This window comes from Xenopus laevis, chromosome 7S (genome assembly GCF_017654675.1).
Source record: "Xenopus laevis strain J_2021 chromosome 7S, Xenopus_laevis_v10.1, whole genome shotgun sequence".
NCBI classification, from domain to species: Eukaryota; Metazoa; Chordata; class Amphibia; order Anura; family Pipidae; genus Xenopus; species Xenopus laevis.
Genome location: NC_054384.1, coordinates 23,820,226 through 24,104,800, shown reverse-complemented (window position 1 = coordinate 24,104,800; position 284,575 = coordinate 23,820,226). Strand labels below are relative to the sequence as shown.

The window sequence follows — 284,575 nt, the reverse complement described above, 5'->3', positions numbered from 1 at the left end:
AAACACAAAATTTGCATTTCTGATCTTTATTTTTTAAATAGTTTTATGAAGTTTACCAATAAAGGGTAAAGCAGTCTTTATTTTATGCTTAAACATAGAATAATTCTAAACAGAAAAAGACAGATGAGAGAAAAAGCATAGTAGTTACTCTGCTCTTATAAAATAATAAGGGCAATGACCGATGCAGTATTTGATCTTAGTGACAAAATCCCCCAAAATTCCTTTCCATTGTCGGTAGTGAGAGTGGCTGCTGCTATAACACTGAAATGGTGTAATCATGCAAAAATACATAAGAAGGCATATTTGTGTGATTAGTTGATGTAAGAGTTTTACCAGCAATGGAAATCGTTTTGACCTGAGAAGACAGATCTGTAGAGAAAGGACCTGCCACTAATAGTAAACTGGAAGAACTGTTACCTAGTGAAGTCTAGACAAGAGATACACACCAGCAGTCCCAAATGGGCATTATTGTAATCAAACTGATACACAGACATTTTATAATCGTTATTACTGATATGGTACCCACTTGTGCTCAGAAATAATTTAATGTTACACATTTCTACTGCTGAGTAACAGTTGCTAACAATAAACTAATAACATTCATTTGTTTTGTATCAGACTGGAGACAAAGATCTTTATTCTCCTAAATTAGGGAAAGAATTGAATTCTGGGCATATTCTCCCAGCGTGGAAAATAATTGTCCGAATCCATTCTCCCGCAAATACTAACACTTCAGTATTCTCCATTATGGTGTCTGACAAACAAACCTGTAAATTTTTCTTTAAAGGGATTCAGTCATGATTTTTATGGTGTACTTTTTAGTTCTAAATGACGCTATTTACACTGCAAATAATTCAATCTACCATGTAAAATGTCATTCCTAACCCAACAAGTGCATTTTATAAGTTGTTATATTGGTGTGTAGTCAGCCATCTCAGGTCATTTTGCCTGGTCATGTGCTTTCAGAAAGAGCCAGCACTCCATAATGAAACTGCTTTCAGGCAGGCTGTTGTTTCTCCTACTCAGTGAAGGAGTCTCAGTGGGACATGGATTTTTGAGTGCTGTTCTTATATCTACCAGGGAGTTATTATCTAGTTACCTTCCCATTGTTCTGCTGCTGGGGGTGATATCACTCCAACTTGCAGTGCAGCAGACTGAAGTTGCAGTGCAGCAGACTGAAGTTGCAGTGCAGCAGACTGAAGTTTATCAGAGCACAAATCACATGACTGGGGGCACCTGGGAAACTGACTGTCTAGCTCCATGTTACATTTCAAAATTAAATATTAAAAAAAAAAAAAAATCTGTTTGCTCTTTTGAAAAATGTATTTTGATGCATTTTGAAAAGAAAAATGTTTTCCCATGACAGTATCCCTTTAAAGTTTGGTTTGTTCCGTGCAACTTTAATTCCTCTATTGTACAGTGTGTTACTATGATGGGGACGGGCTTCTGTGTATGTGTGTTACCTGTTGCCTATTTCCAGTAACACAGAACTGAGTCCTGTCGCAGTTTAAAAGAAAAAAAAAAACACTAACCCAAACTATTCATTTCTCTTTTAACTTAAAAAGCTTTACAGTTTTGAAAAAAAAAACATGTAACAAGATGTAACCTGTTGGGCGGGTGGGGAAAACTAACTTTTTATGATGTGCAATACTGAAACTTCAGCCATGTTTTATAATATCGGGACAAACTGAATCCCCCTTTTATACAAGGGGTTCTGCATTGGCTCCAAAGCTCACTGTTCATACTCCGTGAAGGTTGGAAAATGCAATTTCAGATCATTTGTCCTTTAACTGAATTAACAGCTATGATCTACAAATGTTTTCTTTCTAAACTGAACCAAGAGTTTTGATAGTATTTTATGTAAGTACGCTGCTTACTTGTGCTTTTGTTGTTGCTTTCCTCCTCCTCACACAATGACTCACACACTTGAGTGTCTCGGAGCTTCTGACCATTAATCATGTGCACATTTAACTTTCTCTATTTCTCTTGCCCTTTCAACACCGTTTAAATGCAGAAGTGAAAGCTCTTTACATATAATTTATGTATTTCTTTAACGTAATTCAAGGTATTTCTAATTTTTGTGGCTCTTGTACAGTTTTCTTACTTTTCAACTATAAACTTGTATATAGAGAATGTAAATAAAAGACCTTGGCGTTCTTTGAAACCACTAAATGAACAATTCCTATGTAAATAAAACTTGGAGGCTGAAACATTGTACTGGATTTCTTGTTTTTTTTTCTTTTAAAATTCCTTTTTTTAAGGTTGCAAAACATATGCTGTTTTCACACTGGCTTCACATAACATTAGACAAAAATGGGGGCACATCTTGTATGTGTGTTCAGAGCATATTTTATAGATATGAGCTGAATTTCCCCTGTTTGTTTTTCTCTCTGCTCCATAGACCATACTGGCTGCAGCCCTTACCTATATAAGAACAGCTGAAGTTAAACTTTATATGGAGATTATTGTTGCAAAGGCAAGCTATATGGCAGCTCTCCTTGTGTGTAAATGCATATATGGCCTGTGGCAAAAATGATTTCATACTTAGGGGCAGATGTATTAAGGGTCGAATATCGAGGGTTAATTAACCCTCGATATTCGACTGGGGAATGAAAATCCTTCGAATATCGAAGTCGAAGGATTTTGCGCAAATAATACGATCGAACGATCGAAGAAATAATTGTTTGATCGAACGATTAAATCCTTCGAATCTAACGATTAGAAGGTTTTTAATCCAACGATCGAAGGATTATCCTTCGACCAAAAAAAGATAGCCAAGCCTTTGGGGACCTTCCCCATAGGCTAACATTGACTTCGGTAGCTTTTAGATGGCGAACTAGGGGGTCGAAGTTTTTTCTTAAAGAGACAGTACTTCGACTATCGAATGGTCGAATAGTCAAACGATTTTTAGTTCGAAACCTTCGATTCGAAGTCGTAGTCGATGGTCGAAGTAGCCAAAAAAACACTTCGAAATTCAAAGTATTTTTTCTTCTATTCCTTCACTCGAACTTAATGAATGGGCCCCTTAATGTAGCTAGTTAAAGGGGGTGTCCAACGTTTTTGTAAATATTATGGCTATAAAAATGACAGAGGACAGCTGGCCATCTGGGGTAGGTTACAAAAGGGTAAGTTAGGGTAGGGAACTACATATTCCAAAGCGCTGTACAATAAATGGGTGTTTATGCTGAACATATAGATTCCACACAAAGTATCACCAATAACTGATACAAGAGGTAAAGGGGGACCCTGCACATAGGAGCTTACAATCATGTGGCTATCTACACACAACTAGCCAACAGCAATCCCAAGTATTTAGTAATGTGCTGTGCAACATAAAATGTATTGCATGAATAAAATGGGATATAAAGGAGAACTTGTTGAAGTGACGGAAGATGGTGAGTGGGGAAGGTGGAGGTAGGCTGCCGACAGATTCTGAGGATGTGGCGAGGAGCCACGAAACGCGTAAAGCGGGCAGCCCACATTATGTTTGAGGCATGCTGATTTTTTCCAAATGTTTTTATTGATAGTTAGTCATATCCATAAAAGATTCATTACAATAATATTGTAGATCGATGTTACACATTTATGCAGAAGGAAATATCAAATACCGTAAGACATTCTAATTCGTAAAAACTTGAATGTGTATTTTTCCGATATGTCTGTTTGAATAAAGTTAACACTGTGAGTTCTAAAGTCATTTGAGAAATGATAGCAGCATTCACATTTTCAAATTAGCCGCTATATCTGAGCGAGATAGTAACGAGGGACTTTTTCTTTTCCAAACAAAAACATCAAAACATTCAAGTAATCCAAATGAGGTTAAATAGGCCCATTGTTTGCCCAGGCTGTGGGTGTTTGAAATATCCATTGCTACTTATATATTTAGTGAACTCTGGGAGGCAGCTGATAACATTTTCGGGTAGCGGTCGTTGTGATTAGGAGTAAGGGGTTAGTGCCTCGTAAGCTTTCCAAGTCATACCATGAGGTATATCTAAATGTGGAGACTGTAAATTGTCTGATATCAGGGGCGAGACTTAAGCTGTAGGTGGTCCATGTGTCAAAAAACGTATTCGTCTGGGTAGTCTTGTTTAGGGATGCCTCTAGTCAGTCCATGAGGAAAATAAATGTAGGTTTTTTTTTTGTTTTTTGTTTTTTTACTAGGTTCATAGATGGTGGGTTGGGAGAAAGCCATTTTGGCTGCTGCAGCTAATCTTTCCGCTAAAGCTTTGTTGGCTTTTGATATTTGTTGTGCCCCTCTTAGCTTGCTGAATATGGCCCATTCTCTGTTGGGTATGAATTTTTGCTTGGTCAGTGATTGCCAATATCCATAGACATCCAGCCAAAAGGCATTAATAATTGGGCAAAGCCACATACAGTGAATCAGGGAGGCGTCTGTGTCTAAACATCATGGGCATGTTCCATTGGTCAATAGGCCCATTTTGAATCTCCGTAATGGTGTCATGTAGGATTGATGTAGGAGTTGTTAAACCCTAATCTGATATTGGAGTATTTCCATAGAGTGGGAGTGTAGTTTTGGCTATATTAGGTGTAGTAATGGTCTGTGTGATGGTAGACCACTTCCCTAGGGGAGTGTCATCCCCAGAGGGATCTAAGTTCGCTCTGGTAAGTTTATGGATGTAGGAGGTTGTGAGGAGGATCGTGAGGTATTGGCTTCTTTCCATATATGGTTTAGGGGGTTAGAGGTTGCTTGATCTGTCATCCTACGCAGAACATCTGACCCTGAATGCTGATCAATACCATTTTATATTATTACAGGTTGTGCCAATGGCCATATAATTTTTTCACCCAACCAGTCCCGAGCCAAGTCACCCGGGCACCCTAGGTGATCTGGCTGACCATGTCACCCCCTCGTGCGAAGGAGCGTACGCCCAGAATAAAAGAATTGCTACCACAGGTGGGGGGGGGCACAAGGGGAAGGCGGCATAAGAGGTACTGTACTTGGTGTCCCCTAGACACAGACCTCTTCTTCCTACCCCTAGTTCCGGCCCTGCACCCAAGAGGAGCACACCAAAGCCTTTTCATGACAGGACATGTCTATGTACCCAACAGAGGTAATTTGGGAAATGTGCCTCCACCTGGAGCAATTGGAGGCAGGTAACAATTTAAAGAATGTTTTACCAGAATTGCTCAGTCCCACAATTCTGCTCTCTTGGACTGACTTATTTAAATATACACAACAGCACGTAGATTGTCCCAAACACTGTATTTGCATGCCTCTAAGCTATAAAATACCTTTTTCCTCATACATAAATAATTAAATTGTCCACAGAATGGTCTATTCTGAAAAAAGTGCTCGTCCAGTGAGTGAAAATGAAATGAGCGAGTATAATAATAAAAAATGTGTAATTATACTTGTGTGATAATCCTAAAATCGTTTGGCACAAGCTAGCGTCCTTTGAGGTTTAGAAGAGCTGAAGGGTGAGACTTGGCAAGATGTTTTTGTCTTTCAAGATCTTGTGCCACATCAGTGCTTGTTGCAATCAGTGTGACTACCTTGGAGGCATTCATGTGTAAAATGACAAAGCTCATAATACCACGCAAGGGAAAGTCCCGGCATCAGAGCCAGGCCAAAAGTTACGTTTTTTTCCCAAAAAAACTTGAATGTCAGAATGCAATTAACATCTTCAAATGGTTCAATGGACCTGTGCCATTAACTTGTAAATGAACTCGGCAGATTTTAGTTGGCGAAGTATTGAATTAGAACTGTTTCCAGGGTTGAGTTGTGATTAGGGGTGCCACCTTTTAAAATAAAAAAAATTACTGGCCAGTGGTGGGGGTGGGAATTAAGGGGCGGACCGTGACACAAAAAGGGCAGAGCAGGTGGGGGCGAGATACAAAAAGGGGAGGAGCCACAGGGTCAAATTGGTGTTTATAAATGTGATTTTGTGAGTTTTGACACACAAAAAAATTTACCATTCAAACCTTAAAAAATCTGCCCCAATAATGTTCCATTTCATTTATTCATGCCAGGATCTCCCCAGCCCTGAAATGCCACATTTTACACCTCTTTGATGTTTGGGGGGGGAGGTGGCAACCCTGGCTGCTGTAAAATGCCACAGACAGCGACAATTTAGAAGGCTGGGGGAGGGGGAGCAGTTTGGGCCTCTGTGTACTGGAAATACCAGGGTTTATTGTATATCCCACTTCAGACCTATATTTTCCTTCCTAGGGTTGCCACCCAGCCGGGTAAAACACCTGCCAAGGCCGGGACTGGTATTACAAATTTATTGGCAATGTAGTTGCTGGTAAATTTGTAATACCCTTAATATAACCCCTTGGCCAGCCCCCAATCTGCTGAAATCTTAACCATTCTCCTCCTTTCGGCCGTCACTGTGATGTGGCCCTCCACCTTTTACATGATGGCCGTCCCTTTTCGCCACAGTCCGCCCATTTTGTTCACGCCCCACCACCGGCTGGTAGAAAATGTATGAAAAGGTGGCAACCCTAGTCCTTCCCCTCTTTCTGTTGTTCAAATGTTGGTTTGTGCACAGCCAGTAGTGATGTGCGGGTCGGGCTTTCCCGACCCGCACCCGCCCTACCGAGCCCGACTTCCGGGTCTCTTTTATAGACCCGTGCCAACCTCCCCCGCCGATTACATCACAAAAGGGAGAGACACGCGTCTATAAAAACTCAACCCGGAAGCCGGCATTTGGAAGGTGGCGACCCGGGAAAAGAACGTGCAAGGTCGGCCCGAACCGTGGGTATCAGGCCGGCCAGCACATCACTAACAGCCAGGGCATAAGGTCAGAGGCACACGTTCAGACTCAGGGAGATCAGTCGCCCAGCGACAAATCTCTTCGGGCGACTAATCTCCCCGAACTGCATTCCTGTCGGCTAGACTGTAAATCGCCGGTGCACCAGGTGGGAAGTCAGTTCGGGGAGATTAGTCGCCCTAAGAAGAGATTTGTCGCTGGGCGACTAATCTCCCGAATCTGACCGTGTCCCTTGGACCTTATGCCCTGGCTGTTAGTGATGTGCTGGCCGGCCCGATACCCACGGTTCGGGCGGACCTCCATGTTCCTTTCTGGATCGCTTTGTTTTCCGAAGGCACGAGGCAACTTCAGAAAACAAAGCGCTCAGAGTGCCATCGCGCCGGCGATTAACATTCTAGCAGGCGGGAAGGCAGTTCTGGGAGATTAGTTGCCCAGAAGAGAATATTTTGTCGCCGAGCGACTAATCTCTCCAAATCTGACCGTGTCTCTGCCCTAAACATTGCAAAAAGGTTCCAAAGCAGGAATGTTTAGCCTCTACCCCTCCCCCTTTGGAAGAGAATGTTCTGTGCATTTATCTGTACTATATGTGTGAGATTCAGGCCAGCATTCTCCAGCATTCTAAACATTTTTGTTTACTGTTTTACGTGACGGAGAGAGCGAGCAACATGTCTCACATGCAGCTCCTAATTGTGAGGGGCAGAACGACAACATATCTGACTTTAATAATATCAAATCAAGCGCGTCTTGCTTAATGCGAGCGCGCATTGGCGTCACGGTCATCCCGCCCCCCCCAGAAGCCACGCCTTCATGAGGTAGCGCCGAATGATATGCCGGGGGAAAAAGTAGCTTTGCGCGCTTCCCACATTCACCTCTAGAGGGCTCCCTCTTCAGCTTCGACCAGCTACGTTTGTCTGGCCAGCGTTTGATCTCGGTCTCACCAGTGTTTCCTGGAGCTGCACGTGTGTCCTGTGCAGGGAATCTGCTCGTGTCACAAGGAAGTGTTGTCGTGCTGTTGTTACTTCCCGTACAATGAAGCCGGTATGTTGCCTTCTTAATTCTACGTTCCTTTTCTCTGTCCGATCCGGTGCAACTGCCTCATTTGTTATTTCCACTCGTGTCATTCTATACCGCTAGGCACCAGCACGTCATTCTAAGTCCTATAAGACAGTGGTTGTAGTTCTGTGCTGTAATTATGTAGCTGTGCCGCAGCGACTGTACGCGATTTGTGGCTTCTTTTTGTTTTATAACTCACTTTGGGATTAAACCTGCTCTGGCTTTATAAATATGTGCAATAACTGGCTATTCCTCTTAGTTTCAGCCCCTTTTCTGTGTATGTGCTTCATTCTTACAAGCGAATAAATGCCCAGTTGTTAGGGATATTGTATCTAAGCAACTTTTTAAGGACTCCTCATGATTCTCTATGGATTTTGACATTTATTAACCACCCTAATCTGCTTCTTTCCAGATTGCAACCATAATAAATTGCAATACAGTCCCAGTCGCTGGAAGTAGTGGTCACTCACCAGTGTAAATGTCTCTGAAGATGCCACAGTAGCTCTCCATCTTTTGTCTTGCCAAACTACTGCACATGTTCAGTCTGCTCTTGGCTGATGTCAGTGGCCTGAGTTTAGGGATTGACTCACAATGTCCTTCTTTCCTCTGGCTGCTTGTTCTAGTCACTGCCTATTCACTATTAAACATGCATATACACTAACCAATCACAGTCATGTCTGCCTTCTGCCTCTAGTCTCCGCCTATTCACTATAAAACATGCATACACACTAACCAATCACAGTCCTGTCTGCCTTCTGCCTCTAGTTTCCACCTATTCACTATTGCATACAGACTAACCAATCACAGTCCTGTCTGCCTCTAGTCTGTCTATTCACTATTATAAACTTGGAGCTGGACTTTAACTGAATTATATGATAAGACTGATTGGGAAGTGAGCCTGTAGTTTCTAGTGATGTGCGGGCCGGCCCGATACCCACGGGTTTACCTGCTGGTTCGGGCCAACCTCGCACCTCTGTTTGCGGGCGGTTCCGGTTGATTTTTTTCTTCCTGCTTTCTACGCCCGCCACCTTGCACTGCTGGTCTGCCTGAATCCGGCTTCCTTTTTATATAGACAAGTGCATTGTCGTCCGCCCCTTTTTGTGACATAATCGTCGGGCGACGCAGGTCATTTAAAAGGAACCCAGAAGGCGTGGGTGGGTTGGGTGCCGGTTGGCTAAAACCCGACCCGCAAATTTCTAGTAAATTCCTATGGATCATTGTCTTTGGGGCAATATAGTAGGCTTTACACTGCATTCTCCTATATGCACTGATGTCAATTAGTGGATGGCCACAAAGATTGGAAATTGAACTCTGCACGATTGCTGAAAAGTATTACATTCTTAATTATACAGGTCGGAGCTACCGTCTATATACCATAGAAATAAAACTTACACAAGACAATAGGGTTGTGAGAAAAGGATTCACTTCAGAATAAAAACAGTTACATTATGTTACTGTTTACAGTTGATACTTAACTGGTAAAGTTTCTAATTTCTAATCTTTTCTAATGGCAACAGAGCCACTAATTAGGAACGTGTATAATTCATTAGCTACCTGCTATGATAAACTCTTTTCTACAGCGGTAGATAAGCAAAGGATTTTCCAGTCTCTTGGAGAGATAATGTAGATCATCTGTGAACTGCGTGTGTTTTGAATGAAAATTTGATGCCTGCCTGTTGACAATATCCATAATAACTTATAACTCATATCCATAATATCAAGAATAACAGAATTGTTCCTGAAGGGTGTAGGAGGTGATACATAAACTTAGTTTTATGCCTTTAAATTTACTATGGGGTTTATATGGCCCCATTCATTTCAAAATATGAAATGCAGCTTTGTTTGCTCATTCACCCATACTTTCAAGAACATTTAAGGCAAGAAAATACATGTTCTTCCTCAAACTCAGCCTTTATTAATCTTCAAGCTTGTTTTCCAGGAGGATCAAAGGTGGCAAAATCTGACCCTAAGAACAAGGTCACGCATAGCGAATTGTGTGCTTTCCTCTGTCTGCGTCCTGTACTTGGCGTTGGCCCGGTTGGATTTACATGAAGTGGATATCCATTCAAAAATGCAACACTTTCATGTTTCTGCATCCTTATCAGTTGTTTGTAGCTCCACGAAGACCAACGCTGGGCCTGTCAATGGAGCTAGAGGAACAAGTGCATGAAAGCGGATCTGCTTTGCTCCTCCTGCATTTTGTATACAGGTGGAGGAAAGCAGATTCACGTTCATGCACTTGTTCCTGTGAACAATCCGCTGTGTGTGACCTTGCCCTTAGGGTGAGATTTAAAACAAATCTAATCTTGCACTTACTACTTATCAAGCTGAGCCCTATGTCAGACATACAGTTTGAGAGCCACTGCAATACAGGTGTTACCGGGGGTAACCTTGATGCTTCATTGGTGTGTTTTCTTAGATAGGAATAAAGGGTAACTTTATAGCTGTTGATAAACTGCACAACATTGCTACACTGCCCCTATGGAACAAGTTTATCCCTAAGAAGTGCTATCCATAGAAAATAAAAAACAACCCGGTGGGGAAAACACAGCACAGTGGGGGCGGTGCAGGGCCGGAGAGGAGAACACTGCCAAGTCCAACTATATGTATTTCTGACTTCTTATTTCTGTCCTTTTCATTCTTCTAGATGAGAAATCGCAAGCAAGCCCCGAGCTTTCGCAAACTGCTGAAAACTAGTAAATTAAAACTTGACAACAAATTAAAGAATAAGCAGTTCAAGCAGGAGAGCTCTGCGAAGAAGCGACGGAAAGAGCAGAAGCAACTTAGAGAGGCTGTGCGAGATGTCAGATCAAAGATCCCAAAGCCACTGGAAACTGTCAAGAAGAAGCAGCCAGGTACTCTATGGATCTGATTCACTGAAACTATTATTGCAGGGAGGCAACACTAACATATACAGTGCATGCTGAGATATATGTGTAGAGGTATCCAATGCATCTTCTAATTTTGGAATGTGTTTTTTCTTTCATGCATTCTGACAAGGAAGTGATAAAATTAATTATGTAGGCGCAACAGTTCATGATCACTATGAGCATAATTACATTGTCCCTTCCGCTTGCTGTTAAAAGAGAATGAAACCCCCCTTTAGCCAAAAGTCCCACTGGTCCCTCTCCCTGTCTCCCCCTGCACAGTCTTGACCCTGAATTGTGTCCTGTCTAGAAATAATGACGGCACATGCAGAGTCAGCGGAGCTCACAGGCGCCATCTTCGGTGCTTCGGTATTCTTCGTAAAGTGAGTGATGTATTGGCTCATGCACAGTTGGAGCAATTTTCCGGTTGGTTTCAACTGGGCATGCGATGAAAGTAACGGAAATTGACGAAGGGAAGGAAGAAGACCCGAAGAATACCGAATCATCGAAAGATGGTGTCCGTGAGCTCTGCTGCGCTGACTCTGCATGCGCGGTCAGTATTTCTAGAGGGGACAAGATGCAGGGGTGAGGCATGGAGGGGGGTCAGTGGGGACTTTAGGCTAAAGGGGAGTTTAGTTCTCCTTTAATTGACACCCTTTGCAGTCTTGCCTCTAGCCAGGAGCCTTCTTATCTTAAAACTAGTTAAAAAATAAAAAGCTACCCTAATATAGTTTCAGGAATATTCTGTAAAGTATATAGGTAGCCACTCCAAATCTAACTCTTGTTTACCTGCAAACGTGGCCCACCTACCCTGAATTGGACCATTTGCCCATCTTTCGGTTTCTGAGCATAAAGGTAAAAAAAGACTGATTTTCTTTAAATCAGTGAGATGCTTGTGCATTGGCACTATATTTTGATGGTGCAGAAGTGGAGCAGTAGATATGCCGAAGTCCTGCTGATCCTGTTGTTCTCTGTGGGTGCCAACAGCAGGTCAAGGAGGATGATAAAGAAACCATAATGGGATTTTGAAAGAAATATAGTTGGGCCAAATCTAAAGTACGGTAGCAAGACACCTGCTATACCGGAGTATATAGTCTGCTTGGGTATAACCTATTGGTATTCATTTTACAGTGAGACAGGTGAATGTGAGGGAACAGAAGCATCATACTGGACACTCAGTTCAGGTTCTATTTTTGTATCATTACAATTTCGTTATACAGCTGTGTGTTAAGATTGAATATCTAGTATAGGTAAACCTAAAAACAACTGGACTTGCTGAGTAATCAATGAAGACGTTTCACTTCTCATCCGAGCAGCTTCTTAAATTCAACAGACTGGTGTGGGAAATTCTCGGCATATAAACTCTTCCACTAATCCAATCACAATGGCACATTGTAACTCTTCAAAGAGGTGACATCTGAAAAAATTCACAGAGGTGTTGATTCTGTGTAGTTACTGTGATAGGATTATCCAATGTGTCATGCAACTCCTAGAAACAGGTGTTACTTGTGAGAGTTGCATGAATGAATGTGTGTAGTGTTCTGAAACCGCCGGGGTACAGATGTTAGAACAGCATTGTACCTATATTAGATATATCATTACCTGGATGAACCAAAATCTTCATAGTCATATGTTAAGATTGAATGCAAACTGATAAACTGGGTTTACTGCAGGGATGTGCAATCCTTAGCCTTTCATCTGCTGGAAATCTATAACCCGCTCCGAAAGCTTACCTTTTAGGACAAAGTATGGGACTATAATTTCTCAACAACTGCAGGGCCACTTGTATGATATGGGCCAAAGTCAGAAGAGCGGGTTATGAATAAAAAAAAAGTGTGGAGCTGCTAATGCTAAAGTCATTTTCAGATGTTTCCTGGAAATAAAAAGGTGTGCACAGATCTTCATTCCTTTGTACATTTAGAGGTTAATTCCATTCATCAAATTATTTGTTCCCCTATTATCCAGTTGAAGAAGAATATGAAGTGGAAGAAGAATCTCTGCCCTTGGACATGATGGACGAGGATGACGTGCAGCTCATGAAGGAAATGGCTCAGCGGGCATCCTTTCTAACTAGAGACCTGACCTACAGGTACCTTTATCACACATGGGACTAAATATGATTATTGGAATGACAGATAGAAGAGCAGTTATACCACTTTGTCTTTTTTTTTTTTTTTTTTTTTTTTTTAAAGCTTAATGACATTTAGAGGATACTTTATCCCATTGTCATGTTAAAAACTGATAGAAGTCAAAATATGTGAAATACTATGTACTCTTTTTGTTAGTGTGGTTATCAAATGTCGATCTCTGTACTTGGCATCTATATTCCATTCTTCTTTGCTGATTGGTTGCTACTGGTAACCGAACCAGGCAGTTTTTTTAATTAAAGGTTTTTATTTTATTTGCATAACAATTAACATACATAAAGAAGGTTTGGTATTGCAGAATCCGTGTCATCAACAAATCCATGTACAGCAACAGTATAGTTTCAGTCTAGTTTCTTAAACATAAATTCCCTAGCATAGTATTAGCTGGGAGTTTGTGGGCTTTAGAGTCTCAGGCCAGAAGACGGCGCTCTAGGAGGCGGTGTATAGTTAAGCTGGCCATAGACACAAAGATCCGATCCTCGAAGATTCATTCGATTTTTTTCATCATGTGTGGAGTGTCTTGACATCTGTCGTGCCATGCCGATCGGTCGTTCAGTCGATTGGACAGGTTAGAAAATTTCTGTCAGCTGCCAATAATTTCTCTGCATGTATTGCCGATCTGACGATCTTTAGTGGGAGACTGTCACTAGCTTTTGTCGGACATAACTTTCATACGATTGCTGTAGGGGCAGGACATCGGCTGATCTGTTCTTTTCTACTTTATTTGATCTGATAGGTTAGTGGCAAGTCCGGAGATGGGGAAGTCTGATCGTTCGAGGATTCGAACGATCGGATCTTTACATCTATGGCCAGCTTTAGTCATATGAAAAAGTTTGGGAACCCCTCTTAATTCTTTGGAGTTTTGTTTATCATTGGCTGAGCTTTCAAATTAGCAACTTCCTTTTAAAATATAACATGCCTTATCGAAACAGTAGTATTTCAGCAGTGACATAAAGTTTATTGGATTAACAGAAAATATGCAATATGCATCATAACAATTAGACAGGTGCATACATTTGGGCAGCCCAAATAATAGATCACATTAATACTTAGTTGAGCCTCCTTTTGCAAATGTAAAAGCCTCTAGACGACTCCTATAGCCTATTCTGGATGGCAGTATTTTTGACCATTCATCCATACAAAATATCTCCAGTTCAGTTAAATTTGATGGCTGCCGAGCATGGACTGCCTGCTTCAAATCATCCCATAGATTTTCGATGATATTCAAGTCGGGGAACAGTGACTGCCATTCCAGAATTGTACTTCTCCCTCTGCATAAATGCCTTTCTAGATTTCGAAGTGGGTTTAGGGTCATTGTCTTGTTTGAATATCCAACCCCTGCGTAATTTCAACTTTGTGACTAATGCTTGAATATTATCCTAAAGAATTTGTTGATATTGGGTTGAATTCATCCAACCCTCGATTTAAGCAAGGGCCCCAGTCCCTGAACTAGACACACAGCCCCACAGTATGTTGGAATCTCCACCAAATTTGACAGTAGGTAGCAGGTGTTTTTCTTGGAATGCAGTGTTCTTCTTCTGCCATGCAAAGAGCTTTTTATTATGACCAAATAACTAAATCTCTCATCAGTCCAAAGCGCTTTGTTCCATAATGACTGTGGCTTGTCTAAAGCTTTTGCATACAACAAGCGACACTGTTTGTGGCGTGAGTGCAGAAAGGGCTTCTTTCTCATCATCCTGCCAACATATAGCTCAGAACCTGGTCGTAGAAGGATTGAATATGTAGGGCACTTTCGCACAGGGTTGTGGAGTCGGTACATGAATCCTTAGACTCTTCATTTTATGGTACCTCTAACTCCTCTGTTTTTAAAGGAACAGTAACACGTAAAACCGAAAGTATATTGAAGTAATTAAAATATAATGTACTGTTGCTCTGCACTGGTAAAACTGATGTATTTGCTTCAGAAAGACTACTATAGTTTATATAAACAAGCTGCTGTGTAGCCATGGAAGCTGGAAAAAGGATAAAAGGCCAGCTTACATAGCAAATAACCAATAGAAAACCATTGTATTGGACAGGGCTTATCTGTTATGTGCTGTGTAACCGGTGCCCGTTTTTCTTTTTATTGTGTTACTGTTCCAAATGTATTTCCCATGTTGATTGAAAGAAGTTAAGTACTCAACATACAAGGCATTTTATCACTGCCAAAGCTTAAATATATAAACCACATCCGTTGGTAATTGTAAAACAAGATCCAAGTTAAACTACCTAAAACAACTTCTATTAATTGAACCAGGCTTATAGCTATATAATAGCTGCTAAATACAATCCAAAATAAACTAAAATATTTTTCTAAGAAACTGAATTGCTTCTGCCATATTCTCCTTCGTAGAAGCTCTTAAATCTGATCTGATTATTTTCAATGCTTGTATTTCAAGTTATTAGGAGTCGCTACATTTCTGGCGACTGCAACTCCAGATACATAAAAAAAAAAAGCTTCCGACTCCACAGTTCTGCTGCCATAGAAGATAAAGATTTGGAATAGTGGGACGGGTCTTGTCTGCCCATCGGGTGCAGGCATAGGGGGGTTAAGTGAAGTGATTTTCAACTGGATTCATTGGTCTCTAGTTGACATCAAGTAATCATAGGCCATTTTTGTTGCTTCTTCCCATCGCTCAGGTATATCTCTTTGCCAGGTGGTGTCTATTGCAGTGAAGGGAGGCAGTTAAAAAACACAGGTGCCATGTTGAACTTGTTGAGGCAGATGTCATGGCTGCTAAGCATATAGAGGATTTGCCAGTTTACCCATACGTTATGTTTCCTTTGTGATGTGTCTGTTGTATGAGGCCACTAGTTGGATGTTGCTGTGGTCCCCCCAGCAGTGTTGTGTGGAGAACCATTTACAAGTGTAGCACATCATCATACAGGCACGTGTAAGCTATTATCTGTCTACTCTAGCTCTCTGGTCCAGTTGATATAAGTTGAATAAGGTGTATCAGTGGATTGATGTGTGGGAATATTAAAAGCGTGTTTGTACCCAGCGACTCCACCTCTCCATTCATGTTGCTGGTCATTATCATTATGGTATAGATTCCTGTGTAGTGGGAGGATTGCTCGCTTGCTCTCTTCTCGTGCTTTAGTAAGTTTGGGTCGCGGCTGCTGGCTTGAGCAAAGGCTTCCCCCCCAGGTGTCCAGTTTGTAGCTTCCTGAGCCTTTTCCCCGGTCTGGATCAGTACCTTTTGACGGGTAATTCATACCGTATTTCAGGTTTGTGTCCTTCCGTCTGCATTTCTCTGCGGGGAATGTGTTCCATTGGCGATATAGTTCCGCTGAGAAATCTGGGAAGGTGGACAAAGGTAGTGCAGGGGGACATATTGCGGATGCAATAAAATTGTATAAAGTGCACTAGGACTAGTAATCCATAACTCCTTTTGTGTTTGCTTTCAGACGGGTGACCAAACAATGCTTCCTGCTGATTGGTTGCTGTGTGGATTACCTGACCTGGTGCGAACTTACCACCTTTTGTTACTTCTCTTCACTTCTACTTTTTTTTCCCTGACAGTGAGCCAGTTCATGCAAATAAAAGGAAACGGGACGATGTGATTAATAAATACGAGAAGATGCCCAGAAAGAGTAAATCTGAGCCAGAGAAAGAGGTGATTCATTTGCTACCCATTAAAGATCGACATGGCATCATCCCCCAGACCATGGAAAAGCCAGGTAAGGTGTCTGTGTGTTGGAGCGCTGAGCCACAAAAGTAAGGTCTAATGTAACCACATTTGTATTGCCCTCCTGCAGTTATCCCATCAGAGGAACAGGAGGAGAACGAAGAAGAGATGGATACTGAACACACTGAAGGTAATGATCAAATGGAACTCTCACTACTTAAAGCCTGGTATTTTTCATTTGGGGGTCACATTTTTCCCCATGTTGACCAAGCAGCATTAAGGAAGCGAGAATGAAGGATAAATAGGCAGAAATAGTAACCACAGAAGTACAATTGTATCATCAAAGAACAATTTTGGCTGCAGTGAAGCTGAAAAGAAATGGAAGAAAAATATCATTCAGAAACACAAACACCAATTGAAAAACTGAATAATGATATTCTACAATCTACATCATACCCCTTTATACTACAAATATAGCATCCCAGTAACAGCTAAATGTGCTCATGATGTTGGTAGACCAAAAATATGCCCACACTTGGCTTTCATTATTGTACAGGCTCCATATCTATTGCAGAAAACCTGCAGCCATTTCAGCTGCTGTTCTGAATTTAAACTTCCGACCTCCTCCGTGCGCAAATTGCTCTTTTAGGACTGTAGAAAGTGAACAGCTGTAGTGAAGATGGCACATTCTTAGTCTGCGTCTACTTATACAGTTCAAAGTGTCTGGCTGCTGCCAACAGGTTTTATTGTTTGATTCCAGAGGTGCCTGAGGAACCATTGAGAATAATGACCACAGAGGAATTGTTGGTGCATAGACAGGTCACGCTGGAGCAGAGGAAGACTCAGATTGCAACCCTGGCATCAGCTATACTCTCAGAGCCAGAAAACAATGTGTGTGGTTTGTATTTTCTCTCAAAGCTTAATTTCCTTAATCAGATTTCAATCAATTTTTGTAAGATAGCTTATATATGTACACATGCCATTAATGTGTGGTGTATTTGTTTGGATGCTCCAGTGGGCAATAAATATGGATTTAGTTCTGCTAATGAATAGGCTCTTCCTTCTCCCTTAGCAACGATTGGGTAATCACATTTGTAATCTGTGCAACTGATAGTAGCAAAATGAAGGAAAATGTTTTATCAGGCCTTTTGTCTTCTTGCCCCCTCCCTAAAAGGTAATATTTTACATTTATGTTGTTGCTTTACCTTTGTTGTCTTCACTTGACTTATTGCTGTTGTCTTGACTACAGATCAGAAAACTGAAGGAACTGCGATCAATGCTCATGGAACAGGATCCTTCTGTCGCCGTGACTGTAAGAAAGCTTGTCATGCTCTCACTGATGGAAGTTTTTAAAGACATTACCCCATCCTATAAAATTCGCCCTCTGACAGAAGCAGAAAAAGCTGCGAGGGTATGTAATTTCTATTTCTCTTGCCTAGATTGGGGGACACAGGCACCATGGGGATGAAGATCCTGTTGGCTCACGCTGAGTTGGTGGGGGGAACTATAATTTAAACAGCTCCCCTTGCAGGGCTTCAGCTACTTTTATTAGTACAGTACGTGTGTATATTTTAATGTTGCGGTCTTCATTTTTATATGGCAGTGTAACTTAAATTTGATTTTAATATTGCACGCAGCTTTCTACAAAGTTATTCATGTTACCATGTCTGACCAAAACAGCAATTTTATGTTTAATACAGTGATATACACTTCTTTCAACAGAAGATTTATGCTTAAAAATTAGCATTTACTCACCAATCTGAAAAATTTGACCTCTAATCCTTGCTTATGTTATTGTAGGGGAACATGTACAAATCACACCATATATATCCCTTTGACTGGTGATCTTAAACCATCTGTTTAATCGCATGGTTACAGCTTGATATGTGGAGCCATATGTATATACAGTCTGCAGGCAGTGACAAAGATTATATTAGATCTCATCACTGCAAGACTGTGGCTTCTATTGCTTAGAGCAGTGATCCCCAACCAGTAGCTCGTGAGCAACATGTTGCTCTCCAACCCCTTGGATGTTGCTCCCAGTGGCCTCAAAGCAGGAGCTTGTTTTTGAAATCCAGGCTTGGAGGCAAGTTTTGGCTGCATAAAAACTAGGTGTAATGCCAAACAGAGTCTCAATGTAGGTTGACAATCCACATAGGGACTACTAAATGGCCAAGCACAGCCCTTATTTGGCACCTCAAGAACATTCTTCATGCTAGTGTTCCTCCCCAACTCATTTTACTTCTGAATGTTGCTCATGGGTTTGAAAGGTTGGGGATCCCTGGCTTAGAGTGACAGTAAAGGCAACAAGGGTGATGTTGGATTAAAACATGGATGAGGCTGTTTGAGTGAGATTGGTTAAACACACAGTCAATTCTGATTCTATTACTTGCATGGGTATAATCTATTTGGAATTGAACTGTGTCCATTGGATAGATAGCTGAACAAATTCAGTTCATGGGAGGTTATATCAGAGCTTAGTTGACCATTCATTGTTCACATTTCACCGAATGGGAAGCCATGATATCCGTGTTCTAATACTACAGTATTAAATGCTGAAATTTCCCCTTGTTCAGTTGTGTTTAACGTGAATTTATCATCCATGGGGAAATCTTTTGTACAACTGCAATATTCCAAACTTCGTATGAGGAAAGTGGAATGTCTGATATCATTAGGTATCGGGGGAATAGACCGGAACCAAGCAACCAGCATTTAAAACCTTGTTTTGTCATCTCAAGTGCATTGGGTTGTGTACATAATCTTCAGCCCTGAGAAGTCTTCCAGACTCCATGGAATTAAGCAGGGTTTTGGCTGTCTTCTAGGTTTTCATTTTATTTTTATTTATTTATTTATTTTTTGTAGAATCCTTTTCTAGGCAAACTGGAACTGTGTGATAATAGATTTCACAGAATTCTCTTTCTGAATTATTTAGTACTTCCTAAAGGGCCATGACATTTAATTGTTAATTGCCATATTAATTTTTTTTGTTTTGTTTTCATCCTAAAACCTACAATTAAATGTTTTAATCCAGGAAGCAGAATTCTTGTTTTTGTCTTTCTTTATATCTTCTGTTTACTATTTTTAATTCCTTCAATTTTTTTACTAGTTTTACACCTGTCTTTTAAATTTCAAAGATCTTTTGTTGACATGTATGTTTAGCATTCAATAAACAAGTCTCTAGTTATTTCATTTTAGCCCCCTCGGCATATTTGTGAAACACCTTACATTTCTTTTTAATTATAGGTCAAAAAAGATACTCAGAAGCTCAGAGAGTTTGAAGAAGGACTGATCAGTCAGTACAAGTTTTATTTGGAGAACCTTGAACAGATTTTAAAAGGTGAAGTCCAGCTTATTTGTCTTACATGATCATCTTCTTACTAAGGGCTCTTACACACGGCCGTTCCGACCTGCGCTCCCCTGCGTTCCGTTTGTTGGCGTTCAGCCGCAGGGGAGCGCAGGAATAGACGCAAGTAATGATTTGAAATGGGGCTGTACTCACTCAGGCGCGTGTAGGCGCCGAACGCAGGAAAAATGCAGCATGTTGCGTCTGAACCTGCGTTCGGCGCCTACACGCGCCTGAGTGAGTACAGCCCCATTTCAAATCATTACTTGCGTCTATTCCTGCGCTCCCCTGCGGCTGAACGCCAACAAACGGAACGCAGGGGAGCGCAGGTCGGAACGGCCGTGTGTAAGAGCCCTAAGGAGCAATGGATACCCTAAACCAGCGGTCCCCAACCAGTGGCTTGTGAGCAACATGTTGCTCTCCAACCCCTTGAATGTTGCTCCCAGTGACCTCAACACTGGTGCTTATTTTTGATTTCTTGGCTTGGAGGCATAAAAACAAGGTGTACTGCCAAACAGAGCATCCTATAGGCTACCAGTCAACATAGGGCCTACCAATGGTCAATCACAGCCCATAATTGGCTCCCTCTGGAACTTTTTTATGCTTGTGCTACTCTTAAAATCTTTTTCAAAAAATATCTATTTTCCTGACCCCTCTTGTAATGTTAATGAATGTAAAGCTCTCTGAGACATACAGAACAGTGGCAGATGATGCATTATACTGTTTAGATGGAGCTCTAGCCCATTGCTGGTAGACTGAGAAATATGCTTGGCTTTAAGGGTATATGTAAAATATCTAATTATGGTACATGAATCCGTGTCAAAATGAATTGCCACAATATTTAGAATAGTTTCAAAAAAGTGTTGCAGGTATGAAGCTCAAAGAATAGCCCTAAACGCTTGTGTGTCTGTCTGCAAAATTCAAGTCTTGTGATCATTTGGAGACCAACAGCAGGCTAAAGATGATTGCTATATAGGATAATGCTTACAGGAATCGTGCTACAATACTCTGTATTGTTTTTGCAGACTGGAAGCAGATGAAGACAAAGAAGAGTGAGGTTGTCTCTTTACATGCCTACAAAGGCTTGGCCGAGATTGCGGTGAAATGCCTGTGTGAGCTCATGGTGTCTTTGTCGCACTTCAACTTTCACAACAACATCATCGTCCTCGTCGTTCCTCTCGTTAATGACAAATGCAGACAGGTCAGCATTATTTGTGTCCTTTCAGGAACGGGTGTATTTTAAGAGGATTATAATATGATAAAATCTCTACTGCAAAATGTGTTTCATCATTCTGTGTTACGGAAATGCTATTGTCCATTGTTTTAGGTAGTAATGTAATCTATAGCTTTAGTCATGTGACTTTGCCTAATTTTATATGCAGAAACAACATAATGTTTTATTTGTAAAAACTGGTAGATGGCAGTAGTGCGCCGACAATATCCAGCATGAAAACTGCATCTGTTTATGTGCTCTACGCATAAAGTTTGCCTCTCGTTGATGTAAATCCAAGGCAGCAGATTGCTTGTTAGATGTTTGACTGTAAACTCGCAACACAACTATTTTACAGTTGTTGTCAGCCTTGGGACTTTTGCTATACTGGGAGTTCTTATTGAAGATAAAGTCTGTTTTAGTATTGATAAACAGCTGGAGAAGTGACTTTGTTTCCAATTGCCATTGCTCCTTGTTATTGATCAGTGTATGCGCTTTATTTCTTTTTAAATTAGATGCAAACACAGACACTGATTGTTACACTTAGTTGTATTTCTATGACTGGAGCTGTATCTGTTTCTTTCTTAACTTCTGACTTGTCAAAGTGTGTAGCAGAAATCAGCTCTCTTCCAGCCAAGACTCCATTTATTACAATGCCTTGCATCCTTCTTTGCGAGTGTGTTATCTGTTGGCCTCTATGTGCTTTCAATAGTCAGAACCAACAGTACAGAATAGAGCAAGGAACAGATCAATACACTGTCAATTGCGATTACTTTACAAGCAGCTGTAAACAATTCTCACCCTATTTATAAAGAGTGTGTATGAAATGTATAACCTTTATTTAGAGTGCTTTTATTATATTGTTTGGAGTTACCTCCCCTCATTCAACAATAATATATCTATTGGTAGTATTCATATTTTTATTCATATTTTTCCGGTAAATTGATTGATGAGTCTGAGGTTTGTTGCGAAGATTTGGAGGGGGCGGGGTGTCCGTTATAAACTGAGCTTAGTTATGTCATCATTTATAAACTGAGTTAGTGATGTCATTTTTATCACACGTCTCACTAAAATTTATAATAAAGTACTCCTTGTTGGAAAATATGAGGATATTAGAAGTAACCTTGGAGTTCCATGACATATACAGATACAGGACCATTTATATTCCCTAATTTCATTTTGTGGGTGCCTACATGCCAGATACTATGGACATTCTACACATACTGGGCATTCTATTGTTCAGTGGATCCCTGGAATTCATTTTTATATGGTGATGTATCTTGACACCTAATGATATATGGGAGATAAGCCCCCTCCAGAATTTTCATATATGTACAATACAATCAGTAAGTATAGCAAAGCATTGTGGGGTGGTACTTTAGAGTAGAAAGACATATGTACTATTTTGGCTTAATCAGAATGTGTACTTTTCAAAAATAGATGGTTTCCTGGGATAATCCTACCATTAGAGTATTTTCTGGCCGTGAAATCAGAAGTATTCTGATTTTTGCAGTGATGCCTTGAAAATTTGGTAGTGTCCTCCTGAGAATTTCTGAGAGATTATACTTCATTCACATCATTTCCTGCCCAAGTAGGACTTGTCCTTCCTACAATATTTTCAGAGACCAAATATATATACTTAATTATTTTATAAGTATTTCATGGGTTTTAAAAAAAAATCGGCCTCACTTCCAAGTAACTGCTTCTTCAATTTGGGTGACATCCAGTAGAATGCAGGACGATCTGTCAAAAAGGCAGTTTGCTATGTGCCAACTAACAGCTGTGTTCCCTATGACTGGCCAGTTGGATCTGTTGTATGTCTCAAAGGTTAACTTCATTCTGTTAATAATATTCTCTTACAGATTTCAGAATTGTCCATGGAGGCAACCAGAAAGCTTTTCAGACAAGATAAGTTTGGCCATGCATCTCTGGCTGCTGTAAAAGTCATCTCTGGCCTAGTCAAGAGCAGAAATTACGATGTCCGACCAGAGGTAATTCATTCTCTTACACCCATCTTTCGATAGGACATGCTAAGTCATAAACGCTTATTGGCAGTATTTGTGCATAATTTGGTGCTGTGTATCTGTGGGTGGATTATATACAGGTATGGGACCTGTTTTCCAGAATGCTCAGGACCTGGGGCTTTCCGGATAAAGTATCTTTCCTTAATTTGGATCTTCATACCTTAAGTCTACTAGAAAAGCATGTAAAAATCAAATAAACCCAATAGGCTGGTTCTGCTTACAATAAAGATTAATTATAGCTTAGTTTGGATCATGTACAAGGTACTGTTTTATTATTATTATTTATTATTATTATTACAGAGAAAAGGGAAATCATGTTTTAAAATTTGGATTATTTGGATAAAATGGAGTCTATGGGAGACTAATTCAGAGCTTTTTGGATAACAGATTTCCAGATAACGTATCCATACCTTTAATTATTTAATTGTGAGAAGGAGAAAGCAGCAATCATTCACACCAGTTTGTCTTCATTGTTGAGACTACATGCCAGACGGCCATGCCTGGGTTTCAACCATTGTTATGACATGGAATTTGATAAGAATGGCAGCTGCATAGCCCCTGGGCTCCAGTGCGATGCCAGGCATTGTGATAATCTGCTGCCTGATCAAATCTCTGTGATTGTGCTAATCCCCAGGTACTGCAACTCCTATTGCATTTAAGGATTAAGGAAGTGGAAGTGAAGAAAGATACAGAGGACATCGCTCCCAAACAAAAGATTATGTCCTACAAAGACAAGAAAAAAAACCTGTCCAGGATGCAGAGGAAGGTAAAAGTGATAGATGCAGTATAATGGCCTCTTATACTTTCTCGTGTAAGGGAAAAGAATTGCAAGATTAATTCTGTGGACATGTTTTTTCTAAAGGTATTTTGAGTGGTTCATTGGGTGCTGTTCAGAAATGTCTTAAAATGATATAATTTCTGAAGAAAACACTAGGGATGCACTGAATCCACTATTTTGGATTCCACCGAACCCCAGAATCCTTCGCGAAAGATTCGGCCAAACTGAATCCGAATCCATATGCAAATTAGGAGTGGGAAGGGGAAATTTTTTTTTTAGTCTGGGAGATTTAATGTATGGATCGCATTACTCAACAGTGTTGTATATCTTTGTAGTGGAAAAAGGCAGAAGAGAAACTGGAGCGTGAGCTGCTGGAAGCAGAAGCATCGGAGAGCAAGGAAAAGAAACTGAAGTTGGTAAGAGATTCATAAACTTCACAAGCAAAAACGCACATTGAAGTTTTTACATTGAGGCCTCTCCACAGACACAGGAAAATATAAGCAGCCACTGGTAGGTTGCACTGCAGATCACTAGAAGGAATAATCTGGTAAATCACTCCGCCAGTCAGTTCATTTTTACCGGAACTATTCTGTCCAAACAGTCTGGACGTGATTATTATTTTCTAAACAAATTAAATGATCCAAACAAAATAAAACCCAGATTTGCCAGGGGAAAAAGTTAAAATAATATCAGATATTGGTTTTTGCACAGATCCAGAGTTTTAACCCCAAACCAGCATACAGAAAAAGGCTGCTGTTTTTTAGCATGTGCTGTGTGTAAGTAATGAGATGTGGGTGGCAGAGCATTATGGCATGTTGCACAGCCACAGACTCCTAAATGCAAGGGGTTAAGTAAAGTCAATGCAAGGCTTCCTGCTATAATAACAAACTGTTTATGCACTTTCCCACAGAATACAGAAACACTGAATATTGTGTTTTTAACATACTTCAGAATATTGAAGAGAGCACAGAAATCTGTCCTGCTTCCTTCAGTTTTGGAGGGTCTTGCTAAGTAAGTCTTTTTTCCTTTGTATCACAGTCTTAACTGCAGCAGGACAAATGTTCTGGCAGATTATAACAGATTACGGTTGTTTTTCTCATGCCTGAATAAATACTGTTATGGGAAAACCGTGGTGGCTGCCAGTATTTCTGGGTTGGCCAGTGCCCCTAAAATAACATTGTTCACATCCAGTTGTATGGTAGGACAACCTGTCCAAACACCCTGACAGTGGCCCACACAATGATCCTGCTGTTAGCAGAGATAGTCCCTTGGGTAGGATGGATGTCTCCTTAGTGATGTAGAGCCAGTGTACTAGTTAGAGCTTTGAGGGCTCCTGCTAAATGGAGCTTTGGTTGAGGTAGAATCTTGGGCGGGTCCATTTTTTTGGAACCCGTACCCGCAACCTGCAATCCACAACCCGGACCTGCAACCCGCATTCTTACCCGATACCCTACCCTCCAGTACCTTATCCGCAACCCAGACCTGCGACCTGCTGACCATCAAGAATCAGGAAGTGCTGTCATTGTAAACCGTCCGTGACATCATCGGAAGTAGGCGTGATCAGAACAAGGAGTAAAAATTGCTATTGAGAAAACCTGCAGCCCGACCCGCGTCTATACCCAGAACTTCAACCCACAGGGTACCGCAGGTTTTTGCGGGTAACCCGCGGCTAACCGAGTTGCTGCAGGGCTCTGGGTGTAGGAGTTCAAGATCAGCAGAGATTGAGGGTGGAGAAGGCCATTGTGAGGAGGTCAAGAATATCCCTAGTAAAGTGTCTCCTTATTTGGAAAACTGGGCAGGCAGTCTTGACCTGGGCAGGCCTTCGGAAAACTAGCCAGTCCGGGTGGCAACCCAATAATATTCTCAAGACTTGTAACATTGCTCCTACACAACATTAAAGGGGTGATTCACCTTCAAACAACTAGTTGTTTTCAGATAGATCACCAGAAATAACGACTTTTTCCAATGACTTTCTATTTTCTATGTGTCACTGTTTTTCTAATATTGAAGTTTAAAGTGTAATTTTTCACCTTCTGAAGCAGCTCTGGGAGGGGGGGTCGCCGACCCTGTAAACTGTTCTAAATTGATACATTTAGTTGATACATTTCTTAGCTTTGTTCTTGCTGAGCAGAATCTCTGGGTTTCATTACAGGCAGCTGTTAGAATTGATACAATTGTTGCTAATACTCCAGAGAAGCTGTTGAGAAATGTATCAACTAAATGTTGCAAAATTGTAACCGTTCTGAATCTGCGCCTGAATTACTGAGCTGCCAGACTCAAACACCAGTGACAGGAACTTTCAACTTTAAACTTAGATTTTGGAAAAACAGTAAAAAATAAATAATGGAAATTAATTGAAAAAAGTCTTTTATTTATGAATTGATAAGTGTTTGGAAGGTGAATAACCCCTTTAATATATGCAATTTGTATGCAATATTTGCAGACCATTAACAAACATTTTTCTGGCCGTTTTTAAATCTATTTGTTGTTTGTTAGGTTTGCCCATTTAATCAACGTGGAATTTTTCGACGACCTCCTTATAGTTCTTCACAAACTCATTGATTCTGGTGTAAGTATCTTACATGTTGTTTTTCATATTCTTTGCATAAATCTCAGTCCAGCTAATAATGCTTAGACCGTTGCATATTTGTATGAAGCGATCAGAGTGCCATCCCAACCGCGATTTACGCTCTAGCCGGCAATAAAGCAGGGGAAGGCAGTTCAGGGAGACTAGAGCAGATTTGTCGCCGGGCGACTAATCTCCCCCAATCTGACCGTGTGACTTTGCAATAAAGATAGTTATTTTGCCTTAGGGCAGATAGCACAAAGTGGTTGTTTGAGCTCCAACATTTTCTTTACAAAGCTGTTTTGTTCTGACCAAATAATGCAGCATAGTCTGCCTCTGTGCTTGTAGAATTTTGTTTAAGTAGTTGCTTGTGATGTATCAGTAATGTGGAATGGCTTCTTGTTTCCTCCTTTAGGATCTGACGTATAGAGAAAGCTTGCACTGTGTCCAGACTGCTTTTAATATCCTCTCTGGCCAAGGTAAGTGCCTCACTGAAAACAAGGCTTTTCTAACGTCCAGTTTTCTCTAGATAGCTAAGGTGGTCACAGCCTAATATAGCTCACTCTGGTTAGTCAGCATATGGGTATGATGCTGGAACTGAATCCACATTACTGCCAGTTGGGAAGGCTTGTGAAGAATGTTTGAACCCCCAAGTATTGCAGTGCAGTCAAACACCATGTCCATGGGAGCCCTCATTACTTATAATGATGAAACTAAATCTGCATCATAACCTGTTGCATCTTTCTGGGGACACCCACCCATTTTGTTGGAGCATTGTTGCAGCTAAAGGTGAACTAACACTGCAGGGCACTTAAATGCTGAATAGCAGCCCTTGTGTGATCCAACCTACAAGCTTCGTCTCCAGTTGAATAAACTGTCACTGCTTCATGAAAATGAAAATTCATTTTCAGAAGATTAAAAACAATAATCTACTCTCTTCTCCTTATTTAGTTATGACACTTTTACTTTTTGTTAGTAGTGTATTGTTGTAGTTTTGTTCTTTTAAATATGCAGGGTCACGGTGAGGAATGCACCAGGCAAGATCAATTCAGTGCCCTGCTTTTTCATGATGCCAACAATTTTTTAGGGAATCTCAATATTCGCTTTGCATCGCTCCAGTAACAGCAGTTCTGCACCAGAGCACTTTAGCATTATAACACTTTCTACATGGTTAACAGCAAATCTAAAAATACCTTAAAGGGATACTGTCATGGGGAAAAAATTTTTTTTCAAAATGAATCAGTGAATAGGACTGCACCAGCAGAATTCTGCACTGAAATCAATTTCTCAATAGAGCAAACAGATTTTTTTATATTCAATTTTGAAATCTGACATGGGGCTAGACATTTTGTCAATTTCCCAGCTGCCCCAAGTCATGTGACTTGTGCTCTGATAAACTTCAATCACTCTTTACTGCTGTGCTGCAAGTTGGAGTGATATCACCCCTTCCCTTTTTCCCCCCAGCAGCCAAACAAAAGAACAATGGGAAGGTAACCAGATAACAGCTCCCTAACACAAGATAACAGCTGCTTGGTAGATCTAAGAACAGCACTCAATAGTAAAAACCCATGTCTCACTGAGACACATTCAGTTACATTGAGAAGGAAAAACAGCAGCCTGCCAGAAAGCATTTCTCTCCTAAAGTGCAGGCACAAGTCACATGACCAGGGGCAGCTGTGAAATTGACAAAATGTCTAGCCCCATGTCAGATTTCAAAATTGAATATAAAAAAAATCTGTTTGCTCTTTTGGGAAATGGATTTCAGTGCAGAATTCTGCTGGAGTAGCAATATTAACTGATGCGTTTTGAAAAAAACATGTTTTCTGATGAAAGGATCCCTTTAATATAAAACTGCTTTGTACACATTTAGAGATGTTTAATGGTATGTGAACTTGTGTATTTTTTTTCTGTATTAAACAGGTGATGTTCTCAATATTGATCCTCTGAAATTTTACACTCACCTTTACAAAACCCTCTATGGGCTCCATGCAGGTAATTTGAATATGTCTCTTTCCTCTCTCTACATTTGTTCATCTGATTTCATGAGTTATGCTATGAATAATAAATATTAGCTTTCAGTGTGCAGTCTTTAGGGCCTACAAGGCAGATAATCATGATAAATGACTGTTATTCACATAGGCCATCCTGCTAGCACCGTTGCCTGCTCCTCCATTAAAAGAGGCAAACAAATTGGTATAAATCAGATTTATTGTGACACCTCTACTAACATGAAAAAAGCTCCATGATGAATTGCAGAGCACAAATTGCATTGGGCAGTAAATTAAACACATACAGTTAGGCCCATAAATCTTTGGACAGAGACAACTTTTTTCTCATTTTGGTTCTGTACATTACCACAATGAATTTTAAATGAAACAACTCGGATGCAGTTGAACTGCAGACTTTCCGCTTTAATAAAGTGGGTTGAACAAAAAGATAACAATCGTAGCAGGGGATGCAGGTATATATGGCCCTGGCCTAGCCACACGCCAGTAGTAAATCCCAGAAAAGAAAGTATTGCCAATACCTGTGTTTGCTTTCAACGGGGTGCTCCCACTTTTATTCAAGGTGCTTCCAGACACTTTACAATGGATCAAACGTTTCGGGACCGCATGGCCCTTCCTCAGTGATACCCAACCATAGAGCGTGTACATATTTATAGACATTGCAACAGCGACCTCTTGTGTTGGTCGATACAAAATACTTTAAAATAATTAAATAACAGTGCAACAATGTTAAAAGCATCACAGTGTATCCATTTCACTTTCACAACCTGTTTCACAATGTGACTATCATTATAAATACATATGAATGGATTAAAATGACTAAAACACTCCTTTATCATTTGAATCGTGAGTTATTATTCTCTATTTAACAATTGGTAACATTAACCCATTATTAATCAACCTGAGTGATATACTCCATGCTTACAAAAAACACTGTTTACACTTTACAAAACATAGTTTGATAAACATACTGATATTTGTTACTCACTGACTATAGTACAAATAGCTGGAAGATGCATACATCTCACTTCTTATTGAAGATGTTCCTTATTTTAATGCTGTAAGAAAATATGTACAAATTAATAATGGCACGGACACATTAACATCAATAACGCTTTGGTGTAGGCTTAAAGAAAACAATTAAGTCCCCAACTCTCGTTCAGCCCCTTGGGGGCTAGGGTTCCCAGCTTCCATATCCAAAAACATTCCCGCTGCAATAGTTTTTTATCAGAATTAGTTTGCCTGGGACTGACTTCTTCTAGCACTTGCCATCTCAATTGCGCAACACTGTGTCTGTGATCTGACCAATGTTGCCCAACCGAGGTGGTTTTAGTGTGTGCATTTCGAATGGAACTTCGGTGTTCATTTAGGCGTAGTCTCACTGGTCTATTTGTCTTCCCTACATACCCCATTTCCACAAGGGCATTTTAAGTAGTAGATTACATTTTTGGATAAACAGGTGTGGTACCCCCGTAATTTAATTGATGTTCCTTGTGTGGGATGTGAAATCCCACACAAGGAACATCAATTAAATTACGGGGGTACCACACCTGTTTATCCAAAAATGTAATCTACTACTTAAAATGCCCTTGTGGAAATGGGGTATGTAGGGAAGACAAATAGACCAGTGAGACTACGCCTAAATGAACACCGAAGTTCCATTCGAAATGCACACACTAAAACCACCTCGGTTGGGCAACATTGGTCAGATCACAGACACAGTGTTGCGCAATTGAGATGGCAAGTGCTAGAAGAAGTCAGTCCCAGGCAAACTAATTCTGATAAAAAACTATTGCAGCGGGAATGTTTTTGGATATGGAAGCTGGGAACCCTAGCCCCCAAGGGGCTGAACGAGAGTTGGGGACTTAATTGTATTCTTTAAGCCTACACCAAAGCGTTATTGATGTTAATGTGTCCGTGCCATTATTAATTTGTACATATTTTCTTACAGCATTAAAATAAGGAACATCTTCAATAAGAAGTGAGATGTATGCATCTTCCAGCTATTTGTACTATAGTCAGTGAGTAACAAATATCAGTATGTTTATCAAACTATGTTTTGTAAAGTGTAAATAGTGTTTTTTGTAAGCATGGAGTATATCACTCAGGTTGATTAATAATGGGTTAATGTTACCAATTGTTAAATAGAGAATAATAACTCACGATTCAAATGATAAAGGAGTGTTTTAGTCATTTTAATCCATTCATATGTATTTATAATGATAGTCACATTGTGAAACAGGTTGTGAAAGTGAAATGGATACACTGTGATGCTTTTAACATTGTTGCACTGTTATTTAATTATTTTAAAGTATTTTGTATCGACCACCACAAGAGGTCGCTGTTGCAATGTCTATAAATATGTACACGCTCTATGGTTGGGTATCACTGAGGAAGGGCCATGCGGTCCCGAAACGTTTGATCCATTGTAAAGTGTCTGGAAGCACCTTGAATAAAAGTGGGAGCACCCCGTTGAAAGCAAACACAGGTATTGGCAATACTTTCTTTTCTTGAACAAAAAGATGGCATAAAAATCTGAGGAACTAAAGCCTTTTTTTTTTAACAGTCACTTCATTTCATGGGCTCAAAAGTAATTGGACAGTTGACTCAAAGGCTATTTCATGGGCAGTATGGGCAATTCCTTTGTTATGTCTATCAATGAAGCAGATAAAAGCCCTGGAGTTGATTTGAGGGGGGTGATTGTATGTGGAAGATTTTGCTGTGAACAGACATTAGTTATATTGGATTAGTTATATTGGGACACTCTATGTGTGCAGTGTTATCCATGGAACACCAGCGTTATTGAAGCCAAACACTAGGTGGAAAGCTTTACTGAATCTAGCAGCCAAATGGGCCTGCATATATAAACTCTTTGTAACAATTACTGGACTCCAAATTCTTGCCCCTTGACTGCACCAGAAGTATGAATTTTATACAATGGCTGTTCTGCACGTGACATTATTCTGTTTAATTGAAGAATGCTATTAAGGTTTTACTGAATTTCCTACTCTGCATAAGCACTTTTGGCACAGTTATCTGGGATTTCCCACTCCCATCAGCACATGTTCCTCAAGCACCACGGGAATTGAACCATTTTCTCATGACCTTGCACTTGATTTAGAACCCACAAGTCATAGCCATATCCTCTCCCTACTCTTTCCTTGCCTCTGGGTCAGGAGAAATGGCTCTGAAACGATTCCAGTGCCCCAGAATATTCTGCATGGGAGACAGTAACTGTGCACCCTGTATGGAAGAGAGCAAGCTTTGTGGGAAGCATACATGGCAACACAAATAAAACTTATTTTACGGTCAGCTGCAGTCCCCTTTACTCGTTCTGGGAAATAAGAAACTATAGCTTGTGATGAAGGTAGAACTGGTAAAACTTTCAACTTGCTTTATTCAAATAAATTGTAATTTATGATAAAGCTGTGGCTCTCAACAAGCACAGGACAATCCTAGCCAGGGCAACTCTCTTGTACAGTATACGAACTTAGAGGAGAAGGAAACCCCCTGGGTGCAATAATCCCTCCCCTGTGTTGCCCCCCCTCCCTCCTCCCCCCTGGTCTACCTGTCCCGCCGGGCAAATACTCCTAACTTGTTACTCACCTCTCGGCGCAGGTCCAGTCCACGGAGTTCACAGGCGCCATCTTCTCCCAAGCCATCATTTTCCTGCTATGACCGGCGTTTTTGGCGCAGATCTACTGCGTATGCGCAGTAGATCAGTACCGGCGAAATGCTCCTACTGCGCATGTGCCAAAAACACCGGTCAAAACAGGAAGATGATCGCTTGGGAGAAGATGGCGCCTGTGAACTCCGTGGACTGGACCTGCGCCGAGAGGTGAGTAACAAGTTAGGGGCATTTGCCTGGTGGGACAGGTTGACTAGGGGGGAGGAGGGAGCAACACAGGGGAGGGGGGAGGTCTTTCGCGCCAAGGGAATTTCCTTCTCCTTTAAAGGTAATTCATCTTATAGGCATTTTACTTAAAACATTCCTTGGATAACCATCTAAAATAGAGAACTATCCTGTTTAGGTTTGAATTCAATTGGGTCTAATTAGACATTTACGCGTATGTCGTTGAAGGTACGCATGAAAATCCGCGTTTATTGCATCAACTCTATCAATTGCACCAACTTGTGATTTATACGCATGTTCATCCGCATAATCGGATTTAACGCGTAAATTACAGCATACGCACTGCGTATTAAAACTAAGTTAAATTCCGCAAGAGAAATAAAAGAATCAAGAAATTGAAATTGAATGGAGCATATGATAAATACGCATTAATAACATACGTGTAAAAATAAAATGTTACGCATAATTAACGCGTAACGCGTAAGTTACTTCAACTCACACTCTTTGATTCAACCTAGTATTACGCGTAAGAATACGCAAAGTACGCATTAGATAAGTTTAAGAAACTACAATAGATAATTAAACATAGATTGCTCAGAAGAAGACAACTTCATCTTTTTATCTATGTATCTTTATATGTTAGCAAATGATATTTGTTAAGGTCTCATTGATTAAAACAGTCAAGTTTATATGTTGATGTAAAAATCTTACTAATATTGATGATATGTCATTATGATGATTGTTATTTTACTGGAAAAAAATTTTAATATAGAGAGCTATGAGCAGTGGAAGGTTCTACGGGTATGGAACCTGTTATTCAGAATGTTGGAGACCTGGGATTTTCGGGATAAAAAATTACTGAAACATAAATAAATAATACTAAAATAAATGAAACACAAATAAAACTGGTTTTGCTTCCAGTAAGGATTAATTGTGTCTTAGTTTGGCTCTACTGTTACTGTTAAAAAGAAAAAAAAAGTTACTGTTTGTATTACTGCAGAGAAAAAGGAAATCATTTTTAAAAACTTGGATAAAAATTCTGAACCTTCTGGATAAGATCTTGTGCCTGTCTTATTATATGTAGATTAATTCCGTGTTTTATAATCATTTTTACAGTGATTGAAATATTTTTAATAAAAATGTATTTAAGATAAAATGTGTTTTAAAAAAGAGGTGCACTGGGCATCATGTGTACACAACCCCCCCCCCCCCATTATGTTAAGAAGGCAGGTTTGGTTTGAGCCAATGACAGACAGGAGTCTCAGTCTTCCATTGTATATTGAGATTTGCTGCACACTAATTGTTTTGGTTGGCAGGAAAGTGAAGCCGTATCCTTTTATTTTTACAGTTTGGTGGCTGAGCTGACTGGCAGTATGTGCTACAAGCAATGGATAACATTAGCATTTGCTCATTACCGAGATCAGTCTTTCATTATCAAACCAATAACCTTTACAGGGTTGACTGTGGGTTATAACATTTCGTTAATAGCAATCACTACATGCTATTTCTCTATAGGCTAGGAGAGGTTTTGCTGGCACCCCTTTAGAGTGAACAAAGAGTAATGTTTGGCTATAGTAATAATAACCGCACGTGGAACTGGAATGACTATACATGTTGCAATTGTAAAAGTCTTGCATGTTATGAGTGACCAGCAGCAATGCACTTTGTATTCAATAGCTTTCCACATCCAGCCTGAACTTACACTTTGTGTTAAGCGTTATGGGCCTGTATAACACATGCTGTTTTATTCAGTGCCCGTCTCTTTGTTATGTTGCTTGTAACACGGGCGTTCTGTTAGCCCAAACACTTAGATATGCCGGGTAAGGATCGATCACATGCTGACGGCAAAAGTCTGATCAGAGATAGGCAGGTCAATGAGAGAAGGTCAAGGTCATATTTTAGTACAATAAGTACAGCCAAATGAATAGTCAGGTTGGATAATTTTGAGGAACCCTGCTTTGGTGAAACAAAGTGTTACTGAGCCTTCTAACTACAAAATCTTAGTGATGCGGACACCAAAAAACCACCTAAAGGTCCTGAGGATTGTTTTTGTAAGTAATTGTCAGTTGAAGTTCCTAAACTTGACTGTTTTGACAACCTGACTGTCCGTTAAAGCTTCTAATGCTAACGGACTGCTGTTGCACAAATATGGCATCCCCCTCATAGACCTACACAGGGAGTCAGACAGGTAATGTAAAAGCAGTGGGCAAATACTTTATATTAAATTTATATAAAATTATAAGTAGCTTTCAAAGCTTATGATAGATGTAAAAAAAAAAACAAAAAAAAAAACACCATTTCTGGTTCCGTATCTCTTTAAGGCTGTCCATTACCCAAACCTTGGGAACTGCTCTCATTGCACGAATACCATCATATTACTCTCGTGTGCTATACTCTGCTGAGCACCAGTCTCTTTTCTGGCAGTGCCTACTCAGCAATACTGCACCGAGTGTTTTAAAGGGTTAGGGGACAGCTGCCCTAAATGTCCAAGATACTCAGTGCCCTATAAATTTGGTAGAGATATAGTATCCTCTTATCCAGAAACCCAATATCAAGAAAGCTCTGAATTATGGGAAGCCCATCTATAGAGTGATATTAAGCAAATAATTCTTCTTATTCTTACTCTTATCATCTGATGTGGGTTTTGATAGTAGTTATGGCATCACAAGAATTTTTTTTTTTTTCTTGTACTTGTTGGCAAAACAATCCAAATGCGTTATTTTCATGGTAAATAATTTTTAGCAGCCTTAATGTATGGAGATCCAAATTACAAGCAAAAAAACAGAGAGGTCCTGAGCATTTTGGATAAAAGATCCCATACCTGTCCTTGTGTTTTTTTTGCTAGTTTTTTTTTTTTTAACTTTGATTCTAATAATCATGTGATTCCAGGTGCTACGAATGACGACACTTTAATAGCACTGCAGTGTCTGGACGTGATGCTCACCAGGCGCAGGAGGCAAGTGTCCCAGCAGAGGGCGCTAGCTTTCATAAAACGACTTTCTACATTGGCGCTACATGTCCTTCCAGATTCCAGCATTGGTATCTTGTCCACAAACAGAGTTCTGATGCAGGTAAGTGGCGATCAATTTGCTTCATGTATGAGTTTTTTTCCTAGTAAAAAAAAAAAATGCTGATATCCAGGCTTCTTAAAGGGGAACTCGCGAAAATTAAAATGTAATACAAGCTTCATCATACTTTCAGTAAATACAATCAATTAAAAAATCTGCATTGTTTCTAAAACAATCGAGTTTATATTCACTATCCCTCTCTCGGCATCTGTTTCTCTTCATTCTGTCTTCATGCAGCAGTTGAGTGTCGGATGAAAGATCCAATATATCTTATAGTGTGGGCTCCCTTTCCTAGCAGATGTGTTAGAGCTCACTCAAATAACTGATTCCAGTACAAACAAAATCTAACTAAATAACTGCCTTTTGCACAAATCCTGCATGTAGAGAGACATGACGTCTGATGATTTTAATAGTGTGAGTTCTAATACATCTTCTAGGCAAAAGGAGCCCCCCTATGAGATATATTGGATCATTCATCTAACACTCAACTCCTGAATGAAGACAGAATGAAGAGAAACAGATGCTGAGAGAGGGATAGTGGTCGGGCGGGTTCGGGTCGACCTCGCACTGCTCCTCGCGGGTTGAGCTTTTCTTCTCCTGCTCTCCCCGCCTGCCACCTTCAATTGGCGGGTTCCGGTTTTATAGTCTCCCGTCTGCTCGCCCCACCCCTTTTGTGATGTCATCGGCGGGTCTATAAAAGGACCCCGGAAGTGCGGGTGCGGGCTGGAGCAGGGCGGGTTATGGTCGGGTGCGGGTCAGGAAAATCCTGACCCGCACATCACTATTCTCTAGCCCTTGGTTAACATCAATTATAGAAGTTGGTTTTTGTTGTCCGGCCTATTGCCTCTCACTGTACAAAACATATTTGGGGCTTAAGTTCTCACTGCCTGTCACTGTATTTAATGTACTTAAAGTGAACGGGAGGCAGTATGGGTATTTTTGTTAAGGGGAAAGTAAGAAAATGGCTAGCCTTATGTCACTTTTCTAAACGGAATACGGGTATGGTATTCGTTATCCGGAAACCCATTGTCCAGAAAGCTCCAAATGCCTGGAAGGCCATCTCCCATAGACTGCATTATAATCAAATATTTAACATTTTTAAAAAGGATTTCCTTTTTCTCTGTAATGATAAAACAGTAGCTTGTACTTGACCCCAACCAAGATATAATTAATCCTTATTGGAGGCAAAACAATCCTATTTAGTTTAGTTTAATTTTTTTTTAGTAGACTTAAAGCATGGAGATCCAAATTATGGAAAGAGTCCTAATCTGGAAAGCCCTGTGTCCCAAGCATTCTTTTGAAAAATGAATTTTGTATATTTTGCTTGTATATCAACCATTAAGTGTAGGTGATGCACCGAATCCAGAATCCTTCTGCCTGCCCTAACCGAATCCTAATTTGCATATGCAAATTACGGGCGTTGGGGAAATCTTGTAACATTTTGTCAAAAAACAAGGTAGTAAACAATGTTTTCCCCTCCCCAGCCCTAATTTGCATATGCAAATTAGGATTCAGTTCGGTATTCAGCCGAATATTCGTGAAGGATTCGGGGTTCGGCCGAATCCAAAATAGTGGATTCGGTACATCCCTAATTGAGTGGCTGGAATCTCAAATTCCTGTTGAATTCTGTCAAAGGACTTAAGGGAGCCGTCTTGCTCTTGTACCCGTGTACCAGTTTTACTCCGTTATTATTCCATGCCCGCCCTGCTTCTATGTGAACAAATTCCTGAAGTATCAATTTATCCCATAGGTATATCTGGTTGTTTGGCTGGATGAGAACACACTGGAGCTGATTTATCAACACTGGGCAAATTTGCCCATGGGCAGTTACCTATAACAACCAATCAGTGATTAGCTTTTTAAAGCCAGCTGCAAGTAGAAGAATGAATGCAGCAATCTGCAAATTTGCCCAGTGTTGATAAATGACCCCCACTGTTTGTGCACGTGACCAAATTATTCAGTCCTTTTGTAATGCATTTAGTACCCCCTGCAACCGTGGATTCTCTTCATTATTCAGTAACATAAGTATTGCCAACGAGGGTAAGTATGAGCAGGGAGTAAACCAGGCCTTTATATCTTCTAGTTGGGCTGCTAAGTAGTATAGTTCAAAGTCTGGGAAGGCTACTCCCCCATTATGTGCTGCTTTTTAAAGGGTATATAATTTAAGTCTTTTCCTCCGTGTTCATCTTATGAACTGACACATTAGCTTATCCAATTTTTGGAAGAAGGGGGATTATTATGAATGCATGCATAAGCATGTATACGATCTTAGGGAGTATTGTCATTTAAATTAGTCTAGTTTGATTAGGCCCTTGTGGGCTGCGAGGCAGGCCTGCCCATTGTTTAAACTGTCTCTCCACCAGCCCCAGCAGCGGTAGGATATTCAATGTCGGAGAAGATTGGCAGCGATAACTTAGTACCAAAGTATTTAAATTCTAAAGCTACTACCTGTGAGTGTTGGTTGGGTTGTGTCTTGGGTTTTCTTTATTTTGTCATATAATGAGAGAGAGAGAGATACCAGATATCATAGGAGTTTATTCTAGTGCCCTGCACCTCACTACTATTTTATATCCTTTCAGACATTCCCAAAGACTGACCTCTTGTTGGACAGTGATTCCCAAGGTAGTGGCATCTATCTGCCTGAGCTTGATGAGCCCGAGTACTGTAATGCCCAGAATAGTGCTTTGTGGGAGCTTCATACCTTGATGGTAAAGTACATTTTTATTTATTTTGCTTATGTCCTTCCCTCTGTATATTTGTATATTCTCCCTTTTGTCTACGTATCTTCCTTGACTGACCCTCTGCTCAAGTAGTTTCATTGTAAATGCACTTGGCCTGCCACATCAGTCCAACATTTCTTGGCGTTATCCTCAACAGCTGGTGCTTTTCTTTAGGTATCTGGGACAACTCATTGTGCGACATAGGGGCCATTCTAGATAATGCAGCAACCCATGCAGAGCTTTCTTTCTTTCTGTCTTTCTGTCTTCCTTCCTTCCTTCCTTCCCTTTTTGCCTCCTTGAATTGACAGACATGTCCAGGCTTCCTTTATATAGTATTAGGTCATACTCAAAATTCTTCAAATAAAAACAAATTTTATATATAAAAAATAAACTATAAAAGCGATAAAAACATGGGTTGATATGGGTTTAATGTTATGTTAACTAGTGCAGGTTCTTGTGGGCTCCACGTGTTCATTTGATTTCTTTTGTGTGTGTGAAAATTGGGACCTCATTTATAATAAAGCAAATAATATAATAAATGCCTAGAACCATTACTGACCAGATTTCTAGAAATAGCTCATTACATAACCTGACTGGTGCAGCCGTGAATGTTACATACCCTTAGTCAAATAAACAGACATTTTGGTTTAGAACCATCATAAAGAAGGGGGGGGCGTAAAGTTCTTTGGCTACTGTAAAAAGAAATTCCAGAGGAGACAGTGGTGCAATAAGACATGGAAGTTTATTTATCTATACCAAAACTTTCCTTGCAGAGACATTATCATCCGGTCGTGCAGATATTTGCTGCGCACCTTTCTGCCGGTGCTCCATCCGAGGGGTCGGGTGCTTTAAAAGCAGAGCTAAGTCGCAGGTAAGAAAACAAAGCATAAGAAACCTAAAAGGAAAATAAATACAAATGCAAATTCACTGGTCCTAGTATTAAATCGAATGTCGTGTGAATGACATTAAACAGCGTGTAGTTGGCCATTATTTATTCACATTAAGGGGCAGATTTAAATTTTGAAATTTATCGTGTACTGTCCCTTTAGGAATTTGACTTTGCCATCTAAAACCTGCCGAATTGGCGGTTTAGCCTATGGGGGACCTCCTACAATCAATTTGGAGTCATTTGGTGGACCTTTGGAAAAAAAAAATTAAAAAAAGTGTTTTGAATTTTGGGTGAAAAACCTCAATTTTTTTAAAATAAATTTAGATTGGTCTTTTTTTTTTTTTTTTTTTTTGAATTTCGAGTTTATGGTAGTTCACGGGAGTTTTTAGAAACTCCCATAAACTCGAAATTCTTCCCTTGATAATCCTGCCCCTAAGTGAATATTTCAGCAGGAGGAACAAGTACAATAGGAATTTAGAGCATAAGGGCTTAATTGTTTGAATGAAGAAGAAACGAGCGCGCACTCCTGGAACCAGCCGGTGAAGTTAAAACTCAAGTTTATTCCATATATATATTTATTCCAGGTCTGCTCAAGAACTTTTTGCGGATTACAGTATAAAGGAGATGACATTCAATCCCCCTGTTTCAGAGTCTGTACCAAAGAGAAAGGTAAGAGCCTTATACACTTGTGTCCGTCATTATCCCAGTGAATTTACCACCAAATAAATTCTCCAATGGTTCCTTCGGGTGATAGAGACTTAGTCTGAAGGGTCTGTGCATTGAGCAAATATCACCTTAACATATACTATTCACAACCTGAACCTTTTTTTTGTTTTCCACTTTTCTAATTATTAAAGCTAAATACCATGTCTATAACTTCCTCACTATATTAATCAGAAAGTGCACAGTGGGGAAAATAAGTCCATGTTTTTCTCTATAAATATATTTCTAATTGGGCTGTTGACATGAAATTTACCCAATGTCGGTAACAACCCAAGTAATCCACACATACAAAGTACTCTACTCACATAAGTCCATAAATGATGTGTAATAAAGTGGAATGACACAGGGAATAAGTATTGAACAAAGGAAGAGAAGGAGGTGCAAAAAGTCAGGGAACCTGCTGAAATCAGCATTTAGAAAGTAATTCTGCCCCCTATCAAATTAATATCCGCTGGTTTAGTCCTAATTGATGGCCTATAAAAAGGAGAAGGAAAGGCTTGGTGCAATTGGGGCTGCCAAAAGTTAGGCACCTCCAAGTGATTGTATTGACTTACCTGAAACCCCGGGCCGGTGCTCCTATCAGGAGAAAACTGCCCCGGCCCGGGTTTTTACCAGTGAGCACCATTGAGTAGAGTCCTGCAGCGGGTCGGGAACCCACAAAAACCTTTGGTACCCTGCGGGTTGCAGGTAGACGTTTTGGAAGCGGGTATAGACGCGGGTCGGCGGTTCTCTGGGTTTGCGGGTCGCGGTTCAGGTCGCGGGGCTTCTCAATAGCGAGTTTTACTCCTTTTTTTCTGATCACACCTACATCCAATGATGTCACATCTGGTTTACAATAACAGCACTTCATGTTTCTTGATAGTCAGAGGGTTACGGATCGGGTCCGGGATTAACTAATTGGTTCCGTGCAGGACTCTACCACGGATCGATCCAGTTCCGTCTTCTTCTGTCTTCAAATTTCCCAGGGCAAACGCATGCGCAGTTAAACAAAAGACGACTTTTTAGTTAAAGTTCGGCTCTTCATTCTTCTGCGCAGCCGCACGAAGGAGAGGAGAAAGACGGAAGAAGATCGCTCCGTGGTGCTCTCTGGTATAACCCCAGGCCAGTGCAGTTTTCTGCTGATAGGAGCACCGGCCCGGGGTTTCATATAAGTCAATACAATCACTTGGGGGTGCCTAACATTTGGCACCCCCAAGTGCAGCATGCCTTTCTTTCTCCTTTAAGAAGGTATCACACAAGAAGCATCTCATGATGGGTAAAAGCAAAGAGCTCTCTCAAGACTTTGGCAACTTTATTGTTGCAGAAACATATTTACTGAGGAATAATGTTGACGTGTTTAATACTTTTCCCCGCTGTATATTTCCCCTCTTCTATTATCATGGTGGATCTTTATGTCCATTCATAGCTGAAGAACCCAGTTTACCATTCGTGCATGTGCCGTTCCTATGGCTTAGGGGTGGAAGTTCTAGTTTCTATTTTGTATCTGTTTTCGTTTTTTCCAATACTTTATTTGCTGCGAGTGGAGTCGTTTTGAAATGCTGTTTAATAGTAACTTATGTGCTATGAAAGATTTATCATGTTTGTTATGCATTATTTACATTATTTATTCTGCTGATTCATTAACGCTTTCTGTAAATGCGGGATATATTCTGGGCTGCGATTACTGGAACTCACCTCTCAGGTTGTTAAACAAAGCCCGGGCTGCTGCAATCTCTGCGTTAACCACTAAAAAATGTCCATTGTTTTCTTTCTTAAATGGATGAGTTTAGTATTTAAATCATCACAACCTATTAACAACGAAGGCATTTTATTGGCGCTTTCCTCATGCTTGTAATTTTCTTTTGCTTTTGTGTTGCAGACTAAAAGTAGAGCGTTTGACTTGAGCGAAGACCTGGAGCAACTCATTCAGGCTCAGCTTGAAAAGGTGTCGTCATTACATGTGGACTTTTCCTCCTGTATTAAAGCGCAATCTGTGTGACCAAATGAGGACCTCTCCCCGTTTTCCTCAAGCGGACGCAGAAAGAGGAAACCTTCTCTGAAACAAGGATTGCTTTATTCAAGAGCACTGCCTGTTGGACTTTCAGTTCAAGCCCCCCATGGAGGTCCAGCCTTTGGTCAGGGCCTCAGTTAACTCAAACATGTTTACAGATGTAGGGAAATAATGGTGTATAACCATATTTATGTAGGACAGCCCCAAATGTGTGACCTTCAAGTCCATCTTTCTATTGTTTCTAGCAGAAGAAGTCGGCATTCTGCCCCAATCTCCCCCAAGCATTTAGCAACTGTTGCTCGTTCATTGCTGCAGCATCAACATTTCTCATCTCTTAAAGCAGAAGAGTCGCAAATTCTTGACACACATCATTTTAATTCAACATATACAAATACAACAGTGTTTTCAAGTCTGTCTATGTTAAGTAGTCTGGATCAAAGAGAGATCTCCCATGTACAAATCCCACACACGTTTGTAAAACTGGCACAAAATGTCCGATATCAAAACACTGACATGCATAAATTAGGCACAATCACGACAAAAATCTGAGATATACACAATACATTTACAGTTTAACATTGCCTTTAATCAGTGGCTCGTTGGGCTGTGATTCGTGATGGGCGAATTTCTCCCGTTTGGCGAAACTAGAATTTTCCACATTAACGCCCCATTCGTGTAAATTTTGATGCCAGCGTTAGTCAATGGGTGTCTGATTAGTATTGACGCGTGACTGTTTTGATGCGATCAACTTTTTCAACGCGCACCCAATTTTTTTTTTGACGCTAGCAAATTGGAATTTCAGCGAACGTATTCACTGGGAGGCGAAAAGCGGAAAATTTGCTGCAAACGAATTTATTCGCCCATCACTAGCTGTGATGGCTGCTAATAGGTAAACAGATTGCTTTGGTAAAGATGTGGTTGTTGTGGTGTAACTGGTGCCTGTTACACCGAGAAAGGGAGTGTCCTGTGCTGAAGACTCACATCTACCCTATGTACATACTGACTGTGTCAAAAAACAAAACCAAAACAATTTTTTCAGCAACAAATAATAAAGAAGTGTGCCTTAGTGCTATATTCCTTTTTTTTTTGTATTCTATTCCTTCTGTTTGAGTATGAGCACAGTGTTAATATTAGCACTCAAATTGCCAGTGATGAAATGTATTTTTTTTCATGAAAATGAACTATGTTTTAATTCATATTCCTTTTGAGATTTGCAATATCCGGGGGTACAGTTTCCCTTTAATAAACACAAAAAGCAATCTTGCCTCCCACTGGACATTTTATATTTTACATTTGCTTCTTCCCTCAGCCTCACCATTTATTTGTATAGGGCCGGCAAGATACGCACCACTTTACATGGATTTATAACCAGGGTCGGACTGGAGGGCCCGAGGCCCACCGGGACTACTGTCCAGGGCCCCTTCCGACCCGCCCCCCTACTGCGACGCGCTGAGTGCGCGCACACAAAGGCGCCGCTTGGCGCGACAGCGTGAAGGCGCCTGGCGCATGCGCAGAAGGCGCTGCGCTGATCGGCGCTGCGGGAGGGAAACTTTTTTAAAGATATCTGGAGAGGTGTCTGGCCCGGCGGGGGCCCATTAAGGGTCGGGGCCCACCGGGTATTTTCCCGGTGTCCCGCCGGGCCAGTCCGACACTGTTTATAACGGAATTACAAACGGTGAACAAACAAGGGTTGCAGAATAATTTGTAAAGATGGATGGGGGTAACAGATGTACAGTTGTGTTCAGAATAATAAGTGAATAAAGCTCAAAATCCTTATAGTAGCTTTCCATACGTGTAAATGTATTGGGAACACTGCACATTCTATTTCAAATCAAAACATGAAGAAAAATTGCATCAAATTTGTGTTATTTCTTGGGTACGAAACGCGTCAGGCCTTTATAATGAAAAATATTTATTGGGACATAATGGATAAAGGCCTGACGCGTTTCATGTCTATTAGGGCACTTGCTCATAGCCTATGAATAAGTGCCCTAGTAGGCAAGAAACGCGTCAGGCCGTAAGCCATTATGTCCCAATAAATATTTCTGTACTTTTTGATCTACTTTTTTTTTTGGAGGGACTCACAATTTTCTTATGAATGTGCACTTACAGACTGGGGTGAACTGTGAGTATACCCTCCTCTCATTTCATATTGATATTCGACTTCCACTGGCTTTAGGCAACCTTTTGATACAGGTTATTTATTAAAGTCCGAAAGCGAAAAATCTTTTTTTTTTCTTTACTATAAAATACAAATTTTATAGGGATTTATTTTACCCCGAGGATGGAAAAAGTCTGAATCCGAAAAATCTCATAACTGCAGAAGTTATATATAAGCCAATGGGAGATGTCCCGAAGATATCTTGATCTGCGCTGGGTTTCATTGAATAATCCGAAGATTTTGTGGTTTTTGGGTGGAAAAATCTGAAAAATTGATACGATTCATATTTTTATTTATTTTTTTTTCATGATTTTTTCCCGCACAGGAAATTTTCACAAAAATGTATTGATAAATAAGGGGAAAAAAACCTGTAAGAATTCGGTCAGAATAGTTTTCAGGAAATAATGAGATCAATTCGGACTTTGATAAATGCGCCTCCCCATGTTATAAAGTGCACGTCTCCATACAGGATTAACTATTGCCGTCTCCAGTGATGGATTAACAGTATGTGACGCCCCTAGGCTACCGCTTTCTCCCTGGCCCACCCCTGCCCCCACCTCCATGCAGAGTGCAGGAGGCAGTGAGCAGCACCGGGAAGGCAGGCGCCAGCATTATAATATGACAGGGAAATCATGAGTCGGAACGCGTTTGTGCCTCCTCATGGGCCCCTCAGCACTGTGGGTCTCTAGGCTATAGCCCCTGTCTCTTCTACTGGAGCCCTCCCATGGAAGTGCTATACGCTGCAATATATACTGCAATAGCATTTCAGAACCAACGAGACACAGAGCCCGCTTAGGAATTCACTGCAGGAGAACGTCAAGAGCACTAAATAGTTCTACATGGTTCATCAAACATATTCCTTCTCTTGAAGTGTTTATGTCCTGGAGTTTTCGTGAAGCCCGCTGTGTTTTTACGGTCTCTAAAAAATAAATATATGTAGATATAAAGTTTGCTGACAGCTAAAAGTCTGTAATAGGATAGTTAAATGGAATCAAAGCAGCAGCTGTCTCAATCATCACTGCGTTGTTAACGCTGATAAGATAAATGTTCCGTTCACTTTGTTTTCCTTATTAAGAGCGTAACAAAATGCAATTTATACAAAGGTCCCCATTGACCTGCCTTATACAATAGGGATGTACTCGGATGCAACCACTAAAGCCAAATGCTTTTATAGGTGTTTATTATATTTAAAGGCCATGCTAAGGAACAACTGATACTTTATTATAATAATGTACCACCTGCTGATCTTAAAAGCATCAATTCCGCATATCGGCTTTTATTCAAACTTCCATTTCTAAAAGGATAAAGTGAATTCCTCAGGCAGGCCTAGTTCATCAAGCCTGCGGGTTTGAGCCAATATATATTCTCTTAGAAATAAAGCAATTAATTGCTTCTAATATCTCTTGCTTAGCTGCTGCTGCTGCTGAAAGGTACATAAAACGTATACAAATTGCTCTACTTTCCATTCTCAACTATTTACTCTAAGGGCTCTTACACACGGGCGGTTTTTCCTGCGCTCCCCTACGTTGCAATTTCTTCTGTTCAGCCACAGGGGAGCGCAGGAGCAGACGCAGTCAATTATTGTGAAGGTGGCTGTACTCACACAGACACATGTATGCGCCAAATGCAGGTGGGATGCCGCATGTTGCATTTCTTCTGCATTCAGCGCTTACATGCATCTGAGTACAGCCCCCTTCACAAAAACTGAGTGCGTCTATTCCTGCGCTCCCCTGCGGCTGAACAGAAGAAAGGGGAGCACGGGAAAAACCGCCCATTTATAAGAGCCCTAAACCCTCTACCTGTGTAATAATCTGCATTTAGAAATAAATTCTGCTACTTGCAGCTATTCAGATCATTATACAAAAACCCTGCGCTGCATGGCATGTGGAAAGGCCAAGTTAAGCCTACTGGTAAATTTTGTTCCTTGAATTAAAGTGTTCGTATAGAGTGACATTTTTGTGTGATTGTTAAATGCCTTTATCAGCAAAACATTGGGAATTGTTTCTAAAGAATTATCATTTGCTGGCAATGACCCATTAAGAATGAATATCGCAACTTTTCTAGAATAAAAACTCAAATTTTGAAGCCAGTAGGGCAGCCGGAAGGTTACTTATACATGGCCAACTCACATTCCCATGATGCGGGTTTTATATAGTGAATAAAGTAGCCCCTCTTGTAAAATATAAGGATATTATAAGTTACCGAGGAGTTTCATGACTATATAAAAACACGAGGCCGAGTGTTTTTATACAGGTCATGGAACTCCGAGGTAACTTCTAATATCCTCATATTTTACAACTGGGGGTACTTTATTTATTATAATACACAAATTCATGTGACAGAAATGACATCAGAACTCACCGTTTATAACTGATGACATCAGAACTCACCGTTTATAAGGATATAATTTACAAGGTATTCATGGCTCTTGTGTGTTATAAACTGTTACACTAAAAAAAAAACCTGTAAACAAACACCTTAAAAAATGGGTTTCGTGGCAGCTTGTGGAAATAAAAAGGGTAAGATGTTGCTGCCATGTTTGATCCATAAGGTGCAGAGTAGGCAGCACCCATGAGCCTTATAGCAGATATCTGCATCTCAGGGACTTATTTATAATATAAAATAAATATTGTCAACACAGGGGTAGAGTTTGCAGCACAAAAACACAATATTGACCTATTCAATGCTGATGCAATTTGAACTGCAGCTGTTAGCCTATCAGCGACAAGAAGGGATGATCATAAACTGTCAGTTCACCCCACGTGTTGCAGTCGCCAAAAGAGAAACACTTCATATGACAAGTATTGTAGTGCAATGTCACCTAGAACCGCCAAGTCCGATTCTGAATAGAAACACAACAGCGATGCGTGTTCATCAAACTGAAGTGAGACTTGGTTTAAAGGCCGCAGTCATTTTTTTGGTTAAATACATTAACGACAAGGCTATAAACTATGAACGTACAATATAGAACATGCGTGACAGCGGCAATTAGAAGAGTATTGCCGTCACAAGGCTACTAGGTAGTGATATTTAAACAAATGTCTGAGCCGACCCCCTTTTTGTTGTGAATTTGCGAAAAGCCAACAGCAAATAATGTGTCGAGTATTTCTGTCAATTGTGTGCGCTGCGATTGTCCCTCACAAGCTGCCGTTAAATGTGTTGCCAAGTACAAGAAACATAATAGCCTTATTTAGCGGCCATTGAGCATTAAACTAAAAAAAACCTTTCCTTATCTTACTGAACAAGCCTCACTTATTCTCCTCTCCTAAAACTCATTGGGTCCTTCCATTTATGTATCTACACACAGGTACTTCCTAGAACCTGCCTCTCGCTACCATACGAGAAGCTAAAGAAAGTACATGGCCCTGCTCAAAACTGCAACAGACGTCTCATCTTACAACTTCTCACTGCGGATCATTTTGGCAGCTTCCAGTTCTTCAGCAACAGAAAGTACCAGGCAGCAGAAGACCTCCTGCAGCAGCTTGGACGCACATTCACTCCATTATCTGCACAAGACTTTTCCTGGGTTTTTCTTTTTGTAGGTTCAGGGCTTTCACAGGCATCTGGAAAAATAAAGAAATGGTTCCATTTCAAGAGACAGAATGAAACCTGAAGACATAATATATATGTATAAGCGAGTATAAATGAAGTAAACACTTATAACTGAATTTAAACAGCAGGTAAAACATTGTTTTATAAATGTTATCAGTATCATTAAATCTCATTGCAAAAGGTTTCAGTGTTATTCAAATACAAAAATACATTTTACAAGAAGCTTCTCATTTAATGGACATCTGTACACATAAGATACACACAACTACTTTGCCTTTACCACACTCATGCAAGCTTTGTACTTGGATATTAAAGGGATACTGTCATGGAAAAAAAATTTTTTCAAAATGAATCAGTTAATAGTGCTGCTCCAGCAGAATTCTGCACTGAAATCCATTTCTCAAAAGAGCAAATAGATTTTTTTATATTCAATTTTGAAATCTGACATGGGGTTAGACATATTGTCAATTTCCCAGCTGCCCCAAGTCATGTGACTTGTGCTCTGATAAACTTCAATCACTCTTACTGCTGTACTGCAAGTTGGAGTGATATCACCCCCCTCCCTTTCCCCCCCAGCAGCCAAACAAAAGAACAATGGGAAGGTAACCAGATAGCAGCTCCCTAAAGGTGGCCATAGACACACAGATCCTATCGTACGAATCGAGGATTTTCGGATCGTGTATGGCGTGTGCTGACATCTTTCGTCCGGCGGAGATCGGCCGTTTGGTCGATCGGTCAGGTTTAATTTTGACCCGACCGATCCCGCCGGAACCCAGGGCACATCGTAATCGGATCGTTCGGCCATGCGGCCGAACAATCAGATTACACCCGATATAGCCATGTTTGTTAATGGCATATCGGGGAAAGATCCGCTCGTTTGGCGATGTTGCCAAACGAGCAGATCTTTGCATCTATGGCCACCTTTACACAAGATAACAGCTGCCTGGTAGATCTAAGAACAACACTCAATAGTAAAAACCCATGTCCCACTGAGACACAATCAGTTATATTAAGAAGGAAAAACAGCAGCCTGCCAGAAAGCATTTCTCTCCTGAAGTGCAGGCACACGTCACATGACCAGGGGCAGCTGGGAAATTGACAATATGTCTAGTCCCATGTCAGATTTCAAAATTGAATATTAAAAATTCTGTATGCTCTTTTGAGAAATGGATTTCAGTGCAGAATTCTGCTAGAGTAGCACTATTAACTGATGCGTTTTGAAAAAAACATGTTTTCCGATGACAGTATCCCTTTAATATCATTATTGTGGTTGTACAAAACGCATCCGTCTAGTACAAACCTCATGCAGATGGTCTACATTTTAAATGTTTACCCACCATAATAAAGCAGTAGAGAATGCCAGAAGAAATCAGATGCTGAACAAAACTACACGCACAGACTCTATTGTGGATTAACTCAAACATAGACAACTGCATCTGACTTATTTGCCCAAAGCCTTAATATAAGCCCGTGGCCCATTGTATGTTATTTGCTGTATATAAAGATTTGTTCTTGCCTTATGTATGGACTAGATAGATTAATTGGAAAAGACGGCAAAGCAAACTTAAACTGCGTCCCTTTATTAAAGGATAAGTAAACCTTTAAAATAAGTGAATGTAAAATTGTAAAAACACTGGTCATTTTCCGGCCAGTCTGACCACCAGGTAGTCAAGGAAGTTGTCAGGAGAAAGAAAAAGGCTGCTGTGATGTTCATCTTCTTAGGAAAAAAATTAGAGACCTTTCTCACATCTTCCCTAAGCAGAAGAATATCAGAGCAGCCTCTTTCTTTCTCCTGAAAATTTTCCTTGAGTACTTGGTGTCAGACTGACCAGAAGGTGGCGCTGTTGTAACAAAATTCATTAATATTAACCTTTAATATATTGGAATTAAAAATAAATAAATAATGAATGTATATTTCAAAGGTGCTTAAAATAGCCCCCACAATATTATATTCACTTATTTTTAAGGTTTACTTATCCTTTAAGTGAAAGTTCTCAGATTTAAAGGGGTGGTTAAGTTTTAGTATGTTATAGAATGGACAATTGTAAGCACCTTTATTTTTTTATAGTTTTTTTAGTTATTTGACTCCTTCTTCTGACTCTTTCCAGCTTATAAATGGGGGTCACTGACCCCATCTAACAAACAAATGCTCTGTAAGGCTACACATTTGGGGGCCGATTCACTAACTTCGAGTGAAGGATTCGAAGTGAAAAAACTTTGAATTTCAAAGTGTTTTTTGGGCTACTTCAACCATCGAATGGGCTACTACGACCTTTGACTACGACTTCGAATCAAACTATTCGAAGTAAAAATCGTTCGACCATTCGACCGTCGAAGTACTGTCTCTTTAAGAAAAAACTTCGACCCCCTAGTTCGCCATCTAAAAGCTACCGAACTCAATGTTAGCCTATGGGGAAGGTCCCCATAGGCTTGGCTAACTTTTTTTGATCGAAGGATATTCCTTCGATAGTTGAATTAAAATCCTTCGAATCGTTCGATTCGAAGGATTTTATCGTTCGATCGAAGGAATAATCCTTCAATCGTACGATCGCACTATTTGCGCTAAAATCCTTCAACTTCGATATTCTAAGTCGAAGGATTTTAATTCCCAGTCGCATATCGAGGGTTAATTAACCCTCGATATTCGACCCTTTGTGAATCGGCCCCTTATTGTTATTGCGACTTTTTATTACTTGTCTTTCTATTCAGGCCTCTCCTGATCATATTCTAGTCTCTTAGTCAAATTGTGGCATGGTTGCTAGGGTCATTTTGGTGAAATTGCAAACTGGAGAACAGATGAATAAAGAGCTAAATAACTCCAAAACCACGAATAATAAAAAATGAAAACCAATTGCAAATTGTCTCAGAATATCACTCTGTATGTCATACTAAAAGTTAACTCAAAGGTGAGCAACCCCTTTAAGTTAATAATACAATAATATTCCTGACATTGTTGGAAAGAAACCTCTAAGGTTCCCAAATTCTTAGCACCTCTGTTTTTTTTCTTTCCCTGAATATTGCTATTTTGACTGATGTCTGGCAATTGCTGGTGCAACACTTTAATGGACCCCGGAACGCATTGGGTTCCCAAATAATATTTGGATCTCAACCTTGCATCATCTAAACTGCTTGGCTCCTAAGCTAATACAGGTATGGGACCTGTTATTCAGAATACTTGGGAACTAGTTTTTTGGATGTTTTTGTAATTTGGATCTTCTTACTAGAAAATCATGTAAACGTTATATAAACCCAATAGGCTGGTTTTGCTTCCAATAAGGATTAATTATATCTTAGTTGGGATCAAGTACAAGCTACTGTTTTATTATTACAGAGAAAAAGGAAATCATTTTTAAAAATATGGATTATTGAGATGGGGAGATGGCCTTCCTGTAATTGGGAGCTTTCTGGATAACAGGTTTCCAGATAATGGACCCCATACCTGTACAATGCTCCTCTATGCACTATACAGTGTTTCCATGCCTCTTCTCATACGAGTATATTGAGATGATTTTCAGTTATGTTTTATTAATGTAGCAGTAATATTATGATTTTAGTGCTGCTATTAATATGGCGGTTAGAAGAGCTGTACTGCCTCTTGTCTGCTCAATAACCTTGAAGCAAACTATTATTTCAGAGAACATGGCAATGTGTTATAATGAGTAACATTTCGATTTCTGACAGCAGAGAGAGGCCAGTGGACCATCGGCACAGCCGTTTTTTTTTTTCAATTGAAGTTTTTAATTTATCACTGCGACATTCCAAAGTCTTTCAAGCATTTATCATTACTGTATACCTGACTTTCCGGACTTTTACTGCCCTAGTTAAAAGACAATAGACACGTTTTTAAAGCTGTAGCATTTCATAGACACCAATTAACAGTATTTGGAATTTGTATTTATTATTTCTCTCACTTTTTTCTTTGCTAGGGAGATAAGGTCTATTTTAAAGACGTGCTTACGGAACGCATATTAGGACATTGTCAGGGGAAATCCATCTCCTGTATGCAATCTCCTATGTTAGAGGAATGCAACGTCGCCTGCTTTTCCACTCCCCTCCTCAAAGCAGACCTCACTCCTCCCTCCTCAGCCATCCAACCTGGGTCCTTGCTCCTCACTCCTCCCTCGTCAGCTATAAGTCATGGGTCCTCGCTCCTAACTCCCCCCTCCACAGCCTTTCGACATGGGTCCTCACTCTTCACTCCTCCCTCCTCAGCCATCCGACCAGGGTCCTCACTCCTCCCTCCTCAGCCATCCATCCTGGGTCCTAGCTTCTCCCTCCTCAGCCGTCAGCTGTAGCTCGAATTTGACTGCTGCAATTAAAAAACCTAAAACGCCTATTGGCTTAAACAAATGGCAAGAACAAGTAACTATAGTCAGGGTGCAGAGCTGAATATGCGCACCCTGAGGAGTGAGGAGCAAGAGCTGACGACTGAGGAGGGAGAAGCTAGGACCCAGGACGGATGGCTGACGAGGGAGGAGTGATAAGAGAGGACCCAGGACTGATGGCTGATGAGTGAGCAGCAAGAGCTGACGGCTGAGGAGGGAGGAGCGAGGTGTGACATCAGCCTCAGAGGATGGATGAGTAAAAAAGCATGCCTCGCATTCCTCTTGCTTAGGACAGCGCATGTCGGACAACGATTTCCCCTGACAATGTCCTAAAATGCGTTCCGTACGTGCTAGCTGGTGCATCTGCTGGCAAACATGCAACATTCTGCAGCTGTATCTTTAAGATAAAATGCAAAACAAAATCCCTTGAAATACATTGTTATTGGTTATGTGACCAGGTATAGAAACAGGTGAACCAACCATACCTGCAAGGAATATGGTGCAAACACATAAGTTGCTATTCATTGATGTCATTGAAGGACAAACTGCATGCAGGTTTTTCATCCCTATTCTGGGTACCTTCTGATGACAATATCTGAGGTGACAAAGTGAAGTTCCGAGATTGCCGGCTGGACTTGGCTAACTTCTTCAGTTCGTTGGCTATAGACAGCCCTTTGCGCTTGTCATCTCTTGCCGCCTGCAAATAAATGGCCTGTAGATTAATAATGGGGAACTTCCAGCTTTTCTGATAAGTTTGGTGACATTTTGAAAAAGGATCCATATAGACAGCACTGCCCTGTGCATAAGCCATTATAAGCAATGAAAATGGATCTAATGTTAGGCAGCAGCCCTTTGAAGAAGATGTGGTTATTGCTTGTTTGTAGAACAACAATTATCAGTGGCATAACAAGTGATTGGCCAATGATGCGAATTGAGAAACTCACCTCTGGCGGCAACGCTGGAGAGGTTTCCAGGGGTGGCAAAAAGCCACTCCTGGTACCTTTAAGAGCCGAATTTCGGTTTTTAAACCGGAAATTCGTCTTTACTATTGTGAGAGAGTGCAATTGCAGTCTCCGCATAATGTTCCTGCCTCACCTCGCGGAGGGTGGTAATGCAGGAGCCGCCTCAGGCGGCACTTTCATTAGAATCGGCGCTGGGCATGCGTTCCCAGCACACGCACTAAAAAATTATCCCCTGCCGCCTGAAGTACTTATCTGCGCTCAGCTGGGCCCCATGGGGTGGGGGACCAGGTGCACCCCCGGTAGTTACATCACTGACAATCACATATTTTATGAAGGATCAGGGCCACCCCAGGACCTGGCCCGGTACACTTGTACCCCCTGTGCCCCCCTGGTGGCAGCCCTGCGAAGGATCCAGTGACACTGCCCAAACTGGCCTTCCAATTTGTACTAAATGCACAGAAAGGTCAGTTACATAGTTGGGTTAGTAGGATTTTTTATAATATCCCAAGAAAGCTGGGTAGCCGCAGTCATATCTGGCTTTTTTTCGGTCTGACAACTGAATGGCAGTTCTTCCATTCCAAGATCAAAGAGGTCATTTATAATTCAAAACACAGTGTGCAAAGTGCAATCAGTCAATATTGGCACTTTGTGAACTGTGTTCTGCATTGTGTAATTTGCTGCAGTCTTCTGCACTCTGGTGATTGGTTGGAGGCGCATAGGCATCCACTCACCTGCCCTCAACTTGAGCAACATTTAAACACGCAAGTTAGGGAGCGGCACAAGGTGCAACCTGCAATGGGACCCTGTCCTCAGTCCCTGCCATAATATTCAGAGGGTAAGGAAAGGGCTTGACTGCACATCCAGTAGGTTCTGCTCCTTGTGCTCTTTCTCTTTCCCCAGGGAGCAAGTGCTTGTTAAGGAACAGTTCAGTGTAAAAATAAAAACTGGATAAATAGATAGGCTGTGCAAAATAAAAAATGTATCTAATAAAGTTAGTTAGCCAAAAATTTAATGTATAAAGGCTGGAGTGACTGGATGTGTAACATAATAGCCAGAACATTACCTCCTGCTTTTCAGCTCTCTAACTCTGAGTTAGTCAGTGACTTTAAGGGGGGCCACATGGGACATAAATGTTCAGTGAGTTTGCAATTGATCCTCAGCATTCAGCTCAGATTCAAAAGCAACAGTTATGACCCCACCCCCCAAGTCACTGATTGGTTACTGCCTGGTAACAAATCAGTGGAAACTAAGAGAGCTGAAAAGCAGGAAATAGTGTTCTGGCTATTATGTTAGACATCCAGTCACTCCAGTCTTTATACATTACTAATTAACTATATCACAAACATTTTTTATTTTGCACATCTATTTACCCAGTTTTTATTTTTATACTGAACAATTCCTTTAAGTAAGAAAACACTCTTGTGCACCTTAGCTCGCCAGCACATGCACTTCATAACGTATATGACCCTGCATGTCTTTTGGCAGTTATATGATTGATTGATTGATTGGTCAATTGATTGATTGAATGTTGGGATCAGGAAGGTGATCCACTAGTCTAGTAATCATTTACAAATCAAATTCATCAGACAAATAAATGAACCCATATGTCTGATATTGAGTTACTTAATTTTGAGCAGATTCCAATTGGAGGTCAGCTCATTCACGTGCAAGCAGTCTTTGAAACATTAGCTAGTTATCTGCCTGTGTGTACTTAATATCCAATTGAAATGACAATGAGTGATGAATGACAAAGCATTCACCTACTGTGTTTTTATTTTACACTCAAACCATTAATAATCTTTTGAACTGGTAACGAATACACTCTACAAGCGTTTAATACACAACTGCTATTTCGAAAGTATGAACATTTGTCTGGATAAGTGTGTAGGAGTCACACTCAAATATTAGCAGGAGTGGTTACTAAGAAACGAAGGGGTAAATTTACTAAGCGGTGAAAATTCACCAGCAACGGCTTTGCAGCCATTGCAACACTTCGCCAGGTGAAAATTTGCTCAAACAAAGCTAATTTGCTAAAATGCGAAGTTGCATCCAGGGCGCCGAACGCTGGCAAATGTTCGCTAGCATTCAATTATGCCTAGCACAACTTCGTTAGAGGTCTTCACTCAGGCTAATTTGCATAGGGCGGGAAATTATAATGCTTAATGGTGGTATATGTTGCAGCAAATACATTACATTACACAAGTCCAGGGAACCTTAGTAAAGAAAATAGAGTTGTTATAATGCCCTACACATGAGCCCAGTGTATAGTTAATGTTCCATATTTGCCTGGCGATAGAGTGGGAATGAGCGCTAGTGTCTGTCTCTTTTGCTAGCGAAGTTACGCCTGCGCCCTTTAGTAAATCTGCCCCTATTATAGTATATAGTATAGTATTTCTTCTCAAAAGTGAAAAGCAAACATACTTTATGCAATGCTATTACAGCTCTCTGTAATATTCCATTTTATTTTGGTCACACTGGTGACACTGACAAGTTAACCTTCAAGTTATATTTGACCCAGTAATTCAATCTTCAAAGAAATGACTGTAGAGAGTGAAAAAAGCAAAGCAGGTGTCTGGCATGTTGTGCGTGAAATGTACTTGTCTGTCCAAAAGACATTTAATCGTGCAAACCAAGATCTTCCGGAAATGAATGAGACATCCTTTCTGAAACCTGATGGTGATACTAACACATAGCAGCAAGTTGTCCCAGATGGGGGTTGCAAGAATAATCCACCTACAACTAATGCTATCACGATCCATCAACTGAAAGTATTGGATTAAATTACCTGGACCTGTTCCTTCAGTTTAAGAATGAATTTCCCTGCTCCCTTCCACTTGCTCTGTGCCAGGAACACACACTCGTGATCTGGGAGAACCCTCTGAATTGTTTTGGTGGTAGAAGACTTCTTACTTGAAGCTTCTTTGATGAGTTCCTCCAGAAGCACATAATCACTAGGATTAGGGTTGCTCAGGATGCTATAGGAATATTTAGCCTTGGTTAACGTCTGTAACAAAAAAGCAAACATTTGGGTTAAAGTGGGGGAAAATATTCTTATTAGCTTTAATAACAATATCACGGAATCTTGTTGTTCTGGTAGTTTCAACTGGGGTATTCATATTCAAGGAGCACATTATGGGCCAGATTCAAATCAGTGAGAAAATGGTTTATCATGGGAAATTTCATAGACGAGATTGAATTTGAGTTTGAATTAAATTGAGAGAAACTTTTCTCATGGTTTATCATGAGAAAACTCTATCTAGTTATTATTGGTATATAAGGGTGATTATTGGGGTATGGGCATCATGTGGATGCCTGACACTACGACATGTTGTTCTTCAAAAGTAATTTGAGTTATTCACTTTATGCAGAGAAACGGAATCAACTGTTCATGCCAAGAAAGCCTTTACAAGTCAAGACCAAGATAGTTCTGATGGCTTGCTATGATATCATTCCAAACATATTGTGGCTAAACTGTATGTAAAATTGCAAGGTATCTGCTCTATGTACCATTTAACATGTTCAGGATTAGCAGAGACACGGTCTTATGCATTTAGGAGAATCATGAGACTTGGCAGACGACTAAAGGGACATGTAAAATGTATCTGCATTTTTATTACCTGCTGGATAACTTCCTGTGCTGTACTAAACCGTAAAGCTTTGATAACAGTTCGTGGCTGTTCAGGGGAAACGTCATGGACCTGGACGAAGAAGGTCTCATCTTCTGAGCTCACGGTCACCTCTTTTTCTTCTTTGTCCTCTTGAACATTTTTGTCATTCATATTCTGAAACAAAGAATCATGAGACAGATGCATAGACATTGATTGCATGCCGTCTTTCTAAATCTTCCCCTGGCCTAGGGCAATGACAAATGTTTTGAGAGATGGTTGTCCACATTTTCCAAATATTAAGCCTAATTGCACTCTGTCATTGCCCTAACATTTTAGTGGGCATACCACATATACAAGATAATGCTCCACTGCACTTTGATTTTCATTTTGCTTCTATATTACATAGTGAGATTAGTATTCGATAATCCTTTTAAGATGACCCTAGACACAAAGAAACCGTTGTACAAAACAAAGATTCGTATGATTTTAGGATTATGTGTGACATGACGTTTTGTCGTTCAGTTGATCGGACAGGTTAAAAGATTTATATTGGCTACCGATAATATCTCTGCATCTGACGATATCAATGGGTGACTGTCACTACTATTTGTCGGAGATAATGTTTGTATGATTGCTATCTGTCAATTAATGGCCAGAACATCATCTGATTTTTTATTTTTTCTACTTATTTAATCTGAATGGTTAGTTGTAGATTGGTAGACTGAAACAAACGATTGTTTGGCACCTAAAGTATAAAATCAGCACTTCCATGGTCAGTTTGGGTAGGATTCCCAGTGGAGGATCCATGTGCTTCAACCAGACAGCTTGCCCTAGAGACTTTGTTGCTTAAAGAATATTTTTGAAGTTATTAGACAAAAGTATATCCCTTGATAATATGCTGGTGAATTCTGGGTGGTGTAGTCCAGCAATGTTTAGGTAGATTATTAATTTCAAATAATATGTACTGCCATTTAATATGTACTACCCAGCCATAATGCCTGGGTGAGTGTCTCTTTAAGATTATCTGTAAAGTAACCTACTTCCTCTCGTGTTTTAAGGATTATTCTCCCCACGTATCCTTCTTCTGGAAACCAGCTATTCAGAATCTGCAGGATGTCCTCTTCTGGGCTAATCACTCTTTGGAAAGGCAATTTCTTGCATTCATTTTTGTCTTTAGATATAAAACATTTTTCCTCCATCAAAAAATAGTCAGTGAAATCTGCTTCATTGCCTTGTAAGGTAGCCAAAATCTGTGAATCAGACACAATGGAAAAAAAATGAAATTTCTGCTATCATTTGCTCATGTATTTCTTTATCCATTAAGCCAGGACAGGCAGGTTACTGTCTTACCTGCTTACAAGTAGCAATAATATTCAAATATAAATCAGTTACATCCTGTTGGGCCTGGGGACATGATGCCATTATGAGCAGGACTCTCAAATCCTATTTCATTATTGTAGTAATGTTATAGTAATCATCCCTCTCCTGGATTTGAACAGGGGACCTTGTGTGTTGCAGCCTGTTGCATAGCTTCTTCGCTATTCAGGCAGATTAGGTATAGGCTTACCCTGTTATAAGGGCCCTATGGTTAGCAGGTGCAGCCTATTTCCTAGTTAGCTCCCAGCAGAGGGCCCTTATTTAAAGCATGAGCTGACTTCCCCCCACTGCCAGTTCATAGGTCTCCAAATCTGCTGGACACCCGTTCTGATGTTCCTACGTTCTGATGTTCCTACGTTCTGATGTTCCTACGTTCCAGTCTAACCTTGTTCCAGGAGTCTTTTCCATACTGATGTTCCTTATTCTTGTTTTTCTTTTTGGCTAGGTGTACCTGGTCTTGGACTGTGTTTTGCTTTGAACTCATGTGCCAGTAAGTTAATCTTCTACTTCTACTTTGTGTTTGCAAATAAACTCTTTGTCTGCAAGCATCTTGCCAGTCTACTCCCTTCTAGGGATGGGCGAATTTTCAACACATGGTTGCAACAGAGTAAAAAGGGGGTTTTCAGGGGTGCAGAATATTTATTTGCCTTCAAACCTGATTGGTAAGGAGGACCTTTACCCAACATCACCTGAAAAGGCAATCTAACTAATGACATTGCGCCATTCCATAGTATTGGAGAACTATTCAGCAGAACACGTTTTTGCAATGCACAGTACAGTTTTAATTCAGCCTATTTTTTATAAAGATATAAACTCCATTTCCAGGGCAACCACAGGTCCATCAGTTAGTATTGCTTATATAATAGTTTGAGGTTCCAGGATGGATATTCTTGTTTTACATAACTGTTGCCCCTATAGAGGCCCAGCCTTCCTGCATTATGAGGGCAATTTCCATCTTATAATCTGTGCTGTTTAAAAGGTAAGTCCCAAATTACATCCATAATGCCAAGGAGAAAGAAAACCTCTGTTGATCACAGGATAACGCACAGGATAACTCAACATGAGAGAAATATCTACATAGAAGGCACAGGCCCCTGGGATTTGCTAAGCAAGGTAAGACTATATTTCCCTGCCAGCATAAACCATTTTCTGAGAAGTAAACAGAGCACTGGAGGCCACTGTAACATTATTTCTGGGAACATAATCTGTTTATGAAGACAAAAGCGAATCAACAATACTGTGTTTTGAGTGAATTGACAGCTCTTATTTTTCCCCTTTAATTATATTTCCTAATTTGAAACCTATACTCTGAATCTGTTCTGTATATTACATAAAAATCTAATTATTTTACTTTGTTCCACAGGATGTAATACTTCACTGCAAAATTGGTTTCCATTGGCGAAATGTAGACAAATATTTTTCTTCTATTCTACAGGAAATCATTAATGTCTGGCAATAATTCGACCTTTTTTTCTGGGTTAATTCCAAGTTGTATACAACTTTACACATTTCTTTAAATACATTTCAAAATGTATATATTTATATAAGGGTAAAAATACGGAAACACCTGAAAAAGAAATGTTTTTCATTGGTTTAGTAATTCTGCGTGCTGTTACTGTCAGTCACTGTCAGCCAATGAGGCTTACGGCGTAAGTGGTAAAGCACAAGGGGCATCAAAGCACTCCACTTAGTACTTACAGTATTTGAAAATAACTTGTGTCTAGGGTCTCACTGGACTTTGTAATTTAGAAATAAAAACTACAGCATAAAAATCATGACAGAACCCCTTCAACATTGTTTACACTGCAAATAATTCACTCTACCATATACAATTTTATTCCTGGACCAACAAGTATATACATTCTTTAGTTGTAATATTGGTGTGTAGGCAGCCAACTCAGGTAATTTTGCCTGATCCTGTGCTTTCAAAAAGAGCCAGTACTTCATGAACGAACTGCTTTCGGTTAAGCTTTTGTTTCTCCGACTCAATGTAACTGAAGGAGTCACAGTGGGACTTGGATTTTTACTATTATGTGCTATTCTTACATGTACCAAGCAGCTGTTATCTTGTGTCAGGAAGCTATCTGGTTACCTTCCCATTGTTCTGCTGATGGGTTCCGGAGGGGGGGGGGGTGATCAGGGGCGCTTCTGCCATGAGGTAAGTTGAGAAACTCGCTTCAGGCAGCAGCAGCCTATAAGTTACCAGGGTTGGGGAAAAAGGTGCTCCTGGTAGCTTTAAGAGCCAAAATTGCTCTCTCCACACTAGCAATGCAACCCTTCACCCTCTCTGGCACTCAAAATGGTATGTGCCAGGTGCAAGGGGGGAGCGGCATAACAAAGGCCACCTAACGGGGCAAGGACCCCAGAAATGCCCCTGGGGGTGATATAACTCTAACTAGGTTTATCAGAGCACAAGTCACATGACTGGGAGCGGCATAACAAAGGCCACCTAACGGAGGCAAGGACCCCAGAAATGCCCCTGGGGGCGATATAGCTCTAACTAGGTTTATCAGAGCACAAGTAACATGACTGAGGGTACCTGGGAAACTAACAACATGTCTAGCGCCGTCAGATTAAAAATTAAACATAAAAAAAATCTGTTTGCTCTTTTGAAAAATGGATTTCAGCCCAGATGTCCGCTGTAGCAGCACTGATGCGTTTTGAAAAAAAGAAAACATGTTTTCCTGTGACAGAATCCCTTAAATTACTCATTTTCCCTTTTTATGTAGGTAGCCAAATCAGTGTCCTAGAAACTGACATTGACAATGAAACACTTACATTTTTGTGATTCTGGTTAGTGTAAATTGTATGAATATTTTACATAGACAACAAATGTGTTGCTCAGGTTTTCTTATATTTCTAGTGTAGTTTCTAATATTGTAGTTTAATGTTTAATTTTTCACCTTCTTATGTCTTTCTAAAGCAGCACTAAGGAGGGGTAGCCTGTTCTCAACCGTTACATTTAGTTGATACATTTCTTTGTCCCTGCTGAGCAGAATCCCTGAGTTTCATTAAAGGCAGTAGTTAGAATTGATACAATAGTTGCTTATATTCCACAGATACTGCTGAAAAATGTATCAACTAAATGTAGCAGTTCAGAATCTGCTCCTGGATCACCGAGCTGCCAGACTGAAACCCCAGAGATGGGAACATAATAATTATGTGCTGGAAAACAACTAAAAAAATACTTTATTTCTAGTGAACAATATGAAAACAACTATATCAACTACTTGTGTTAATTTGACCTGCAAAACTGAGCATAATACAGTGGAATGCCCATTCAGTTTAGACTGTTTTTTTTGATGCAGACATAGTTTATTCTGGTTTCAGCCTTTTCAAACTGGCCGTGTTACCTATGACATCATCTGACACCTTCTTGTACCCAAGTCATTCCATATGAAAAGTGACAGTTGTGGGAAGGCAGTCAGTGAGCAATGGATGCTTAAGCTGCCTAATTGCCATGTCGTGCAGTATTTTTTTCTTGCTGAAGTTGTTTGCATGATTTAGGTGAACACTGTAACGTGTGTCTAAGCCAGTTAATACATAGAGATCAAAATAGTCTGAAGGTTGCCGCCACATTTCAGTAAATTAGTATCGGAAGCAATAAAATTGGTGATTCTATATGGATTTATAACTGGTTGCTAGAGCAATACAAATGATTTCATAGCTCATCTTTTAATTCTGTCCCAGTTTGGTTTTGATGTGAATAGCGAGTTACGGAGCTAAACTGACAGATTTGATATGATTTAAAGTTACAGTACTTCTACACAAGTCCAAAACTGTCAGTGTGATCTATAACAAGTTAACGGTTACTAGGGAGAAAACAATAGGAAAAGGGTGCATTCATTAGACAAATGCAAGCTATAAGATGATTCTGTAGTGCCCCTTTAATAGATAAAGGAACATTCCAGCAAAACACCCTTTCTTTTCAGGAAAGTGATTATCTTAAAGGGATACTGTCATGGGAAAACATGTTTTTTCAAAACCCATCCATTAATAGTGCTACTCCAGCAGAATTCTGCACTGAAATACATTTTTCAAAAGAGCAAACTGATTTTGTTATATTCAATTTTGAAATCTGACATGGGGCTAGACATATTGTCAGTTTCCCAGCTTCCCCCAGTGATGTGACTTGTGCTCTGATAAACTTCAGTCACTCTTTACTGCTGTACTCCCCTCCCTTTCCCCCAGAAGCCTAACAACAGAACAATGGGAAGGTAACCAAATAGCAGCTACCTAACACAAGCTCCCTGGAAGATCTAAGAACAGCACTCAATAATAAAAGCAAAGTCCCACTAAGACTGATTCAGTTACATTAAGTAGGAGAAAAAACAGATTGCCAGAAAGTAGTTCCATCCTATAGTGCAGGCACAAGTCACATGACTGGGGCAGCTGGGAAACTGACAATATGTCTGGCCCCATGTCAGATTTCAAAATTGAATATAAAAAAATGTGTTTGCTCTTTTGAGAAATGGATTTCAGTGCAGAATTCTGCTGGAGCAGCACTATTAACTGATGTGTTTTGGAAAAAACATGTTTTCCCATGACAGTATCCCTTTAAAGAGGATCTTGAGAGGATGAGCATTTACTGTTACTATTTACTATTACATTGCTGGATATTAAGTAATAGATAAGTGATATCAATTGCTTACTATCTACTTGCTGTTACATTGTGCCACTTAAATTTGCCATCCTAGTTCTTGCATTAGCAGAAAAACAGTAACTGGGTTCTTTTGAAGAATTACATTTAAAATTGGTAGAATTAGGAGCAAAAAGAGCTCAGAATGTTAAAACCGATCATTATAAAACAGGTTGTTTAATTTTAATTCAAAGAAAGTTCCAGCAGAAGCCTGTTTTTGGTTCAGGAAAAGGTTACTGCCACTGTTATAGTCAAATACAAGAGTCCTCTGCACTCAACCCATTATCAATATATTTAAGACAGAGACATTTTGTGCATACTGCTACTGAAAAATGCCTTACCCTTTAAACAAAACAGGGATTGTTTGTCCATATATTGCAATATATTTAAGCTGGCCAACTACGTCAAAGTCATCCCATATCTGGCCAGTCCTATGCTCAATTTTATCTGATTCATTAAGAATTCTATTGCTTTATTATACATTTTACAAAGGGACTAGGTTTTAGCTGCAACTTACTTGCTGCTTTCAAAGTAAACCCCCATACTTGGCTGCCCTTTTATTAGACACCAGTGGGATCACCTGACTATAGCTGGGAACGTAGTTGGCCAACAATGTATTTTGTGGTCACAGCCTCATTGCACCCCCGCCTAATGGTTTTAAAAATTAGTGGTGAGCACAACTTTCCCTTGTTTGTTATAGTTATACAGGAGCAGTGACCAGCTCCATGTTGTAGCTCCCACCCTTCCCAGCTATAGTCAGGTGATCCCACTGGTGTCTAATAAAAGGGCAGCCAAGTATGGGGGTTTACTTTGAAAGCAGCTAGTAAGTTGCAGCTAAAACCTAGTCCCTTTGTAAAATGTATAATGAAGCAATAGAATTCTTAATGAATCAGATAAAATTGAGCATAGGACTGGCCAGATATGGGATGACTTTGACGTAGTTGGCCAGCTTAAATATATTGCAATATATGGACAACAATCCCTGTTTTGTTTAAAGGGTAAGGCATTTTTCAGTAGCAGTATGCACAAAATGTCGCTTTCTTAAATATATTAATTATAGGTTGAGAGCAGAGGACTCTTGTATGTGTCTATATGCAGGCCCGGACTGACCATAGGTTTGTTCGGGCATTTGCCCGAGGGGCCGCTTCATATTTTCTTTAAGTGGGCTCTAGGACCGCTCCTCCAATCTATGTCCCACTGTGGCTCCGCCCCTCCCACTGCTCTCGTGCTGCTGCTGCCGCCGTGTGTGTGTCCCAGCACAGTCAGAATTAAGTTTGTGTGAGTAGATTTCCTCTATCGAGTGGGAAAGCAGTAGGGTTGGTGCAGTGTGCTGGTGGGTGTTAGATGAGTTGGGGACAGTGTCATTTGGTCCCATTGTACAGTGGGGGCGGGGCTAAGCTGTGCTGTTGAGGACATGGGGCTGCTGGAATACACAGAGGAGATTCACTACACGTGAGCTTTCTACCTGCCCTGATTGTGCTACATCCCTTTGTGCCTCTACACTCCCCACACACAGGCTCTTCCAGTAGATAAAGTGTAGCATCTCCCTGACATTTCAGTATAGAGATCCAGAACTCTGGCAATGGAATAGTGTTAGGTACTACAGTTTCCCAACTTCAATCTATTGATAATCTTTTAGACCCACACTGTACCTATACTTTAATTGTGTGCACATTTGTGAAAGGTTGTTTCATTTGTCTATTGTGCTTAACCATTTGTATATGTTTTGGAAAGGATAAGCACTAGTTGTGGGCAGCAGTGTTTTTGTAATTGACCAAACGAAGCAATTTGATAGGGATTATTACTTCAGACTAAAATTATTCCAGAGTTGTGAAGCTCAGTTCAGCAAAATGTACAGATAGATCCCATAAAACTATGGCAGCATAGGTATTCCCTGTACTAAGCACAATTCAGCAGGAACAGTCCCCTAAATTTGCTCATAGTCTGTACAGAGAGATCCCATAAAACTATGGCAGCATAGATATTCCCCTGTACTAAGCACAATTCAGCAGGAACAGTCCCTAAATTTGCCTATAGTCTGTACAGAGAGATCCCATAAAACTATGGCAGCATAGGTATTCCCTGTACTAAGCACAATTCAGCAGGGACAGTCCTCTAAAATGTACCATAACATTATGGCATAGTAATTCCCCATTTTTGAGGTGACTCTGATAAACGTGGGTCTGCACCTGTAAGTGGACACAGGTGGGCTTTGTTCAGTTTATTTTTGTGTTTTGTGAGGCGGGGTCATTTGAGACATTGCATTTAATTCCATTAATTATAAATTAGACTATAGTGTTAATGTTGCTTTACTGTAATGTAGGGAATAATAGAAGTCGGAGGGGTTCTGTGACCATATAAAGGTACAAGGCTTCAGGATCTTTACATATTTTACATGAATTACACTTGAGTCAGAAAGGCAGCTCTTTATGTAAATTTTTTTTGCAGTTTTACCCCAATATATGAGTGGATGAGTACAAGATCATTGTGTCTTTACATGTGGGCTGCTTTGATTTTTTTGCCCGGGCTGCTTTTTACCCCCAGTCCGGCCCTGTCTATATGTATTTTGTGGTCACAGCCTCATTGCACCCCCGCCTAATGGTTTTAAAAAATAGTGGTGAGCACAACTTTCCCTTGTTTGTTATAGTTTATACAGGAGCAGTGACCAGCTCCATGTTGTAGCTCCCACCCTTCCCAGCTATAGTCAGGTGATCCCACTGGTGTCTAATAAAAGGGCAGCCAAGTATGGGGGTTTACTTTGAAAGCAGCTAGTAAGTTGCAGCTAAAACCTAGTCCCTTTGTAAAATGTATAATTAAGCAATAGAATTATTAATGAATCAGATAAAATTGAGCATAGGACTGGCCAGATATGGGATGACTTTGACGTAGTTGGCCAGCTTAAATATATTGCAATATATGGACAAACAATCCCTGTTTTGTTTAAAGGGTAAGGCATTTTTCAGTAGCAGTATGCACAAAATGTCTCTGTCTTAAATATATTGATAATGGGTTGAGAGCAGAGGACTCTTGTATGTGTCTATATGTATTTTGTTGTCACAGCCTCATTGCACCCCCGCCTAATGGTTTTAAAAAATAGTGGTGAGCACAACTTTCCCTTGTTTGTTACTGCCACTGTTACTCTCTATTATGAGAAGAGCCTAGTGTTCCATTAATGCATAAAGAAACCCACCTACTACTAATTTCCCTAATGGGATTCCCTGATGTGTTTTTCTTAATACGCCTTTGGTTTAGACGCCAGACAATTAAGTCCCAGGATTCCCAGTCTCTCCTATCAATACAATGGAGAGTTCCAAGGATTGCCTGAACGCCAGTTGGTAAGTGATCTGTGTATGCTGAAGTGTGATTGTGTTTTATAAATATCATAAAATGTTATACAAGAATGAAAGAAAAGTAGGAAAGCTATCAGAATATTATTGTTATGCACTGGATGTATCCAGAAAGATAACAGTGATGATAATAGCATCAACAATCAGTATAAAGAGGCCCGGATCAAGTAATAACAAGGTAGACGTAACATTTCCATCATTAAAAACATCATGACTGGCAATAAGAAGAATATACATTTAGATATGTTAGAACAGAAAGGTTAATAAAGTGATACACCATGTAGTGGTAGAGATGTGAAGACCAAGTTACCTTCAAATATTCTTGCAGATCTGTGCTTATTATAGGGGTGTGTGTGCAATGGCATTTGTAGCTTCTTCCATTACAGTTTAGTAGAATAAGAAAATAAAGTATGGGGGGAGATTGGCAAAAGAGAAGTGAATGGAGGAAGTGAAGGCATTAGGAATGTAGGAAAGGGAGAGTAAAGTATAGAGTAAAAGAAATAATGGAACAAAGGAGCTTGGATAAAGGGGGATACTAGAAAAAGGAATGGGCAGTGTATACAAACAAAAGGGGGAGAATAATCAATCTCTTTTCTGTCCCTTCATCTAACGTAAGTCATTATTGTTATTATGATTGTGAAAATGACAACATTCTGAATGAAAAAAAAGTGTTACACTGCTCAACTAAATAATAGAAAAAAGAAAATCTAAGGAAATGTGAACCTACTTGATCAAGAAGTTGCTTTGCATTGGTCCCAAGACTGATTTCAAACACTGTAAATGGTTCTGGCCCAGGAATCCCATGAACTGTGGCTTTAAATGTGGCTGGAGTCTTCCTTTCTTCTGAGCTGAAAAACTGAACAAAACATTTCCATGCACATGTAGTTGTGATCTCCAATATTGTAAAGGTATTGTGCTAATTCTCAATCAACTACAGCACATTACTGTGCACATCAAACAAATCTACATTTCTGTTTAATATCAAATATCAAATGCCAAAAATCTCTTCTCCTTCCTTCTATACAGACCATGGAGAAAGATGGGTTCTTGATCTTCCAATAATAAACGAGTTGATTCATAGGTAAATTCACAAAGGAGCTAAAGCTAAGAACAACAAAGTAGTCACCGTAACAAACCTCGTCTCCATGGCATTGGCCATTTTGTTTTCTATAAGAACCCTAGATGGGTAGACTGATGTGGTAGACAACGAAATAGCATGGAATGAGTCTGACAGACTGTTTATATCTGCAGATAGCAATATCTAGGCAAGATACTTAAAACCTACTACATGGCAAAAATTATGTGGGGCATTTACACCTGCACATATCCTTAAAATATGGATATTAGTGATTCATTTGTCAGATTTCTGCCAAGAAGAAATAAGTGGAGGCCTGTTGTGTAAAAGAAGGATATACATTATGTCGTTACTGGACACACTTAAAGATCCACTGTGAATGAAGGCAGAGTTGCCCGAGTTATTATGCTTGGCGCAAACCAGGGATCCACAGATTTCTGGGTAGTCTGCTCTATTTCATCAGTATACTTGGCCTTTTGTTCAATTCCTTATTATTCTTGAATTTCCAGGTAGGGGTAGTCTGCTTCCATTGGTCACAGCTGTTTCCCATCAGATTTTCTATAAAATCCCCATCTACCTCATAATTTGATGCCCCTTGTAGGTCAAGTGGCTCCTGATTCCTGCCTGTTCTGACTATTAATCTCCTGGTTTTGACGTTGGTCTGTTTCATGTTATCAAGTTTGGTTCAGGCCTAGCTTCCTATGACTATGCATCTGCCCTTGCTGATATCTTTCTTGAGTTTTCATTTGGCACCCTTGCTCACCACAGTGGAAACCTCTTCATTCCTGTGCAGTAAGACCTGGCAGCACTCAAGTACCTGAGGGCTGTGCCCAAAGTCAAAGGTGCAGATTCCCTAAAGGGCGAAGTGACTAGCGCTAGTGAAAATTCACCAGCATGACGTCATTTTGGAACTTCGCCAGGGGTCACTTCACACTCATTTTGGAACTTCACCAGGCATCACTTCGCACTCTAACGCCAGGCAAATTTTCATTCTGGTGAAAGGACATAACTCCGCAAATTCACTAAGATGAGGATTTTACTGAACGTTACTTCATTCACCAGACTTGCCTTTGCCAGCTCAGACCAGAAGAATTGCAATGGAGACCCAAAAAATGCTGCGTCTTTTTGCTTTTTTCTGAGTGATAGGCTGCAAAAATATTTTTGGGTAACCGGGTTCCCCCTCCATTTTCTAACATATGGAACATTAACTATACAGTGGGCTCATGTGTAGGGCATTATAACAACTCTATTTTATTTTATTAAGGTTCCCTGGACTTGTGTAGTGTAATGTATTTGCTGCAACATATACCTCCATGTAACTTTATAATTTCTCGCCATATGCAAACTAGGCAGCGCTAGCGCATCTTCGCTTTGATTGCCGAAGTAACACTAGCAAAAATCTGCCAGCGTTTGGTGTCCTGGACGCAACTTCGCACTTTAGTGAATTAGCGTTGTCCTAGTGAATTTACGCCTGGCGAAATGTTGCAATGGTTGCAAAGCCGTCACTGGCGGATTTTCGCCGGTTAGGGAATTTGCCCCAAAGTTGGTTGTTATAGGCAGAAGAACTTACTGAGACAGGGATCCAGTTATTCCCCTGGGATTCCGGATACCCACATGTGACATTGGCACTGGACATTGACACCAAGGGGATTATTTATTAAAGTCCGTTTTTTTCAGGTCAGAATTTTAAAGGGGAAAACACCATCATTTCTTCAGAGTAAATGATTCATGATTTATTAAACCCTGATGCTGTTAAAGGTCAAAATAAAAAAATACTTCATCCCAAACCTGTATAGGTCATGTAGAAGTCAACGGCAGATGTCCTGTTTATAATTGGAAGATGTCATGATCTGTGCTGCGTTTTGTACAACAATCCAAATAGTTTGTGGTTATAAGTCTTTTCCCGCACAAGATTTCTTTGAGTTAATTTATTGATAATTATGGTAAAAACGTGCATGGGAGTTTGGTTTAAGAAAATAGACATTTTCAATTTTAGTAAATAACCCCCAAGTGTCACCAAGCATTCTTAATATAACTTTGCTTTTCATCTTCCCTCAATGCACATGCAGCAAAGCCTTTCTCCCTTCAAAGATGTGGGAATTAGTGTGGCCCAACGTGCCTTTTCTATTAGTTTGCAGGTGGTTCTAAAAATATTTTTTCCCAGTCATACTTCCCCTTTATGTCATAGATATAAGTGAAATGTATCAAGGGACATCTGCTGCTCACTAAGTAATACAAATTTACATAGAACAACACAAAAAATGAATTGGTATGCCACAATTTGCAATTTAATCGAAACAACATATGCAAATAATGTATACTGCACCTACCAAGGAGGCTGGCAAGGTATTTCCATTGGGAATCTCTTCCATTCTTCTGCTGTTTATAAATAAGGTAGAAACCTCTAAGGACTCATTATGTAAATTTCTTAGCTGAAGATGTCTGTAACCTTGATGGAGATACATGAGAAAACAAATAGAAGTACAGAAGATAAATGATAACATTTATATAGTGAATAAAGTACCCCCTCTTGTAAAGTATCAGGATATTATAAGTTACCAATGAGTTTCATGAACATATAAAAACACGAGGCCGAAGGAACTCAGAGGTAACTTCTAATATCCTCATATTATTTTATTTATTATAATAAACACGTTTCAGTAAGTCATGTGACAGAAATGACATCAGAACTCACCATTTATAAGGATATAATTTACAAGATATTCATGGTTTTTGTGTATTATAATACACAAAAACCATGAATATCTTGTAAATTATATCCTAATGGTGACTGTCATCAGTTATAATCGGTGCTTAGTGATGTAATTTCTGTCACATGGTTCACTGAAACTTTAGTTTTCTAATAAATACTGTACCGCCCTTTAAAAAATATTCAGATATTAGAAGTTGCCTCGAAGTTCCATGGCCTGTATAAAAGCTCTCAGCCTTTGGCCTTGTGCTTTCATATGGTCATGGAACTCCTCTGCGACTTCTTATATTTTCTAACAGGGGTTACATTGTATACTATATATTTATAAGTAGTCTTTATGTTCATTAAGATGGACACACCTGTACTGATACCCTTCCTAACACTCAGTAAGTCCCCTTCCTATCTCTGTTATCATTGATCTACATGGACCTGACTGCTAGTGTTAACAGGGCCAGCCAAGCCAACTGGGTGCCCTAGGCAACCCGGCTGACAACCTCGCTCCCCCCGTGTGTGTGCACGCTCTAATCTGCATGCACACGCGGACCATCTTGCCGAGGGGAGGCAGTGACAGAGGGAAGGGCCAGAGTGGGAAGAGTGTCAGACAGGAAGGGGAGGGGAAAGCGGCAAAGGGGAGGGCCAGAGTGGGGAGAGTGTTAGACAGGAAGGGGAGGGGAAAGCGGCAGAGGGGAGGGCCAGAGTGGGGAGAGTGTTAGACAGGAAGTGGAGGGGAAAGTGGAAGAGGGGAGGGCCAGAGTGGGGAGAGTGTTAGAAAGGAAGGGGAGGGGAAAGTGGAAGAGGGGAGGGCAGAAACGCAGAGGAAAGCAAATATGAACTAGAGGTAGGAAGAACAGGTAGCTGCACAGCACCCCTCTATTGTGGTGCCCTAGGCAGGTGTCTCTTTTGCCTACCGCTAGTTCCGGCCCTGAGTGTTAATGGAGAAGATTTAAAGAAATCCTATTGAACAAAGAGTGGTGACTCCTAAAACCTTACTTTTTAACACATATTTATTTCATGTTGATGCTCATTCTCACAGACGTAATAGACCAAACATGCAAATACCCCCGTGCTTAGGGATTGTTCCTAACCAACTACAAAGCAGTGCTGGCATCACTGTGACTTTTTTTTTTCTTTTTTTTTTTACTGCCGATGGCTCTTAAAAGGATTACTAAAATCAAAGTATCGGAATATTAAATAAAAGTGCTTTTTACTTTCTAGTCAGGAAGTTGTAAAACGAAATGTTCTTCTCTACAGTTACTGCTGAGCAGTCAGCAGTTTAAAATAACTTTGATTTGAGTGTTGTATTAAGAAAATTTGCCGAAGTTGAAGCTCTTTATATCAATGGTTGTGCATAAGAACCAAATCAACTGAATTTTACTCTGTTTAATGTTTTAAACAATAAATATTTTTGGTTCCCCGGAGATTTTTAAATCTTTTTTTATTGACATACTGTAAGATATGATGCCACAATGGATATGGCCCTGGGTCACAAACCTCCTCTGCAAACCAAAAAATATTTAAGCACAACACTTCGTCAATGGAGTAACTCACCAAAGTAGATCAGCGGCCCAGGTGCTCCTGCCCTAGGCCCTCAGCTCAAGGGAGCGGAGAATTTGAATGCAGACAAACAAATGTTGGTGCAAGGCACTCTAGTGGGTCACGCATAGATCAGACAGTGTCCCAGTGACACAAAACGCATCAGGCGAGAGATGTTTATATAAATAAAAGTTTTCAATTTTTATCCAATTATTATTAGTCTGATCTATGCGTGACCCACTAGGGTGCCTTGCACCGACATTTGTTTGTTCTTAAACCTCCTCTGTACCACTATGGAGTTGGTTATGAAAAATTGTCAAATTTTCCTCTATCCAATAAACCAGTAACAGATATTGCCATCATCAGCTGAGCTACACAGTCCTGCCTATCGCCTTGGTGGAGTCTCTACTAGCAATTTACTATCATCTATCCAGATGAAAATGAACACAAGGGGGTTAGCATCTATGCTCCTTTGTTGTCTATAGCAGCTTGAATCCCAGTTAGATCTTGCATTGCTATACTTTGTTAAAGGAACAGTAACACCAGAAAATTTGAGTGTTTAAAAGTAATGCATTTATTACATGCACTGGTAAAAGCTGTTTGTTTGCTTCAGAAAGACTACTATAGTTTATATAAATAAGATGCTGGGCAGTCATGGGGGCAGCCATTCAAAGCTGAAAAAAAAGAATAAAATACACAGGTTACTTATAACATATAATCCCTGTAGAATGAATGGCTGCCCCCATGGCTACACAGCAGTTTATACAAACTACAGTAAAGTTTCTGAAGCAAACACACCAAATTTACCAGTGTAGAGCAACAGTACATTCTATTTTAATTACATAGATATACTTTTAGCTTTTGGTATTACTGTTCCTTTAAATCTTGACTTAAAGGGCAATGAGGAATGTTTCATTTCATGTTTCCCACTTAAATATATGAACTACACTCTTAACAGTGCAGTAGTAGTTTAGTTATTTAGAACTTTATTTAGAAGAGATTGCATGGCTCTTGCAAGTGGAAAGTTCAGATTTGCTGGTAAATGTGCACTTTGCTTAGATGTGGCATGACATGAAAATCTGAAGGTGAACCAATCACATTTACCTCTCTTTAAAGCTTTAAGATGAATAATTCTTTGAGCCGTTACAGCAGAACTGTTATTCTCTACCACAGCAAACCGTACAAACACAAGATCCTCAAAGTAAATCCGGAACAAGAATTGCTCATTCCACATAGGGTTTAAGGTATTGCGATGAATCGGTTTGGTTCGAAAATGGCAGCTGTCCACTGGCATGCCCAGGACATCAATTTCAATGCAGGGGCTACCTGAGCTGTTACTCGGACACACATTTTGCCCTGAGACAATCTAAAAAGACAAAACAAACAAAATTCTACCTGTAAAAAAATCCAAAGCTGGGCCAGCCACCGGTTTTGGCAACAATAAACCAAATCATTGCTTTGCATGCCTCATGATCATGTCACATGCAAAAAGAATAATTAATGATTACCTACCATAAGCAGTACTGATTTCTTACTGGTCTTCAGGGTATTCCAATGTAAGTAATGCGCAGTTACATTAATACATTTTGTTGTTAAAACTAAAGTAAATGGATATTTGCATTCATTGATATGTTCAGTATTATACATAGGCCTCAGCTTAAAATGGAGTAGCCAAGCTCAAGGATTTACCCCAAGATTCCAACAAACAATATAAATGACAGATTTGATTTTTACAAGATACAGAAATGATTAACTTTGTTAGAAAAGGTAGTTTTCTCCCTTTTAAAAGACTTACCGTCAAAGAATAAATTGCTGGTTCTATATTTTCTAAATCTCGTTCTAATGGCGAGAATAACTGGTACATTGGGCAGGTCCTATCCCATTGCACAGGCGGCTTCAGCACATATCCACAGCCACCATTTGCTTCAAACATGGCCGTGTTTAGATGCATGGAGAGATCTGGATAGAAGGGTACAAGGGGATAAAGTCACTAAAATGACATTTTCATAGGCTTCATACTGTATATGAAATATATCAACAAATACAAGAAAAATATGGAAGACAGGAATCTATTTGACATATGAGAATTATATCTCTTTTCTGTAGGCTAGTATATTACTGAGACACCAGTATTTCGCCTAAAAGAGACTAAACCATAAGGAATAATGGATTCCTTAGAGAATCAACAAGGAATGGACTAGGGCTATGCAATGGACAAATGTTCTTACTGCCAACTGAGTTTCATTTCTTTTCGAAACAAATATACCAATATATACCAATATATATACCAATTCAATCAGGCGCAGAAGTCTGCTGCAAAAGTTGCACTGTTTATTAAACACTACATGTTTTGAGCATAGCTCATTACACTTGATAAAGAGCTATGCTCAAAACATGTAGGGGCACATTTACTTAGCTTGAGTGAAGGATTTCAATGTTTTTTTTTGGCTACTTCAACCATCGAATTGCCTACTTCGACCTTCGACTTTGAATCGAACGTTTCGAACTAAAAATCATTCGACTATTCGATAGTCGAATTACTGACTCTTTAAAAAAAAACTTTGACTGCCTACTTCGCCACCTAAAACCTACCGAGCACCAATGTTAGCCTATGGGGACCTTCCCAATAGGCTTTCTAAGTAATTTCTGATCGAAGGAAAATCGTTCGATCGATGGATTAAAATCCTTCGAATCGTTCGATTCAAAGGATTTAATCGTTCGATCTAACGAATTTTCCTTCTAAATGTGGTAAATCCTTCGACTTCGATATTCGATGGTCGATGGTTTTACTTCGATGGTCGAATATCGAGGGTTAATTAACCCTCGATATTCGACCCGTAGTAAATCTGCCCCATAGGGTTACATAAACAGCGCAACTTTTGCAGCAGACTTCTGCGCCTGATTGAAGTTCATTACTACATCTTTTCTCTTGTTTAACCTGGCTTTGATGGATGGAAGCGACAGTAATTGAACCAACCAACTGAATCCCTCAATCATTCCTATTGCAAATATATCAATTCATTTCATTGTAATATCTTACATATTAACAGCTCTAAAGAGAAGTAGTAATTAATAATGATAGTACTGTGTATGCTTTTTATATACGTTTTACTATAACTCTCACTGTGCTGCAAATCATTAATATTTCTAACATAGGTGAGGCCTCATTTTGGGTCTATCTTGTTCATAAAACTGTAATTTTAAAACAGCAGGGCCTGTTCCCAAGTGCTAAAGCAAAAGGAAGCACAAAATAATTTCTGTCCTTACCATGTTTCACAGGGGGAGTACAGGGCATCTTTGCAAGTCCTATGTTTGAATGATGAACAAGTGAGAGGATGGGTATGGGGTAAGAGGGGGTACACCTATATGAATACCTGCCACCCCACTGGACTGCTAAACCCAACCACAACTGTATTCATGGGGGTCAGGCAAGTCCTTACTCTCTTTTCTGCAGCGCAATGACCTGCACAGGACCATACTTGGTATAGAGATCAAGAGAGGGTTTCCTCACTCTAAATGCTGTTTGTCTGGCTAAGCACTTCAACAGATGTTGCCTCCTTCCAATACTGATAAAGACAAGCACATAGATGAATTAAAGTATGTATATTATGTCAAAATAGCTTTTGGGTACCCCTACCCCCTCTCACGCCACAAAATAGGATTCCATAGGGGATAATTAGCACCAGATGCTCTATTTGACAGGCCTGTTTTTGGGAGACCATTTGATGTGGCACAAGGTTCCCTATAAACTTTGCATGTGCACACAAATTTTGAGGTATGCCTTTAAGAATATGATGATGAGAATTTACAGGACGTTGCATTTACCCAGTGAAGCCAGATGTGCACCCCACTATCATTAGTAATACAACAAGAGATGGGAAGGCAAGTCATGTTTTCATTAATCTCCAAGATCCTGGGAAAAGACTCAAACCACCTCAAAATAATGTCCCTGACATCATTAGAACTAGTTGGATCTCAGCCACAAGAAACAAACATCTAAACATGGATTATTTTTAATGGTTAAGGTTACCTTTTGTGCCTCCCTCCCTGCAATGTCATAATTATTTAGCTGCTATGAAGAATTGTTGGGAAATCTGAATAACTATGACAAAAAAACATTGTATTCACTTTATTTTCTTACAAAAATGTACTAATATGTACCGAGTGTATGGTTTTGGTGATTACAAAGGGATAACTTAAATGTGCACAAAACCCCCAATGCTCGCAAAGAATTTTTCTGTATTTATTCTGACCTCAGCAGGCAGGTTTAAAAAATGTAAGAATTTAAGAATTAAGTTTAAGAATTTTTTGGCACACAAAGCTAAAAAGCAATTAGTGGCTTGGAGTACAACCTCAAGAGACAACTGCAGATGTGATTTGCACTTAGTATCTTTCTGCCATTAAGAGGTAGCATTTTCATACAGTTAAACACTTCAGTTAATCATGATTCAATTTTTTCACCAGTTATGGATTTGCAGCGATTTTTGTGTAGCAGACCCTGTGGTCCAGGTCTCCCTGTCCTGCGGCCTCTATAGTTATGCCACTATATTTGATAGACTGTACTCTGATCTATCTTTTTCCTGGCAGCTTGAGAAAAGGCTGTTGCTAGCCTGAAACGTCGCTGTATATCTGTCCAAGAAAATCCCATTTTTAATAAAGACCTTTTAAAGAAACTTCCCTGTTTGGTGCTGTCTAATTGAAAATGGTGCCTTAAAGGAGAACTAAACCCTACAAATGAATACAGCTAAAGTTGCCATATTTTATATACTGAACTTATTGCACCAGCCTTAAGTTTCAGCTTGTCAATAGCAGCAATGATCCAGGACTTCAAAAATGTCACAGGGGGTCACCATCTTGGAAAGTGTCTGTGACACTCACATGCTCAGTGGGCTCTGAGCAGCTAAGCTTAGGGGTCATCACACATTATCAAGCAGAAAATGAGGTTGGCCTGTAATATAAGCTGATGCTACAGGGCTGATTAATAAATTCTGAGGCTAATTGCACTGGTTTCTGAGATTATACTAATCAGCCTTATATTGTGACAATTATATTCTATGTGTACTGTATATTGTGAGTCAGTCTCTAAGCTCAGCAAGTGTCAGTAGCACAGAGCATGTGCAGTGAATCAGCAGAAAAGAAGATGAGCAACTGGAACATCTTTGGAGACACAGATCTTTACTGCTAAAGGGCTGTGGTGACTTGGGCTGGTACAGAAACCCAAAACATAATGTACAACATTTCTAGCCTACTTTTTTAGTTAGGCTTTAGTTCTCCTTTAAGTTCTGTTGGAAGTATCTGCCAGAGATGTGCATCTTATCATATTGAATCCAGGTGGTGAGTGCTGACTTCTTATCCTCTATCACTTTTTCCTTCCTATAACTTAAACCACCCCTCCCTTCCTATGAATGAAATCTATTGTGAAATGATCACAATTGCAAAACCAACAGCTTGATAACTTTTGGGTGCACTTATAGTCGACTTGTAGCTCTATAGTTTTTCCTTTACTCTGCTATTATATGTGGGTTTTATTTATTGCCTTACCATCGGTTTGGTAGTTCAAAGCAACCAACTGTACACCATGAAGCCAGAAAATAAGAGGATGCGGGTTGGAAGAGTCTATGCGAGTGGCAGCGGGATATGTTCGGAGCAGCTGATACGCGGTATGTTGGGTCAGTTTCTGAGAATACCTTCGGCATAAACGCTTGGCTGCATTTTCATGTAGGGAAGAGATATGGTAGCACCTGGGTGTCCTGATTATTGCACTGAGTGAGGTGCTGGGGTTAAAGGGAGGGGAACATGGCTCTTCCCAGCTCTGCCGTGTTTCATTTGTACCTACACACAACACAATGATATCTTTATTAACATAGAGTAATTATTTAAAGGTAAAATAACAATATACACAATTGGTGGAGATTCTAGCATTCATATATCATCGAGTATTGTCCATAGTTGGGATCTGCTGAGAATTTAAACTTAGTGGGGCTTTAAAATTTGGTTGGTAATTATGAGGCATGTTCTATGATTATTCCCATATTAATTTCTTCTATATACAAATGATGTGGGATTTGGGTGACTGGTCATGGTCTCAACATGAGCTGATCAGAAGCTATTTCGTACATCATGCAATGCAGCCATAGCCGGGTTATTAAATCAGAACAGAATATAAAATCATTACCTTTTCCAGATGTTTTGGCAAGTGCTGTCGGTTCCCCAGGACTTGTTCTGCCAGGGTTGTTGCCAAAAATGGACTTCCTGTTTTTTCTTTCCTTTCCTCTGCCAGATCCACATGGGTTTAATGTTGTCAGGCCTGTTCCCATAAAATTAAGACTTAATGAACCAATAAAAGCAGTCCAAGAAACAAGATATTTCCATGGCCTTTGGCAAATCATGAAAAATGCAAAAAAAATACTGCAAATATATCCTCCCCGTCAGTTAAGAAGAACAAGAATACAGTGTTCTAGGAACTGACAGTGAAAAAAGATCATCTTTAAAGCATAAAACACAACCTGAGCCCTGTGGTTGGACAAGGAATTCTTGCACCAAAGGCAAAGATGCAAAATGTCTGAACATTTTTAAATGGAGGTCCACCTGTCACCACTTCTTGCTCCTCACACATGTTACTTCTCATTCAGCAGCATTAGCAGTAGTGACAGACAAACATGGGCATTTTGATCACAGCTGTTCTCCTCCAGAAGGTAGTTCTGGTAAAATGCCCAAATGCCACAAGCTTTACCACCAACACCTCCTAAGCACCTCTGATATTGCCTACAACTGTCACGTCGCTGCTATTCTTATGCACATATAACCCCTGTTTAGTCTTCTAGCAGAGGAAGGCCATCTATCCCCAGTAGATGACCGCTCATATCAAAGGAGTACAGAGTGGGTTAGAGGGAAGGAGTGATTTGTACATTTCAGTGATAAGAGAATGAATGTAAGTATGTTTGTGTAACCTCATAATGGGTTAGGTTCTCAGTGAGAAAAAGGTTTATCAAGTGTGCACATGGACAATATTCAATTTGAGATGCAATTCAGAAAATCTCATGTCAAGTTATCACTTGAAAACTTTATTGAAGTCTATGGGGAAAAACTGGAACTGACTTCTCCTCAAATCTCATGAATCTCGCCCATGAATGTTCACTTGATAAATGGTGACTTTTCTCACTGAATTGAATCTGGCTCTATATCTTCAAGAATTCCATACTCTTTTTGTGGATATTGTTATGAACAAATGTTTATTTATTAGGATGTAGTGTTGCTTTATGTGGCCCAGAAAATAAGTGCAGAGCAAGAGGAGATCACTCACAGAAGGAAACTTGCGTTACTTACCTGGAAATTTGACAGCTTGGCAATAGATAATAAGGTCTGACAGTTCTGGAGCAATTTGTCTGCTCTCTTTTTTGTTTTGAGGAAGGTAGAACGCTTCACCCAACTCCATGTCATAGACCTAGGGCACAGTTAAGGTTTATTTAAACCCTTATACTTCCACAGATAGTCATTACACTAGGGGTTATCCTAGATTCTGCCCTGTCATTCACTCCTCATATCCAGTCACTTATTAAATCTTGTCACTTCCACCTAAGGAACATATCCAAAATACGATCATTTATCACCCAAGACGCTGCCAAAATTCTTATTCACTCTCTCATCATATCGCGTCTAGACTACTGTAACTCTCTTTTAATTGGCCTCCCCCTCCAGAGACTGTCACCTCTCCAGTCCATAATGAACACTGCTGCGAGGCTCATACACCTCAGCAACCGCTCCTCCTCTGCCTCGCCATTCTGTCAATCCCTGCACTGGCTTCCGTTACCTTTCAGAATCAAATTCAAATTAATGACACTGACTTTCAAAGCACTTCATAACTCTGCCCCACCCTACATCTCTAAACTCATCTCTATATACTCACCCACTCGCTTACTACGCTCCTCTACTGACCTGCTACTCAACTCTTCTCTCATTACCTCCTCACATGCTCGCATTCAAGACTTTGCAAGGGCTGCACCCCTCCTCTGGAACGCTCTCCCACGGTCTGTCCGACTTTCTCCCAACCTTTCTACTTTCAAGAAATCTCTGAAAACGCACTTCTTTCGAGAAGCCTACCCTCACTCTGCTTAACTACCAAACGCAATACCACATTTCTCACCCACTTAATTCGATCTTGCCCACTCCCACACCTTGTGTATTACTCCCTTCCCTTTAGACTGTATGCCTATGCATAGGGCCTTCCTCACCTTTTTGTACCTGTATTGATTGTGATGTTTGTTACTCCATATATTCTATGTATGTAATTCATGTGATGTAGTTGTATAATCACATTTACTTTACAGTGCTACGCAATATGTTGGCGCTATATAAATACATGTTAATAATAATAATACATATGTTTCTTGTTTATAATGATTAGTATTGTTTCTTTGTGTTTATTTGCCAGAAAAAAATGCCAGCGAAACTTGCCTGGAGCTCTTGTGAACCAAATAAAAGCGGGGCTATTTAATGAAGGCTGAATACCTTTCCTTTAGTGTTAATACTGCTGCCATCTGTCTTTTTGATTCTCTTCGGAGCTTCCTCATTATATTCAAATTGCAGTTTGTCGCTGTTAGTTTTAGTTTCAGTTCGGTCATCAAGAATATTATCTGCAATAAAGGTATTCTAAGTTGAGCAACACAGGACAACAAACACAAAACATGACAAATCTCTGGCACTGGAAAGCTGATTAGCAGAGGGGCAGATGCAAACAGCAATGTCTTTAAGACTTGATAAAGACCTACCTGTGTGCCTTAGATCAATAGACCATAAGAAAACCGAGAAATTACCATTCCCAAAAACCATTTTGAAACTGGTTTGCTGAGTCTTTTTGATAAACAGGCTCCTACAGTATGTACTGGTCATTTACCAGTACTAGTACCATTAGACATTTGCTGGAATTTGAGGGAACACCTGGAAGTGGTCTTTCATGGTCTTGTGGACCTTGTACTTAACCAGGATTTTCTGAGAAGCAGTGTCATTACAATGAATAGACTGAAATATGTTTATGTATGTTTATAAATTACTTTTTCAATTTGATACTTGGTTCACATAGTATATTTCAGAACACACATCCACTCACCGCTCACTGCAGGCTAAAGTTGGCCATAGACGCAAAGATTAAGTCATACAAAACAATGGTTCATCTGATTGTGTGTGGATTGTCCTTACATTTTTAGTACCATGGGAACGGTCGTTCAGTCGATCAGAAAGATTTATGTCGGCCAATGATAGTATCTTTGCATGTATTGCCTATCTGACGATATCAATGGGTGATAGTCACTGCTATTTGTCAGACATAACTTTCATTCGATTAATGTTATTTCATGGCCAGAACATCATCTGATTATTTTTTTTACTACTTTATTTGATTTGACTGGTTAGTTGTAGGTTGGGACATTGCATCGCACGATCGTTCATCAGACATAGGATAAAATCTGCACATCTGTGTCCATCTTAAGAAAGTGATCTGGGAAGAAGCTACGCATAAAAGTAAAATAAGTGGAGTATGCTTAGTAACTCTTGCCAAATTCTTAATTAGTTGTCTGTACCTAGTTAACTCTCCTGTGGGATATATTAGCCCAAAGGATTTACCCTCAAAGCACTTTACAAGCAGATAATAAGCTCTTTAGCATGTAGCATGCAGAGGCAGCTCTCAATGATAGCAAGCAAGCATATAGTGGCAAGAAGCACAATCTTTCCATCTGTGATCAGTAAGCCTAAATGTATAAAAACACAAAATCAAGGAGTGTAAAATGTGCGTCTTCTCTAAAATATGAGCTGTTTATGTGCATAAAGAAGAAATATATAAAATTAAAGATCTCTCAAAAGCTCTTTGTGTTAGTAAGAGGAGCAGATGAGTAGACATAGACACACGCAGAAGCGCATGGATAAGGCTGTAAGACTCTAATATTGTTGTTATATTATAGTGAACTTCATTATTAGAAGTGAATAAATCCATGCATTTAGAAAATCCATTCAAGTTGCCTTTTACCTTCCTGGCTGTTAGGAGCAGGGGAAGCATTAAGGACATCAGCTATAGAAAAAGAGTCAAAGAAGCAATCAGAGAAAGTCACATTAAAAAAACATGCAACAGTAGTCATTATGAATTTCTAATTGGTTCTGAAGGAAAATATCAGTGTTAAAGCAGTTACAAGGCAAACTAGAAAATAAAGCGAAGGTCTGCAGCACATGCATCTCACTCATTCTCATAGCAATATAGCCATTTCTACTATGATTTAGCTACAGCAAAAGAAAAAGAAATACATTGTGCAACTTCATACTACTATGCTGTGAATGATTGTCGCTTTATGGTTTAAAGTATGAAATAAAGGGTATTTATTTACCAGAAGTGCATACACGTATTATTGTGGTCACTGTTTTCTCTCCCTGTAGATTTTCATTCATCCAGGTGATGGCTAGCATCTTTTTTTATTGTATTCTACAACAACTGGACTTGCTTAGTAATCATTGAAGACGTTTCACTACTCATCCGAGCAGCTTCTTCAGTTCAACTGACTGGTATGGGAAGTCCTTGGCAGATGTCACCTCTCTGAAGAGTTACAATGTGCTGTTGTGATTGAATTAGTGGAAAAGGTTTATTTGCAGAGGACTTCCCATACTAGTCAGCTGAACTGAAGAAGCTGTTTGGATGAGTAGTGAAACATCTTCAATGATTACTCAGCAAGTCCAGTTGCTCTAGAATTACTTATACTAGATACTCCCTGTAGAGTGTTTAAATCCACTCATTAAGACACTGTTTGGTCTCCTTGTGAAGTTTAACTAGTAAACTACAAGTTCAGTGATGTATGGGTTTAAGTTGAATTAAACTGGATTTGGCTTATCAAGGCAATGAAAGGAAATACATTAATATTATGGCAGAAATCAGAGCCATGCACTTCTTTTGCATGAAATAAATTGCATTGTTCATATTTACTCGATTCCCCAACTATATCCTTTAAAACCAGCACATGGGTTTTGACAATCTAAACAATTGAAAGGTCTCAAAGTAGCCAGCCTGTACATAGTGATTTTGTTCCCTTAAACTTCCAATCCAATATCAGCTCCAGTTTTGCTATGGTTCTAAAACATCTGCAAGAAAGTCGAACATTATGTGTCCTTATAGCTTCTGCTAAATCAATCCAAACAGTCACTCCTCCCTCAGCATCACCAGGTCTCTTTCTTTGGTCATGGTCACCTAAATGTTGAGCATTTACAAGAAATTAAGTACATGATTATAAGAATTACAGGATGTGCACAACCATACAGAAGATCCTGTCTGCAATATATTTAGCATGTATAATTTCATCAAGTGCTTGTGCATTTTGGAAGCAATCTATAATCTAGGTTTATAGATTAGGTTTATATACGAGCCTGTGAGAAATTCTTTAAAATTAGATACAGAGATATGGTAAAATCAAACAATAAAATATTAAACCTCAGATTATTGTGTTAAGCACAGTAATTTCTGTGGGGGACATATCCAACACTCTGGGGACATTATTTCTGTATTACTTTTTATTAAACACATCAATAAAAATAAATGTACCAATAAAAACAAATCCCACTTTGACACATTTAACTGACCACAACACAAGATCAAAAACAGTGGTCTATAGCCAAGTAGTTAAAAATCACAATATCCAGATAAAATACATGGAAACAGACACCAAAGCTTATGTCACAAGATCTTGGTTGAAGGACCTTATAAAAGACATACTACTAATGAAAGTAGATACAGATAAAAAATTGTGTGTGTGTGTGTTTGTGCGCGCGATAAGTTCTGGCACACCAAAACCAAAACGTTTAGCCCAGGTGCTATCAAGGCCAATCTTGAAAAAATACAGATGTAGATCACTGGGGAATATTTCTTGTGTGTGTGTGTATTTATGTCTTACCATCTGAAAGAGACTCATAGTCATAATCATACTCATCTTCTTCATCTTCTTCTTCTTCGTTATTTGTGTTAGGGCTCACCATTTGGCTACCATTGCTTGCTTGTGCTTGCATGCTAGCCAGCTGATGTGCCTGTAATGACAAAAAATATAATATTTGCTCAGGTACCAAAACAAAAGACATTCATTACAAAGGATGAGACTGTGTTTTTATGTTTAGGCTTATAACTAGGGATTTATTTTAGCCTATATCATTACAGGTGATCTATAAACAGTTCACTGGATTAGAATAAAATAGACTAAAAACAAAATTCTGTAAGATGCAAAATAGGGGTGATTTGTATAATAATATAACTGCATGATTTTAATATAAATGTTAAAGTATGTGCCTATGAATACTGTATGCAATATAGACTATAGAAAATGCATCAGTGCATCACCTTTTGCTTTAATATATCCACCGGAGTCTGATGTGCTTTCAGCTTCTTATTTTTCAGAAGTACTTTATTTCTTAATTGCCACGGAGAAGGCAGCATAGGATCATCCGAGAAGTCACTTTCAAACAGAAACTTTGTTACCAGTTTTTCCCCAAACACACTCTGAAACAGAACATTAAAAGTAATGCATGTTGTCATGGCAGAAGTAATATTATTTACAAGTTATTATACACTGTGACTTGCCTAATGCCTTATGTACAGTTATACTGCCAATATTCCCAGCATTTCAGATTTAAAAATAAGTCCATTTAAAGGACCAGTAACAAAAATTTAAGAAAAAAAAAAAATTGGTTAGTATACAATGAAAAAAAAACACAAAAAGAAATTGAACTTTGAAATAGCTAAGTCTTTGTTAAGAAATAACTTACCGAAACTCTGCTTGCGCTCCTCTTCAGAACCATTGTGCAGCGCTCGATGTCTCCTCTCTGCCTTCCTTATAGGAGATAGCCAGGGAGGAGAAATCGAGCGCCGCACGATGGATCGTCGCCCTGTCGCCTTATCTGAAGAGGAGCACAAGCCGAGTTTCGGTAAGTTATTTCTAAAAGGGATCCTGTCATTGAAAAACATGTTTTATATTTCTATATTCAATTTTGAAATCTGACATGGGGCTAGACATTATGTCAATTTTCCAGCTGCCCCTGGTCATGTGACTTGTGCCTGCACTTTAGGAGAGAAATGCTTTCTGGCAGGCTGCTGTTTTTCCTTCTCAATGTAACTGAATGTGTCTCAGTGGGACATGGGTTTTGACTATTAAGTGTTGTTCTTAGATCTACCAGGCAGATGTTTAACGCTGTTATCTTGTGTTAGGGAGCTGTTATCTGGTTACCTTCCCATTGTTCTTTTGTTTGGCTGCTTGGGGGGGGACAGGGAGGGGGTGATATCACTCTAACTTGCAGTACAGCAGTAAAGAGTGATTGAAGTTTATCAGAGCACAAGTCACATGACTTGGGGCAGCTGGGAATTGACAAAATGTCTAGCCCCGTGTCAGATTTCAAAATCGAATATAAAAAAGTCTGTTTGCTCTTTTGTGAAATGGATTTCAGTGCAGAATTCTGCTGGAGCAGCACTATTAACTGATTCATTTTGAAAAAAAATTTTTTTTCCCATGACAGTATCCCTTTAATAAAGACTTAGCAATTTTAAAGTTTAATTTGTTTCTTTTTTGTTGTATAATGACGAATTTTAAAAAAAATGTATTTGATTTTACTGGTCCTTTAAGGTAATTTAATATGATCCACCCGGACTATTCCCTCTGCCATTCTCTAACTGGCATAAGTCTCATACAGCTGAAACTATTTTTGATGGTGTTGGAGTCCTGCAGAGAGTTGTGGGTAGGACTTTCAGATGCGGGTATAGATGCAGGTTGGTGGCTCTGCGGCTTTACGGGACTTATCTATAATTTTTTTAAATTTTCTGCTCCGCCCACTTCTGATGATGTCACTTCCAGCTTGCAGCAACGGCACTACTTATTTAATAGTGGTCAGCAGGTCACGGATCAGGTTGCAGATAAGGCAGTTGCAGGTCATGTGGTGGGTCCAATCAGCAAAAAATGTGGGTTGTGGGTCTGGGTTGGGATTCAAAAATGTATTCCTAATTCAACTCTAATTTGTGTGATATAGTATTATTTCCAGTTACCTTAAATATATCTGCCATTTTACGCTGCTGCGGCAGTGAGCAGTGGTTTTCTATGGACAGTATAATAGGCATTTCCGAGGTAATAAATGCATTTCGGTCAATAGCTTCAATCACATCCTAAAACACAGATGAGAAGACTAATGTGAGTATTTGATGGTAAAAACAGAAAATATTCATCATAGGCTTAAGGCATACTGCCGACTAAAATGTTACAGAAGGTACTCTTTGTTGCTGATATAATAGCAAAGAAAGAAATAGCTCCAGGTACGCTTCATTATTATGTATTCTAAAGCTGGCAAAACACATTTTTATATTGTCACCTGGTGTGTTCATAATTTAACTGGTCACCTGTTTATATCTACAGTATAAGAAATACATTTTGAATCGAGTAGAGTTGGTTTCTCCGCACCTTCTTAATTTCCTATAGAAAGTTATCACTTACTAGGAAATGGCATTTCTGTACTGAGACTCTCGCAGCTATCTGGAACATCCATTCACATCAATATCAGCTCAAACAACAACGCTAATATTAATCATTATTATCAGCTGTAATTGATTCTGTCAATATGCAAGCCCACGTATGGAAGATGTATTATGTCCCCCAGTCTGTCTAGAAATGATTTATGAATAACAGGTATGAGATCAGTTACCCAGAAACCTCATTATCCAAATTACGGGAAGGCTATAGACTCCATTTTAATCAAAAAACTCACATTTTTAAAAACAATTTCCTTTTTCTCTGTTATAATAACAGAGATCCCAAGTTAGATATATATAACCCTTATTGGAGGCAAAATAATCCTATTGGGTTAAGTTTATATTTAAATAATTTTTTAGCAGACATTGGGGCAAATTCACTGTCGTTGCGTCTCTGCAGCCAACGCTGGCAAAGTTTCGATAGCGTTAATTCGTCAGCACAAGCATTTCATAGCTTTCGCTAGTTTCGTATCTGTCTAGCGAAAAGTTAGTACACTTACGCTTAGGTCAATTTGAATAGGGACGGTACATATAGGTTGTATAGACATCTTTATTAGTGATGTTGGTGCAAATGCTTGAAGTGGCCACTTATTATTACAAATGTCCAAGGAAGCAAAATAAAGAATAAAGAGATCCTCTAATGTCCTAGACATGAGCCCACCCTAAAACAAATGTGGCATGCCCCTTAAATGGTTGGGAAAAAATAAGTTATTTATTCTTATTCACATTTTAAATTTTTTTTTTTTGATACATACTGACCCCACATGGCCCACCTTACGCATTTCGTACCCTCCGGCACTTAGTCATAGGTGTCTCCACACAAAATTTAAACCCAGGTAATCCCTCCCATTTTTTCTTAAAACCAAAATGGGAGGGATTACCTGGGTTTAAATTTTGTGTGGAACATGCTGCTGATAGAGACACCTATGACTAAGTGCCAGAGGGTACGAAACGCGTAAGGTGGGCCATGTGGGGTCAGTATGTATCAAAAAAATTTTTTTTAAATGTGAATACCAATAAATAATTTATTTTTACTGATAATATGCCTTGGGACATATATCTTTTGATATAAATTGTTGTGTGTTGGCTGCTTTTGGAACCGGGGCATGTCCCTCCGGCTATGTCTAAGGATATATGGAAATCAGATGTATGGACTCCCAATAATTTACTGTTTTATTATTACAGAGAAAATGAAAATAATTTTTAACACTTTGAATGATTAAAATTGAGTCAATGGGAGGTGGCCTTCCCGTAATTCAGAGTTTTCAATATAAAGTGTTTTTGGATAATGGATCCCATACCTGTATAGGAAATATTTTAAATATTTACAAAAGGATGTGGTCAGAGGTTTGTTAAAGCCTAACATAAAGACAAATGAAGACTTATCTATGGCTTATATGTTTTTATATGTTACGTGTCTAGTGATGATCGGCATTAATATAAAATCTTAGTTGTTCCCCTAATGTTCATGTGGGCTGTGGCATATATTGGACCAGGGACAAACAGCTGGGTATATGCTATTATTTAATCCATACCAATGATTACCATCACCAAAAGGACTTAAGGTGGCCATAGACGCACAGATAATATTGTACAAAACAAATTTCCGTATAATATTCGGGGCGTGTATGGTCAGGCCCGGATTTGTGGAAAGGCCACCAAGGCCCGGGCCTAGGGCGGCAGGATTTTAGGGGGCGGCAGGCTGCCCAACCACACCCACATTGGTTCAAAAACACTGGGGATGCGCTGGAGATACAATCATTTTTTAAATCCCCATTGCTTCGGTCCAGATGATGAAAATTTGCTCGAATAAAGGGGGGGGGGGGACAGGGGCGACAAACAGCAGTCGGCCTAGGGGTGCACACTATGTAAATCCGGCCCTGTGTATGGTGGAAAAAGAGCCAACTGATATCGGCAGAAGATTTGGATATCGGTCACTTTGTTGATCAGGCAGGATGGAAAATTTTGATTGGGTACCTTTGAAGGCTAAATCGCCAGATACAGGTAGAATTCTATTGTTTCTACCTGTATATCTGACGGTTCAACTATACACATGTGTATTGAATTGAAACAAACTATCTTACTTGGAAAGAGAAAGATCTTTTTCAAGAAAGATTGGAATTGTTATGTCTATGGCCACCTTTAAGGGTTTGTTTATGCTAACAACTGCAACACCTCCTTGTACATGAATCAATGTTATTTTTGACAGACGGGTGTGCCTTAAAACTAAAGCTACCAGAAATTGGCCATCATTAAAGGAGAAGGAAACCTAGTCGGCGCAAAAACCCTCCCGCCTCCCGTGTGTTGCCCACCCTCCCTCCTACCCCCTGGCCTACCCGTCCTGCTGGGCAAATGCCCCTAACTTGTTACTTACCCTTCTGCGCAGGTCCAGTCTACGGAGTTCACAGACGCCATCTTCTTCCACGCGATCTTCTTCCTGCTTTGACCGGCGCATGCACAGTAGGAGCATTTCGCCGGTACGATCTACTGCGCATGCGCCAAAAGTCACGAAGTTAAATTGGAAAACTTTGTGACTTTTGGCGCATGTGCAGTAGATCCATACCGGCGAAATGCTCCTACTGCGCATGCGCCAAAACGCCGGTCAAAGCAGGAAGAAGATCGTGGGGAAGAATATGGTGCCTGTGAACTCCGTGGACTGGACCTGCGCAGAAGGGTAAGTAACAAGTTAGGGGCATTTGCCCAGAGGGACAGGTAGGCCAGGGGGGAGGAGGGAGGGTGGGCAACACACGGGAGGGGGGGGAGGGTTTTTGCCCCGACTGGGTTTCCTTCTCCTTTAAGCTGCAGATTTGCTTAATTACAGCTACACTGTTTGTTAATGTAGATGAATGAGGCCTAAACATGGTCACAGAAAATAATAGCTTAACCATACTTCTAATAAATGAACGTTTTTGTGCAGGGTTTTTGGAAAGAGAATTTTTGATCCTAAGAAAACATTAAGGGAGGTTTGTAAAAATGTTCTGGACATTTTACAGCTATTTGATTATGTAGTGACCTCCATACCTTAAAGGGAATTTTAGTAGTTAGTGTATGTCCATGATAAATAATAGGCATGCCATCATCTCCATCCCAGCAGTCTAATTCAACACTTCTGCACCCCTGCAAAAGGACCTAAAACCAAAGGAACAGAATTCATTTCAGACATATCAAAGTAGTTTTATTTTTACCGGCCATGAAATATGCTTTGTTGTGGAGATGTATCCACACAGAGTACTAATACTACATTCAGCCCTGAGATTTAGCTGACATGCTAGGACAGTGTTTCCTGTGGGAAAATTTAAATTTAGCAGCACGGGTCAGGATAGCTTGTGTCAAAATAGTAGTTTAGGCTGACCAATTTGCTACCCAAACAAAGCCTGAATACACAAATGAAGATTTAAAGAAAAAAAAATGTAAATTCTCCATACTGGCTGCTTTCCAGTATGTTTCATTTCCAGCTTCTTAAGTCATTAGAAATGTGCTCAAGTGTTCCTCTTTATTTTGGCCAAAGCTTTCTATGTTGTTGTATCAAGAACACATACTTATAACCACTATGATGGGGTCACTTGAATAAATCTTATCACAGTGGTGTGTTTGGTTTCATATTAAAAATACATTAAAATAAGAATGGACAAATATTCTAACCAGCTGATTGAAAAGCTGCTATTTACATGTATGTACATCATTAGATTCCCTGATGTTCCCCAGCCGTAGGAAATCTGAAATTACAATGTTATTCAAGAGGGGTAATATAGGTACAAAGTGTAAAAAGCAATTGGCAGCAATTGGCCATTTTATTGCACTGTGCACACTAAGGGGGTTATTTATCAAGGTCTGAATTTTTCAAAGTATTTCTAATATACAAATCCGATCAACTCCAACTGCCCGAATGGACCTTATTTATTAAGAAAAAAGCCAGAAAAAATAGGGTCGAGTCCTCCTGGTGACCTATGGTGAGCTCTTTTCATGTTTTAATAGATATGCCCCAATGGTTTTCTGTTCTGTTCCGAAATGAGCTTCTGGGGTTTGGGGGATAGAAACAATAATCCTTAACAGCTACCATTTAAAAGCTTTTCCTCCTGCTGGACACAGTCCTATTTCAGGAATATAATATATAATTATAATAATATAATATTATAAATAATGAATTTAAGATGATGAAAGTACATTTAATAAGTGACGCTGGCAAAGTATGTACAGAAATAGGTGGGCATTCAAATGATTACCTACCAATGCATTTTACCTACCTGGCTGTACAGCTCTACTGAAGACTCTCCTTTTAGCTGGTGCCCAGTCAGATAGGTGTTGTGTGAAGATTCAATGAAATAGTAGGAAAGGGGCAGCTGAAGTTCCTCAACGTTCAACAGAGACTCATCATTTTTTGATGCAAAATTGTCTTTATCCATCAGAAACCTGCAACAATGAAAGGTATTTATCCATCAGAAACCTGCAAAAATGGAAAAGTAAAGCCAAAGAATAGCAAAGGGCTACTATAAAACAGTGTAGTGTCTGGTGAGTATTACCTTGCAAATCCTTCAAAAGACATCAGCCCCTGCTGGCGCATACTAATACTTGGTTCAAATTTCTGTAAAACAGAACAAATGGTTAGTTTTGTTTGAAAGACGATTTTTAAAAAAAATAAAAAAATTAAAGGTATATATGCATTAGGTGAAGCCACAGTAAATGCCAGAAGCATAGGGGTGATTGAACTGAGTGAATATCTTTTTGTTTTGTTATGATGGCTGCCTGCTTTATTTTTGTTCATGACTAAAAGCAGTGATGGGCGAATTTATTCTGCGTTTCGCCGACGGCAAATAAAGTTTCTAAATTGGAGCGAAAATTAGCTTTTCGCAAATTTTTCCCCATTTCGTGGGAAATTCACAAATTTTTCAGCGAATCGAAATGGGAGAAATTGGCCCATCAATAACTAAAAGTAATGGAGCACCTTCATGTATGATTGTTACATGAACAACAATGGAATAACTGGAGTCAGCAATAGCAGAGAGAACAGAGAGAACTGCTTAGGTCTCAATAACATACAAGTGGTAGTAGGGGTTTTTGCACTTGTGAGAGTTTTTGGTCCCCTTTTCACATAGCAATCGGCCAGCTATCAATACTCTTCCCAAATATTCCCTTGTGTTAAATTGGTTCGGATTTTTTCTTTAGAATGCTTTTCCATACCTGAGTAATCAGCTCTAGACACTGTCTCTGTTTGTTTAGGATGGTAGCTGCCATAGTAGCTTGCTGTGACATCACTTCATGCCTGAGTCTCTCACTGCTCGCTGATAGCTCTGAGCTCAGATTACAGCAGGGAGGGGGGGGGGAACTAACTGAGCATGCCCTGAGCCCAAGCCCTGGCGGTTTAAGATGAAAACAGGAAGTCTGATACAGAAGCCCATGTGTACACAATAGAAGGACAGAAATGCAGTGTTTCTTTTGACAAAGGACCATCACTGAGAGTTTACTAGTGTATTCATACAGATCTTTCTGATAAAGATTACTTAATTTTAACCTTTCCTTCTCCTTTAATAACATAATTAACATTACATTCATAAGGGAGAAAAGAGCCAAAATCACATTACTCTATAACATTCTATTTACTTTCTTTGACTCTAAATTCAGTTTATTACTTTTGCGTGTGTATTTAAGAGGCAGATGTTTTTTAAATGATACTCACTGTACTTTTGCCTTACTTGGAACTAGAAAAAGCACATTCGTTGCACATTCATTTATTAATATATTAGCCTGTATGGAGAACTGGAAATTTCCACTTGAGACTGGGAAAAAGCATTATTTAGTGACTTGCAAAATAAAATGTACTTCATATGAAGCATTGCGTCGTATTTCTACGCAAGTACTGGTGGGATGTAGTACGTACATTAATAACATTGAACAGATATATGTATGCCATATATTAATGCTAAAGTTTTGGTAAATATTTATTGTACCTATTAAGTGATTATGCATTCATTTTAAAGGAATATTTATGATACAGTATGGAATGGATTCCTAAAACGCTAGTTACTCTTTACAGAATTCTGTCAGGGGTCATTTAGAACTACAAGTAGAGTGAACCAAAATGCTATTTCAATTGCCATATTTTTTCCCCACAATTCAGTTCCCCGCCCCCCCCCAGAATTCCAGCATTGTTGCAGTCACCAGGAGAAATTGCTTTCGACACATATGTGTTAAAAGTAATGCAATTGCACTCAAACTTCAATGCAAATCGGACGCAGTCTGGATGGCATAATTTCTGACATTCATGGCTACCACCTGATTTGGAGTGTCTGTAGCTCTTTGTGTCAATAGGTGCCAGGGCTGGACTTAGAGTCAAAATAGGCCCTGGCATTTCAGGTACAAAGAGGCCCAATCAGCCCACATAGAGGCCCAAACAGACTCCATCAGCCCACTAAATACTGACTTTCTATGGCACTTTATAGCAGCCCCTCTGGCATTTGCCAGAACCCACAGATTGCCAGTCCGGGCCTGATAGGTGCAATTGCATTACATTCAGAATCAGAGGCAGGAAGGACTGAGCAAGCACAACTACAGGTATGGGACCTGTTATCCAGAATGCTCAGGACTTGGGGTTTTCAGGATAAGGGTTTTTTCCAAAATTTGGATCACTAGACCTTAAGTCTACTAAAAATAATTTAAACCCAATAGGATTAATTATATCTTAGTTTGGTACAAGGTTCTGTTATACTATTACAGAGAAAAAAGAAATTGTTTCTTGTTATTTATTTTATTAGTAATCATTTTTTAAAATGTGAATTATTTAATTAAAATAGAGTCTATGGGAGTTGTGCTTCCTGTAATTCGGAGCTTTATGGATAATGAGTTTCAGGATAACAGATCTCATAACTGTATATGAAAATAGTAGAAGAGCCTTTTGACACAAGTACTGTGCCTTTAATAATTGTGATTTTTTTGCCTGACTTTGTGCAGTCTCACAACAACCCTTGTGGCCCCTGACATCTACTTCACTGCATCATATCATCTGCACTGCATCCCCTGGAAGAATTAGCTGCTCTCAGAGACATATTACCCACTTAACACCAATTAACAGAGGATGTCTGCTGAGAAGTCCAGAGGAACACTATTACTCGTTTGTCCTTGCCAGGAGTTGTTCTAGGACCCTCTGCCCAAGGCCTCACTTTAAACATTAGGGTTACAACCAACCTGTTGTGCCCTACCCCTAATATATATTATTTTTACAAATTATTTGGAAGTCAGGGAGATTTTAGAAGTGAAAAGGCATCATGTGCCCAAGGAAAAAACCTTTAGATCACTATGGCAATGCAGAATGTGCAAGTAGAAGGCTAGGAACATCAAAGAGCCTCAATATTTCCACCTGACAAACAGAATGGGAAACATTATGAAACAAACAATGGCACAGTTTGTGCCTTAAAAGAAAACTGCTGCCTCTTAAGTCAAAAATAATTTGTTTCCAATGCCTTTTAAACTTTCCAGCTTCTCCTACTGGAGAACAAACAGCAGGCTGAGTTAGTCCTTATGATAAACATCACTCTATGATTGCAGTCAAGGTAGTGTGTACTGGAAACAGAGAAGAGCAAGGTTTATGAGGACTTAAGCACATCGCATTCATTTCATTACTGACAAGTTCATTATATAAAGCGTATCTTCTGACCTGAATAATGCTGAGAACTTCATCGTAGGTGTAGTGTTCACCCTGGCAATTCACCAGGAGATTGTTAAACTGCAGTATTCCCATTCCAAATATGCCCAGGGATGTGCTTTCTACTCCGGTTCCATTAGTTACAATGCTGGCGGCAGCAATAGCATCAGAGATTTGCCTTTGGTTCTCAGACAGTTGCTGTCTGCTGTGAATGAATAAACCCAAGTCGGACACATTCCTGGTCAATAAATCTACGAAATAAAATAAGGATGTAATGCAGTTAAATGGTCTAGACAAACAGAAATGTATTTCAGGATGTTTAGAAAGCCTATATGTTAATTTGGAATTAATTTACAGTAATTTATTTGGTAGTGTTGTCTGTTCATAGCTGACATAAAACAGAAATGATGTTTTCATTTTTATAGTATAAGTGCATCAAATGGGAACAGCCAGTACTCACTACATTCTAAATATACTGCTCTGTTCTGCAATATGTAGAACAACTCATTTCAGACACTTCTATTTGTACCCTGGGGGAATCTTGGAGAGGACTAAAGAACGTCAAGATCCAAGATCGCAAAGCACTGAAAATGGGATTTAAACGGAGGTCTTCAGCTTGCTAAGCAGTGTCACAATTATGGGGGAAAAGATGGAAAAAAGTTAGTGCTAATACATTCCCAAACATTTTTCTTTTCGGATTTTTTTCCCCGAATCGCTTGATTTTTTTTGGCTTCTTCCTTGATATTTGCCAGAAAAGCCTGAAATTGTAGACCACATAAACTTCCAAATAGGACAGGGATCTCTCCCATTATATACTCTTATATACAACCTCGGCAGTTCTAAGATGGCGGATTTTCAGATTCTGATTTTTTGCAGCCTCGGGGCATAATAAATATATATTTTTTTCCACTCAAATTACAGATTTTATAGTTTAGCATTCGTACTTTAATAAATAACCACCCTAAGTCTATGGGTCATCACCCTTATTGTTTACAAGGAACTATAAGTGCAGTAGGTTTGTTAAAATAATTTAAGAAATGTCCATATCCCCATAGCAATTCTCAATGTTGCCACCTACCCACATCAATTGGGCCAAAGAACATGGTAGAAGATTCACTTAATATAAAAACCATGGTCCAGTGACCATATTGTATAAAGATACAATGTTACAAGATTGAAGTTTGAGCATTTGATGGATACTTATAATGCTAATCTGATACTGTATTGCCCATATGTATTACTAAGAATATAATATAATAATAGGCTGAACATTTCTGAATTTAACTGTGCTTTGAGGTGCTGAAAAAGATGGCAGGCAAAATGCTATATATTTGTCTGCTTAGTCCTAAATCTGTGAGCCTCTGCAATCTTCACTTTCACAGTTCAAGCAGTCTCTGCCCTATTGAACCATCTCACACTAACACATTAAAAAGTGAAAAACTGTGGTGTGATACATCATGGAAATAAGAGAAGCAATGCTAACGGTCTGTTCAATCTACATTAGGCTTCAGAGCTAACAATTCCGTATTATTGAACATTTTAAGAATATCCAAATAAGAAATCTCTCCACAAACCTAAATCGGGTTGAACTCCACTGACTTTCTCATCGATTGTCAAATTAGTGTAGAGCGGGTTGGATTCTGAACCCGACCGATTGCAGGCCACTGCATACACATCAAAAATGTCCTTTAGGTCTTTCCGACTTCTTACACTATGAAAGTACAATGTTGGTTGAGAAAATCCAATAAAACACAAGAGGGCTACATAGAGAAAACCTTTGTGTACCTGAAAGATTTGAAAAGCTCTACAAATTCAGTGAAGTTCATGCTGCTGTCTGAAACCATGAATGATTGAAAGCCTTTCATCCCACCTTTAACTCTTCCGTGCCAACTTGAACTGCTCCATGTACTGGGGAAAAAAAAAATACTTTTTAAAGAATTTATTTTCTTACTGATTTACTGCCAAAGAAACTGTGCCAATCTACGAATTGAAATATTTTAATGAATTTTAATTTGAAGATTCAAGTTCAGATTTTCAGCGTATTGTGCCATTTGGCAGTACTATGAAAAAGATAGAAGACACTCGCTGCTGCCAAAACAGGCTTAGAAAAACCCACTGATGATTTTATAGCGCTTTCAGAAATGCGAATGATTTATAACTCTGAGGAAGAAAAGTCTAAATATTTGCTGTCATTTTTACTATGAAAATAACAGTTGCTCCCTGTAATGCTCTTAGATACAAAACAGCTTCTAACATACTTGGACTGGGGTTTGTTTAGATTGGACAAAATCGGAGACGAGGCAGGTCGCAGTGGAATTGATGGCCCGGGTGTCAAGTTTGGAGAGCCAGCAGTAGACGTAGAATGAGCTCTTCGTGATGAAAGGGTTTGAGATGGTGAATATCCAGCAATAATATTCAGATCTAAAGATATAACAAATGGCAGTCAAACACACTTTTTACATCTTGTTTATTTAAAACTAAGCAATAAAGATTTCAGCATAGTAGACAGCGCAGGATAAGTGACAACCCATTGGTCACAGATGCAGTAAAGGTTCTGCCTATAAGGGTAATAGTTCAGTGAAGGTATCATCATCACTTCATCATCATTTATTTATATAGCGCTGTCAAGATACGCAGTGCTTTAGGTATGAATAATTAGCAGTATGAGAAGCTGTCACGGAGCATATTAAATATAACCAAAAGGCTTGTTGCAGAGTATTTGGGCAATGTTCCCAATAAGCCAATAGTTTACAAAAAGAGAGCTTAGAGGAGATAGAGGAAGAACATTTGTTTGCTGTCATAATATTCTTGGACCCCACCTAAATTATAAATACAGCCATATTTTAAAGTCTGTAATTTGCTATGGACTACAGAGAGCCTGAACAAATTTTAAAAACTTGAAGAAACAAAAAAGTGTGTTGATTCGAGCGCAGAGAAGTCATGCTATCAGCACACATTTACTAAACACTGAATGCAAAAATCAGGAAAAATTTGTGATTTTTTTAATAAAATCGGACTTTAAAAATATCACGAATTTTTCGGAATTTATTAAACCCCGAGGATGGAAAAATCAGAAAATCCGGCATCTCAGACCTGTCGAGGTTGCATATAACTCAATGGGAGAAGTCCCAATGATTTTTTGATGTGCGCTGGGCAGTGGCGGATTAAGGACATGTGAGGCCCCTAGGCTACACTTTCAACAGGGCCCCCTTCTAGGGCAGGGCTTTATATCGTTGCGGTATGCGCCACTCTTTTTTAAAGAAAAACACCACCCGCCGTGTATATTAACAGTCTGCAGAAATTATTTAACTGTCTGCAGGCTACAAAAAGTATTTTACTGTCTTTAGAAATTATTTAACTGTCTTCAGAAATAATTTTACTGTCTGCAGGCTACAAAAATTAGTTTACTGTCTGCAGAAATGATTTCACTGTTTGCAGGTAGTGATGGGCGAATTTGCGCCGTTTCGCTTCGCCGGCAAATTCGCGAATTTCCAGCGAAATTCACGAAACAGCGATAAATTCACGAAACGTTCTGGCTGAAAAATTTTTGGCGGGCGAATTTATTCACTGGTGGCGAATCGCGCAAATTCGCGCCTGGCGAATAAATTCGCCCATCACTTTTTCTTTTTACAGGCTACAAAAATTATTTTACTGTGTCTGCAGAAATTATTTCACAGTTTGCAGGCTACAAAAATTATTATATAATTATTGTGTCTGCAGAAATGTTACTGGGCCCAGCCGGGTGCCCCCTGCACCCTCCCTGCTGTTGGCTGACCCAACCCCAGGCTCACCTGAAGTTTTTAATTAAAAAAAAAAAAACACAAAATTCGACTCTGCCCACTAGCACAGTGCCAATGAGTCTTGCAGGACCTGGTGCTACTGCTACTGCAGCTGCTACTTTTTGTCTGTCCACAGTCCACTACTAGTCTACTACGCTGGCTGGCCTGGCCCCGTGGCCCGTTGGGCCCCTGCCCCACCCCGTGCCTTGCTCTAGCCAGCTGCCTGGCCTGGGACTGAGTGAGTCTGACTGACTGTCTAAGACAAATTTGGAGATTAATATTATATGTAAAGGAGTTCCGAGTAAGTAAACTGCAAAGCAGGCAGGCAGCTGATCAAAAGCAACTCTTCAACGATGAAGAAGGCAGACAGAGTCAGACTACGTGTCTGCTCTGCCTGAGTCTCTGACCGCGTGTGTGCAAAAGTGCGCCACGCTCAACTCTTTTAAGCTTTTGGCGCACACCAGTGACGTCACTGGTGAGCGCCTTCCATACACCCGGTCAGGCTCAAGTATTGGTTGCACCACACGCAGAGACGCACTGTCATCATCACGCACACACGCCGCACACCTTCTTCTACTCTCCCAGTCCCAGGCAGGCAGCAAGCAGGGGGGCCCGGGGGGGCCCGACCTGGACCCGGACCCGGTGAATTTTTAAAATTTAAAAGAAAACATTTTTTAGTAAAAAACCCATGGGCCCCTACCACCAATGGGCCCCTAGGCTATAGCCTAGGGTAGCCTAGGCATTAATCCGCCCCTGGCGCTGGGTTTCGTGCAATACCCTGACGTTTTCTGAGTTTTCGGTTGAAAATTCCAAAAAAAATCAGATGAAAAAAATAAGAAAAAATAAGGAAAATTGGATTTTTAACTGCAAATTACATTTTTGGGAAAAATGTAATAATAAATAAGCATAAAAAGCCTGAGCGGATTTGATCGGAGTTTGCAGCAGAAAATATTGAGATAAATTCGGACTTTAATAGATAACCCCCTAAAAATGGTGCATCCACACCCATAATTCAGTAAGTGTACGAACCAACCCACATCACTTACACAAAGCCTAGAAATTCGAGAGATCATATAAGGGAATGTAATACAAGTCACAGAAAAAAAATCACACATATAAGAAGAAACATTCACATGTCCCAATTTAATATTCTTTCTTACATTGAAGCTTTTTACTAATTTTAATTTTTAAGCCGTGCCTGAAGGCACAGATTTTTTGACACAAATATTATGACTTTCTCAATAACAAATTTTATTACATACACTGCAGCCTTTTGGGACTGGCGAATGGGTCACTTAGTACTTTTAAAAGTACTTAAAACTTTAAAACTATATGAAATTTGTGCAGAAGATTAATTGTTTGCTTTGCACATGACATAAAATATGCAGAAGAAGAGCTCTACGATTTTGCCTTTAGAAAGAGCTCTTCTTAAAGGAACTCTATATAAATAAGAAGTGGGTTTTGCCTTAAAATAATGTGCATCATTTGGGGCAGATTTATCAAGATTATTATTATGGTCAAAACTGTCAAATTCGACTAGGGACTAGATTTAGCATACTGTGGCCCTTTAAGAACTCAAAGTCGACTATTTGCCACCTAAATCCTGCCGAATTGCTGTTTAAAGGAGAAGGAAATTCCCTGGGCAAAACCCCTCCCCCCTCCCCTGTGTTGCCCCCCCTCCCTCCTCCCCCCCTGGCCTACCTGTCCCGCCGGGCAAATGCCCCTAACTTGTTACTCACCCCTCTGCGCAGGTCCTGTCCACGGAGCTCACAGGCGCCATCTTCTCCCAAGCGGTCTTCTTCCTGCTTTGATCAGCATTTTTGGCGCATGCGCAGTAGGAGCATTTACCGATACGGATCTACGGCGCCGAATGTCACAAAGTTTTCCGATTTCAGTGACATTGGCGCATGCGCAATAGATCCATACCGGTAAATGCTCCTACTGCGCATGCGCCAGAAGATGCCGATCAAAGCAGGAAAAAGACCGCTTGGGAGAAGATGACGCCTATGAGCTACTTGGACAGGACCTGCGCAGAGAGGTGAGTAACAAGTTAGGGGCATTTGCCCGGGGGGACAGGTAGGCCAGGGTGGAGGGGGGCAACACAGGGGAGGGGGGAGGGATTTTTGCTCCCAGGGGGTTTCCTTCTCCTTTAAGTCAATGGGAGACATCTAGGGATCGGAGAAAAAACTTGAGAAACAGATTTGATTCAAATTTGATTCGCATTTTTGGGTCAATTTTATTCACCCCAGTTGTTTAAATTTAATTTTTTGGATAAATTTAGATTGGTCGAATTTCGAGTTCATGGGAATTTAGGGGAGTTTTTAAAAACTCACATTCAACCTTTGATAAATGGTCCTCTTAGTATCATTAGTAATCTAGTGATGCCTAAGCGAAATCCTTGCACTTAATTTTGGCTACTGCTATAAAGTTCACCTCTCTTTCTGCCCAGAAATCATATGATGTTCCCAAGATAAAGCATTGGTTGCATTTCAATTGTTTATTAGTGAAATGTATATACCTGTCATATTTACAGACACTTCTAACCTAAACCATTTTTAGCAATGATACCTCATTGTAGATGATGAGGAGATTATGGGGCCTGGGTTAGTACTGGAAAATTTGAGTTGATGTAATTTCAAAACAGTAATTTCAAGATATTTGAAATTTAGGAGCGTACAATGTGCAAAGTGCAATCTGACCCATTGGGTTTTTTAACCCATAATGCAGGGTTTTTTTCCTTAATACTTTTTATCACTCTATGCAGCCAGCCAATAATGAAATAATTGGTTTCTTGGGCACCACTGGTCATGGCTATTATATATAAAAATATAATATATATTTCTCTATGCAACTTGAAAAAATTGTTAAAATATTTCAAAAATTAATATGTTAGTTTTCTCAAATACTGATAAACCAAACATTCTTTGTTCTGAGCTATTAATAAATCAATTTTTGATGATATTGTCTCTTTAAAGATGCACTTGCTGTGTAAACAATCATCCTGATTCAAACTGAAATCTCATATTTCGAAACAGGGAACCATTTTTTTATATGATGGATCATTTATATGATGGTAATTTCCTATGAATTCCACGTGAGGTCAGCTATACCGGTTGCAACAATACTGAGAAAAAATTCTGATTTCAAACCTTGATCTTCTTGTTCATCAATTTCTGGGGGATCAGAGCCACTTCTGCTGCGACTTTCTTTGCAAGTTTTAGTTTTGCGAGTTGCCATCTCATCATCGGCTGCATCTCCACTCTCACCCTGAAAATATGGGGAATATATCAAACCTTGATTTTTTTTGCAAACATATTTAAACTGCATGGGAGGAGGATCATGGTGTCAAGCCATGTGCTCTGCATCAGAATCTGTCCTTGAATTGATTGTCTACACTGTACAGGCATGTACCATAGTGGTAGGTCTTAGGGAAGAAATAAGATGATTGATGACCTATGAGTTGACAGTACAGCCATGGTTGAAAGACTGTTTCCACTAATCTATTTAAACTACACCCCAATGGGTTGTCTACATAGACCCCCAAGCAGACAATGTATCTCCATAACTACAATTGACTTTTACAAGTGAACTACCTGCCGTCTAAATGATACCAATGGGTATAATTTACTTCATAGTAAAAATATCAGGTCGTTTTTAAAAGGTCCCCAAAAAGATTGAATCCAAAAAGAAAGGCCATTTTTAAAATACTTTTAACCTGACAAGGCAAGCAGAACTTTTTGCTATTGCGTGATTGCCAAGTGGGACCGTTCCGTAGTCAGATAAAAGTACAATCAAATTCAGCCATGACACTTTTGGGAATATATTCCTGAGTATTAAATAAAGGCAGCCAGGTTCCTTGGATTTTAAGCTTCTAACTGTGAAGAAATAGAGACGCAGTCTTATACTTAAAGCAAAACAAATAAAAAGAAAAGCAGGTTTCCCTTTCTGCTTTTGAAGTAGCCATCTTTGACAGATAAAATTTATTCCCAAAAGAATTGGAGTTTGGCAATAGTCCTGTAGGATTGATCCTACTAAAAGGGTTTGAAGTCTTTGATTCCAGTCTTTGCTCTGATTTAAACAATGTGTCATCCAGAGGCGCCTGTGATGCATTCATATATGAAACTAGGAAGGTGGTCACCATAAGTTATTATTATTAGAAACGTAGGAAAACACTTTTTGTTTATTAAAGAGAAACTGACACCAGAAATTTACATTTTTTTACATCTATTATAACACTGCCTTTGCTTGCCATTTATAAATTTGCCCTAAAAGTATTTGCCTGATGCGTTTACATTACCTATCTGATCCCCATGTTCCTTGTTGAGGGGGCTGCCATATTGAACAGAAGTTTGTTAGCATTATGACCGTTTACGAAGGGACAGTCAGGCTGGCATAACAGTCAGGTTTAGGAACTTCAAGTAACAATTACTTACAAAAGCAGCCCTAACAGAGAAAAATGGGCAACATAACCTATAGGTAACTTTTTATGTACATTCATTTTCTGAAGAGTAGTATTTTAGTGCCAGTGTCACTTTAATTTGTATTAATGTAATCCTTCCTCTGAACTTTCTTTAGGGAACCATCACTCCATAGTTTCACCCATCACAATTAACACACAAGAATATTAGAAGTCACACTTGCTCATTTACGGACACTGGGAAAAATTATACGTGGGCAGTAACCCATAGTAAACAGCATGGTTAACAGTCAGTGGCTAACTTCGTTTTGGTCAGATGCAGGAAGAACAATGAAAGCAAAAATGTAATTGGTTGGTTGTATTTACTGAACTATGACAAATTCACCCACTATTAGTGATGTCACCAGATCACTTTTATACAGGTATACAAAATACAAAATATACATGCCCTGAAGTTAAAAAAGGAATATACAGCCTGAACCTATCCCAGGCCTGCACCTTTAGCTGACATCAGAAAAAAAGTCCCGGGGCAGCTCTAGAATATTAAAGGAACAGTTCAGTGTAAAAATAAAAACTGCATAAATAGATACAGTGTAGGCTGTGCAAAATAAAAAAATGTTTCTAATTTAGTGTAAATGTAAAAAGGCTGGAGTGACTGAATGTGTAACATAATAGCCAGAACACTACACCCCTCAAGATTGGTTACTGCTTGGTCACCATTGTAACCAGTCAGTTGAAAAGCAGAAAGTAGTGTTCTGGCTATTATGTTAGACATTCAGTCACTCCAGCCTTTATACATTACATTTTGCCCAACTAACTATATTAGAAACATTTTTTGCACAGCCTATCTATTAACCCAGTTGTTATTTTTATACTTTACAATTCCTTTAACTGTCGCACCAATGATGTAGGAGTCCAGTTACAGCATATAAATAAAAATGTTTGTGTTGTCGCCGGACAAGTATAATCAGCATCTAACCAGGCCCCAAGCCCAGTTTTCAGTCTAAACCTGTCCAACTCATGAATTCTGCATGTGGCCCACCCATCATTTATCCCATGATAAAAGAATAAAGGATCTGTGTCCTTGTACCGTAGGTCTCGGACATGTGCACTCAGACCCCACATTTTTACTGGTAAGCTTTAATTACCAGCCTCTACACTAAGGGGCACATTTACAAAGCTCGAGTGAAGGATTCGAATTAAAAAAACTTTGAATTTCGAAGTGTTTTTTGGGCTACTTCGACCATCGAATGGGCTACTTCGACCTTCGACTACGACTTCGACTACGAATCGAACGATTCGAACTAAAAATCGCTCAACTATTCGACCATTCGATAGTCGAAGTACTGTCTCTTTAAGAAAAACTTCGACCCCCTACTTCGGCAGCTAAAAGCTACCGAAGTCAATGTTAGCCTATGGGGAAGGTCCCCATAGGCTTGCCTGTGATTTTTTGATCGAAGGATATTCCTTCGATCGTTGTATTAAAATCCTTCAAATCGCTCGAACGAATAATCCTTCGATCGTTCGATCGCAGGATTAGCGCTAAATCGTTCAACTTCGATATTCGAAGTCGAACAATTTTAGTTCCTAGTCGAATATCGAGGGTTAATTAACCCTCGATATTCGACCCTTAGTAAATCTGCCCCTAAGGGGCCGATTCATCAAGGGTCGAATATCGAGGGTTAATTAACCCTCGATATTCGACTAGGAACTAAAATCCTTCGACTTCGAATATCGAAAGTCGAAGGATTTAGCGCAGATAGTACGATCGTGCGATCGAAGGATTATTCCTTCGATCGAACGATTAAATCCTTCGAATCGAACGATTCGAAGGATTTAAATCCAACGATCGAAGGAATATCCTTCAATCAAAAAAACGTAGGAAAGCCTATGGGGACCTTCCCCATAGGCTAACATTGACTTCGGTAGCTTTTAGCTGCCGAACTAGGGGGTCGAAGTTTTTTTTTAAAGAGACAGTACTTCGACTATCGAATGGTCGAATAGTCGAACGATTTTTACTTCGAATCCTTCGATAGTCGTAGTCGAAGGTCGAAGTAGCCCATTCGATGGTCGAAGTAGCCCAAAAAAACTTCGAAATTCGAAGCTTTTTACCTTCGAATCCTTCACTCGAAGTTAATGAATCGGCCCCTAAGGGGCAGATTTATCAAAGGTCAAAGTGAAAATTCGAATTTAATAAATTCTAATTTCAAGCAAATTTTTGGTACTTTGACTAGGGAATAGTCCAAATTCGATTCGCAAATTTGAAAAAAATGTGAAAATTCAAATATCAAAATTTACCATGTACTGTCTTTTTTAAAATTCATCTTCGAATTGCTGCCAAATTGCTGTCTCAGCCTATGGGGGACCTCCTAGAACCTATTTGGAGTCAATTGGTGGACACTGAAAAATCTAAGTTGTTTTTAAAAAAACTTCGAATCAAATTAGATCGAATGCGATATTACTTTGATTCCTACGATTCAAATTCAATCGAAAACTGACCTATACGATCGAAAACTGACCTATTCGGCCCAAAAAAAAAACAATTTAATTTTGGTTGGTCTTTTTGAATTCGAATTTTGAAGTTGAAATTCGACCCTTGATAAATCTGCCACTACGATACAGTATATATTCTACATATTGATCTTGCGTATAATAGCCTCCGCTGAGTTTTGATTGTTTTTGATGACCCTCTAAATAAGATCTTTTGACCCCCAGGAATACCCCCTTAAACTCCCAAGTATGGCATGTCACAAAATAGCGAATGGAAGAGAATGAGGCATCGTGACATGGCCAATAAAATTCCCACATGCTATGAAAAGAACAGAAAGCATTTAACTCTATTTAGAAATGTGTGACTTAGGCAGGTGTTGTAAGTGGTGTACTATATGAATTAGTCATTATAAAGCTTTTAATGTGTAAAAAATTCTTCCTATATAGAAGAGATTTCTAAAATGATAACTAAATGATATTATTTAATAGGATTGAAAGTGACATTGACAATTCTGTACCCTCATAAGCACTTTCTTCTTTTTCTTGGTTGTGTTGATCCCAAGAGTGTTATTCCTCTGAACGTTTGGTTTCTCTGTGTTTTTAGTTAAGGTCCCTGTGCTTGTATTCCTTGTACTCCAACGCCGCCCTCCAAAAAGTTCAATGGCTTGTGCCAAAGTTGGTCCTTCAAATCTGTTTTCCTCCTAAAAAAGAAACAACCAGTTTGACTTTGAAAATGAATGTATACATTTTTACTTTTACTTGAAGTGGGTCTAAAAAACAAGGCTTGTATTGTTCCCGTTCTACAACAGTTTTGTTATTATTATTGTTACTCTCTTCTCTTGAAATCTGTAGAGTCACTGTGAGGAGAGATGATGAAGTTTTGAATATAAGCCCCTCCTCCTTCTCTCTGCTGCTTGTGTCTCAGTCAGGATGTTTGGGGCCGTGACACAAAACAACATTCTGGGCATTTTGACAATGGCTGGATGATATGCTGTCCAGTATCACTCCTCATTCATTTTAGTTTTTGGACCCATGGATATACAGTATATTTACAGGTATTTATTGTTGGGCAGCAGTATTTTGAAGCAGTAATATCCTGAATCACAAATGCGCCTACTCATTGCACATTGGCAAAATGCCTGGAATGAAGCAGCTTGGATTGTGGGACATAATAAACAAGTCATTTATTAGCACACCTGCAAGCATGGGTGCTTTAAAATAGATGCAGTAAAGGGTCCATATTGATACAATTCCTTAAAGGAGAAGTGAACCCTTTATTAAAAAAACCCTACCCATCTACCCTACATAGACCCCCCTCGCTCCTTCCCCCCAGCCTAGCTGCTACCCCGGCAAATGCCCCTAATTTTTTACTTACTCCTCAGTGCAGATTCACGGCATTGGAGTTCACGGGCACCATCTTCTTCGCTCTTCATCGGGTCGTCTTCTGGCACTTCGGAAATTTTCGTGACTTTTGGCGCATGCGCAGTTGACAAAAACCAGAAGACTGCTCCAACTGTGCATCCACCAATACAGAACTTACTTCCTGATGAAGAACGAAGAGAAGAAGATGGCTGCCATAAACTCCGATGCCATGAATCTGCACAGAGGGGTAAGTAGAAAGTGAGGGGCATTTACCCAAGGTAGCAGCTAGGCTGGGGGGGGGGAGAAGGGAGGGGTCTATGTAGGGTGGGGTTTTTTTAAGGTACATGTACCTTCTGACATGCACCTTCTGGAATCCACCAGCCTAGACCAGGTGGTAACTCCAGGGTTCTTACAGTTGGTTGTGTCACTATCGGATGCAAACACCATTTTGGACATGTGCTCAGGAAGTGATGCAACCCCCCCCTCTCAAATGGTAGACAACCAGCACCCTATTTGCAGCAAAAAGCAAGTGCAATTGCTTCTGCAATTCCTCTGCCTTAAATATTCCCTTACTGACTCCGCAGAAATACTTTTGGTCTTGTTTGTGAAACTTACTTACAATTTACAACAGTTCCATAAAAGAAGGTAAGCACAATTCATTGTTATCAAAGGTTGAATTTTGTAAAAAAACATTTTCTTAACTCAAATTCTATTTTATTCACAATTCGAATGGTATGGTACTTATAAAAAAAATTGGAACGTCTAAAATTCGATCGAATAGTCCTAAACTGAAAACTCAAATCAAATTTGAATCGAGTTTCCCTCAAGAAAAAAACCTCAACTTTCGCCTGTCAAATTTTTTTTTCTCTCATTAGAGTCTATGGGGTGCGAAAAATTGGCTCATCACTACTATTTACATCTTCAAAGTTCAAGGGACCTCTGGCATTGACTTCTACATGAACTCGGCAGGTTTTAGGTGGCAAATATTCTAATTCCAGGGTCGAGATGTGATAAATCTCACATTCGAATTCAAATTTGAGTTGGTGCTTTTAAATTCAAAATTTTTGACCAAAAAAAAAATTTGAAAATTCAAATTTACCATTCGAACCTTAGTAAATCTGCCCCTCAGGTTGGATATTTCTGTATTTACATTATGAAGGCGCAATACCTGAATACAACTGAATTACATACATCTGATTGGCAAGAAGGTATTAACAGTATCAGTTATCTAATAGTAAAAACTGCAACCAAACTGCAGTATTGTAAAGAGCTGGTAAGTGAATTTGATCTCTGTTACAAACTCTATTACAAACTATTTGAATACTTACAACCAATTAACATTCATATTTATAAACAGAGCTAACCAATATTATTTAAACTGAGGAAACAGAAGCTGACATCTGCAGTTGCATATATATATATATATATATATATATATATATATATATATATATATATATATATATATATATATATATATATATATATATATATATATATATATAATATACAGAATACCTTAGACACAGAGAAACTAACATTATTCTTTAGTAGTCAAGGAGTATGTGTGGATAGATAATATGTGGAGATGTTGCTATTCTGTAACAAAGCATTGTGTGCATTTACCTTGTCCTTACTCACTAAAGCTACTATGCAGGGGCGTAACTATAGAGGAAGCAGACCCTGCAGCTGCAGGGGGGCCCAGAAGGTATAGGGGCCCCACGAGGCTCTAATTCATATACAAATTCAATACAACTTGGTAAAACAGGTCAATCTCTAGACATTTTTGGGGCCTATAAAATTATTTGCTGTGGGGCCCAGTGATATTTAGTTACACCACTGCTACTATGCTAATCGCTCTGAAAATATTTATAACAACCATGGTCTGGTGTAAATAAATATAAAGTGCAGATTTCTGTGTTATAACATTGGCTAAATATTTACCCTTAAATTAGGTGATTTTTTTTTTTCCAAATTGCATAAAATATATGCAGTTCCTTCAGGTGTTTATACTTATTGTTTTTATTGTATGTGCAGTTTGGTTTTATCACACCATTGGGAATTCCCTGGAACAAAATGCACAATTTTCTTACACAATTGTGACACGATGGACGGACTTGGAGGTTTTTTATTTTAATATTATTATTATTATTATTATTATTATTTTATTATTATTATTATTATTATTATTATTATTATTATTATTATTATTATCTATTTTAATACAGGAGCTGTAATTCTGGGCATATAATTATCACTTACTTATATTCTACAGCCAATAAATGTATTAGATGGTAGGTTTTATAGTATAACATAAAGGAAAAGTTCCCCCCCCAAATAAAACATTTTAATTGTTGCGCCACAATATGGATCCATCCCAGACCCAAGGCATTGTGGGAGCCATGTAAAGCAGACAGATCCTTCCATTTATAACCATATATTAGGGTAAGGTGCAAAGTTTTCTGCAAGTGTAACCCATAATTGTGCATTAGATGTTTGCTTTTAAACAGTTCAGAGACTGAAATTGTGTTATTTTTTTAACGTAACAACATTAAAGGGGTTATTTACTAAACTCCCAATGCAAAAATCACAAAAAAATTCATGATTTTTCAGACTTTTAAAAAAAATCACGAATTTTTCAGATTTTATTAAACCCAAGGATGGAAAAGTCAGAATCAGAAAAACCGGCATCTCAAACCGTCGAGGTTGCATATAAGTCAATGGGAGCAATAACCCGAAGTTCTCTGAGTATTCAGGGGTGAAAAATCTTGAAAATCGGATGAAAAATCCGAAAAAATTGTGAAAATCTGTTTTTTCCCGCAAAGCAAATTCTCAGGAAAATGTAATAAGCGTATTAAACTGGATTTGATCTGAGTTTGTAGCAGAAAATATTGAGATAAATTCGGACTTTGATAAAAAGCCCCTAAGTGTTGTAATGTTATTGTATGAAATAAAAAAAAAGTCTTTTTTTATAGCTTAAATGTAATGGAAAGTTTTAATATGTATTTGCATTGCTGTCTCCAGTGTCTTCAAACCCAGAAGCACAGGGATTTTTTAAAGAAGATTAGCTACGTCAGTAAAATTAATGACAGACTTTTATGTGCGTATAATGTACATTTTACAACTGGATTTATTTATGTTTCTTATGATTTGTTATGCACTTCACATGAAAATTTCTCCATGTATGTGCATTGTTCATTGTTTTGGCTTAAAAGTATATACATATGTGTGTATATGTATCTGTAAGTGTATACAAGCACATTACTGGTTAAACATCTATATGTTTTTAATCTAAACTGTTTAAAATAAAAGCAATTATATGAAATGTTGTCCACTGTGATGAATACCGGAATTGATAGAAAAACTGCATATTTCAAATTCATTTCTTAGGATTTTTCAACATTTGACAGGTGTTTGTAGAGCTATGATTTTTTTTATAATTCTACACATTTATTTGGGAAAAATATTTAGATGTGAAAGAGGGCAATTTAATAAATCTGTTTGTAATTCTGTTGTTTATTTTGACTCCACTGAAGCACCTTGATTTCGGTGCCTTTATAGTTATCTAACTTGTAACAGACTGTTCAAAAGTTATAGACTATTCAACACTAGTTTATTCAACACTAGCACCAGCACCAAGCACAACTATACAGAAGCCATTTTTTCACAACCATAAGTGTGGTCATAAATGAGCCCTAACATTTTAACATAAATTAAATATAAATTCATATCATATATGAGTTTGTGTGTATAAGTTTGTGTGTATATGAGGATAATTATTTACTCTATAAAAATATCCAAGCCACTTATACCCTTAATGGGACTGCACTAGGCAAATCCATTATGGAAAAGGACCTTGGAGTCCTTGTAGATGATAAACTTGGCTGTAGCAAGCAATGCCAGTCGGCAGCATCAAGGGCAAATAAGGTCTTGAGATGTATTAAAAGGGGCATAGATTCACGGGAGGAGGGGGGGGGTCATTCTTCCACTGTATAGAGCACTGGTAAGTCCCATCTAGAATTTTTGTCTCCAGCGCTCAAACAGGACATTATTGTATTAGAGAGGGTTCAGAGAAGGGTAACTAAGCTGGTAAAAGGTATTGAAAATCTTAGCTATGAGGAAAGACTGGCCACATTGGGGTTGCTCACACTAGAGAAGAGGCGCTCAAGGGGGGGATCGGATAACTATGCATAAATATATAAGGGGATCATATAATAATCTCTCTAATGCTTTATTTACCTGTAGGTCTTTCCAACCATTCCGATTAGAATAAAGGAGGTTCCATATTAATATTGGGAAAGGTTTTTTTACAGTGAGAGCTGTGAAGATGTGGAATTCTCTCCCTGAATCAGTGGTACAGGCTGATACATTAGATAGCTTTAAGAAGGGGTTGGGTGGCTTTTTAGCAAGTGAGGGAATACAGGGTTATTATGCAGGGACTAGTCAATTTGCCATCTTGGAGTCAGGAAGGCATTTTTCCCCAAAGGCAAATTTTTTTTTTTTGCCTTCCTCTGGATCAACTAGCAGTTAGGCAGGTTCAAATAAAGTTAAAAGGTTGAACTTGATGGACGTGTGTCTTTTTTCAACCTAACTTACTATGTTACTATGTTACTGTATATATATATATATATATATTATATATATATATATATATATATATATATATATATATATATATATATATACACTATGATAACCAAAGCCATTGCCTTTCGTCTCTTTTTTGCATTTTTAATCTTTTGAGTTGAAACCATTTCTAGATCCGCTATATTTACTTTTAGAAAGCATATCCTTCTTATTTAGAGTTATACATATTGGGGGGGTTTAGTTTTGTGGGCCTGACTCACTTAGGGAATAAACCTCTTTATACACAAGTGGGGTTTTCTATAAAGATACTTATATCTATAAAGATAGTTACATTTCATTACTAAACAATGAATGACATTTTTTCTATCTGGCAAAAGACCTATAATGACAGAAGCAGAGAATGCAATAAATCGTAATGCCCTGCATTCTTGCACCGCAGTGTTGAAGGGACAGGGTGGAAAATATTTATTAGAAGGGATTATAATAGTCTGGATAGGAAGCCAGGGATCTCCAGCTTCATGGATACTACGTCTATAGAACTATCAATCAAGGAACAACTGTAGCTTGTGATAATAGCTTGTGATGTGAATGTGCTGCCAACTGACCAGGCATCTCACCAATCCTACTTACAAGTAAGTTCCAACTTACATAACTCATAGGGCCTACAAATATAAAAATCAATTATTGGAAACACTACATTATCTCATGTCTTCCCTTCGGATTTTCCTACACCTTGCTGCTATGATTAATATTATTATTTTTTGTTAGATAATTGTCCCAAATTCAATGCTGACCATTATTTAAAGTATCTAGGAGTGACAAGTCTAAAGCATCTTGTTTCGTTGATCATTCTCTACTCATCTGAGCAGGTTTTTCAATTGAAATTACGATGCCACTTGGATGAAGACATTTTTCAAAATTACTCAGCAAGTCCAGTGCTTAAGACTTATCAATAGATAATTAAATCAATTAAATATTGTGCACATGGGGAAAAAAAAGGAAAAATATTTAGGGTCAAGAGTGAGGAACCCCAATGTTTTAATGTATGGGCACAATTATAGAGCTTTACCGTTTAGATAAATGCCCAGTTATCAGACATAGTTAAATATTCATAAATAGGAAGAATATTTGAACTTCAGGAAAAATTTATTTTTTACCGTAATTCCCACAGGAAAAAGAACTGAATATAAAGTAAATCAGGCATCTTTATTTTGGGACAATTCTATCCTGATTAAAGTCAATTACAAACAACAGTAATTGATATACATTATTATTTACCTGGTAGAGGCTAACATACTGCTTCCTTAACCACTGTAATCTCTGATCAGGAAAGCGTTTTATCTTCCGCACTGCCTTGGTTAATTCCAGCAGTCCATCGTACAATGTCCTGGCTGTGTATTTTGGAGCTACAAAGTGCAGTAATTTGTTGTCAGTAGTATGCAGCCCATAAAGCAATGTGACACCATTTTTTTCCAAGTTCATATTACACAGTTTGTTTTGAACACACACAGTGTGCATATCAATTCCTGGATGTCCCATGTAGACTGCCTTCACAGAGAATAAGTCCAAGAATCCTTCGGCAAGTCCATTCATTCCAGCATTGGCAAGGAACTGAAATTTAATCTCTGCACTGCTACCTACAGTTCCTAATTTATTTTTAGTGTTTGCAAGGCATGTTGTAGCTGGTTTTGTCCAAGTCAATGTGGAGTTGTCTGGTTGAAGCTGAAGGAAACAACGAACAGAAATGTGTGTCTCCTGGTCATAGCGGATGACAGTCACTCCTTGCTGAAGAAACTGATAGACATCTGCTCTCATGGATAACACATACCATGGAATTAGTTCTGTTCCATGGCTGAATGCCTTCTGTTGCTCTTCCCTTCTATGCAGATCCCATTCTTTTGATTGCTCAAAGATATCACTTTCAGAGTCAGACAAGTCTCCCATAATAAACCTAATGATAGAAACAAATAGTATATGTTTCAAGAACAATAATTATTCTCACTACCATTAAAGATATCCACCATCTAAAAAATTAGATTATTTTATTTCGTTTTGAAAAAAACTGTGACTTTGTGAATATTTCCATTATGGTTAAAAGAGAAAGCAACAAAACAATAGAATTTCAGCACTTGTTACTTAAATATGAAGTAGCATAACATTTACAGATAAAGACAGACCACAAATGATTGTATACTCTGTTTGTATTGGCTACGTTCAAAATCCATAATTCAATAGTACAATATCAATATACAGAAGTAGATGAAGTGAAAAGGGAGAAATATGTTGTGCAAATGAGAAAACTTAAGACAGAAAGCATAAGATCAGAGAGAACGGAAGAATCTAGAAGAGAGAAGAGGGAAGAGAATAAGAGAAGGAAATACAATGGAAAGAGAGTGATATATGAAGAACAGAAGAGAAAATAGAAAGTCACGGAAATTGAAGAGAATTGAAGAAAAAAGTTCTTTTATATTTCTTGCTGCAAGAGATATCAAAGGCAACCATACTGGAATAATATTTTCATACTATTCATACTATTCTTTTAATTGCATATTCCTGTTTATTCCTTTTTTCTACTCCTTGGTAATTTTCTTTTCTTTTTTTATGTCTCCATTATCCATTTTGCTCTCCATTGAACTTCAATATAATTCCTTTTAGGGTCGAACTACACAGGCAGTTTGAATATGATACCTTCTGTTCCGACACGGCTCAAGGAAGCGCAGGCGTCACGTCGGATGCACCAAATCTAAGGTAAGTAATAGGAATGTTGGACGTGGTCGCAGTGTGCATCTGACACGACACAACTGATGTCGGGTGAAGGTGAAACATGCAGCATTCGCGTCCGACAGTGGTGTTGTGTCGGATGCACGCTGCAACAACGTCCAACATTCCTATTACTTACCTTAGATTCAGCACACCCGACGTAACGCCTGCGCTTTCTCGCAGCCACAGGTCCAGGGCATTCTGGGTAACAGGTCCCACACCTGTACTACCCTCTAGCATCTTCTTCTGTCTCAGGGTGAAGATCTGTGCCTAATAGCATGTTTTAAAAAGATACCATTGCCAAATACAATTAACTAACTTGTCCATCACAATGAACAATGGGAAGAAAATGAAGGCAGAGCGCTTACTGAAATCTAGTTCTGTCCATCACTGTGCTTTTCCTCATGCCCCCAGCATCGCTGACGTTATCTTCGCCTTCTTCAGATTCCAAGCTACGGTTACAGCTGCGAATTGTCTGCATAATATTATTCACAGTCGACTCTTTCTCTGTGTTCTTTAATCCATCTTTCCCTATTCGCTGGACAAAGTTATCTTGTCCATTATAATCTGAAACAAACTGCATTGGAAATGTTCCTTTAATATATTTCCAGATCATAATAAAGGTAGTGGTGTTGTGTAACAATGGCCCAAATAACAACAGACAAACAATACATGTTTCGGATTTAAAAAATAACATTCAACCATACTCAGATGTTTCCAGACTACAACTTTCAGCATCAGGGAGTAAAGGCATGTTGGGAACTGTAGCAACTTCAGGGTTGTATACTTAAAGGAAAACTATACCCCCAAAATGAACACTTAAGCAACAGATAGTTCATATCATATTAAGTGGCATATTAAAGAATCTCACCAAACTGGAATATATATTTAAGTAAATATTGCCCTTTTACATCTTTTCCCTTGAACCACCATTTTGTGATGGTCTGTGTGCTGCCTCAGAGATCACCTGACCAGAAATAATTAAACTCTAACTGTAACAGGAAGAAGTGTTGAAGCAAAAGACACAACTCTGTCTGTTAATTGGCTCATGTGACCTTACATGTGGTTTGTATGTGTGCACAGTGAATCCTACGATCCCAGGGGGCGGCCCTTATTTTTTAAAATGGCAATTTTCTATTTATGATTACCCAATGGCACATACTACTAGAAAAGTATATTATTATGAAAATGGTTTATTTACATGAAGCAGGGTTTTACATATGAGCTGTTTTATGCAATATCTTTTTATAGAGACCTACATTGTTTGGGGGGTATAGTTTTCCTTTAAAGCAACAAGGCTTAACAGAATTTTCTCGTGTTGTTTGTGGGGGGGGGTCTCCAGGGTGATTCAATGAACTCAACAGAATCCTCCAATCAGCATTTCACACAATTGGTGTAAATCTGAATTCACTTTTTAATGGAGTATGAAGCATCAGGCACGGTTTAATCAACAGCAGTGTGCCCTCCTACCATGTGTTTGATTACAATGTAAGCGTTTGAGCCTAAGACAAATGGGTTAGAACAATAACAGTAACCAGATAAGTGCCAGTGTTTGCTGTTTATGTTTTAAGAACTAAATCCTAAAAATGAATATGACTAAAAATGCCATATATTATATACTGAAATGTTTGCACCAGTCTAAAGTTTCAGCTTCTCAACAGCAGCAATAATCTAGGACTTGTTACAGGGGGTCGCCATCTTGGAAAATGTTTGTACACTCACATGCTCAGTGGGCTCTGAGCAGCTGTTGAGAAGTTAAGCTTAGGGGTCGTCACATATTATCAAGCAGAAAATGAGGTTGGTCTGTAATATAAGCTGATGCTACAGGGCTGATTATTAAATTCTGATTCTAGTTGCACTGGTTTCTGTGCTGTCATGTCATCTGTATTAATTACTAATTGGCCTTATATTGTAACAATTATATTACAGATATATTCAGTATATTGTGCATCGGCCCCTAAACTCAGTAAGTGACAGCAGCACAGAGCATGTGAGAACTTTTCAGATTTTGATAAATAACCCCCTATATGTAGATTAATACATTTAGGGGCTGATTCACTATGGGTCGAATATCGAGGGTTAATTAACCCTCGATATTCGACTAGGAATTGAAATCCTTCGACTTCGAATATCGAAGTCGAAGGATTTAGCGCAAATGCTACAATCGTACATCGAAGGATTATTCCTTCGATCGAACGATTAAATCCTTCGAATCGAACGATTCGAAGGATTTAAATCCAACGATCGAAGGAATATCCTTCGATCAAAAAAACTTAGGCAAGCCTATGGGGACCTTCCCCATAGGCTAACATTGACTTCGGTAGCTTTTATCTGCCGAACTAGGGGGTCGAAGTTTTTTTTAAAGAGACAGTACTTCGACTATCGAATGGTTGAATAGTCGAACAATTTTTACTTCGAATCCTTCGATTCGTAGTCGTAGTCGTAGTCGAAGGTCGAAATAGCCCATTCGATAGTCGAAGTAGCCCAAAAAATACTTCGAAATTCGAATTTTTTTTACTTCGAATCCTTCACTCGAATTTAGTGAATCGGCCCCTAAATAAGTAGATTTGAATGTAGAAAATGTTATTGTGTCTGTATCACTTTAAGGTAGCTGCTGGCTCTGGCAGAAGTTTTATTGAGCGATACTGCTCTAAGAAAACAACCTGCTGTTGCCAAACTAGGGTTCCCAGTGTGCCTTAACCTTGATAATATGTTATGGTATGATGTGATTGAACTTTAAGAACCTTAAAGTGTGGTTCAACCGTGTGGTACAGGGGGATAAGATCCCCTTTAAAGGAGAGCTAAACTCCCTTAACAACAACAGGGAAACTCCCCTGTGCCGCTCTGCATTATAGGGTCAGGTTGTTTTTCAGGGGCACCTTTCTGATTAATACACAGAGCGGTGAGAGGGGTAGAGATGTCGCGAACTGTTCGCCGGCGAACTTGTTCGCGCGAACATCGGGTGTTCACGCTCGCCGGAAGTTCGCGAACGTCGCGCGACGTTCGCCATTTTGGGTTCGCCATTGTTGGCGCTTTTTTTTGCCCTCTCACCCCAGACCAGCAGGTACATGGCAGCCAATCAGGAAGCTCTCCCCTGGACCACTCCCCTTCCCTATAAAAACCGAAGCCCTGCAGCGTTTTTTCACTCTGCCTGTGTGTGCTGAAGAGATAGTGTAGGGAGAGAGCTGCTGCCTGTTAGTGATTTCAGGGACAGTTGAAAGTTTGCTGGCTAGTAATCGTTTTGATACTGCTCTGTTATTGGAGGGACAGAAGTCTGCAGGGGTTTGAGGGACATTTAAGCTTAGGTAGCTTTGCTGGCTAGTAATCTACCTTCTACTGCAGTGCTCTGTATGTAGCTGCAGTGGGCAGCTGTCCTGCTTCTGATCTCATCTGCTGACTGCTGCAATAACAGTAGTCCTTGTAAGGACTGCTTTTATTTATTTTTTGTTGTTTTACTACTACTACTACTACTACTACTATAAGAGCCCAGTGCTATTAGTCTAGCAGTGTTGGGGAGTGGGACTGGTGTGCTAATCTGCTGCTCCTAGTAGTTCAGCAGCACCAACTTTAATTTTTTTTTTTTAATATTCATTTTTTTTTATTTTACTTTTTTTTATTTTACTACCGCTGTAGTAGTGTATAAGTTGACCTTTTAGGCATTATTTGCCCTGTAGGCATTATTTGCACACTGTTTTCTTCAACCCGCCATCGAGCTGTGTGACCTTGTTCACATTCTGTCTAAATATCCATAATATTACCGTCTCCAGAAAAAACACCCGGAGTCACTTTTTTCAAGCAGCCATAATATATTTTACGTAATCCGTATCCACCGCTGTAGTAGTGTATACGTTGGCCTTGTAGGCATTATTTGCACACTGTTTTCTTCAACCCGCCATCGAGCTGTGTGACCTTGTTCACATTCTGTCTAAATATCCATAATATTACCGTCTCCAGAAAAAACACCGGAGTCACTTTTTTCAAGCAGCCATAATATATTTTACGTAATCCGTATCCACCGCTGTAGTAGTGTATACGTTGGCCTTGTAGGCATTGTTTGCCCAGTTTTTTGGCCACAGCCACTGAAGCACAGAGGCCAGAAAAAAATATGCCATATAAATGCTGAAAATAGTCATTTTTTGCCATAACGTTGACTCAACGTATATGGCAAAAAATGACTATTTTCAGCATTTATGTGGCATATTTTTTCTGGCAACTGTGCTTCAGTGGCTGCAACCAAAAAAACTGGGCAAACAATGTCTACAAGGTCAACGTATGGCGAAAAATTACTATTTTCAGCATTTATATGGCATATTTTTTCTGGCAACTGTGCTTCAGTGGCTGCGTCCAAAAAAACTGGGCAAACAATGTCTACAAGGTCAACGTATGGCGAAAAATGACTATTTTCAGCATTTATATGGCATATTTTTTCTGGCAACTGTGCTTCAGTGGCTGCGTCCAAAAAAACTGGGCAAACAATGCCTACAAGGTCAACGTATGGCAGTTGTTTAAAGAGAACAGTAGATTACTAGCCAGCAAAGCTACCTAAGCTAAAATGTCCCTCAAATCCCTGCAGACTTCTGTCCCTCCAATACAGAGCAGTATCAAGCAGATTACTAGCCAGCAAACTTACTATCATCTGTCCTGAAATCACTAACAGCTCTCCCCCTACACTATCTCTTCCAAGCACACACAGGCAGATTTTTCAGATACATTTTTGCCCTTGATCCCCTCTGGCATGCCACTGTCCAGGTCGTTGCACCCTTTAAACAACTTTAAAATCATTTTTCTGGCCAGAAATGTCTTTTCTAGATGTTAAAGTTCGCCTTCCCATTGAAGTCTATGGGGTTCGCGAACCGTTCGCGAACCGCTCGCATTTTTGCGCAAGTTCGCGAATATGTTCGCGAACTTTTTTTCCGACGTTCGCTACATCCCTAGAGAGGGGCAATGCCAGGCAGCTAAGGGGGGATGTTACCATTGGGGCTAGTTATTTCTCCTTTATTTGTGGGCCACTTACATTAAAATGCTTGGGGACCTAAAGGAATAATTTTAGAGAGGTTTTAGATCCCCTTTAAATAGCAGAAAAGTAAACTGTGCCAGGTAATTGGTTGCTGTGGGTTACTAAAATTGAACTTTGTACCTTTTATTATACTACCCCAATACCATATCTGGTTAAGCAAATGATTTATGGCTAAAAGACAAGAAAGCATTTATGAGTCCAATGAGTTTCAATCAGTGTACATTGTTTCATAAGTGCACTCCAGCCTTTGGGTTCCCTAAAACTTGGATCAAATGTTGGCTTATTGAAATCTTTGTGTCGTGGTAAAATGAAAATCTGAAAATCAAACAATACAGTAACATAATTACTGGAATAGTCAAGTGATTCGGTCAACATATCCAATTGCCTTAATGGGCAACGGACTTGGAGCGTGTCACGTCTTGAGATAAATTACAAAGTGTGTTTCGGAATGACTGAAATAATTTTATTTCCAGGAACTAGGGACGTGGAGGAGAGGATTTTAGGCCAAGAATGTTAGTATTCTGCAAACAGGTTATAATCAGAATAGACAGATTGCAGGATCCCTACATGTTAATGAGGTTGTACTATGTTATTAATATACCTTGTACTGTGCACCCAAATAATGGATTTTAAAGAGTCAGTAAAACCACATAATGAAAGTGCTATATATGCATTTATAATACACAAAAGCCATGAATATCTTGTAAATTATATCCTTATAAACGGTGAGTAGTGATGTCATCAGTTATAAACGGTGAGTAGTGATGTAATTTCTGTCACATGACTCACTAAAATTTGTGTATTATAATTAATAAAGTACCCCCAGTTGTAAAATATGAGGATATTATAAGTTACCTCGGAGTTCCATGACCTGTATAAAAACACTCGGCCTTCGGCCTCGTGTTTTTATATGGTCATGAAACTCCTCGGTAACTTATAATATCCTTATATTTTACAAGAGGGGGTACTTTATTCACTATATATACACTTATCTATATAAACTCCTTTACAATAGAATGCTTACAACTAAGGACATTTTTGCATACTATAAAATCTACATTTATACATAATAGATTGTTATTCCCAATTAATGTGGTTTTTCCTTTTATTTGTCTGATGGACATGATCTACAAATGCAAGAAATGTCACTTCCGGTGCTATAGGACAAGAAGAAAGGAATGAAAGGTAGTACACCCTACTGTAAAATACAAGGATATTTTAAGTCACTCAGTTCCATGACCTTATATATTATACAGGTCATTGAGACTTCCAATATCTTCCTATTTTACAACAGGGGGTACTTTATTTATTATAATACACAAGTTTCAGTGATCCCTGAGACATGTAAATGACTAGGAATAAACCAAATCAAGGATTCGATTAGGATTTTGGACAGGATTCGGCTTTTTTCAGCAGGATCCAAGTGTCTGGCTGAACCTAATCCTAAAAATCATGTGAGTTTTCATCACACAACAAGGAAATAAAGAAAATGTTCTCTTTCCCGGCTCATTTCCCTAATTTGCATATGCAAATTAGCACTTGGTTAGGGATTAGGCCAAATCTTTGGTGCATCCCTACAAATTACATTACTAAGCTCCAATTATATATCACTAAGCACTGTTTAAAGGATAAGTAAACCTTAAAAATAAGTGAATGTAATATTGATGAGAGTGCTATTCTAAGCACCTATGTAATGTACATTCATATTTATTTATTTTTTATTCCAAGATATTAAAGGTTACATGTACTGTAAATATGAATGAATTTTGTTACAGCAGCGCCACCTGCTGGTCAGTCTGACCAAGTGGTCAGACTGCGCTGATATTCTTCTGGTTAGGGAAGATGTGAGAAAGGTCTCTAATTGTTCTCCTAAGCAGAAGAACATCAGAGCAGCCTGTTTCTTTCTCCTGACAACTTCCTTGACTACTTGCTGGTCAGACTGGTGGGAAAATGACCAGCAGGTGGCGCTGTTGTAACAAAATTCATTCATATTAACAGTACATGTAACCTTTAATATCTTGGAATAAAAAATAAATAAATAATGAATGTATATTGCAAAAGAGCTTAGAATAGCACCCTCATCAATTTTACATTCACTTATTTTAAAGGTTTACTTATCCTTTAAGAGGATAAAATTTAGAGAATACTCATGTTTCTTGTGTATTATATAAAGATAATGAATGTCAGCAGGTTTAGACGTTCAGAAAATACAGTTGCAGTACCTCCAGTGTTTCGCTCTGAGCATCATATTGAGGACAAAGACTGATGATACTCGCTGCTCCATCAAGAACTTCACATAGTTCCTTTAGAAAGACCCCACAGAAAGGAACCACCTTACAGCCAGGTATATTTAGGGCCCTGTTCACCACTTTCCTGTACTCGGATGATGATTCATGCTGTGCCATTGCATCTTTCAAGCTGCGCATGGATTCAATATCGGACTGATCCATAAATTGCCACATTTTTAAAACTTTTCTTGTCCTAATGAGAACAGGAGAACCGGAGAGAAATGAACAGAATGAAGTTCTAGCAACAGCTCCTTCATCTAAGAATACGATGAATCATTTACACTTTGACGGTATTGTCATTATCTATGGCCACAGAACTCAGATCACATACAGATCAGTGTTGGGCTGCAATGCCAAGGGCCCACCAGAAAACTTTAACCCATAGGATTACACTCCAAAAATGTTTCCTTGTTTGTTCACTAAACCTCTTCATTCTGAGTGTCTTTCCTTTAAATAATATAATTTATTCTTCCATCTATTTAACATTTTTGTTCCCATACAGAAATAGGGGCTAACCAAATGATTAGACACAGCAGGAACCACTGACTCCAGGGCCTACAGGGAGTTTTTCTGGTATAACAGTGGGCCAGTCTGACACTGTACATCAAGCATATAAGTGATTAGAGGGTAAGAAACTATCCTAAATCAATTTTTTTTGTGGTGACTAATACGAAAAAAATGTTTTTCCATAAATTAACTTTCATATCTTAAAATTATATATAGCACCTTCATTGTTTGGCAGGCCATATAGTTTGGTGAAGTACAAGGATCAAACTGGTTGCAATTAAAAAATGTATCTCCTATTGTTTTGATAGAAGAGGCAAACGTGTCATTGTAACAACACGGCACTTCAAATAAGTTCAAATAAGGAAGGTTGGTGAATTTTAACTGGCAAGCACTGAAGTAAAGGACTAACAAACTTGGCTACTTACAGCTATTTGTAATGTCTCTGATCAGTGAGATACTTTGATAGGCTTGAGAGCTTTAAACATGTTCATCAACATTCTCCATGCTATCAACACTTTTGCAGGATTCAGATTTACTTTAATTCTACTTAATATTTCAGCTGAGTAAACATCATTCCTTTGGCAATATCAACATTAGGACCAGCAATGAGCAAAACTCTTCTGATTCATAGCCATTTAAAACCATGTCTGACGAGGAGCCAGCTCATTTTTATAATAGTTGCTTTTACCTCTTCTTAATTTAAAAAGTACCTGAGGCCTGCCAGGAATTCCATGACAGCGTTGTAATTTCCCATGTTCCAGCAACACTTTGCAATGTGAACGACGTGTGAGAAAACTTCTCGTTTCTCCTCCATAGATCCCGCGGTTAGAATCAGCCATGTGACCCAGGCGCTAACCTACAATGACAAGCACCAATCTCATTAGTCATTGAACAGCAACATATTCCTTACATGATATTAATTGCTAACTTACGTACATAACAGTTGTTTGTGAATTTGGGACTAGAAGCTCGTATCTATCTCTAGGAGGTTTTTCGGTGCTCTGAGCACAGAGTTGATGGCAACCTTTTCTAAACCATCTTGATATAGGGAATAACGTGCCTTTATTGTAAAATAGTTGTTGGAGTCTTGGCACAGGGCTGGGGGGCTTTGGGGAACTTTTCTATGGAAAGAATATTGTCCCCGTTCTTTTTTGCCAATACTGTTGTCTCCCTACGGATTTTCGTAGTATGACTTTTACGCTTTGTGCACACAGTGTTCATCTTTACAGAATTCTCACTCTAAGAAAATTAAATGAAAGTCAATGATTAATTATTATTAGGGTAGAATTGTATTTATGCTGCTTTTTTATGTATTGCTTACGCCAACAAGTGTTATTTTCCTGTGTTACACATTTTTTGCAGAATACAATCTCTCTGCTGGCAACCAGGTTAATAAAGGATATCACTTCATTAGCACAAGTGGATTTATGTAAAGGAGCAAGGAACCATTGTTCAATCAGGGATTATCATTCCATTCTGTTTTGCTTGCCAAATTCAGGGACACTTCTAAAAACCGAGATTTAGAAATTTTAAACATGATACAAACTGGAGACAAGACAAAACCAAGAAAAATAAATGCAATTTAATCAATTTATTTTTTACCAGAATAAATAACATTATTAGAATGAGCAATGAGAGCAAAGTAATGACCAGAAACCTACATATGTGCAGCAGATAATCAAAGCCTTTGCCAACACTGGCACTTTTTGTTGCCGTATTTATTTTGTAATGAAAAAAATGATCTAAGTTAGGGCTATGTTGCACTATCCATTGAAGACAAGGGCAAAAGTAACAAGAGATAATGAGAAAGCACCCATGAATAACAACCATAAACTTGCCTAAAATAATGTAACTCTCCTAATGTAAATAAAATCCAATTTTTATTTACTTTAATGAAAAAGAAATCTATCTCCAATATACTTCAATTAAAAAATGTGTACCATTTTTATAAGAAACCAGATTGTATGTAGTGAAATCCCCCCTTCGTTTTACTTGCTCTGACTGCTGCGGACCCAGTGCAGTCTGTATATTCTGATTATTAATCATTCTTGCTGTATTGGCTTCTATGGCAAAAATTATTTGACTTGTGCTGTTTTGATAATTTATGACAATCCCTAAATTTAACCTCCCAACTGAAGCCCAGACCACATTGAGCATGTGCGTAGTCTTGGTCTTGCAAAGATGTTTACAATAGTTAGAAGATGGTGACCCCCTGCAGCCAACTTTGAAAGCATAAATCACATGTTTAAATAGTCTTCTGGTGCAGTAAGTTCATGTTTATGTTTAGTATACAAAATACAGCATTTCTAGCATTATTCTAATTTAGTTCCCCTTTAAAGGAGAACTAAACCCTAAAATTGAATATGGCTAAAAATGCCATATTTTATATACTGAACTTATTGCACTGGCATAAAGTTTCAGCTTCTCAATAGTAGCAATGATCCAGGACTTCAAACTTGTCACAGGGGGTCACCATCTTGGAACGTGTCTGCTAAATGCTCAGGGGGCTCTGAGCAGCTGTTGAGAAGCTAAGCTTAGGGGTCGTCACAAATTTTCGAGCAGAAAATGAGGCTACCCTGTAATGTAAGCTGGTGCTACAGGGCTGATTATTAAATTCTCATGCTAATTGCACTGGTTCCTGTGCTGCCATGTTACTAATTATCTGTATTAATTACTAATCAGCCTTATATCGTGACATTTATATTCTATGTGTTCTGTATATTGTGAGTGGGTCACTAAGCTTTAAGTGTCAGCAGCACAGAGCATGTGCAGTGAATCAGCAGAAAAGAAAATGGGGAGCTACTGGGGCATCTTTGGAGACACAAATCTTCCCTGCTAAAGGGCTGTAGTTGCTTTGGGCTGGAACAGAAGCCCAAAACATAATGTACAACAATTTAGCCAACCTCTTTAGTTAAGCTTTAGTTCTCCTTTAAGTTATTTTTATAATGTTGGGGATTAATATCCAGAAATTTATGAGCCGCACAACACTGTTATAGCAAGTTTATGACCCCTGTACATGCTCTGTGAATGTAATGGTTAATAGAGAGAGACAAAATCATTACACCTTATGTTGTCTTTATGTTGCCAAGCTATATAAGGTGGAAGGATGGCACTGGAACATCACAGACAAAAACACACAAAAAAAATTCCATTACACATTGCATTATTCCATATACAAACGTTATTGATATCTGATGGTTTCATGTTCTTAAGAGCTTACCGTTATGGCTAAACAAATTAACCACTCACAGTTATAACCTCTAATAATGCCAAGCAGACAGGTTGTTATGGTTATCATATCTGTAGCCTTGTATGATGGATAACAGGAGGTCGCAAGTGTGTTAAGGAAAAGATTTTTGTCTCTGCTCTTGGAGATTTGCAATATTTGCCAAAAATCACGGCTGCTAAAATGCAATTAATTGATATTGCTCAGCAACGAGTTTCTTTTATTAAAACATTTAACCAAAACTGACACCTCCTAGACCCCCAAAGTAAGTATCTTATCAACTGAATGTGCAAGTGTTAGTTATTCTTGCTTGTCAGGTCACTCTGTAATCTGTTTAAAGGTAGAAAAATAAAAATCGCTTTTCATTACGATTATGTGAAACCAAGAAGAGTGTGTCTAACAGTTTAACAGAGAAGGCAGGATTCTCATTCGAGCATACGCTAGCATCAATTGGGCCTAATTTGGAAGGGTGCCCAATGCAAGTTGCCCTTATAACATTGCCCCATTCCCTACGTGAGAGCATGGGGACAAGTGGGGGGAACTCATTTACCCCGGAAAAGCTCTGGTCATTGCACTATTCCCCAGGACTAGCACCACCTACAGTTGTGGCTAAGTCACATGCCTCTTCTGCCTATCTCTAGTTGTGGCCCTGCCTCTGGTCTATGAAAAATTATATTATTTAGTGTTAAATGGCAGTGTAGCCCTATTCAGTTACTGCAGGAAATCTAGCACTGATTTTCTTCCTTGTGGCCCCACAGGAGTCCTGTGTCTCTGCTACAGGGGAGAGCAGGTACACTACACTGATGTGCCTCCACCCAGGGTCAAGACAGACTGGGCTGTGATATCCCTTAAGGGTTGCCACCTGTCCAGATTTTAAATTGGACTTAGTCACCCAGACATAAAAAGCTGTATCGTAAAAGTCCTTTCCAAATTAAATATGAAAACATCCATATTTGTTATAAAGGCATTTAAAGATTTCAGCTGTCAATCATACATTGCCTACGTATACATGAGCAACTTTACATTATATTTCAGATGATTTCGTCTCTAAGCTGTCCTGAGAAGGGCTCCCTTTGGCTTTCTGTGGCCTGAGAAAAGCAATTGGGGTTCCCCAATTGACATTTCACACACAGTAATATCTAGGACCTTGCAGCACCTTGCTTTCATTCTGTCCCAGCACTTCCTGTGCAGCACTTCCTTCCTGTCAGCTCACAGGGGTCAGATGGAGACCCCTCCCCCTCCTTGCCCAGAAAAACACAGAGGAGAGAAAAAGTATACATAGAGGTCCGTTTACTAAAGCACAGTAAAAATATGCGCACAAGATACAGACAAATTTATCGCCGAATATGTTTTTGTCAGTTTACTAACCTGCAGTAAATATAAATTTGTGAATTTTCTTACGCAAGAATAGGTGTTCGCCAGTTATCGCATTCGCTGAAAATAACGCTACATACACATTAACGCCTGGTTTACTAAACAGCCAAATGTGCAAAAGACAAAATTTACGCAAGAATATTCGCAAAATTTTACCGCCACCTATGTAGTGGTGTAAAGTATTTTTCCACCAGAAAATTCTCAAGGGGCAGGAAATATCTCATATTACTTTTTACCCATCATTCTTTGCTGACAGGAGAGAGATCTGTAGCTATTGCTGACAAATGTTTTGGCTTTCGCTTCTATCTGCTGCAACAGTAGCAGTTTCAGCTCAGAGGCGTATTATTGGCAGCAGCATCACGGTCCAAGGATTATTCAACAGTGGCGTAACTACCGGGGGAGCAGGGGGTACGATTGGGCCAGGACCCGCACCCCCTCAGGGCCCCCCGGTAGCTCGGGCGCCACTGACACTGGCGGAATTCCGGGTGTACGGAGGGGGGCCTGGCTGCACGTCCCACGCCTGGGCCTGCCCCCCTCTAGTTACGTTACTGTTCGTCAGCCTCTACGCTTTTTTGGTTTCATTGTCATTGGCTACATTAAACTGTGCATTTCTATGAAGCAAACAGATGACTGGTATGATTTCTTGTTCATATGTCGGCAGATGGGTTTATATGATGCATACATGTTTGATTGGTGTTACTCTGGTAATGTTGTTGGATGGTATAATCATCAGTCAATATAGATGCATTTCTGGCCATAAATGTCACAGTAAAAATTGCCATAATAACCGCCATAAAACAAGACTATTTTATAGCATAAATATTCGCAAAAACTTAATTTGTCACCAGAAACTTCGCAACTTGCTAAAATTACCGCTAACATTAGCTGGTTTGTTAACGTAGTTACTGCAAACGTTCGCAATGACTTCTGAGCGCATCGTTGTTTAGTAAACGTAGTCGCTGCGAATATTCTGGCGTGGAAATATTTGCAGCGATAACATGCAGAAGCTTAAAGTCAGATTTAGTAAACGGACCCCATAGTGTAGCTCCCCTAGAGATGAACCAAATGTTGAGTTACAACAAGTTCCAGTATTCTTCAGTATATTCTCAAGGGTTAAACATGATGGGATCTATAGTCGGGCAATCACAGAAATGGATTCTGACTGGCGACTTTGTGTAATGGGACTTTTTCCACCGCCCTTTATGACCAATGGGCCAAGTGATACGAATATATGCTCCAATGAGAATCCTGCATACTCTGTATGCTCTTAGATTTGACTTCTTGGTCTCAACAATCATTAGAAGCACTGAAAATGTATTCCTAGCTCTATAATCTTAAGTGACACTAGACCAACCAGTAGCCTTATTATAATAATAAACAAATACCACAAACAATAATTGTATTGTCAGTATGTTCAAACACAATGACATTTCTGGCCCAGTATGAATGTCATTTGAGATTGGACGGTTTAAATGTCTGTAGATTTTGTAATATAGGAGCGTAAAGCCTTGCACATGAAGGGCTTTTTGGCTCCTTTTATACCATCTCACCCTAACCAGGTTTGATTCTCTGCTGGAATACAGGAGGGAACTGAAATACTGGAGTTGTAAGGCAGGAATGATACAGAACATTGATAGCAATGGAATAACTAGGCAGCAATTTAACATGTTATTTACAAAGAAAACAAAAAACAGCAAAGATTTCAGCAGCAAAGTAATGCTCATAGACATGGAAAATGGAAACTCCTCTTAATTCTCTAACTATATATTACTCCTGTGTGATAATGTCAGGAACAAGTATTACTCATAACACTCTTAGTTGATTAAAGGGCATGCCTACGCATTTTCTCCAGTGAGAATCCAACCTACATGCACTTATCCTGCTTATGGTGGTTATCATGTAGTTTTGGACTGTACAAATAACCCCACAGTCAAACGTGAGAAGTGAATACTCTACTACTGAAAGTTATTTCTTTCTCTTCCTCACTTTTTGAATTCATCCTTGAACACAACACCAACTCATTTCCCAAACAATGCAGTTATCATCTTTATCATTTTGTAAAGAATTTATTTGCACTTTCAACAGGACTTTCATAGATGTCGTCAGCGCTTAACAAGACTAGTAAAAAATGTTTCCTTTCTTCTAATAAATAGCAGTCTTTGCATAAAAAGTACGTAGGTCAGCTTGCCTCTATCTGCTTATCTTGAGTTTTCTTTTTTCTGCAATATCAAGAAGTACAGGGAAAGCAAGAAAATTCCACAGCAAAATTTGTTCCTTTAAAGGACCCTGACAGGTGTCTCTGTGATTATAAGAGGTGAATGTGAAAATGATGTGCTGCTATGAGGGCTGGCTGCTGCCTTTGTGTTCCCTGCTCCAAAATAGTTTTATTCATATATATATATATATATATATATATATATATATATATATATATATATATATTTTTTTTTTTTTTTTTATGGCATATGGCATATATATATATATTTTACTCAAGATACCCAATTGGAGGCCCACACAGCAAACATTTTTTTAAACATTTACCACATGCCATCGTGCAACAAGGCGCAAGGATAAACCAGCAGTAACCAGTAAAGATAAATAGAAGGTAGAAATGCATAAAATATTAACTGTGTGTCAGGGTAATGTATAACTTGTTAATGTATCCTCTGATGAAGCACCGAATGATGAGAAATGTGTAAGGAGGGGGCAGCATGGGGACCATGTGACACTAGGGTGCACCTTTTGCCATTTGGTATAGTATAAATTTTGATATTCTACTTTAAAACTACTGTATCTGTAACTATAAACGATAAAGGTTTTTGTGTGTGAAACCGTTAACTTGGTTGTGTGTTTCAATAATGTATACCTTGCATTTAAAGGCAAACTAACCATCTGTTAGTGATTCTGTAATGCATGGTCTACACTATGCATCTTGCAGTATATAAATTAAAAGGATACTGTCATGGGAAAAAAAACATTTTTCAAAATGAATCAGTTAATAGTGCTGCTCCAGCAGAATTCTGCACTGAAATCCATTTCTCAAAAGAGCAAACAGATTTTTTTATATTCAATTTTGAAATCTGACATGGGGCTAGACATATTGTCAATTTCCCAGCTGCCCCAAGTCATGTGACTTGTGCTCTGATAAACTTCAATCCCTCTTTACTGCTGTACTGCAAGTTGGAGTGATATCACCCCTTCCCAGCAGCCTAACAACAGAACAATGGGAAGGGAACCAGATAGCAGCTCCCTAACACAAGATAACAGCTGCCTGGTAGAGCTAAGAACATCAATAGTAAAAACCCATGTCCCACTGAAACTCCTTCAGTTACATTGAGAAGGAAAAACAGCAGCCTGCCAGAAAGCATTTCTCTCTAAAGTGCAGGCACAAGTCACATGACCAGGGGCAGCTGGGAAATTGACAAAATGTCTAGCCCCGTGTCAGATTTCAAAATTGAATATGAAAAAAATCTGTTTGCTCTTTTGAGAAATGGATTTCAGTGCAGAATTCTGCTGGAGTAGCACTATTAACTGATGCGTTTTGAAAAAAACATGTTTTCCCATGACAGTATCCCTTTAAGTGACACCCCATGTACTGGTATGGAATCTAATAATTGAAGGCCATTATGCAGAAAGTTCCTGAATAGTTTTATATTTAAACAAACATATCTTTAGTTATATAGCACTAACATACTTAACAGAGACTATGCATCATTCCCAGCTTATAGTGCAAGGTCTCTGTTGTAATTACACAATATTTTTCTTAGGTACCAATTAACTGACCTGTATATTTTTAGAGACAGAAGTAAACTGGAATACTCACACATGGGGAGCACTCAAAGTCTTTGTAAATAGTGCCCAAGGTGCAACAGAACTAAGAACTCAGGTACTGAATGGCAAACTATGTGCCACCATGTTTTATTTCTTATGCTTTGCTTTTCTAGTTTGTATTTTTTGTGCAAACGGACAGTATAATGGATGTTAAAGGCTGGTTCACTTTTTAGTATGTTATACAATGGCCAATTCAAATTAACTTTTCAATTGGTTCCCATTATTTATTTTTTATAATTATTTGCCTTTTTATTCTGAATCTTTGCAGCTTTCACATGGGTGTCCACGACCCTTCTAAAAAGAAAATGCTCTGTAAGGCTACAAATGTATTATTATTGTTACATTTTATTACTCATCTTTCTATTCAGGCCTCACCTAATCATATTCCAGTCTCTTATTCAAATCACTGCATGGTTGCTTGGGTAATTTGGACCCTAGTTACCAGACTGCTTAAATACAAATTGAAGAGCTGCTGAATAAAAAGCTAAATAACTAAAAAACCTTAAATAATAAAAAATTAAAACTAATTGCAAATTGTCTCAGAATATCACTCTCTACATCCTACTAAAAGATATCTCAAAAGTGAACAACCCCTTTAAAGGAAAACTATACCCTTTGTGAAGTACTATCTCCAAAGGTGCATTTAAGTGAAAACTTCCCATAACATAGGCAAAGTTGCGGTTACTTGCATAGAAAACATAAAACATACACTTAAGTATCAGTATCTGTCATAGAGCTTATTGAAATTGAAATTTACCATTTTATGAGTTTAGCCCAGCCCTCTGAATCGTACGATTCCCGTGCTCGTATCCGTTGGCAAAGAGGAGAACAGAGTATTACTTCAAGCGGGAGTTTGTGGCCACGCCCCTTTTCTCTGATTGGGTGTTACATGCTGACGTCATTTGTGCTTGCCGGTTTCTAAGCGAAGGAAAAATCACCTCACAAGAGTGATTCTGGACAACTGAGGAAGATTGCTGTGTTGCTCTTTGCATTTGTCTTCTAATATTAACTACTGTCTGAACTCAATATAAATTCTAGCGAGGTAACTTTTTACAGTTTATTTAATTAGCCAACTAGGATGGTGGAATGGTTATTGAGCAACCTCCTCAAAACCAAGTGAAATTACTCACACCCTGACAATAAAGGATTCCGTTTTTGTCCTCCGCATAAAAGCACAATTTGAATCAGTCTGTCAACCATCCCCTGTTCACCAGATCTCGCTGTGAGAGTAGGCTTTGTAGATTTTTCATGCATCACTCATATGGCAAAGGGACAAACCCCTGACCCCACCAACCTCAGCAAGGAAAATTTCTTCCTTGGCTGCTGCAAGAATTTGGCGACTAAGGAGAGCACGCGCCGACGCGAACGCGCGCGCGCAACCACGCGACCGCGCGCGCAACCACGCGAACGCGCGCGCGCAACCACGCGAACGCGCGCTCGCATCTGTGTTGCTTTACGCTTTTGTGTTACAATGTTAGCAAAAGCCCCAACACTCCCCCAGTTTTTAAGATACAACCATGTGGGAACTTACATGAGAGCACATGTGACAAGAAAATTATGGCTCTGAAACAAGTTACCAACCAGATAGAAGATAAACTGTACTATACATATATACCTTTTGTAAAATATTTCTTATAAATGCAAAGAACACGATGCAGCTTTCAATGGCCAGTGTATACTTCCTTTAGAAGAAGGTGAAAGGCGCTTCCTAATGACGTATGGTCCCATGCTCCAATTAAAAAAAGGAGGCGTGTCTGTGAGGTCATGATGGTCACATGAGGCATGCTGTGAACGAGCACGCAGGGCAGAGGCAGTAGTTGAGATGTGCTAAAATGGCTGCTAAAGGTATATGATGCAAATTATTAAATATTTACCTAAATATGTAAGAAAGCCTGGTATGTTCTATTTGTAATTTTTCTGAATAGCTAGTAAGTAATCAGTTGAATAAATTTATGTTTTGAACGAATAGATTTCCTTTAAGTAAGCTACAATAAATCCACATTCATAGCAAACAATCCTATTTGGTAAATTTAACAATTTAAATTATTTTAGGAGTCTTGAGGCATGGAGATTCAGATTATATTAACATTATCTGGAAAACTCTAAATGCCAGCATTCTAGATCCCATACATATTTAAGATAACCAGTTAGTTTGATAATTAAAAATAACCAGTATATATCTGGTTCAGGTATAGGATCCGTTATTTGGAAAGCTCAGAATTACAGAAAGGCCATCTCCCATAGACTAAATTCTAATAAAATATCTGATTTCCTCTGCTCTGTAAAAATAAAACAGTAGCTTGTACTTGATCCCACCTAAGATATAATTAATCCTTATTGGAAGCAAAACAGTACTATTGGATTTAATGTTTATATGGTATTTTAGTTGAGTTATGGTATGGGAAAATCCCAGGCCTGAACATTCCCACCTACCTTTTAAGATAAACCATTAGCCATAAAGGAGCTGAAGCTATTCTGTTTAATTTTACACCATAATATATTATTACTCCTAGCAGGTTATTTCTCAAAAATTTCTTGTGCGGGAAAAAGACTCGATAAAATTGTAAAAAAAAAATCAGAATCATATACATGTAAGGGGATGTACCGGATGAGGAATGTGATATGTGAGAATGTTATCTTGTTAAGTGACAAAAATGTGCATGTATGTAAAATGTATGTGTGTTTAAAATTTTTGGATGTCATTTCTTAGTCTTAGTTTAGTTTAAGTGTAATTTCCTCCCCCGGCCACTGTAGGACACAGAAGGGCTATAAAAGGAGGGCATTGCCCAAGGTGAGCTGTCTTGTTGGGAGGGCGTGGTTGGAAGAACATCACCTGGCTGGTGAGTGAAGACCCCAACAGTAGATAGGAGAAGTTAGAGAAAGAAGGATCTTGAGTTGAGCGAGCACTAGGTGCAAGAGATAGTGAGGTTATTTAGCAAGGGCAGTTGTGCCCCCATCAAGGAGGAAAGTGGAATTAGTTTCTTATGGGTACTGCGTAAGTAAGGGGAAAAAGGGTCCTAACCTGGAAGAGTGGAGGGGTATCACCCTGAAGGTATCAGGCCACTATTGGAGAGTGGGGGGATACGGGTGTAGTATATACCGGACCACTAGGCGGTTAGGTGGAATCCAAGGTCCTAAGGAAGGTGTGCCTACTAAGAAACTGGTTAGTTGGTGTATATGCAACTGAATGTGTCTGAAGAAGTATTTGCTGCAGTGTGTAATGTGTGTCTGACTGAAGAACCCTTTTGTGTGTCCGTAAATAAAAATCTTCTGTTTTAACTTTTCCTTTGTGAGCCATGTGGTGAGTACCGATTGGGTTTAACTTCCCCTTTAAACATCTGGAAGACCCTCCCACACACATTTTTTGGATTTGTTGTGGAAAACGGATACTTTTTAGGATTTTACGCCTGAAACTACAAAATCTTTGGATTATTGAATGAAACCCAGTGCAGATCAGGATATCTTCCAATTGCAAACAGGACTTCTACATAAACTAGGTAGGTCTGAGTTGGAGTATTTTTTTATTCTGACTTTTTACACCATCTGGGTTAATAAATCCCGAAAAAGTTGAGTTTTTCTTTTTCAAAAAAATTGCGTTTTCCCCTTTAGAAGTCCGACCAGAAAAAAAACGGACTAATCTATGATTGCTCTTCTGCATCTACAGAGTGAAAGCATTGATTCAGCTGTGTTTGGAACATTTTCACTTAAAAATTAAAAGGCCCAAAAAAGTCTTGTTTCTATTAAGCATTCTGTGTGCTGACAGAGGTTATGCATAGGCTATACTGCATCAAAAGTAAGCAACAATTTATTCCATTTCCTTTTTAAGTCTAATGATGGTGTTTCCCTTTATGAATTTCTCTATTTTAAAGTGAAAATTAAAAAAAAAATACTCCAATTCATTCAGCAGTATACCCTAGCTGCAGGGTTGGAAAAGCTATTCACAAACATGTTAAAAATTATTTTTATTTAAGTATAAAAAATACATGATGCTCCTTAATCTGGATTATCCTTCACAAAGAAATTTAATTAAAGGAAGGGAATTACATAGCAGGGGTCATGCTAAATTAGAAGTTGGCCATTTATTTTGTTTTGTTTTAAAGTTCTTTCATTGACTCATAAAGAATAAGACATGATTTTCTTATGCAGCACAATTAGTTACATAGTAACTATGATGTATTACCCCTTAGAGTATTGGGGTATTTATTCAGTACCAATAAACAAATGCACTTAGGATAGCAATTCCAAATGCTGAATATAATGTTGCTTATTATGATTTAGGAAACCACGGAGTAGGAAAGCTACTTAAGTCACTGTTATGAAATTCCAGGGGAAGACTTGATTGTATATGGAGAGGTCACATTACATTACATTATGGAAGAGCTTCTGATTTTTCAATAATGGACACTTGAAATGGGCTGTTTACAAAAAGGGAGAAACCAGAGGCTTTACTAAACTAAAGAAGGTAGAAGTGGAATTATGGTGCTCCTTATTAGGAACCAGACAGCAAGGACTAAGGATATATATATATATATATCACAGAAGGACCCACACTCCATATGTAGTGAATCGTTGGCTATGCATTATTAAATAAACACGTTTGATTCACTACATATGAAGTGCGGGTCCTTCTGCGATATTATATAATACACTTTTGACCCTGCACCCGCCACCAACTTGTGATCCGGTAAAAGTGTGAAAACTGTACATACAGTATATATATATATATATACGTACTTATATAATATATATATATATATATATATATATATATATATAACTGGAAATGCCGGCACAGCACGTATATTGGTATAAGGTGCCTGGGTGCAGAGCTATGTATTAGTATTTACAATGGCTCAAAAGAAGCTAGCACACACAGGACTTATGGAGAAAAAAAGGTTTTTATTTTAACAGAAAAAAACTTTTTTTTCTGTTAAAATAAAAACCTTTTTTTCTCCATAATCAGAAAGAAAGACGTTCAGCTAGATGCACCCCCCCCCCAAGTCTTGCTCTGGTTTCCTAAAACAGTTAAAAAACTTACTGATAGGTTAAATGGGTCCCCATGACACTGCCCCATGGGTGCATACACTTGTGATAGGGAAAATGGATTGTTGGCAGGAACTGTTGATAATGATTTAGCATTTACACAATGTCACATTATAGATGCAGCTATTGTATTAAACTGTCCTTTCAATAAGAACAATTTACCATTTGCACTATTCTTACATTCTAGCAGCAGAAGTGAATCCTGTCCACCTAAGGCTTTGAAAAGCACAGCAATACATTACTTTGGCACATCATAGTTACCAGTGCAAACAGAAGCTAGCTAAATTAAGCCCATGGACTTTTATTCTAGGTTCTGTAAATATTTATGGATGTTGTAAAATACTCTCATAAAACAAATTTGTACTTTAACTATAACTTTCTCTAAGCCTGTTAGAAAGAAAGCTAAACGTGCTCTAGATATACAGGAGGCAAAGACTAATCATAATATTTTAAAGTAGAACTAGTCTTAATAAATACTTAGCAAATTTTAAATAAAGAGCAACATCTCTGTAGCTCTCCCCTCTCATCTACTCCCCTCTAATCTACTCCCCTCTCAGTCACTCCCCCCCCCCTCCCTTCTGCTACTGCGCATGCACACAGTCACTTTTGGGCACTGGTACGTTCGGACACGTGTGCACATGGGTTTGGGGGCTGACTGGCCGGGTTGCCTAGGGCACCTGTACTTATCCAGTACCCAGTATTATCATGCATTCAGACTGCATAACTAGCTGAGCACCTTTAAAAACATCTAGGGATATCTAAAACATCTAGGTACATGTTTGAAATGTGGCAGGCCTGTGATATTGATTGATGCTCAGCACCTTCGCTGCACTTATGTGCAATTTACAGGCAATGGATCTATTATCTGGAATACTTGGGACCTGGGATTTTATCACAAAAAAGAGTCTTTCTGTAATGTGGAGTGGAGCACCATTCCTCTAAGATACTATAAACAATTAAAGGAGAACAAAACCCTAGTCCATTCTTTTCCAACCTCCACTGCCCTCCTCCAAGCTCCCTCCTCGCAACCATGTTCTAATTCCTTTTGTGCTATGTCGAAAAAAATTTTTTTAAACTTGTGTACATAATTTTTAAAACTGATACAAAATGTGTTTTCACACAAAACTCTTTTTTTATTGAGTGCGCTGACCATTAAAATTTGTGTGCGCATGCACAATCTCACAGTTTAATCCCATGTTAATAAATTTGCATAACTGTGCATCTGATTCCAAAGGTGCCATCTTCCCCTGTCTTCTGATGCACTTCTGTTAGATTTACAACAGGGATCATGTAGGAGCATGCTCAGTTAAATGTATGTCTTGTATCAGCTGCATACTTGGTATCTGAGAAATTACCCGAAATGATTAGTGGTACCTTTGAACTCCACTGCACAACAGATTTATGGCAGATTGGCAGACAGGGAGCTTGGAGGAAGGCAGTGGAGGGAGCTTGGAGAGGGGTTGGAAATTAGCTGGGTTTTAGTTCTCCTTTAAAGGGGAAATTCACTTTTTTCAGTTTAGTTGTTTTATAGTTTTCTAGAAGAGTTTTCTAGTGGTGTGCGGGTCGAGAAATTCTCGACCCGTACCAGACCCTAACCTGCCCACTCCCAACCTGCACCTGGCCCGGTCCGCCTCTAGAGGTCACAAAAGGGATGGGCTCAAATCTATAAATTTAGGCGCCTGAAGCCGGCAGACCGAAATATTTTATGCAGGATCATTCACCATCACCAGGGTCGCCTATTCTGTAACTGTTGCTACATTAGTTGATACATTTCTTATCTTTGTCCCTGCTGAGCAGATTCCCTGAGTTTCATTAAAGGCAACTGTTAGAATTGACACAAAAGTTGCTAATATTCCACAGATACTGCTGAGAAATCAACTAATTGTATCAACTAAATGTAGAAAACTATAACAGTTCAGATGCCCCTGGATCACTGAGCTGTCAGACTGAAACACAAGAGACAGGAACATTAAACCTTAAACTTCAATTTTGGGGAAACACAAAACATGAAAAGCAATTGAAAAAAGTCTTTATTTCTGGTGAGAAATCTGAAAACAACTGAACTGAAAAAAGTGTTTGAAAGGTGAACAACCATTCAAAAATAGATATATTACAGGTATTTGATCCCTTATCCAGAAACCCGTTGCCCAAAAATTTCTGAATTCCAAGACTGCCATCACCCATACAGTCCATTTTAAGAAAAATTATTTTGATTTTTAAAAATTATTTCCTTTTCTATGTAGTAAAACAGTACCTTGTACTTAATGGTAACTAAGCTACATAAATATTGGTGGCAAAACAACCTATTGGGTTTATTTAACATTTTAATGATTTTTAGTAGACCAAAGGTATATTGATCCTGATTACAGAAAAATCCCAGGTCCCAAGAATTCTGGATAATTGATGTCATACTTGTAGCTACTAAACATCAAGTACAAGGCAATGTCTATTTCCATCAGAAAAAAAAGAAAATTAGTCAAAAATGAAGCATTATTTGTTTAAATAGAAATCTACTTAATAATAACTTTTGCCATACATTGGGCCCTTCGGAATAAGGAGTTTCTTGGTGATAGATTCCATACCTATTGTTCTATACCAAATTGGCATCTGAAGGTTTGAATCCAACTGCAGCAGAAGTAGCAGGGCAGTAGGGAATTGACATATTCTGGAATTACACTTAGTGGGTTATTTATTAAAGTCCAAATGCTAAAAACTCGAAAAATTCAAGTTTTTTTTTACTACAAAATCCAAATTTTTAGTGGAAAAAAAAAAACCTTGAATTTTTCGAGATTTATTATACCCCGAGGCTGCAAAAAGTCTGAATCCCAAAATCCGCCATCTCAGACCTGCTGAGGTTATATATAAGTCAATGGGAGAGGTCTATTTCCGGTTTCTCAGGCAAAAATACAAAAAAATCGTAGTTTTCGGGAAAAAAATCCGAAAAAATTGTACAATTCAGGTTATTGCTCGATTATATTGAGTTTTCCCCCATCCAATTAAATCAAGCTTTTAAAATAATAAATAAGGTCAAATCGTGGATTCTAGTTTTTTCAGACATTTTTTAAATTAAATAATCAGAAAAATTTGAATTTTGATAACTCCCTACAACCCATCTTCAAACAACTCCAATTTATTTATATGGATATGTTCCTTTTAAAGATAAAACCTCACTAGACTATAATTCATTCACTGATGGAGAATGGGGAGTCATTAATGATGCAGCCACTTCTCATCTCTGTCTCGCCAGGAACAGAGTCTCTGGAAGGATATTAAATACAGGGAAACCAATGCTTTTACAGGGACAGAGATAAAGAGCATACTTATGTGTCCCTATGTATCAGTCTAGTTAGCTCTTCATTATATTAAATTTACTTACAAACTATTAAGCTTATATTTAAAAAAAAGCACCCTGTGTTTCTGTGTTTCCTCAATGACATATCAGGAGATTTGGCAGACTTAACTCTATAAATGTGTAATAAAAAGTAACAAACATTGTCACACAGCCTCAGTGATGAGTAATCCATTAGCCTGTGTTACTCCTGCAGCAGGAGAGGCAGTTTGGCAACAGCACAGCTACAGAATATACACAAATTATAATAAGTGGCCGGCAATCAGTCTCCAACCAGCCATGGAGACTGTGGGAAGTGGGAGCCAATAAAGCTTTGTGATTGTAGATTTCAACTTATGGTTCTTTCTGCCAAATCATTCCAAGGCTTAAAATGACTGACTTTTGGAAAGACACTCCTAAATATTGTATTTCTCAGTTTCTATCTATTTTTAATCATGTTTAATGTGTCATTGTGATGGATCTACAGCCCCCAATAGCTCTGGTCAAATGAAGTCAGCAGGGAACTCTTAATTACACAGTTCTGCGCAAAAATACTGGCCATCATTTCTCAAAAACAATAACTTTCATGACTCTAGTTACTCTAAAGCAGTGATCCCCAACAGTAGCTCGTGAGCAACATGTTGCTCTCCAACCCCTTGGATGTTGCTCCCAGTGGCCTGAAAGCAGGAGCTTCTTTTTGAATTTCAGGCTTGGAGGCAAGATTTAGTTGCAGAAAAACCAGGTGCACTGCCAAACAGAGCCTCAATGTAGGTTGATAATCCACATAGGGGCTACTAAATGGCCAATCACAGCCCTTATTTGGCACTCCAAGAACATTTTGCATGCTAGCGTTGCTCCCCAACTCCTTTTACTGCTGAATGTTGCTCACAGGTTCAAAAGGTTGGGGATCCCTGATCTAAAGGAATTCAAGCTAATTGTTGAAGGCTTTGTATGGGTTATAGAAGTGGTACAAGGTTGGACCTATGTTATTAAAACAGGACGACTGCTGCATTTAACATTAGGGATGCACCAAAACCACGATTTTTGGATTCTGGCAAATCCCAAATCCGTTGTTAAATGGTTTGAGTGAATACAGAATATGAATAATTTGCAAATGTAAATCAGGGGGAGGAAGGGGAATAGAGAACTTCCTTGTTTGTCTGATGAAAAGTCATGTGATTTTCAGGATTTGGTCAGGCATTCCGAATCAGAAGGCTGAATCTTGGCTGAACTACGAAACAATTCCTGGATTCTGTGCATTCCTATTTAACATGTTACTATACCTTTAGTACATGCAAATATGCTGGCATACTGTTATGGTATGTATAGACCATGTAGACTGCTTGCCCAATGGTGGTAAGAACAGGACTAGCTTCTCATCCTGATGCTGTGCTGCTCACTGAGCACCATATTTTTTATCTGGTGCAGAACGTAGAGCACAGAGGGCACAAGTGTCTCACTGCTAAGGAGGGTGCTCTTGCACAGGCACCCGTGATATACTCCTATTTGTGTCTGTAAATTACCCACCCGCTTAGATTATAATATCTTCAGGGCAGGGATCTGCTTGCTCTTGTCTTTACGGCAGATTTATCAAGGGTCGAATTGTAAATTAAATTCAAAATTCGAATTTTCGAGTTTTTTTTATGATCAAAACTGTCAAATTCGACATGGAAGTTATTCAAATTCGAATTTTTTTCATTCTCTGGCCCTTTAAAAAGTCAAATGAGATTTTTTTTAAAAATTTCGATCAAATTTTTATTTATGGGAGTTTAGGGGAGTTTTTAAAAACTCACGTGAATTCAAAATTCAACCTTTGATAAATGGGCCTCCCCGAGGCCCATTTATCGAAAGTCACATTTCGAATTCATTTGAATTTTTTTTCTACTCTAATGAATTCGAATATATTTGAAATTCGATTGGGAAGGTATTAAATTTGAATGTCTAAAACTCAAACTAATATTACTGACTTGAAAACCTAGAATCAAATTTGATTCTATTTCGACTAAACTCGAATTGAGTTTTTTCCTCCAAAAGGAAAACCTCGAATGTCAGGATGGGTCACTGGACCTCTCCCATTGACTTATACTTGAAGGGGCACATTTACTAAGCTCGAGTGAAGGATTCAAAAGAAATCTACTTCGACCATCGAATTGGCTACTTCAACCTTCGACTAAGACTTCGACTTCGAATCGAACGATTTGAACTAAAAATCGTTCGAATAATTGACCATTCGATAGTCGAAGTACTGTCTCTTTAAAAAATACTTTGACCACCTACTTTGCCACCTAAAACCTACCGAGCACCAATGTTAGCCTATGGGGAAGGTCCCCCTTTCTAGGCAATTTGTGATCGAAGGAAAATTGTTCGATCGATGAATTAAAATCCTTCGAATCGTTCGATCAAATGAATTGCGGTAAATCCTTCGACTTCGATATTTAAAGTCGAAGGATTTTTCCTTCGATAGTCGAATATCGAGGGTTAATTAATCCTCGATATTCGACCAATAGTAAATGTGCCCCGAAGTGTATAAGGTGGTGAATAGTCTAATTAGAACTATTCCCAGGGTAAAGGTTTGCTAAATCTCACATTTAGGGGCCGATTCATCAAGGGTCGAATATCGAGGTTTAATTAACCCTCGATATTCGAATAGGAACTAAAATCCTTCGACTTCGAATAGTGAAGTCGAAGGATTTAGCGCAAATGCTACGATCGAACGATCGAAGGATTATTCCTTCGATCGAAGGATTAAATCCTTCGAATCGAACGATTCGAAGGATTTAAATCCAACGATCGAAGGAATATCCTTCGATCAAAAAAAACTTAGGCAAGCCTATGGGGACCTTCCCCATAGGCTAACATTGAGTAGGGGGTCGAAGTTTTTTTTAAAGAGGCAGTACTTCGACTATCGAATGGTCGAATAGTCGAACGATTTTTAGTTCGAATCCTTCGATTCGAAGTCGTAGTCGTAGTCGAAGGTCGAAGTAGCCCATTCGATGGTCGAAGTAGCCCAAAAATCACTTTGAAATTCGAAGTTTTTTTACTTCGAATCCTTCACTCGAGCTTGATGAATCGGCCCCTTAGAATTCAAATCTAGTTTGGATTATTCCCAATTCGAGTTTGTGAGTTTCGACCAAAAAAACAATTAGAAAATTACAATTTACCATTCGACCCTTGATAAATCTGCCCCTTATACTTTAATATAACTACACTTAGGGGCCGATTCACTAAATTCGAGTGAAGGATTCGAAGTAAAAAAACTTCGAATTTCAAAGTATTTTTTGGGCTACTTCGACCATCGAATGGGCTACTTCGACCTTCGACTACAACTTCGAATTGAAGGATTCGAACTAAAAATCGTTCGACTATTCGACCATTCGATAGTCGAAGTACTGTCGACCCCCTAGTTCGGCAGCTAAAAGCTACCGAAGTCAATGTTAGCCTATAGGAACCTTCCCCATAAGCTTGGCTAAGTTTTTTTGATCTAAGGATTTTCCTTCGATCGTTGGATTAAAATTTTATCGTTCGATCGAAGGAATAATCCTTCGATCGTGCGATCGCAGAATTTGCGCTAAATCCTTCGACTTCGATATTCGAAGTCGAAGGATTTCAATTCCTAGTCGAATATCGACCCTTAATATTCGACCCTTAATGAATCAGCCCCTTGATGGCAAGAAGCAATCATAGGGCAGATCATGGAACCTGAGTTGCTAATAAAGAAACTGTTTCATTTAATATTTCTAAAATCAGAGAGGGCAAAACATTAACATGTGATTGCAAAATTATTTAAAGAAGCCTTTGTACTGGACTGTTGCTCGTTCAATGTAAATAGACCATATTTTTTTAATTTAGTATGGCCAGAAAAATCATCAAGCACTCGCCCATTGAATCCAACAAAAGCATGAGACTCTATTTAAAAATTCCCCAGCAAATTTGTAAACAGGGACGTTCACAGATGGCATTCCTTGCAAGAGGAAGTGCCCATGGAAATACACACAGAAGAGACACTGATTTTATTGCTTGTTTTCCCTTATTCCTTTGTCACAGATACAGCTTCACACAATTTGTATTTTCAGGAACAAACTTTTGCTTTGCAAGGTTCAATGATTATGAAATCCTGGGAAAACACTACATTTTGTAAATTATTTGGAAACATGATAGTTGTGATAATTATTTGCAATTTTTTTCCAAGGTCCAATATCTTTCACTGCATATATTCATAGCTTCACATTTTTAAATATGACACTAAGGGGAAATTTTATAAAATTTGCAGAGAACATATTTGCACACAAATAAGAAATAAAAATTAGCATGTCGCAGTGTTATATTCTTCATTAGGCTTTTATTGCATTGCATATCTTAATTGTGCATGGCGAACTTTTAAGAAATGCTTGAAGGCAGAGTAAACATAACAACTTTTACACTGTGCACATAACTTTAAAATTCACAATCACTATCCTACTGTCATGTGAGAGGCAAAGTGTTTTAAAAAATGTTTGCAATGAGAACATTTATACGCATTGCGAATGAACTGGGGATGAGTTTTTCAGATTTATTCATTTTCAAAGCGAAAAAAAAAATGCAAAACTTGCAGCTTAAAGGGCACCTGTTGGCAAAATATATTATTGGCAACCAAAGGTGAGGGCTAATAAAGTCCTCACTCTGGGTGGGGGTATCAGTAGATTTTTAAAAAAAAATTGCCCCCACCAGCGCTAGGAAACTCGCACCAGGAGGGAGCTCAGTCAGCCAGAGCGAATGCGCATTGCTCATTATTCTGCATGCATGTGCCCCAATATGGCTGCTCAAATTAGGAGCTCCCTCCCGGTGCAGGTGACCTAGTGCTGGAGGGGGGGCATTAAAAAAAAGAAAAAAAAACTACTGTTACTCCCAGGGATGCTTTGCCAATGAGGCGAGTTGAGGCTGTTGCTTGAGGAGGCAGCACCCCACTAGGTACCAGGGGCAGCAAAAATGCTGCTCCTGGTACTTTAAGAGCGAATTTCCAGGGGAGGGGGGGCAGCAACTGCTGCTGCTGCCTCAGGCGGCGGAGGGGCCAGGATCGCCCTGGTTACTCCCAACCAGAGTCCAGCCCATTGGCCAACATCTTTGTTTGGGGATAATATATTTTGCCAACAGGTGCCATTTAAACAGATGCAATCATAAAAAAAATTGCAATCCAGGAAAAAAAAACATGATAAGGATTTTTTTAAACGTTGACACTTCGCATTGACTTTAAATCTAATTTGTTAAATTGCTGCAAAATTTCAACAGTGAAAATGAATCAATGAATAAATCTTCCCAATAGAAAGGTACTTAATAAAACCTGTATGCCATCCTGTATGACATCTTTTTCCTCTAGCGTTTTAAACTCTGTTCTGTCATTATCCATTTTCATTGTGAATTCTAAATTGTCCTCCGGGCTCTTTCCAGCATCAGTCATAAATTTGAAGGGGAGATTCACGTAAAAATCAAACTTTGCCATTTGCCACTTTAAATGACAAATACAGTTGCTCAGAGGAACTCTAATTGCTCCCAGGAACTAATGCTTGAAGAGCACCTGCCACTACATGGGGCCAAACTAAAAAGAATAATTCTAATACAAGTTACCTCATTAAATCTTGCCACAAGTCCTTCCACTGCATCGTGTTCTCCATTCCTCAGTTTTCTTAGTGACGAGGACAGTGATGTCTTTATGTCTGGCAGGTTAGTGTCACATTCTCCGTTGCTGAGATCTTTGGTCAAGAAATAGAGGTAGTCGACAGGCAACACTTTCCGGTAAATCTCCTGTTCTTGCTCTGTGAGGATGCTTGCAATTTCTTCTGGGAACTGGATGAGGTGTTGCAGATCCACCAGTTCTTTGCTGAGTCCAGCTGCACTAGCCGGGGATGTACTTGATGTTGCCATAGCTGGACACGGATGGCGTTCTAAAGAAACATACATAAAAATATATTACATTGATTCTTTGGTATTATTATATCAGAATTTTGATTTATCATGTAAATTGTGAATTGATATAGTCAAATTCAAGAGCCATTTGCCCATACAAAATAAAACTGTCAAGGTTGGAGGGAGACAATGTACTGGTATAATTCTCACAATGATAGAATAAAAAAGAATCTAAATTATTGAATTTAATTCACATCCCTGGCTCCACATATGCAGATTGGATAGCCTGCACTACAATATTACTACTAGCATGAGCTTTACCTAGGGCCCGATTCACAAAGGGTCGAATATCGAGGGTTAATTAATCCTCGATATTCGACTGGGAATTAAAATCCTTCGACTTCGAATATCGAAGTCGAAGGATTTTAGCGCAAATAGTGCGATCGAACGATAAAATCCGTTGAATCGTTCGATTCGAAGGATTTAAATCCAACGATCGAAGGAATATCCTTCGATCAAAAAAACTTAGGAAACCTATGGGGACCTTCCCCATAGGCTAACATTGAGTTCGGTAGCTTTTAGATGGCGAAGTTAGTGAAGTTAGTGAATCGGCCCCTTAATGTCTATACCATGAGAATGGTCATTTCAGAAGTGAAATTGGATTTCCTATGGGATTCGTAGAATAGTATTTATCAATAGAGTTCATCATTTGATAAATATGCTTTTAGAAATCCAATAGGAATGAATAGAACATGGGTGGTTCTAATCTCACATTTTGATACTTAAAATCATTTAAGCATTACATAAACTCAATAGAACTGTTTTGCCTCCAATAAAGATTATTGTAGGCAATTTTTAAAGAGATTTTATAAATTTTTTACATTTTTATTTGTTTAAAATGGAATCTATGGGAGATGGTCTTTGAAGCTTTCTGGAAAACGGGGTTCCAGATAACAGAGTCCATACCTGTATATGTAAGGGTTCAGAATGGCTTTTTGTAGTGAGAATGGTGTACTTTTTCTTCATCATCATCATCATCATCATCATTTATTTATTTATTTATTTATTTATTTATTTATTTATATGGTGTTAGCAAGTTATAATGCTTTACAGTGAATGTAGCAAACAGGAAACAATAATTTAACAATCAAGGGGTACAGAGTATATTGGCCCTACTTATACAGGTATAGGACCTGTTATCCAGAATGCTCTGGTCCTGGGGTTTTCCAGATAACGGATCTTTCCGTAATTTGCATCTTCATTCCGGAGTCTTCTAGAAAATAATTTAAAAATTAAGGGGCAGATTTATCAAGGGTCGAATTTCGAAGTGTAAAATACTTCGAAATCTGACCCTCGAATTAAATACTTCGACTTCGAATATCAAAGTCGAAGTATTTTTCACTGAATTTGGCCATCGAACAATCAAAGTAAAATCGTTTGATCGAACAATTAAATCCTGAACCGAATCCGAATATTGTGCAAACTGATTCAGGATAATACAGGGAGAGGAAAAACACAAGTATAACACATGTCCTCATTACTAGGTGCAGATGAAGTCACACCTTTTGGATCCATACAAGGGATTACAGCAATGAGTCAAAGGACCGAAGCATAACAACAAGGGGCACATTTACTAAGGGTCGAATATCGAGGGTTAATAAACCCCCGAATTCGACCCTCAAAGTAAAATCCTTCAAATTCGAATATCGAATTTGAAGGATTTAGCGAAAGTGCCACGATCGAGCGATCAAAGTAAAAATCGTTCGATCAAACGATAAAATCCTTTGAATCGAACAATTTGAAGGATTTTAATCGATCGATCTAAGGATTTTTGTTCATCAAAAAAGCTTAGAAAAGTGATGGGGAAGGTCCCCATAAACTAACATTGTACCTCGGTAGGTTTGAACTGCCGAAGTATGCAGTCAAAGTTTTTTTTAAAGGGACAGTACTTCGACTATCGAATGGTCAAATAGTCAAACGTTTTTTAGTTCATATCATTTGAATCAAAGTCGAAGTCGAAGGTCGTAGTACCCTATTCGATGGTCGAAGTACCCAAAAAAACTTCGAAATTCTAAGTTTTTTTTCATTCTAATCCTTCACTCGAGCTTAGTAAATGTGCCCCCATGTGTGCAGTTTTTCAGGAAGCTGACAATTAGACCTGTGATTAGTTAGCTGGTATACATGCTTAAACAAGCAGTGTCTACAGTGAGAAGGCAGAGGTATAAGAAAGAATCACCATAGCACACAAACTAAAATAAATATCTAACGATAATGCATTAGAAAAATGTCCCATTTTCCTAAACCTTCCGATAAGACAAAAAAAGTTTGCTATTAGTGTCTCATTAAGCAAAACAAGAGATCTTCCTAATATCAGAGTGAAATCCACATAAGCTGCAGCTAACCAGGAAAGCATCTGTTGCTATGGAGTAAAAAACAAATCCGACAACTAACCAACAGGCTAAGGACTATTTCCTGTTCCTGTTCCCATTCAATTAAAATGTTTTATTTTTTTAATGAGCAAAAGACACAATAAACCCAGCTACTTTTAAACAACAACGCAGCATATAATTCTTTTTCTTTTTTTTATCTGTTTGTAGCTTAGGTTATATAGAATAGGAAAAGAATAGGTTATTAACATTAGTCATGAATATTATAGAATACCACTTGCTGTTACTGTACCTGCAATGAGACATCAAATAACTACATCTATCCTCTCTTATAGGAGAACTAAACCCTAAAAATTAATATGGTTAAAAATGCAATATTTTTTATACTGAACTTACTGTATGAGCCTAAAGTTTCAGCTTGTCAATAGCAGCAATGATCAAGGACTTCAAACTTGTCACAGGGGGTCACCATCTTGGAAAGTGTCTGTGACACTCACATGCTCAGTGGACTCTGAGAAGCTGTTGAGAAGCTAAGCTTAGGGGTCGTTGCAAATTATCAAGCAGAAAATTAGGTTTATCTGCAATATAAGCTGATGCTACAGGGCTGATAATTAAATTCTGATGCTAATTGCACTGGTTTCTGAGCTACCATGTAGTAATTTACTGTATTAATTACTAATCAGCCTTATATTGTGACATTTCTATTCTATGTGTACTGTATATTGTGAGTGGGTCCCTAAGCTCAGTAAGTGACAGCAGCACAGAGCATGTGCAGTGAATCAGCAGAAAAGAAGATGGGGAGCTACTGGGGCATCTTTGGAGACACAGATCTTCCCTGCTAAAGGTCTGTGGCTGCCTTGGGCTGGTACAGAAGCCCAAAACATAATGTACAACATTTCTAGCTTATTTCTTTAGTAAGGCTTTAGTTCTCCTTTAAAGGGGTTGTTCACCTTGAGAGTGATATTTTCTAAGACAATTTTAAATTTTTCTTTTTGGTTTTTAAATTATTCAGATTTTTATTCAGCAGCTCTCCAGGTTATTATTTCAGCAACCTGGTTGCTAGGGTCCAAATTACCCTAGTAACCATAGATTGATTTGTAAAGAGACTGGAATATAGGAGAGCCCTGAATAGAATGACGAGTAATAAAAAGTTTCAATAACAATACGGGGCACATTTACTTAGCTCGAGTGAAGGAATAGAAGAAAAAAAACTTTTAGAAGTATTTCGAAGTATTTGAAGTATTTTTTTGGCTACTTCGACCATCGAATTGGCTACTTCGACCTTCGACTTCGAAACAAACGATTGAAACTAAAAATCGTTCGTACTGTCTCTTTAAAAAAAACTTCGACTAAGTACTTCGCCACCTAAAACCTTCCGAACATCAATGTTAGCCCATGGGGAAGGTCCCCATAGGCTTCCTAACAATTTTCTGATCGAAGGAAAATAGTTCGATCGATGGATTAAAATCCTTTGATTAGGACGATCGTAGGAAATTCGGTAAATCCTTCGACTTCGATATTCAAAGTTGAAGGATTTTACTTCGACGGTCGAATATCGAGGGTTAATTAATCCTCGATATTCGACCCTAAGTAAATGTGCCCCTACATGTTTAGCCTTTCAGAGCATTTGTTTTCTAGGTGGGGTCAGTGACCCCATCTGAAAGCTGGAAAGTGTCAGAAGAAAAAAGCAAATAATTAAAAAAATATATAAAAAATAAATAGTGAAGACAAATTGAAAGGTTGCTTAGAATGGGCCATTCCATAACATACTAAAAGTTAATTTAAAGGTCAACAACCCATTTAATAAATTCATGACACATTCTTTTTATGATATTTTTAAAGTTCTGAAGCTAGCATTTTGAATATACACATATTTGTTAGTGCTGTACAGTACACAGCTAATGGAGAATGCTTACTATTTGTTTAGAATGGGCAGTTCAGCCACAGAGATATATTTGCTGCAGCAGGTTATGCCAGATTTAACCCTTCTTGATTTATAGGTGCCTTTTTACATCAATCTCCATCCTAAGGGAATGTCACCAGTAAAGTTACTTAAACCAGATATTCAGCATTTGCATGTAATATTAGCTTTCCCTTCTGAATTGTTTCTAGAATGCATATCCGCATGTGATGAGATATTTGTGTCTTTTTGTATTAATAAAACTAAACTGCCCTAAAGACGACAAACAAGATTGACGTCAAACAAACTGTTCAGCTTTTGCTTTCTCCAGAAAACGCATTACATGTACCAAACTAAAATGACTGACTTAAATGTAATATGTGTCCTTTAATATCTATTGTAGATATCAAGCACAATATAAGTGATAGAGAATATCAACTTTTGATTCTATACCAGTGGTTTTTTTTCACAGTAGCAACTAGTAATCACGGCTTTATTTAAGTCTGGTGCCACCCTAGGCACAAACCTGTGCCACATTATCACATGGAGACATATGTATCATAAGAAATATTACTTATGAATTATAATGATAGTAGAAGTTCATGACCTTTATTAAAGCTGGCCATAAATGTAAAGAAGTGCTCATTTCGCGAGTTTGCCTTTTAAGAGGACCTTTCCCTTATATTCCAGCATTGTGCTGGGTGATATCGGGCAGACCCAAGGACCAAAAGATCTGCTGACCTGAATGCAGGTCAGGGACACATCAAGGATTTCTAAATCTGCCTTTTCATATTATTGGTTGCAGACCCATCAGAGGGATCCATACATGTGCCAATAAGCTGGCAACCATGTTTGGGAGTTTTAACCTTGAAAACAACAGGTAAAACCTAGTCCCTGTGCAAAATGTATACTGAAGCAATAGAATGAATCAGATGCAAGTTGAGTGTAGAACTGCCCAGATATGGGATGACTTTGACGTAGTTGGCCAGCTTAAATATATTGCAGTATATGGACAAACAATCCCTGTTTTGTTTAAAGGTAAGGCATTTTTAGTAGCTTAAGGCACAAAATGTTTCAATGTCCTAAATATATTGATAATGGATTGAGTGCAGAGGACTCTTGTATTTGTCTGTAGGCAACTTTTAAAGACCCATGTATGGTCACATGTAGACTAAGGCCTTGGTTACTTCTAATGTCTGTATATCTGACAGCATAGAATATGTGTGTGTGTGGGTGTTTAGGTGTGTTCAGTTAAAAATATGGGCACAACTCGGTGCCAGAGCCTGCAATATAAAAAGTATAGACATATATTAATGACACTTGCAGGATTTTAGTGAAAAGGGCAAGTAAAATGTTTATCAAACATTTTTATTTGCACTAAAATCCTGAGTGTCATCATTAAACACAAAGCAGATTTGAGGCCATCTGAGATGTAAGACAAAGACTTTTAGTTGTTTTTTTTATCAAAATCTGAATTTTTCTGATTTTTTATTTAAAAAAAAGTCTGACCAAACTAGAATCCACTATTTGACCTTATTTATTATTTATAAAGTACAATTTAATCAGATCGGGGACAAACTCAATAAAATTGAACTAAAATCCAGAATTGCTCGATTTTTTCTGGCTTTTTCCCAAAAAGCCCACATTTTTAGGATTTTTGCCCAAAATGTCTGAAATAGTGGGATTTTCGGGCTAATTTCAGTGCAGACCACAGCAACTTCCAAATAGGATAGGTACCTCTCCCACTGACTTTTTGCAGCATCAGGCTTTAATAAATCCTGAAAAATTCGAGTTTGTTTTTTTTTCCACAAAAAATTTGGATTACATAGTAACGAAAACCCTTATTTTTCGAGTTTTTACCATTCGGACTTTAATAAATAACCTCCTTCTATGTACAAATACGTGCAGCTGCCCTGGGTGGTATGAAATGCTGAGAATGTTTCTGTGCATGAAAAACTTTACAATTAAAAGAAGATTGTAAAAAGAAAGATGTGTTAGAAATATTTTTCACCTTCACGGCACAATCAGGCAGACAGACTGTAACAGGCTGTCTATTAAAAAATACACAATACCCTTCAATAAGGAGCACCATATTTACTCTGTTAGTACCATATCTGAAGACCCCCCTCCCTGGATAAGTCTTCCCTCAGTACGTATGATGTTGGCTATGTGGGACATTCTATTTCTTAGATATGCAATTCCAAAAAAGGCATGCTCCTGTGGCCTCACACATAGCACTCTGAACTACAGCCAATACCACCATGCTCACTTGCAGCCTCCTCCTTTCTTTCAACGAACACAACTCAAATATTCTATCATTCACTGAAATGAATACATAGGGGCAAATTCACTAACCTGCGGAGTTGCGCTAGCGCAGTCTTCGCCACACTTTGCCGCACTTCGCCAGGCAAAGTTTTGTCAGGGCGCCACTAATTCACTAAAATCTAAAGTTGCGCTCAGGGAGGCGAACGGTAGCGAAGTTGCGCCAGCGTTAATTCGTCAAGGAAAGCGAAGTTACGCTAGCGATGCCTAATTTGCATACGGCGCCAAGTTAAAGTACAATGGACGTATATGTAGCAACAAATACATTACACTACACAAGCCTGGGAAAGCTTCATAATATAAAATAGAGTTGTTATATTGCCCTGTGGCCACTGTATAGTTTAGTTGCCATATGTTAGGAAATGTAGGGGGGAAGGACGGTACCCCCAAAAAAATTAATGATCTTTTTAAGCCTATCACCCTTAAACTTTTTTTGAAGCAATCCCTATCTACTCTATTGCACTTCGCCTGGTCTGAGGTGGCGAAGGCAAGTCTGGCGCAAGAGGTAACGTTCAGTAAAATGTGCAAGTTAGTGAATTAGCGTAGTTACGTCCCTTCGCCATTGCGCAACTGTCGTAAGGGTGCGATGTAACGCTAGAGTAGGTCCACTTTGCTAGCGAATTTACGCCAGCACCCGTAGTAAATCGGCGAAGTAAAGAAATTACATCATTCTGGCGAATTTGCGCTAGCGTTAGGCGATTCGCACTTTAGTGAATTTGCCCCATAGAGTCAGCATGTGGCTGACAAGATCAAAGGAAGCTTTCATAAATTATAACTTGTGACTCCCTGATCACTGATTTAAAACATATTGTTACATGCTGATAAAGCTTTATAAGTACAACTACAACAAAGTTATGAAATGTGAGCTTGTGATAATAAAAACTATTGCTAGGTATAATTTTCCATACCTGGACAGATGGAGTTGCTATTGTTTGTATTGTATATATGCTATTGTGCTCTTTCCAGCGGGCATTTTGCCAGCAGGACTCGCCATCACAGCAAATGGAATGTTACAAAAAAGTAAATATTTCCACACTCTCTTAAAGGCATTTTCTATATCTCTGCAGGTGATGAAGACATTTGTTTAAAAACAATGTAAATGTTATGGAACACTAGACGCCCACTGTGGCTTTACTTACAATGAAGACACTGACTTCAAATGCAAAGCCAAAACTAAAATGTAATTTTAAAGGGCATGTAAAGGCAAAAAAATAAAATCCTATTTTTACTTTCTTTAATGGAAAAGAAACCTATCTCCAATATACTTTAATTAAAAAATGTGTACTATTTTTATAAGAAGTCTGACTGTATGCAGTGAAATTCTCCCTTCATTTACTGCTGTGGATAGGAATTCTCAGACAGTCCCTAACTGCTCTGCAGGGAAACAATCATACTTATGAACAGCAGGGGGAGCCCCCTCCTTACTTCCCAGCCATGCAGAACTCAAGTAGCTTTGTTTATGACGATCCCTAAGCAGCCCAGACCACACTGAGCATGTGCACAGTCTTAGTCTTGCAAAGTTGTTTAATAAAGTTACAAGATGGTGACCCCCTGTAACCAACTTTGAAAGCATAAATTATGTGTTTGATTAGGCTTGTGGTGCAGTAAGTTCATGTTTATGTTTAGTATACAAAATACAGCATTTCTAGCCTTATTCTATTTAGACTTTACATGCCCTTTAATTTACTTTCCAATTATATGTATATGTAATTGCAATAGGAAACTGTGTTTGTTTATACCTTTCAGGATCAGCAGCCAATATTTTTATGAAATGTCAAAACCACCAGGACAGAGACCTGCTGGTCTACCTGCGGTTCGAGCAGTTTTGGGCTTAAAAATGGGCCACTATTTGAGGTGAGCGCAAGTCACCATTGCCCACTGAACTTGTCATTTATGCTGAAGTACTGATATTTAAAGAACAAGTATAGTGGGGTGTGCCAATGCATTAGACCCACCCCACCAATAAACATAATCTAACTAGTGATGGGCGAAGTTATTCGGCAGGCGCAAATTAGCGGCGAATTTGCGGGATTCGCCGCCGGCGAATAAATTCGCAAAATGGCTGTGAAAATTCACTGGTGTAAATTCTCCGGCGTCAAAAAAAAAAGTCACCACATCCAAAAAACGGACGCCGGCATCAAAAACGGACGCCGGTGTCAAAAAAGAGACGCCGGTGCTGTTTCGCAAATTTTGCAGGAAATTTGCAAATTTTTCAGCGAAACGGCGCAAATTCGCCTATCACTAAATCTAACATATCCTTAGACTCAGTGAACTTTTAAAGTTCAGATCTTTACTCTACTGTGGCATGCACATTGTTTAGGACACTAAAGCAGGCCATACACTCAAAGATCCGCTCGTTTGGCGACATCGCCAAACGAGCAGATCTTTCCCCGATATGCCACTAACGGCATGGCTATATTGGGGGTTAATCAAACGTTCGGCCAAGGGGCTCCGATGGGTCGGTTGGTTAAAAATCAAACCTTCCCGATAGATATCATGGCCAGATTTCGATCGGGAAGACCCGTCGGAATCCCCCATACACGAGCAGATAAGCTGTCAAATTGGTCCAAACGACCGATATCGACAGCTTTATCTGCCCGTGTATGGCCACCATAAAGTATTACTGGATCATTGGGAAGTCATGTTGGCACGGTGCTCATAGGCTACTTCTCCAGGTTGGTGCACTTTTTGCTGGACAGGAGCACCAGCTCAGAGGCTAGGATTAGTGACTTTATTAACTGGGGTGTGCCTAACACATTGACATGCTTGCACTCACATAGCTGGAAATGTTTTTTTGGTACTACCTTAAATTTTTTGTGGTCCTGGAATAACATTGTGTGCTGTCTGTTGCTTCTGCACCCATGTGGCTGCATCTTATGTTTCTGAGTCAGGCCTATTATGTTTATTCTGACTAGCTGTCATTTGCATTCTGACATGAACAGATTAATACAAAAGTCTGCATCCCATACGTCAGCACGTATGGGATGCATACGTGCTGACGTATGCATCCCATACGTGCTGACGTATGGAATGCCAAACGAGCATCCCATGCAACTTTGGAGTTTCTCACTCTATATACTGCTTACATTCCATGACAGATATCCAGGCATCCTTCTATACAATAGAATGTTTAACAGAAAAGTATTCCTCTTACTTCCAGGCGATGAACTGTTGAATTATAATCTATCAGTTCATTCATGAGTACAAAGTTTAATTTTGGCTTCAGCAGTCATAGTTTATTTTCCCTAGAGTGGCCAATCTATAGTTTCTACTGTGGCTTTCTTTTTTTTTCATGCTCATTCCTTTTTTACTAGCTCATTGTTTTGGTTCTATGAGGTAACAGTATAAAAGTCTGTATTTATTAGGGATGCACCGAATCCAGGATTTGGTTCGGGATTCAGCCATGATTCACCCTTTTCAGTATGATTCAGATTCGGCTGAATCCTTCTGCCCGGCCAAACAGAATCCTAATTTGCATATGCAAATTAGGGGCGGGGACAGAAATGCGTGACTTTTTGTCACAAAGCAAGGAAATAAAAAATGTTTTCCCCTTCCCACCCCTAATTTGCATATACAAATTAGGATTCAGATTCGGATAAATTTTGAGCAAGACCCTTAGAAAAACCAACGTTCCTAATCCATCAGTTGTGAATACAAGACGGCAAGTTGTTACTTAAATTTAATATAGTAATATATTGTAGTTACTTACTTAAGACCATATGGTCAGCTTAGGCCTCAGACCTGGACATGACAACAAGTTAAGGCAGTCCTGCCAAATTAAATATTTTCAACTCTCCAAGTCTAGCAGCCCACTTAAAAACAAAAGCTTCCTCCCAATATATTCCTACCTGCTCTCTGATAGTCCAGTCCCTCTCAGACTAACAGGTACGGAAAGCATTTTAGGACATCCTCAGGGGAAATCGCTCTCCTGCATGCAATCTCTTAAGGTAGAGGAATGCAGCATTACCTGCTTTTTCTCTCACCCATCCCGAAAGGCTGCAGTCACACCTCCGTCCTGGGTCCTCCCTACGCAGCCTTCAGCCATCAGCTCTTCCTCCTCAGCCCTCCCTCCTCAGGCATCAGCCTTCAGCCCTCCCTCCTCGGTCCTCAGTACAAACGCTCTCCGTCCTCAACCCTCCCTCCTCAGCACTCAGTACAAATGCTCTCCATCCGCAGCCCTCCCTCCTCAGCCATCAGCCCTCCCTCCTCAGCCATAAGCCAGGCTTAGGAGCTGAGGTCTGGAGAGCATTTGTACTGAGGGCTGAAGACCAAGGAGCGAGGGCTGAGGAATGAGCCATGAGGGGGGAGATTGCAACAGGATATGTGGGCAGCATGGATGTGTGATTGCAGCCTCTTTGGATCAGTGAGTAAAATAAAAGGCGAGTCTGCATACTTCTTCATTAGAACATCGCAAGCAGGAGCGTGTGTTCTGATGATGTCCTAAAATTCGTTCCGTACACAGGAGTTATTTTTATTCTGCGGGGTGACCTTGGGAAGGTGCATGTGCACTAATAAATACAGGTAGCGTCTTAGCTGTGGGGGTCTGTTATGGACAACTAATTTACATTCCTAAAGCTATCGGCTCATTTACATATGCATTTTTAAAGCAAGCGGCCCATTGGGCATTTGCCCTAACCCCCAGATGGCCAGTCCAGGCCTGTTTGTGCTGCTGCCTAATGAATTGTGTATTATTGTGTGTGTTTGCAGCCTTGTCTTCTAGGGGCATTAATGGAACTGGCACCATTGTTATTGCCACTATATTAATTCTGGTGTGTTTTCTGGTTTGTTATAAAAATTATTCTGCACTGTGTTCTGGGGGAATCTTTATTGAATTGAGACCATGAGGTATTTAGGTCTATTATACACAGACCTGGCCCTATTACCACAAGGAGACAATTGACATAACATTGGCACTGAAACTCTATTCTGGGGCATTACGTATCAGATTGGCACTGCACTGTATGTGCTGCATGAAGTGCCATTTGACTATAAAACAAATAATTGAGTTTATAGCTGTAATTAACCTTCCCAAAATATCACCCTCTGCCTGTGCCTGAACCACAACTAGAGCTCCCAGCACCACTAGTGTGTGTAAAGGATCAAATGAATGTCTTTTCTGAATAATGCATGTTTTCTCTTTCACATGTGTGTCCATATCATGCTAGTGCCACATGTGATGTTTATTGGCTTCAACCAACTTACTTATGTCTCTGCAATGAGAGGGCACCTTTTCAGCCTGGGCAAATATACACAGAATAGGTTTCAGCACAAATGCATGTTTTTCTCTTTGATCAATGATGTGACATCTGTTTACTGGCAACATGTGGAACAGCAGGATCAAAGACAAGCCGGCACACAAAGGGTCAACTTTTAGAGCTGATGTACCATGACTTACTTCAAATATTGCAAAAATTGCACACTATATGTGTGAAATAAAGCACAACCAATTTTGCAGCATATTACTGCGTTTGATTGAAGTTCATCACAACCCTCATTTTTGCATTATTTGCTTTTTTGGACGTAAGCACTGTGACTGAACTTGTGGAATCCATTCTTCTCTACTTACTTCAAATATTGACAGTATATAGAGCCCTGTGCAGCTGGCATAATCTGATAATTCACATAACTATACTAAGGGGCCCATTCACTAAGCTCGAGTAAAGGAATAGAGGAAAAATAGTTCGAATTTCGAATGTTTTTTTTGGCTACTTCGACCATCGAATTGGCTACTTCGACCTTCGACTACGACCTTCGAATCGAACGATTCGAACTAAAAATCGTTTGAATATTCGACCATTCGATAATCGAAGTACTGTCTCTTTAAAAAAACTTTGACCCCCTAGTTCGCCACCTAAAACCTACCGAGGCCAATGTTAGCCTATGGGGAAGGTCCCCATAGGCTTTACAAGGTTTTTCTGATCGAAGGATAATCCTTCGATCGATGGATTAAAATCCTTTTGAATCGTTCGATTCGAAGGATTTAATCGTTCGATCGAACGAATATTCCTTAGATCGCTCGATCGAACGAATTGCGCTAAATCCTTCGACTTCGATATTCAAAGTCGAAGAATTTCAATTCGGCAGTCGAATATCGAGGGTTAATTAACCCTCAATATTCGACCCTAGGTAAATGTGCCCCTAGGTGTAATCGGTTTTGCATATAACAAGAAGGGTGAAAACATTACCCTATCAATTACCATTTCCTTATTTTCAGAAATACTATAGTGCATGTGATTGAGCAAGCTCTACTCTGCTCATAAAACAACATGCCATCTTGTGCTGTGCTGAGAGAGTGTCAATGGAAGATAAAACGTGTTTGAGATTCAGTATCTGATTTCTGAAACATTTCTTTTCCACGCAAAACAATAGATACGAGATCCTTTCGAGAGGGGTTTTACAAAATAAAGAGCTGTGTGGGCGTCTGTAGTGTCATTTTAGAGCTGGCACAACATCACATGGAAAGTAGAACTGGCATTACAGGGTTCCCAATCATATGCCCAAGCCACACAGACACTGAAGCAACTTATTAGTTCATATAAAGTTCAGGTTGCTGCACAGCTCACATAAATCTTTCAAAGGGATGTAAGCTTTTCTATAAACATTCCCATTGTATTCACGACCATTACAAGGTAGGTGGCCCAAAGTACAGACATATGCGCCAATGAGAAGCTTGTCTTCCAGAGCTATAGTGTTCCATTTATCTTGGTAAAGTTTAAAACATGACAATAATTGTACAAGGTGTTTATTTAAAGGAACAGTAACACCATACAATGAAAGTGTTTTAAAAGAATGACAATATCATTATATTGTCACTACTTTAAAACTCTTTCATTTTTTTTTCTGTTGACCTGCACTGGCAAAAGTGGTGTGTTTGTTTCAGAAACACTACTATAGTTTGTATAAACAATCTGTTGTGTAGTCATGGGGGCAGCCATTCAAGTACAGGAAAAGAGATAAGTTCTGAAGAATCCCATTGTATATTACAGAGCATATCTGTTATCTGCTGTGTATCCTGTGCCTTTTCTCCTTTTTTAGCTTTGAATGGCTGCCCCCGTGGCTACACCGCAGCCTTTTTATAACACAAGTGCAACACAAAAGTACATTATATTTTCATTACTTTAAAAGACTTTCCTTTTTTGTTGTATTGTTGTGTTACTTTTCCTTTTTATGCCTACAGAGATCATTAGAACAAAGAAGAGATCCTTGACTTACTTACATGGCAATAGTCATCTCTTCTCTAGCCATGACTCAGTTTCCCACAATCCTTTGCACACTTCTGTGATTCTCCTTCACAATACAATGCATTGTAGAAAAGGGAATTTTGGCTAGAGCGATACCAATACCACTGAGCACCTGGATGCAAGTATTGTGGGGAGCTTGAGCGGTCTTCCATGTGTTGTGTTTCGATACCAATACCCCTTTTTATTTTCTGTAAAAACTTATAGGATTTTTATCCACATCCTTTGTCAAAAATGAGCACCAAAAGTCAGATTGCTAACTGTGTATCACTATAGCCCATAAACGTGTATATTAGGTTTATTTATTGGCTTATCAGAAATTACGAAATGGCATCGTTATTGCTTTAATATAAATTTAAACTATTTCTAGACTATACAACAAGCTTTATTTTTTTAGAAAATAACACACACTCCTGAAGCATTGTTCATGGCAGTGTAACAGCTATAAAAAGACCGTGTGTGATCGTATTATGCAATTCTGTCTGATTGTTTCCCTTTAAGATATGCATGAAATGTACAGTGGAAATCTTTCTCTCATGGTATGTAGACCATAGCATTGTATATTAACTTCTCACTGTGAGCAAATTCATTATAGTTTTGTACAATTACTTCATTGTTCTTACCCTCTGTATCTGCAAAGACTATGGGGCACATTTACTTGTGGGCCAAAATTCGCCAGCGATGTCTTCATACCCATCGCAACACTTCGCCAAGTGAAAATTCGTTCACACAATGCTGATTTACTAAAATGCGAAGTTACGTTCTGGGCGTCGGATGTTGGCGAATTTTCGCTAGCGTTATTTCGGCAATGCAAGCAGATCAAAGCGAAGAAGTGCTAGCATTGAATTTTGCTGAGTGCAACTTCGCTACAGGTCTTGCGCTCAGGCTAATTTACATACGGCGGGAAATTTAAAGACGCCAGCGTTTTTTTTTCTACTCCAAAAATATGATGTAAGTAACTGAAGATTGAGGAAATTCTATGCAATCAATTGCACTTTGCCTGGTCTGAGCTGGTGAAGGCAAGTTTGGAGAAAGAGGTAACATTCAGTAAAATCCTCATTTTAGTGAAAAAGTCGCCTGGCGTTAGAGTGCGAATCACCACTAGCGCCTATCTCCTTCGCTAGCAAAGTGACTCCTGCACCCGTTAGTAAATCAGCGAAGTCCCTGAAAGTGGTAACGCTGGCGAATTAATTGCCTTTAGTAAATCTGCCCCTAAGTATGTTCCTCTTATGGACTCTAGAGGACTTCTCCCACAAAATATACAAGAATGTTAACTGGCTCCTGATTAAAACTGATGACCCTAGCGGGTATTGTGTGGATGCTAAACACTTTGGGTTAGAGTCCAGCGCGGATCCATTTTTTGGAACCCATACCCAACCCATACCCGCAACCTGCAATCCGCAACCCGGACCCGCATTCTTACATGATTGGACCCGCTGCCCGACCTGACCTGTAAGTACCTTATCTGCAACCCAGACCTGCAACCTGCTGACCATCAAGAATCAGGAAGTGCTGTCATTGTAAACCCGAAAGTGACATCATCGGAAGTAGACGTGATCAGAAAAAAGGAGTAAAAATCGATATTGAGAAGACCTGCGGCCCGACCCGCAAACCCGCAAAACCGTTGACCTGCGTCAATACCCGCAGCCGGAACTTCTACCCGCAACCCGCATGGAACCGCAGGTTTTTGCAGGTAACCCGCGGATACCCGCGGATACTCGACCCGCTGCCTCTACCTTTGGTTATAAGATCCAGTGAGGTAAGGATGGATGTATAACCTCTGTACAGTGATGTTTAAATATGTAGACACCATCTCACAATCTCAACTGCCAGGAGTCTTTCTCTTGAAAACCTTCCCCAGCAGTCTCCTATCTGTCATGCTTTTTTGTGGCAATGCAGTAGAGGGGATCAGGAATGGGTGGTACAATATTTGTTATTCATCTAATTCACACAGTCTGCCATTGAGAATGTGACATTGTACCACAGAGATCAAATTTTTTTAATGTATGGACAGTATTAATATGAAATTGTTTTAGGTACTTAAGTTTTGTTTACAGTAGAAAAGAGAATTTTAAGAGGTTGTAGCTATGTGTATACTGTAAAAGTACAGGGCAGGGAATTCCTAGGGCTTATTTAAAAATGTGCGAGATTGCACCGGTTTAATGATATCTAATTGCTTTCAGTTTCTGCATTGTGGTAGCCTGCTAAAAATGAATTACTGCTTGGTTGACCCAAGTAAGCCCTTAGTAACTTACTTAATTAGTAAGTAAGCCCTATAATCTCCAAAGCAGATAAGTGGTCCTTTTTTTATTCTACAATATGAGGAGTTATCACCATCGTCCGTTACGGTCGCTTGTAAAGAAAAGACAGAGCAGCTGGCATATACTAATGATTTTCTGTATTACTGTCAATGCATTGCCACTGAACTCTAACACCCACAGGATGTAATTGTCCTGACAGTCAGGAACGTGTTAATAAATGTACTAAAGGGGGGTTATTTACTAAACTCCGAATGCAAAAAATCACGAATTTTTCGGAATTTATTAAACCCCAAAGATGGAAAATTCAGAATCTTAAAATTCAGCATCTCAGACCTGTTGAGGTTGAATATAAGTCAATAGAGAAGTCCCAATGATTTTTTTCAGGTGTGCTGGGATTTGTGCAATACCCCGACGTTTTCAGGGTGAAAATTCTGAAAAAATCTTTAAAATGGGATGAAAAATGCCGAAAAAATCATGAAAATCTGTATTTTTTTCGCACAAAGCAAATTTTCGGGAAAATGTAATAATAAATAAGCGTAAAAACCCCCCAGCGGATTTGATCGGAGTTTGTAGCAGAAAATATTGAGGTAAAATTCGGACTTTGATAAATAACCCCATAGGTGTGAGTGTGATTGTGTGTGAAACATTTTCAAAATTTTTACAAATATAAAGAAGGTGTGAATTTTCAAATTAGACATTTAGTTCAGATGTCCCATCATGTCACTCAGATCCTTAAAATATATCCAAATCTTTTTTATTAAAATGATTGTGTCATGTATGGAATCTAATTTACAAAGGTTCCTCCATCTGCATTTAGTAGTTAGTATATGTTCCAGTCACTGCCTAAATCAGTGTTGATGTCACCTAGAAATAAGGGAGTCAGATGTAAGACAATATTGGGCTTAGAATAAATGTCTACCTTTCACTAATTGATATTGCCAATTTATTTTTTTATTGGAGCAGGTTTACATTTACAGTCACAGAACTGAATCATCTTACCTCCACCTGCAACATTACAATCCATTTTTGGCAAAGGCCTCCAATACATATGCAAAAAATAAGGCAAATGCATTTTTTACTAGCAATATATTATATTTTTTTAAAGCATGTATTTCTTTAAAAAGGCATGGTATCTGATAAATCATGTGACATGTGCCTGGGTGGTAGAATGTATGACTATTTATCAGTCTACTATGAAGCACATGAAGAGCCTACAGTGTATAATATTCCAAAGAGCAGCAGTTGCAGACGTACATATCCTATCATCCCTCCAGTAGATAAGATGACAGAGGATGCTGAGACTGGTATTTATGAAGCAGCTGGTGTGTTGAAGTGAGGTTGTCTATGCCTATTCTTATCCATAGACTGATATTCCAGGGAATGTCTCATTATCATTCACTGGTGGACCCACAACAATGAGACAATAATCAATCATTTTACTTATACTCACTGAGTGCATGAATAATTTTTAGGGCAGGGATAGGCAATTGTATGAGTTCCAGCAGGTGCATCTCCAAGTAAATAACCCCTTTTATGACTAGCATTCAGTTATTGCTGGGTCTATGATAATACATACATAATGCAAATATAATCACAAACTTTTTTAGTATGATGGGCTGAGGCACACAAGTGTGTTTATCCAGCAGATCTTTATGTATCCCATAACATGCAAAAAGGCAATGATTTTTAAAAATGATTTCCAACTGATCATAAACTTTAATTGATGTTAGGACAGGTATGGGACCAGTTATCCAGAATGCTCCGGATCTGAGGTTTTCCAGATAACGGATCTTTCCATAATTTGGATCTTTATACCCTACTAAAAAATTATTTCAAAATGAAATAAACCAAATAGGCTGGGATTGCTTCCAAAAAGAATTCATTATATCATAGTTTGAATCATGTACAAGGTACTGTTTTATTATTAAAGAAAAAAAGGTATTAATTTTTTGGATAAAATGAAGTCTATGGGAGACGGCCTTTCCGTAATTCGGAGCTTTCTGGATAAATGGTTTTCCAGATAAGTGACCCCATGCCTGTACAATAATTATTAGTACCTTTCCTTTAGTATAACATAAAAAAATAGCTTAACGATTTCCCTTTCACAAACTGTAATTGGTAGCCCACCCTGACCACAGAGCTTTACTATGTGCCACTCCAGCTCACCTCCATAAAGGGCATAGACTCAGTAGAGCTTATGTGACAGGCTAGAATATTAAATCAATACATTCATTTTCAGAAGAAATGCCATTTATGAAACAGGCTTCGTTGTTAACAATCACAGTATTAATAATCTTATTGAGAATTGCCTTTTAAAATCCCCAAGACTCCCAGCATTCTCACAGGTGTTTATGAAATCTCCTACTGCCCTATGGGGATTCAGACTTAGGGGCACATTTACTTAGCTCGAGTGAAGGATTAGAATGAAAAAAACTACATCGAAGCTACATCGACCATCGAATTGGCTACTTCGACCTTCGACTTCGAATCGAACGATTCAAACTAAAAATCGTTCGACTATTCGACCATTTGATAGTCGAAGTACTGTCTCTTTAAAAAAAACTTTGACCCCCTACTTCGCCTCCTAAAACCTACCGAACCTCAATGTTAGCCTATGGGGAAGGTCCCCATAGGCTTTCTAAGCTTTTTTTGATCGAAGGAATTTGGTTCGTTCGATGGATTAAAATCCTTCGAATCGATTTTTCCTTCGAATGAATTGCGGTAAATCCTTCGACTTCGATATTCGAAGTTGAAGGATTTAACTTCGACAGTCGAATATCGAGGGTTAATTAACCCTCGATATTCGACCCTATGTAAATGTGCCCCTTAATCTTACAACAATGAAATAGACATTGTATTATATATTAATCAGCAATGACAACCATTTAGTTCTTTAGAGTTCCACGCTAATAACTGAAATACAGGTAATCTTATTACACAATCCTTGGAGCAAGTTCCCATCTTTTAAAAAAACCATTAACGTCAGATTAAAATATATATCTTCCAATCACCACCAAAGAATTAAAGAATAAATATAAAAGTTATATGAGCAATAACCCGATGACATGAACTGTAACCTGATAACTTCATGAAGCTTGTTTTAAGTAACTGGAAGTAAATTCTATTACAAATCAGTCTAAAATATGGGTAAAAGCAATGGATTTATTGAAAACATGTAAATGGATTTATTTTTTTTATCAGTGAGGTCAGGGAAGGAAGTAAGATTATGCCGCTTGTGGGATCTGTTTCAGACCTTTACTTGCAGGTTTTAATCATTTTGCTGAGATTTTTTTTCAATAAGTTTAAGAAATTTGGTCTGGACTTAAAAAAACGACTGAAGTTAGCAGAATGTCCCTACATCAAACCTGCAGCAAGCCTCAATCAAAGGAAAGGAGAAAAATCTTTATTAATTCATTTCAAAGGAAAAAGACAAACATTCTGAAAGATGCTTTGTTTTATTGCTTTTTATTAAAAAAAAAATGTCTTGGCTGAAAATCAACTTTCTTGGCATTAACTTCATTAACTTGCTCTGTTTTGCTCTGCGCAGTTCTAATTTACGCATATATTGTAAACTTTCTAATCCATTAAACGAACATCGTATCAGTGGAGAAACTCTTCAACCAACACAGCAACAATAGTTGAGTAAAATACATTTTTATAAAATTAAACTGCTCTTTAAATATATATTTATATATATATATATATATATATATATATATATATATATATATATATATATATATATATCAATAGTTTCCAAACCAGCACTCCCTTTTGGTGAAAACATATAATCTTTTATTGTGACATGGTATCTTATTCCAACGTTTCGATCCCTGTTGGGATCTTTTTCAAGGAAAAACGTTGGAATAAATTAACATAAAGCTAACAACAAAGTAACAACACCCTTAAAAAATGAGGGGGCTGTATAAATCTAAAAATGTAACACAAATTAATAATTAATTTTATTTGTTTGGAATTATTTTTTTATTTTTCAAGCAATTCCATCAAACATTATTTGCTGAACCGCAATACTGAAAGAAACATGTAAATTCATCATTAAACCTAAAGAAACTTGTGTAGTATTTCTGTTGCAGAATTGGAATAGACGTAAAAAGAAAATAAACAAGGTATCACAGATTAGAGTAGTAGAGCACCCGAATGCCTGAAGCTGATTTCTAAACGCTGAACAGCACTTTGCATGCAGTGGAAAACTTAAATTCTTTGCTATGATCCATTTCCAGCAATATGATAAAGTATAAGATTCTGCCTTACCAATTAATGAACTTTCCACTGGACATTCATATCTTGCCACAGAGTGAGGACGGGCAGGTAGTGCTCTCCAGAGCTCCCAAATGATAGCCGGCTGCACTTGTCCACACTAAACTGTCAGGCAGCAGCTGCTCAGATTAAAGCTGCAAACTATGGCCAAATGCATAACTGACATGCTCGGTGTAATCCACAAGAAGAAATGCATTTGGCTCAGTAGTGAGAAGGTCGAATTACCCACCTCCCCCCTATAAAAATCTGTATTCTGTGACTCAAAGAGAGGAAATGCAGTACCTAGAACTGTCACCCAGTGGAATGAAGACATACAATTACACAACAGGTTTAGAAGACTAAATTATTTTAAGGGTAATGAAAAAAACACTTTTTAATTGTAGATTTAAATACTTAAAAGTAGGGATGCACCGAATCCAGGATTCGGTTCGGGATTCGGCCAGGATTCGGCCTTTTTCAGCAGGATTCGGATTCGGCCGAATCCTTCTGCCCCGCCGAACCGAATCCGAATCCTAATTTGCATATGCAAATTAGGGGCGGGAGGGAAATTGCATGACTTTTTGTCAGAAAACAAGGAAGTAAAAAATGTTTTCCCCTTCCCACCCCTAATTTGCATATGCAAATTAGGGTTCGGATTCGGTTCGGTATTCGGCCGAATCTTTCACGAAGGATTCGGGGGTTCGGCCGAATCCAAAAAAATCGATTCGGTGCATCCCTACTTAAAAGCAATGAACCCACCTTAATAGTGGTAGTCATCTACTGATCAGTAGAAAGTCAACAAATGTAACTTTGTTATCAGATACATCAATTAGAAGAGCAGGGAGTTAGGGCAGAGACGCGCTGCGATTCGGTGATATTAGTCGCCCAACGACAAATCTCCTCTTCTTCGGGGCAACTAATCTCCCTGAACTGCCTCCCCTGCCTTTCTGCCGACTAGGTGGCTCTCGGAGCCCTTCATTTTCCGACGTCGCTTGAACTTTCCTTGTGTGGCAACTTCGAGCGACTTCGGAAAACGGATTGCTCCGAGTGCCACCCCGCCGGCGATTTACATTCTAGCTGACGGGAAGGCAGTTCGGGGAGATTAGTCGCCCTGAAGAAGAGGAGATTTGTCGCCGGGTGACTAATCTCCCGAATCTCAGCGTGTGTCTCTGCCCTAAGCGTGTCTATAAAAACCTGCAGAGCACTTGCCCCAAAACTTACTGAAAAAGAACCCACTTAGCAGACCAGTTAAACATTATTTAAGTGGTTTACTTTACATAAGGAAAATCAGCTGAAGCATCTGAGACATTAATAGTTATGTGTGTTTATTACACACTGCCAGAATCCATTCTTTCACTCTCTCACCAGTCTACATATACATTCAAGACAGGAGAAATATTTAAAAACCCAGAGAACATATTTAAAATAAGAGTTCCACATAAAATAAAGAATCTTTCCAAGCGAAACTCTATTTAGGCAATGGTATCATAATCAGATCATCTTAAATTCTGTTCACTACCTGCCTCGCTCAGGAACAGAATGGAATATTACCACTTGGTTTCACCAGTTCTAGAAAGTTTTACCAGAGGGGAAAACTGGAATATTTATTACACTGTCATAGGAAAACTCTACCCTATTTATAGGCAGAGTAAATATTGCATTTTTTCCCCTAAATAGGCAGTAAAACAAGAGGCCAGAGCTTTAACTTTTAGTATGAAATAGTGAGTCATATTCTTTGCAATTGGTTTTCATATTTTATGTGGTTATTTAGCTTTTTATTCAGCAGCGCTCCATTTTGCAATTGAAGTTATCTGGTTGCTAGGGTCCAAATTACCCTAGTAACCATTGAGAGACTGGAATATGAATAGGTGAGGGCCTGAACAGAAAGATGAGTAATAAAAAGTATCAATCACAATACATTTGTAGCCTTACTGAGCATTTGTCTTTAAATGGGGTCATTGACCCCCATTTGAATGAATTCAAAAACTCTAAAATATAAATAATGAAGACCAGTTGCAAAGTTGCTAGAAATTGGACATTCTATAACATACTAAAATAGTCAAAATATTTCTACAACTAGATAAAGATTGCATTGTTTATTTTCCCTGCCTTATCCCATTTTTAAACCATGGCTTTTTTTTATTATGTTAATTAAACTTTCTTATAATTTGGGTAAATATAAATTAGGCGTTTTCTAAACAAACTTAGACAGTTGCAAAGCTATCACATAACACAAAAAGTAAAAACAAAACTATTCGACTCAACTACTTGACTTATTTGTAGAAAGTGAATGCCATTTGTGTTTCAAGAATGATGTGAGGCCCTGATTGGCAGTTAGGCCTGTCATTAATATGGCAGGGAAAGGGGCAAAACATGCATTATTTATATAAAGTTGGACCGCTCATCTTATAGGTCCTTCAGCTGTCAGTGGGTGATGGGAGTAGATGAAGGGTCTCGAATAGGGGTGTATTTATAGCTTGTTATGCCCTGGCACAATACAAATGGTGTATCCCCTATTTGTGCAATTGCATGTATAAAAAGTACTTTTCAAACTTCTCCCTCCATCTAAAAATAATTACTTTTGGGTAAAATTTTCAGCATATTTTAAATACAGGTATGGGATCCCTTATATTGAAACCCGATATCCAGAAAGCTCCGAATTACGGAAAGTCTCCCATAGACTCCATTTTATCCGAATAATCCAAATTTTTAAAAATGATTTCCTTTTTCTCTGTAATAATAAAACAGTAGCTTGTACTTGATCCCAACTAAGATATAATTAATCCTTATTGGAAGCAAAAACAGCCTATTGGGTTTATTTAATGTTTAAATGAATTTCTAGTAGACTTAAGGCATGAAGACCCAAATTACAGAAAGATCCGTTATCCGGAAAACCCCAGGTCCCGAGCATTCTGGATAACAGGTCCCATACCTGTAACAGGTTTGCCTCCTTTATTATTTATAAGATGTATTGTGTCCTTTTTTTCCCATCTGAGTTTGCTGATGTAGTGGCTTATTTTAATGAGAAGAACCATTGACTAATAACTATTTTCTAGTAGAAAGCTTAAATTATTTGTAGCAGGAATAGATCTCAAATGAAAAGTCACATTTGCAAATGTTAAACAAATATTATTCTTTCAAATTATGGATGTTGCTGGTTAAAGTGATACTAACAGATTTCTCAATAAGGAAAAAGTCAGTATTATTAAAAATGGGCATAATCTCTTTTTCTGTAGACAATCCCCACCAATGCTGTCCCAGCTCAGAGCTACCAGCAGTTACTTGAGAAGAGCAGCAGGAATCCTCCTACTTGCTTTCAACTTGTTTGACTGGGGGCATTACAATCCTTCCATTGGTTGCTCTCCAGCCTATTAAAACATCACGTCGCCTTCAGCCCAGTATGGCTGGCGTAACTGTCTCTCCATTCCATGGGACATCGAGCAATATTGCAGTAGCAGCAGTTAGTACTGATGGGTTTGGGGCAGCTAGGGGCACTGTAAAAAAAAAGATTATTGAGGAAATTAATGATTCCTATATGGGTCTCTAAGCTCAATAAGTGACAGCAGCACAGAGCATGTGCAGTGAATCAGCAGAAAAGAAGATGGGGAGCTACTGGGGCATCTTTGGAGACTCAGATCTTTACAGCTAAGGGGCTGTGGTTGCCTTGGGCTGGTACAGAAGCATAAAACATAATGTACAACATTTCTACCTACTTCTTTAGTTAGGCTTTAGTTATCCTTGTGCAGGGCTATTATTTGTACCTCCTTTAAAAAAATTTTTTACCTTAAAAAAATCTACTTATATGCTTTACAGTCCAGATCATGGTTTTTGGGGATTTGGGTAACTGACAATTTATACCTAAAACATACTTTGCTCAAATCTATAAATAACTTATATTTTGGTTCTCGGGTCTCACTCACTCTCCCCCTGCTGTTTATTTCACTGTGCCTCTTAATCCCAGAACAAATTAGTCACAAATGTGGAATCTGCAATAAAAAGAAGAATATTTTAAGACTGATTTAACAGCTTGTCAAATCTAGATATCAGATCCAAACTCCTACATTCCATGAAAAAAAAAATAAACAATGAGTGTATGCAATAGTAAAAATGTTGACCCAGGTTATTATCAAATGGCATACAGCATTGAGTCACAGGTGTTTGTAAAAGTGATGCCTGACACAAACGCAAAAGAGGGCTCTGCTCCCAAAGCTTGTTGCAATCTAAAGAGAAAACAGGCAAAGCACATATAAAAAAAAAATTAAGTAAATAAGAGTGATAAGTAACTTATTGAGAAAGAAGAGCTGGCAACATTTTGTCACATTAACACATGCACAATGGTCACCACCATAATTGTATTTTTAGGAGACAATCCTGCAGGTGTGCCATAGCCAGGGTCGGATCTAGGGGCAGGTAGAAGAGGCACGTGCCTAGGGCGCAACAAAGTTGCGGTGCCAAGCACGTACCTCTTTTTCCGCCCTACCCCTGGTCTGGACATTTTCTCTCCCACCGGCACTCTCCAGCACAGCTCTGTGCGTGATCTCTCCCCCCTCCACAAATTAAAAAAACGGGGCATGCATGTGCACTACCGGATGTGCAAACATACGCACTCGAGGCCGTGCCGGCAAGGGGACGAAGTGGCAAGCCGGGTTGCCTTGGGCCCAGGCCTGGCCACTGCCATAGTGATTTCAGTTTATAATAAGAGACATCCTGAATCAGATGAATCAGATGAAATTTGAGTGTAGGACTGGCCAGTTATGGGATGACATTGACGTAGTTGGCCAGCTTAAATATATTGCAATATATGGACAAACAATCCCTGTTTTGTTTAAAGGGTAAGGCATTTTTCAGTAGCAGTATGCACAAAATGTCTTAATGTCCTTAATATATTGATAATGGGTTGAGGGCAGAGGACTCTTGTATTTGTCTGTATGAATTTTGTGGTCACAGCCTTATATCACCCCCACTTAATGGTTTTAAAATTAGTGGTGAGCACAACTTTTTATTTAAACTGCTGAAACTTCTGTCGCAAAGTGGGAAAAGGCTGTGAGATGACTCTGATATGTAGATTTAAAAACAAAGCAAAAACTAAGATTAAACAATGAGATACTCTACTGAAGCTCCTTAACTGTCCCGACAGATATCTTATTTCTTCACAGGGTTTCAATAACCAAGCCAGTATATTCTTCACTTCCAGTACATGGGTTCATATGTACACGCTGACTAACCACCTGCATATGTTTGGAATGTCTCAAAATTCTTCACAGTCTCTTTGGTGAATGAAGCATCTGCTGTCACTCGGCTCATGACAGAGGGAGAGATTAGAAGAAAATAGATAGACTAAGCAATAGATTATAACAAAGATAATAAACTGTAGCATATACACAATATCTTATCTATAAAAAAGCATGAGAGCATTCTGTCAGCTCTTGCATAAATAATGATCATGCTACTGATCCAGTGAGGCTGACAAATGTAAAATATAAATAACAAAAAGAAATAGATCAATAAATCTGCTTCAGCTTGAAGCGTGTCACGGGAACAACATCCATCAGTATTTATAGAGAGAAGCCTAATTCAATCTTTTAAAAAAAAAAGATTATAAAGATAGGAAGGGACGTTTATAAACACAATGCAGTATGCAAAGTCCAAATTTCAGAAGATATTTTTTCCTCTGCAGTGCAGTGTTTTTTTCCAGATCTAGTGCAATGCATTAAAGGGGAGATGAAGGCAGGCACTCCTTTACAAAGATGGCAGCCTCGTCCTTTCATAAAGTAAACTCTGAGCTTGCCCATCAGGGGCGATGCAAAGGGGTGCGCTGTCCGAGGTGGCCATTCTGACACCGCTCCTCTTGCTTTAATTTACAGCATTGGAAGAGGGCAAAATGGGCCACAAAATGAAGGGCAAAAATGGGAAGAGAAATTGTGCTCTCTGCACAATGAGCTGAAATTATCCTTTTTGCCACCCCTCATCCCTTGTAACCCACTGGGTGCCTCCGCCTGATTTAGGTGGCATGGGTGAGGTTCAAGCTGCAAGATGTGCAACCAGGCTCCCCTTCTCCATACACAACGTTCGCACCGGATTTGTGCAGACCTGAGGCTCTGGTGGGGCACGAGGGAGTGTGGGTCCTGGTGCCATCACACCCCTGGTAGTTCCGCCACTGTATTTTGCACTTTGCCCTGTGTTTATAAATGGACCCTCCAACCTCTAGCCAGTGTGGTATATAAAAGGATGACACCCTGTCTCAAGACACAGGTAGAGTGCCATTTACAGTATGTGAATCATTTAAAAATAAATTTACAGCAGCTTCATGACACTTCCCTTTGACTACCCTCAGGCCCCAATTTCTATGGGCCATGGATTATAGATATACAGGTATAGGATCCATTATCCGGAAAACTGTTATCCAGAAGCTCTGAATTAAGAGAAGGTTGCCCCCCATATTGACTCCATTTTAATCAAATGATTCAGTTTTTAAAAATGTATTTTTTTTGCTCTGTAATAAGAAGAATTCCTTGCGCTTGATCCCAACTAAAATATAATCCTTATTAGTAGGAAAACAATCCTTGGGGTTCCATTAATGTTTAAATTTTTTTTTTAGCAAACCTAAGGTATGAAGTTCTAAATTACGGAAAGGCCCCAGGTCCTGAGAATTCTGGATAACAGGTCCCATACCTGTACATGGTTTCATGATGCATGGAACGGATTAATATCACACAACGTTCAGTTATGGGAAGAGTTAATACTAAATTTTAATCAATACAGGTGTTGTGCCACCCCACAGCTCAGACAAATTGAAATTGATCAGAAATAATAAGATTTACTCAAAAATCAATACTGTAAACTACTAACAATTTACTGGCAAATCACGCAGAGCTGTTGTTTTTCAGGTGAGACTCTGCTTAATGGATGTGTTCACAAGCTTTAATGGTGTCATATGCCAGAATTCATGTACCCAACTTCTATGACATAGAAAGTACTAAAAATATATCGGGGACAAAAATGACGCTGATGCCCAGAACCAGCTGTGCTTTTCATTAGTGATCAGATTCCCGTCTCTCTCTGCTGCTTGTTAAAGTGATACTGACACAAAAAAAAACTGTTAAAAATATTAATATGCATTAATATAGGTAACAGTATCTATAGGTCACATTCATCTACAGGTCTGCAATTGTTACTTGAAGTTCCTGAACCTGACTATTTTGCAACCTGACTCTCCCTTCTTAATCTGTCAGTTACTACTGCTAATGGACTACTGTTGCACAAATATGGCAGCCCCCATCAACTTTTCCTTCATTTTTGCAGTCCCCCGAATTCAGAGGCTAAAGTTGGCAAAGCACCCAGTAATTTGGCAACATATTGGGCCACATTTAGCAGATCCAATCAGTTACCCACCAGTTGTACAAGTACAAGTCTAATTTGACTTACCTAATGTGCTTAAACTGATATCACATCTAGTATCCCAATGGTTAGGTTGATTAACAGCAAAAACATACAGGTCAAAGATATGATACGTATGGTATTGACAGGATTTTGTGATTCTTAATTATTGCTCAAACCATTACTGAATTTAGTTTACTAGGTAGTATATTGAAAGCCAGGTACAGGTATGGAATCCGATATCCGGGTAAAACCCATTATCCAAAGCGCAACTTTTTTTTAAGATCTATTATGCTCCAAGCTGCTAAAAATCTGAATCTGAAAATACTCCAGCTAAAACATGTCGAAGTCATGTAGAAGTCAATGGCAGATGTTTGGAAGATGTTTATTGCCTTCAAGATTCTCAACGTTTTCAAACATTTTGAAGCTGATTTTTGTGCAACAATCCAAAATTGTTGCACAAATTTGTCACAATTTTTCCAGCACTGACTTTTTAAATCAATTTTGTTGGCAAATTAAGGCAGTTCGTATTTGGAAGTTTTGTTGAATTTGTTTCTATTCAAAAACTAGAAAAAAATCAAGTTTTAGTAAATAGGCTCCTGAAAATATGATGGTCCATATAATCGAAGGACCCCTTAACCCCTAGGTCCCATCAGTCTGGATGACAAGTCCTATACCTGTACTATATAAAATAAATAAGCGAAGAGTAAAAAGGCATATACGAGAAGGTTGAGATGTGGTTCAAGAGAAGAAAATAAGGGGTTTTACAGGTAAAATGGGAAGAAAAGAAAATAGAGTAGGCAGCAATGGGGTCAAAAGAGCACATTTTCATGCAAATAACTTTGATTATTCAGATCATTTTAATGGCATGTTCCGGTACTAAAGCAATGTTATCTTGTGCATCTTATAAATTGCAAGGCAATGGACACAAGTGCAATATATTTATTACTTTTACCATGCAGCCATACTCCTTAAATACAAACTAAACTAAAATATACCAGGTATTCAAGGTGTCATCACACACAAAACTCCTAAAATGCACAATTAAAGTGCTTGTAAAGCTTGGGTGTAGGCAACTTAACTACAGGGAAGGACTAGCCCACCAAGATACTATGGAAGATCCTGGTGGGCCCTTGACAGCACTAGGAATCCCTCCCAATACTGAGTATGTGTTGTACACGTCTGTCTTCTTAATATTTCCAAATCTTAATATCTACTTGATTCTTAATATTTCTAAAACTAATGAACACAGCTTATAGTTCTAGGCATGTCCAGGACCAGTGGACTGTAGTTCATGTATTAATCATTTATATAGCATTGCAGCAAAAAACATTTTCAAAAATCGAATCCACTTTCTTATTTAATATTTGTCGAATTTTATTCTTTGTTACCAAAATGTGCTGGTTACTTATGAAATGCATGTAGATTGTTATGTATGATATTGCTCTTCAAAACATATTTCTTAAAAAGATCTTTCATCAAATCATAAAATGTCAACCCCATTACAGATTTTTGAACGCATATTTGGCTTGTCTTTTGGCTCCAGTTATTGTTGCCTTTCCTTCTCCGTTAAGCTGAAATCTTACATTATTATACTGAAATTCTGATAGCTTTGCAATGGCACGTGTACAATAATTGTCGTTCATCCATTCACTGATAGGAGACCATGGCAATTTAACCACGACAAATGCTGGTTTCGTTGGAAAATTGCATTTACTGACATTTCTGACTATTTATATTTTGTATCGATTTTTGGCTCACTTGGAAGCATATTTCACATAAACAGAAATTGTCCAATGTGACAGGTCCCAATTGCTAGGACTTTGTATTATAAAATGCAGTCTGGAGGATTAATAGCATATTTACCCATCTGAATATTTGTTTTTAGTGTTGTCAATAATTTAGGGCCCCCTTATTGTGTGATCCCTGTATCTATCAGTTATAATATCAGATTTCTTTATTATGAAGCTAGTACACATCGATTCTTGTTGTGATATAAACACAGAGTGAGTTATTTCTATAGGTATGGTTTAAATAAGATCATGCAAGGCCTTCAGTGTGATTGCAATATTTTAAATTAGGAAACCGTTTGTATTTACATTTTTTTTTCGAGGGCCACTACATTTAGTCGCCAATTCAGGAAGCATATGCTGATGCTTTCCTGCCCAATTCTATCATGCTTAATACAAGAGATGCTTTAAGCCTCAGTACACCCCACTTCTGGTTGAAAGCATGAAGAGCAATCTAAGTAAATGTAGGGACCTATAGGATATCCTATCCCTATAGAGTCAATTCCCTACCTTTTGTATGTAGTCTCTCTTTTCCCTTGTTATTGGGCCAAGCCTTCTAACTGGTAAAGTGTAACACCCTCACCTATTGGACAAAGAGTGTAATGACACTCCCCTGCCACACTGCTATATAGTGTTGTGCAGGGAGTGGCCTCTTCCTCTTTGGCTCCTGGTGCTGCTGCTGGGTGAATCCCCATTGAGCCTGGGATCACCATAGGCCCCAGTAAGCAATTACCCCAGAGGGACCTGACACCTTTGGTGCTAAGTCGGGGACCAGGTAACCCCGTGAACGAGGAACAGCTAATATAGTAAGATCTTGTTATAGACTCTCTAGGAGAGTAAGACAGAGAGGTGTAGCAGAAAGAGCAGTTGTCGCTCCAACGAGGATTGTAGCAGGAAGTAGCTTTCCCACAAGGCCTGTTTGCCTTTAGAGCAGGGAACTCAGTTGCACCTAGGTTAGCAAAGGACTACCCTACCTGATTGATCCCGATCCCCTCACTGGCAACGTCGGTTAACTGGGAATTTATGTACACCTATCTGCAATATGCGTTGGGAGTCGCATCTGTCTGACTGTGATCCTTGCTATGTCCAAAGTGATTCCATCTGCTGCGTCCTATACATTTTGTAAGTAAACCTGTGGTCATTTGCCTCTGGCATAATAAATCTGTGCACCTGTTTTACTATCTAAGAACCTCCTGGCGTCCATTATTCTATTTTTACACGTATATGCCTGTGAGTTGTAGTTCTACTACATTTTAAAGGGGAAGCTTCCATTTGGCAAAGGCTTTGCCCTGGGTGTAGATTCGCAGTGTAACCCATGCTCACTCCCTAGCTGGACACCCTTAACTCCTAATTGGCAGGATAGCCCAAGAAAGCGTTACATAAATATACATTGATATATTTGGTTCCCCTTTATTATAAACAAATTATATGGCCACCACACCTCTGGCTCACCCTGATACTGTTAATATCAAATAAAGTGTCACGAGGAAACCTTATCCTAGGCATTTGTGTCTCTAAACTCCAGTGCCTGAGGCATTTCCAATTTAATAGAGTTGATTTATCTTCTACTTGACCCAGGAGGTGCAAGGAATTTAACACTAAACCAATGCTGTTTGTCTGCAGTGAGAGGAATAATATGTACCTGTATGAGCATATTTATGTCTAATAGTTCTATACAATATAATACACAGCCATATCCTTTTTATCTATCGTTGAAACTTGAAAACTCCAATATGTATAGAAAACATAGAAATCGCTGAAGGTTCCATGTCCTCGATTTACGAGATATGAAAAAGAGGTTGGACACATTCTACCAGCTTTAGGAGTACTACAGCCAAATTCTTATCCAGGAACCGCTCACAGGAAAGAGAACAGACTATGAAAAATCAAGAAATCAAAAATTAAGCACAGCTGCAAGGAAGGTGGTCTGTGAAAGAAGTTCAGGCTTTATGAATGCTAGCAAGGAATTCAAGGCATGGATATATGAAGACCCCAGCATAATCCGTATTAAATCCTTTGGCAAAACTTTGTAGCTCTAGTACAGAGTTCTGTCAGGTTATGCTTTACAAAGAAAGGATACATCTTCATTAATGAAATAACATCATCATTAACAACTGCTGTTCCAGTTTATCAGAGTGTCAGCCATCAATGGTAGATTTAAGCCTGAGTGCTTGAAATTTGCTATTGCAATTGATAATCTTTTTTGTGCTGTTTGCAGTTTGCAAAACATTTGCCTTTCTCTTCTGCCTCTTGTTAACATGAAACTCAATAGGGGCAGGCTTATGTACAAAACTTTTTTGTACTTTGTCCTGCAGGTTCCACCTTAAGGCTGAACTATTTGGGGCAAATTCACTAACCTCCGAAAATTCGCCAGCGACGGTTTCCCTCACAGCGCAGCACTTTGCCAGGTGTAAATTCGCTGATTCACTAAAACCTAAAGTTGCATCCAGAGCGCTGAATGCTGGCAGGGTTGCGCTAGCGTTGGCTAATTTGCATACGGTGGGAAGTTAAAGTTGAATGGACGTATATGTTGCAGCAAATACATTACACTACACAAGCCTGGGAAACCTTAATAATATAAAATAAAGTTGTGATATTGCCCTACACATGAGCCCAGTGTATAGTTTATGTGCCATATGTTAGGAAATGTAGGGGGGAAGCCGGTTACCCCCAAAAAGAATTTATGCTCTTTTTCAGCCTATCACCCTGAAAAGGAAATGACGCTAACGTTTTTTGGGACTTTGAAACATTTTCATCTATTTTTTTTAGGAAGTCCTATCTACTCTGTTGCACTTCGCCTGGTCTGAGGTGGTGAAGGCAAGTCTGGCGCAAGAGGTAACGTTCAGTAAATTTCTCATCTTAGTGAATTTGCGTAGTTACGTCCATTCGCCAGACTGCAAATTCGCCTGGTGTTAGGGAGCAAAGTCGCGATAGAGTCTATCTCCTCCGCTAGCAAAGTTACGCCAGAGACCGTTAGTAAATCAGCAAAGTACTAAAATTATGTCACACTGGCAAATTTTCGCCTGCGTTAGGCACTTCGCCCTTTAGTAAATTTGCCCATTTGAGTTCCTTGAATGAAGCACAATGTGCCTTTCTCTGTATACAAAGCTTCCTATGGTTGGCCTAGTTATCGTCTGTAAAACTGGAACCCTAACAACCATATAACAGTCTAAGTTCCAAGTTGAAGAGATGCAGAACAAAATGTTGCATTCATTTAAAAAACCAAGGAATAAAATAGGAAGATCAACTGCGAATTGAATACTACTGTCTATATTATACTAATGGTTTAGTTAAGGTGCAAATTAGTATTTAAAGGGGTGTTAAGTATGTTATAGAATGGCTAATTCTAAGCAACTTCTCAACTGGCCTCCATTTTTTTTTTTTATATAATTTTTGGATGATTTGCCTTCTTTTTCTGACTCTTTCTAGCTTTAAAATGGGGGTCACTGACCCCATATAAAAACTGCTCTGTAAGCCTACAAATGAATTGTTAGTGCTACTTTTAATTACTTATCTTTCTAGTCAGGCCCTTTTCTATACCTTTTCCAGACTCTTATTCAAATCAATGCGTGGTTACTAGGGTAATTTAGACCCTAGCGTTACTTCGGCAATCAAAGCCAAGATGCGATAGCGTTCAATTATACCTAGCGCAAGTTCGTTAGTGGTCTTCGCTCAGGCTAATTTGCATACGGCGGGAAATTATAAAGTTGAATGGACGTATATGTTGCAGCAAATACATTACATTACACAAGTCCAGGGAACCTTAATAAAGAAAAATAATTGTTATAATGCCCTACACACAAGCCCACTGTATAGTTTGTGTTCCATATATTAGAAAATGAATGGGGGAACCCAGTTACCCAAAAAGAAAGTAAGGACTTTTGCAGGCTATCACTTCAGGTACGCACCACTCTCATGTACGCGCATGCATGTGCGCACAAACAGGCGCAGGACTGCAGAAGAGCGGACTGGGGTAGGCAGCAGTGAAAGGTACGTGCAAAGCTTTGCGCCCTAGACATGTACCTACTCTGCCTACCCCTAGTTCCAGCCCTGCTTGTTCTTCATCCCAACTAAGATATCATTAATCCTTATTAGAGGTAAAGCAAGCCTAATGGGCTTATTTAATGTTTAAATGATTTTCTAGTAGACTTAAGGTATGAAGATCCAAATTATGGAAAGATCAGTTATCATTCTGGATAACAGGTCCCATGCCTGTATACTGCATGTAATAATACTGGTGTACATAGACATATGGAACTTATATATAGCTTGGGATAACTTATAAATACATTTGGACATGGTGCATAATTCAGAGATGCAAAAGATGCACATTGAAATCAGAGCACACTGAAGATGCTCATTAGCACATGTAGCAAGTTGCACATGACATAAATAAATAGCACCAATTCATGCAGTTTTCATCCATTTAAGCACTGAGTTTGTAAATGAGCCTTTACTGTTGAAACATGCTTTTTTTTTTTTCTACGACAGTAGTACACAAGCTTGAAAAACTATTAGATGTGCTTAAAAGCAGAAGTAGAGAAAAATAAAGGAAGGGGGGCTTATTAAAATATAGCATGAGCCAATATAATTAGAAGCTATTTTTATTTTAAATCGTATAGTGAAATGCTTATAGTGAGTGCTATATTTCTAAGGACAGATACCAGCTTATAATGTAAGCATTGGCTACATCAGGAGGAAGCATATAGCTGAATTCAATAAGCAGTTGTCATCTGTTTTAGAAAATGAATGAGATAGCATGCAAGAGAAAACATACGAGTCTACTTAAATGCAATTGTGGAAATCTAAAACTTTCTAAAACGCAGACTAATTCCTATTGTACAGACGTTAATCTGCATTTTAACAATGTGACATTTTGTGCATCTCTTTCATTCTCTTCTATTTCATGGGTTTCACTAATTTAATTTCTATACTATATTTGGGTTTTACATAATTCTCTGTATCCTGTATTGGTTCATTTCCTACCCAGGAGCCCTGTTCTGCTTAGATGTCACTGGAATATGTAATTTCCTGTGCAATGTAATGTACATGCAGGGAGTCGAAAAATGCACTTAATGCTCTAAAATGTAATTATCCGATGAAACAACTGCCATAAATCATGCCATGTCGCATAAAAGGCTCATGGATGTTGTGGTTGACGATTTCAGCTACTCTCAACATAACTAAAATTTTTAATAGAATATGAAGAGACATAGGAGATAAGGCAATTATAAGTAATATATGGTGTTGCTTTTACGTGGTGCTAAAAATGTATATTATCTATAAAAATAGCCCCTTTATTGGAGCTCCCTATAGATGTTCTCTGGTCCCTGTCTGTGTTTCAAAGGAGGGGTGGGCATGTCCCTGCCAGAAGCACAGTAGGAGTGTGACAGCCAATCACAGCTCTGCAGTCACACAATCACAAACAGGCTTCAGTTCCCTATCAGGTCCTGCTAGCTGCTGATTGGTTCCTGTCCTACAGTGCAGCGAGCTGAGAGCCGCCGACTTCCCTGCACAGCCTGGGAATTCAGGGAGCAGGAAGTGGAAGAGATGGGAGGGATTATTGGGGTTTTTGCAGAAATGTTCAATAACAATCAACCTGAAACACTACGGGGGTTATTTATCAAAGTCCGAATTTATCTCAATATTTTCTGCTAAAAAATCCGATCAAATCCGCTCAGGTTTTTTCCGCTTATTTATTATTACGTTTTCCCTATAATTTGCTTTGCAGGAAAAAAAATTAGATTTTCACAAATTTTTGAGAGCAGAGTAGTGGAAAGTAGAGTAGTTGAGCATAAAGGTTATTATTATTTATGAAAATAAATATTTTCAGATGAAACTGATGATAGCAACAATTGATTCTGCACACTACATTCCAGATTTATTGACTGGATCAAACCCCTGTGGCACAACTCTCCTGTTCTCAAGTAAAAATTCAAAGGTAGAAATGAGGACAAGGGAAATTTTATTCTAAACACACCACTTCAATACATCTACCAATAAGCTTTCAACTTGGTCAACAACAGCTGAACCTGGTCTGTGTATGGCTTGCTATGCACAGTCTAAAATGTACATATGTGGGTATCCTGCGAGGGATAGAGCCATGATGGCGCTGGGAGGGTATAGAGAGAATAGAGCCATGTTGAATACTTTATAGTCCCCCACCCACAAAAAACGAAGCGCTGAAAATTCGCCAGCGACAGCTTCGCAGTCATCGCAACACTTTGCCAGGTGAAAATTCGCTCAGACAACGCTAATTTACTAGGATGCAAAGATGAGTCCAGGACGTCAAATGATGGCGAATTTTCACTAGCATTACTTCGGCAATCAAAGCAAAGATGCCTAGCGTTCAATGATGCCTAGCACAACTTCATTAGCGGTCTTTGCTCAGGCTAATTTGCATACGGCGGGAAATTATAAAGTTGAATGGAGGTATATGTTGAAGCAAATACATTACATTACACAAGTCCAGGGAACCTTAATAAAGAAAATTGTTATAATGCCCTACACATGAGCCGCTGTATAGTTAATGTTCCATATGTTAGAAAATGTATGGGGGGACCCAGTTACCCAAAAAAAAACTTTTGCAGCTATCACTCTAAAAAAAGGGACTTAGAAACCTATTCCACTAAAAAATATGATGTAAGTAACAGAAGAATGAGGAAGATCTATGAACTCTAATGCACTTTGTCTGGTCTGAGCTGGCGAAGCCAAGTCTGGCGAAAAAAGAGGTAACGTTCAAATCCGCATCTCAGTGAATTTGCGGAGTAACGTCCATTCGCCAGATCAAAAATTCGCCTGGCGATAGAGTGCAAATGAGCGCTAATGTCTGTCTTTTTCGCTAGCGAAGTTACATCTGTGCCCGTTAGTTAGTGCCTGAAGTGGTAATGCTGTTGAATTGTCGCCAGCGTTAGTCACTTCGCCCCTTTAGTAAATCTGCATGTAAAGGCAAAAAAATAAAATCCCATTTTTACTTTCTTTAATGAAAAAGAACCCTATCTCCAATATACTTTAATCAAAAAATGTGTACTGTAAAAAACCTGACTGTATGCAGTGAAATTCTCCCTTCATTTATTGCTGTGGATAGGAATTGTCAGACGGTCCCTAACTGCTGTGCAGGGAAACAATCATACTTATGAACAGCAGGGGGAGCCCCCCCACCTTACTTCCCAGCCATGCAGAACTCAAGCAGCTTTGTTTATGACGATCCCTAAACAGCCCAGACCACACTGAGCATGTGCACAGTCTTGGTCTTGCAAAGATTTTTAACAAAGTTACACGATTGTGACCCCCTGTTGCCAACTTTGAAAGCATAAATCATTTGTTGGATTAGGCTTGTGGTGCAGTACGTTCATGTTTATATTTAGTATACAAAATACAGCATTTCTAGCCTTATTCTATTTTAGACTTTACATGCCCTTTAAGGGCTCAAGCAAAGATATGGCTGCCAGTAATGCCCATTTCCCCCAACATACTGCATTTTTCAATTGGAAGCCTATTGCAGAGGAACACGTTCATAGGCTTTTGTTGTTTTGATCTGGTAAACACATTAGGCACTGACCAGTGCAATCATGGGTAAAGACAGAGCGTCCAGGCACATATTAAGGCATTACACAGGAAAGCAATGCAATAGGCAGAGCAGGAACTGTGATTTTCCTAAAAGACTCTGGAATGATGTTGTTCACAACACTATAATATGTAGAGACAGTAATAGCAAATATCCAAACGAAATCAACAACTGTACAGCAAGCAAATATAATTGTAAAAGATCCGGCAGTAAACGACTCCAAACACGTCTGTAAATAGGATTTTATGTGATAATAGATTCTCTTTAGAATTCTCTCTGCTTCCCATGTAAGCAGTTTGTTTATATTATGATTTTGAACCTCCTGAGGACCGGGGTCAATAAGCACATCTGCACATTAAAGACGGCATATGTTTTCCCATTTAAGATGTGTTTTTTGCTAAAGGCGAGCCCTATTTCAGATTTTAGTGTGACCAAAGGATGTAAAAAATGATTCAGCCTGTTTATGAGTTAAGATAAAAGCAAGAATATTCTGCCAGTTTATATATTTAAAGATATAGCATTGCCATTATGTAATTGTCAAAAGATTTGATATTTAGTATATTTAAAGGACCAGTAACATCAACATTTTTTCAAAAAAATTCATTAGTATACATGGAAAAAAAAAACCACCAAGACAAATGAAACTTTAAAATCGCAAAGTCTTTATTAAGAAATAACTTACCAAAAATCCTCTTCAGAAAGCAATTGGGCGATCCATCGTGCAGCGCTCAATTTCTCCTCCCTACCTTCCTTATAGGAGATAGCCAGGGAGGAGTAATCGATCACTGCACGATGGATCGTCATCGTGTTGCCTTTTCTGAAGCGGAGCGGAGTTATTTCTTAATAGAGGTTTTGCGATGTTAAAGTTTAATTTGTCTTAGTGGGTTTTTTTTCTATGAATCCTAGCACATAGTTACTAGTCCTTTAAATGTGACAATATGTAATCCCTTTTTTCATGGCCCTCTGGGATTTAATGTTTTAGAACATCATATTTGAGAATCCAGTGCCTCCTATTCAAGTGAACACTGCTTGGTAGACATTATACGGTCGGTAGGTGCTATGTTTAATGCTTTGTTAACATGTTATCTTTCTTAGCTTTGGAGACCAGAGGCTATTCTTATTTTGATACTAATAGGGGTCCCATAGCTACAAGAACTTACTAGAGAATCAATATTGATCATCTGAGTGAGTGTAAATATACTGCTGATCCACTTAGATAAGGAGGCTTAAGATAATTGGCCTTTGACTTGGGGTTTTGGTGAGAATGTTAAAGGACAGTAGGTATCATTCCATAACCAGTAGTCATAGAGAATTTGAACATGTTTGGAAAGCAGAATATGTATTTCACATTTTAGTGGGATGTGGTCTAAAATGACAAATTAACCATGTACTGTAATGTTTTGCCATTTCCAGGACTTTACAACTATGCAATTGGTCATCAGATTTTTTATATTCAATTTTGAAATCTGACATGGGGCTGGACATATTGTGACTTTCCCAGCTGCCTCCAGTCATGTGACTTGTGCCTGCACTTTAGGGTGGAACTACTTTCTGGCAGGCTGTTATTTCTCCTACTTAATGTAACTGAATCAGTCTCAGTCTATTGAGTGTTGTTGCTAGATCAACCAGGCAGCTGTTATCTTGTGTTAGGGAGCTGCTATCTGGTTACCTTCCCATTGTTCTTTTGTTAGGCTGCTGTGGGGGGGGAGGGGGGTGATATCTTCAACTTGCAGTACAGCAGTAAAGAATGACTGAAGTTTATCAGAGCACAAATCACATGACTGGGGGCAGCTGGGAAACTGACAATATGTCTAGCCCCATGTCAGATTTCAAAATTGAATATAAAAAAATCTGTTTGCTCTTTTGAAAAATGGATTTCAGTGCAGAATTCTGCCGGAGCAGCAGTATTAACTGATGTGTTTTGAAAAAAACAGGTTTTCCCACGACAGTATCCCTTTAAGTATGTTTCAGGCCTGGGGAAAAAAAGCAGTGTTCAGGTCTGAAATGTTGCCTCTTGTAGTAGATCAGAGCGAAATGTACATTTAAATCTGCAATCTTTGACAGTGCTGTGACTTCAACTATTGCATTCCTAGGACTTTGCCATATTATCCATTCAAGTAAGAATGACCGAGAGTAGTGCATAAAAGTCCCACATTAATAACAATAAGACAGATAGTGACTATGGACTGCTCTCCAGTCGATTACAGTAAGCGAGGGGCTTGTTTCTTTGTTAAAGAATAAACTCAATCTTAGCTCACCTTTCAACATTGTCCTTCCAGTAGAGCCAAGAAAAATGTTCAAACCACCACTTCGTGCACCCAAAGATGTAGTTGCCTCCAACAATGCTCCTGTTATTAAGTCTGAGACTGAGGTCCTGTGCAGAGTTGCAAAGAAACCTGAGCGCACATCTTGTCTTGAGCATGTGTTGTAAACCTTCTGGCCATGAAGTGAGACAGAGATTACTCGTTTTTCAATTGGACATATCGCAAATTCATCCGTATCGTCTACCACTTGGCCTGCACTGGAAAACTGAGAAAAAGAGAAAAAAATTAAAGCTAAAGCTGAAGGGATCAAAAATGTAAAATACAGGGAAGCTGCTCATGACTGCTGATTTAGGGGGTTATTTACTAAACTCTGAATGCAAAAATCACCAAAAATTTGTGTTTTTTTTAAATAAAATCGGACTTTTAAAAAAAAATCACAAATTTTTCGGAATTTATTAAACCCAGAGGATGGGAAAAGTCAGAATCTCAAAATCCCGCATCTCAGACCTGTCGAGGTTGCATATAAGTCAATGGGAGAAGTCCCAATGGTTTTTTGATGTGCGCTGCGTTTTTGGCAATACCCCGAGGTTTTCAGGCAAATTTGGAGTTTTCGGGTGAAAAATCCGAAAAATTCTTGAAAATCGGATGGAAAATCCGAAAAAATCTTGAAAATCGGATGAAAAATCCGAAATAAACTTGAAAATCAGATTCTTCATGATTCTTTCAGATTTTTTCCGCAAACAAAATTTTTGGGAAAGTGTATTAATAAATAAGTCCAAAAAACCTGTGCGGATTTTTTCAAAAAATATTGAGATAAATTCGGACTTTGATAAATAACCCCCTTATTGTTTTTCTTTCTCTTGACATGCCATGCCAAATATGTTTGTAAATATTTGCTGACTTTACCATAACATTTTGAGGAGAGAGGAGCATGCAAGCTCCTCATATAAGACAGCTTTATTAGGGGAGGAAAGATAAAGATGTTCCAATCGTCAGGTAGTTATTTGTTATGCATTTCAGTATAGGAAGCCCTGTGTGGATTTATACTGAGCTAATATTTTATATTATAGATCAAATTGAGCAGAATTTTACTAATAAATCCCAGTAAAAGTAAGATTTTAAAGCAACTCCTCATATGTAATAACATGCATTAAAGGGCACCTGTTGGGCAAAAATAGTATCCCTAACCAAAGGTGCAGGCTAATAGAGCCCACATTGTGGTTGGGGGTAGCAGTAGTTTTTTTTAATAAAAAATTGCCCCTGCTAGCGCTAGGACACTCTCACCGCAAGGGAGCTCCCGGTACGAGCGTCCATGCACATAAAAAGTGTCGCAATCTGCTCATTATGCGCATGCGAGTGATGTGAGAACCTCCCGGTGCGATTGTCCTAGCACTGGCGGGGTTGCTATTTTTGTGGAAAAAAAACTACTGTTACTCCCAACTGGAGTGTGAGCTCTATTAGCCCCCACTTTTGATTGGGGGTGACATTTTAGCCCAACAGGTGCCCTTTAAGTATGCCCAGGTGCAGTAACCCATACCAGCCAATAAGATGTTGTGACCAGTATATGCTGTCTGCTGATTGGTTGATATAGTTGATTACACCAGTAGCAAATCTTACACCTTTTATGACATTTCTACATAAGTCTAAGCAAATAAGTACAAATTACCCTTTCTCAAACTGTGCAAATCCCATGCTTTTTAACACTAAGGCTACTTAGATTCAAATCTGTAGCCTGAAACAAGTTTGCCTGATGACATACTAGTCTTTAATGCCACTTAATTCCATTTAACCTAAACAATTTGAAACAGAACTCCGACCTTACGATCCCTCTAGACAGACCTGACATTAATACACCTACTATATATACAATAATAAAGACTATTCAACTAAACTGTGGGGTGAGGTGCTGTAGTGGAACACACATTTAGAAAATGTTTTAACTCCTAAATAATTTCATTCCTGCAAGGAAACTGCTCTTAAGTAAATGTATATAGGTCTGCCATTTAGGCTTTAACAACATGTTGCAAACATAAATAAGTATACTAAAGATATATATACTAGTAGTAGTCATCAAATCACTGTAGACATGCCAGTAACTCAAACAAAAATATGTTCTATATTTATAGAGCGCCAACACACTTTCCTGTTTCACTTATATACACACTGTGGTTGTTTGGGAGGGAACCCACATAAACATGGGGAGAACATACAAACTCCTTTCAGATAAAGGATGAACTTTCACTTTCCTACATTGAAAAATACTAATTTAAAAATCCCATAGAAATGAATGGAGAGTGGCAGAATTTCACTCTAGAGGACTGTGCTGATCTCTAACTTCACTTTTTGATAAATATACCCCATTGTAGGATGTCAACCAGTCCTCGGGGTGATTCACTAAAGGGCGAATTGTCACTAGCGCCCACTTTGCCATACCTCGTACAACTTCGCCAGGTGCAAATGCACTACAGGTACGCCATTTCACTAATATGCGGACTTTCGTCCTGGGCACAGAATGCTGGCGACTTTTCCCTAGCGTTACTTCGGCAGTGCGAGCATTTCTTAGCGAAGATGCTCTAGCGTTCGTTTGTGTCTAGCGAAAATTCGCTAGTGATCTTGCTCTTAGGTCAATTTGCATAGGGTGGGTAATTTAAAGTTGTATGGAGGTGCAAATGCTTGAAATTACCACTTTTTATTACAAATGTCCAGGGAACCTTAATAAAGACAAGAGAATTTATATAATACCCTACACATGAGCCCACTGTAAAATGAAAGTTCCATATGTTATGAAATATCTGGAGAAAACTGGTTACCCAAAAAAAGTTTGTTAGGACTTTTGCAGGCAATAAAAAAAGGAAAAGTCGCCAGTGTTTTTGGAACTTTAATGCATCACAGGATATGATGTAAGTGACAGAAGATTGAGGAAGATTGAGGAAGATCTAGTTTCTTTTTAGCACTTCGCCTGGTCTGAGGTGGAAAAGTCAACTCTGGCGAAAGAGGTAACGCACTTTACTGATTTTGAGGCTTAACGACCTTTCACCAGAGCGAAAAGTAGCCTGGTGATAGAGTGCGAATGAATGCTAGCAACTGTCTCTTTTTCGCTAGTGCTACTCTTAGTGAATTGGCGATGTCCCTGCGGGTGGCAACGCTGGCGAATTGTTGCTAGCGTTAGCCACTTCGTCCTTTAGTGAATCTGCGCCCTCATCTGATGGGCAGACAGCAGCTAATCAGACCTGACGGAACTGTTTTCCCTGTGTGGGTGCATTGCTGTAAATGGTTACATACATCCTACTGTTAGTGCATCCTAATTCAGACCAGAAAGGATCTATTGGGAATTGTGTATTTATGGTGTATTTATTTATGGGGCCTGTATGGGCAGAAGGAGGGCATGAGTGGAAGGCAAGGTGGAGCGTTAAAAGCCAGGTAAGGATGAAGTGGGAATATAATGTCAGAGAAGGGAGGGGGGGTTTGAGGCAATAAAAGGAAAGAGCAGGAGAAGGATACTTCCTTTTCCTACCTTTAGCTGTGGGAGCAGGTATGCAGTACAAAAGAAGGCCCACCCTCCCTTCCTGTTTTTTAGACCACTGGAGAGTCACAGTAAAAGTTTGGGATAGAGAACTAGGTGCTGGGGGTTTGTTTTCAGAAATAAGTGTGGTATCCTGATAGGGGAAGTCAGTTGTCGCAGCGCTTGGTGGTGATCCTGGGAAATCAGTGAGTGAAGGGTGAAACTATGATGGGTTCCAGAGAGATGGATGAACAGTGTATAACGGGCAAACACGGGCATGGGGTCCCCTGGTGACAGAGGGTTAAATGCCATCAAGTCTGTGTACTGCGGCTGATGGATAAACAAAAGCCATGACAGTGATCACACATAGTTATAGTTTCTTCCTATGTGGTCTATTGGTCAAATATAAAACCTAATGATCATAGACCAAAAATATCAAAAGACAGACAAAGGGAACCAGATATACCAATATACCAATACAGAGAACATGAAGATATGTCTTGTAGTTCCATGATGTTCTGAAATTATTACAAACCCACGTAATTTGCAATCCCTGCACTTGTGTTTGGCATTCACGGATCTTACTAAGACATTATATTTACATTATCACCCCCTTTAGAACAAGCCACGGTTAAAAATGGCTTAGAAATGTTGCCCCACTGTGTAAGAGTCAATAAAAGCAAGTGCTTTGCAGTCATTGCTTGGCAAAATAAATAAAGATTTATTTCTGGAATATTATTTTTAAGTAACAAAAGCAACACAATGATTTAACAGATAAACCATTTGATGATTATTATAAGCATATCATAAACAATATATACTGTATGCATATCAGTATCCGTCTCATGAACCTATTCACGTAATCTTGTATTTAGAAAAAGAAATAATGAATAATGAGTTGAAAATCTAAATATAGATGTTGCACTTTAGAGAAAGCATGCAAAAAATGTGAGCTCCGCAGCACAGAACAAGCCATATTGTCTGCTCTAAATGAACGTTATAGCTAACAGCTATGGGGAAAAATGCATTGTGGACAAAAAAAGGAGACAGTGTTTCCCTGGATAGATTATATATGAAGCTAGGGTGTTAATCTAGTATGAGCAGTGAAGTCTTCGGACTGTCGCCTGAAAACCTGCTCTTTGTGCTGCATTTTCCAATAATGTTCATTTTAACGGAAGTTTCTGTTCCTGCACTTGACTCATTTATCTTGAAAAATAAGGAACATTTACATTTTTGGTACAAACTTCAAATACAAAATATCCAATATATATTCCCTGTATAGAATCTTTCCTGCTGTTAATGTACCCTAAGTGCCATGAAATAAATTACATTTACAAAACAACATTCTTGCACATTAAAGTCAGGTATATAAACACAATGATGCTCAGAAACACAAGGGGGCCGATTCACAAAGGGTCGAATATCAAGGGTTAATTAACCCTCGATATTCGACTGGGAATTAAAATCCTTCGACTTCGAATATCGAAGTCGAAGGATTTTAGCGCAAATAGTGCGATCGAAGGATTATTCCTTCGATCGAACGATAAAATCCTTCGAATTGAACGATTCGAAGGATTTTAATCCAACGATCAAAAAAATATCCTTCAATCAAAAAAACCTAGGAAAGCCTATGGGGACCTTCCCCATAGGCTAACATTGAGTTCGGTAGCTTTTAGATGGCGAACTAGGGGGTCGAAGTTTTTTCTTAAAGAGACAGTACTTCGGCTATCGAATGGTCGACCGATTTTTAGTTCGAATAGTTCAATTCGAAGTCGTAGTCGAAGGTCGTAGTAGCCCATTCGATGGTCGAATAGCCCAAAAAACACTTCGAAATTAGAAGTTTTTTTAATTCGAATCCTTCACTCGAAGTTAGTGAATCGGCCCCAAGGTGAAGCAGCAGAGTATATAAGAGACCAGAGCAGATCTCCCTTTCAAAGCATTCCATTTTTCAACAGTATGCAACACCATTCCCTGTACCTACTGGAAATGTACATAGAGGGTCATTTATGAATGCACAGTGGAGGGCACATATTGATACTTGGGGGGGGGGGTTGACCCAAAGAGTGAACAAGAGCTCACCATTATCTGCCAGAATGAAATTTAATGTCTTTGGTACTTTTAAAGCATAATTGTCAAGAACACTTTCACTCATTGATAAATATGCTCCCAAAAATCCCACAGAAATGAAAAGACAGCAGTGAAAGTTCGCCGGTGGCCTATGGTGAGCTTTAGTTGTACTTTAGTTGTGTCTTTGATATATAACAACTTTTCCTTGTTTGGTATAGTTTATACAGGAGCAGTGACCAGCTCCATGTTGCAGGTCCCACCCTTTCCAGCTATAGTCAGGTGATCCCACTGGTGTTTAATAAAAGGGGGACGATTTGGGAGATTTAACCTTGGAAAGCACTGCTGCAGGTAAAAGGTCTAATGAAGCAGTAGAATTCTTAAAGAGGTTGTTCACCTTCACTTTTTTCAGTTCAGTTGTTTTCAGATTGTTGCCCAGAAATAAAGACTTTTTTCAATTACTTTCCGTTCTTTATTTTTTTACTGTTTTTCCAAAATCTAAGTTTAAAGTTGAATGTCCCTGTCTCTGGTGTTTGAGTCTGGCAGCTCAGTAATTCAGGCGCAGACTCTAAACTGTTACAATTTGCTACATTTAGTTGATACATTTCTCAGCAGCATCTCTGGAGTATTAGCAACTATTGTATCAGATCTAACAGCTGCCTGTAATGAAACCCAGAGATTCTGCTCAGCAAGAACAAAGCTAAGAAATGTATCAACTAAATGTATCAATTTAGAACAGTTTACAGGGTCGGCGACTCCCCCCTCCCAGAGCTGCTCTAGAAGGTGAAAAATGACACTTTACACTTCAATATTAGAAAAACGGTGACACATAGAAAATAGAAAGTAATTGGGAAAAAACATTATTTCTGGTGATCTATCTGAAAACAACTAGTTGTTTGAAGGTGAACGACCCCTTTACTGAATCAGATGAAAGTTGAGTGTAGACCAGGGATGACACATTTGCTCAGCTTAAATATACTGGACAAACAATCCCTGTGTTGTTTAAAGGGGAGGCCATTTTTAGTAGCTTAATGTACAACATGTCTTAATGTTCTTAAAATATTCATAATGGGTTGAGTGCACTCTTGTCTTGGTCTGTACTTTTTCAGGCATATTTTTCATGGAGTTCACTTTTAAAAAATCCCATAGAAATGAAAAGAGACCAGCGAAAGTTCACTTTATGGACTGAGGTAGGCTCTAGTGGCACTCTTTGATAAATATGCCCCAAAAGTGATGAAGCTTTGCGGAGGCTGATTTTCAGTATTCGGTGGTTTACCTTCTTAAAGTTGCCAGACAGCTATGTGCCCTACAGTGTGACTTATGTGAATGAGATATAAGGAAAATACATGTCCTGTGTAAGGCAATATACGTTTTACTTTTTTTTTTTTTTATTTACAGAGCCACCAATTCATTTACATGGCCAATGCCAGCCCTATTGCTGCACACCAGACTTTAATATCTAGCGAATAGTAATGGCAATATGCGAGATATGTTATGGCTTGAAATTATATATTTTATATACTGAACTCACTGCACCGGTCTAGAGGTTCGTATTGTGAGTCGATCCCAAAAGACAGGTAAGTGACAGCAGCACAGAAAAGATGGAAAGCTGCTGGGGGAATATGAGGAGGCTCAGATCGTCACTGCTGAAAGACTGTTGTCACCATGGGCTGGTGCAGAACCCCCATAAATTGCAGCATTTCTAATTTGCTTTTTTGTAAAACTTTAGCCCCTCTTTCATATATACGCTATACAGGGACTAATATAGTGATAAGCACACAATGTAATGCATTGAGATAAAGCAATGCCAGCTGTTAAATGTAAATTTATTGAGGCTTAAAGTCTCAGATGGCAAACCTTTACTACATAAGAAAACATTCAATTCACTCTATCTAACAAATTACTTAGCTTTTATATTCAACTATTACTCTTCCCACACACTAGATAAATTCCTAGCATGACAACGTGGCTTTTATTTTAAATAATAAAATGGAATATCTATAACTTTTTTTTACCTTACTTCTTCTATTGCTATTTAAGATCTTAAAATTGAACAATTTTGTATTTTAAGTGTCTAACAGCCAAATAAAGTTTAAATGAAGTACACACATCTCCTCTGGATTTGATAGAAGAGTCTCTGGGGGAAGATTTACTTTCGAACATAACAGAAACATATTTTAAAAAACAAAAATGAGACTGTAGTATTTTATGTTATATGAAATTTAAAATAAATTGTCTATCTAGTCCAATTTATACTTAATTCCGTAAAATGAGAGCTCTGGGCCCTGTGCTGTGTGAAGCCCTAAAGAACACGGTGGGATTAATGAAGGACAGAAGAGGCAGTGAGACAAGAGGAAGACATTAACATGTTAGTGATGCTCAGCCTTCAGCCCTTCAGTTGTTGTTGAATTTCAAAAGCAAATACAAGTATGAGATCCATTATCCTAAATGCTTGGGACTTTGGGATTTTCTAGTAAGGGGCTTTCCTGTAATTTGGGTCTCAATACCTCAAGTCTGCTAAAAATAATTTAAACAGGATTGTTTTGCCTCCAATAAGGATTAATAATATCTTAGGTAGGATCAAGTACAAGGTAACTAAAAATTAGAATTATTTGCTTATAATGGAGTCTATAGGAGGTAATTCAGAGAATTCTGGGTAACGGCTCAAACACCTGTACTTTATGGGGGTTATTTATCAAAGTCTGATTTTATCTCTGCATTTTCTGCTGCAAACTCTGATCAACTCCGCTCAGGTTTTTTCCCTTATTTATTATTACATTTTTCTGTTTTGCCGGAAAAAATGAGATTTTCACATTTTTTCCGGATTTTTCACCCGAAAATTCAGAATTGTTTTTTGCCAGAAAACTTTGGGGTATTTTATGAAACCCAGCGCACAGCAACAAATCATTGGGACTAATCCCATTGATTTATATACAACCCCGACAGGTCTGAGATTCCGGATTTTCAGATTCTGCCTTTTCCATCCTTCTGGTTTAATAAATTCTGAAAAATTTGTGATTTTTTTTCACTAAAAATTCGGATTTTACACTAAAAAACACAAATTTTTCGGGTTTTTGGCATTCGGAGTTTAGTAAATAACCCCCTATATGTATAATGGGGGCCTAGTCCCCACCAATAACGTAGACAGCCCCCATGGACAGTATTTTGTATATGCTGGCACAAACAGTTGTAGTAGTATCAGTACATAGAAAATAATAATAACTCAGGGCAATTCTTATGTCAAATACAAATCTCCTTGACCATTGTCCATTGGATTCAAATTTCTCAGTCCTGTTCTAACTCCTTCTGCTCTGGCTGGGAGTAAAAACCTGAACTCACAGCATTTCCTAAATTTTAGAAGTGTGCACATAAAATAGACGTTATATAAAAAAAAGTATAAAACCACATGCGCCATCAAGAAATGTGATTAATGTCAATTAAAAAAAAAAATCATAACTGCCAGCAGGAGTTCATACTGTACCTTCATACCTTTCAGCATCAATCCACAATGTAGCTTTGGGAATGTCAATAAATGGTAAAGAACTATTGTCCATGTAATGGAATACTACTGCTGCCTTACAGTGGTGGGGTCCTGAGTCTCAGTCCAGTGAATATAAGGTTTGTGGCCTTTCCTCTTATTAATAGGGATTTTTGGGTGTCCCAATTTCCACCAAAGTACTGGCAGATTAAGTGGATCCTATTAAATTTGAGCCTAGTCTATGTTTGTTTTGTTTGGGCAGTAACTAATGTATAACTTCTCTGTAATGTACTGAGGATAATGTTGGTTCTACTGGTACTAGTAGTACTTAATGAAAAACAAAAAGGTGACTGAGAGTAGATTATAGTTAAAATTCATTGGCAATGCTACAGATTAATCTACATTTTTACAACACACCAAAAGGGAAATAATTAATACAGGAATGGGAACTGTTATCCAGACTGCTTGGGACCTGGGGAAGGGATCTTCAATCATCACACCTTAAATTTACTATAAAATGAGTTTAAGATTAAGGGGCAGATTTACCTAGGGTTGAATATCGAGGGTTAATTAACCCTCGATATTCGACTGTCGAATGTAAATCCTTCGACTTCGAATATCGAAGTCGAAGGATTTACGGCAAATAGTTCGATCGAACGAAAAATCGTTCGATCGAACGATTAAATCCTTCGAATCGTTCGATTCGAAGGATTTTAATCCATCGATCGAACGATTTTTCTTCGACCAAAAGAAGATTGCAAAGCCTATGGGGACCTTCCCCATAGGCTAACATTGACTTCGGTAGGTTTTAGGTGGCGAACTAGGGGGTCGAAGATTTTTTTAAAGAGACAGTACTTCGACTATCGAACTGTCAAATAGTCGAACGATTTTTAGTTCGAATCGTTCGAGTCGAAGGTCGAAGTAGCCAATTCGATGGTCGAAGTAGCCAAAAAAAACATTCGAAATTGGAAGTTTTTTATATTCTATTCCTTCACTTGAACTAAGTAAATGGGCCCCTAAATAACCCCCATAGAATTGATTTGTCACCACTAAGGATTCGTTATATCTTAGTTGGGATCAAGAAAAAGGTACTGTTTTATTATTACAGGGGAAAAGAAAATAATTTTTAAAAATTAGAATTTTTTAAATTAAATTGGAGTCTGGATAACTGGTTTCCGGATAATGTACCTTATACCTGTACCCATTACCCATCCCCAGATTTTACTATTAATGCCTCCTTTCCAAATTAAAACAAGTGTTGCAATTATGTCCCTAACTAATTTCCTTTATTCAGATTTTTCAAAGGCTGGCACCCCCATGCCTGGTTGCATTTTCTTGGCGAGTCTACTTGCCAATGATTTGGCATAACCCAGCAAATATACCTTTCCTTTTCCTAAAACTGTACTTTTATGAGATTCCCTTAGTTTACTTCTTTGTCTAGTCTTTGGGTATCTGGGTTGATGATCATAGAATAAAATATTCCAGCAAACAGCTGGGTGCTGTACAAGTACATTTTGAACATAACTGGCTAAAGGTTAGATGTGCACTCTGCATAAAGTTCAGTATCACTTACATTTCATCAGTATATTATAATCTTGGCACTTTCTTGGAAATTACATAATTTGCAGTGATGATCCATGATTGATTCCCATAACACAAAATTAGAGACATTGTTTTAAATATTAATAAACCCATTATAATAAACAGGTTCATGGATGCAATAATATGAAATGGTTTCTCTATGCGAGCACACAGCCAAGGCCTGACAGCTGAACTGGCCATGAGACGTTTAAACACATGCAATAAACTGCCCAGTGACAGTAGGGAAAATGCAGAAGCATGGGCTAGTAGTCAGACCTTGACTAAAGCTGCCAATTAGAAGAATTAAATTAATGCATATCTATAGACATTTGCCATCAATAGGTAACACTGTGTCCTGTACTTTGATTTTAAATGACAGGTTTAAAATCCTGCAGAATATTTGTAAGGTTAGTGATGTCCCCTGTTTATTAAAAACTGAAATGTGAACAATATTCTACATGGTTGTGTATTTTATTTACCTGCAAGTAAATCACTTCTTTTTAGTGTTCATTTGCCCAGATATATTATATGCATATATGACATTTATGAGATTTTATGTGCTTGTTTTTATGAAACATATTTAATAACACTAATTAAATGCAACAAAAGTCATTCCAAAGAGTTGCTTAATTCTCAATGAATTCCCAGTCTTTATACAGTATATATATATATATAGCCATATATAGACATATATATATATATATATATATATATATATATATATATATATATATATATTTATATATATATATATAATATATATATAATATATATATATATATATATATATATATATATATATATATATATATATATATATAGGCAGTGATTCAACGGCACTCACCACTCCAAAGTTAAGGCTGGGTGCTAACCAGAGTATAATAACAAATTGGCAGTCATGAAAGCACTCACAGCAGTTTTCTTCAATACTTAGTTAAAAGTTCTTTATTCCACGGCCCTGTGTGGGTTGAAACGCGTAGATAAGAACGTGGAATAAAGAACTTTTAACTAAGTATTGAAGAAAACTGCTGTGAGTGCTTTCATGACTGCCAATTTATATATATATATATATATATAACTTTTCAAAATGGACCAGCACTCCAGTTTGTTCAATCAAACGTGAATATTTATTTGAATAGTCACTCTCGTGTCTCGTGACTATTCAAATAAATATTCACGTTTGATTGAACAAACTGGAGTGCTGGTCCATTTTGAAAAGTTGCATAATACCGTTTGACCGAGCACCCACTACGAATTGAGAGGGTTAAAGTGCAGGTACTTTCTGAACTTATATATATATATATATATATATATATATATATATATATATATATATATATATATATATATATATATATATATATATATATATATATATATATATGGGATCTGTTATCCAGAATGCTTGGGGCCTGGGGTTTTCCAGATAGCAGATCTTTCCGTAATTCGGATCTTCATACCTTTTCAAGTCTTTTAGAAAAACATGTAAGGGCAGATTTTTTTTGAATTGTGAATCATCCAAATGCGATTCGGGTTTTAATTCAAATTCAAATTCGAATTTAAGATTTATCACACTCTGGCAATTTAAGAACTCAAATTCAACTATTCCCTACCTAAAACCTACCAATGTATAATTCAATGAAAGAGAGGTCCAGGGACCAATTTGGACATGTTAGTAGCCTTCCTGACATTCAAATCGAGTTTAGTCGAATTAGATTTGAATTAGATTCGAGTTTTCGAGTCTGTGAAATTTGTGCAAGTTTATTGCTTTCAATAAGGATTAATTACATCTTAGTTTGGATCAAGAATAAGGTACTGTTTTATTATTACAGAGAAAATGGAAATCATTTGGATTATTTGGATATAATGGAGTTGGGGTTTCTGTAATTCGGAGCTTTCTGCATAATGGGTTTCCAGATAACGGATCCCATACCTGTATCTATTGTAAAGATGATATAAATCATAATTTTCAGACCTCTAACTGTGCTGTTGTGAGTGTGGATCAGTTGCATATTAAAGTATGAAACATTGTGCCATAAAGATAATATTTGTATTAATGTTTTTCAAATCCTATCCGCTTTATAATGCTGGTTTTCAACAGTCTGTGAATTATTAGCATTTTTTAAAGGTTATTTACAGGTCTCTTTCTGTAACTCAGAAGGAGATTGGCAGAATCAAAGATAGAGTAACTTTGCATGGAAAGCTAGAATTCAACCCAATTCTGTGGTCCAGATTCCAAAACAGTAGCTTAGAGCAAAGCAGTTATCCAGTTAATATCTTTAGGTACTAATTTTATGATAATGTTTATATGAAACTTGAAGTGTCAGAAAGCACCAATTATGGAAAGTGCTCAGCACTATATGTGTTAATTCAAGTGGCTTTTTGCACACAAAAGCAGGGAGGCAAAAACTTCCCCACTTCAATTATACAGGGCCCCTGGTACATTATATAACACCCAAGGCACACAGGGGCAATGCATGCAAGCTGCCTTGCGTGTTTATTGCGAAATGCAACGTTTGGGGTCACGCCCCTTTCTCAAGCACGATCCTCTACCTTTGTGCACCAGGTATCGTTTTAATAAGTATTGGAGGGTGTGCGGGAGCCAAAGTTGAATTACATTATATAACACCCCAGAGGAAAAGATAGATTCAGAGTAGTAGAATTCAAAGTCATAACTGCTGAGGGTCCTCTGAACTGATCCCAGTGTTAACAAGTATTGCTTTTATTTTTATATTTCTAATTTAGGGGATTAACATATAACACTGAATTTGATGAAGGGTTATCATTTTTTTCATGTTTTCCTTTAACTGACAGCAGTGTTTTCGAAGCAAAGGAACATTAAGGGGCACATTTACTAAGGGTCGAATATCGAGGGTTAATAAACCCTCGATATTCGACCCTCGAGGTAAAATCCTACGAATTCGAATATCGATTTACCGCAAGTCCTACGATTGAACGATCAAAGGAAAAATTGTTCGATCGAACGATGAAATGATGATTCAAAGGATTTTAATCCATCGATCGAAGGATTTTCCTTCGATCAAAAAAACTTTAGAAAAGTGATGGGGAAGGTCCCCATAGGCTAATATTGTACCACGGTAGGTTTAAACTAACGAAGTATGTAGTATGTAGTATGTAGACAGTACTTCGACTATCGAATGGTCGAATAGTCGTACGGTTTTTAGTTTGTATATTTTGAGTCGAAGTCATAGTCGAAGGTCGTAGTAGTCTATTCGATGGTCGAAGTACCCAAAAAAAACCTTTGAAATTCAAAGTTTTTCTACTTCGAATCCTTCACTCGAGCTAAGTAAATGGGCCCCTAAATGTTTACTTCTGTGCTGTGCAAGAAAATCTAAAACCCACATCAGCTTTAAACCACTAACATGCTACAGATCATGGAATCTATTGCACCGATTTTTTAGTAGCTTGCTGCCAACATGGATCCTACATTTCCAGGTTGCTGTTTGGTCTATGGCATAAATATTGTCTAGAAAGAGTGAGGTTTTGGGTGTACTAGTTTATGTTTCAGTGCGTTGCATGTGATGTTTTGTTATACCAACTAGATACACATGATGGGCCTTATTTATCAATATTTTATTTAAAAAAAAGTCAGACCAAACTAGAATCCATGATTTCATCTTATTTATTAAACCTAGCAAAAATCCGAATCGTACGTTTTTTCCCTAGTTTTTCCCAAATTGCTAGATCTTTTCAGATTTTTTCTCAAAAAGTCTGAATTTTTCAGATTTTTGACCTGAAAAGCCAGAAATAGTCTGATTTTTGGGCTAATTCCAGAGCAGACCACAGAAACTTCCAAATAGGATAGGGACCTCTCCCATTGACTTATATACAACCTCGGCGGGTCTGAGATGCCGGATTTTGGTATTTGGACTTTTTGCAGCATTGGGCTTTAATAAATCTCGAAACAGTCAAGTTTTTGTTCCACTAAAAATGTGGATTTTATAGTAAAAAAAGAACTTGAATTTATTCATTTTTTTTGCATTCAGACTTAAATAACCCATGACGTGTAGGAGTGGAAACCTTCACAGACAATATATATAATATATGAATAGCAGCAATGATGTCTTGGTAGCGGCTCTCAGATAATAATGCCTCCTGCCTGTAAGAACTGATATTGTCTATAACCTGGCAAAGTGCTGGGTGTCTAATGAGCTATGAGTCTATGAGACCAGTTATCCAGAATGCTAGTGACCCAGGTATTTTCCAGATAAGGGATCTTTCCATAATTTGGATCCCCATACCTTAAGTCTATTACAATTATTTCAATATAAAATAAAACCAATAGGACTGTTTTGCCTTCAATAGGGATTAATTATATCTTAGCTAGAATCAAGTACAAGGAACTGTTATTTCAGGGCAAAACATAATGAATTTTAAAAATTGTTATTATTTAAATATAATACAGTCTATGGGAGATGGGCTTCTAGTGATTTGGCGCTTTCTGGATAATGGGGTTCTGGATAATGAATCCAATACCCATACTAACAAATAAGGTTAATTTACACAGTTGTATACCTCCCAGTATACCTGCAATCTAGCTACTGAAACAGTTGATTATATGACTTGAAACATATACAATTTGACACCAAAAAGTGACAAAGTAGATATGATAAAAAACATGAACTGCCTGGTCTCGAATCATTTACCAGACACATTGCAGGAACCACTGACTTAAAAGTAAATACCAATCTAGACGCATTTCTTCCCAGAAGATGGAGTAAGGTGGAACATTAAAAGCTTGACCTTTTTCCTGACAGACCATGGGCAGAACAGATGGGTATTTTATTATTTTTAATAATAGATTATATTATTTTCTTTCTTTCACAACAATATATTATCACAGTTACAAACATATGTTGTTGTGGTTTTTTTTTTATCAAAAAACTATTCTAATGAAAAGTATTTAGAAATGATACCTTTACACAGATTTGTCTTTGAAGCCAGGACAGCACAGAATGTTTCTGAATGCGGATATAAGAGATTCTAAGTGCAAGAAAGCTCATGGTGTACTGAAGGGAGATTCCAACCTTGATTAGTTTGAGGCAGGGAGAATGCTTGGGATGCTCAGTGTGAGCAGAATGAATTATTACTTATGAGGAAAAATCGTTTCTTTCTGTTAAGGAGGAATTTTGTATCCTTCGAACAGTAGAAATCGTTTATAAAACTGTGTAATATTCATCATGACAAAAAGAAGGTGTTTAAGGCCTGTCGTCCTTGCATTATGGAGGCACCCAAGCATGACTTTCTTTTTCCAAACAGATTTATGACATGACCTTGCCAACTCTAAGATATTTTAAATGTATGTTTCTTTGTTGGTTTGAAGCTGGATGATGCAACCTGATATTGACCAGATTCTTTACCTTTTAATTATTTTCTTCAAATGTCCTAGTCTTCAATTAGAAGCATGCAAAAACAATACATTAATGTTCCTTATAATGTTTAAGAAATGGGCGTGGCTAACATTTTTGCAACCATGCACCACAGTTTTTAACCTCCCCATATTTATTATATGATAATAACATAATGGATCAGATGGTCCTGCTCAATCTCTATCAGCCCGAGGGTAAGATCTAGAGCTCCAGGGGGTTTATATGGCCATTAACTTGGCAAAAGCTGAAATTATTCTTTTTAATTGTCTCTGACCTGCAAGTCATGGTGCAACAAGTTGGCAGATTTAAAGCAAGATATCAAAACACAGGCAATATTACTGGTGCGCTGTGTAGGGCAATATTTTTGAGCTTCTCTAAAAAAATAGATTTTTGCCCTTGCCAAGCTAATTCCCTTATTTGTAAAAACAACTAATTGTCTTGCCAAGTCTCTCCCAGAGAGCACCACAGTCATACATTTTAGGTGATTTTGTGTTTCCATAATATGGATTCTCATGCCTTAAATCTATTAGAGCAGTGCTGTCCAACTTTTGTGGTACCAAGGGTCAGATAATGGAAGTCAGTGTTAACCACTCCCTATTTTTATACCACACCCATGTTACCACAAGAATTTTTAAGACTTTTTTAGCAAATGGTTTGTGCTCACTGCAGGGATAACCCTCAACTAATATGTGAAAAAACCTTAGTAAAGCACAGCCTTAAATCCATATTTCTCCTCCTCCCCGGTGGCTAACACAGCAACCCAAAGTACATGATGAGGGACCCCATAAAAACAATTTCCAAATGTTTACAAACCCTGAGAACAAACCCCTACCAGACTCACGTCCCTGAGATAACATAAGGAAGGCAGAGTAGGGCAAACACAGGGAGTATAAGGAAGGCAGAGTATGACACACACAGGTAGCATAGGGAAGGCAGAGTATGGCAAATACAGGCAGAGTATTGCACACACAGGGAACATAGGGCAGGCAGAGTTTGGCACATACAGGGAGCATAGGGCAGGCAGAGTATGGCACACAGAAGCAGAGGATGGTACACACAGGAAGAAATCTCATAGGCGAAACGCACCAGCTTTAGGGAGCATAGGGGAGGCAGAGTATGGCACACACAGGGAGCATATGGCAGGCATATTATGGCACACACAGGGAGCATATGGCAAGCAGAGTATGACACACAGAGGGAGCATAGGGCAGGCAAGTATGGCACACACAGGTAGCATAGGGCAGGCAGAGTATGGCACACAGAGGGAGCATAGGGCAGGCAGAGTATGGCACACACAGGGAGCATAAGGCATGCAGAGCACAGCACACACCAGAAGCATAGGGCCAGCAAGTATGGCAGAAACATGGTGCATAGGGCAGACAGAGTATGGCACAAACAGGAAGGATAGCGCAGCCAGGATACAGCAGGTGACAGGGAAACTTATCAAAGATAGATTTGAAGATGAACAGTTCATATTGTGCTACATAGAGTGACACAATGCTGGTGCCCCTCCAGCAGTTTGTATAAAATGTGATCAGGTGAACAATGTGGGCACTTTCAGTCTGGGTCTGAGGTGTGAACAGAACAGGGTTTTAGGGGTGTGAACAATAGAAATGTTACAGGTGTGAACAATGCAGGGTGGGATTACAGTTGTGAAAAATGTAGGGTTTTACTGTATGAATTAGAAGATTTAAAGGGGAACCAAACCCCCCTACTAATAAAAATTGCTACCCCCTACCCTACATAGCCCCCCTCCCTGCTCCCCCACCCAGCCTAGGTGTTAAATCCTGTAATTGCCCCTAATTCTCTACTTAACTCTAGTTGCAGATTCAGTGCAGCGTAGCTCACGGGCGACATCTTCTGGCTCTTTTGTCTTCTTTGGGTGTTCTTCCTTCCCTTCGGCAATGTCCGTCAGTTTCGGCGAATGCACAGTTGCCATGAACCGGAATACTGCTCCAATTGCACATGTGAAAATACAGCAATCACCTCCCAAAGAAGACCGAAGAGCTGAAGATGGTGCCCGTGAGCTCCACTGACTCTGCAAGGACTCTACCAGTATTGTCTTTTGGTATATTCTGTTACTATATTCTATTTAATCTCTTTAAAAAATAGATGTTTCATCCGTTTTTATCTTTTCCAGTCTGTCCATTCACAGTGGTTTAAACAATGGAAGTGTTAAGATTGTAGCACAATGAATATTTTAATTGTCATAGTCTTTTTGGGGCAGTAACACCTTCCCACTCTGGTCAATAATGTAGTTCACTATACCCTAACACAGTAAAGTAAGTAATATTCCTCAAACGGCACATTGGCATGACATGAAATATATGTTTACCATTTTTTAGAAAATTACATGAAAAATGACATTTATCCTGAAGGTATTTTTTTGATGAGGATATTTCCCATAGGCAACAAGGCACCCCTTGTGCTGTCATTCTTCTGGCATTTCTGGGTGTTATTTAATATTTATTTGGTCTTAAAATAATAGTTGTTTTGTTAATAATTAATAATAAATTATTAGTTTAGTCACTTAATAAATTATGCCAAAATAGCAGACCCTTGAGTTGATGAAGACCTCCATATCAGATGTTTCCAGGAAAAATGTACGTATTGTATTTTTGTAGAGGTTCCCATTTCTCTTTATCGTGCCGGTACTTATGGTACAGGTTGGTTTAGGTACAAGTAAAAATTGTTTATTCTCTGTTTTGTTGTTTGACATCTCTGCCCCCACCACATGCACACTTATATAACCTGCATGAGATTGCATCTCTCTGTGCCCTTATACAAGCACAAAATCTCTTTTTCACAGGCAGCCTACACTGAGTATAAATTGTGTATTGCATGTTATTTGTATATAAAACATTCATAGGATCTGGAATAGATTCATACACTTGTTACTTTTTCCCATATGGATATAGCCCGTAAATTCAAGTGGCATTCATTTTCTGGAGAGGTCAACAGTCCTTGCTTGACTGAGACTACCAGATCATTTGAAAACCAGGCACATATCTAATAAATACATGTTGCTGGGCTGCATTGATTACATTTCAATGAAATAAAAATATTCTGATTGGGTTTTCTAGAAGTGCCCCAGATTCTGATGATGATCTAGTAGCCTTATGCTAGACTCGGGGAAAACACTAAAATAAATCAATGAAGTAGGCATAATGGTTGATTTCTTGCACTATTCAAAATTGATATGTGAGAGTGGCATGGTACCTGTAATTGAGAATAAAGTAATGAGCTTTCAGCATGAGACCACCCTCTTGATACAATATACTGTGTGGTCCACAAGGTTTGTTTCAGATTCAGAATACTTTAGCCCTTTACGACAACTACTACAACTGCTGCTGCTGCAGATATTCATTTGGGCCTTATTCAGTGCAAGACGTTTGAAGAGGCTTCTCAAGGCAGTTTGGGTGGCCTGAAATGTGCAGCTACTGTATTCCTACAAAAGTGTGAAAAATTGGCGCCTCTACTGCTCCACAAATAATTTGCTAGTCAAATTCATATTACATCAAGCTGAATGTAATTTAGTCTCACATAAGAGACCACCATGTGTGTAAAGCCGGAACATCCACCAATAAATGGACCGTCCAAGATTTCTTAGTCTAATGTGATTATAGTGGGTATAGTTGCTTCACTGCAAACCACACAAAAATGATGAGAAAACAATATGATAACTTCTCTCAAAAGATTCTAGCCCCATTTAATTAAAGCCACCGCATCAACATGTTGGCTCTGTTGATTATACGAGAGGTATGCAGGTGGGATGATTGTGCCCTGTGAAACTGCCAAAGGTTTAACTACTTTTAAAAAGTATAACTCCAACATTCTTTGGCTTTAAGTCACTGGTTTATCAGATTCAAATTCTCACCCTTTTGTTGATTCGATCCTGCGTTGCTGACTTTGTGCCGGTGTGGATTTAAGGATTGCACAGTATATGTCGCCGGTTAGTCATTAAGTCATCCATGGCATTGGGCACAGACTGAGAATAATGGTTGTTTAGGGTGACTTACAACAACTGCAACATATAAGTTTACATATATAAGTATACATTTATAAATCTCCTAGACAGCTATGTATATATTCTAGCCTCCCCAATCATTCATTTTACCTTCCTCCCAGGCACTGGGACTTAACAGGATTAGGGATGTAGCGAACCGCCGAGTATGTGTTCGCGAACGCCGTTCGCGAACACCGGCAAAAAATGCGAACAGTTCGCGAACTGTTCGCGAACTTCGAACATCCAAAAATCGTTCGATTCGAACGATCGAAGGATTTTAATCGTTCGATCGAACGATTTTCGTTCGAATTGAACGAAAATCGTTCGATTTTAGCGACCGAATGGTCGAATGGTCGAACGATTTTGACGCGAACGCCTATTGGCGAACGTCGCGCGACGTTCGCGAACTTGCGGCGGACGCGAACAGTCGAAGTTCGCGCGAACTAGTTCGCCGGCGAACAGTTCGCTACATCCCTAAACAGGATGACCATCATGCTTCTCACAGCCTCTATACACACCAATACTAGAGGAAAGCAATGTAGGTCTCTACAAAATATATTGTATAAAACAGCTCATATGTAAAACCCTGCTTCTTGTAAATAAACCATTTTCATAATAATATACTTTTTTAGTAGTATGTGCCACTGGGTAATCCTAAATAGAAAACTGCCATTTAAAAAAATAAGGACCGCCCCCTGGGATCCTAGGAGTCACGGTGCACACAAACATACCATACATGTTAGGTCACATGAACCAGGCAGAGTTCTGTCTTTTGCTTCCACACTTCTTCCTGTTACAGTTAGAGCTGCAGTATTTCTGGTCAGGTGATCTCTGAGACAGCACACAGACCATCACAAAATGGTGGCTCAAGGCAAGAGATGTAAAAGGGCAATATTTACTTAAATATATATTCCAGTTTGATAAGATTTTTATCACTCATCCTACTACGCAGACCCTCCCATATTCATATTCCAGTCTCCTATTCAAGTCAATTCATGGTTGCTAGGATAATTTGGACCCTAGCAACCAGATTGCTAACATTGCAAACTGTAGAGCTAAGCCAAGTAGCTCAAAAACCACAAATAATAAAAAATAAAAACAATTGCAAATAGTCATATCATCCTCTACATCGAGAGGATGATATTGATTTAGGACAACTCCCATTGACTTATACATGACCTCGGCAGCTTTTAGATGGTGTACTTTTACACAGAGTTTAATATGGATTTTACATTTAATTCTGAAAATTTTGGGTTTTAAAACCATTCATCACGTGCAAGATTTTTAGTGCCAAAAAGTTTGAATCTTAAAAAAAATATGAATGTTAATAAATTGGTCCCATATGATAGCCCCATATCAATATAACTGGACCAGCAGCTCATTGACACAGCCACATGTAAAACCTTTTCCTAACATACTGTATTCCAATAAACGGAGCCCAGTGAGAGGCCATTGAGTAAACAACCATTACAAATAATATGGAGAATAAATGAGGATGCTCTTGCTAATCTTTTCCCACTAGAGTAGAGTGCATGTTTTTTGTTTGGATTTGTCCAGTTTAGACCATCTGGCAAGGGACCAGAAATAAAATTTGAACTGAACTTGCCTCAGTTCCAGGGAATGTGGTTAAACTATTTTACTATGAGATCGTGTGCTGCCTGGGAGCTTGTGCTTCTCCTACAGAATTTGCATTTTCCCGTCAATCTTTCTTTAATTGTTCTTAAGCATGTGTTTGTTATAGGGTGCTCAGTGCTGTTTTGACAGTAGGGCAAAAAGTATATTTGCTCTTGGCCCCCCTCAATTCAAGGGGCCACCTTGGGGTAAATGTAGGATCAGCATATAAAAGACACATAGTAGTGTTGGGCAGTTCTTAGATGCTTGGTTTCTGATTCTTCACCGGAAAAAAATACTTTTTTCAATTACTTTCAGTTTCATTTTCACCATCTAAAGCAGCTCTGGGCAGGTGCGTTCCGCCAATGAGGCCTCAGGCGGCAGCGCCAGATAAGTTTCCAGGGACGGCAATAAGCTGCTCCTGTCACTTTAAAGAGCCGAATTTCCAGTTTTGAAACCAGAAATTCGGCTTTACTAGTGCGAGAGAGCGCAGTTGCGCTCTCCGCACTAGTGTTCCTGCGAGGGAAGGGGCGGCATTTAAGGAGCCGCCTCAGACGGCGTCTTCATTAGAATCGGCGTTGGCTCTGGGAGAGGGGTCGCCGACTTTTTAACTGTTCTAAACTGATACATTTACTTGATACATTTTTTTATCTTTGTCCCTGCTGAGCAGAATCCCTGAGTCTCATTACAGGCAGCTGTTAGAATTGATACAATAGTTGCCAATATTTCCCAGATGCTGCTGCAACTAATTGTATCAACTAAATGTAACATTTCATATGCTCCTGAAATACTGAGCTGCCAGAGTGAAACACAGGAACTTCAAAACAAATTTGAAAACCTGAAACACAGGAAACACAGGAACAATAAACTTTAAACTTAAATTTTGAGAAAACAGTAAAAAATAAAAGATGGAAAGGAATTGAAATTAAGTCCTTGTTTATGGTGAACAATCTGAAAACAACTCAACTGAAAAAAGTGTTTGGAAAGTGAACAACCCCTGTAAACATTGGTGCAATGCATTAGAAAATCAACAAAACAGAGTTAATAACAAAAGTCATATCCTTAATTCATTTTATATGATACACTATGTCATAGTTGGTGGTGAATTAATGTGCTGAGCTACAAAAAGTCATTTGTTATATCGGAGTCACCAGGTAAATGTCGTCAGGGAGAAATATAGTTTTAACAATAAAATCATAGACTGATTGACAATTAAAATATCCAGGTGACACCGCATATAGAATATATAGAACATATAGAACAGCCTATACTTAATTCTTATGCAATTATATTTCCTTTCTCCTTTAAAATGACAAGCACTATATTACCCAAGATGCATTATAAGCCAAATATATTCATAGTGACTATGACTGGTCTTATTAAAAAGGCACTGCAATCTGAGTATATTGTAAATTACCAGAGGCAGGATCACCAATGCCCTAATGGACGTACAGCACAGCTTTCTTTACTTTGTGTTACTTTCTGCCAGTTTTTGATGCATCCAGTTATTCCAGTTTTCTCATTATACCAGTTTCAATTAAGAGACTCAATATACTTGTATAATATAAGACCTGAAAAGGGCTTTCATAAATACATAAAACATTACATACATAAATGTGTTATAAATGTTTTAGTGTAAAGAGTACACTGCAGCAGGGTTTAATAAATTTAATATTAATGGTTCAGTAGGTAAAATTCTAAATGAAATTAATGTATAAAATATAAAGCATGCACAAATTGTAGTAACCCAGAACAACCAGCAGGTCAAGTAACCTATGCAGGCTGCACACCATGCCCTCTCCTCGTGTGTCTGCCTAGTGTCAATTGCAATTGAGGGATTGGCATCCTCCAGTGACTGCCAGGCACAAAAACCAAAAATACCAGCACAACATGGCAATTGCAAGTGGAACAAAACCAATATGAAGGCAACACTTACTGGTTACCTGTTTAAAATCAAGCATCCAATTGGCTGATTGGGGTTTCAGACCCTGTGTAAATTTTGTGATTTTGAATGACCCCTCAGTCCTCAACTTTCCATAAAACCTGAGTGTTCATTGCGAGGACAATGGCTGCCATTGGGGTGTTGTAGTGCCGCAACAACTTGAAGGCAGTGACAGGTTCAAGAAACAGGGGTCATCATTTATGACACAGTTACAGTGTCCGAAATGCAATTGTGGATGCAGTTTTTAGCCTACAATGCAGAATAATTACGGCACTGCTTGGATTTGCCACAATTATGTCTGATGTGTTAAAATGCATGCAATAGTACATGCAAACACTTTTATATGATATAGCTTGTGATTCTTTGGGTGCAACTCTGCTGTGTTCATTGAACCAATCCCCAGTGGGAATGTTGGACTTATTGCTATTCTGGCTGGTAGTAGCTCCATGCGTCTTCTGCATCAACAGGCACTTGGCGCAAATACACGTCAATGCAAGGAGTATATTTAAGGCAAGTACCTTTAATTAATAGTGTCAATATGAGCAAAGTTTGTGTCCATCTAAGAATGCCCAGCACTTACAGCTGTGTTTATAAATGAGCACTTACACTTAAAACGACCCAAATGCCACTAAATAGCTGTCACCGGCTGAAACGTAAATTGCTTTATGTTACCATGCTGTGTAATTCTCCATATGTCAGAATGGAGCTTATATCTGACATGAACAATAATAAGCTGGTTTCCTCTCAATGTCATACAGCTCCTCACTTACAAGACACATATTGCTAAGTAAAGCTATTCTTCTCCAGGTTCCCTTAAAAGGATAGCAAAAACACAGACTTGAGCAGAGAATGCAAAGTCCTTGCTGCCTGTGAAAACATCCCACACGAGATCAGCAGAGCGTTTGTGTGAGTGAGCCAACCTCCGAAATTATATTCTCATTTAACAGATAGAATATATATATATATATATATATATATATATATATATATATATATATATACATAGCTGCCCTCTTGACATTCTCTCATTGCATTGATGTAAAACAGAATCATTTAACCTTCTAAAACATGCGTTCCTTTAACTGATAGAAAGGGTATGGATCTGATGCATTACTTTCATTCAACTGATCCAAATCTCTGCAGCCACACAAAGAGAGTTTCCATTAGTCTTATTTATTTGATTGCAGTGTATGGTGGAACTGTAGAGATGTCCCATCAATAAAGATCCAAGCTTCATTTAACAACTATTTGAAAATGAATTTACTGAGACTGAAGACTAGCAATCAGATCATGTATCTACAATTTCAGATCTTGCAGATCCACATATTATGGTTAACCCCCCCCAAATAAAACCACACAAATACACCCTGGGGTCAGTTCATCCCAAGCCAACACACCTAGCCCTGTGAGATAAAATTGCAGAAACAATGGGAGAATATAGAAACTCTGAGCATATCCCAGGACCTTTGTGCTGTAAGAAAGGAATGCTCATTACTGTAACTACTGAACTGCAATTGTGTCTTTTATTATTCATGATTAATATATCAAATGAAGGTTATGAGACATCACAGTGTATCAAGTGTAGAGAGAAAGAGAGCAGAACTAGCTACAACTTCTTCCATATAAAACTTTCAGATCTAAATATTCAACTACCAGACATATCTTTAAAGACAAAAAAAAAGATTTTTCAGCTTTATTTCTTGGCTACTCTAGCAACTTATATTTTGAATCTAACATTCTCAGCTGAAGCACAATTCATTAAAGTCTTAAACTTTACCAGAACTGCTTACTAGTTAAAAAAAAACGTATGTACTCTGATCAACAATACCTTAATGGGGTGTCCAGCCCAGGTCTTCAGAATCCACTTAATGAGTTCAGATAAAATAAAAGGGCTTTGGGTTTGAAAGAAAACAAAGCAGCACTCGGCACTAATGACAGTGTGTTCTAGCAAGAGGCACTGCCTATAGGAATAAAGAGAAATGAAGTTTCATGCCAAATCCTTCTGCTGAATTTCACATGATGCTGCCTCACCTCTTAAGTTGCTGTGAAACCCATTCCTTCGGCAGGGGAAATATGCTGCTCGGTGAAAAACATTCTTTAAACAGATATCTGGCATTTGTCCTTTTTTAGTGCACACGCACTGGTGCTTGTTAGTTTACATTGCTGCTAATTAAAGTGATGTAATGTATCATTAAGGGACGGCTGGACATTGACACAGCCCCACAGAGATGGCTGGAGGAGGGTGGGGTGGTGCTGAAGAGGAAAGCAAATGACTAATAATTATTAAGTAAGAGTCAGAGGGTTCAAGTAGACTTTTAAAGCAAATACTGTGTTGTTCCTGAACTGGCCATAGTTCCAAACAAAGAGTATCGGGCAAGTTAGGAGTGTTCACCTTTTATATCAAAACACAGCATAAAGTTACATAAAATCATGTAATTTTATTGGTTAAATAAAACCATGGAGTAAGACAGAACTAAGAAATTGCTGCATATCCCAGCTTGACCATGCCTAGCTTTAGATATGTGCAGCTACCTCCAGGGCTCATTTAGGCACTCATTTGTAATAAAGATGTCTATAATAGATTCAGTGTTGGACTGGCTCGCCGGGATACCAGGAAAACTCCAGGTAGGTCCAGGTGTCAGTGGGCCCTCATGCTGCTAAACATTTGGCCTATTTCATGGCCATTCCCTATTTCTGAGAAAAAAGAGACTAAATAGATGAATAATAGATTATCGTATGTAAAGAAAAGAGACGAGGAGAATAGAGGTTGAGTGAGGAGAAGAAGAATAATAGTACTGAGAGTGGGCCCCTGGTCTAAGATTTTTGGGTGGTCCCCTGGTATCCCAGTCTGATACTGAATAGATTAGGGATGCACTGAATCCACTATTTTAGGATTTCGCCGTATCCCAAATCCTTTGTGAAAGATTCGGCCGGGTACCAAACCAAATACAAACCCTAATTTACACTTTTTTTGTCTTCTTTGTTTGTTTGAAGAAAAGGCAAAATTTTTTGCATTTGGATTAGTTTCAGCCAGGCACTTAGAAAAAGCTGAAAAAGTGCAGTGTATGCCTTAAATAAATACGTACAGACACTAAAAGCCTAAACACACATTAACATTTCAGAAACCTATTTGCACCCATACATGCATTTTTACAACCGTTTTGGGCACCAAGTGGTGATTCAGCCCAGTCTGATGGATAACACGGATGTGTGCAGGTGTTGACACAAGGGAACCATATCTCCATTACCGTGTTGTGCTGCAATTGCCTTTTGCCAAGCAGACGTTATTAACCAACACAAAAGCCATGGGAAAGGTGCACTATGCACACAATTTACCCAAAATGTTGCTAATTTGCGTGCATATTGGTGCATCACAGAAACCTATGTTGGGCGCAACTTACAGTGCATCAGAAATTACGTTGGAGTTCTGGGGAAAATGATGCATTGTGGTTAAAACACTTGGCAATTTCTATAATGAATGAAAACTAATCCAGGACAGAGGTTTCATCCAGTGCAAAGAAAATTGCTTTTTAGGAGCAATAAATATTTGAGTTCTGCCAGATGCTTTTGTTTGCAACAGAGCCAGTTAATCAGCAACAAAACTACATTATTGAGAAGATGCAACTCCAGTTCCTTCCTGAATTGCTTCATTACATAATATATGATGTTAGTGCTTGAGAACCAACTACTATCTGGAGCTGAGTGGCTGTAAAGTTAGGAGGTAAAATAACATATATATTATATATATATCACTAGCTTATAGGAGAACTCTATTAGGTGTAATTATTGATTCATCCAAGTATCTTCATTGATGCTGGGCAGTGATGCGTATAGCTAAAGAGAAAGGTAGAATCCACAAATTCTTAAATCTTATATGCCAAGGCATGTTGGTCCAACATTGTTACTTAGTTCTCTAGTCCCCTTTGTTGGCACCTGATAATTGGGTAAAGCACCCTATCATCTTTCACTAAGGGGCAGATTAACCCTCGATATTCGACTGCCGAATGTAAACCCTTCGACTTCGAATGTCGCAATTAGTTCGATAAAATGATTAAATCCTTCGAATCGAACGATTCAAAGGATTTTAATCCATCGATCGAACGATTTTTCTACGACCAAAAAAAACATAGGAAAGCCTATGGGGACCTTCCCCATAGGCTAACATTGCACCTCGGTAAGTTTTAGGTGGCGAAGAAGGGGGTCGAAGTTTTTTTTTAAAGAGACAGTACTTCGACTATCGAATGGTCGAATATTCGAACGGTTTTTAGTTCAATTCGTTCGATACGAAGTCGTAGTCGAAGGTCGAAGTAGCCCATTTGATGGTCGAAGTAGCCATAAAAACCATTCAAATTTGAAGTTTTTTTTTATTCTATTCCTTCACTCGAGCAAAGTAAATGTGCCCCTTAGAGTATAATACTGTAATTACCCATTAATTACTGTAATTACCCTGTTCTTCCCCTGTTAGTGTATGCTTGATGCCCTACAAGCCATTCAGTCATGTTCTCATCTAGGTTCACCTTAAAGGGATTCTGTCACTGTTTACACTGCAAATAATTCACTCTACAATATAACATTTCATTCCTTAACCAGCAAGTGTATTTTATTTAATGTATAATATTGGTGTGTAGGTGTCATCTCAGGTCATTTTGCCTGGTCATGTGCTTACATAAAGAGTTAGCACTTTAGGATGGAACTGCTTTCTGGCAGGCTGTTGTTTCTCCTACTCAATGTAACTGAAAGTGTTGCAGTGGGACCTGGATTTTACTATTGAGTTCTGTTGTTCGATCTACCAAGGAGCTGTTATCTTGTGTTAAGGAGCTGCTATCTGGTTACCTTCCCATGGGAAAAAACTTTTTTCAAAATGAATCAGTTAATAGTGCTACTCCAGCAGAATTCTGCACTGAAATCAGATTTTTTTATATTCAATTTTGAAATCTGACATGGGGCTAGGCATATTGTCAATTTCCCAGCTGCCCCAAGTCATGTGACTTGTTTTCTGATAAACTTCAATCACTCTTTACTGCTGTACTGCAAGTTGGAGTGATATCACCCCCCTCCCTTTTTCCCCCCAGCAGCCAAACAAAAGAACAATGGGAAGGTAACCAGATAGCAGCTCCCTAACACAAGATAACAGCTGCCTGGTAGATCTAAGAACAACACTCAATAGTAAAAACCCATGTCTCACTGAGACTCATTCAGTTACATTGAGAAGGAAAAACAGCAGCCTGCCAGAAAGCATTTCTCTCCTAAAGTGCAGGCACAAGTCACATAACCGGGGGCAGCTGGGAAATTGACAAAATGTCTAGCCCCATGTCAGATTTCGAAATTGAATATAAAAAAATCTGTTTGCTCTTTTGAGAAATGGATTTCAGTGCAGAATTCTGCTGGAGAAGCACTTTTAACAGATACCTTTTGAAAAAAACATGTTTTCCGATGACAGGATCCCTTTTAATGTGAATTTGTATGTAAGTTGGAACAGGTACATTTACCTATTAGGGCAGGGGCACACAGGCAGATTCAGGGAGATTTAGTCACCTGGCGACTGATCGCCTCTTCTGCGGGGGCGACAATCTCCCCGGACTGCCTTCCGCCTCCAATAATGAGAAAACGCCAGCGCAATGGCACTCGTTCGATTTCCGAAGTCGCCCGAAGTTGCCTCACGACTTTGACAGATTTGTCTTAACATAGTATTTATTTTTACCTTTCTGTGATCAGCAGTAGACAACACACGCCAGAGGGGTTTGGGGTGGGTGGTTTATTAAAGCTAAATGCTAATAAAGACCAAGAAAATCACAGTACATTATTGTAATTGCCTCCATTTGTAATGTGAGCTGTATGTAAGTCAGATAATTGTGACTCCCTGTATTAAGGATTTCTGAAAGGTAATAAAACTCGTGTGAGGAAGTCAATGGTTTGTAGCCTTTAATATAAAGTCAGATGAATAGATAAATTCTGTTTTTATGAACAATATTAATTAGGGCCGATGAGAACAATATTCTAGTAAAATGCGACAATGGCTCCCTCTGCTGTTTATGAAGCATCTCATCATTTAATTGCAAGTGTGGAAGAAAATACATCACATTCTTATTTAAAAAATCAGGTTCTCTTATTCACTGATATTACTCTGAAACTTTTAAAGGTTTGCTTTAATCTCTTAAAGGAAACATAACATCTTGCAATTTTTCAGACATTGAAACAAACAATATTATTTTTAAATTTTTTGTTATTTCTTTTACACCTTTTATTTTAATACTTTTTTTTTTACCATTTGTACTATTAAAGTGGTGCAAAAAAAAGGGCATGTGCCCCTTGAATACAAAGCTGTCTTCTTTTCACAGCACTGTATTCATGGGTACGGGCAAAAGGAGTAACATAACTTGTCCAATGAAGCAAATTAAATTGTAACCGTCTTTACAATATACATTAAAGGATAAGTAAACCTTTAAAATAAGTGAATGTAAAATTGATGAGGGTGCTATTCTAAGCACTTTTGCAATGTACATTCATTATTTATTTATTTTTTATTCCAAGATATTAAAGGTTACATGTACTGTTAATATGAATGAATTTTGTTACAACAGCGCCACCTGCTGATCATTTTCAGACCAGTCTGACCACCAAGTAGTCAAGAAGTTGTCAGGAGAAAGAAAAAGGCTGCTCTGATGTTCTTCTGCTTAGGAGAACAATTAGAGACCTTTCTCACATCTTCCCTAACCAGAAGAACATCAGAGCAGCCTCTTTCTTTCTCCTGACAACTTCCTTGACTACTTGGTGGTCAGACTGACCAGCAGGTGGCGCTGTTGTAACAATATTCATTTATATTAACAGTACATGTAACCTTTAATATCTTGGAATAAAAAATAAATAAATAATGAATGTACATTGCAAAAGTGCTTAGAATAGCACTCTCATCAATATTACATTCTCTTATTTTTAAGGTTTACTCATCCTTTAATTACAACATTTTCAGTTTATTTGCAAATGTCAGGGGTGTGTGCTGCTGAGTCTTTTAGATGCACGAGGATTAAAGAATTATGATTTTAACTAATTCATCTGAGCTGCGGCTATTCCTCCATCTTTCTGCCTTATATGTGAATGTAATTGCCCTTGGAAGCAATGTGTCTCTGTCCCTATCTGAACTACTTGCCTAAACACTTGAAACAATGAAGCAGAAATCAGCTTTCAACCTTACATGTTTCTTTACAGGTCTGTTGATCAGTTGGCTTTTGCTACACTGTTTCAATGGTTAGTACCAGCAGTGCAGAAATTAGTAAGGGACTCAAACGCTTTTCAACAGCAATTTTATTTATAAATACATTTAGGAACATGTGTAACCGGTCTATAATGGGTTGAGGGAGTTACAGCTGTTTTAATAATAAGCCCTTAACTTTATAGAAAGCTGTAATCTTGCATCTCATATAGCAAAATGAAGACAATCCAGACCACAACATTTTTTTAATTGGAGGTTTAGGTTCTCCTTTATAGTAGTTTATGGGGGATATTCAGTGTACAATTTGTTTATGACATCCAGTTGTTTCTGGATTAAAACTGGCAGACAAGTCAACATGCATAGCAATGAGCACGGCCAGCAGATATCTACAGTGTGGCTGCTAACAATAAAAGTTATGGAAATTCCCCGAGGCAATTCAGCACTAACTAATCTAAGATTTGTGAGCTCATAAAGTCAACGCTCAGAAACAATGTCAACATCCAGTTTTTCTCTTTCAGCTCTGGCCATTGAAAGAAAAAACTTAATTATCGTCATACAAAGCTTCTACTCAAGGATGACAAGTTCCCCTTTTTCATTTTTTACTGCAATTCTTCCTTCAATGGTGCAATTACTTGTACAGTAGCACAAAGGATTCTCATTGAGAGGCAAGGATATCCTCTCCTTGAAATCTCTTTTGTGTGTCCAGCACTTAACCGTACTCATATACATACAGTACATATACAGCTTTTGGGTTCTGTTATCCAGAAACTCCTCATCCATACATTTCTGTAATATATGTCACATACCATCTAAGCAAATTATTATTTTTGAGTGATTTGCTTTTATTCTGTTATTCAGAATGCTTCGGACCTGGAGTTTTCTGGATTGTGTACTTTTCATCTCCATTTCTTAAGCCCGCTTTAAACATTTAATTAAACCCAATTATATCTTAGTTGGGATAAAGTACAATGTATGGTTTTATGATTACAGAGTAAAAGGAACCCCTTTTATAATCTGAATTATTTGATTAAATAGGAGTCTATGGCATATGCCTTCTTATAATTTGGAGCTTTTTGGATAACAGATCCCATATCTGTATTACAAAATACTTTGCACTTGATGATAGCTAAGGTTGTATGATCCATGCTGATTGCTAAACAATCCTATTGGGTTTAGGTAGCCTCCCTATCTCTATTTTTCTTCACTATCAAAGAAGAAGGAAAGCTACCGAAGCAGTTTATTGCCAATGGATTACCCACAATAGGGCAAACTATAAAACTATATTTATTCTGCAGAATGCTTTACCATGCCTGATTTAACAGCTCTAACAGCTCTTCCTGTTTGTTTAGGATAGCAGCTGCCATATCAGCTTGGTGTGACATCACTTCCTGCTCACTCATAGCTCTGGGATTAAATTACGGCAGGGAGGGAAGGAGAAAGGGGAGAAAAGGGAGAGAGGAGCAAACTGAGCATGCTCAAGCCCTAGTCCTGGAGATTTATGCTGAAAACAGGAAGTCTGATATAGAAGCCCATGTTTACACAATAAGGTATTTATTTAAGGTACAGATGTGTGTAATAACTTGCTTTTTACAGTCCAGAGTGGAGAGAGTAAACCAATTAGGAACCATCTTGATGTAATGAATATTTTAATCCCATCTACCATTAATTCGATGAGTTTTTAACAACTTTTATCAGCATATAATGTGATACTGTGTTCAGGAATAGTCACTTTCAGGTCTGACACGTCTGTCATGGAAAGGATAGAAATAGCACAAGGTGATTAAGCTGCAGAATGGATAACTTTGGAATCCTAAATGCGCAATGCCCAGATGGATGACTCAGAATTTATTTCTGCTGGATGTCAAGTTTTGGATAGTATCCCAATCCAATCTGTTTTAAACTGTTATTTGCTATGCAAATTATTAGCGTAGCAGATGGATTAGATTGCAGGCATCTTGATGAAGGATATATGGCTTGTTATCAATACATACAGTAAATAAAAAGCGCTTCTTTCCACAACCACAATTATGGGAGACATGTAGGCGTGTGAGAGTGACTATGTTTCTGTTCAGCACTTGACGTCCTACACTTAGCCGGGCCCAAACATATGTAATAGCAATAGTAAGGCCACATGAAAACACTTAGGGTCAGACTGGGATAGCTGTAGAAATATTGGTGGGCATCACTGTCTTAGGCCTGCTGTGAGCCCTCTGAAATTGGCTAGAGTGGGCAGCAAGGGGCTTATGGTGGCCAGTGCTTCATCATGGTGGGGGGCATGAGGTGACTTGGCATTGGCAGTATGGAGAGGAGGACTGTCGTGGGGAGCTATGGCTGGAGTGGTAGACCCTTCAAATCAGGCCATCCAGTGGGATCCAAGCACTCCATTCCATCACTGAAAATACTGCTGTATCATTTATAGGTCCAAGAATATTTACGACAAGAAATAAGTACAAAGAGTACTCATGTTACATCCACATCCACATACATACAAATCACACTTACATACAGAGGCTATTACAGTAATTTACTGTGGTTTGCTTGGTCTTTATTAGCATTTAGCTTTAATAAACCACCTGCCCCAGTCCCCTCTGGTGTGTGTTGTCTACTGCGGAGCACAGAAAGGTAAAAATAAATGTGCATAGACAGTTAAAAATAAATACTATGTGAAGACAGACATCTGCCTACATTGCATTTAAAGTAAATGTATATATTTCAACTAACATACAAATTCAACTTGAGAACAAACCTACAGACCCTATCTCGTATTTAACCCGTTGTATTCACCCAAAATCCAACCTTACCTGAACCTCCAAGAATCTAAGAAAAAAAAATAGCAACAGGCACCCTTCAGGGGCTTTTCAACCCCCCCTGCCTCCTTTACAGCTATAGACCCTCATAGGGCCCCACATTTTGGGAACCACTGATCCAATGTAAATGGAGAACCAAACCCTTTTTATTAAAATCCCCTACCCTACATAGACCCCCTCCCTGCTCCCCCCCAGATTAGGAGTTACCCTGGGTAAGTGCCCCTAACTAACTTACCCCCTGTTGCAGATTCAGGGCATCAGAGTTCATGGGCGCCATGTTCTTCTCTTCGGTAATCTTCGAGAAGAGAGAGGTGTGTTTGCGCATGTGCAGTTGGTGCTGGTGTCTGCTGGTCCCGAACAACTGTGCATGCGCCAAAAGCCACGGAAATTGATGAAGTGCCGGAAGAAGACCCAAAGATTACCAATGAGAAGTTGATGGTGCCTGTGATGCACTGTAACTATGTGTCGGCCCAGCTGCAGGCACACACAGTGGATTTTGAAGCAAGAATGCAAACTCTTGTGTTTCTTAGCCAATATCTGCCTTGTGTGCCTGCACCTGGGCCAAAACATTGGTTCTGGGAGCAGTCATGCCATATTTGGTCTGTTGACTTGGTCTGGGAATGATTTGTCCTCCACGTGTCATTGATTAATTGGGTCGATGGACTTCGTATCTAAATAAATAGCATCCTAGCAAGTGTCTACATACGACTCTGAATTATAATCAGTGGAGCAGACAGACCAGTGCTGTTTGTTTGAAAACCAATTTGATCAACATTATAGAGGTCACAGACCAGAAGTTTGTTTTACAGCAATTTGCAATTCAGAAAGGGGATTACAGAGACCCAGTCTGACAGTACCTGGCAGTGATTTATTCATAAGTCAGAATATATATTGGAAAGAAAACATGGAAAAGCTCTTAATGCATTTGATAAAATAGTATAATAAATGACATCAGACACAATCTTAATTTGTTAATATTATTATAGAAAATATATTGTGGTTTGAACAGCTTGTAGTAACCAAGCCAAAAGTTCACCTGAGTATTCAATCAAATATAGTAGTCTCACAGTACAGTACAGTCTTCCTAACAGGACCCTTCAGTTATGGATGACCTGCTGGTTTCTTCCCAAATGCATAACAGCCACCACCAGACAGTACCCTGCTCATCTTTATCCACCTGGTCAGACTGTATCTGCCCTTATGTTCAGCCAACAGATGGCCTCTTGCTGAATTGAATTCAAAGTCAAAATCACATTAGCTCTACGCTTGGTCAGACATTCTTATTCTGGCCCTCCAGAGTCCTAACACCTGTGTTGGAGCCAAGGACTGTTCAGGTAGCTATACCAATCTTATCTATTGCCCCTAAAGTGATATATGACAGGTATAGGCCTACTATAAACTACTTCTTATTTATGTTCTATTTTGATAAGGTGATGTTCTTCTTTAGGGTTCTCCAACATTTCCTTGCAGAAGCATTCTGATACCAGACATCTCCCAACACTGAGTGGTTTCCAGAGAGGGCTAACATGGCTTCCTTTCCTCCTTTTATACAATAGAGGAGTCCCTCTAGCCTAACATAGGCTACAGATTCCTCTGAACTCCCACACTTTTTTATTCCCAGTAGCTTGGGCCTACCATGAAAGGACTACTGTCCAGAGTAGAGTAAGGAAGCTACACTTTCACTTACATAGTTAAATCGGGTTGAAAAAAGACAAAGTCCATCAAGTTCAACCCCTCAAAATGAAAACCCAGTATCCATACACACACCCCTCCAGTTTCCCTAAGTTGGGAAACTGGGCAGCAAACTGGAAAATGAGGTTCAATGTTGATAAAGGTTATGTACTTTGGCAAAAATAATATTAATGCAAGTTATACACTAAATGGCAGTGTGTTGGGAGTTTCCTTAAATGAGAAGGATCTAGGGGTCTTTGTAGATAACACGTTGTCTAATTCTGGGCAGTGTCATTCTGTGGCTATTAAAGCAAATAAAGTTCTGTCTTGCATAAAAAAGGGCATTAACTCAAGGGATGAAAACATAATTATGCCTCTTTATAGGTCCCTGGTAAGGCCTCATCTGGAGTATGCAGTGCAGTTTTGGACTCCAGTCCTTAAGAGGGATATAAATGAGCTGGAGAGAGTGCAGAGACAGGCAGCTAAATAGGTTAGAGGGATGGAAGACTTAAATTATGAGGGGAGACTGTCAAGGTTGGGGTTGTTTTCTCTGTAAAAAAGGCGCTTGCGAGGGGACATGATTACACTTTACAAGTACATTAGAGGACATTATAGACAAATAGCAGGAGACCTTTTTACCCATAAAGAGGATCACCGTACCAGAGGCCACCCCTTTAGACTAGAAGAAAAGAACTTTCATTTGAAGCAACGTAGCTGGTTCTTTACAGTGAGGACAGTGAGGTTGTGGAATGCACTGCCGGGTGATGTTGTGATGGCTGATTCAGTTAATGCCTAAGAATGGCTTGGATGATTTTTTTGGACAGACATAATATCAAAGGCTATTGTGATACTGAACTATAGTTAGTATTTGTATGGTTATATATGGATATATGTGAGAGTGGGGAGGGATGTGTATTTGGTTGCTGGGTTTTCATTTGGAGGGGTTGTACGTGATGGACTTTGTATTTTATCAACCCGATTTAACTATGTAACTATATACCATCACATAAATTTTATATTCCCATATCTATACTAACTATAGAGTTTAGTATCACAATAGCCTTTGATATTATGTCTGTCCAAGAAATCATCCAAGCCATTCTTAAAGGCATTAACTGAATCAGCCATCACAACATCACCCGGCAGTGCATTCCACAACCTCACTGTCCTGACAGTGAAGAACCCCCTACGTTGTTTCAAATGAAAGTTCTTTTCTTCTAGTCTAAAGGGGTGGCCTCTGGTACGGTGATCCACTTTATGGGTAAAAAGGTCCCCTGCCATTTGTCTATAATGTCCTCTAATGTACTTGTAAAGTGTAATCATGTCCCCTCGCAAGCGCCGTTTTTCCAGAGAAAACAACCCCAACCTTGACAGTCTACCCTCATAATTTAAGTCTTCCATCCCTCTAACCAATTTAGTTGCACTTAGTCTCTGCACTCTCTCCAGCTCATTTATATCCCTCTTAAGGACTGGAGTCTAAAACTGCACTGGATACTCTAGATGATTTATTTTCATCCCTTGAGTTAATGCCCTTTTTTATGCAAGACAGAACTTTATTTGCTTTAGTGGCCACAGAATGACACTGCCCAGAATTAGACAACTTGTTATCTACAAAAAAACCCTAGATCCTTCTCATTTAAGGAAACTCCCAACACACTGCCATTTAGTGTATAACTTGCAACCACAAACAAATAACAAACAACCTACTACAAGACAAACAAGACAAACTCACTATTTTTGCTTTTCAGACCTGGAACTTTGTAACCAGATCATAAAGTTGGTTCTAGAAGAATAAAGCAAGGCAAAAACAAAAGAGCCACAAAATACAACCTAAAATTTTCGAAAGGTTCCCGTCTGTCTACCACATATGAAAATTACTTTGGCAAAAACTTCTACTTACATTTAGCGTTTAAATATTAGCTTTCAATTCAAATGTCTTACATCATAAACTGATTTTAAAAAAGCAATCTCCTCAACATATTTTTATGGCCTGTAGTACATCATGGTCATTATATCTGTCCAGGAAATACTGTTAATTTTAATAGCAAGTATAAGCCACCAAAACAAATCTTTAATACATTACAGTCAAACAGTGCACATAGCAATATTCTCTGTTCATGAGATACTAAATAATACATGTATTGCTTCCAGCATTGCTGCATGAATACAACTGGATAATAAGAAAACCAGGACAGCTCGATATGTTCCACTAGATGTCACTGATACCCCAAAAGCAATAATGTGTCCACAGTAATTCCATCTTCTTTCATTTTTCTCATCAGCGGGAATGATTCCTTAACTCTCTTATAGCAGCAATGATGGTGAGAAGATCCTCACTAAAATGTGGTTTTCATGTGCACAAGTGTAAAGGGCAGATTTATTAAGGGTCAAATAGTACATTAATATTCAAATTTTTGAATTCTTTTTTGGTATCAAAATGAACACATTCAAATTTTATTCCCCCTACTCAAATGTAAATTTGAATGTGAGAGGTATCATACTTTGACCATGGAAGCAGTCCTAATTCAAATATTCGCCACCTAAAACCTGCCGAGTTCATGTACAAGTCAATGGCAGAGGTCTGTTGAGCCATTTGGAGATGTCAATAACCTTCCTGATATTCCAGTTTTTGTTTTTCAGAGAAAAACTCGATTTGTACGAATCGAATATGACTCAAATACGATACGGATTTTCTCGTCAGACCCATTAGATCGAATATTGGACATTCAAATTGTTTCTTAAATAACCTCCCAGTCGAATTGCACGTATATTCGAGTTAAATAAAATTCACATGAATTCGAAATTTGACCTTTGACCGTTTTCGAACGACAAAATACTTCAACTATCGAAGTATCAAATTCGATGGTCGAGCCGCTTCGGTAATCTTAGGAATGAGACCGGCGCTTCGGCAATTTTCGGCGCATGCAAAGCAGAAAATTGCTCCAACTGTGCATGAGCCTCATTGCAAAGATTTCCGAAGAGAAGAAGATGGCGCCGTGAACTCAGATGCCTGAATCTGCACCAAGGGGGTAAGTAAAATGTTAGGCGCATTTCTCGAATCTGCCCGTATGCTAAAGCCCTTACCTAGGCTGTCATTGGGGGTTATTTATAAATAGTGGGTAAATTTGCAGTAACCCATGGCAACCAATCAGACGATTACTTTCAGTGCTCAACCTGCAGCTGTCTGAAAAAAGCTAATCCCTGATTGGTTGCTATGGGTTACTGCCCAGGTGCAAATTTGCCCAGTGTTTATAAATGAGCTCCATTGAGTCATGCCTAGCAACAATCTTCCTTATCACTTCCCTCAGCTCTCCTGTTGTGTTATAATCCCATTGCACAAAGCCAGATAAGAAAGGCCTAGAAGTCCAGGGTGCATGGTCTCATATAATTGGGGTTGGTGGCCTTATGGGTGCAGAAAAACATACCTCTCCATTACAAGAAACTCTATAGATTTCTCCGTAGAAGTGATAATACCAGATTAACCCATACATTTTACCCTGTACATTCTACAGAAAACGACCATGTCATGAAAGATATCCAGTAAATACCAATAAAAATTATAAATGTATACATGTCTTGAAAGCTATAAATACAAAGCACAATGGACTTTATAAGGGTATAGTAGCCTTAAATACATATTGCAACAGTTAGAATTGATAATATCATAAATATTTTGAAACTAAAATCTCACCTATGGGTGCCAAGATGATGCCACTGTAGAGCGTACTGTTAGTGAAAACCTACAGCTGTATTATTGGAGTGTTACAGTGAAAAATCTGAAAATATTACCATCAGAAAATATATATATATTATCAATTACGATTATTAGCCATTTTCACAAAAGGGTTGAACTTGATGGCTATACTTGCATGTCACTATGTTACAATTAAATAGACAGCAAACCATATTCACCAACAAAGGGAGTCAATTGGCAACTTGTCTCTAGCTTGAACTATGGAGTTTAACCTGGTTGCTAGGGCTCGGCTTACCCTAACAACCAGACTGTAATCTAGGCATTGCTTATATGTTCATTTATAAAAAACAAATTCAGATGGCATTTAAATGAAATAGACTGAATGTTAGCTTTTGTTTAAGATGTTTAGAAATTATATGCCGAGTGCCATACCGTATCAGACTTCTGGATAGTATCCAGAATTTGATTTGATTCTGATTTGAGTCAGTCTATGATTTATTATATCTTTCAAAATAGAAAGGTAAAAAATAACCACAGAATGAGGCTAATTACTGGCAGCTCTATCCCTGGCAGAGATACCAAACGAAAATGCAAGACTCAAAATGTGTTTGCGTTCATAACAGAATATTGCTGCTACAACAATGCTAACTGTTACTACTAGGATAAACCACAGCTCTAACGCTTTGGGGCATATTTATCAAAGGTCGAATTTCGAATTGAAAAAACATCTAAATTCGAATTCAAAAAGACCAGCCGAAATTGAGTTGAAGTTTTTTTTTGGGTCGAACAGTTCCGTTTTCGATCGAATAGGTCTGTATTCGGGCGATTTCAAATTGTTCAAATCAAAGGAATAGCACATTTGATCGAATTCGATTCAAAGTTTTCCAAAAAAAACCTTTGATTTTACAAAGTCCACTAATTGACTCCAAATAGGCTCTACGAGGTCCCCCATAGGCTAAAACAGCAATTCGGCAGGTTGGGCGTCGAATTTTTAAAGAGACAGTACATGATAAATTTTGCTATTTTAATTTTCAATTTTTTTTCGAATTTGGACTATTCCCTGGTCGAAGTAAACAAAAAATAGCTTGAAAATCAAATTTTTTTCATTTGAAAATTCACCTTAACCTTTGATAAATCTGCCACTTAATGTATCATGCCCCTTACAATGAAAATAACTGGCATAAAAAAGTACTGGCAACAGCCAGCGGAAAAAAAAGATCCGAATTCACTGACACAGGAAGGGTTAAGATCCAAGTAGCTAGAGAACTAGTGGATCTGTTTGTGGCAAAAACTTCCACTTCTTCAGTTGAGAATCTACTGGTCGCAACACTATAGAGCTACTGGGAAGCACATGAAAGGGCATCATTTTGGCATCACTGTTATTACCTGCTGAATTGTGTTTAAAAATAATGGAATAACATATTATTATTATTTCCATTACGGAAAATAATGCTGCATGAAAATACCTGAATGTTGCCCACAGGGCCGGATTTCTAAAAGGTGCGCCCCTAGGCTGCACACCTCCCCGTCACGACTCCGATCACCCCCCACCGCCTATCCGCCAGCCAGTTCACCCCGACCCATTCACCTCGTTCGAAATTCTCCCAATTGCCGGCACTGGTAGGGCGGGTTCAGAGTGCCAGATGGGGACAGGTTAAGCCGGGCCTTTGTGGCCTGCCCAAAAATCTGGGCGTGGTTGCCCACTGTGTCTAGTGGCAGTTTATTTTTACAATTGCATTTTCCTCTTTGGGGAGGCAATTAGGCACCCAATCCTGCCCCCTACCTACCTCCTAACTTGACATTTAGTAATTCAGACACCCAAGTTAAACTGTCAGGTTCAGGGTGCTAAGGAGCCCCCAGGCTGTATGGATAGAGCTGCCATACCGCTGCAAGTGTCTTACTTAATGAGTACCTAGGTCCAATTTTCCAAACCTTTATGAAGCACCTGCTACATGAGCCCTGCTAGTGTTAAGTAAAACAACAGCCAAGGGCGCTGCACCAATGAAGCAAGTTCAATAACTCGCCTCAAACAGGTTACAGGGGAGGCAAAAAGCCACTCCCGGTACCTTTAAAAGCCGTATTTCTAGTTTAAAAAATGGAAATTCAACTTTACTAATGAAAAAGAGCTAGATTGCGTTCTCTGCACTAGCGTTGCAGCCTCCCTTTGGACCCCCGCATAGGAAAGGGCAAGAGGGGAGGCATTGCAGGTGCCGCCTGATGCAGCTCCTGCCTCAGAAATAGTGATTGGCGAATTTATTCACCAGGCGTGAATTTCCCGCGATTCACCACCGGCGAATAAATTAGCAAACCGCCGTGAAAATTTGCGAATTTCCGCCGGCGTAAAAAAAACATGCTTTTTCGCGAATTTTTTGCAGTTTCGCGAATTTCACAGGAAATTTGTGAATTTTTCAACTAAGTGAAACACGCCAAATTCGCCCATCACTACTCAGAAACACCTCTGGCAACAGCTGTAGGGCTGCAGGTTGAACATCTATGATCAATGTAATTCCCCCACATCAGATGGGGAACCAATTATTCTGCATTGCCAGGGGCTCCCTTTTCTGCAACCCAGACAATCAGAAGTGCATTAAACTATTGAAAAAGCCCTTCGATTTCTCTGAATTCCAACAGAACATGAATCTAAACGAGCACTTTAAAAGGTCAACGCTTTAACAGTCGTCTTGATAAATTATTAATCTCAGTAACTCAGTTGCTAATAAGAATGTGGATTATTTTACACAGTTGAATGTGAAAAAAATGAATAATTTAGTGTCACAAAACACTGGCATGTTTTGGACCACTGAATTTAGTAGTATATCAGAAACAATCTGTTATTGTTTGAAATAATGTAATTTATATTTTAAGAATAGTGATGGGTGAATTTCTCTTGTTTTGCTGAAAAATTTGCGAATTTCCCACGAAATTCGCAAACATCGAAAAATTAACAAAACGTGAATTTTGACGCCGGTGTCCACCAGACGCCCATTAAAGTCAATGGCCGCCTATTAATTGTTGCCGGCGTCAAAATTGTCGGTGAATTTTTTGCTGCAATGTTGCGAATTTATTTGCCGGCAGGAAAACGCAGAATATCGACACGAATTTGCACCTGGCAAATAAATTCGCCCATCACTATTTAAGAAGCAAATTAAGATTTATAATTAGGTTGGTGTTCAGATGTTCAGATATTTATCTCATTTTATTTGGGTCATTTACAGAGACTTGCAGGGGGGCCCGGGAAGTATAGGGGCAACGTGAGGCCCTAATTCATATACAATTTCAATAAATATTGCTAAAACAAGTCAACCACTAGCCATTTTGGGGGCCTGAAAAATAATTTGCTGTGGGGCCCAGTAATATCTAATTTGGGAACAGCAGAGTGGAACTGGGGCAAAGCAGAAATGTGTGGAATATACTGTATCTCATTCATGTGTTATATGTCATCCCTTGTTGGGGAACAAAACGCATTAGGCTTCTTTCTTGATCACTATACAATTAAATAGAGACATGTAATGGAGTGCCTATTTTAGTTTTATGTTTACCTGGTCACACACGTTTAGTTCACCCATTTCCACACTGTGACCCTTTTTATTGATTTTATCATTTGTGCATCTCTCCTAACATTTGGAAAATGGAAAGAGAGACAAAAAGATCTAGTGCGTGTAGCATGGCAAGTAGTTTGACCACACCCATTTTATGGCCCCACTAATTACCATGTCCACTCTACAAAATTTGGCAAGTTATGAAAGTTTGAGCACATTTATGGTAGTTATAGGGCTGTGATTTATGTGTAAGAGTTTTGGTAATGAAGGCGAAATTGCCCTTTAAGCTGTGAGTCACAATTCTCCCAAGAGACCTGATAATCTTTAATAGTTACAATTGTATCTTTGCATATCTTAAATTGTTACAAATGTATCTAAGTGCAGGTACTGAGTATTCCGAGTTCTCTGCCAAAAAGTCTTTTATTTAATTAAACAATAAGGGATAGGATGGAGCACACAATCCGCAGACTCTGCTGCAAAATTTTTATTGATCAATAATAAATTTTGCAGCAGAGTCGGCGGATTGTGTGCTCCATCCTATCCCTTATTGTTTATAGTATTGCATTTGGTCCGGCTGGTGTGACCTAACAAGGAAAGTGAGCAGTAACACAGGTGGAGATCGTTAGAACAAAACCTCGTCTACTTTTATTTCATTAAGTTTCAGAACCTTCGTATCTTTTTTTTTGCAACAGTGCAGGAGATCAAAGAGTAACTCTTGACTGTTTAAAGGGGTTGTTCACCTTCAAATTAAATTTTAGTATGATGTAGAGAGTGGTATTCTGAGACAATTTGCAATTGGTTTTATTTTATTATTATTTGTTGGTTTTTTTCTTATTTAGCTTTTTATTCAGCAGCTCTCCAGTTTGCAATATCAGCCATCTGGCTGCTTGGGTCCAAATTACCATAGCAACCATGCATTGATATGAATAAAAGCCGAGAATATGAATAGAAAAGGGCCTGAATAGCAAGATGAGTAATTAAAAATAAATAATACATGTGTAGTCTTACAGAGCATTGGTTTTTAGATGGGGTCAGTGACCCATATTTGAAAGCTGGAAAAAGTCAGAAGAAGGCAAATAATTCAAAAACTAAAGAAAAAGAAGAAATGATGGCATAATAAAAAGTTGCTTGAATTAGCCTTTGTATACAATAGTTAAAGTTAAAGGGCATGTAAAGGCAAAAAAATAACATTCCATTTTTACTTTCTTTAACAAAAAATAAACTTATTTCCAATATACTTTAATTAAAAAATGTGTACCGTTTTTATAAGAAACCTGACTGTATGCAGTGAAATTCTCCCTTCATTTACTGCTGTGGATAGGAATTGTCAGATGGTCGCTAAGTGCTGAGCAGGGAAACAATCATACTTATGAACAGCAGGGGGAGCCCCCGTCTTACTTCTCAGCCATGCAGAACTCAAGCAGTTTTGTTTATGATGATCCCTAAGCAGCCCAGACCACACTGAGCATGTGCACAGTCTTAGTCTTGCAAAGTTGTTTAGCAAAGTTACAAGATGGTGACCCCCTGTAGCCAACTTTGAAAGCATAAATTATTTGTTTGATTAGGCTTGTGATGCAGTAAGTTCATGTTTATATTTAGTATACAAAATACAGCATTTCTAGCCTTATTCTATTTTTAGACTTGACTTTACATGTCCTTTAACATAAAGGTGAAGCAAACCTTTAATAAAAATCTGGGACAACAGGATGAGATGTCAAAATTGGGGACTGTCCCAAAGAAAATGGGATAGTAAATTTACTGTACATATATATAGAGAGAGAGAGAGAGAGAGAGAGAGAGAGAGAGAGAGAGAGAGAGAGCGACAAATAGATAGATGGATAGACAGACAGAGATATAGATATGTGTGTGTGGATGTGCAGCTGGAGCTAAGCTATGGTTCCTTAGGGCTATATCAAACTGGTGTTTTTCTGCCAGCTGAGAAATGCCACTGCCATATGTGACATACACCTTATGTCTCATGTGAGGCTTGACTTTTCTATAACTGTCCTAGTCTTTCTGCTCACCAGATTGGTGCTATAATAACCCGCACAAAAGGCACTGCTTGTACAGCGCTTCCCCTGCCTCATCAACTGAGACTTCAGAGCAGAAACCTCGGGCAGTTATTTTTAATTAAAAAAAAAAAACACGGGTTTTGAGGAAAACAATGTTTTTTAAACAAACATCTATAATAATTATAAGCAATCCATTCACTAAATGAACACGTGAAAACGGAAGACATTTTCATTTTATAACACTGTAATTTCCATCCAGTTTGCAGGCCTTCCCCTGCTCTTTTAATAAAGAATGTGGCCCAGAGGAATTGGTTGAGCTCCAAAATACACTGTTTGCTCACAAAACGAAAGGGTCACGTTATGCCATAAACGCTGATACCCAGTTCCCTTTGCTTTTTATTGATGTTGATCAAATTCCATTTCCAAAGAACTGATTAATTCCTGCCAAATCGCGATCTCAGCCGCCTATGAATTATTAAGTTATTCCAAAATGAAAAACTGGCGTTCATTTTAATTTAAGAGATTTCATATAATGGATACTAGTTTTCTAAATTGTAAAGAGCATTTGCATTGACATAAACTTCATGTTGTTCAGGATTCCTAGCAGTTTGATCTTTTTGCACAATATCATTTTTTTTCCTGTCATAACAATTCTCCTGATAGTCAGGAAAGTGCTAATGAATGGACATGTATCAAGCAGATGTGCCTCGAGGCCTATGGGTGTCTGTATCTGAATCATTAATCCCTGATTCAAATCAAAATGTGGGGATTAGTGATTCTGATAGGGAAATACATTGTTCTGCAAACGTTGTGTTGTTACTGATCAGCGAAATTCAGTGAAGGGCGAATTTCTCCCATTTCGCTTGGCCAAAAAACCAAAAACCAAAACGGCAAAAAATTCACGAAACGGCAAAAAATTCGCAAAAAAATCGTGAAGTTCTAAATTGACGCCCAAGTCCAAAAGTTCGAAATGTCACTTGTGTCAATTTTGACACTGGTGTTAAAGTCAATGGGCGTCTGAATAGTGTTGATGTGCAGCAATTTTGACGCAAGCGACTTTTCAGACTTTTCAGACTTTTCTAACAGAATTGCGTAACCCTTCTGCCAGTGTTACACTCCACGTGTGGCACTTACCTGATGGCATGGGACAAACCTGAGCCACTCTGCAGTGGTATTGGGAGAGACCGGGTACCTGGTACTTACTAGCGCAAGGTCTCCACCTAGTAGGATCTAGAAATGCATATACGGGTGGCCCTACTTGGAAACAGGAAAAAGTAACACTATGGACTTTTTGGACATTTGTTTTTCTGAGTTTTTCTTTATTTCATTGTGAATGCTGTAGTTATGGTTTAGATATCCGCTTATAGAAAGGGTACTAAACTGGCTCCAGGTGATACATGTAAGGATAAGATGTGCCATTCCAGGTAACTGATTTGCTGTTGAGCCAGCCTAAGCTTTTTGTATCATGTTTGGGGTCTGCAAATTATTTTTATTTCAAATATTTCTGAGATTTTTCTTTTCAGCGTTCCACCAGAAGAATCTTTTGCTGCCACCATCGTCATCCTGCTCCCTGAATCCTTTTCATATCATTCCTTCTGTGTCTATGTATGGGTGTATGGGCATGTATGGGTGTCTGTGGGTGTGTAAGTATTGGTAAGTGTCTTCCTGTTTTCCCCTTACCTTAGTATGTGTGGATTTGGGTGAGTGTAAATGTATATGTGTGTGTGTGCGTGTATATGTGTGTGTAAGGGTAGGTTTCCGTGTGTGTTCCACCTGGTTGTGTCCCCCCCCCCCTTTCTAGTAGTCTAATAGTATATAAAATGAACCAGGGTGTAAGCTGACTGCCGCTTGAAGTCAGGAAGGAATTTTTTTTCTCCTCAGTGCAGAGCAGTGTCTTCTCCAGTGGCCGAGCACTGTGGGGTTTTTTTCTTCTGGATTATTATCTGCATGCATGGTAAAGGTTGTGTGTGTGTAGAGAAGTGGATGCATGTTTGCACGTGTAGGTGCTGTGGATGTGCATGTGTTGGGGGATCTGTGTAGGTATGTGAATGTGTAGGGGGTGGTGGGTTAGTGTGTAGATGGACAAGTGTGTATGTGTGTAGGAGGTCTGTGCAAGTGTAGAGATGGGTGCATTTGTAAAGGTTGCATGGGTGCTTTTCTAGGAGTGTGTGTATAAATGCATGTATGTAGATGGGTGGGTGGTTGTATGTGTTTGGGGGTGGGTATGTGTGTAGTGTGGTGAGTGAGTCTGTGAGTGGGTGGTTATGTAGGGGTGGACGGGTGTGTGTATCTTTGTCGGTGGTGGGTTGGTGTGAGAGTAGGTGGTTTGTGTGTTGACAGGGTGAGTAAGGCATGGGTGCATGTATAGGAGGCATTTGTGAGTTGGAGATGTGAGTAAGGGGTGGGTGCATGTGTAATGTATGTGTGTAGAGCTCTTCAGTGCAGATTGGCCAGATCTCTAGGGGTTTTCGCTTTGCTCTGGATCATTGGCTGTAGGGTGCCACACCCTCTTTTGGTATTAATTAATTAATAAATCCTGTGACCACCAACAGGTTTCCCTACAAACATGTCTCTCTGTTTTCATTAAGCCTCTAATGTGAAAGGGCTCCTGTGCCCCATTCAATGTTTTTGTTTGCATTTCAGGTCACCACTACATCTCAAAGGGGAATTACTCCCAAAACTTATATATCCGCATTCACACTGTTCTAGGGTACAGGCAATGTGGTACCGCTTGAACTTTGCAGAAGACTTTGGGCACCTAGGCCTTCTGTGTGGTCTCATGCACATGCACAAATAGACAACACAAACAGGTTAATATGTGGGTAAGGTACCTAGTAGACTACTAAATCAGTGAGTTTATGTATGTTTATGCATTAGTGAGCATAGCTATGTCCCCTAATGACATTAGCACAGTGTGTTCAATGAGGCAGTGTTTCTGCAACACAGGAGTGTTCTCTTTCCTCTATTATTCAACAAATGGTAAACATTGAAACTTTCTTCTCTTTCCTTAATCCATGAAAAGGTTCCTTATATTTCCTCTTTGTAGTCTCTCTCTCTCTCTCTCTCTCTCTCTCTCTCTCTCTCTTTCTGGGGCAAATTTAATAAATGGCTAAGTGACTAAAGCTGGCCATAGATGTTGAGATTTTTAAAGATCAGATCCTGATTGTGAGACCACGATCTTCTCAGAACGATCGTACGAATTGACCATCAACTAAAAAGACCAATTTGCCAGGAAAACAAAGGGGAGCTGCCTGCTTGGCCCTGCAAACATAGATAGATTGCACTGGGACCGACAAAGATTTTTGACCTGGCCGATCAATTTCCTGATAGATATTGGCCGAAAAATCGTAAGATGTACGATCGTTCGAATCCCACTAACCGCACGATAATTTCGAAGGATTGGTCGGACTTCCCTAAAATCGGTCGTTCGGCAAGAAGAATCGTCGCGTCTATGGGGAGCTTAACACTGTGCCGTCATTTTGGGACTTTGCCGAAATTCGGCATAAATTCACTAGCGAAGGAGATCGACTCTAGTGCTACTTCACACTCTAGCGCCAGGCGAATTTTTGCTCTGGCAAATGGACGCAGATTAACTAAGAAGCGGATTTTAATGAACGTTACCTCTTGCGCCAGACTTGCCTTTGTCAACTCAGACCAGACGAAGTGCAATAGAGTAAATAGGAGTTCCTCAAAAAAAATTTAAAAATTAGGTTACCCGGCTTCCCCCCTACATTTCCTAACATTTGGCACCTAAACTATACACTGGGCTCATGTGTAGGGCAATATAACAACTCTATTTTATTTTATTAAGGTTTCCCAGGCTTGTGTAGTGTAATGTATTTGCTGCAACATATATGTCCATTGAAATTTAACTTCCCTCTAGCCAACGCTAGCGCAACTTCGCTCTGCTTGCCAAATTAACACCAGAGAAACATCGCCAACCTTCGGCGCCCTGGACGCAACTTCGCATTTTAGTGAATTAGCGTTGTCCTGGCGAAGTGTGGCGATGTGAGCGAAGCTGTCGCTGGCAAATTTCTGGAGGTTAGTGAATTTGCCCCTCTCTCTCTCTCTTACTAACTTTTTCCACATCACGTATTTTTTAATTTTGCATCTCTCAGTTCAACATTGTAGACATTGCAGATTTTACCTAAAGAAGGCTCTATCTCCCATTTAAGCTGCATTTTATTGCATTCATTGGTAATTCAGAAAATCTTCATAATGGGATTTAAGGATCGACAGATGGGTCTCAATGCAATGAAATAATTACAATGCTAGCATTTACCTTCAGGTGTTAGTTGCCCTTCATTTTTGTCCTTCATAGGAAACAATCACCTTAATTTGAATGAGCTACTCAAGAGGGAGACAGCACCTAAACTGTACTTCCTTTGGTCAGTTTAAGAGGTAGTGCTGGGAGGGAGATCGGGATGGGAAATACTTCTAGCATGTTATAGAATGTCCTATTCTTAGGATTTGGTCTTTATTTGTTTTACTTTTTAAATTATTTGCCTACCTTAAATGGGGGGACACTGACCCCAGAAGCCAAAAACAGATTGCGGTGTGAGGCTACTATGTTATTTTTACTTTTATGTTACTTTTCTTTCAATTCATACTCTCTCCTGTTCATATTCCAGTCATTTACACCACTGCTAGGTTGCTGGGGTAAATTGGAACCTAGCAACCAGATGAACTCCAAACTGAAGAGTGCTGAACCAGAAATTTAATCATTCAAAACAAAAGGTAAAAAATTAAGACCAACTGCAAATTGTTCCAGAGTAGAAGTTTTTTTTGCACACAAACATTAGCGCGGGGCAACAGAAATTCAAACCACAAAGCCTGGGGAAATTATTTTAAATTACTTCTTATTTCTGAGTCTCTGTAATCTGCCATTTGAGATTATAGGTCACATTCACAATGCCCTGCACAATGTGCAAAGTGAAAAAAAAAGACAGCAATCGGACATTTTTTTGCATTGTGCCTACAATGTGGGGCTTTATGCAAATAGCCACTGAAGACAAGCTAATTTGAAGCTGGAATTCCCCTTTAAATGTATATAGAAGTAAGAATGGACTAGTAACATCAAAATAAAAATATACCATACTATATCATACTATATCAGACATTGTTTGGTACATATAAGCTGGCCACTTGAGTTTGCTGTCAGGCTCTGTATCTTTTATCTGTTCAGTGGCAGGCCACGTCTTTACAAGCCACCTCGCTCCATATACATGTATGGGATTCCTTACTCGGAAACCCATTATCCAGAATGTTCCATATTGTGGGAAGACCATCTCCCATAGTCCATCTTAAGCAAATAATTCCAATTTTTAAAAATGATTTCCTTTTTTTCTGCAACAATAAAACTGCAACTTGTATTTGAATGTAACTAAGTTGCATGAATCCATTTTGGTGGCAAAACAATCCTACTGGGTTTACCTAGGGGCAGATTTATCAAGGGTCGAATTTTGAAGTAATGGGAGTTTGAATAAAAAAAGATCAACCGAAATGTATTAAAAAAAAGTTTTGTTCTGTGGGTGAATAGGCTGTATTCGATTGTTCGAATCGAACTAAGATCGTATTTGTTTGAATTCGATTCAAAGTATTTAAAAAAAAACTTTGATTTTTCAAAGTCCACCAATTGACTCCGAATAGGTTCTAGGAGGTCCCCCATAGGCCAAAACAAAAATTCAGCAGATTTTATTTGGCGACTGGTCGAAGTTGAAGTTTTAAAGAAACAGTACATGATACATTTCGATATTCAAATTTTCGATTTTTTTTTCAAATTCGAATCTAATTTGAACTTTCCCCTAGTCGAAGTACAAATATTCAACTTTTTTAACTTCAAATTTTCAATTTGACCCTTGATAAATCTGCCCCTTAATGTTTAAATGGTTTTTTAGCAGACAAGGTATTGTGATCCAAATTACAGAAAGACCCCTTCTCCAGAAAGCCCAAGCTTTAGGGTCGGATTGGGGGTCCCGGGCCCACTGGGGCTACTGTCTCAGGTCCCCAGGTCCCCCCCACGCTGCACTTTTTGCCGCCACCAGCCCGAAAAAGGGAGGTAGCGGCAGGAAGAAGAAGTGCAATGGAGCAGGTCTGGGCTAGCGGGACCCACAAGCGCCAAGGGCCTAGTCTAACCCTGCCAAGCTTCCAAGCATTACAGAGAATAAATCCCACAGCCACAAAACAGTGACACCCATGGTAAATTCAATTATTTTTTTGCCTGTGTTTTATTCACAGCAGCATCTTTTACAAATAGGCATCATTTAATTCACACAGGTAAACAAAGTAACATTTATTCTTCTGACACCGGTACAGACTGGTCCACTAGCAGCCTAAGGCTAAGGGCACACGGGCAGATTCAGGGAGATAAGTTGCCCTGGCGACAAATCACCTCTTCTTCGGGGCGACAATCTCCCCAAACTGCCTTCCCCTACCTTCCCACTGGCTATAATGAAAAATCACCAGCGGGATGGCACTCTTGGCGCTTTGTTTTCCGAAGATGCCTCATGAGGAAACTTCAGACGACTTTTGGCCGACTTGAAGGCAGTTCGGGGAGATTGTCGAAGAAGAGGCGATTTGTTGCCAGGGCGACTAATCTCCCCGAATCTGCCCGTGTGCCCTTACCCTAAATAGCACAGAAACCTGCTTTTAGCTGTGTCTGAGCAACTATTTTGTAAACACAGTCCTGTTTTCGCTTCATATTCTGGGAGAAACATATCTAGGACCAATCCGCTCACCGTGTCATAATGAGCTTGTTTTATCTATGCCTTACGTTAACATATGAACAAATGTGCCAAAAACTCCCTATAGATCTTCTTCAGGCTGCTAATCTTGTACCTACTCTGTGAAGCACTTAATTATTTCTGCCTGTTGAAACCAGCTCATCTGTCATTACCTTCAGTTCTTTGAGAGTTCACCCAAATAAACCACTGATATCCCAAAATTATAAGAAAACAAATAATAAAATGTACTTGCGAAAAAGTATTATGATATATCTATTTTGGAGCCCTCATAGCTTATCCATACTTAGCTAATAAGCCACTGGCCAACAAATATGGTTAGTAATTTCAAATATCTTTAGAATTTACCATACATTTTAAAGCAGGTTGGTTTCCAAACATGTACTTGTACAGATCTATAAAATATAAGGATCTTGCATTCAGTACTGAAACAGTTTGTTGGCTTTTAATGTAATAGCATAACATTTGTCAGCACAACATGCAAAGCACTGACACTTAATCATAAAACCCACAGGTTCTGCCAAGTGCTAAAGTAAACATAAGGCAGATATTGGTTGGCATACATTTTTTCAATTCCATGCCTAAAGGAAAGTTTAACAGCAGGGATGGGCCAGGTCAAGCAGATAAAACACAAAAAGCAAAATAATAAAATACAAAACTCAAAATGCTTTGGGTGTAATGTGTGTGTATATATATAATATATATATATATATATATATATATATATATATATATATATATATATATATATATATATATATATATATATAGCTCCCACCCTCTCCAACTATAGTCAGGTGATCCCACTGGTGTCTAATAAAAGGGCAGCCAAGTTTGGGAGTTTTACTTTGAAAGCAGCTAGTAAGTTGCAGGTAAAACCTATTCGTCCCTTTTATAAAATGTATAATTAAACCATAGAATTCTTAATGAATCAGATGAAAATTGAGCATAGGACTGGCCAGATATGGGATGACTTTGACGTAGTTGGCCAGCTTAAATATATTGCAATATATGGACAAACAATCCCTGTTTTGTTTAAAGGGTAAGGCATTTCAAATAATGACTTGCGTCTATTCCTGCGCTCCCCTGCGGCTGAACGCCAAAAAACGGAACGCAGGGGAGCGCAGGTCAGAACGCTCATGTGTAAGAGCCCTTAAACATTCGCTGGTGGTAAAACCACCAGCTGTAACGATATCACATGCTTAGAGTTATAGTTAAACATCAATTAAATATTCGGCTATGATTACATCCGGTCAATTTGTATAAAAAATATCAGTATATACACATCCGATTTATTACACAGACAAGATTAAAAACAAATAACAAAAAGCAATAATGTTGTTAAAACTATCCTCGCGCTTAACAAAACTGTTCATAAATGTTACCAGTTCAATCGACATTTTTTCTATTCACATTAAACGTGGACTCAGGGAAACGATTGGTTAAATTGCTCCTGTGAAAACTGTTGAGACAAACACAACGGGCCCCTCTACTTTAGTTGGACTAGAAAACTTTACTGATATTGGTATATTAACTCTTGGTTCTATAATTAATCCCATTAGGCTATATCTATGAATGCAAACTAACCCCAGGTGACCTCAAGTTCTGGTTTCCCTAAATTATATAAGTATACGACCTACCAAACTTCCCACCGTTATGCTGTGACTTAGCAGGAAACGGGAGACCGCTGTTGCTATGGATTCTCCTACCCCACAACCTCTCTTTTCCACCACTGACAAATAACCCCAAAAAGGTGTAACCCCTTAGAATTAGGAGTAAAGCGAAAATGCCACCAACATACATCACCCCTATTATGGGCCCTGTCGTGTATTCAGAACCTGTACTAAAATAGTACTCATTATCGGTGTAGTTACAAAGTCACCATATGTATAATCATTCAATGAAACCCATCAATGAACACTAGGGGCCACATTTGCTTGAGTGAAGGATTAGAAGGAAAAAAACTTTGAATTTCGAAGTTTTTTTTTTGGCTACTTCGACCTACGACTTCAAAACAAACGTTTCGAACTAAAAATCGGTCGACTATTCGACAATTCGATAGTCATGGTGGAGTCCTTACCATAGACTTTTGTAAATGCATCATAAAGCTTACCCTGACTTCGTGTTTGGCCTTTTTTTGGTTGAGACGTATTCTGTTATATTGCTGAACATACAAAGACAACAAGAAAAGGACTTTTGGGCTGTCACAACAAGCCAACAATAGCCTAGAATACCTTCAGAATATTAAGCACTGGTTGCAAGAGTGTGAGAGCAAACATATACGGCTTGTTTTGAGTTGTATGAAGATATCTGACTAATACCCTAAAAAACGACTGAATAAAAGCACAGTGAATGTATTCTCTGTATTTTCTAGCATATATACATATGGATTCTGTTTTATGAATGTATTTGCAAGTAAAAAAAAAAGCCAGGTCTTACCTGTATAATAGTGGTTCTCACCAAATAGTCAAGTAAATCCTTTCTTCTGAATGTTACAAGAAGATCTGTTATTTCTCCAGAGACAAACCAATAATCCTTCTCATCCCCTGTGTTTTCCTGGCTCCTCTCCACAGTATAAGCCTTTGTTCCAATGTAACCTGAGGGTAACATTTTAATAATTGCATTTGTTCCTGTATAAATAGATTTTTTCACTTCCTTGTCATTTTTACAAAACCTTCTAAAAAGTAACGTGGAGCGATCTTTCCTCTTCCTTGAAAAGTCATTCAAATCGTATTGTCCTTCTTCTGCCAATGATTCACCCTGTTCTTCCGAAGCCTCCTGATATGGATCAGGGGACATGGAACAGGGAACGTTTTTTCCACAGACAGTGGCCCTTCTAAGTATCAATGATGGGTCCAATTTGATCTTTGGATCATTATCTGAATGATGGCCTGCCTTACAAGTGATGGCTGAGGGTCTGTTGGTATCGGCACAATTTTGGGAGGACTGAGCTGACTTACATGAACAAGCTGCATATCGACTGCTGCAAGAATTTCGTACTGTTTCAGAACGGTTACCCAAAATATAGCTGCTATTTGTGGTACATGAAACATTTGATAGTCTCTTTTCAGGGGGATAACTGATGTGTAATGCAGGAATGTGACTGACAGCATCTGTGCAGGGTTCATTCCCTTCCACTTGACTCTTTAAAGGCCTTTCACCCAATGAAGTCCTGTCTAGTTTAAAATTAATTTCTGTCAGCACCGCCGGAATCCTCTGTTCACACATGTCCTTGCCTTTAAGAGGATTGTAGGACTTGTAACACTGATTAAAACGCACATTTGCTTTGCAGGCTTTCTCTAAAATGTTGCCGTTAATGTTGGGATATTCAACAGAATGGGGTACACACTTGTCCTTCTCTGCAGATAGATTTTCTCTGCTAACAAGTTTATTGCCTGGTGAAAAAGTCTTGAAAAAGCTGTTTGGAAGGTAGTTCACCTTTAACTGATTTATATGGGGGCCGCTCTTTGTTCTCTCTTGCTCTTGTTCTCTTGTCTGTCTTTTTATATCCATAGTATCCAAAGTATTCCTAGAATTTTCATCTCCGGCTGGCGGAGTGCATATCACTTTCCTCCCAGTGGCTGGTAGAACCACAGAAGCTGCTACATCCTTTGAGTTCATCTTGACACCCAGGCTTGAGAGCTTTAGTGCTTTTTCAGTCACTTATAGAACATACACAATTGAGGAAAAAGTGTTGATTCCTCTCAGTAGGCCGGAAGGTGTCTCCAGTGCGCAGAATGCTTCCAGTTAGAAATGGGATATAGGAATTGTCACAAATTCAGCATTTTTCATATAAAACCTTTTTTCCAGCTGTTTACTCCAGAGGCAAATGAGCAAATAGTTTTGATCTGTATCCAGTTTTTTATTTTCACTCTTATTCCAGTATGGGCCAGTGCTGCTAAAATGTGGAATAAAGAACATTTCTGTGAAGAGAGAAGATAGGGCTTTCAATTAATGATACAAGGATCGGCGCTGTTTAGGATTAAATCAGACCTCAGTATTATACACAGCATCACTAATAATAAACTAATAAAATACACTAATTTGTATGGTTTATTTCAAGTGCAGGAAGTCACTCACTTGGATTAATTTCACCCCTTTTTTGCCCTTATTATCCTTAGAATGACTCTGATTTTTCTTCTATTTATTGAAAGCAGGAAGAGCACGTTCTTACCCAAAGGAATGATGACTCACCTGAGACTGATTAACCTCGGCATACATGTACTGATAATATGGTCCGATTATAAAGCACTGCCTAATGCTAGCAACGCTATAAAACCTGTACCTGTGTGCCAGGCTGCAACTGTATCTATAATTATTCTGGTGCAATGTGAAGTGACAATTAACAGCCCATTTTTGATGAAACTAATTTGAATGTTGTTAACTTTAGGTACGTACCCTTTTAAGGGAGGAACTCCGCGGGCACGACACGATCCGACACGATCCGACGAGCTGTGCAAAAACGCAGGCGTCAAGTCGGATGCAACAAAAATAATGTAAGAGACTGAAATGTCGGATGAAACCGCATCGTTCATTCGATGCGACACGCCTGTCGGATGCAGACGAATGCTGCAACACCATCCGACGTTCCTGTTGCTTACCTTATTTCCGTTGCATCCGACTTGACGCCTGCGTTTTTGCGCATCGTGCCAAAATCGCCCATGGAGTTCCACCCTAAATCATAGTGCTGATAACACTACTACTGGATGTAAAAGAATCATATAGGAAACTGATGCCTTGAATCATGCAAGGTCCATGCCTTTATAAAAATGTAAAATAGTCTGATATCTGTTAAAGTGATACTGACACTAAGAAACTACTTTTTAAAATATGAATGTACATTAAGGGCCCAATTCATTAACTTCGAGTGAAGGATTCGAAGTAAAAAAACGTCGAATTTCGAAGTGCTTTTTGGGCTACTTCGACCATCGAATGGGCTACTTCGACCTTCGACTACGACTTCGAATCGAAGGATTCAAACTAAAAATCGTTCGACTATTCGACCATTCGATAGTCGAAGTACTGTCTCTTTAAGAAAAAACCTCGACCCCCTAGTTCGCCACCTAAAAGCTACCGAACCCAATGTTAGCCTATGGGGAAGGTCCCCATAGGCTTGGCTAAGTTTTTTTGGTCGAAGGATAATCCTTCGATCGTTGGATTAAAATCCTTTGAATCGTTCGATTTGAAGGATTTAATCATTCGATCGAAGGATTATTCCTTTTGCGTAAAATCCTTCCACTTCGATGTTCGAAGTCAAAGGATTTTCATTCCCAATCGAATATCGAGGGTTAATTAACCCTCGATATTCGACCCTTGATGCATCGGCCCCTAAAAGTTACCTATAGGTCATGTTAATCGTTTTTTGCTTAGAGGTTTATCTAAGTTATTGTTAGTTGAAGTTCCTAAACCTGACAGTTTTCCAACCTGTCACATCTCAGCCTGTCAGTTAAAGTCTCTAATGCTAACGGACTCCTGCTGCACAAATATGGCAGCCCCCTCATAGAGGAACATGGGAATCAGTCAGGTAATGTAAAAGTATCCTACAAATACTTTATGGCAAAGTTATAAGTAGCATACAAAGTCAATATTATGATACAGTAGATGTAAAAAAAGAGTTTAATGTCTGGTGTCAGTATCTCTTTAAGGTCCCTCCCTCACTTATACACTTATTTTCCTATTTTAAACCAGAAAGCAAAACACACACTGGAGATACAACTGTAAAAATTCCTTTCCAATAACTGTGTTCTTGCTTGCTATAAACAAGGTTCCAACTTAACAAGAACCCCAAATAATGTTTGTTTATAGGCATCAAGTTTATTAGAAGGGGAACGGCCTTTTGGGTTTATATTATCCGTAACCAGCTTATGTTTTTTTTATATTATAGTCTTCCTTTTGTTTTATAGGATGGGCCATGTATAAAGGGCATGGCTGTTTATTATACTGTATTTGGTAGGTTAGGATTCCACCCCTCAGGGGCATAACTACAGAGGAAGCAGACCCTGCGGCTGCAGGGGGCCCAGGAGGTATAGGGGCTCCATGAGGCCCTTATTTATATACAATTTCAATAAATATTGGTACAACAGGTCAGCCTTTAGACAGTTTGGGGGCCTGAAAAAAAACTTGCAGAGGGGCCCAGTGATATCTAGTTAAGCCACTGCCACCTCTGAATACTTCCCACCAGTGTCAGTAGGGTGTATCGGCTTACCAAAGGGGACAACAAGGGGGTTATTTATCAAAGTCCTAATTTATCTCAATATTTTCTGCTACAAACTCCAATCAAATCCGCTCGGGTTTTTTTATGCTTTTTTTTATAGCACTTTCCCAAAAATTTGCTTTGCAGGAAAAGAAAATCAGATTTTCGCGTTTTTTTCAGATTTTTCATCCGATTTTCGGCTTTTTTTGGTTTATTCACCTGAAAACTCAGATTTTTGCCCGAAAACTTTGGAGTATTGCACGAAACCCATTGGGACTTTTCCCACTGACTTATATGCAACCTCGACAGGTCTGAGATGCCAGATTTTCTGATTCAGACTTTTCCATCCTTGGGGTTTAATAAATTCCAAAAAATATGTGATTTCTTAAAAGTTCGATTTTATAAAAAAAAAATCAAATCAATGAAAAAAGGAGTATTTACTCACAGGATTTACTCACCGTTCACCCCAGTCCAAGGGTGCATATGCATAAGAACAAAACCATAGATGTGAGTACCTCCTAAAAGTTGACCAGCGAGTAACAAAATACAAAATGTTTATTTAGGACAATTGTCCTAAATAAACATTTTGTATTTTTTTCCTCGCTGGTTAACTTTTTGGAGGTACTCACATCTATGGTTTTGTTCTGTAGTAAACCCCCCAAATGTATATTTAGCAGCACCGTAGAAGAAAATGAAGGGGGCTGATGCTCTTATAAAGGGATCCGTAACTGTCTTAAATATTAGGAACTTACCTAGGAGAAATAAGCACATAGACACCTGTGTACAACATACTGACACCTGCCCCTCTAGCTAATACAGTGTTATTACTTATCATGTAAAGAAAAATCCATATTCTTACTGTATGTACATGCATCAGTCCAGCTGTAGACAAGAGTGTGGAAGGTGTGAATGTCTAGGGCAATGGCACATTATAATATGTCTTTGTTTTTAAGAAGAAAAGTATTGACTAAAAAAACAGCTTCTTTAGTACCTTGACACATACTTTCAGTAAAGATAAAACACATTTTACTTAGAACGCACTCCAGGAAATAACTTCCGCTTCAAAGGAGAAGACTGTAGTAGAGTGAAGCTCTCTAAGATGTTGTGACTTGATAACAGTGAATTGTTAAAAGCTTTCGCAGTTGGTAAATCAATAATGCCGTGATGATTTAATAATGATACTGTACCAACAGACTACTACTACTAACCCAAAGACTGGATGACAGCTAAATTACATAGAGAAGGGACTGATGCCTTAGATAACAGGATAACTACTAAAAAGCTGAAAAGATTCTTTGCTCTACCCCATGCTTGTGTATTGCAGCACTAGCTTTACAAACAGCTGACATATCCATCACGCCAGCATCTTTGCATCCTGGTTATAGTCACTGGCAATTGTTCCATTGGCTCAAACCAATGCATTTGGGGATTTTCACTCCTTTTTTTAGGGTTAGTAGAGAGATCACAGAAATGATTAAAAATGATCCAAAAGCGACAGACCCAAAAGGCAGCACCAGAGCCAAATAGGTAGAATCAGATTAATACCCCCCCCATGTACTAGTTACAGAACCTTGTTTTCATCTTCCTTCCTACGTGGTTGGGGTATGCACAGTAGAACCTATGCTACTGCATATATTGGGTAAGAGAGGAGTACCCCCTGACCTGTATTCTGCACAACTGAATTCTGCAGCAATTCTCTACCAGTGAGCTGGGGTTGGCCAAAAAAGGCAGTTTTTTCTGTATAGGCAGTCCCTGGTATGACCTGAAATAGCTTGTAGTTTTCAGCAGGATCAATGATCACTGCAAAGATGCAGAGAAGCCCTGTACTTAAAGGGCATGTAAAGGCAAAAAAATAAAATCCCATTTTTACTTTCTTTGATGAAAAAAAACCCTATCTCCAATATACTTTAATTAAAAAATGTGTACCGTTTTTATAAGAAACCTGACTGTATGCAGTGAAATACTCCCTTCATTTACTGCTGTGGATAGGAATTGTCAGACGGTCCCTAACTGCTGAGCAGGGAAACAATCATACTTATGAACAGCAGGGGGAGCCCCCGCCTTACTTCCCAGCCATGCAGAATTCAAGCAGCTTTGTTTATGACGATCCCTAAGCAGCCCAGACCACACTGAGCATGTGCACGTGTCTTGGTATTGCAAAGATTTTTAACAAAGTTACAAGATGGTGACCCCTGTGGCCAACTTTGAAAGCATAAATCATTTGTTTGATTAGGCTTGTGGTGCAGTTCATGTTTATATTTAGTATACAAAATACAGCATTTCTAGCCTTATTCTATTTTAGACTTTAAATGCCCTTTAACTGTTGCAAAATTGCACCCTTGCACAGGTCACTTACTCCAGTCCTCTCTGCACTTATCAATCTAGCACAAGCTGCAACTAAACCAGAGGCAGAGGTGTAAGTGTATGGGCTCTTCATGCTCTAGTAAACTTGTGCCGCCAGTTATATTAAATGAGCCCTTTTAATTACTTGTCTTTTTGTAAAATGTGTGTACAGCTGAAATAGCCAGTGCATGTTCAATATTTTATTAAGCTTTTTCTTAAACAAGATTCTATTGTGAAACTGAAAAAAATAAATATATTGCAGGGACCCGTAGGTTTAGTATATCCTTTTGGCGGGCAGATGCCCATGTATCAAGTTACTTCATTTACATATTTGTATTATCGACCTATCGGAGTATGTCCACATCCTGCCATGCTTTAACATAGTGTCTGGTTAGGGGTGGATCGTTTCTTGTTGCTGACTTAACTAGATCTGTTCCATTGAGCCTGGGATCAACAAGCTGTTTTGCCCTAGACTAGAGGAACCAGTCAGGGAGCAGGGACCCCATGAATGAGGCCAGCCAGAGAATCCTTTCATAGTACTCTCTAGGAGGGTGAGATAGGTTAAATAGCCTGTGCTCCCACAAGAAATGTAGTAGTGAGTAGCTCTCCCCTAGGCTCTGAGTTTGCCTAAAGTGAAGAGACCAGAGCTGGATAGTAGTGATGGGCGAATTTATTCGGCAGGCGTGAATTCAAGGCAAATTTGCGCGATTCACCGCCGCCAAATAAATTAGCAAAATGCCAGCGAAAATTCACTGGAGAAAATTGGCGGTGTACGTTTTTTTGGACGCTGGTGCATTTTTGCTGGCTAAAAATGAGATGCCATTTCTCTAATTCTTCGCCGTTTCTCGAATTTCGCAGGAAATTGGCGAATTTTTCAGCAAAGCGAAACGGCGCAAATTCGCCCATCACTACTGGATAGGGAATCAGGCTTTAGTGATGTGCGGGTCTAGACCTGCACCTGACCCTAACCTGCTGCACTCGACCCTAACCCAGTGCGCTCCTCTCTTTATATACCTGTCCCCGCCCTGTTGTGATATCACAAAAGGGGTGGGGTCTGTGTGAGTAAATAAAAAGGTGGGGCAGAAGAAGGCTGCAGGTGGGGAGAATGGAGGCTAATGTTCAGCCCAAACTGACATGTGGCCCGAGGACGTGCTGCAAAAGTCGTCCCAAACTTGCCCAACCCACAGGTCCTGCAGGCTTCTGGCTGGCTCACACATCACTATCAGGCTTAGATTCATTCTTCCTGATCATTCCACTGTATGGGATCCGGAGCACTTCTGGGCATTCCATGTACCTTCAACTACCCTAACTGCTTCCACGTGGTGCCACATTGTGCTGTCTCTGCCTAATTGTCCTGACATATTTACCATCTGCAATACCTTGCCTCTATGGATCTGTGAGTATTAACCTCGTGGATCATTTGTCTTGGACAAATAATATTGTTCTGTTTTGTTGCTGCAAGAACCTCCTTCCATCCGTTCTTTACTTTTACACACAGTAGCCTATGCGAGTAGTAGTTTAACTACACCATGCTTTCATAACTTCCACTAAACAAAGGCCCCGCCTGTCGTGTTAGAGTCTAATGAAACCCGTGCTCTATTGCTATAGCTGAACATTAACCTTTTGGCATAATATAGGCCAAAATAGCATTACAAAATTTCACAGGATAATTTCAGTTCATGTGTGTTTTATTTTCATTTCTTTGGTGCCATACAGCGTGATAATAAACTATAAAATGATGTGTTTGAATTTGCACTATATGTAACATCTGAAGAATTACTGGCACTGCCTTTGAACCTGCCCAAAGTACAGGATTTATTTTACTTGATGCCAAAATATATGTGTCATCTTTAAAATCCAAGATGAAAGTACCCCATATAAGATTAATAATCCATTAATAACACACTCTGATTCAGAGCAGAGGTCCTAGAGAATTCAATACTCAGCAGCCTTCAAGCACAGCATTACAAATGAATGTTTCTTTTCTCTATGTTTTTCTGGGTATTTGTTACATTTTTAAGAAAATCTCAAACTAATTCCAAATATACTATAAATGGGATTAGTAACAGTGTGTAGGCGGATTAAGGGTTAATCCTGTCTTTACTCTTACTCATTCCTAGTGGAGACATGGCATGTGGGAGAGAGGTGGTCCCTATGGGCCCAGGGAATTATAAGTACTACCCTGGGCCAGAACTATTTCGACTCTACTCTGTGGAGGAGGTTAGATAATTATTAGAAATGTCCTAGTTGCATTTAACGTGTTTGTGCTCAATCTGACAGCAGCAGGAACTGCCTGAAATAGCGGTATAGGTGTATATATCAAAAAACTTTGTTTTTAATGCAATGGGGAAACATAAAAAAGAAAAAAAATTACAGTTGAATGTGGGCACCCATTGCTTCAAAAAGTGTGAGCTTTACCAATACACTATTTATTTGACTATTAATAGCCATGGGCAAATTTCTCCTGTTTAGCTTCACCGGAAAATTTGCAAATTTCCCACGAAATTCGCAAAACGCAGGGGGCAAATCTGACACGCATTAAAGTCAATGGGCACCTTTAATTGTCGCCGGTGTCTAAATTGTCCTGGCAAATATATGCATCAATTTCATGAATTTATTCGCCAGCGGGAAAATGCAAAATTTTGACGCAAATTCACACCTGCAGAATAAATTTGCCCGCCACTAACTATTAATCTACAGGTGAGCCCTCGCTTTTGTTGGAGGCAGAATGGTGTAGAATAGTACCTCTCCGGTTGAGACAGTAAGAATGGGCGCCAATAATCTGTTTATTTGGTAGATGAACAGGTGGAGCACTTGGAAATAACACAGATAAAGTAGTAGAAAACTTAACATACTGTATATATTCACAAACACACGAATGAAAAACAACACAATGGATAATCAATTTGCAATTGTCATTCCAAGGTATCAGGGCTCTGGAGTGGAACCTAAGTAACATAATTCTACCCCTAGGACTGTACGATGTCAACTCGACCTATTTCATTCTGAGTTAACTGGTTTTGACCTTCTCCACCTGGCCCCCTGTCACCATAAGGCATTCTCCCAAGTTTACTACTACACTATTTATGAGTAAAACATTTTGGGGACCCCTGCTTTAACCCAAGCAATGGAAACTAGTTCCCAGTTATGTTAAAGTGGAAGGAAAGCTACCAAGGCATTGCATTGACAATAGATTAGCTGCAATAGTGCAAGCTAGAATGCTATATTTATTCTGTAGAAGTAGGTTTTACCATACCTGAGTAAAAAGCTCTAGAAGCTCTCTGTTTGTTTAGGATAGAAGCTGCAGTATTAGCTTGGTGTGACATCACTTCCTGCCTGAGTCTCTCCCTGCTCACTTATAGCTCTGGGCTCAGATTACAGCAGAGAAGGGAGGGAGGGAGAGGAGCAAACTGAGCATGCTCACGCCCGGGGCAATGAGGTTTAAGCTGAAAACAGGAAGTCTGATACAGAAGCCCATGAGTACACAATAGAAGGAAAGAAATGCAGTGTTTCTTTTGATAGAGGACTCAGAGCAGCATTACTGGTATATTTAGGTGGACCTTTCTGATATGGCTTACTTAGTTTTTACTTTCCTTCTCCTTTAAGGAACTCGTTAGTTGTCGAAACCTTAGATTAGGGCCCATGTAGCTGGCCAAACCTTAGAGGACTGTTTAACAAAAGGGCATCTATTTATCAGTCCCCTACAACAGGAACAAAAATTAGCACTGACAATTTAACCCTATATAGTGCATTTTAAGGTGGCATATTCTTTTAAAGGGGTTGTTCACCTTCTAAACACTTTTTATAGTTCAGTTGGTTTCAGACTGATCAACATAAACAAAGACTTTTTTCAATAGCTTTCCATCTTTTATATTTTTTTACTATTCTCCCAAAATGTAAGTGTAAAGTTTAATATTCGTGTCTCTAGTGTTTCAATCTGGCAGCTCAGTGATCCAGGAGCAGATTTCTGAACTGTTACAAGTTGCTACATTTAATTGATACAATTAGTTGATACATTTCATAGCAATATCTGTGGTATATTAGCAACTATTGTATCAGCTGCCTGTAATGAAGCTTTGGCATTATGCTCAGCAGGGACAAAGATAACAAATCTATCAACTAAATGTATTAATTTAGAACAGTTAGGGCAGAGACAGATGAGAAGATTTGGGGGAGAGATTAGTCGCTCGCTGACAAATCGCACCTTTTTGGTTTCAGATAGATCACTAGAAATAAAGACTTTTTTCAATTACTTTCTAATTTCTATTTGTGACTGTTTTTATAATATTGAAGTGTAAAGTTTCATTTTTCATCTTCTAAAGCAGCTCTGGGAGGGGGGTCGGAGACTCTTTAAGGGCAGAGACAGACGAGAAGATTCGGGTAGATTTAGTCACCCGGCGACAAATTGCCTCTTCTTCGGCGATTAATCTCCCCAAACTGCCTCCCCGCAGTCTCGTATGTCTCTGCCCTTAAAGAGTCTCCGACCCCCCTCCCAGAGCTGCTTTAGAAGGTGAAAAATGACATTTTACACTTCAATATTATAAAAACAGTCACAAATAGAAATTAGAAAGTAATTGAAAAAAGTCTTTATTTCTGATCTATCTGAAAGCAAAACAAGGTGTCTGAAGGTGAACAACCCCTTTGGTGCAAATATAGAAGCAGTTTAATGCAAAAATACAAGTTTAATGTAAAACTATAAGTTTTTTTGTACACTGTGAACTGGTTCAAACAGTAACATAGCCTTTCTTCCTCATGGGGGTTAGGTCACTAAATACATTCCAGGTTTGCAAAAAACTATATCCAATTTGCTCAAAGGTAAAATCATTTGCAAAAGGCAATCATTTTTTGCGTTATAAATATTTTTCCATTATCAAGTTTTTATTACATTTTCCCCATGGCGTATCAGTCCAACACACAGGCAAACAGATTAATTTGAATAAATGAAATACCAAATAATACATGAAAATGTCATCACTATTAAGTAGGGATGCATCAAATCCACTTTTTTGGATTCAGCCAAACCTCCAAATCCTTCCTGAAAGATTCGGCCGAATACCGAACCAAATCCTAATTTGCATATGCAAATTAGGGGTGGGAAGGGGAAAACATTTTTACTTCCTTGTTTTGTGACAAAAAGTCACGCGATTTCCCTCTCCACCCCTAATTTTCATATGCAAATTAAGTCTGAATCCTATTGAAAAAGTTCCGAATCCTGGCCGAATCCCAAACCAAATCCTGGATTCGGTGCATTCCTACTATTAAGGAGCTGGGTGCCCTATGTATTCAGGTATAGTATCTATAATCCGGAATGCTTGGTGCCACCAATTTAGATTTATGCAACTTAGTTACCATCAAGTACAAGTTGCTGTTTTATTATTACAGAGAAAAAGGAGATGAAAAAAAAATATTATATTAATTAAAATTATTTGAATTGACTCCTTAGGATATGGACTTCCGGTAATTCAGAACTTTCTGGATAAGGAGTTTACAGATAAGGGATCCCACACATATGTATATGCTTGCAAGTGTTTTGCAGCTCATTTACATATATAGACAATAAATACAGTAGGTCCTATATGGACTCAATAATTTTTTTCCAGAAATGCCATGTATTACATTCCCCCCACTGTATTCCCTTGCTGTAATTAAACTCTGGGCAACTCCCACAGGATAGCTGCCTATAAATTAACAGATCCATCTCTATGTTCAACACGTGGGAGAGTAAAAAAAAAAAGATGAATTCATCAGTTTTTTCGGCTGGTTCTGTTCTTCCTTGTTATATTACAATACTATTTTGGCTCGAATGAAAACTACTAAGTAGCTTTACAAACTGAACTTCCACAACAATATTCCATCGTGTGAGATCTCTGACCTATAACTGTCAACCCCCCAAAAAAATCCCAGATTTCAAAGAGCAAGCGCCAAATGAGTGCTTTGTGAAAGAACTGCGCCCATTCAGTCGTAAATGAGTCATCCTGCTGCTTTCAGCCCAAGCCACCCCACGATAAAATTCCGCATCCCGAATATGCCTTTGTATAATCACATAGGATTCTTTTACAAAAACAATATAGTCCCAGCAATGTAATCTCTAAATAAATAGAGCTGAGAATGCAAATTGGATGTCTGCATAAGGATTTCGGGAAGAGATTATGCTTGGAAATTGAAAAAGGGCAATAATTTTGCAGTGGAAAGTATAAAACATACAGAAACTTCAGTACAAATATTTTAATATTCCTTTCTGCAATAGCTAAACTTCTGTATTAAGAAGCTGACAGTTCAGAGATAAATACAGCTGTACAAGGAATAATGATTTTCTAAAATCTGCAACAAGAATTATGGGACATGGAGCATATTCTCTATGCTCTGTTTAGGCTTCCTATAACACTGGTCTCATACAGGCAATTATTCCCTTAAAATCAGTTTGATAACAATGGAGAAAGCAGACCCCAGGGCCTATTTACATTGTTGGACTAGGGGGGCCCAGGGCCCACTGGGGCTGCTGTTTCAGGTCCCCCTTCAGGTAGGGTTGCCACCTTTTCTGGAAAAAAATACCGGCCTGCCTATATTTTTATGGTTTTTCCATATAAATAACATTGGCATCAAGCAACATTTTTACAGGCCAGGCCGGTAAAATACCAGCCAGATGGCAACCCTACCTCCATGCCCCCTGCCACAACACTAGTTTCCCCACTGTGCTGACCCCTGCTACACCGACCCCCGATGCACCGCACATGCGAGTGCAAGCATGCAGATGCTTTGTTTTTGCCGCAACCTGCCTAAAAAAATGGAGGTTACGCCAGGAAGATTAGTGCAGGGAGTGGGTCACCGGCCCAGTCTTACCCTGCCTATTTATGAAGCTATTTAAAACGAAATTCACCAAAAAAAAGGTTTAAAAAGCTGTGTAAAATAAATTAATTTATCAAGGTGTGTTTTATTTTACGTCATGTGAAAGGCAGATTTGCTGCCATTATGTTACACTGCTTCGGACCTTTGTAAGTAAGTGCTCAAAGAGTGTGTAAAAAAAATTATTCAATTTTTATGTTGTTTTTTTGCACAGCATTGCCTGGAGATGTGTGGCAAATGATTCCTCTGTTTTTAACGCCCCATAATAAATCTCCCAGGGGAGATATTGTGAGTTTGTTTAGAAAATTCTGAAAACGCCTTTGTGTTGATTGGCAAAGAATCTCCTCAGTTAATTGAATGTTTTTTAAAAACTCCCATAAGCTCCCATGAACTAGACATTCCACAATTTATTAATAAAATTGAATTTTCAAAACTTGGATGAATAGGATCGACTCGAAAACGGAAATCGCATTCGAATTGAAGGCTGCAAACAACTCCAAATTGATCACAAGATGTCTTCCATTGACTAAAACAGCAATTCGGCAGGTTTTAGGTGGCAAATAGTCAAATTTGAGTTCTTAAAGGGCCAGTGTATGATAAATCTTGAAAATCTAATTTTTAAAAAAACTAAAATCGAATTTTAACAATTCCCTTTTTGACAGTTTTGGCCATAAAAACTCGAAAATTCAAATTTTCACTTTGACCCTTGATAAGTCTGCCCCTAAGAGTCGAATTTATGGTTTTTAACCCGGAATTCAGCTCCGCTAGTGCAGAGAGTGTTATTACACTCATTGCACTAGCAATTCAGGCCCCCCTCCTTTGACCCACACTGACGCTGATTTTTAAGTGCGGAGTGGGAAAGGGGCGGGCATCTGTTCCAGCCCCATGTTCCAGGGTTCCCAAAATGGAATCTATAGACAGAGCAGACTTGAGGCAAAAGGGTTGGAAATGGAGGAACCCATTGCAATATGTGAAAAAACATAGGGGCAAATTTACTAAAGGGCAAATTCGCCAGCGTGACGTCATTTCGGGACTTTGCTAGAGAAAGATAGACTCTAGCGCTACTTCGCACTCTAACACCAGGCGAATTTTCACTCTGGCGAATTCACTAAGATGCGGATTTTACTGAACGTTACCTCTTGCGCCAGACTTGCTTTCGCCACCTCAGACCAGGTGAAGTGCAATAGAGTAGATAGGAGTTCCTAAAAATAAAAAACCCTGGCGACTTTTCAGTTTTTCAGGGTGATAGGCTACAAAAGATCGTAATTTTTTTTTTAGGGTACTCGGCTTCCCCCCTATATTTCCTAACATATGGCACATAAACTATACACTGGGCTCATGTGTAGGGCAATATAACAACTCTATTTTACATGGACTTGTGTAATGTAATGTATTTACTGCAACATATACGTCCATTGAAACTTAACTTCCCGCCGTATGCAAATTAGCCAACGATAGGGCAACTTCGCTTTGCATGTTGAATTAACGCTAGTAAAACTTCGCCATTGTTCGGCACCCTGGACGCAACTTTGCATGTTGTCCTGGCGAATTTTCGCATGGCGAAGTGTGGCGGTGTGAGCGAAGCCGTCACTGGCGAATTTCCAGAGGTTAGTGAATTTGTCCCATAGGGTTTTCCGTCCAAAATTGCAATTAGCACAGCGCATTTGGAGTTGTTTATGAACCCTTAGGTGCTTTAATCAAACCATGGACAGCTTCCCATTGACAGAAATTAAAACACCCCAGGTGACCCTGTTTCCTGATTATCTTCAGATCTTCAGGCAATAACCATGATCCCACAAAACAGTATCACATACATCACATTGCTATCAGAAACTTTGCATTTAGATTACCATTAGCGTTTTGTGGATAGGGGTCTTTCCATAAGAGGTCTTTCCCTTTTCAAATACTGAAAAAACTATTTCACTATTTAATAAATATTGGCAGTATTTGTTTTACCACCGAGATAAAAAATATTGCTCTTAAAAGTAATACAAGGTAACTATCCCCGTATTGTGGTTTTTGGTGTATACTAAATTAATGAATGTACTTGTTCCTGTATAAGCAACACATCTGGCAAATTGCAAAGAAACAAGGTAAAAATTGACCCAACATTTTTAGCAAATGAATCCCAGACACTGAGCTCTGCCCAAATGAAAGAGGAAGAGACGTTTGTGACCACTAGGATTTCTGCCAAAAACAACACATGGAGGAAAAGAGGATCCCTGTCTCGCACAGCAGCTGGACTATAGAGGCAGTGATTTCCTTTCTGGCCAAGAAAAGTCAATTTCCACTATGTCTAATCCTGACCTACTGTCATCATAACAAATGGCATCATTCAGCCTTCTCTTTCAACATTGATGAGATATTGTTATGATGTACCTGCTGTTTGATTTCCAATACTGTAGGAACCCATTTCCCCTACTCCCCTTGCCCAGTGTCAGCACTGACTCCTTTCTGGCTCGATGGGGTTTTTTTTGTGTAAAAATAACTTTAATAACAAAATAAACTTTAATTACACTATATAAATTATTTTAATCTTGTTTCCTTTGGTCTGGGAACTCTTAATTATAGCAAGCAGGCAGGAGCCATTTTGTGGACACTGTTATTAAGGCAAGCCTTGTATCATCTCAGAATCTTGTTTGTGCACCAGAATGAGGGACCTGATGTCCATCCCCATGCCCTGGTTACACAATTAAATGGTAAAGAGAACGGGGGAATGTGGGGAGAGCAGTGACATGTAGGAAGTGCTGAATGGAAAGTGAAAGTAATTTCCTGCTCCGCCTCCATGCCTAAGGCATAGAGGAGGGGCAGACAATATTTGATTGACAGCTGAGATTTTGAAATGAGTTAACAACAGCTATGAATGCTTTAATATAAAAAAAATTGGATTTCATGTTTAATTTGAAAAGGACTTTTATTATACAGCTTTTTATGTCTGGGTGACAGGTTCACTTTAAGTGAACATACTGACGCTGGGGAAGCATTGGATGTGGCGACAATTCCATGGTCCCCACAGTCAATAAGTACAGCTGACTTGTTGCAAAAGAATAACACAAAAACAATATTTTAGCACTGGAAGTGAAAATATAAGCCACAACCTAGCACTTGTTTCAATGCATCTGTAAAAATGCGGCAGGGGCAACTAGTGATGTACAGATAGACAGAAAGTCGACCCATTCCTGCCTGCTCCCAACCCACACCCGACCCACACCAGACTGACACTTCTATTTATAGACCTGACCTGCCCATCTCAGATGTCACGAAATGGGGCGGGAGGGCAGGTGCATCTATAAATAGTGGCTGCTAGAAGCCAAAGCCGGAAGAGGAATGACGCCCGCTAAACCTGCACCTGCCTGCGACCCGCAAACATTGTGTGGAAGTCAGCCCAAACCTGCCCGACCCACAGTTTTCTGCCCAACCACACAAATCACTAATGGCTATGATATATCTGCTGTTTTAAGTTATAGGAAGAAGCTGCATTTTGGGTAAAAAAAACATTACAATCTGTGTTCGGAAGTGCACACTGCATTTGAGGTCATAAAAGAAGCCTTGCTTTTCTAACTATGCCAAATTTATAATTATGATTACAATGATTTATAAAGTGCCAACATATTCCACAGTACTCATAGAGATAAAGCAGTGGTCACTAACCAGTAGCTCGTGAGCAACATGTTGCTCTCCAACCCCTTAGATTTTGCTCCCACTGGCCTCAAAGCAGATTATTTTTGAATTCCAGGCTTGGAGGCAAGTTTGGTTGTATAAAAACCAGATGTACTGCCAAACAGAGCCTCAATGTAGGTTGACAATCCTCATAGGAGCTACCAAATGGCAAATCACAGGCCTTATTTGGCACCCGAAGAACATTTTTCATGCTTGTGTTGCTCTCCAACTTCTTTTACTTCTGAATGTTTCTTACGGGTTCAAAAGGTTGGGGATCCCTGAGATAAAGGATAGCAAAGACCTGGAAATTCAGATAGGCCAAAAACCAGGTGGGAAAACCAGACATGTGACAACCATAGCTGGGCCTTGTGGGGGAATGAGCAGGATTTGTGTGGATCTTGTCTGGGGTTTTGCCTTAAAAAAACTGGGCATGACCAAGGCTCACTGTCTGCACAATGGGCCAGAGATTTTTTTAAAACTCTGGCAACATTTTGGGGCCCAGTGGGAGGTGGGAAAGCCATGTTAATAAGTAGCATTGGGCCCTTGAGTAATGATGGTGACCCTGTGGGTTAGTGTTTAAATTTAGTGGACGACATTAGATTAAAACAAACATCTGAACGTCTGTGGGTTAAGGAATTTCTGATATTGTGGGGTAATGGGGCGCTCTGGTGAAGTCTTACAGGTGTACAAATGAGGAGGTTACAAGAGAGAAGGTAAGTTCATGAAGGTAATGAAAATATAAGTATGAAGATTAGCTGGAGTTAAGATTTGTGATGTAAAAGCCAGCCTATATAATCCCCTACGTCAAAAATATTTCAAGATGTGCTCATCTATAGGAATTATGGGTATTTCATTTAATAACAAAGGTTAAAGTTCTTCAGTATCAAGAGAAGAGTATTAAAGACATTTCCTAATAAACGGTGAATTGCGTGCACAAGAGGCAGTTGTTTTTTTAAAAATTTTTTGTGGAAATAGATGTTGGTATAATATGTCAACCTTCATAGGTTAGCCAAGTATGTCAAAGACCATTAATACACTGAAAAAGGCACAGAACATAAATTGTTAGCATTTTTGAACCAACCCAGACAGCTACTCCCCGTGGGAAAAAAACAAATATGTGGCGTAACCTGGTGTCATTTGCTAAACCATAGACTTACAATAACAGTAAATAGGTTGGATTATGTTTTTAAAGGAAAATAAAAGTCACTGTACCAATCTGATAATATAACATGGTTTTTATTTTTCATCATCATGACATAAATCCTCGAATCGAACTTTTAAACGTTATTCAAATGTAGAAACGAAGGACTTTAAAAGTCAATTTTGCATATTCCCAAAGTGTTATCATCACCAAAAAGGCTGTTTTAGCTGAATTCTGTAACCCGAAACCCTCCAGACAAAGTGAGTGTAAGTTGCCAAAATGCTGCATTTATACAGTGTATACACAGCAGAAGTCCGTCACTGTCAGAAAAGTACTGCAGCTGGAATTAACACCACTTGAATCTAAACTTTTTGTGTGTTTACTGTCCTTTTTTTTATTATATCAGTGCAAAACACCCTAATGTTTGGTTTGGTTACATTTCTTTATTTGCATACAGTTCTGATAAATGTTATCATTCTAGCTTTATGCATTTTTATCTTTGTAGATGCCTTGCAGAGTAATATGCCTGGCTGGACACAAAACCATACGACTATCAATGGCTTCAGAATATCTGTCCCATCTTGTCACTTTTCAATATGGACTGGATGTTTTCCTATGGACTGCTGTAATAGTGTCTAGGAATGGGGGTCCCTAAAGCAAGCATACAAACATATACAGTATGTACCCTTTTCTCCTGCCATAACTTCCATGTATAAAATAAAATATAATGAAAATGTAACCATTTTGTTTATGTCTAGATCTGCCAGCATCTTGCCTAATTATGGCCAAAAATTACTGCCAACCAATTTGAATCCCTACCACCCTTCTTAGGTTAACTCCACCCCTCTTTAAATCACAAAAAGACCATGGGGCAGATTTACTAATGGGCGAAGTGGCTAACGCTAGCGACTTTTCACCAGCATTGCCAATTCACTAACAGGCACAGGCGCCAATTCACTAGTGAACGGGAGCGTCGTTAGCGTTCATTCGCACTCTATCAACAGTCGGCTTTTTTCGCCTTGGCAAACGATTGTTACTGCGCAAATTCACTAAAGTGCGGATTTTACTGAACGTTGCCTCTTTCGTCAGGGTTGACTTCGACACCTCAGACCAGGCAAAGTGCTTAAAAGAAGCAAGATCTTCCTCAATCTTCTGTCACTTACATCATATCCTGTGTGCCGAAAATGCATTAAAGTTCCAAAAACGCTGGCGACTTTTCCTTTTTTCAAGCAGAATTGCCTGCAAAAGTCCTGACAAACTTTTTTTGGGTAAGCGAATGCTAGCGCATCTCCGCTTTGAAATGCTCGCACTGCCGAAGTAACGCTAGCAAAAAGTCGCCAGCGTTCGGCGCCCAGGACAAAACTCTGCATATTAGTTAATTGACGTAGTCTGAGTGCATTTGCGCCTGGCTAAGTGTTGCGATGGGGGCAAAGCGGACGCTGGCAAAAAATCGCCGGTTAGTGAATCTGCCCTCAAGACTATGCTAGGGAAATTAAATGCCTTCTAAAATGTTTTTATTGTTATGATTACTCCTTAGAGGCTAACATTCAGAGAATTGTTATTTTCCAAAACAGACGCTTAATAATCATCATCATCATTTATTTATATAGCGCCAACAAGATATGCAATGCTTTACCTTAGTTATAAATAACAGGGAATACATGGTGGATAACAAACAAGGGTTACAGAGTTCAATAGGATTAGAGGGCCCTACAGATTAGAGTTTACAAACTAAAGGTTAGGCCTACAATTGAGACATGAGGATTTTAGAAACAATTTTGTGATTTATTATACAGCAATGATTGATTAATTAAGGTACATTGAATAAGCTTCTTTAAACAGGTTGGTCTTAAGGAGCGTTTGAAAGTTTGGAAAGAAGGAGAAAGTCTGACTGGTCGAGGCAGAGAGAAAAGCAGAAGCCAGAGAGAAGTCTTGTAGATGAGAATGGGCAGAAGTGATGAGAGGAGAAGTGAGGCGAAGGTCAGAAGCAGAGCGAAGGTTGCATGGAGGAGTGTATTTGGAGATAACAGAGGAAATATAGGGAGGAGCTTCATTGTTAAGGGCCTTGAATATGAGTGTTAGTAATTTGAATTTGATTCAAGAGGAGATTGGGAGCTGGTGAAGGGACATGCATATGGGAGTAGCAGATATTAAGTGGTGAGATAGATGAATGAGTCTAGCAGCAGCATTTAGAACAGATTGGAGTTGTGAAAGGTGACTTGTTGGAATACCTGCGAGGAGTAAGTTGCAGTAATCAAGGCGAGGGATGATAAGAGACTGAATTAGTGTTTTGGTTGATTCTGAACTGAGATATGGTCTTATTCGGCAATGTTGTGCAGTTGAATACGACAAGATTTTGCAAGTGTTTGGATGTGTATAATTTTTAATAATCATTTATATTCTGGTCTGTGTCCCAATTAACAAACTATACTGGTTAAAAACATTGACTAGATTGGTCCGGTAGCTGGACTCTACCAGGGTTGTAAATTTGAGGTAAGAAGATGCCTGCTATCATTGAGGCACCTAGTATGGATCTTTGGGTCCTGGTAGGTTAAAGTCTTTCCGGCGCCATAGTTATGTAGCTTATACACATTGGCACATGAGCCCAAAGTAAAGCAGAACAGGGCTCCCCATCCTTTACTAGCCACAAGCAACATTCAGATGTAAAATGAGTTGGGGAGCATGAAAAATGTTCCTGGAGGTGCAAATTAAGGTTGTGATTGACCATTTGGCAGCCCATTTTGCAGAACAACTTGTTCATGAATCACTGGTTGGGGCTCACTGCTATAAAACATGTATGGGAGTTTCCCTCTGCTCAGCTGCACTGCATTAACTAAGGACATACAGTACATTAAGTTTAGACCTTCCAGGTCTCTCCTAGTAATGGCCACTGATGATGCAGAGTAGGGAGATGGGCCACTTGAATAACGATACCCAGGTTTCCTACTATAGGGGGTTAATTTGCGAAAGAGCAACCCCCTTAGTGCTCATTCAGGTACCACTTCTTGCAAAGAGGGTGTGTGTGTTTGAATTACATACAGGTTATCTGATCGAATTACACACCTGTTATAATCAATAAAATGTTCTTTGTGCAACATTTGCTGTAATGCCCGGTAATGGACAATTTCGGGGCAACAATAAGCTTTTTTATCCATTTATAGTCAAGAGTAAAATACAAGATAAGTTAAAATAAACTCATCTTGGATTTGCTACAAGCAGCTAAGGCATTCATTGTGGAAACATGGAAATCCTCCACTCTGCCCACAATCACTGAATGGATTTGATTGGTTTAAGACTTCCATTTAACATAATAATAGGAAACTTTACTGGGAAATATGAACACCCTGACTAGAATTCCTAAAATGAAGGTGTCAAAATGGAGTTAATCCCTTTTCTCTATGCTAATTTATTATATATTGGTCATTACATTCATTTCTACCCTTTCACTATATAATAAGCTATAGGGTTTGGTTGTATTCTCTTGTTATAATGTGTTCTTTCTTCAGCTTCTATCCTATTGATTTTCCATTTTGATTTCTAAAACTGCTGCTTGGTTGCAACAGTAATTCATTCCTAGCAACCAGAATATAATTTCAAGCCGTAGAGCTGCAGGAGAAAACGATAAATAATTCAAAAACCAGAAAAGATTAAAAACAAAGACTAATTGCAAACATTCTTAGGATACTGATATCTACATCATACTAAACAGAGATTTGATAGTGGGTAAATACTTTTTTCTAGAAACTTTATAGACACCATGGGGCAAATTCACTAAAGGGCGAATTTTCACCTGGGAAGGCTTCGCCACACTTCATGCCACTTCATCAGACGTTAATTCACATCGCATACGCCAAATTCATCAAAATGCAAAGTTGCGCCTTGTCAGCCTAACGCTGTCGAAGTTACGCTAGTGTAAATTCGTCAGCGCGAGAATTTCGCTAATGTTCATTCAAAACTTTGTTAGAACACTTACGCTTAGGGCGGGTACATATAGCACATATACTGTATATGTCTTTATTAGTGCTGTTGCTGCACTTATTATTATAAATGTCCAAAGAAGCAAAATAAAGACAAAAGAGATCCTTTAATGCCCTAGACATGAGCTCACCCTGAAACAAACGTGGCATGCCCCTCAAATTGGTAAAAAAAAAATTGTTAACACACAAAATTTTAATAGTTAGAACTTTTGAAGGCAATCCCATTTTAAAAAATGAAAAAACGCCAGCATTTTTTACAACTTTTAGGAGTTTCTGGCATACAGGATATGATGTCACTGACGTAAGATTGAGGAGGAGCTTCATCTTATCAGTTCGCCAGGTATAACTCAGGTCAAAGGGCTGACGTAATAGAAAATTTGCACTTGAATTACGGAGTGACGATCGTTCGTCTGAGCGAAAATTCGCCTGGCGAAAGGGTGGAAAACTTTGTTAGCGAAAAAGAATTGTCCACTAACTTTGTTAGTAAATTGTAACAAATTGTAATAAATGTCCCTGCAGATTGGATTTCTATTGAATTTTCGCTAGCGTCAGCCACTTTGCCCTTTATTGAATTTACCCCCATGTTGCACAGGCAGCACCAGATTCATGGGACTTTCAATCTTCAGCACTGCCTATGTAGATCTCTGAGCCTGTTGGCCATATGCTCCAGCGCATTAGTAAACCACATCTATAAATTGAGGGAACTTTTATTTACTTTATTGTATAAAATGCCCTTTAGATATTGGAAGACAGGGTCCCCGTCTGCCCTGCAGCTTGGTTTTAAGATTGGTTTTTAAATAATATGATTATGATTGGATTATTATTCATTTAGGTTGATTCAATTTATTTGTTTGGTTGCCATCTGCAAAACGTGAATGTCTATTCTTGTTGTAATGATTTTTATTAAATTTTCTCATTAGAATCAAACTGTTTTACCATTGGAAAAATGTGATACCCAGACCCAGGTGGTGAATCATCCTTACGGCTGGAATTAGGAATTGGCACCTGCGTGGGGCACACTAGAGGGACATGGCGGGACAGTGTCGAATGGAAACAGTGAGTAACAGCTGAAGAAGGGGTAGCCCAGTATCTAGGACAGAGGGAAAACTTCAGTTAATTAATATTTGGTTGACCTACTATATTATAACATCATTAATAGCTCAGCAACACCTGCCAGAAACCTACACTCCTTTTGCTGATATTAAAAACATGAATTTTTGAATAGTATAGTTGATGCATTAATATACCACTGCCAGCAGATTGATTTAATAATTATAGTGTGCGCTTATTAATTCCTCACTGTACTGAAAACAAACTCACCTTCTGAGATGGAACTGAAATTATACTAATCAGGAAATAAAACCAAGGCAGGATTTCGAGTTTGTCAGCCTGACAGAATATATTTAATGGAATGGCTGCCCCCATTGCTACACTGCAGCTTATTTATATAGACAATAGCAGTGCCGGGCCAAGTCGGCAGGGCGCCCTAGGCAACCCGACCGACTACGTCGCCCCCAACGCTCACGAATGAACATGCGCAAAAGAGCAGTGAGTAAGCGGGAATGTGCATGCGTGAAACAGCGTAAGCCCTAAAGATGCGGGAATGCGCATGCGCCATGAACTGCCACAGATTCTGGATACAACTAGGGGAAGGTGTCAAAAGAGTGCCTGGCAGCCCTCTACCTTTGCGCCCTAGGCATGTGCCTCTTCTGCCTACCAATAGTTCCGGCTCTGAACAATAGCAGTGTTTCTGATGCAAACACAGCAGTTTTACCAGTGCAGGGCAACACTGCATTATATTTTTATTACTTCAAAACACTTTAATTTTTTTGATGTTACTGTTCATTTAAAGGTGCCCTAAAGTGTTTAGATAGAGTCCTGTTCTGGTACGATTTCAGAAACCCAGGCCCAGCTGGGATCTGCAACAAATACCCAAATCAGCAACCTGCAATCTGACATGAATTGGCTACCTGCACCTGACTTGCTTACTTGACCCCTGAACCCGACACATGGACCCACTAACCATAGTACCCCTTGATGGAACTACATATGGTTGGCCAGATGCGGCAGAAACACATGCATTCACGTTGACCCGGTTACACACCCCATATGATCCATGCACCGAGCAGAGAAGGCTTTACCACACTTGAGTCCAAAATCCAACTCAAACTAACTTGATAGGGTCTGAGTTCCATGTAGGGTTACCACCTGTGACTGCAGCAAAAACCAGACAAGAAGGTGGGATGATGAGATCAGGGGCAGATATATGACATATGTGGGTGGCTCATGACACTTGGAGGTATGGTTGCACCTTGTAGACATAGTGCTGGACATCAGAGGTGGTTATTGGCCAGATTATTGATTGGGTTTCACAAGGCTGAAACCCAAAACAGACATTTGTGACCCAACAGGTGGCAACACTAGCCCCATTTTTTACCTCAAGCCTTCCGCATGTCCTGTATTTCCTCGATACCTGACACAATGCAGGGCTATAATCTTTTTTAGAGGCTCATAGATTGAAAAAAAAAATGTATCACATGGTGGAAAAAGCAGTGGGGGTTTCAATTTTGATGCACAAAAGTGCAAAGCGATATTAAAGAAGTATTAAAGGAAAGGGTCCTACAAGTCATAATATTAGCTGTGTTGGAAGGAAGCAAACAATGTAGGTGGTGGGAAAAGCAAACAGTTTACTTGTTGTACAAGGCATTGGTGTTAGAAGTTTTTAGATAGAAAGAGGTATAATTAATTTATACCAATACCGCGCCAATGCACTATTGACAAAAAAAAGGGGGGGGGCTGCTTCCTTGAATATCACTGTTCACACCAGGTTGAAAACGACACAGGAAATCTGAAATAGAATGCAAAAGGAAGCGCACACATAGGGGCAGATTCACTAACTTCGAGTGAAGGATTCGAATGAAAAAAATTCGAATTTCGAAGTATTTTTTGGGTACTTCGACCATCGAATTGGTTAAATTCGTTCGAATTCGAACGAAATCGAACGATTCGAAGTAAAAATCGTTCGACTATTCGACCATTCGATAGTCGAAGTACTTTCCCTTTAAAAAAACTTCGACCCCCTACTTCGGCAGATAAAACCTACCGAAGTCAATGTTAGCCTATGGGGAAGGTCCCCATTGGTTTGCTAACCTTTTTTTGATCGAAGGATTTTCCTTCGATCGTTGGATTAAAATCGTTCGAATCGTTCGATTCGAAGGATTTAATCGTTCGATCGAACGAAAAATCCTTCGATCGTTCGATCGCAGGATTAGCGCTAAATCCTTCGACTTCGATATTCGAAGTCGAAGGATTTCAATTCGAGGGTCGAATTTCGAAGTATTTTTAACTTCGAAATTCGACCCTTAGTGAATCTGCCCCATAGAGTAGTATTGTCTTAATTAAGATAAGCAATTAAGCCCCTAGAGCCACAGAGTGTTTGAAAATGGTGCCTGGAGAGCTATATTGCAGAAGATCCACCAGTGTGATATTCTTCAAGATTCCCCCTTTCGGGTATATACTCACAAGATTTCTTGGATTTTTGATGCATATAGTAATGTTCGTTCTTCACCTTATAAGTTTTCTCCAGTCATCCACCAAGTAGTATAATGAAGATATAAGCAAAATATAGTATAATATTGCTTTAATAAATGTTAAAAATGATTTTTTAACAGATATAGCTCTCCAGGCACCATTTTCAAACACTCTGTGGCTCTAGGGGCTTAATTGCTTATCTTAATTGAGACAATACTACTCTATGTGTGCGCTTCCTTTTGCATTCTATTTCAGATTGGTGTTAGAAGACTAGAGGAAATGTTGCCACTTATACGCTAGACACGCATTTACATTTTGCAGGCAATTTAGGAGGCCTTATCCACAAAGGCATTTATATAATGGCTGAATAGTATAAAAGAGACAAGGTTGAGAACATGCAACAAGAACTTTCAAATATATACGCCATGTTGGCCAGTGCATGGGCACATGAGAAAGTAATGACAAACCGCAACACTTTGCTTCCTGCTGTCCTGGTCATTCGAGTTATTGGCCCTAACTAGGGGATCAATAGAAAGGTGGCCATATCATTTATCACTAGGGATGCACCGAATCCAGGATTCGGTTAGGGATTCGGCCAGGATTCTGCCTTTTTAAGCAGGATTCGGCCGAATCCTTCTGCCCGGCCGAACCAAATCCGAAACCTTATTTGCATATGTAATTAGGGTGGGGAGGGAAATCACGTGACTTTTTGTCACAAAACAAGGAAGTAAAAAATCTTTTCCCCTTCCCACCCCTAATTTGCAAATGCAAATTAGGATTCAGTTCGGTATTCGGACGAATCTTTCGCAAACGATTTGGGGGTTCGGCGGAATCCAAAAAAGTATATTCGGTGCATCCCTATTTATCACCCCTACTATGGTATCTGTACATTTGGACCGAAGGCCAGTAAGTCAGAAAATGGAAAAATGGAAAATAGCTTTGTTGAAAACGTTCCAGTCATCATTAAAACCAGAACTCTTTGGGGCAAATTCACTAACGCGCGAAGCGCCGAACGCTAGCGTTAATTCGCTAGCGTTTGGCATTTTCGCTACTGCACAAATTCACTAACGAACGCTGGCGTAGTTTCGCTAGTGTTACTTCGCAACCTTACGGCAGGCGAATCTTCGCTAGCGACGAAACTACGCAAATTCACTAACTTGCGCAGTGTAGCGAACGCTACCTTTTACGCTAGACTTCCTTCGCCACCTCAGACCTGGCGAAGCGCAATAGAGTAGATAGGGATTGTTTCAAAAAAAGTCAAAATTTTCAAAAGTCAAAAAGTCCCAAAAAACGCTGGCGTGTTTTCTACATGATGGCTGATAGGCTGAAAAAGATCGAAAATTTTTTGGGGCTCCCCTTCCTCCCCCCTACATTTCCTGACTCATGGCAACTTACCTAGACAGTGGGCACATGTGTAGGGCAAAATAAAAATTTTATTTGCAGATTTGAAGGTTTTCTAGGCATTTGTAGTGCAGATACGTATTCCTCCATTGAAATTTGAATTTCGTGCCGTATGCAAATTAGCCTTCGCTAGCGCAACTTCGAACTTAGCGAAACAACGCTAGCGCAAATCCGCAACCTTACGCTACCCCTGTGCGCAACTTCGGATTTTAGTGAATTTGCGAAGCGCTGGCGAAACTACGCCTGGCGAAGTGCGGCGAAGTTGCGCCTGGCGCAACTTCGCATCTTAGTGAATTTGCCCCTTAGTGCTCTTGTCACTCTTTCTTAGATAATGTGCAAGGCTGTATATGACCTGATCTGTGTTACAGACAGCTCGGCTAAGCCTAAGCAAGTGCATATCCCATCAAGCACGAGATTGTTACATGTACAGGTATGGGACCTGTTATCCAGAATGCTTGGGACCTGGAGTTTTCCAAATAAATATACTTCTGTAATATGGATCTCCTTATCTTAAATCTATGGGATTGTTTTGCCACCAATAAAGATTATTTATATCAGTTGGGATCAGGTACAAAGTACTGTTATAGGTAAGAGTCACAAAAGCAAATGTTAATGCCTAGGCTTATAAAGGTTTATTAAGACTGCAAGTGCAGTGTGCAAGTGTCTCCCCATAATGCAGCATTTTCCCCACAATTACAGAGCAGTTTTTGTGCCCACAGTTGCATCCGATGCAGGTTAACATTTTTAAGAGTTAAGGCCCCTATAAATGGGCTGATAAAAGCTGCTGACAGACCAAGTCGGCAGCTTATTGGCGCGTGTGTGGAACCATCCGACGGGCTTTCCCGATTGATATCTGGCTGAAAGTCGGCCAGATCTCGATCGTGCAGGTTAAAAAATCCCGTTGGAATGGAGCCGCATCTGTGCATGTTTTTCGGTTGCATATGTGCCCATATCGGATGCATTATGATCCGATCGTTGGACCCTAGGGCCCACGATCGGATCAGCCCAATATCGCCCATTTCAATGTGGGCATATCGGGGAGAGATCCACTCGACAAATGAGTGGATCTCTATGTCTATGGCCACCTTAAGGAGTGTGTCAAATATTATATGATGTTTGCATGTGATCCTTTTGGCACATGTCTGCTGCACCTGCTAACACATCCAGCAGCAGGAAACACGTTCAGGGTGGCATTAACTCTGGCGTCATTATTAAGCATAGTTGTGTGATATTCAGTTGCACTTCAATGCATCCATTTTAGCTCCACCACACTTGCAGCTTGCACATCCAACACAAATCATAATATTTATAATATATGTTAGACATAAATGAAATATAGTCACCTGACTATAGTTTTGAAAAATGTACCGAAACATGAACGCCTAATAAACAACCCTTTAGTCTGACCTGCCCCACTGCTTAATAACCACTGGCCAGTGATGATTGCTGTCTAAAATATGCATCATACATTGCGGAGGTATTTGTATCTACTCTAAAAACTGCCTTTATTTCTCAGATTGTACATTTTTAGCACTCCACGCTATGTGTGCGCAAGGAAGGCTGCATAGATTCCAGAGAGATCAAAGATACACAGCACAGAGGTCAATGGCTAAAGTGCGATTTTGGCCCTTTTATACCGCTCCTCTGTGCTCCCAAACAAACCACCTGCCTGACACCCACACAGAAACCCCATTATTAATTGCAGTTTTACATTATCCATTGCCTTCCACTTGTTATTTACTTTATGCCCATAGAAAGCATGGGCACGGCGGCATAGAATAATTTTTTAAAAAGACTGCTTTATTAATACAGAAAAAAAGGAAATCATTTTAAAAAATGTGAATTATTATTTATAATGGAGTCTATGGGAGCCTTCCAGTAATTCAGAGCTTTCTGGATAACGGGCTTCCAGATAATGGATCCCATACCTATATATTGCGGTTATTTTTAATTACACTGCATGCGTTTTTAGTGCAACCTTTGCTCCCGCTAGAGAATTTTTACTCTAACAGAAGAGCAAAGGTGCGTCATTGATGTATTTAACTTCCCAAAGTAACCAATCAGCAATGAACTTTGATTGGTTGGGTACTGTTAGAATAACATCAACAAAGCCATGGGTAAATAAATGAGCGAGAGAGTGGGTAAAGCAGAATATGGCACAAAAGCAATACAATAAGCTAGATAATAAAACACTCTCTGTGCAGTATAACTGTCAGCTCTTGATTATAGCAGTTAGCTACTGTCAGAATTTTATCTGGAATTGTACAAAAAGATGGTCTTTAAAGGGCATGTAAAGTCTAAAATAGAAAAAGGCTAGAAATTCTGTATTTTGTATATTAAATATAAACATGAACTTACTGCACCACAAGCCTAATCAAACAAATAATTTCTGCTTTCAAAGTTGGCTACAGGGGGTCACCATCTTGTAACTTTGTTAAAAATCTTTGCAAGACTAAGACTGTGCACATGCTCAGTGTGGTCTGGGCTGCTCAACATAAACAAAGCTGCTTGAGTTCTACATGGCTGGGAAGTAAGGCGGGGGCTCCCCCTGCTGTTCATAAGTATGATTGTTTCCCTGCTCAGCAGTTAGAGACCATCTGACAATTCCTATCCACAGCAGTAAATGAAGGGAGAATTTCACTGCATACAGGTTTCTTATAAAAACGGTACACATTTTTTAATTAAAGAATATTGGAGATAGGTTTCTTTTTCATTAAAGAAAGTAAAAATGGGATTTTATTGTTTTGCGTTTACATGCCCTTTAAAAAAGAGAAACTTGTATGGGATCTGTTATCCGGAAACCCGTTATCCAGAAAACTCTGAATTACGGAAAGGCCAGTTCCCATAGACTCCATTTTATCCAAATAATCCAAATTTTTAAATTTCAGATTCCCTTTTTCTCTGTAATAATAAAACAGTAGCTCGTACTTCATCCAAACTAAGATATAATTAATCCTTATTGGAAGCAGAGCCAGCCTATTGGGTTTATTTAATATTTACATGATTTTCTAGTAGACTTAAGGTATGAAGATCCAAGATCCGTTCTCCGGAAAGCCCCAGGTCCCAAGCATTCTGGATAACAGGTCCCATACCTGTACTGTACAATGAAAAACATCTACTTAGATCGTGACAGCTTAAAAATATTTTCCAGGGATATACTGTACAATCTTAGATACGCCAGTTGTTACAGGACTATAACTTCTTCAACAGCTAACATCCCTATTGCTGCTTCTATTTGTATATATATAACAATATTGAGAATATCCTTAGGGTACCAACCTGCTACTCTGCAAGCATGACAGGCACAGGCAAGTATTCCCGTAACACATGTTTCTTGCAAGTGATGAAGAGCTGTGTAAGTTTACAAAGGAAGATGTGTGCTGTGCTCCTGAAACTTCTGAAGCTCTCCTATACACAAGCGAGCTGTGTTGCACATGTCCAGAATCAGAGCAGCACTTTTGAAATCAGAGGAATGCAAATAAGTCTTTGTGCAGCTCAAATACATGGGTCAAGGTTGCAGACACCCCTCCTGATTCAGCAAAGTGGTGCAGTGAGAAATGTCTCTTCCCCCTGGGCTGACAATAGAAGCTTTACTGCAAGTGAGAGCTGGGATCCTGGGCTAAAGGCGCCTTCAGACTTGTGCAGTGCTGAGTGCTGCTGTGAAGCCATAGTATCCCTCATGTTGTGAATGAGAGTGGAGCTGAGCTGGGATCCCTCATGTTGTGAATGAGAGTGGAGCTGAGCTGGGATCCCTCATGTTGTGAATGAGAGTGGAGCTGAGCTGGCCGTGTAGCTGCTGCCTGTGTAATTGCTGGGCTGGGTGACCAACCCTGACACTGCTGCTGCCTCACAGCATTGGAATGTCTGAGCTAACAGCTACCAAAGGGCTCGCAACAGATCTGAGCGCCAAGCCATGTGGACACTGGAGCAGATAATTATTTTTTGTGGGAGATGGCTAGCAGGAGGGAAAGTCAGTGCTCAAAAGAGGGAGAGGGGATGCAATTATCTGCACATTCATGCTCAGCCGCTTGATATCTGGAAAAAGGGGATTTCTGAGCAGTAGAACAATGCAGCCGGATATGTAGCCCAAGGCTGGTTATACAGCTTCAAGCTGCAAAAACAATTATAAATTATTATTAAATTAAATAACAAAGGTGACTATTAATAAGCCCTCGCTTGGACATTGATCCCCCCCCAACTCCCGGGAACCCCCTGCTGGGAGTTGTAGATTTTTTAGCAACAGTTGCGCAGCTGATCAAGTTAATCTTAAAATTAAGGGGCAGATTTAGCAAGGGTCGAATTGAAAATTCAAATTTTCGAGTATTTTCTTATGGTCAAAACTGTCAAATTCGACTAGGGAGTTATCCAAATTTGATTCAAGTTTTTCAAAAAATTCGAATTTGATTTTCAAGATTGAGAATTTGACTATTCGCCACCTATGCGCTCCCCTGCGTTGTGCTTTCTTCCAGTCAGCCACAGGGGATCGCAGGAGTAGACGCACTCACAGGGTCAGACTGGCCTGGCAGGAAACCGGGAAAAAACCCGGTGGGCCCCGACCCGTCATGGGCCCCCGCCATGGCCAAACCCTCAATCATGGTATTTAAAAAAAAAAAAACCCGGAGCGCCGTGCCGTCTGTGTATGCGCGCCAGCACCACACCGTTTGCGCATGCGCGCCGGCGTGGAACGCAAGGAAGGGAGCGCACGGCACGGTGCGGCGCAGCAAGGGGGACAGGGGGCCCTGGACAGCAGTCCCGGTGGGCCCTGGGCCCCCCAGTCCGACACTCAATTATTGTGAAGGGGGCTGTACTCACACAGACGCATGTATGCGCCGAATGCAGGTGAAATGCAACATGCTGTGTCCCACCTGCGTTTGGCGCTTACATGCGTCTGTGTGTGTACAGTCCCCTTCACAATAATTAACAGTGTCTACTCCTGCGCTCCCCTGCGGCTGAACAGAAGAAAGCGCAACGCAGGGGAGCGCAGGAAAAAACGCCAATGTGTAAGAGCCCTAAAACCCTAAAGCTGCAGAATTATGGTTGATGTCAATGGGAGACATCCAGGGATCAATTTGGAGTTGTTTGCAGCCTTCCTGACATCGGGTTTCTAAAATCCGTATCGAATTCGATTTGAATTCGATTCGAGTTTTCGGGTCGATCCTATTCACCCCAGTTTAAAAAATTAGAATTTTATTATAAATTTCAATTGGTTGAATTCCGAGTTCATGGGAGTTTATGGCAGTTTTAAAAAACTCACATGAATTCGAAATTCGACCCCTGATAAATGTGCCTCCCCATATAGTCATACTGATTCAGCAGTATCAATAACCTTGAGCATCAACAGCAGGTATAACCCATCTCATTTATTAAATTCAACCAGTCTGCACCCTAGGCAAGGAATTCCATTTATTTGACCATATAAACATTTTTTGCCCAGGACCAAGTCCTCTCTCCCCTATTCATATACTGCAATATGGTTGATTTTTCTTGTAATAAAGGGTTACTTGCATTTTGCAGCAGGATGTGAAGTGTTAACCCAATGAAAGGCCAAATACAATACTAGCATATGGAATACACAGCCAACTTCTCCTTTATAAACGTACAGCAATCCTTGAACAGAGAAACTTCATGGAAAATTCTCCCAAGCTATAAAAGGTTATAAAGTGAGTATAACATTTCACACCTTCTTGCAATGTCACATAAACCTAAAAGTGTGGGAAATGGACAGTTTGGCTGCAGTGAAAAGACCCCCACCCCCTTGTCTGTGTTTTGGATCAGTCCCCACTCCCCTCTTACAACCAAATCTCTGGTGAACATTCCCTGCTTTATTGTCCAGTGCCAGGACAAAGGCTGGGATAGTCAAATTAATGGGGGGGGGATAGGCAGGCGGCTCAGAACGGTAAAAGATCGAGATAAAGATTAAGGGGGAAAAGAGAAACAGCATTTGGCTATTTAGTATTTTAACACATGGGGGTGAATAATTATCAGTTATTTGTACACAGCCTGATACATATTAATATTGTTATTAGGTGATTTCAGTGATTTTGCTCTACTAAATGAGTTAATGAAATGATTATTAATATTAGAATATCACAGATGTATCACACTTATTCAAATTAAATAAATAGATTGAAATATGTTTCTGTGGCATACTTGGGGGCAGATTTATCAACGGTCGAATTTCGAAGTATTTTCGAAGTATTTTATCGAATATAAATACTTCGAATTCGAATATCGAAGTTTTTTCATCAAATTTGGCAATCGTTCAATCGAATTAAAATCGAACGAATCGAAGGATTTCTGAGATCGATCAAAGGATTTTAATTCGATGTGTAAAGACTTGGAAAAAGTTTGTAGAAGGTCCCCATGGGCTAACATAGCAATTCGGCAGGTTTAATTTGGCGAAGTATTGAAGTCGAAGTTTTTTTAAAGAGACAGTACTTCAATTATCGAATGGTCGAATATTCAAACTATTTTTACTTCGAATCGAATTCGAAGTAAATTCGAAGTCGTAGTATCCTATTCAATGGTCGAAGTATCCAAAAAATGATTTTGAATTTCAAATTTTTTAACTTCGAAAATTCCCTCAAATTCACTTTGACCCTTGATAAATCTGCCCCTTGGAGTTGCTGAACCCCTTGAATAACCTGAATGCTGGTGGCTGTGGCTGTCGTTGAACTATCTTTTGCAGCAGTGTCTGCAAACTGAGGGAAAGCTGTTGGTCTTAGAGGAGGCACTAGAGAGTGTAGATAAATACTGTAGATGTTCAACCTGTAGAGCAATAACTGATATATAACAACTATAAGTTGTATCAGAACCCTGCAACCCTTGCAGACCTCTAACAGTTTACTAAAATGTCCTAGATAGAGCCTATCACACTTAGGATATGTCTCACAAGTCCAAATAACTGAGCTTACAATAACCTAACGTACAATATATATCCAATAGGTCACTCCATAGGGTTGCCACCTAGCCGGTAAAAATTATGGCTGATCTCAATGTTATTAATAGTAAAAAATATATATATAGGAGGGCCGGTATTTTTTTTCAGAAAAGGTGGCAACCCTATCACTCTATGGTCCAAATTGAGGGGGTGGCCACCAAAATTAGCTCATAGCACTTGATGAACAGGAAACCTGATGGTCATTTATGGTGGAGATAAGGAAGATTTAAGGCCAGTAACCTATACTACCTTACTAGTCCATGTGGTACTTATTTGCTATTGTAGGTATTATGGGAACATTAACAGGATGGTTGCTCTGTAAATGATTTCAGATATCTGTATTGCCTTGTAATGTAAGCCACGGGTAGAAGTGGAACAATTGGAGGAGGGGCGGCATGGCGGCATGGCCCAGGCCCAACCATGGATGGAGCCAATAGGTTCAAGGTTAAAGGAGAAGGAAAGGCTTGCAGCACTTGGGGGGTGCCAAATATTAGGCACCCCCAAGTGATTGTATTTACTTACATGAAACCCCAGAAAACTGCACTGGCCCGGGGTTATACCAGGAGTAATCCTCTTCCGTCTTTCTCCTTCAGGGCCGGGCCACTCTGGCTGGGCACCCCAGGCAACCACAATGTCCCCCTCCGTCGCATGCGCATGCGTGCTGAGCCATCGCTTTACTCAGTAACCTTGCAAAAATTTGGCACCCCCAAGTGCTGCAAGCCTTTACTTTTAAAGGGGGTGGAGTGGGGGCCATCTTAGGGGCAGGTAGGAGGAAGGAGTCACCCTTTTGAGAAAAAACAGCGGATATGAAAGTTCCCCACCCCAGGGGGGGGGTTGGTTTGTGCGTTCACAGGTGGTTTTGATGGGCGTAAAAACAAATCTTGGGGAATTACATTTAGGAGTGCAATTGTCACAGCTGATGGGAGGCCCAGGTCAGTCTGCTGGGAAAGTGGTTTCTGGCAGATATTTGTTTTTGCTGGTATTTGTTTAAAAGATATATATTTAATGTATCACCTATTTAATACATTGCTAAGCAATGGTTTTGTACTGTTTTGCATTTTTCAATAAAGCTGTAGCCATTATCATCCAACATGATAGTGTCACGCATTATTTTGGCCAGTCAATTTAGAGTGGAAATCACAGTGGGTGTTACCTGGCTCATGATTTTGATCACAATTTTCGGATGCAGATAAACCTTAAAGCATCAGTTGTAACAAGCAACATTAGTTACTAAAGGATCTAACACTATTTGTCAGTTGTTTATAAATGGAAGTTACAGGAATTGCTGTCTCTGTTATGCAGTATGGGGCATGAGATAAAGGACACGATTAGCAAGATGGTGAGATGCTCTGATCTAGCAGCCAAACTTCTCCTGTGTATTTCATAGATCAGCTGCCCTCAGTCTATGTGGAATTTTCTCTTCCTGCAGAGAAACTATTATTCATTTCCTTTCTGTGCTGGAGCTGGCTGCTGTACTATCGGCAGTGTATTGGTTTTTAGTTTAATTCTGCTTTTATTTGCATCCCCATACAACTGCAGTACATTCTATTCATTTTTATATCAACAACCTGCAGTTCTCCAGCATCCGCTATTAGCAAAATTGCGTCTGTGCAAGAGTTTTTAGATGGGGTCCGTGATCCCTATTTGAAAGCTGAAAAGAGTCAGAAGAAGAAGGGTTGTCCCAAAGGGCAATTCACAGGGAGATGATGGCCACCACATCAGCCTCCATTGACCCTGATGAGAATCATCTTCAATTCCAAGCACTGGTACTTGTGATGCTATGTTTAATGCTTGTTTATTATCAGGGCTTAATGATGTGGTGTGTTAGAGCTCTTAAACGCCCCATAGCACAGAACAGAGTTGAAATGCCCAAAGTACATAGCTCAGGAAAATGATGGCTGCTGCTGGGGGATACTGATTTTACAAATAGGAGAGTCTGCTTTTTATGGTCACTGGAAAACATGGGAGCTCTGACACCACGTCCATCTGAGACTACTGATACACATCTATTGTTAGGGCTTACAGAATATTTTGCTTGTGCATAAATAAATCATGCCTCTGTTGTTTGCCAGCGCTGTAATGTTCCAGTGTCTGGCCAAACGGATGCATTCATCCCATGAATATTTGGTGCTAGGATCACAGAGTGAAAGATAGAATACCCGATGAATAATTGAAATGGAAATAATCCTTTTGTATAGAGTAGGGAATTCCCTTTTCAAAGAGTCAGCATTACCAAAATAAACTGAAAGCAATGGAATATCATAATAATCATGTATGAATGAAAAAAAAAAGCAAAAGAATGTAAGTTTTCTTGCTGAATGAAATAAACGTGTTGCAGAATGTTACAATGAATGAACAATTTGGAAGGCAAAGCAAAGAAAGCCTATCAGCTACTAGTTAAGCAAGACAGTACAATGTATACAGGGCCACTCCTCCCATGAGGCAAAGTGAGACCCTTGTCTTGGGCGGCAGTGACTTTAAGAGCCGAATTTCCAGGTATTAACCCGGAAATTTGTCTCCGCTAGTGCAGAGAGCACTATTGCGCTTAATGCCCCCCTTTGACCCACTCCGATGCTGATTTTTAAGCACGGAGCGGCATCTAGTGGCAGCAGCCCCCAAATCTGAATCTGAAACCCCCTGAATGTAAATAAATTGGATGGATCACCATCTGTGGTGCCTTAACCACAGATGGAGCCTGAGACTACTGCCTATTAGACTGAAGTGCTGCCATCAGGAAGTGGTTGCTAAGGAGCCATCTGGAAATGAGATTCAAGGAACCAAAACCTGACACTTGGGAATAGGGACCGACTCCTAACTTACTAGTTGACTATTATTTTTGAATACAGTAAGTAGTATATCTATTGAAAAATCGGGAGTCCATACAGCTATTCAGCATGGCCAAAGGGACCAGCCCCAGTTCCAAGGCAGTCAAATCCAAAAAAGTTTATATCAAAAAAGATATATATCCCAAGGCCTTTTAGAGTAAAAATAAGAATAATTTATTGAATTTCACATTTAAAAGTATTCAGTACATACCACCCCACCCTTAAGGTGGGATATGTGGGGTGGTATGTACTGAATACTTTTAAATGTGAAATTCAATAAATTATTCTTATTTTTACTCTAAAAGGCCTTGGGATATATATCTTTTTTGATATAAACTTTTTTAGAGTAAGTAGTAGCCAGACACTGCCAATTTGTGGTCTGTGAGCCACCAGAGGAGGCTAGGGTGGCAGAGGGTTAGTGAGTATAGGAATGCCAACTTTGAGTGGGGGTTATAAGCCAACAAATGTCAGTTGGATAGCAGACCTGTAAGGTTAAGGTTAGGCTGTAGGTTCAAGGGGAACTAAAGTCTAAACTAGAATAATGCTAGAAATGCTGTATTTTGTATACTAAACATAAACATGAACTTACTGCATCACAAACCTAATTAAACAAATGATTTATGTTTTCAAAGCTGGTCACAGGGGGACATCATCTTGTAACTTTGTTAAACCATCTTTGCAAGACCGAGACCCTGCACATGCTCAGTGTGGTCTGGGCTTCTGTCGGGAGGTTAAGCTTATAGATCGTCATAAATGATCAAAACAGCAGAAGTCAAATAATATCTGTACTGTTTTTTTTTTTGAAAAACCCAATTGTATGCAGCGAAACTCCACCTTCATTTACTTGCTCTGACTGTTGCTCATACAAATCTCTACATAGTCGCCGGGTGCTCTACAGGGAAACAAACAAAGCTTCAAGGTCAGGGAAGTAAGGTGAGGGGGCTCCCCCTGCCGTTCGAAAGTATGATTGTTTCCCTGCAGAGCAGTTAGGGGGGGGCAGGTTGCACAGCCTGCACCGGGGCCCGTCGCCACAGTTACGTTACTGGATATATCAGAACACTGCCAAGGACATTGGTCTGGTGGGAGGCAGTGCTCATTATTTGAAGACCCAAACATTTAAGGTATTCATTAGAGTTCTCTGAGTACAAGTATGGGAGCTGTTATCGAGAATGCTCAGGACCTGGGGTATTCCGGATAAGGGATGTTTCCATGATTTGGGTCTTCATACCTTAAGTCTACTAGAAAATCATGTAAACTTTAAATAAACCTAATAGGATGGTTTTGCGTTCAATAAGGATTATTTATATCTTAGTTTGAATGGTGTACAATGTATTGTTTTATTATTATAGAGGAAAAGACAATCATTTTTAAAATTTTGGATAAAATGGAGTTTATGGGAGACAGCCCTTCCGTAATTCGGAGCATTCTGGATAAAGGGTTTCCGGATAATGGGTCTCATACCAGTACTGTATTGCTGCTTTATGTTGTGTAAACAAATATATATTGTGCTGTATTGGGCAAAAAGAGTCCTTATGTTATGCCTAGTATTTCACAGTCAAAAATCCAGCATAAAAATTCACAAAATCCCCGATTACTTAACATTCTTCTGAAAGCCTTTAGCTTTGGTGAGAGCTTAGTGTGTCTGTAATGTGCTCTCTTGGAAAGATTTCTTTCTCCATGGCCATAGGTGAATCCAGAAACACCAAGGGAGGCTTTTGCAGGCTGGATTTACAGCACAGAATTTAATTTCTCAGAGGAGGAACACAAATATTTTTCTTTACAGATTCTATCCCACTTGTTCTGTGAGCGGTCTAGGTACTAAAGAACAACAGAACCACAGCTTGCATCAGAAAATATTATTTATTCCTTTGCTGTATATAGTTTTGTTTGTGAAATTGAAATACATTGTTTTTGTAAAGCTTTGAATTTGTATTAATAAGAGCACCAATGAATAGCATGTTTATTTTGTATATTAAAGGGGGTTCTAATTTGTAACTTGCTGTACCATAAACCTTTCATGTTGCACTTTGCCTTCTGACATCACTAGTATTGGGGCATTTCAGTCTTCCCATCTCTTCACATCATTCTAATTATATCTGCCAAGTTTAGACATTACAACATATGAGAAATATTCAATTCAGTGCATTAGAGCCCCCTTATCCTTTTTAAGCCTGTTGTAGTGTATTGTAGTTTCTTACTACCTTATGTAGCCCTATACTGCTACTGCAAGAAATCTAGCACCGATTTTCTTCCTTTTGTCACTACAGGAGTCCTGTGTCTCCGCTATAGGGAAGAGCAGGTACATTGTGATTTGGAGTGCCTCCACCCAGGGTCAGGACAGACTGGGCTGTAATACCCCTTCCTGGGATCTACAATCACACACACAAGGGAAAGGTTGATGGGTTTATTTGCAGAACCCATACCTCCCAACATTTTGAAAATAGAAAGAGGGACAACATTTTTTTGACCATACCAATTTTATTGCCGTACCCCCTAATTACCATGTCCATTTTACAAAATTTTTCAAATTATGAAACACATTTCTGGGGTTTTTAGGGTCAAGTTTTATGTGTTATTTGGGTTTTTCCAAACCCACACCCGACCCTAACCCATCCTTCCTCAGCCCGCGACCGCATCCGACTTCCCGGTTCCTTTTATAGACCTGCCCACGTAGATGATGTCACAAAAGGGGCGGGCGAGCAGACGAACTGCAATAAAGCCGGAAGTTGGCATTTGAAGGTGGCACCCGCCAGCCACCTGCGAAGAGGAGTGTGAGGCCGGCCCAAACATCCCTATTACAGATATTTGAAATTGGTAGGTATTGGAAGGTATTGGTTTTTTGTAGCTAGTTACGGTAAAGTGGAGCGATGACCCCCCAAAAAATCAGTACTGTTCTATAGCATCACAAAGTCAATGCAGTATTTTACAGTAATTATTGAAAAAGTTAATGATGATCAGATGTTGCAATATGTTTTTTACCACCATTTAGATGTGTTTGGCACAAGTGCATCAAAATGATATATCCAAATGATCAAAATTACACTTCAGCTTTAATGCAAAACAGAAGCAATTGAGCTCAATTGAGGGGGGTTTGTATAATTGTATAATTTCCAGTCCTTCTAGGTGTCAGTAGGTGCGTGTTTCACAACAGAAGTTGGGTAGACACAGGGGTGCCAAGTGCAACTTTACAGGCGTGCAAGTACTTTTAATGAGTGGCATTCATTTGCACAACAACTGCATTCATTTTTGCATGACCGCAACTGCAGTTCTGGCTGTAAATGTTTAGTAACAGTTTAAACAGCAGCTCTGTTGGTATGAATTGTAACATTTCCTTCAGATACTTTAGCTGCTTGGGCTTTATAGATTTACACCACATCATATGGGAACACTGGAGAAAGAAATCACGGTTGATATTACATCTTAAAAACCCTACTGAGCAACAATCAGTTCTGTCCCTTAAGCGGGCACAGTGAACTCCAAGGGAGCATTAATGACCCCAGGGTAGGATTAATTATTTTATAATTGTAACTCATTTATTCTTACAAGTAATTAGCCCTGCAGTAATTACACTGGTGAATGATTAAGTACTTTGATATAGAGTAGGTGGCAGCATCATATCTCTCAGTGCTTCCTGCTAGTGGCGTGTACTACTGAAGTCTACACCAGAGACATCAACCTTGACTACTGAATTGTGCGTATGACTTATGGGGGGTCTATGGGACATCATTGCACAAAGGCATTTTCATAGAATTTTGCTTTAAAACGGGGAGACACCAGTAACCGGGGGAATCCCTTTAAGTGACCGAAAACTGAGGGGAAATTGGGAGAGAGTTGACAGCTTTGCTACTCATCATCATCTGTTATTTCATTGATCTGATACTGTATTTTCCCTTGCATTGCATTGTTAATTGATGTTAGCACATTCTCTGCTCTGTGGGAGCGCCTGATGGGTTTTTTTTAATGAGATTATGGGACTCACTGCTATGATTTTACTGAGATGTAACTCACAAGGTTTTCCCATAAGTAATTGTTTTTATAGGGTTGGAAATATGTTTTCTATTGATCTGAGAAAGTTCTGTGGCGCTCAGGCCTTGTTGTGACCTTACATTTAAAAAATAAAATCAGGGAACACTGTGATTGGTCGTGTATTGTGTGGAACAGCCTTGCGGCCTTGTGAACTCATATTATCTTCCTATAACTCAAAGAAAAACCTGTGGATCAGGTCACTGTGCCAAAGAAAACATACTCCATATTTATAAGTGATAAAAGGGTGAACAAGAACTTTAAAGGATTAGATTCTTCAGTTCTCAAGTGTTTACCTGGCTGATGGCTTTAATATTCAGGAGAATTTGGGTAAAGGTTCAATAATAGCCAGACATGGCTGCACCTACAGCCCAAATTGCATAAACAACCTTACTCCCCCTGCACAAAATAAAATGTGGGCACCCGCTGAGTCTGTTAAACCTGAGCCATATAGCAGACCCTACAATCTATCCAGGGCCCTCCTTTTCCCTGGTCCCTCCATCTTCTGTATTGACGTTTTGCTTATGAAATGTTCCTATGAACTGTTGAAAGTATGGGATAAAGGATGAAATAGGGGCAGGAAAACAATAAAGAACAGAAATCAGGAGAACGCTCAACTCTATTGTACAGGGGATATACACACTGTTGCTTAGTTTTTATTGCTCAACAAAAACTTTCCCCTTTTCCCAGCTCTCATTGTGTAAATCTGGCTTCATCCAGGTGAGCTGGACTTTTTATTCTGTCACACAACAACTATATCGTAGTATGTCTGTCTTGCTAAGGTTTCATATCAGCGTAATATCAGACAAAATTACACAATGATCTCCGTGTGAGAGGAAAGTAACAAAACTGACTCATTGGTGCATTCTGTTGTTTCTATAATTGTGTTCACCTCAGCTAATTTAGGGAACTAGGCAGGGCCGCCATGCCATGAGTAGGGTTGCCACCTGGCCGGAATTTTACAGGCCTGGCCGGTAAAAATTATGGTTGATCAATAGGGAAAAAGATAAATATACAGGAAGGCCATTATTTTTTTTTCAGAAAAGGTGGCAACCCTAGCCATGAGGCAAGATAAAAACCTTCCCTCATGCGTCAGTGAGCGGCCAGTTACATGAAACTCTGCACCACTAATACAGAGAGTGCTATTGCGCTCATTGTGAGAACGCACGCTTGCGTCCTGTCCGGCGCAGGCGCGGACGCGCTAATGCGCGTCGGCATCTGACGCGGGACGCTGGCGATGGTCGCGGACGCGGAGGCGCCGGCGACGATCGCGGGCGCAAGGACGTAGGCGGAAACGCCTGTGACGGACGTGCTGGCGTCAGTTCCGCGACGTCAGCGCAATGACGCCAGTTTGGCGCCAAAACCTCTGTATTTAAACCCAAACCAGATTAACATGCATTGCCTGGTTATTAGGTTATTTGACTGAAACCCTAGCGACTCTGAACTTTGGATTCCCGATTACTGACCCTTGCCTGAACCTGGACTTTGATTACTGCCGCCTGTCTCGACCTTCTTGCCTGTTTATCGTTTACGAATATTTCTGCCTGCCTTTTGACCTCGGATCTCCTGACTACGACTTTTGCCTCATCCCTTGTACTTCGCTGATCGTCTCACTGGCTACTCTCCACAACCCTGCTCCCTGTTCCACTCCAGGTGGGTAGCGGTTGTGTGAGGCGCTTGTGGGTTCATTAACTTCTGCTCCAGCCTCTTCTACGTCTGGATTATACTGGTAAGTCCTGACACTCATTGCACTAGCGACCCGCTGGACTGGACGCATTAACTGAATGCGAATGAGTTTCAGGTGGAACAATAGGGGATAATATACATTTTGGATAATTTTACATGTAATGCTTTCCCAAAAATCATTTCCGATCTAGATTATGTTAATTAAGGACTGACAGACACAGCATGCTTCTGTCATTGCTCACATGGGGTCATTTTTTGTCAGAAAATGCACAATTACTCATTTTTGGCCTAAAAGGCTCGTCATGTGAGCACTGACAGACGGATACATTACCTGTTAGTGCTTCCTCGGCAGAGTGTGGATTGGAGAGGATTGTTATATAATGATCGGTGGTGCTGGGTGCATATATCTTTTTGTTACAAAAGTACTGTAATATGGCCTGACTCCGTTCACTGATTAAACAGAATAATTATGGTTCCAACAGTTGCAGGCTAAGAAGGTCCAGGACAAATGTGCTAAAAAGAACAGGCTTATAAGAAGAAACAGACCCAATATACTGCAATTTAAAGAGATTTGCTCAGAAAAGGAAAGGAAACTTTCAGAAGTTGGTAAGATTCAGCTTTGGGCAGTTTGTCTGAAAACCCTTACTGGATTTTTTAGAACTGTGAAACTAAACTATCTGGATTAACCTGAGAATGCATTTAGGGAAATAAAACCTTCAGCTTTTTGTTTATGTGCTCATAAATTGCACCAATGGAGGGTATTGATCGGAATGCGTGTATTGGACTCATGTTCATGCGTGGAGGGCAGTCAGCTTTCCTCGGCCAAATTCACTGCTTAAAAATGTGTTTCAATCAGGCAAAAGCATTGTGCAATAACATCCATCAAACATAAAAATTCCCGCAAAAAAGAAACATACATGAAATGGGTTATTTACCTTTAATTAACTATTAGTATGATGTACAGAGTGATATTATCAGACTACTTGCAACTGGTTTTCATTTTTGTTTTTTAATATTTGTGGTTATTTATCTTTTTATTCCGCAGCTCTCCAGTTTGTAATTTCAGAAATCTGGTTTCTATGGCCCAAATAACTCTAGCAAGCATGCATTGGTTTGAATGAGAGACTGTAATATGAATAGGAGATGGCCAGGATAAAAAATGAGTAATAAAAAAAGTAGTAATAATATGTTTTTTAGATGGGGGTCAGTGATCCCCATTTAAAAGCTGTAAAGAGTCAGAAGAAAACGGCAAATAATTAAAAACTATCAAAAAAATGGGGGCCAATTGCAAAGTTGCTTAGAATTAGCCATTCTATAATATGATAAAGGATAAAGAACAACTCCTTTAATGGTCTAATTCAAGCTCAGTCTGTACTGCCCTCCCTGCAGGTAATCTCCCATTCAGCTCTTATCACTAGGGAGCGCTAAATACAGGGGGAAGATATTTAATAGGGATGCCATTTACTGCATTCCTGCACTACTATGCTATAAAAAAAAAGTGTTCCATTATAAAACACAAGCAGGCTGCCTTTTTGTCAGGCTCTAGATAAGGTGATAACAGGAGACATATCATCCCTGAGTGAGCTGAAAATAAACCACTTTTACATCCCCATTCTATTTTACACAGTGCCACGCAAGGTTTCAGCCACACATAAATCGTTTTTTATTTCGATTACTGTGTTCCTTTATTTTCTCTTCATAAGAAACAAGCACCAGAGGCAATTATGCTGTAAATAAAACCTTTTGATTTATAAATCAGAAAACATCTCTGGGACTGAGCCACTGAAAGATATTTTACACCATATTTTAGGTTTGATCAAATGCAATACGGTTATTTTATTTTTGGCTTTGTTCTCTGCGAGGTTGAACATAAGCCGCAAATAAAAAAACATTTTAGAGCCCATATGTATTCATCCTTCTCCTTATTGTGGGAATTACTTAAAGGAAAAAAACATACCCTTTATATAAGTTGTGATCTAACTGAAAAAATAAAGTCATGGGGCAGATTTACTAAAGGGTGAAGTGACTAATGCTGGCGACAGTTTGCCAGCGTTACCGCTTTCAGGCACTTCGCGATTTACTAACGGGCCTTTTGTAACTTCGCAAGAGAAATAGACCGATGCTAGTGCTCATTCCCACTCTATTGCCAGACGAATTTTCTCTCTGGCGAATGGACGTTACTCCGCAAATTCACTAAGATGCGGATTTTACTGAGCGTTACCTCTTTCGCCAGACTTGTCTTCACCAGATCAAGTGAAGTGCATTAGAGTGCATAGATCTTCCACTATCTTCTGTAACTTACATCATATTTTTAGTGGAAAAAGTCCCAAAAAACGTTAGCGTCTTCATTTTTTTCAGAGTGATAGCCTGCAAAAGTCCTTAAATTTTTGTAGGGTAACCGTTTCCTCATACATTTTCTAACATATGGCACATAAACTATACACTGGGCTCATGTGTAGGGCAATATAACAACTCTATTTTCTTTATTAATGTTCCCTGGACTTATGTAATGTAATGTATTTGCTGCAACATATACATCCATTCAACTTTATAATTTCCCTCCGTATGCAAATTAGCCTGAGCGAAGACCTCTAACGAAGTTTCGCTAGGCATAATTGAACGCTAACGCATCTTCGCTTTGATTGCCGAAGTAACACTAGCGAAAATTCTCCAGCTTTTGGTGCCCTGGACGCAACTTCGCGTAAATTAGCGTTGTCTGAGGTGGCGAAGTGTAGCAATGGGGTGGAAAGCCATCGCTGGAGAATTTTCGCAGGTTACTAAATTTCCCCCCATAGTATTTGAGAGAGATGCTACTTATAATATAAGACAATGAAATATATCATATAAAAGACAACTGGTGTGGTGATAATTTGTTATCCCCAAATTCCACATTTAGGCAAAATGCCAAGCTTCTGCCACAGTCTGGTGCAATTCTTCTATAACAAATAATCCTGCTGGGAGCACTTGGATAGGGAGCAGCATGGCACCATTTTTCTTGCAGTCCTTGTCGGTATATATGTAGTGGTGTAAAGTTATCTAGAATTGCAATGAAGTGTAGCTGTGTAGTCATAATCCAAAAAACATTGGTCAGTGTGTTTGTTTATAGGAGAGGTGTACTTGCCCAAGGTAGAGGGTTAGGGATTCAGTGAGTTTACGCCACTAAAATTCAAAATATTCTCCAGTTATTCATCTATTTGAATAGACTTGCTATGAGAGTCTATAGGCTTAAAAAACTCAAAGGGGGCTTTGTTCTGTTCCTTACAATCCTTTAATTGCCTTTACAAATTTTCATGGCTGACACTTCATCAGCTGCAAACATAGCACACAATATTTAATGGGCAATAAATATCTGTAAAAGTAATTTGACCTCAGAAAAATATACAGTTCAGAATAGTACGCTTTGTGATTAATTCCAATGCCAGGGGGCTATTATACCATTTTCCATTCCTTTGATTTGGACGCTGGCCTGGTTGATAATGCAACAGAAGTCTATGGAGAAATTGGAAGTCAAATCAAGAGATATATTTACGTTATCGATTTGAATCTGATCTCATGAGGTTCTGCTTGATAAACATTGAGATACTGAATCTGGCCCAATGTCTAAACATGCCCCGCAGAGAAGCTAATTTTTAAGGGAAAAAAAGGATAATAGCTATCTAAGAAGAAGCCCCAGGGTAGAGTCCTGCGCGGAACCGATTTTTGAGACCCCTGTACCCGACTCGAACCCAAACCACAACCCGCATATTTACCCACTTGGATCCACAACCTGATTCCGGTCTGCAACAGCCTTATCCGCAACCCGCCGACCAACATTAAACAGGAAGTGCTTTTGCTGCAAACTGGAAGTGACCTCATCAAAAGTGGGTGGAGACAGGAAAAAGTTTTATAAAATGTTAAAAGGAGTAAAATATAGACAATATAACATAAGACAGGAATCGTGATGTGCAAATTTATTCGACAGGCGGGAATTAGCGGTGATTTTGCGCGATTCGCCGCCAGTGAATAAATTCGCAAAACGCCCGCGAATTTTGCGGGAAATTCGCCCATCACTAGACAAGAAATATAGATGAGACCCGCGACCCGCAGACCTGCATCTATAACTGCACCCGAAAACCCCGTCTTCATCCCCCAGGGTACCCGCATTTTTTGTTCATAACGCGCGGGTTCTCGACACGCTGCAGGACTCTACCCAGGGGTCATTTGTGAACATGGCTGCAAGTGTGGTTGCACTAAAATGAATGCTTTTTGACACCATTCATACAAACACACTTGTTACTTGTATCCAAACACTTCCATATACACTAGTTGAGAGAAGTACCATTGTGTCCGTCCTGCCTCTGGTGCACAAGTTCATTTACTGACCTTGGGGAACTTCAGAGCTGACGCCACCTTAAACTGTGGTGGTAAATCCAGGGTTCCCACAGTAGGTTGTGTCAGCTGAGGAAACAGACTTGAAAAAGCACTGGGAGTGACGCTATTCTCACTTGTGAAAGTGTGTTCCTTGATGCATTGGTCACAGCTCCCAACCAGGCCACAATTATGTAAATGACTCCTAACATCTGCAAGCAAAGACATGAACACATTTACAGCAGCAAGGGAAGGCAACAGAAATATGATGTTGATTTTAAAATGCAAATATATAATACAGTTATAGGATCTATTATCTGGAATGCTTTGGACCTGGGTTTTCCAAATAAGTGATCTTTCCATAATCTGGGTCGCTATGGACACTAAGGGGCAAATTCACTAAGCGACGAAGCGCCAATGCTAGCGTGAATTCGCTAGTGTTATTTTGCACCCTTACGCCTGGCGAATTTGCGCAACGGACGTAAATACGCAAATTCACTGACGCGTGAATTATTCTGAACGCTACCTTTTACGCCAGACTTCCTTCACCACCTCAAACCAGGCGAAGTGCAATAGAGTAGATAGGGATTGCTTCAAAAAAAGTTTTTTTATGGGTGATAGGCTGAAAAATATTGAAAACATTTTTGGGGCTACCCTCCTTCCCCCCTACATTTCCTAACTCATGGCATCTTAATTATACAGTGGACACATGTGTACAGCAAAATAAACATTTTATTTGCTGTTTTGAAGGTTTCCCAGGCTTGTGTAGTGATGCTACATACAGTATACCTCCATTGTAACTTCAATTTGGCGAAGTATGCAAATTAAGCGTCACTAGCGTAACTTTGCTTTGCTTGGAGAATTAACGCTAGCTAGCGCAACTTTGCAACCTTACGCTTCCCCTCAGCGCAACGTAGATTTTAGTGAATTTGCGTAGCGCTGGATGAAAATACGCCTGGCGAAGTGCGGCGAAGCGGACGCTGGCGCAACTACGAATCTTAGTGAATGTCCCACTATAGGAGATACATTTTCCCTAATTCTGAGCTTTCTGGATATTGGGTCTTCAGATAAGGGATCACATAACTGTAGTAAAGTAAAATGAATCTGCATTCAATAGTTGTAAATTTTGTATTGCAGACACAGACTGGTAATTGTACAGTACATAGATTAGATAATGTTCACACTTTATGGTTCTGCTGACCTGAAACAACAGTTTTGAATTGTATAACCACTACATGGATTACAAATTTAAGTAACTAGCATGTAGAATGAAAAGACATCAATCAAGAAACCCTTAAAGGAAATCTATACCCCCCGAACAATGTAGGTATCTATAAAAATATATTGCATATTATAACAGCTCATATGGAAAACCCTGCTTCATGTAAATAAACCATTTTCATAATATTATACTTTTTTAGTAGTCTGTGCTATTTGGTAATCCTAAAAAGAAAATTGCTATGGGATCATAGGATTCACGGCGCACACAAACTAACATACATGTTAGGTCACATGAGCCAATTAAAAGACAGCACACACATACCATAACAAAATGGTGAGATGTAAAAGGGCAATATTTACTTAAATATATATACCAGTTTGATAAGATTCTTTAATATGTCACTTAATATGATATAAACTGTATAAACTATAATCTGTTGCTTAAGTATTCATTTTGGGGGTAACGTTTTCCTTGAAGGCAACCTGTGCTTTAGAATAATAAAGTTTACAAAAACATTCAAAGTAAATAAATTCCAAAAAGAAATATACACGCTTTATCCCTCTGCATGTAGTTAATGTTTTTCATATGTTTCAATCATATTCTCTGCCCATAGCTGAAGGAGTAGTTCAATACAGAAGGTAGTTGTTTTATACATTGGTACATGCTTTTTCAGGAAAATGCAGGCAGGAGCTGGAAACAATGCTTTAATTCATGTGCGCAGCATACAGCCACTTAACTGTGCACTGCTTCCAGCCATTATCTGCTGGGAGAAAGTCTCGTGGCAAATTGAAATCTGTTCAGGCCACTCTGCAATTTTTCCATCAATTCCTTTGGAAAATATGGTTTTGTGGACTCAGCTGCACAGCGTAGCATGCAAGTCCTTAATCCATCT

General features: G+C 39.1%; 2 protein-coding genes across 2 annotated transcripts; one reads left to right on the top strand and one right to left on the bottom strand.

The window, feature by feature from the left end:
• Positions 1-7,702: 7,702 nt before the first annotated feature.
• On the top strand, positions 7,703-42,859 carry noc3l.S (NOC3-like DNA replication regulator S homeolog). Its single transcript, NM_001094804.1, is given in 21 exon segments — positions 7,703-7,772; positions 10,435-10,642; positions 12,620-12,743; positions 16,325-16,482; positions 16,561-16,620; positions 17,191-17,321; positions 17,680-17,841; positions 19,674-19,767; positions 20,799-20,974; positions 22,846-22,974; positions 23,642-23,773; positions 24,121-24,201; positions 24,696-24,796; positions 26,282-26,354; positions 26,767-26,830; positions 28,272-28,343; positions 35,100-35,281; positions 37,858-37,986; positions 38,772-38,869; positions 39,472-39,556; positions 41,469-42,859. Coding segments are annotated over 21 exon segments (2,388 nt in total). The 5' UTR covers positions 7,703-7,763; the 3' UTR covers positions 41,589-42,859.
• A 3,298-nt stretch (positions 42,860-46,157) lies between these two features.
• On the bottom strand, positions 46,158-266,485 carry LOC108697196 (1-phosphatidylinositol 4,5-bisphosphate phosphodiesterase epsilon-1). The gene is made up of 33 exons (XM_041571012.1): positions 265,920-266,485; positions 235,991-237,474; positions 182,299-182,569; positions 142,663-142,979; positions 120,970-121,115; positions 119,687-119,945; positions 112,816-113,024; positions 110,966-111,638; positions 104,257-104,439; positions 99,981-100,098; positions 95,311-95,473; positions 94,838-94,960; positions 94,627-94,763; positions 93,065-93,303; positions 89,937-89,998; positions 89,661-89,826; positions 88,438-88,545; positions 84,940-85,056; positions 83,248-83,406; positions 82,811-82,940; positions 79,398-79,522; positions 78,216-78,333; positions 77,065-77,196; positions 76,431-76,721; positions 72,685-72,848; positions 71,994-72,255; positions 68,977-69,095; positions 66,299-66,427; positions 57,249-57,458; positions 56,218-56,382; positions 55,386-55,604; positions 52,124-52,335; positions 46,158-47,324 (listed from the first exon to the last, which is right to left on the bottom strand). The coding sequence occupies exons 2-32, from the start codon at positions 237,170-237,172 to the stop codon at positions 52,156-52,158; spliced, it is 6,876 nt and encodes a 2,291-aa protein (XP_041426946.1). The 5' UTR covers positions 237,173-237,474; positions 265,920-266,485; the 3' UTR covers positions 46,158-47,324; positions 52,124-52,155.
• Between the last annotated feature and the right edge of the window lie 18,090 nt (positions 266,486-284,575).

Coding starts and splice junctions, on each gene's coding strand:
- LOC108697196 (XM_041571012.1), bottom strand. CDS start 237,172: ATGAACTCAAAGGATGTAGCAGCTTCTGTGGTTCTACCAGCCACTGGG. Junction 93,304..94,626: donor TGGAGTTCAACCCGATTTAG/GTTTGTGGAGAG, acceptor TTTATTTCGTAG/ATTTATTGACCAGGAATGTG. Junction 56,383..57,248: donor TCCTTAAAACACGAGAGGAA/GTAGGTTACTTT, acceptor TCTTTGTTTCAG/AATATGAATGACAAAAATGT.